Below are 202,973 nucleotides of genomic sequence, written 5' to 3' on the forward strand. Positions count from 1 at the left end.
CTGGTTTTTGAATCAATAGAACTAGAATTTATACCCTTGGATTCCATACCTATCAATGTGACTTTTTTTTTTTTTTTTTTGCAGTGCCCACTACATTCTAGGTTCTATGATTGAGACAGAAAGATCCCTTTAGTTGGTGCAAACTTTTTAGTCCCTACTATGTGCCAAGCACTGTTCTAGGCACTAGAGTTACAGTTATAATACAACAAACAAAGAAATCTAGATCAATTTCTACCAATTTTTTAGGGCTTATAATTCACATTAGAAATGGATGACAGATATAATTAATATTAATACAAAAACACTAAGAAGAAAGACAGGACAGAGTAAGATGATAGAGAGTGACAGAGAGGAGGATGTAATTGCAGGTAAGGTAGCTGGGAGAAGCCTCTTAATGGAGGTGAGTTTGAGTTAAAGGCTTTGAACGAGGGGAGGGAAAAACCATGTGACTACCGAGGAAGGAGAGTTCCAGACAGGGAACAGCAAATGTAAAAGCCCTGAGCTAGCAGGCCCATAAAGGGTAGTGCAGGCATGTGCAGAAGAAACGTGCCATAGATGAGTGTGTTTGATGGGGACAGCATGGCAGAGTGGAGGGAGCAAAACAGCAGAGGAAAGAAATGAAGTGTGAGAGGTCATGGGGGTCAGATCAGACAGTGCTTAAAGGCTGTAGGAAGTATTTTGGCTGTTATTTTGAACATTCTTGTTTGCTAAGTCACTTCAGTCGTGTCCGACTCTGTGTGCACTATGGACTGTAGCCTGCCAGGCTCCTCTGTCCATGGGATTCTCCAGGCAAGAATACTGGAGTAGGTTGCCATGCCCTCTATCAGGGGATCTTCCTGACCCAGGGATCAAACTCGTGTCTCCTGAGGCTCCTGCTTTGCAAGTGGATTCTTCGCCACTGAGCCACCAGGGGAAGCCCCACTGATGCTTAATTTATTGCTCCACTGATCATATGGTGTGGCACTGATGGAGGAAAGGACACATGGATCAGGGAAACAGAATAGAGAATTCAGAAGTAGACTCACACAAACTTTTCACATAAATTTGACAAAAATACAGAAATAACTCAATGAAGGACTGTGTTTTCAATAAATGATATGGAGCAACTGGATATTCCCAGGCCAAAAAGAAAAGGAAAAAATGAGCCTTGATCTAACCCTCATAATTTATGTAAGAATTAATTTTTTTAAGTCACTAATTAAAAAAATAAAATATAAATCCATGAAAGTTTTTTCAAATAGGAGTAAATGCTTGGGACCTAGAGCTATACAGGGTTCTTAGAATTGCCATCCAAAGTATGATCCATAAACAAAAAGGTTTGAAAAATTGGACTTTTTGAAACAACTTTTGCTCTGCAAAAGCCCATGTGGAGAGGATGAAAAGATAATGTATAGACTTGGAGAAAATATTTACAAACACACATTTAACACTGGGCTTACCAGGTGGCGCTAGTGGTAAAGAAACCGTCTGCCAATGAAAGAGATATGGGTTTGATATGGGTTTGATTCCTGGGTCAGGAATATCCCCTGGAGTAGGAAATGGCAACCCATTTCAGTATTGGTTCAGTATTGAATGGCAACCCACTTCAGATGGGTTTAATATGGGGAGATATGGGTTTGATCCTTGGGTCAGGAAGATCCCCTGGAGTAGGAAATGGCAACCCACTTCAGTATTCTTGCCTAGAAAATCCCCAAGATAGAGGAGCCTAGTGAGCTACAGTCCAGGGGGTTGGAAAGAGTCAGACACGACTGAGTGCACACCCACATACACAACATATAAAGACCTTTCACGCTGATTAGCAAGGAAGAAACAAACAAACAAAACTCCCCAAACAATCCAATTAGAAAATACACTAAATTTATGAAGAGGTATTTCACTGGAGAGAATACACAGATGGCAAATGGAGACATAATAGTCGTTTCACATCATCAGTCATCAGAAAAATGCAGATTTTAATCACAATGAGATATTACTACACACCTATCAGAATTACTAAAATAAAATGGTAACAACATTAAATGCTATCAAGAATGTGGAGAAGCCAAATCAGCCATACATTGCTGGTGAGAGTGTAAAATGGTACAACCACTCTGGAAAACATTTTGCCGCTCTGAAAAAGCTAAATACCTAATTACCAAAAAAGCAAGCGATTGTAGTCTTGGGTATCTATCCAGAGGAATGGAAATTCATGTTTACACAAAAATCTGTATACAAGTATTCATAGCAGCTTTCTGTGTAATACCTGAAAAGAGGCATCAGCCCAGATAATCTTCAACAGATGAACAGTTTTACAAACTGGTACATCCATGCCATGGAATGCAGCTTGGCAGTAAAACACTTTTTACTGTATGTATTGATACATACACCGTCAGTGAATTTACAGGGAATTGTGCTGAGTGAAAAAAGTTAACAAAATGCCAACTCCAAAGGTTATATACTGTATGACTCCACTTTTATAACACTTTGAAATGAAAACATTTTAGAACCAGAGGACAGTTAACAGTTACCAGGGTGAGGCATGCAAGTTGGAGGGAAGCAGAATGGTTATAAAAGGTCAAATGAAGGGTTATTGGAATGAGGGGACCATCCGCTATCTGGAATGTGATGGTAAATACAGGAATCTATGCATGTGATAAAATTTATAAAGGAGAACACAGATAAACATACAAATGAATACAGGTAAAAGTGGGGAGACCTCAATAATATTGGTAGCTTGTGTTAATATATATTTATATATATATATCATACTTTTATAAGTGCTGCTATTTGAGAGAAACTGGGTAAAATACACATTAGTTCTTTTCTGTATTATTTCTTACAACTGCATGTGAATCTACAATTATGTCAATAAACATTTCAATTAAAATTTTATCTTGAAGATAAATTACACAATAACAGGCATTTAAAAATACAACAAACACAAACAAAAGAATACTAAAGGGGATATATCGAACTAGAGATCAAGAAGTAATATAAAGCCATGATAATTAAACAGTGTTATTAGTACAGGAAGTCAATTGCACACATTAGAGAATCCATAAACAGAACCATGTATATTTGAGAAATCAGTATATTATGAAAGCAAAACTTCCTATCATTGGTGAAAGGAAAGGCTAAGTGATAGAAAAATTTACCATTAATTTGGAAAAATAATAGTTCACAATGTAATACTACACATAAAATAAATTCAAGATGGATTAAAATCAACATGTAAAGAATGAAACTACAGAACCAATTCTAGACTGAACATAGGAGGATATTGTAAAGTAGATAGTTATAGCTAGGAAAGATGTTTCAGAGAAAGACAAACACAACAGAAAACGGACAAAGTGGTTTTAAGGAATAATTTGCATACTATTTATCAAACAATTGTCTTTATTAAACTAATTCTGAGACCACAGTTTGTAAAATTCCCTTGGCAGTTTCTTCTTTGTGACACCTAGAAGACAATCAAATTTCCCAGGTAAACTGATGAATTTGCCTTCCTAGATGCGACTCTACTGTAAAATAGGATACTGCCCTGACATACGACTTGGTGGGTGTGACAACAGATTGTAGTGGACAGCTCTGTTCTGGTCACACTGTCCCTTGATGTGCCATGTTCAAACAGTAGTCTGCCTGGAGATGCTTTTTGCAGACAGTGTGATCTTTCTCGAGAAACCTAGAGGTCTGCAATGTGACTGTCCCATTGAGGCTTTTCAGAAAACCCTCACAGCATTCTTATTTACTGAGGAGACCCTCAGCACCATAGGGTATGCTGGGTTCAAGTGGGAGTGTTGCTTATACCAGTTTGAATTAGTTGCAGAGCTCTCTCTTATACCAGGCCTTCTGAGGCACCAATGTGTATGTGTGTGTTAGTCACTTAGTCATGTCTGACACTTTGCAACCCCATGGACTGTAGGCGACCCCAGGCTCCTCTGTCCACGGGGATTCTCCAGGCAAGAATACTGGAATGGGTTGCCATTTCCTTCTCCAGGGGATCTTCTTGACCCAGGGATCGAACCCAGGTCTCCTGCATGGCAGGCAGATTCTTTACCATCTGAGCTATATACATAGGTCAGAAAGTATTCTTAAGTGAAACATATGCTATCTCCAAAGTCTGAAGCAGCCTACCTAGTGCTGTGTTTTTTTCTCCATGGGAAAGAAGTACAAGTGTTTATCTTACATTTTTGAGGGGGTGTTCTAGAATGCTTCAAACCATTAGATTTCTGAAATTTTCAGACAGGCCCTTGAGTCTTTGTAGGGCTGTTATCTGTTCTCTGGAGTATGTGTCTGGCATATCCTCCAGAGTGCTTACCGCTTCTTGTTCATCTGGTCCAATGACCATAATATTGTTAATATAGTGGACCAGGCTCTATTCTGCACAGTGTACAATCAAGCTCTCTTTGGGGACTTTCCTGGTGGTCTAGTGCTTAAGAATCTGCTTGTCAATGCAGGGGACATGGGTTTGATCCCTGGTCCAGGAAGACCCCACATGCTGCAGGGCGACTAAGCCCATGCACCGGAACTCCTGAAGCCTGAGTGCCCTAGAGCCTGTGCTCCCCAACAGGAGAAGCCACCTCAGTGAGAGCCCATGCACTGGAGAAAGCCTGCCCAGAGGCACAAAGACCCAGCACAGCCAAAAGTAAAATAAAAACAAAATTTCTTTTAAAGATAAGAATCCCTTTAGACAAATAGTGGGAGAGTTAACACAGCCCTGGCACAAAAGCATGAATGTGTTTCTGTTTCAGGTAAACGTTCACTTGCATATTGCTTTGATCTTTCCTGATGGGATGGAAAAGAATAATTTTTTATTCTTTTATCTTGATTCTTTTATCATACCAAGAGCTGCATATCACTGACCTGAGGCACTGTTGATTAGCCTGTTAAAGAGACCAGTCACTATGGAAACTAATTGGAGCTTCCACTTAGTTGAGTTGTATAGATCACATTCAACTGTTATAATTTCTGCAAGGTCTAGACAACTAACATGATTGGCGTAATGGATGACCGCCATCTTGGCACCGTTAAGTTTTTGGTATTGGCTTAATTTCTGCCATTATATTCAAGATGCAGTATTGTTTTTGATTCACTATCTTGGCTCAGGGAGAAGGCAGCTTCTGAGATTTTCATTTGGTCATTCCTATAGTTATGACTCTCACAACAGGTCAGGACACCAATATAATGATTCTGTCAAACTGAAAATTACATCCATTTTGAGGATGTTCCCAGTGGGACTAGGAAAATGACCACATAGTAGATGCTTGGATCCACCGAACCAATGTGGTGTACTCTTGGACCAGAACTCCACAGATCTGATCTCTCTATGAGCCACTTTAACTGAGGGTCATGATAATGTTTCAGATCCCGAGTACCAGTGTCAGTTCAGATGCTGTATCCAAAAAAAGAGTACTGTATTCCCTTTTTCACAGTATGAAATGACTCTGCAACTGTAGGATCCTTTGGGGGAAGAAGTGGGAAATCATACCATATATCTAAGGTGTTGCAGAGCACTTTATCAAGGCAGTCAGTCAGTTCAGTCACTCAGTCATGTTCAACTCTTTGCGACCCCATGGACTGCAGCACACCAGGATTTCCTTCAGTTCAGTTCAGGTCAGTCACTCCGTCGTGTCCTACTCCTTGTGACCCAGTGAACCACAGCACACCAGGCCTCCCAGTCCATCACCAACTCCTGGAGTCCACCCAAACCCATGACCATTGTGTCGGTGATGCCATCCAGCCATCTCATCCTCTGTTGTCCCCTTCTCCTCCTGCCCCCAGTCTTTCCCAGCATCAGGGTCTTTTCCAATGAGTCAGCTCTCCCCATCAGGTGGCCAAAGTAATGGAGTTTCAGCTTCAACATCAGTTCCTCCAATGAACACCCAGGACTGATTTCCTTTAGGATGGACTGGTTGGATCTCCTTGCAGTCCAAGGGACTCTCAAGAGTCTTCTCCAACACCACAGTTTAAAAGCATTCATTCTTTGGCGCTCAGCTTTCTTTAGGGTCCAACTTCTCACATCCATACATGACTACTGGAAAAACCATAGCCTTGACTAGATGGACCTTAGTCAGCAAAGTAATGTCTCTGCTTTTGAATATGTTATCTAGGTTGGTCATAACTTTTCTTCCAAGGAGCAAGCATCTTTTAATTTCATGGCTGCAATCACCATCTGCAGTGATTTTGGAGCCCAGAAAAATAAAGTGAGCCACTGTTTCCACTGTTTTCCCATCTATTTGCCATGAAGTGATGGGACCAGATGCCATGATCTTCGTTTTCTGAATGCTGAGCTTTAAGCAAAGTTTTTCACTCTCCTCTTTCACTTTGATCAAGAGGCTTTTTAGTTCTTCTTCACTTTCTGCCATAAGGGTGATGTTATCTGCATATCTGAGGTTATTGATATTTCTCCTGGAAATCTTGATTCCAGCTTGTGCTTCTTCCAGCCCAGCGTTTCTCATGATGTACTCTGCATAGAAGTTAAATAAGCAGGGTGACAATATACAGCCTTGACATACTGCTTTTCCTATTTGGAACCAGTCTGTTGTTCCATGTCCAGTTCTAACTGTTGCTTCCTGACCTGTATACAGATTTCTCAAGAGGCAGGTCAGGTGGTCTGGTATTCCCATCTCTCTCAGAATTTTCCATAGTTTATTGTGATCCACACAGTCAAAGGCTTTGGCATAGTCAATAAAGCAGAAATAGATGTTTTTCTGAAACTCTCTTGCTTTTTCAATGATCCAGAGGGTGTTGGCAATTTGATCTCTAGTTCCTCTGCCTTTTCTAAAACCAGCTTGAACACCTGGAAGTTCACAGTTCACATATTACTGAAGCCTGGCTTGGAGAATTTTGAGCATTACTTTACTAGCGTGAGAGATGAGTGCAACTGTGTGGTAGTTTGAGCACTCTTTGACATTACCTTTCTATGGGATTGGAATGAAAACTAACCTTTTCCAGTCCTGTGGCCACTGCTGAGTTTTCCAAATTTGCTGACATATTGAGTGCAGCACTTTCATAGCATCATCTTTCAGGATTTGAAATAGCTCAACTGGAATTCCATCACCTCCACTAGCTTTGTTCGTAGTGATGCTTTCTAAGGCCCACTTGACTTCACATTCCAGGATGTCCGGCTCTAGGTGAGTGTGAGTGAACACACCTTCGTGATTATCTGGGTTGTGAAGATCTTTTTTCTATAGTTCTTCTGTGTATTCTTGCCACCTCTTCTTAATATCTTCTGCTTCTGTTAGGTCCATACCATTTCTGTCCTTTATTGAGCCCATCTTTGCATGAAATATTCCCTTGGTGTCTCTAATTTTCTTGAAGAGATCTCTAGTCTTTCCCATTCTATTGTTTTCCTCTATTTCTTTGCAGAAGGCTTTCTTATCTTTCCTTGCTATTCTTTGGAACTCTGCATTCAAATGAGTATATCTGTCCTTTTCTCATTTGCTTTTCACTTCTCTTCTTTTCATAGCTATCCTATCCATCACCATCTCCCAGAGCTTACTCAAACTCACGTCCATAGCGTCGGTGATGGTATCCAATCATCTCATCCTCTGTCGTCCCCTTCTCCTACTGCCTTCAATCTTTCCAAGCATTAGGGTCTTTTCCAATGGGTCAGCTCTTTGCATCAGGTGACCAAAGTATTGTAGTTTCAGCTTCAGCATCAGTCCTTCCAATGCATATTCAGGACTGATTTTCTTTAGGATGGACTGGTTGTTTCTCTGTGCAGTCCAAGGGAATCTCAAGAGTCTTTTCCAACACCACAGTTCAAGAGCATCAATTCTTCAGTGATCAGCTTTCTGTATAGTCCAACTCTCACATCCATACATGACTCCTGGGAAAACCACAGCTTTGACTAGTCAGACCATTGTTGGGAAAGTAATGTCTCTGCTTTTTTTTTAAATTAATTTTTTATTGAAGGATAATCGCTTTACAGAATTTTGTTCTTTTCTGTCATGAATCTGTCATGGGTATACATATATCCCCTCCTTTCGAAACTCCCTCCCATCTCCCTCCCCCTCCAGCCCCTCTACGTTGATACAGAGCCCTTTTTTGAGTTTCCTGAGCCATACAGCAAATTCCCTATATATTTTACATGTGGTAATGTAAGTTTCCATGTTACTCTTTCCATACATCTCACCCTCTTCTCCCCACTCCCCATGTCCATAAATCTATTCTCTATGTCTGTTTCTCTATTGTTGCCCTGTAAATAAACTCTTCAGTACTATTTTGCTAGATTCCGTATATATGTGTTAGAATACAATATTTATCTTTCTCTCTCTGACTCACTTTACTCTGTATAATAGGTTCTAGATTCATTCACCTCATTAGAACTGATTCAAATGTGTTCCTTTTATGGCTGAGTAATATTCCACACATTACATATACCACAACTTCTTTATCCATTCATCTGTCAATGGACATCTAGGCTGCTTCCATGTTTTAGCTATTGTAAATTGTGCTGCAATGAACAATGGGATACATGTATATCTTTCAATTTTGTTTTCCTGAGGGTATATGACTAGGAGTGGGATTGTTGGGTCATATGGTGGTTTTATTCCTAGTTTTTTAAGGAATCTCCATACCATCTTCCACCGTTGCTGTATCAATTTACATTCCCACCAACAGTACAAGAGTGTTCCCTTTTCTCCACACCCTTTCCAACATTTATTGTTTGTAGGCTTTTTGATGAGGGCCATTCTGACTGGTGTGAGGTGATATCTCACTGTAGTTTTGATTTTCATTTCTCTAATAATGAGCGATGTTGAGCATTTTTAAATGTGTTTGTTAGTCATCTGTATGTCTTCTTTGGAGAAATGTCTGTTTAGGTCTTTTTCCCACTTTTTGATTAGGTTGTTTGTTTTTCTGGTATTGAGTTGTATGAGCTGCTTGTATATTTTGGAAATTAATCCTTTGCCACTTGTTTCATTTGCTATGATTTTCTCTCATTCTGAGGGTTTTCTTTTCACCTTGCTTATAGTTTCATTTGATATGTGAACGCTTTTAAGTTTAATCAGGTCCCATTTGTTTACTTTTGTTTTTATTTCCACTACTCTAGGAGGTGGGTCATAGAGGATCTTGCTTTGATTTATGTCATTGAGTGTTCTGCCTCTGTTTTCTACTAAGAGTTTTATAGTTTCTGATCTTACATTTAGGTCTTTAGATCACTTAGAGTTTATCTTTGTGTATGATGTTAGGAAGTGTTCTAATTTCTTTCTTTTACATGTAGCTGTCCAGTTTTCCCAGTACCATTTACTGAAGAGGCTGTCTTTGCCCCATTGTATATTCTTGTCTCTTTTGTAAAAGATAAGGTACCCATAGGTGCATGGGTTTATTTCTTGGCTTTCCATCTCGTACCATTGGTCTATATTTCTATTTTTGTGCCAGTACCATACTGTCTTGATGAGTGTAGCTTTGTAGTATAACTTGAAGTCAGGAAGATTGATTCCTCCAGCTCCATTCTTCTTTCTCAAGACTGCTTGGACTATTTGGGGTCTTTTGTGTTTCCATATGAATTGTCAAATTTTTTGTTCTAGTTCTGTGAAAAATGCCATTGGCAATTTGATAGGGATCATATTGAATCTGTAGATTGCATTTGGTAGTATAGTCACTTTCACAATACTGATTCTTCCCACCCAGGAACATGAAATATCTCTCCATCTGTTTATGTCACCTTTGATTTCTTTCATTAGTGTCTTATAATTTTTTGCATACAGTTCTTTCATTTCCTTGGATAAGTTTATTCTTAGATATTTAATTCTTTTTGTTGCAATGGTGAATGGGATTGATTCCTTAATTTCTCTTTCTCATGTTTCATTGTTAGTATATAGAAATGCAAGTGATTTCTGTGTATTGATTTTGTATCCTACAACCTTGCTAAATTCACTGATTAGCTCTAGTAATTTTCTGATACTATCTTTAGGGTTTTCTAACTACAGTATTATGTCATCTGCAAACAATGAGAGCTTTACTTCTTCTTTTCTGATCTGGATTCCTTTTCTTTCTTTTTCTTCTCTGATTGCTATAGCTATTACTTCCAGAACTATGTTGAATAATGGTGGTGAAAGTGGACACCCTTGTCTTGTTCCTGATCTTAGGGGGAAGCTTTCAGTTTCTCACCGTTGAGAATAATGTTTGCTGTAGGCTTATCATATATGGCCTTTACTATGTTAAGGTAGGTTCCTTCTATGCCCAGTTTTTGAAGAGTTTTAATCATAAATAGGTGCCGAATTTTGTCAAAGGCTTTTTCTGCATCTATTGAGATGATCACATGGTTTTTATCTTTCAATTTCTTAATATGGTGTATCACATTGACTGATTTCCATATATTAAAGAATTTTTGCATCCCTGGAATAAACCTAACTTGATCATGGTATATGAGCTTAAACATGTGTTGTTGAATTGTCTGCTAAAATTTTGTTGAGGATTTTTGCATCTATGTTCATCAGTGATATTGGCCTGTAGTTTTCTTTTTTTGTGTTGTCTTTCTTCTGGTTTTGGTATCAGGGTGATGGTGGCCTTGTAGAATGAATTTGGAAGTGTTCCTTCCTCTGCAATTTTTTGAGAGTTTTAGAAGGGTAGGCATTCAGTTCAGGTCAGTTCAGTCGCTCAGTCATGTCTGACTCTTTGCAACCCCATGAATCGCAGCACGCCAGGCCTCCCTGTCCATCACCAACTCCCAGAGTTCACTCAGACTCATGTCCATCAACTCCGTGATGCCATCCAGCCATCTCATCCTCTGTCATCCCCTTCTTCTCCTGCCCCAATCCCTCCCAACATCAGAGTATTTTCCAATGAGTCCACTCTTCACATGAGGTGGCCAAAGTACTGGAGTTTCAGCTTCAGCATCATTCCTTCCAAAGAAATCCCAGGGCTGATCTCCTTCAGAATGGACTGGTTGGATCTCCTTGCAGTCCAAGGGACTCTCAAGAGTCTTCTCCAACACCACAGTTCAAAAGCATCAATTCTTCGGTGCTCAGCTTTCTTCACAGTCCAACTCTCACATCCATACATGACCACTGGAAAAACCATAACCTTGACTAGATGGACCTTTGTTGGCAAAGGTAATGTCTCTGCTTTTGAATATGCTCTCTAGGTTGATCATAACTTTTCTTCCAAGGAGTAAGTGTCTTTTAATTTCATGGCTGCAGTCACCATCTGCAGTGATTTTGGAGCCCCCCAAAATAAACTCTGACATGTTTCCACTGTTTTCTCATCTGTTTCCCATGAAGTGAGGGTAGGCATTAGCTCTTCTCTAAATGTTTGATAGAATTCTGTGAAGCCATCTGGTCCTGAGCTTTTGTTTTTGGGGAGATTTTTGATCATAGCTTCAATTTCAGTGCTTGTAACTGGGTTGTTCATAATTTCTATTTCTTCTTGGTTCAGTCTTGAAAGATTGAACTCTTCTAAGAATCTGTCCATTTCTTCCAGGTTATCTATTTTATTGCCATATAGCTGTTCATAATATTCTCTAATAAACTTTTATATTTCTACATTGTCTGTTGTAACCTCTCCTTTTTCATTTTTAATTTTGTTGATTTGATTCTTCTTTTTTTCTTGATGAGTCTGGCTAAGGGTTAGTCTGGCTAGTTTTGTTTATCTTCTCAAAGAACCAGCTTTTAGGTTTATTAATCTTTACTACTGCTCTTTCATTTCTTTTTCATTTATTACTGTTTGGATCTTTATGACTTCTTTCCTTCTACAAATTTTGGGGGTTTTCTTCTTCTTGTTCCAGTTGCTTTAGGCATAAAGTTAGGTTGTCTACTCGATGTTTTTCTTGTTTCTTGAGGTAGGATTGTATTGCTATAAACTTCCCTCTTAGAACTGCTTTTGCTGCATCTATAGGTTTTGAGTTGTCATGTTCTGATTGTCATTTGTTTCTAGAAAATTTTTAATTTCCCTTTGATTTCTTCAGTAGCCTGTTGGTTATTTAGAAATGTGTTGTTTAATCTCCATGTGTTTGGGTTTCTTACAGTTTTTTTTTTTTTTTTCATGTAATTGATATCTAGTCTCATAGCGCTGTGGTTGGAGAAGATGCTTGACATGATTTCAATTTTCTTAAATTTACTGAGGTTTGATTTGTGACCCAGGATGTGGTTTATCCTGGAGAATATTCCATGTGCACTTGAAAAGAAGGTGTACTTGCATTTGGATGGAATGTCCTGAAGATATCAATGAGATCCATCTCATCTAATGTATCATTTAAGACTTGTGTTTCCTTATTCACTTTCTGTTTTGATGATCTGTCCATTGGTGTGAGTGGGGTGTTAAAGTCTCCTACTCTTATTGTGTTACTGTCAGTTTATCCTTTTATGTCTGCTAGTGTTTGTCTTATATATTGAGGTGCTCCTATGTTTGGTGTATAGATATTTACAATTGTTATGTCTTCCTCTTGGATTGATCCCTTGATCATGATGTAATATCCTTCCTTATCTCTTGTAATATTCTTTACTTTAAGGTTTATTTTGTCTGATGAGAGTTGCTATTCCAGCTTTCTTTTGCTTCCCATTTGCATGGAATATATTTTTCCATCCTCATATTTTCAGTCTGTATGTGTCTTGAGGTCTGAAGTGGGTCTCTTGTAGACAGCATATATATATGGGTCTGGTTTTTGTATCCATTCATCTAGTCTGTGTCTTTTGGTTGGAGCACTTAATCCATTTACCTTTAAAGTAATTATTGTACATATGTTCCTCTTGCCATTTTCTAATTGTTTGGGGTTGATTTTGTAGATCTTTTTTCTTCTGTCATATTTCTTGCCTATACAAGTCTGTTTAACATTTGTTGTAAAGCTGATTTGCTGGTACTGAATTTTCTTAACTTTTGCTTGTCAGAAAAGCTTTTTATTTCTCTATCAATTTTGAATGAGAATCTTGCTGGGTACAGTAATCTTGGTTGTAGATTTTTCCCTTTCAGTACTTAAATATATCCTTCCATTCCCTTCTGGCCTGCAGAGTTTCTGCTGAAAGATTGGCTGTTAAGCATACGGGGTTTCCCTTATGCGTTACTTGTTGCTTCTCCTTTGCTGCTTTTAATATTTTTTCTTTGTTTTTAGTCTCTCTTAGCTTGATTAGTATGTATCTTAGCATGTTTCTCTTTGGGTTTATCCTGTATGGGACTCTTTGCACCTCTTGCACTTGATTGGCTATTTCTTTTTCCATGTTGGGGAAATTTTCAAATATAATCTCTTCAAAAAATTTTCTCATACCCTTTCTTTTCCTCTTCCTTTTCTGGGACCCCTATAATTCGAATGTTGGTGCATTTGATATGGTCCCAGAGGTCTCTGACACTGTCCTCAGCTCTTTTTATTCTTTTTATTTTATTTTGCTTTTTGGGAGTTACTTCCACCATTTTATTTTCCAGCTTACTGATTTGTTCTTCTGATTCAGATATTCTGCTATTGACTTCTTCTAGAGTATTTTTAATTCCAGTAATTGTGTTGTTTGTCTCTGTATGCTTATTCTTTAATTCTTTTCTTTGTTAATTGATTCTTGCATTTTCTCCATTTTGTTTTCAAGGTTTTTGATCATCTTTATTATCATTATTCTGAATTCTTTTTCAGGTAATTTTCCTATTTCCTCTTCATTATTTGGACTTCTGTGTTTCTAGTTTGCTCCTTCATTTGTGCAGTATTTCTCCATCTTTTCATTTGATGTGGGGTTATTGTGTTTGAGGTCTCCTTTTCCCAGGCTTCAAGGAAAGTTGAATTCTTTCCTTGAAGAAGGTTGAATTCTTTCTTCCTTTTGGTTTCTGCCCTCCTAAGGTTGGTCCAGTGGTTTGTGTAAGCTTTGCATAGGGTGAGATTTGTGCTGAGTTTTTGTTTGTTTGTTTGTTTGTTTTCCTCTGATGGGCAAGGCTGAGTGAGGTGGTAATCCTATCTGCTGATGATTGGGTTTGTATTTTTGTTTTGTTTGTTGTTTAGATGAGGTGTCCTGCACAGAGTGCTACTGGTGGTTGGGTGATGCTGGGTCTTGTATTCAAGTGGTTTACTTTGTGTGAGTTCTCACTATTTAATATTCCCTAGAGTTAGTTCTCTGGTAGTCTAGGGTCTTGGAGACAATGCTCCCACTCCAAAGGTTCAGGGTTTGATCTCTGGTTAGGAATGAAGATTCCACAAGTAGTTTGTTATGGCATTAAGGGAGAGTAAAACAAATAGCCAAAAATGAGAAACCAATGATGAATCCCAGACCAATGGCAGTTACAAAGTCAGGCAAATAATAATTAAAATAATGGAACATACACATATACATATACACCCATGAGCAAAATGAAAACAGTCCAACAGAAATAAAGTACAGAGGACTGATCTGGCTAACAAAGGAAATAAAAAATTATATTTACCTGTTAAGAACAAAACTAACTTAAGCACAAACTGGAAAAAGAAAAAAAACTTAAGCAAGGTGCCAAGTGGGGAATAAAGCAATGAAAACACACCTAACAAATAAGTTGAGAGGAAAGGAAAGAAAGAAGAGAAAGAAAGAATAGATATGCAAAGTTAAATAGAGGTAGATGAAGATTTATATACCTTAAAGATAAACTGCAAGGAGAAAAGAACAGTAGGAACGGCAAACAAAGGGATAAATGGAGAAAAAAATATGCTAGGTTTAAAAAATTAAAATTATAAAAAAGAGAAAAAAAAACAGAAGAAGAAAGGAAAAAGGGAAAAAAAGGAAAACCACAGAATGGCAAAAGCCCAATGTAGAGGCAGAGGTTTATAACAACAATAGAAAGTGTGACTGAATATACATACATACATATACAGTTCAGTTCAGTTCAGTTCAGATGAGATCAGGCACATTCAGGGTGGTATGGCCATAGACTCAGTTCAGTTCAGTTCAGTTCAATTCAGTTGCTCAGTCATGTCTGACTCTTTGAGATCCCATGGACTGCAGCATGCCAGACCTCCCTGTCTGTCATCAGTTCATGGAGTTTACTCAAACTCATGTCCATTGAGTCGGTTATGCCATCCAACCATCTCATCCTCTGTCGTCCCCTTCTCCCACCTTCAATCTTTCCCAGCATCAGGGTCTTTTCAAATGAGCCAGCTCTTCACATCAGGTGTCCAAAGTATTGGAGTTTCAGCTTCAACATCAGTCCTTCCAATGTACATATACACCCATAAGCAAAATCAAAACAGTCCAACAAAAATTAATTACAATAGATTGATCTGACAAACAAAGGAAATCAAAACTTATATTGACCAGAACAAAACTAATTAAAGCACAAACTTGAAAACAAAACTAAAGCAAGGTGCCAACTGATAGCTGAATAAACCAATGAAAATAAAACTAACAAATATGCTGAAAGGAAAGGAGAGAAAGAAAAGAAAGGAAGAATAGATATGCAAAGTGGAGGTAGATAAAAAAGATTCATATATGTAACATTAACTGCAAAGGGAAAAGAACAGTAGGCAAAGCAAAGAAAGGAATAAATGTAGAAAAAATAATAATAGGTTTAAAAATTTTTTTAAACAGAAACAAAAAAAAAAGAGGAATACTCCACAGAACTGCAAAAGCCCAACACAGAGGCAGAGGTTTATGACAACAATAAAAAACGTGACTGATGAAAAAGAGAAAGCTCAAAAGCTTAACTGGATTTCTTGGTGCCAATAAAATCGACAACTACAACAGAGGGGCAGGGGGAGGGAAAAAGAAAAATATCCAAAAGAATCTACAGAACAAGTCAAAAAATAAGAATAATAAATGTATTTCTTGAGTCATTGATGTCAGAGTCCTTTCCAGTGCTGGGAATTACAGTTCACCTTACTTCCCTAGGATGCCCTCCAACACTGTGCTGATCTCTGCACCTGCTGTGGGGGCAGCTCAGATTCTAATCTGGCCTTACTCCTGTGTGTTCTTGCCTCGAATGTCCACAGCTATCAGAGCTAGTGCATTTTCTTTTGTGTGAGCTCTCAAGGACCTTTTATATATTCCATAGACACAGTGTCTGCCTAGCTGTTTGTGTGGATTTAATCTGCCGCTTGTAGAGCTGGTTGGAAGGTTTTGGGTCTTCTTTCTTAGCCATGCTGCCCTGGGTTTCAATTGTGGTTTTATTTCCACCTCTGCATGTGGGTCATTCACTGGGATTTAGCTCCTGAGGCTGCTCTGAAGGGCTTGGGTTTACCCCTATGAGGGCCAGGTGTGGAGGTGGTGCAGCTGCTTGGGTTGCAGGGGTTCTGGCAGCACCGGGTACTCAGGGGAGTTGGCAGCTAGGGTAGTAGGAAATATAGTGCTCCAGAAGGGTATGGCAACCAGTATTGGCCAATGCACACCAGTATTCTTGCCTGGAGAATCCCCTCTCTGACAGAGAAGTCTGGGAGGCCACAGTCTACAGCACTGCAGAGTTGGACATGACCAAAGCGACCCTGTGTGCATAAACACAAGACTTTTTTTTTTTGGCCTGAGGCAGCTCTGTCCCAGTGACAGTTGAGTGTGAAGGTGGTGCAGCTGCTTGGCTTGTGGGGACCCTGGCAGCACCAAGTGTGCAGGGACACAGACTGCCTCCACAGCAGGAGTTGTGGCCCTATCAGAGTCTTTTTTCTAGCCTCTTGTAGCTGACAATCAGTAGGCCTCTATGGCCAATCTTTCTCCGTAGCTCCACCCATTCAGGAACTTAGAGGGATCCCTTGCCTGGGATCTTTCTCTGTGTTCCACGCATCAGGCACATAGAGGGGACTCGCTGGCTGGGGTCCTACTCTGTAGATCGGTGCATCGGGCACTTAAAGAGTCACCCTGGGTGGGGTCCTACTCTGTAGTTCAGTGTGTCAGGGTTTGATGGGCCAGCCTCTCTATTGTTCAGCTGCCAATGCTGGCTTGTGGGGAGAGAGAGGCTATGATGATTGCTCCACCCCCTATGGAGGACTCAGCAGTATCATCTTGCTTCCATGGCTGCCTGGCTTTCCTCCACAGGCATTTCCCACCACAATCTCCTCCCTCACATCCCCTCGATCCATCTCTCCACACTCAACATCAGCCCTTGCCCTGGGATGGCTCCACAATCCCTAAACTCCAGCTCCCAGCCTCTGCCCCTTCCAGGAGACCTGTGTTTCTGCCTGGGGGTATGTATGGCTGTGGCAAGGACTGTCTGATTCTCATTCCATTTAGGCTGCCACAGATCAGCTGTTTCACTCTCAGCCTTAAATGTTTCTTCTCTGACTCAGACAATTGCCCCGATGTGGGGATTGGACCCCTGCTTCAGTTCCCTCACCCACCGAGGGCAGGTCCAGTCCTACTAACTCTCCTCTTTTCCCCTCTAGTTCTTTTGTCCTACCAAGTTTTGCATGGTGCTATATACTCGTTTCCACTGGTCAAGTACTCCTGTCCACTCTCAGCTGGTGTTCTGTATGCACTTCTGTGTCTGAAGGTGTATCCTGATGTATCCATGGAGAGAGATGTACTCCACATCCACCTGCTCCTCTGCCATCTTGTTCTCCCCCCATCTCTGCTTTTTAATATGCTGTCTAGGTTGGTCATAGCTTTTCTTCCAAGGAGCAAGCATCTTTTCATTTCATGGCTGCAGTCGCCATCTGCAGTGATTTTAGAGCCCCCCCCCCCATAAAGTCTCTCATTGTTTCCATTGTTTCCCCATCTATTTGCCATGAAGTGATGAGACTGGATGCAATAATCTTAGTTTTCTGAATGCTGAGTTTTAAGCCAACATTTTCACTATCCTCTTTCATTCATCAAGAGGCTCTTTACTTCTTTTTTGCTTCTGCCATAAGGGTGGTGTCATCTGCATATCTGAGATTATTGATATTTCTCCTGGCAATCTTGATTCCAGCTTGTGCTTCATCCAACCTGGCATTTTGCATGATGTACTCTGCATATCAGTTAAATAAGCAGGGTGACAATATTAAGCCTTCATGTACTCCTTTCCTGATTTGGAACCAACCTGGTGTTCCACGTTCATTTCTAACTGTTGCTTCTTGACCTGCATCCAGATTTCTCAGGAGGAAGGTCAGGTGGTCTGGTATTCCCATCTCTTTCAGAAATTTCCACAGTTTATTGTGATCCATACAGTCAAAGGCTTTGGTGTAAACAATAAAGCAGAAGTAGATGTTTTTCCAGAACTCTCTTGCTTTTTTGATGATCCAAAAGATGTTGGCAATTTGATCTCTGGTTCCTCTGTCTTTTCTAAATCCAGCTTGAACATCTGGAAGTTCATGGTTCATGTACTATTGAAGCCTGGCTTGGAGAATTTTGAGCATTATTTTGCTAGTGTGTGAGATGAGTGCAATTGTGAGGTAGTTTGAGCATTCTTTGGCATTGTCTTTCTTTGGGATTGGAATGAAAACTAACCTTTTCCAGTCCTGTGGCCACTGCTGAGTTTTCCAAATTTGCTGGCATATTGAGTGTAGCACTTTCACAGCATCATCTTTTAGGATTTGAAATAGCTCAACTGGAATTCCATCACCTCCACTAGCTTTGTTTGTAGCAATGCTTCCTAAGGCCCACTCGACTTTGCATTTGAGCATGTCTGGCTCTAGGTGAGTGATCACACCATCGTGATTATCTGGTTCATGAAGATATTTTTTGTGTAGCTCTTCTGTGTATTCTTGCCACCTCTTCTTAATATCTTCTGCTTCTGTTAGGTCTATACCACTTTTGTCCTTTATTGTGACCATTTTTGCATAAAATGTTCCCTTGGTATCTCTGATTTTCTAGAAAAGATCTCTACTCTTTCCCATTCTATTGTTTTCCTCCATTTTTTTTGTGTGTTGATCACTGAGGAAGGCATTCTTTCTTTTTTTTTAATTTTAATTTTTACTTTATTTTACTTTACAATACTGTATTGGTTTTGCCATACATTGACATGAAACCACCACAGGTGTACATGAGCTCCCAAACATGAACCCCCCTCCCACCTCCCACCCCATATCATCTCTCTGGATCATCCCCATGCACCAGCCCCAAGCATCCTGTATCCTGCATCGAACATAGACTGGCAATTCATTTCTTACATGGTAGTATACATGTTTCAATGCCATTCTCCCAAATCATCCCACCCTCTCCCTCTCCCTCTCCCTCAGAGTCCAAAAGTCCGCTTTAGACATCTGTGTCTCTTTTGCTGTCAAGCATACAGGGTCATCATTACCATCTTTCTAAATTCCATATATATGTGTTAGTATACTGTATTGGTGTTTTTCTTCCTGGCTTACTTCACTCTGTATAATCAGCTCCAGTTTCATCCATCTTATTAGAACTGATTCAAATGTATTCTTTTTAATGGCTGAGTAATACTCCATTGTGTATATGTACCACAGCTTTCTTATCCATTCATCTGCTGATGGACATCTAGGTTGTTTCCATGTCCTGGCTATTATAAACAGTGCTGTGATGAACATTGGGGTACATGTGTCTCTTTCAATTCTGGTTTCCTCGGTGTGTATGCCCAGCAGTGGGATTGCTGGGTCATAAGGCAGTTCTATTTCCAGTTTTTTAAGGAATCTCCACACTGTTCTCCATAGTGGCTGGACTAGTTTGCATTCCCACCAACAGTGCAAGAGGGTTCCCTTTTCTCCACACCTTCTCCAGCAATTATTGCTTGTGGACTTTTGGATCGCAGCCATTCTGACTGGTGTGAAATGGTACCTCACTGTGGTCTTGATTTGCATTTCTCTAATAATGAGTGATGTTGAGCATCTTTTCATGTGTTTGTTAGCCATCCGTATGTCTTCTTTGGAGAAATGTCTATTTAATTCTTTGGCCCATTTTTTGATTGGGTCGTTTATTTTTCTAGAATTGAGCTGCATAAGGTGCTTGTATATTTTTGAGATTAGTTGTTTGTCAGTTGCTTCATTTGCTGTTATTTTCTCCCATTCAGAAGGCTATCTTTTCACCTCGCTTATATTTTCCTTTGTTGTGCAGAAGCTTTTAATTTTAATTAGGTCCCATTTGTTTATTTTTGCTTTTATTTCCAGAATTCTGGGAGGTGGATCATAGAGGATCCTGCTGTGATTTATGTCTGAGAGTGTTTTGCCTATGTTCTCCTCTACGAGTTTTATAGTTTCTGGTCTTACGTTTAGATCTTTAATCCATTTTGAGCTTATTTTTGTGTGTGGTGTTAGAAAGTGATCTAGTTTCATTCTTTTACAAGTGGTTGACTAGTTTTCCCAGCACCACTTGTTAAAGAGATTGTCTTTACTCCATTGTATATTCTTGCCTCCTTTGTCAAAGATAAGGTGTCCATATGTGTGTGGATTTATCTCTGGGTTTTCTATTTTGTTCCATTGATCTATATTTCTGTCTTTGTGCCAGTACCATACTGTCTTGATGACTGTGGCTTTGTAGTAGAGCCTGAAGTCAGGCAAGTTGATTCCTCCAATTCCATTCTTCTTTCTCAAGATTGCTTTGGCAATTCGAGGTTTTTTGTATTTCCATACAAATCTTGAAATTATTTGTTTTAGTTCTATGAAAAATACCGCTGGTAGCTTGATAGGGATTGCATTGAATCTGTAGATTGCTTTGGGTAGTATACTCATTTGCACTATATTGATTCTTCCAATCCATGAACATGGTACATTTCTCCATCTATTAGTGTCCTCTTTGATTTCTTTCATCAGTGTTTTATAGTTTTCTATATATAGGTCTTTAGTTTCTTTAGGTAGATATATTTCTAAGTATTTTATTCTTTTCGTTACAATGGTGAATGGAATTGTTTTCTTAATTTCTTTTTCTACTTTCTCATTATTAGTGTATAAGAATGCAAGGGATTTCTGTGTGTTGATTTTATATCCTGCAACTTTACTATATTCATTGACTAGCTCTAGTAATTTTCTGGTGGAGTCTTTGGGGTTTTCTATGTAGAGGATCATGTCATCTGTAAACAGTGAGAGTTTTACTTCTTCTTTTCCAATTTGGATTCCTTTTATTTCTTTTTCTGCTCTGATTGCTGAAGGCTTTCTTATCTCACCTTGCTATTCTTTGGAACTCTGCATTCAAACGAATATATCTTTCCTTTTCTCCTTTGCCTTTCGCTTCTCTTCTTTTCTCAGCTATTTGCAAGGCCTCCTCAGACAACCATTTTGCCTTTTTTCATTTCTTTTTCTTGTTGATGATCTTGATCACTGCTACCTTTACTATGTCACAAACCTCCATCCATAGTTCTTCGGCACTCTATCAGAGCTAATCCCTTGAATCTATTTGTCACTTCTATGGTACAATCGTAAGGGATTTGATTTAGGTCCTACCTGAATGGTCTAGTGGTTTTCTCTACTTTCTTAGGCAGCCTTCCATCAAAAGCCTCTAGGTCTGAGAACAGGTTCATGTTAAAAAACAGTGAGGGATTATGATTTTTTTTAATCGCAGCAGCTGACATCAATCTTTTCCTTACCCAGACATGAAATTATTTGATTATTTAGATCAAGAAATAACCTAGTTGGTTACCTATCCACCTATTTCACCTCTAGGAGAACTGATTTTGCAGTATGGCAATTACCAACCCCCCACTTCATGGAGTCATTCTGACAACATATTAAGACCAATCTTAGGTGTCCTTGGTAGGATGTTAAACCATGAGTCACAGGAGAGTGTCCCACATCTACAAACTTCATACCCAGCCTTATATTCTGTTCAGCACTCTCAAGATCCATTTCCAGGAGTATTCTCAAAGTTCTTGCTGATACTATTTTAGCTATTCTGTAGCTCTTTTGTGAAATATCTCTTTACTTCCAAAGACTAGGCAGTGCTACCATGGCTGAGCCATGCTGCAACTTGAAATAACTATTGATTTAAAATGAACGGTGGGGTAAGGATAAAAGCAGAACTGGACATGGAAGAGTGGACTGGTTCCAGATTGGGAAAGGAGTATGTCAAGGCTATATATTGTCACCCTGCTTATTTAATTTATATGCAGAGTACATCATGCAAAATTCCGGGCTGGATGAAGCACAAGCTGGAATCAAGATTGCTGGGAGAAATATCAATAACCTCAGCTATGCAGATGATACCCTCCTTATGGCAGAAAGTGAAGAGGAACTAAAGAGCTCCTTGATGAAAGTGAAAGAGGAGAGTGAGAAAGTTAGCTTAAAACTCAACATTCAAAAAACTAAGATCATGGCATCTGGTCCCATCACTTCATGGCAAATAGATGGGGAAAGAATGGAAACAGCGAGAGATTTTATTTTGGGAGGGCTCTAAAATCACTGATGGTGACTGCAGATGGTAATTACAGCCATGAAATTAAAAGACACTTCCTTCTTGGAAGAAAAGCTATGACCAACCTAGATAGCATATTAAAAAGCAGAGACATTACTTTGCCGACAAAGGTCTGTATAGTCAAAGCTATGGTTTTTCCAATAGTCACGTATAGATGTGAGAGTTGGACCATAGTGAGAGCTAAGTGCCGAAGAATTGATCCTTTTAAACTGTGTTGTTGGAGTAGACTCTTGAGATTCCCTTGGACTGCAAGGAGATACAACCAATCCATCCTAGAGGAAATCAATCCTGAATATGCATTGGAAGGACTGATGCTGAAGCTGAACCTCCAATACTTTGGCCACCTGATGTGAAGAACTGACTCACTGGAAAAGACCCTGATGCTGGGAAAGATTGAAGGCGAGAGGAGTAGGGGATAACAGAGGATGAGATGGTTGGATGGCATCACCGACTTGATGGACATGAGTTTGAGTAAGCTCTGGAAGTTGGTGATGGACAGGGAAGCCTGGCATGCTGCAGTCCATAGGGTCACAAAGAGTCAGACACAATGGAGTGACTGAACTGAACTGAACTGAACTGAAGGGTAAAAACTTGAGGAAGACAAGCATCATCTTAGGAGGCACTTGTCTTAGGCAAAGTCTCTTGATAGTCTCTAGAAAAGGAAGGACTGCTACACTCCTGCAATGGAGGACAGAGCCTCTTTTTCCAATGCAGAAAATTCTGAGGAGTCTGAAGATTCAGACTTCTCAGTTATGGTCAGCATTATCCTGATACCAAAGCCAGAAAAAGACACTCCAATAAAAGAAAACTATAGGGGCTTCCCCGTGGCTCAGTGGTAAAGAATGCACCTGCCAGTACAGGAGATACCGGTTTGATCCCTGGGTGGGGAAGATCCCACGTGCCCCAGAGCAACTAAGCTCCTGTTCCACAACTATTGAACCTGTGCTCTCGAGGCTAGGAACCGCAATTACTGAGCCCATGCACTGCAACCGCTGAAGCCTGAGCACCCTAGAGACTGTGCTCTGCAACAAGAAAAGTCACCACAGTGCAAAGCCTACACTTAAAACTAGAGAGTAGACCCTGTTCACTGCAACTAGAGAAAAAACCCTCACGGCAACAAAGACCCAGCACAGCCAAAACTTAATTAACTAACTAATTAGAGTATGTTAAAAGAGCTATGACCCTGGAAATAAAAGTTGCTTGAATCTTAGCTGCGTCTTTTAAAAAAAATGAAAACTATAGACCAATATTCCTGTGAATACAGATGAAAATATTTTTGCATCTGTACAATAATTTGCCACAGATGCATCTGTACAATAATTTGCTACAAAACAGTAGCAAATTGAATTCAACAACACATTAAAATGATAATATGCCGTACGAGCAAGTGGTATATAAGGATGTTTCAACAGACATAAATCAATAAATATGATTAATAGAATGAAAGATAAAAATCATATATAAATACAATATTCTTTCATGATTAAAACTCTCAAAAAATTGAGTATAGAAGGAACATACTGCAACAGAATAAAGTCCATGTATATGACAAACCCACACTTAACATTATATTCAGTGACAAAATTTTAAAGGCTTTTCTTCTAAGATAAGGAATAAGACAAGGATGGCCACTCTCACCAATCTTAGTCAACGTTGTACTGGAAGTCCCAGCTAGAGCAAATAGGCAAGACATATAAATAAAAGGCATTCACATCAAAAAGGAAGTAAAACTGTCATTATTTTAAGTTGATGTGATCTTATGTATAGTAAATTCCAAAGATTCAACCAAAAACTGTTGGAAAAACTAACATATTCAGTAAACTGTCGAATATTAAAAAAAACATACAGCAATAAGATGTATCTCTATATACTAACATCTGAAAAATAAACAACCCTAGTCATTAGAGCATCAAAAAATACTTAGTAATTAATTTAAAATAGGAAGTAAAAGATCTATACAATGAAAACTACTTGATGAAAGAAACTGAAGAAGATACAGACGAGTTTGAAAGATATCTTGTGTTCATGGATAGAATATTTATATTCTATAATGGGGAGTAATGTCCATACTCCCTAAAGTCACATCTGTTCTGGGCCAGCCTGGGAGAATAAAATACCTAAGAATAAACCTACTTAAGGAGGCAAAAGACCTGTATTCCAAAACCTCTATAAGATGTTGATGAAAAACTGAAGAGGACACAGATGGAAAGACGTACTGTATTCTTGGATTGGAAGAATCAATGTTGTTAAAATGACTATACTACTTAAGGCAACTGACAGATTCAGTGCAATTCCTATCAAACTACCAAAGGCCCTCTGGCCTACAGGCCCCATATGGAGTTTAGGAGCTGCCCCCCTGAGGAAGAAGAAAATCACAAGGAAAATTGTCAAGGGGCCAGTATCCTGTCCTCCATGTCTGCATTCCAGTGCCTGATGGACAGCTCTCGCTTCCTGCCGGAGAAAGGTCTGCCCGCCACCAGCACCAAGGAAGACGTCACCCCCCAGGAGTTCAACAGCAAGAGCTGGGATAGTAGCCCCCCAGACCGCTGGGTGGACAGGAGTGCAGCGAGGCCCGATGCCAGCAGGGAGCCTTTCTCCGACTCTTCCTGGTACCTCACCACAAGCATCACTCGGCCCACCACCCTGACCACCGGCCCTGGACCAGCCCAGAGCACTGCCAGAAGCAGCCGCTGCAGAGCCTCAGCTGTGCAGAGCAGGCCGAGGTGAGGATGCTCACAGCCCGCCTCTTGTCTGGAGGCTGGACCTCACTGTGGCTGCGGGCGGCGAGGGAGGGGCCCCCGGGGTCTGGCGGACACCTAGGCGGCCCTGCTGAACACGTGCTTGGCAGGTGGACTTGTGCCCACTCCAGGCACCCCCTGAGACTACACCAAGGGTGAGCTCCGGCCCCTCAACAGCACCCTCGGTTTCTCCTCCCCCTGCACAGCCTGAGAACCCAAGTGACGACAGGAAGGAGTGGTCCTCTCCGTCAGGAGCGCTGGTGAGCCTCCAATCAAGGACACAGCCTGCCAGACCAACACGCCCCAGACGACAGGGATGCAGATGGTCCAGACCGTCAGCACTGACCTGCGGACCGAAGCCCCGCGGGGCGGCGCAGTCACCCGCAGCCCCGACACAGGTCTCATGCCCAAGGCGTGGGTGGCGCCACACCTGCGTCCTCTCCCCACCGCCCCGCCCCGCCGCTGCCTCAGCAACAGGCAGGTGGCCTCGGCCATCGAGAAGGCGCAGGCCTAGTCTGAACACACGCCGCTCCCCCAGTACGGGTCTCCAAGCTGCAGGGGAAGGACCTCCCCAGAGCAGACCAGCCCACTGGCGGGACCTCTCCCAGGCTGGCCCAGAACAGATGCGGCAAGCCGGCCTGGGGCTGCACCCCCTCCACGCGGGAGAGCCCTGTGCACACCGCCATCAACCATGGTGATCTCTCCAGCCTCTTCGGCATCACATACCACAGCCCCGTGGGGCAGGACACCTTCCAGAAGCGGGTGAGGACCGCAAATCGGTGCACACAGCGGAGCCCGGCCCGAGCCAGGTGGTCACCCAGCTGATCACCCAGCTCCATCGCGGTGGGTGGGCTCAGAAACGCGCAGGGAGGAAGGTGGAAGAGGGCTCACCCCTGAGGCAGGACTTATCCACACTACACCGCCCTCCCCTCCCCAACACTTCCGGGCCCCTGCCTCCTGCTCACCGAGAATGTCGCCCAGATCGTCCACAGGAAGCTTCTGGAACACGCCTAAAGGGGGAAGTGGAGGCAGGCTGCCACAGCCGCCCCCAGTCTCGGCAGCTACAGCCACGTGGAGAAACAACGAGGAACTACCTTGTTCTGTACTAGCTCCGTCCCTAGAACCTTGCGTCTCCAGGTAGGAGACGCCAGCAGTCTCCCCCTGTCCTGTTGGGCCCCTGCCTAGCCGGCTCTGTCACCAGGGACCCGACCTCCTTGGAGGAGCTTTGCCACGAGGAACCGCCAGGGAAGAAAGCCACACCTGTGATGCAGGTGCGCATACATTTTCTGAAATAATCCCCTGTAATTTGCATAACCACACGGTCCTCATCAAGTGAACTCTGCCCCAGAAAGAGAGATCTGGTTTTCCCAATGTCAAATAATGTTTTGTTTTTTAAATAACACAGTGGCTGAATGTTCAACCTGTGAACCTGAGGCGTTTCTAGAATGAAACCGTAATCGTGCCTGTAAGAACTTAATTTTTTTCATAGCTCAGAGAACTCTTTTTGTCTCCATTTTTAAGCAAAGTATATTGAACAAAAAAAGTAAATAGTGTATAAATAAATTTTAAAATGAAAGGTTTTTAATATGTACATCTTAAAACTGAACCTCTGAGCGATACTAACTGCCTCTCCATTAAATCTTCACTGTTAACATTTTGGTTTGGTTTATTTCTCCGTTGAATTAGAGTGTTTTAAGTTAATATTTTGTCAGTGTTGTTTTTAAATAATTTTTAAAAATGTTTCAGACTGTCTTAATTCAGTAAACTTTTTGTAGTGAAAACACCATGAAGCCAGTAGACAAGGATACCATCTCCTGTATCCTAGATGGTAGTGTTCTGGAAAGCGAGAGGCCTCGGCTGGGCTCCCCACATCTGCTGTAGGGTCCACATGTTCTTGTGGCCTAGTATCTCTCAGGGTGTGAAGCACGAAGGTGCAAGTACATACCGCTGCTGTGGTCTCACCGCCTAGGTCTGAATTCTCTGTCCCAATGTGATACGGCGTGAACCCCCTTGGTTTTATTGTTTAGTTGCTAAGTCATGTCCAATTCATTTGCTACCCCATGGACTGTAGCCTGCCGGGTGCCTCTGTCCGTGGGGAGACCCAGGCAGATGGTAGAAGAGCAATGACATTTAAAAACTATTGTTAAACGATTAACTGGCCATACAGTGTTTCCTCCAGATATTCATGAGGAAAAACACTACAAATGGAGAGGGTGGTGCCTTCTAGTCTGTATGATACGATGATGGAGAAGAAATAAAGAAAGCTGTTGCAAGATGGGAGTGGGGTGGTGGTGCGTGGAATTGCCAAAGGTATTTTTCACAGAACTACAACAAAAAGTTTATAAGTTTGTGTGGAAATACTAAAGACCCTGAATAGTCAAAGCAATCTTAAGAGGGATTGGCTCATACAATTGTGGAGAAAGGCTAGTTTAAAATCTGCAGGGTGGGCTGGCAGGCTGGAACCATAAAAGAGCCAGTATTACCATTCAAATCCAAAGGCTGTCTGCTGACAGAATTCTCCTTAGCTTGGGGGAGGTCAGTCTTTTGGTTCTATTTAGGATTTCAACTAATTACATTATGGAGGGCAGGTGCCTTTATGCAGAGGCCAATGATTCAAATGTTAATTTCATCTGAAACCACCCTCATAGAAAAATTCAGAATATCTAGCACTGTGGTGAACCAGCCAACTTGATACATAAAATTAACTATCCTAAGTCCACTCTTTGTTAACTTTACATACATACACACACACACACACACACATATTCATAACCAAGTAATGAGGAGGTACTCATGATAATTATAGCATTGCTGCTGTTAACACTCACCTGGTCGTAGCTTGTGTTCATAATTACTTTTTTCCACACTGCTTGTTCTGTATTCCCTTTTTCCTTAACAAGTACCTCAGATGGTTATAATTCTTTACTTGGTAGGATGACCCAAACTTTTGTTTCTGAAGGGCCTGGGCCATTAATAGTCCTTCTTGGGTTGGGTTTTCCATTGGTTTTGATCACAGGGTACAGTAAATAAGGGATGCCCTAAGGAGTCACCTGTACTGTAAATATACTCTTCCATACATCCATGGTGAAGTAGTAGTCCAATTTCCCCTTAGTAGTCAGAATCAATTATCCAGATGACTACAGTAAGTGCTTTCTTGGCTTATAGATCAGAATCAGGCAGAGTCCAAAGTGACTGGGCAGGAGTCTTAATTTCCGGTTCAATGGAATTACTGTTGTATCTCCTGATAGAAGCATTCCTCCTTTCGATGCTAAGAACTAAAGTATTGGTCACAGGGATAAGAAGAAAATTTTGCTTGTGAGTCACTAGGAGTAATAATGAATGGTACTACTTCCCATTCTCAGCCCTTGATTCCTGGATCTGTGAATCATGGCTGTGGGGAAAACGACACCATATACTGGATTCTAATTCAGAGCACATACCGCCTCCTTGAGAAACTTGTCTTAGCCCTGCAAGATATTGCCACCTAGCTGGCACTGTAACTGAGCCTTCAAATGGTCATTCCACTATTCTACCTAACTAGCTGCTTTGAGATGGTGGAGAACATGGTCAGTCCATCATCCTATTCACTTATTAAAATCTTCCTTTGCTGAGGTCACTTTTTGATGTTCACATGGGACACAAAAATTTGCACCTTTTTGACCCATTTGGAGAGATCTATCTATATATCTTTTCTCCAAGCTTCTTTCATCTTGTCCCAAATGTGTGCCTTCCAAGTCCCAGACTATTCAGCCAAACCACTGGCCACAATCCTTGGACTTCTTGAGCTACTGTTGAGTTTGGAGAATTCTTTACTCTAGACCTAAGTCCTTTGTCAGATATTTGTAGTTTGCAAATATTTTCTCCCACTCTGTACCTTGTCTGTTTCCAGAGCAAGAGTTTTGATGGTTTGATTAGTTTTGATGGTTAAATTCTCCAATTTTTCTTTTATGCATCATGCTTTTGGTGTCATGTGTAGAAGCTTTTCGCCTAGTCTTGGATCCTGGAGATTTTCTCTTATGTATTTTACATTTAACGTATGATTCGTTTTTGTCTAAAGTTTAGGTCTGTTTTTTTTTCCCCCAAACCTAGGGATTTCCCAGAGAAGGCAATGGCACCCCACTCCAGTACTCTTGCCTGGAAAATCCCATGGATGGAGGAGCCTGGTAGGCTGCAGTCCATGGGGTCCCTAAGAGTCAGACATGGCTCAGCAACTTCACTTTCACTTTTCACTTTCATGCATTGGAGAAGGAAATGGCAACCCATTCCAGTGTTCATGCCTGGAGAATCCCAGGGATGGGGAAGCTTGGTGGGCTGCTGTCTATGGGGTTGCACAGAGTCGGACATGACTGAAGTGACTTAGCAGTAGCAGCAGCAGGCATTTCCAGCTGCTTCAGCATCATTTGTTGAAAGGCTGCATGGAATTGGCCTATTTTCATAGGTATGTTTTTTGGTACTCTTTTATTCCATTGATCTATGTGTATATTCCTCTATCAATACCACACACTCTTTATTAGTGTACCTACATAATACATCTTGAAATTGGGTAGAGTGATTTCTCCCACTTAAATTTTTCTTTGGCTTTGAATACAAATTTTAGAAGCTTGTCTCCATCTTCAAAACATCTTGGTGAGATGTTGGTAAGAATCGTGTTAAGCCTGTATATCAGTTTGGAGACAGCTGACATCTTTGCTTCTTAACGGAAAGTGTTCTACCTTCAATCATTAAGCATACTGTTAGATGTAGGCATTTTGTAGATGTTCCTATAAAATTGAAGAAGTCCCTAGTTTTCTGAGGTTTTTCTTTTCCATGCATGAGTACTGAAATTTTCAATTGCTTTCCCAAAAGTTTCATGGTCACCTGATAGTTCTTTAGTCTATTAAAATAACAGCATGTACTGACTGATTTTTGAATATTGAACATCTAGATCTTGCATCTTCAGACCAATATCCTTCATGAAAAATTCTAAATAGAATTTAAGCAAATTTATATTAGTTTTCTATTGCTGCAGTTACAAGTTACTACAAACCTAGCGGCTTAAAACAGCAAAAATTTAATTTCCTACAACTTGGGGTATGCAAAATTGGTTTCACTAGCCTAAAGTCAAGGTGTCAACAGTGCTGTTTCTTCCTAGAGGCCCTAGGATACAATCCCTTCCCTTCCCTCTTCCAGTCTCCAGGAGCTGCCTACATTTTTTGGTTCACGGCCCTCTTCCTCCATACGTTATAGCTATGGGGGTAGCATCTTCAAACTTCTCCATCCCTCTGCCTCTGCAGTAACACTGCTGTCTATCTTGACTCTTTAGAAGCCATTAAATAAATCAGGATTATCTCTCCACTCAAGATCTGCAATTACATTGCCAAGTGCCTTTTGCCATAAAAAGTAACAAATTCATGGGATTCTCCAGGCAAGAATACTGGATGGGTTGTCATGCCCTCCTCTGGGAAGTCTTCCCGACCCAGGGATCGAACCTGTGTCTCTTATGTCTCCTGCATTGGCAGGTGGTTTCTTTACCACTAGTGCCACCTGGGAAGCACAGCATAGGTATAGTGTCATATAATAAAGCTAATGCTTTGCCACTGAATAGCAACATAATACACACTTTACCTTAAAAATGATACAGTTGACAGTCATTTCCTCTTCTTCTTTTTACACGGTGGGCATCCACTGGCATTAGAAAAATTACAGTTATGGTAGTATTTATGGTACTCAAAATGCTGACAAGTTGTAACTGTATCATTGTGACTTACAGTGTGCCTACCAGTCCTGCAAAGTGGTGAGCACACTACATCAAGTCTCTGCTGCAACTACTCACCTGAACTACTATAGTGCTAAGGCAGCCATAAATAATACAGAAATGAACGCACATCTGTGTTCCAATTAAACTTTATTGATGGACATTAAAATTTCAATTTCATATAACTTTCACATGCTATATAGTTCTTTTGATTTTTTAAAAACATTTAATAATAACCTAAAAATCATTATTAACTTACTGTAGGCTAAGCAAAAACAGGTAGTAGGCCAGATTTGGTCTGTGAGCCATAATTTGCCAACTCTGCCTTAAACGCATGGACCTATATATTTCAAAGCAGCAAGAACATAAGTGAAGAGGTAAAGGATACTTTTGTGTTATAAAGGAAATTAAATAGTGAGATGGCTAGGGAATGCTTAAGGAAATTTGTAAATGCAAACCTGAATGATGTGCAGGAGCCAGTCACGGGAAAGTTAAGTACAGAATATTGGAGAGAGAGAATACAAAGGCAACAGCTGGAGGCAGGCAGGTTTGGTGAATCGGAGGAAGCAAAAAGTTAGGTGTGGCAGGAACATAGGAAAGAGGGGAAATGACCAGGGAATGACTGAGAGTCTAAATAAGGATGACCATTGTTAAGAATTTAATTAGCAGACTTGCAAGGACTAGTCTAATTAATACACTCGGTTTGTAGCCCTTGCTAATTTATATGACCACACAAAATATTGTAAATTTAAAAAAAACAGAGAGAGTGAAGGAGAAGATGTTTTTATTTTTGCTGAATTGTTCTAGGAAAATACAGTATCTCCTATATAATCCAGTAGACTGAGAACAGATACAATTGGACTGCACCATTCATTTCATTAAATGCTCACTCTTCAGCTGTAATGCTTTGCTTTATATTTGCTTTCAAAACAAATGTGTTGCTTATCAGGTGATTTAGAGCCATTTATAGCAGCTTTATGTAAAAAGTATAGTTTCTTACAAAACTCAGAACATTAAGTCTTCAGTTTAAACTTTTTTCCTTTGATAATTTGTGCATGCCAAGCTTGTTCTAATTTCTTGTAATGTACTGGAAGGAAAACCATTTTCAAGTTTGCATTGATTTGTGGCAATATTTGTATTCAACAATCAAATGCTACACTATTTCCTTTTAAATGGCTATGCACTTAATTAGTTTCACTTGTTCAGCAATTAATTGGTTCCAGAGACTTCTTAGTTTGGTATTGACCCTGACTATTGATAGCTGGAGCAGATACTGTACCAGGACTGCAGTGCATGTTTTCTGATCACCACATAAAGTTTTCAGATCTGAAAAAAAGTTCTCAATAATAATATCATCTAGTATCTTTCATAACTGTAAAATATTCTTCAACTAGTCTCTTTTTTTCATTTATTTTTTCCAGTATTGCTTCTAGTAAATATGTGGCAAAAGGAAGCTGTAAAAGAAACACAGAAGAAAAAAAAAAGACGATCAAAACTCTGTATTTTCTTCAGTTCAGAAACATATACTAAATATCATTAAACCATTTGAACTGAGCTATCTGCAACTCTGCACCCATAATGGTACCCTACTGGGTCTCTTTTCAACTGATCTTGCTGGTTAGTGTGGGTAATTTTGTCTTTTATAATAAAAATGATACAGGAGCAGAAGTAAAATGAAGAAAGATAAACGCCTTATTGAACAATCCATGGTTTACTGACCGTGTTAATGTTGTAATCTGCAATACAAGCAGCTGAGCCATTTATCTTCAATCAGTTGATCAATAGCAGGCTACAGCCCTCTCTAGGGTCCACAGGCCCACAGAAGTAGCACTATATGTTCATCACTCATAAGAGAGGGAGTGCGAACTATCAATATACTTGCCTGTGTTACAGCGGAACGTCTTGAGGATTGTAGGATAAAATTTCAGAGGAAAAAAAATGGCAGAAGTATATACATTGATTAAGTTGTTATAGAAAAGTTTATTTGGCATATCAAAGTGTAATACACATGTTACAAACTGCTGAGTTTATGAAATGTAGAGTACATTTTAAAGTTTAATAATTTATATAACATTTCTGGTAAAGTTTTATTGTTCCTGGGCTTTATTGAGTTGCCTGTAGAACTCATAACAATACACTTATAGGTGACAAGTAAAGGAAAATCTGAAATGTTCCCCAGTTGCCACCCAAAGCCCATACTGACTTCCTTTTATCCTGCTTCCCAGCTATCTAGTTTCATGTAGGAGATTTGTAACAATCAAGAAACCCATTAATTCATTTTTTGGAATTGTCCTTTTGATTAACCAGGGAAGACTACTTTTGTCTCCCTGAATAGAATAAGGACACTTAAGCCCAGTACCCTTTCCCTACAGAGGTGTACAGTCAGGCCATTCTTTGTGCCAGGACAACCACCGACAGTATCACTGGTCAGCACCCAAACAAAATCAGCCCAGTGCCCTCCATGTAAGTTGTTCGGTTGTGCTTAGATCAACTGTGCTCAGCCACAGCGGTTATAATTAGCTAACCCCAGCATAATGGTTATTTTCTGAATTCAAACTGGGAGAAAAAGAGAAAAGACTGGCCAGTGGTGGTGAAACAACAGGCCGAAATGGTGCAGGTTGTGTAAGCCATGAAGAAAACACAGAGACCAAAGCTGGTCCATAGAATTGCCTCAGATCCTAGGCAGCTTTCCAGTTTAACTTCCGTCTTACCTTGATAGTAAATTGCCTTCTCCTTAAAATACTCTTGAGTCTCTGTCAGGAGAGACTCTATCTATAGTCTATGTCAGGAGCTTCACACATTTTTCTTACTTAAAATTTAACACTAAATAAAGTATAAGATACAAAAATACCATATTTATTCACTTTTTAAGATACAGGTGAATATAAGATACCCACATTGACTTAAAAACAGCTTTTTCTGGAAAAAAGGAAGCTACCACATTAAATATACACAAATTGCATATGTGTTTTAATTTCAGAAATGTGAAAATGTGGGGAAATGCATCATAGAATCAAGGAACAAGAATACGTTAGATTTCCTTCTGGAAGATAATGATACAGCAAATCCTTACTTTGAGAAAACTGCCTTTCTGGGATGCAGAAAAGTTATACATATTTGCCAGTTTTATAAATGAGAGAATTTAAATTCTCAGGGCATTAATATTAGATGTTAAAGAGATACACACACACACACACACACACACACACACACAGATACACACAAAGGCAAAACCACCAGGTAACTGTTTTATTTTGACTATGGCCCTCAGTACTGTATGCAATCCAACAAAAAAGGAAACAAACAAGATGAGAATACCCTCCCATCTATTCCTGGTAGAGCAAAAGCAGAAATGAGTATTTTAAAAAGTTGTTCTAAAAAGTAAAAGTTGTTCTAAGAAAAAAAGAGTTCTCTGATCAAGTAAGTGTGGGAAACAAACCGAAGTTTAAATGTTATTTCAGGATCTCTTAGAGACTTTAATATGCTAATGCACTGTATTTCTCGCAGAGGGCAATGTAATACCCTGCTTCTAAATTCAGGGCTCCACACTTTTCTCACAGTCTATTTATCATGTGGCACTAGTGGTCCATGGAGCACACTCTAGGAAACATGCTGGTTCTATGATTTCCTATATAATGATGTCACAGCACTTTTACCAGGCCACAATGTACTGACATTAATTATCTCATCTGCACATTTCATTTTCAAGTTAAAAACTCAGCCTACTTTTTATCATCTTGCAATCAGAACAATTTTCAACATGTCATGTACTTGAACATTTGGCTTCCCTCTAAAACTAGTCTAAGAGTCTCTCTTTCAGGAAGCCTCCAAGATGGAACAAGAGGTCCATTGACTAATTTATTGCTAATAACTCATATTCTCTTCCTTTGGCTCCCAGTAAAACAAAAAGCCCCACAGTTAAACACAACTGTTTGAATTGTGTCTCCTAAGCTTTGTATAGAGGCTAACTCTTGATGAAGTTCAAGAAGCAGCCTATCCTTTAATCAAGATGCCCAATTTGTGTACATCCATCTCCCTGTGTAGGTGCTTCTATTTTTCTCTACAAATAGGTCAGAAAAAACCTTTAGATAGTAATTTCTCTTTATATAATAAAGAGAAAAGTTCATAATATCTCACAAAGTTGTTGGAGACTAAGTGCAGGTTTATTTCATACAGGCAGTGTAAGAGTCTGTTCTTTCTCCCTCAGATACAAAAAGAAAGCACAACTCTTTTACTGACAGGATTGTGGACTTGGGTTGAAGTGGCAACCTGACTGGCCAATAGCAAAGCTCTTTTCTCCCTTGCTCCAGCATATGTATAGGCAAAACAACAAACCCGCAAAATATGCTGTCTTGGGTTTCATCTCAGATGGAATATGCTGGGGCCTACGAAGTCCAGAAAGTCTGCTGGGCTTTCTGCATAATTTCCTTATCTCTTTTGAATAAATATAGAAATGACTGTCTTAGTTATGTTACTGCAGTTACACAGGCTTGAACTCTTCAGCACAAGGAGAAAAATGGACAGGGGAAGAGCTGATACTCCATAAGATTTCTCGGAATGGAAATTTAATTAGGACATTCAAACAACCGTGAGTTTTACTTGGTCTATACTGTAATCTTTTTTTAAAGAGTAATTAATGTATGCATTTATTTATTTTTGACTGTGCTGGTTTTTCTTTGCTGCATGTGGGCCTTCCCTCGTTGCAGAGAGTGGAGGTTGCTCTCTAGTGTGGTGCCTGGGTTTCTCACTGAGATGGCTTCTCTTGCTGTGGAGCACAGGCTCTAGGATGTGAGGACTCAGTAGCCGAGGCACATGGGTTTAGTTGCCTCCATGGTAAGCGGAATCTTCCTGGACCAAAGACTGAACCTGTGTCCCCTGCATTGGCGGGCATATTCTTAAGCACTGGACCACCAGGGAAGTCTATACCATAGTCTTGAAGGGGGTCTTTCTGGTTGTTCTGGCTGTCCTTGTTGAAAAAGGTGACTTCTCTTATGGGAAACACTTCCCCTAACTTCACACAGATTTTAGGCTTCTCTTACATGTAAATGACCACAGATGTATGCCAGTGATAGAACTTCAACTTTATCACTCACACTTACAAATTATGACTTCATTTAGAGGCATTTCTGTATAAAGGTAAGATATGACTGATACTTGCAGATGCTGGAGAACTACATTGGAAGAATAACAAAGCCTCAAATCTATAACTGTGAAACATACAGATCGTTTACAGCATCAGCATGAACTGGGAATGTGCTCTCAATAGTATAAAATTGAACATTTTTGTGTTGAAAGAAAAAGACTGAAATAAGGGTATCTTTTTAAATCTAAAGGGAAAGATTAACAATTTTTTCTTTCTTTCTTTCTTTTTTTTTTTTTTTACCAGTTTCATTCTTGTTTTCAGTTTGAAAACTATTACCAAATGATATTGTTTTCAAAATAAAAATTGATTTTAATCCAGCTGAGTCATACTCAAAGTACAGATATTACATGTTATTTATTAGACCTACTTTTAACAAAGATATGATTCAATGAGATTTTGCGAGTTTAGTAAGAGAGACTAATATAGTTTGATAATTATAAAATTAAAGGTGCAAAATTTGGTATAAATAAATATTTGTATGCTTATTCAGCTATCTTGTAATTAAAAGACTGAACTTCATAAAATAACCAAGCATGGTATGAGAAACAACGATTTATTTATAGTTTAAAACTGGCAATTATAAGCTAAGTTTCCTAAATATTGCTTATATTTCTGGCACATATCTATCTATCTACATACTTATCTATTTATCTTAGAGTGTCACTGAATATTGAAGTCTGTGTCTGCTCTTCTTAAACTTTGGTAAAAGCTATAACTTGCTTTCCCTTCATTCCCCTCCCTCCATTTTTTTACAGTGGTAAAATACACAAAACATAAAATTTACCTTTTACCTTTAATGACATATGTCTTTTTCCTGGTATCATGAAAGTAGGCTTGAGATGGTTAAATTAAAAAAAAAATCCCAGTAAGGCTCTGAATGGAGAATTTTTAACTCTTGCAACTTCAGCTGGATGTGAGGAGTGGGTGTGTATGGGTAGCTGTGTGTGTTTATGTGTGTGGAGAGAGTGACCATGGGAGTTCACATGTATGTGGCATGTTTTAAGTATGTTGTAAGTGCAACACTGAACAGGACATTTGTTGTAAAGAGAAACTTTCTGGTAACCTTCAGGCTGGAAGTTACTCTATTTACCAAAGCCAGGGAGATTTATAAAAACCTTCCCACTGCTGTATCACAAAGCATCTATAGAAGGTAAGCATATTTTGCAGAAAGGGCACAGAGGAAAGAGCCATTTTAAATTTCAGCATTTGTAAGATCTGAAGCAACCTAGTAGGAACAGGGATATTAAAGGCAAAGAAAAACCACTGATCAAAGTCTGTACTTTAAGTTATTAACAACCGAAGGCAGGATTTTTGATATGGCTCCCATACGAGAAAATGATCTACATAAAGTTGATGAAAACTGCCTGAATGAAATCTGGAAAACAAAATCAAGACACATTTTCTAGCCATTCCTGGATAAGGGTTTTTGAAATATAAATCTTAGTAAAGAAGCACATTGCAGTTGTAACTGTATATTACTTGCTTTATATAAGTATACATATTTTATTATATATACCCATAATTCTGTTCAAGTTTGTTGAAAAACTTTCATAGTTTTTATATTTTATCTGTTTATTGTTCTCCATCACCAGAAATATAAGCTCCATGAGGACCGTGATTTTTGACTCTTTTGTTCACTGCTATATCTCCAAACCTGAAATGCGGTAGACACTACTGCATGAATTACCTTTCATGCGGTAGACACTTGGCAACATGTTTTTAAAATGCCTTCCATAGCTTGGGTTCAACTTTATCTCCACTAATTATTTCCATGGCCTTATAAACTCACAAGTACATAAGACAGTTTCAGGTATTATTAAGGCCTGAAAACAAAACTAAATGACCTTTCCTATAATTTCAATTTTGAGGATCAGAATGGACAGAACAATTAAACAATGTCTCTTAGAGGGCAAATGTAAATAACAGACTCCTATCTGTTTGCATATAGGAGGAAGTAATATCAATTAGAATATGATAGAGATACAGTTCCTTCTGTGCCAACTGAAAGGAAACCTATTAAATATGAAGTTAAAAAATTTATCTCATTTATTCATAGTTATGGCCAATGGACAGAAATTCAAATTCAAATGCATTTAACACAGTCTCTGCTAATGGGGGCATAATGCAGCATATGTGATATAATAACTTTATTGGATTTACTTTTAAAGGTATTCTTTTTATTCTTTTTTCACATCTCATATTAAGGAATTCATTTTTTAAATAGAGATATAATTCACATAACATAAATTTCTCCATTTTCAAGTGTATAATTCATTGGTTGTACACAGCTGTACAACCATTACTTTCATCTAATTCCAGAACATTTTCATCACCCCAAAAGAAACCCTGTACCCATTAGCAGTCACTGCTCCTCTGCCCCATCCTCTGGCAACCACTAACCTACTTTCTGTCTTGATTTGCCTCGTCCAAACATTTCATGTGAATGCAGTCATACAGTGAGTTGCCTTTTGTGTATGGCTTCTTTCACTTAGCATAAGGTGTACAAGGTTCTTCCATGCTGTATGATGTATCATCATGTCATTTCATTTCATGACTGAATAATATTCCACATATGCATATAACATGTTTTATTTATTTATCCGTCTTGACGAATCTTTGGATTCTTCTACTTTTGAGCTATTATGAACTACTGAGCACTATGAACATTTATGTAGAAATTTTTATATGGACATACGTCCTCACTTGAGTATATACCTAGGGATGGAACTGCTGGGTCACATAATCTCTAGTTTCTAACTTTTGGAGGAATTGCCAGACTGTTTTCGACAGGGGTGGCATCATTATACATTCCTACCAGCAATGTACAAGGGTTCTAATTTCTCCACATCCTCACCAATGCCTGCTATTGTTCTCCTTTTTGATTACAGCCATCCTCCTGGGTATGAAGTAGTATCTCATTTTGGTTTTTGGTTTGCATTTCCCTAAAGGCCAATGATGCTGAGCATATTTATATGTGCCTAATGGCTATCTGTATATATTATTGTAGAAATGGCTATGAATAGTCCTGAAGGTCTGTTTCTTTTCTCTTGTTGAGTTGTAAGAGTTTGAAATGTGTTCTTAAATGGTTAGATGTCACTGAGAAATGCCAGACAGAAGGCTTGGGTGAACTGCAAAGTCCCGGAATGAAAAACTGTGAGTCCCTGAATGCTGTTACTGAAATGTTACCTACTAAATTTTTTACAGCTTCAGACACTGACATCTTCTCTCTACCAAATCTGATCTACCTCTTTCGATCCCTAAAACTCTTAAAGGTATCATCCTCTTTCTCATCATATAAGGTGATGAGAACACCACACCACACCAACACCACAGTTCAAAAGCATCAATTCTTTGGCGCTCAGCTTTCTTCACAGTCCAACTCCCACATTAAACTTAGCTCTATTTGGTTTCTGCTTTCTCACCCCTTCATTTAATCTCAGTTCTGCTATGTGATTCAGGGACTACCAAATGGGTCATATCTACCTCGTCCTTCCTATTTTTATGGTGAGGACACATGCAAGCCCCTACTGGCTTTGTCTAGACTACCTTCTTGCTCCTAGTCTCTTCTCCCTGTAAACCATCCTATACATTGATCTTGTGCAACTTTCTAATGCACAACTCTGATTGCATCCCCTTCCTGTTCAAAGGTTTCCATACTTTAGTCTCAGCCAACTTTCCCTGTTCCTGTTTTTTTTTTCCTCCCACTTCCTAAAATACAGAAAAAACTAATTTTGGAAGGCTTTTCCACCCTATTATGATCATTAATTTGCTTTTTTTGTCTCTGCTATTAACTGTAAGTTTTAAAAGATGTAATAACACAGAAGAGGAATTAATACAAGTAAAACTCTTCAAAGAAATTAAAAGGCAGCTGAGTCATAGAAAATGAGAGTAGATATAAGAATGACTTTTTTCCAGTATAACTCTTATTACTAGAAATCTGTGAGGACAAAATTTAGGTGCAGATAAAGATCAAATACTTAAATTACCAAATGTATCAGGACCACTTAATGGGAGGACATATATTTGCATTCTGTGTTAAATATAGATAAGTTAAGGCTCTAGACTTTTTAATTCTCACTCACTCCTGGCTAACAGTATCAGCAAATATTACATTTTTGTCCAGGTACATATTGTCACATGGTAGTTCAGTTCAGTCCAGTCGCTCATTTGTGTCCGACTCTTTGTGACCCCATGAATTGCAGCACGCCAGGCCTCCCTGATCATCACCAGCTCCTGGAGTTTACTCAAATTCATGTCCATTGAGTCAGTGATGCCGTCCAGCCATCTCATCCTCTGTCGTCCCCTTCTCCTCCTGCCCCCAATCCCTCCCAGCATCAGAGTCTTCCAATGAGTCAAATCTTTGCATGAGGTGGCCGAAGTATTGGAGTTTCAACTTTAGCATCAGTCCTTCCAAACACCCAGGACTGATCTCCTTTAGAATGGACTGGTTGGATCTCCTTGCAGTCCAAGGGACTCTCAAGAGTCTTCTCCAACACCACAGTTCAAAAGCACCAATTCTTCGGCACTCAGCTTCCTTCACAGTCCAACTCTCACATTCATACATGACCACTGGAAAAAAACATAGCCTTGACTAGATGGACCTTTGTTGGCAAAGTAATGTCTCTGCTTTTGAATATGCTATCTAGGTTGGTCATAACTTTCCTTCCAAGGAGTAAGCATCTTTTAATTTCATGGCTGCAATCACCATCTGCAGTGATTTTGGAGCCCCCCCAAAATAAAATCTGACACTGTTTCCACTGTTTCCCCATCTATTTGCCATGAGATGATGGGACCAGATGCCATGACCTTCGTTTTCTGAATGTTGAGCTTTAAGCCAACTTTTCCACTCTCCTCTTTCACTTTCATCAAGAGGCTTTTGAGTTCCTCTTCACTTTATGCCATAAGGGTGGTGTCATCTGCATATCTGAGGTTATTGATATTTCTCCCAGCAATCTTGATTCCAGCTTGTGCTTCTTCCAGCCCAGTGTTTCTCATGATGTACTCTGCATGTAAGTTAAATAAGCAGGGTGACAATATACAGCCTTGATGTACTCCTTTTCCTATTTGGAACCAGTCTGTTGTTCCATGTCCAGTTCTAACTGTTGCTTCCTGACCTGCATACAGGTTTCTCAAGAGGCAGGTCAGGTGGTATGGTATTTCCATCTCTTTCAGAATTTTCCACAGTTTATTGTGATCCACACAGTCAAAGGCTTTGGCTAGTCAATAAAGCAGAAATAGAAGCTTTTCTGGAACTCTCTTGTTTTTTTCCATGATCCAGCGGATGTTGGCAATTTGATCTCTGGTTCCTCTGCCTTTTCTAAAACCAGCTTGAACATCAGGAAGTTCATGGTTCATGTACTGTTGAAGCCTGGCTTGGAGAATTTTGAGCATTACTTTACTAGCATGTGAGATGAGTGGAATTGTGCAGTAGTTTGAGGATTCTTTGACATTGTCTTTCTTTGGAATCGGAATGAAAACTGACCTTTTCCAGTCCTGTGGCCACTGCTGAGTTTTCTAAATTTGCTGGCATATTGAGTGCAGCACTTTTACAGCATCATCTTTCAGGATTTGAAATAGCTCAACTGGAATTCCATCACCTCCACTAGCTTTGTTCGTAGTGATGCTTTCTAAGCCCCACTTGACTTCACATTCCAGGAAGTCTGCCTCTAGGTGAGTGATCACACCATCGTGATTATCTTGATTGTGAAGATCTTTTTTGTACAGTTCTTCTGTGTATTCTTGCCACCTCTTCTTAAATATCTTCTGCTTCTGTTAGGTCCATACCATTTCTGTCCTTTTCGAGCCCATCTTTATGAAAAGGCAAAATGATAGGATACTTAAAGAGGAACTCCCCAGGTCAGTAGGTGCCCAATATGCTACTGGAGATCAGTGGAGAAATAACTCCAGAAAGAATGAAGGGATGGAGCCAAAGAAAAAACAATACCCAGTTGTGGATGTGACTGGTGATAGAAGTAATGTCTGATGTTTTAGAGAGCAATACTGCATAGGAACCTGGAATGTTAGGTCCGTAAATCAAGGCAGATTGGAAGTAGTCAAACAGGAGATGGCAACAGTGAATGTCGACATTCTAGTAATCAGCGAACTAAGATGGACTGGAATGGGTGAATTTAACTCAGATGAGCATTATATCTACTACTGTGGGCAGGAATCCCTTAGAAGAAATGGAGTAGCCATCATGGTCAACAAAAGAGTCTGAAATGCAGTACTTGGATGTAATTTCAAAAACAACAGAATGATCTCTGTTCATTTCCAAGGCAAACCATTCAATATCACAGTAATCCAAGTCTATTCCACAACCAGTAACGCTGAATAAGCTGAAGTTAAATGGTTCTATGAAGACCTACAAGACCTTTTAGAACTAACACCCAGAAAAGATGTCCTTTTCATTATAGGGGACTGGAAAGCAAAAGCAGGAAGTCAAGAAACACCAGGAGTAACAGGCAAATTTGGCCTTGGAATACGGAATGAAGCAGGGCAAAGGCTAATAGAGTTTTGCCAAGAGAACGCACTGCTCATAGCAAACACCCTCTTTCAACAACACAAGACTCTACACATGCACATCACCAGATAGTCAACACCGAAATCAGATTGATTATATTTTTTGCAGCCAAAGATGGAAAAGCTCTATACAGTCAACAGAAACAAGACCGGGAGCTGATTGGCTCAGATCATGAACTCCTTATTGCCAAATTCAGACTTAAAGAAAGTAGGGAAAACCACTAGGCCATTCAAGTATGACCTAAGTCAAATTCCTTATGATTATAGAGTGGAAGTGAGAAATAGATTTAAGGGACTAGATCTGATAGATAGAGTGCCTGATGAACTATGGATGGAGGTTTGTGACATTGTACAGGAGACAGCGATCAAGGCTATCCCCATGGAAAAGAAATGTATAAAAGCAAAATGGCTGTCTCGGGAGGCCTTACAAATAGCTGTGAAAAGAAGAGAAGTGAAAAGCCAAGGAAAAAGGAAAGATATAAGCATCTGAATGCAGAGTTCCAAAGAATAGCAAGAAGAGATAAGAAAGCCTTCAGCAATCAATGCAAAGAAATAGAGGAAAACTGCAGAATGGGAAAGACTAGAGATTCCTTCAAGAAAATTAGAGAGACCAAGGGAACATTTCATGCAAAGATGGGCTCGATAAAGGACAGAAATGGTCACATGGTAGGAAAGCTTTTTATTTTGCAGTAATTATTTTATCAATATAAATTTAAGTCAAATGAATGCAGAAAAAGTTGTTTTAACAGGCAAACAATTCTGTTGCCTAATCCTAATAAGAAAAGATAAAACTTCAGGGTCAGATTCACTCCTATGATGTCAGAATTCTATTCTATACAGCACTCAACACAGAGGGAGGACATAAAAGGGAAGTTTTCTTATAATTTAATCTTCAAAGTATTTTAATAATCAAATATCAATATTTAATTAATTTGGCATTTTTCAGGGAACACAATTAATCCACAGCTTCAAGATCACATAACCTCAGGTACAGGGAGCTATATGGCATAAACTAAACAAAATGAATGAATGAACATATTTACACTTTTACCCACATAATCCTGTGAGCATAACTTAGACTCTCAAAAACTAGTGGACAAAGAAAACCTTTTCTAAAATCAGGACAAATATAATTGCTAGAATTGAGAGAGAAAAAGTAGGCTTAAAAAGAGATGTTTTCTATTTTATAGATTTTTTCTTGGGCATAATTATAAAGTGACATTCAAGTGCAACCAATGAAGTCCCTACTTTTTTTTCTTACAGAATTCAAAGACATCAGCAAAACCACCTATGTCAGTAATAAAAATAAAAGTCTTTGACTTTTTAAATGTTATCATACTGTCACAGTGAAATAAAATTAGTTTGACAAATGCTTTAAAGGCACATGGTGCAGTTCATTATGTATAACAGCAACAGCAGCAGTTTCCCAGTGTTCATAGAGGCTGCTCCATTAAATTTACCTTCAGTCAATAATTAGGAGTCCACAAATAAACCTGGGGCAATTAAATCAATACTGCCAGGCAATTATATTCCAGAGTCCAGGCTCAGTGGCACAAAAAGGCATTATATCAAACTGCAGTATTAAGCGGTCTAATGCCATTTTCAACAGGATTTTTTTACACTCACTGGACAGAATAAGCATATATCCAGATAATGTAGAATGCACATATGTATATCTACATGTGCAGATCTGGTGTCAATAGAGCTTTAGTAACATTTAATAAAGATTTATACATATGGATTTATGATTTTTATGTTCATAGTTGATGATAATACTTCTATATCAAAAGGTCATACTTACATGTTGAATGTTTAAAAATCCATTACAAGTATATTTTTATAACATTCTAGTTAAAAAAAATAACCCATATCAATCATTACTGAACTCCTTTGATGTGCCAGGTACTGGGCTGGGTGCTGGGAATGCAACATGACTGAGAAATGGCTTTTCTTCTCAAAAGCAAGAAGGCTTGCCCTGCACCTGCATGTCTGCACTTAAACAACTTGAAGCAAAAAAAGTGCCCATCACCTTCTGTTACTATAGATAGTAATAGTTATAGCATTTCCAGATATGTTTCAAAAATATATCAAATGGGAACTAAGAATATGAATAGTTCACATATTATTTACTTATTCTTGCTTTTCCAAAAACCCATATACTGCACTCACAGAACAAGAATTTTTTTTAAAATATTTTGAGAAATACATTTTAGCTGTTTTAAATCAAATTCATTTTTGAAACTGACAATAATTAGGTGGAGCAAAAAGAACCATAATGAAAAAGTTGTAGAATACATTACATGCTGTCAGTGATATCAGAACAAAAGCCAGCTATGACTAGAAAAGCAGGGCTCTCACCTGCCAATAAACTGCCCTGATCACTTACAAGAGGGGCACATCCCAGCAGACTATATGTGTATTAAAAAAATACTTGAAAGAGAAGAAAAAGTATCACACAGGTCACAGCAGCAGTCTCAATAGACCCCTCAGGGATTTCCACTCGTCTTGGCCTTGTCATCCTCTGTGCAGCTTTCCACTCGGCCCAGAAAATGTCGATAGGAAAATGTTTGAGGGGCCTCTGGTGGAAATTTTTTCATTCTTTCTGCATTGACAGGATGCCAAATCAATATTTACTTCCCACTAACAAGCTGCTCGAGGTCTCAGTAGAAAATATTGTAGAGAATGCGGGAAGACACAGTAATAAACAGCTGTCTGGCTGTGAGGAAAACATGAATTGACTGGAAACAGGGCCACAGTAAAAGGTCACTGAAACCCGTGAACTCCTCAGGTGTCCATATCAACTACTAACTTTAAAGACACATAATAAAGAATCTCTTTTCCTAAGAGAGCTGAGAGAATGGATCCTTTTCAGTCTAGCAAGCATAGACGTTGACTCAATAATTTAATTAATGCATTTGCTAAGACCTGTGTTGGCTCTTTCCCAAGGCATTTGCTTCATTTGTTAAGTCCAAAAGTACAAATAGAGGGTTAACTTTGCTGTCTGCCTATTGGAATACTTCTTTACCTAACAGAAGTAAGTAATATGTAAGTGTTTCCAAAATTTTAGGCATCTAGTAAAAAAAATAAGCTCGGAATTTTTATCTGCAACTTTTAATAAATGAAGTAGAAAAGTGAAATACCTGTCCTTCAAGAAGTTTCCGAATGTACAACAGCCATTCTTTGTCATTTTCAGCATCGGTCTTTGTCCTTTCAATTTCCTAAAGGAAAAAATAAAAACACTGTAGTTAATTTCATTTATATGAACTTGATCATACTGTTATATAGAGAAATACTGATAGAATTGGATTCAACAAAGAGCAGCCTGTCCTTTCAAAATGGAGAATATTCAAATCAATGCTCAATATCTCCATTTATGTGGAATATAAAGCTATATATCTGTATTTCATAATTCAGGAATATTTTATTTCTGTATTCATGGTGGAGCTCAAGGTACGGACTGAGTGGAAGTGAAAGGTATTAAAACAGAGTGAAAAAGAAGATGGAGCTCTAGAAAAGAATCATTTACCAGTGACCCTCATAAGATAATATAAAACTTTATACTCAAAAATCAGACTTGTCAGTAGATAACTAAGGAGTAATTGTTACAATTACAGACAAAATAGGACAGGCATAGGTTCTGGTGTATTTAAGTGCTTCCTTATTTAAAATGTCCAATCGCTAACTGATAGGCAAGGGACACTCCAACTTAAAGTACTGTAGATCACTAAATATTTTCAGTGCCTCAATTGTCAAGGTGAAATATTCTGAAAGTATAATGTATTCACATATGCAACTGAATTGACTGTTCAGTTAAAATCATGATTCAGTTCGCAAAAAAAAAAATGTACTTTTCAAAAAGAGAAGGGTTTGGGAAACTAACATTTGTTGAAATTTACTGTATGCCAGGTATCAGGCAAGGTACTTTGCATAGTCTGTCATAGTTTTTTACATGAATTTACAAGGCTTGGATATAGCTTAACGCATATAATTCAGGCGGTTTGGGCTCTGCTTGGGTAAGTCACTCAACTCTTTAGACCTCTGAAAAATGCAGGCATCAGTGCAAACAAGCTCAGATCTATAATGAAATCTAGTAAATATATCCAGGTGTGTGCAATGAGCCCTCATGGAACTGCGTTTTTTCCAGGAGGGCTTCCAGTTAAGGTTGTATGGTACACATGTTTCGATGCTGTGTACCCCTGGCTCCATACTGCATCCTCCCAGAGGCCAGGGAGTCATTTCTTCACAGAAATGTGCCAGCTACTTTGGGACTAACAAGAGATATCCTTTACTAATTCATATACTCAATGGGGACAACTTTTTCTAATTTTTCTAATCAAAGGGAGTGTTTTTTTTTTTTTTTTAAACTTGTAAGTCCAAGAAAGGGCATGTTTTAAGACCACATAAAGGCAGAGGCCCTGTCTTCCAGAATATGTATCTGCAACACACACACACACACAAACACACGAGGGATTTTGCTATGTCTACTTGTTTTAAAACTTTTAGGCAACAGTGGAAGACCTTAATATTTTGTTAGGTTTCTTCTTTATCCATCAAGTTTCACTTAAATGTCTAGTTAAGAGATAGTTACCAGCCTTGCCACAGATACTGTTATTTCCTGTGTGTTTTATATTTGATATTGTATTTCATAACACTCTTGGACTTCAAAGTTCAGAATTCACAGACATTGTGGCATAGCTGCTGAAAAGAGGAAACTGGTCACTCACTATCCTACTCACTCACAGGATGAAAATAATCACTATAGGATTCCTCTGACCTCCTTTCTAAGACTTCTTGGCAGTTTAAAAACCTTTGCAAGTTGTAGATCTGCTCTGTTTGAGAAATGTTTTGAGAAGCTGACGGGGGAGGGGTGCTGAAGGATGTTCTCGTGCAAACATTGAAGTCAATCATTTTATTTATTCACTGAGCAAATATTTATAAGGAAGCTATGAGTGCCATCATCTCTTTACTCTTTCTAAACAATAAAAAAATCTAATATTTAATGTATTAAAGTGCAGAAACTTAACAGTAGAACAGGATTGAGTATCTTCCACAGGTTTCACAGAAGACTGTGTATGAGGTTCTGTTGTTGATGAGGTAATAAACTATCAAAAATGCAGTGCCCTCCTCAGAAGGTATAGAAATGCTACTGCAGACTTATAAGGTATATGAATATAAATTCACTCAGGCTGGATTATTTTACCCACTTTAAAGCAATGAATACCCTTTTCTTTAACTTGATCAACAATAATGTTAAATCTAGCTAGAAAAGCCAATATATTTACTACTCTTAAAAATCTCATATAGGAGGAAAACCCCTGACATCAATCGTGATCCAGCTAACTAACTTCTTCAAATGGGCTTAATTAAAAATAATAGCTTATAAGATATATGATTAACTAAAGAATATGGAAGAGACAGGGAAAGATAACTGACCTGAATAACAAGCAAGCAGTTCTAAAGGTTCTATGTACTGGCTTACTTCTATATTACACAGTTAAATTTCTCTAAAGGTTTTTTGAGTTAGTTAATACTCTTGATGTATCTTTCATTGGTATATTAATAATCTTGCCTTCATGAATATTATCTTAAAGATGAAATTCTAAGAACTATAAAACAAATAAAAATATATATTTAACAATCAGTGTAAAAACTCCTATATTAATAAATATTTAAGTGATCTTACCGCTTCATCTTCTGTGTCCAGTATTTCCTCTAGGTCTGACCGTGAAATGTTCAGGATAGAAGCTGCCAAGGTCTGGGCTTTATGGGTTGAGGTTTTACAAGCATTCCTGTTTTTCTGCATCTTTTTAAGCTCTCTGATTTGTCGCCTAATCAAATGGACATCATTTTGTAACTCTCTGACCAAGGCCTGCAACACATTGGAAAGAATATGGGCTCATATGGAAGTAATAAATGAAGAGAAAGCAGTCATAACACAAAAATGTGAAGATACTAGCAAATCATTTTTTATTAGGATTATTCTGATTTTATTTATATTGGAGCAAAATGGATTGCTCTTTACCTTTTGTCAGGACACAATAAAAGCTCTCTTACATGATCACTTAACCAACTTGCTGGATTAAACAAATTGCTCCAATCCCTCTTTCAGATTCACCAACTGCTGTCTTGGTGAATACTTGGAGCAGGCAGGTTAATTAGTATCATGCCAGAGCACAACTCTCCCACCAGTTGAGCAGATGCCATTTGTCAGATGTATTTATTCCTAAGTGTGTATATCAGTTGTAACAGGTTAGTTACATAATTGACTTAATTATTACATGAACTAATGAAATATAATGGCAGAAAAACGTTGTTTCTATTAAAACTGAACTAGAAACTTTTGAAAGGATTTAATAAGGACAGTTGAGTAAAAGTGCAATTAAATTATGTGTGGGCAAGATGACAATAAAGTATTGACAAAAATCATAAAAATCTAGGCTTACATCCACAAGAGTCTTTAATTTCTCCCTCTGAGAACACATGCTTATGTGTGCATAAGAAAAAAGGCAGCTCTTACTCTGGGTGAAAAGAGCTCTGGAGTCCGATGCTCGGCTTTGTGGGCTAAGAGCAGCTAGCTAGATGTTTGGGTAGATTTCAATGTTTTGCCAGCCTAAGCAATGTTGCAGTAAATAATGGTGCTTGTATATATATTTTGTATCCCTAGGATATATTCCTGGAAGTGAATTTGCTGGACCAAACAGTGTGTTCAATTGTAATTTTGAAAGCTGTTGTTTAATTCTCCCTCTATCCAAGATTGTACCAATTTACACCTACACAAAGAACATATGAATGTACTTGTTTCTCCATACCACTGGCAAAACACCAATCGGGTTTTCAGTGTAGTTTTTAAATTTTTTACCACTGTATTTTAAAGTTTCATTTCTCTTATTAAAAATGAAACTGAGCATCAGCCTTAACAAATAATTTTTTTCCTTTTGTCTTTTATCTATTTTTCTTAGTGATTGATAGGGATTATTTATACTTTAGGGAAATTATATGTCGAGGATTTCTAATTTTTTTCATACTTTTTGTTTTGATAGTAGTGATAGTATTTTATGCAAAGGAAAAATATTAAAAAAAATTTTAACACACTAAATGAATCTATTCCCATATAACTTTTGAATTTGGTGTGATACTTTAAAAAGCATTCTCCACAATTTATATATATATGTATATATATAAAAGTATAAATATGTGTGTGTGTTATTCAAACCATGATTTTTTTCTGCCACTTGTAAGATTTTGCAGTTATGTGTTTTGTCCATTTGTAATCCTCTAGAAAATTATTATATAAAATCATAGTTGTCTCACCACCACCTAGTAAATAGTCCATATTCTGTTCCATCTGTCTTATTAGTAAAGCTTTATAGTATATTTTAATTAGTGAGGCTTTGTCATAAATGTAATCCAATAGGGGTATCTCCTTTCAATTACCATTCTTTTCAGATTTTTCTTGTTAATTTTTGATTGTTTGGTTTTCCATATAAACTTCAGATTGAGCTTGTCTAAACATTCTTACTGGTATTTTATTTAAATCACGTTAAATTTTATTCAATCATGTTCACATTTTAGAATATTGATTCTTCCTAATCAAAGACTATGGTAGTCCCTTCCAGTTGGTTAAGTCTTTATTTGTGTTTCTGAGGATTATTTAAAAGTTTTCTCTTTATAGATCTGTTTATTCCTGGGCCTCTTACTTTTTGTAGGGGCTGATTCTAGTACCTATTGTTGCTTGTAGACATAAAGATTGTTAATATATAAACTTGCTGAAGTTTCTTATTTATTATAAGAGTTTTGCAGCTGATTCCTCTTTAGCTTCCAGAAATTAAATCATATCTGCAAATACTGATAATTTTATCTCCTATTTTCCAACCTTGTTTTTTTGGTCATGCTCTGCAGCTTATGGAATGTGGGTTCTTAGTTCTCCAACCAGGGACTGAACCCAGGCCCTTGGCAGGGAGAGCATGGAGTCCTAACCACTGCATCATCAGGGAATTCCCTGTTTTCCAATTTTTATACCTCCATTTTCTTTTTTATTGAGTTGATTATCAAGTTATTTCTGAATAATATTAAATAGTAATATTGATGGACACAATTGACTTGTTCCTGATTTCAGTAGGAATCTAACTCTTAGACTATGCTAGATTTTAATTTGAGAGCTGTATTTTAATATACCAAAAAATAAGTATTAATATAAAATATATAATGTAGTTTTACACAGTTATCTACATATTTTAATTTCTTACAAAAATGGAAACCAGATTGTCTTAAATCCATTTTAGCATCCATATAAACTATCATGTGATTTTTCATCATAAATCTATTAATAGGATTCTTAATAACTTCCTTAGTATTGAATTATCCTTGCATCTGTGGAATACACTCCACTTAGTGTGGTATATTATTTTTTGATGTTCTGCTGAACTCTATTTGCTGATATTTCATCTGGAATGTCTACATTAATGAGATTGATTTGTTTCAATTTTGTGCAATCTTCCAAAAATATTTGGAAGGTATTTTCTCTTTCTATGTTCTTCAGTAGTTTTAATGAAATTGAATCTATCTGCTTTTTACTGACATTGTAGCACTTGCCTGAATTTGGCATAGTATTTATTGTACAGAAAGATACTTTCTTGGCAATTTCTTTTAATTTTCCATTTGTTCTAGAGGGACTTTTGGCATTACAATTTCCCTAGAAATGTGTACTTTTCAGAAAGTAGAATATATAAAGAAATTCTACTTTTCAGCATTAATTCAAATTTTTCTTTGTGGTGTGCTACGGGTGGGAATGCCTGAAAACATACACATTCTGAGATGGAGATTTATGTGGGAGAGGGTACTTAGGAGCAATACCTACGGAGCCTCGGAGCTGAGATAGCCTTTCAGAGTTGTCTCATCTTTATTTTTTCATCCTTATATATGACATGAACATTTTTCTTGGCTATTATTTTTTTGAGTCCAGAAACTTTACTAGGCCACAGAATATATACAGGGTATGACATGTTAGACATGTCATGTTAGACATGACATCAAATTTTCCGTGGTTCATGTTATGTTCTTGGAAGTCTTTATTTCTGAAAATTATTTTTGGATTATAGCTTCAATATTTGTTCTTTTCCATCATTCCTTTTCTTCTTTCAAGATTCCAATTATACATATGTTGAATCTCTGTAACTCGCTTCATAAATCCTGTTTTCCTCAATATTTTTTTTTAAAAATTTAAGTATAGTTAGAATGAAATAGTGTACATTTTAAGTGTTTAGTTCAATGAGCTTTGATAGCTGTATACCTCCATGTTGTTTTTGGTATCATAAATATGTATTGAATTTTGCCAAATGATTTTTAGGGAGTATTTGATTATATTGACTTTGCTATTTTTTAGAACTGTTGAATCAATCTTTCTTTCCTAGAATTATATAAACTTATTCATGGTGTAAATTATTTTCATATAATGCTTGATTTGATTAACTGATATGCAGTTGAGAATTTTTACATTGATGTTCATGATGAAATACTCATTTTCTTACAATGTTTTGTCAGGTTTTGGTTTTAAGGTTGTGCTGGTCACATAAAATGAACTGGGACTTATTTTCTTCTCTGCCATTTTCTGAAATAATTTCTGTAAGATGGTGATATATTTTTCCTGAAAGTTTGCTCAGTGAAACCCTCTGGATCTGGAGATAGTACATGTGTTTTTGTGTGTGAAGGCTTTAGATTTTTTTAAAAAATCCAATTTCTTTAACTAATAAAGAGCTACTCATATTTTCAATTCAATCTCCTGTTAGTTTTTGTGATGAAAGAAGTCAATTCCTAATAGTTCTGACCATTTCTCTTGGTAGTTTAGTAGGGACTCAGGGCAGTTTAGAAGTTACACTGAGTCAATCAGAGGAAAGAGCAAAGGGTTTGGCTGATGTCCACTCTTGTAGACAATGCTCAACCTTGGGTCCCCAGTGTGCAGACATGGTGGGGATGGGGCCCTTCCTCTCTTTTGGCATGCACTCTGTCACACATTCAGCTTGCTGGCTTAGGCAGACCTCTCTGCAAGAAACTTGGCCATAGTAAATACCAAATATTTATACTCAGTCTTTGCTAAGGAATAAAGGAAGCTCTAGGGCTGTGTTCATTCTACAAGTTGTCTGTCTCTCAGCTTTACTCCCAAAAACGTGAAGCTATCTAAAATGTGATGCTAGTGGTATATGATTGTGAAGCCACTATATGACAGGTAAGAGGTACTTTTTTGGAGAAGGCAATGGCACCCCACTCCAGCACACTTGCCTGGAAAACCCCATGGATGGAGGAGCCTGGTCGGCCGCAGTCCATGGGATTGCTAAGAGTCAGACACAGCTGAGTGATTTCACTTTCACTTTTCACTTTCATGCACTGGAGAAGGAAATGGCAACCCACTCCAGTGTTCTTGCCTGGAGAATCCCAGGAATGGGGGAGCCTGGTGGGCTGCCGTCTATGGGGTCACACAGAGTCAGACATGACTGAAGTGACTTAGCAGCAGCAGCAGCAGGTACTTTTTTGAAAAGTTGTTCATTTCACCTAAATTGTCAAATTTATTGTTATAAACTCATTCATATAATTTCCTTGTTACTTATGTTTCTGTAGTGATATCCCATCTTTTATTCCTGATATTGGTAATTTGTATTTTTAACCATTTTCTTCTTTATTCTTGGATTTTATATCAATGTAAAATAGATACCTGTGGGTTGTTTGAGGTATATAGCTAAGCTTATATTGTTTTCTAAATTGAAAGCAATTTTTCCAAGGCCATTATTGACTACTTTCCCTTACACTGATCTGAAATGAAAAATACAAACTTTATGTTCTGAATTCCCTTAGATGGGCTTGTTTTTGTAACTCTTTCTGTTCCAATGCTCTATGCATCTATTCCTGCACTTAATCATGCCATTTTATTTATACAGCTTTATAGCATGTTTTAACATTTCCTAGGAAAATTTTTCCTCTTTCCTTCCCATTCTTCTCCTTCTTCAGCCATCTTCATCCTCTTTCTTTCAGTTATATTTCTGGAACCAGTTTGTATCTTGGACAGCACTGACACATAGATAAGATATGGAATGAATTCTCATTGCAAATAGAACTACCTTATGACCCAGCAATCCCACTGCTGGGCATACACACCGAGGAAACCAGAACTGAAAGAGACACATGTACCCCAATGTTCATTGCAGCACTGTTTATAATAGCCAGGACATGGAAACAACCTAGATGTCCATCAGCAGATGAATGGATAAGAAAGCTGTGGTACATATACACAATGGAGTATTACTCAGCCATTAAAAAGAATTCATTTGAATCAGTTCTGATGAGATGGATGAAACTGGAGCCGATTATACAGAGTGAAGTAAGCCAGAAAGAAAAACACCAATACAGTATACTAACACATATATATGGAATTTAGAAAGATGGCAATGACGACCCTGTATGCAAGACAGGAAAAAAGACACAGCTGTGTATAACGGACTTTTGGACTCAGAGGGAGAGGGAGAGGGTGGGATGATTTTGGAGAATGGCATTCTATCATGTATACTATCATGTAAGAATTGAATCGCCAGTCCATGTCTGACACAGGATACAGCTTGCTTGGAGTTGGTGCATGGGGATAACCCACTGAGATGTTACGGGGAGGGAGGGGAGGGGGGTTCATGTTTGGGAACACATGTAAGAATTAAAGATTTTAAAATTAAAAAAAAAATAAAAAAATTAAAAAAATAAATAAATAAATAAAAATAAAAAAAATTATTTCTTCACATTCAGAAAAACAGTATATCTCTCCATTTATTTAGTTCTGTTTATGTTATTCAGTGTTTTATAGCTCACTTTATAGGTTGCTTGCATTTCTTGGAAGGTTTATTCCTGGGTATTTAATACTTTCTTTTTATCATTATAAATACAAATTTACAAATAGTACTCTAAATATACTATTACTTGTAAAGTCTACTTTATTTTATATGCTGACTTTGTTCTGAAATTATTGCTGAATTATCTGTTTAATAGTTTATTATTGGATTCTCTTGAATTTCCTAGGTCCATAAATATGTCATTGAAAATCACAGTTCAGTTGTACATGTTCAGTTTATTTTGGGAAAGGAGCTATTTTACAGTTTATGGATTTTTTTTTTTTTATAAAAGCAATTTTAAAATTTACTTTGAGTTTTTTTGTTTCTTTCTCCTAGCATTTTGAGTTGAAAGTTAAATTTTGGCTGAATTTTGAAGGTTTTGGTATTTCATTATAGTTCACGTTGAAATAGTTCATAAACTCACTTTTTATTTCCTCCTTAACCCGAAAATCATATAGATGGGTTTGGAATTTCTAAGTGGGCAGAAACATTTGGCTGATTATTTGCTAAAATCATAGTTACATTATACTCTACTCAGGGTACACTGCCTAAATGATTTTTGCTTTTTTGAACTTGAACTTTGTAGACTTAAATGTAAGTAATTTCTGTGAATGTTCCACATGGGTTTGAAAAGAAAGGAGCCTTGCTTATATTTTCTCTACTTGGATTGTTTATTTCTAAGTATAATATACTAGAAGACAGTAAATACCTTTGTGGATTCTTTGATTTCCATTTGTAGTTTCACCAAATTTTGCTTAATGTTGCCAGGTACATAAAAATTCATGAATTTTATATCTTCTTGGCAAATTATGCATTTTTATCAATATGAAATTGCTTGCTTTACCCTTATTAATTTTTTTCCTTAATTTGTCTCAAAATAATATTGCTGTATCTTCTTTTTTTTAGCATTTAGCTGGAATATATTCAGTTGTGTGCTGGTAAACAAGCTCTTGCAGGGGATGGGTATGACTTGTAATGTTTGCCAATTTCTATGGTGTTAGGTACTTGCACATGATTGATTTCAAACAACCAACATGAATGAGATGCTGGGAAAAGATAAGCAAAATTGATTCTCACAAGCTAACTGCAGGATATCATAATTTTATTCTTAATTTTTTTTGGCTTTTCGTATCATGTTTTAGGTGCATCTTTTTCAGAATCTCATAGTCTCTTTGCTTTTTTTTTCTTTTTTTAAAATATATTTCAACTTCATTATATATACTATGATTATTGGTATGTTTGTATCATCCTATCCTTTTTATTTACCATGCTTCTTATTAACTGTTCCTCTCCTTTGTTCTATCTTTCCTTCCTCCCTTCCTTGCATTCTTCTTCCTGGTTTGTATTGAATTGATGGAGATTTTAATTTTTTTTTAATTTCCTCTAATTCTTTGAAAATTAAATGCTTGATTCCTATTCTTGCGGTCACCTTTAAAACTCCTGAACATATATTTAATATTATTTAAGTAAACTTGATTAATTTAATATAATAAAATCAATATTATATTTTGAATCAATATCTAGAGTTTCTCATCCTCTGTATGTTCCACCAAAGCAAAAAAGAAACATCCCTTACAACCACCCCCTCACAACTTTGATACTATAATCACTGACATCAAGCTATTTAGATTTAATTGTAGGTTTTATAGGAGTCTTTATTTTCCATTGTTTCTTTTTCTTAATTTAATTTTATTATTATTATTATTATTTTTACTTTACAATATTGTATTGGTTTTGCCATACATCAACATGAATCTGCCATTGGTGTACATGTGTTCCCAATCCTGAACCCCCCTCCCACCTCTCTCCCCATACCATCCCTCTGGGTCATGCCAGTGCACCAGCCCCAAGCATCCTGTATCCTGCATCGAACCTAGACTGGCAATTCATTTCTTATATGATATTATACATATTTCAATGCCATTCTCCCAGATTATCCCACCCTTTCCCTCTCCCAGAGTCCAAAAGACTGTTCTATACATCTGTGTCTCTTTTGCTGTCTCTCATACAGGGTTATTGTTACCATCTGTTCTAAAGATTGACAAGCGTCCCATCTGGGCAGAAAGACCTGAAGAAGCGAAGAGGTAAGCTATTTTATCAATAATATACAGAGGAAAGAGCAAAGACTTTGAGGAAAAAAAAAAGACATGGCTTGCAGTATTCAAAGAACAGCAAGAAAGTCAGTATGGTTAAAGAGGGATAAATGAGGTGCATGTAGTAAAAAGTCTTAGAAGTAACAACAAGAATAATCATGGAAGCCTCACAGCAATGTTGCCATTAGCTGGCTGAAAGCAACATGGGTATATTTGGGAAAAATGTCTGTATTATTAAAAAATGTTATGTTATTTTGCTGAAATATACTTCATGATGCTCAAATATTCTTCCTCCCTTCCAAACTATACCTTTCAGATACATAGTAAAGTCTCACTGTACCAAGTTCATTGAAATGTTTTACTTCCCCCCTTATATCCAGGTTAAGATTTTGTTTTCATATGATCACACTTGCCTTTTGTTTCTATGCTGGTGCTCTGCCTGTTTTCAGCTCTGGGTGTTACTTCCATCTGGATTGTATTTTTACTTCCCTTCCATCCAATACAAAATTGCTTTCTCTTACCAGTTTAAAATCTGCTCAGCTTTTCTCTAAGCACTTCAAAATTGTGCAAAAGTCTTTAAATACTCCAATGTTAAAAACTTTAGAAGCTTAAAAATGTTTTACTCTATTTGCATCAGTTGAACAATGGTCCTTGGCTATCACTTGTCAAGGTAAGTAAAAACACTGTACCATACAAAATAAGCATTCAACAAATATTAAATGAATTTATAAAAGTTTATGTCAGCCTCCTTAAACTTCTTAAAATATCTCAATATTTGATTATATTTTCAAAATAAGAATACTTCTTGGATGTATATCCCAACTTAAAGTCACTATATTTTTCAATATTTCAATACGATTTATTGTAAGCAGTCAGCAATAGTGTTAGAGTGAAACAAGTTTTTTCATTCCAGTCTTATTAGATCTAGCTTTCCAGTCTTTATTAAGGAGTCTTGATCTGTGTTAGCTAACTATAAAAATTTTTTGAGTTTCATTGAATCATAATGAAGTGATTAGATTTTCAGTAAGATTAGATTCTTGTGATGAGGGTTATAATTGGCTGTTCAAGTACCTTGGAGTCACCCCTACAATCATAGTTTCTTGGAGAAATAATGTCTTTTCTAACAGCTTAGTTTTATTAAGATATAATTTACATATTTTAAATTTCACTCAATGTATTTTTATTAAAAGCTTTTCTTTAAAAATGCTATATATAATTTACCCTTTTTATATAATGATAGGACTGAAAGAGTTAATTCAAATTGGATTTTAAATATCATAATTAAGAAGTCACATCACCAAAATGGTACCAGTGTCCATCCCCCCACAAATATCAACAATTAGACATTCACAAACTAAAATAGCTCTAGAAGGGCTCAGGACTCCACTCAAGAAATTTCAGCAACACTGTGAAGCAAAAAAAAAGAGAGAATAACTCCATACAAAAAAAGGAAGGACAGCTTCACTGTGCCTGCACCATCCTATCCCCCAGGGCAGCACAGCTCAGGGCCAGTGAACTCCAGGGTTCAAGGGGCTCCCTCACTGGGAAAGGAAGAATGAGGTGAGCAACCAACTTTCCCAGTTTTTCACATCACAGCATGAAAGATCACTTCAGCTTCACCCTACCCAGAGACTGACAAAGTCAAGAGATATAGGGACAGGCTGGAAAAACAAAGAACAGCCAGGGCTCCCAATATCAGCTATACAGCAGGAGCAGCTGTGGTTCACAGTAACCAACTCTGTATAGGATCCCAACAGATTTCACCACTGAAGAAACCAATGCCTAGGATGGCTAAAATGGACCCCCTGCAGATTTCACCACTTTCACCTTCCCCCCACAGGTTTCCACTTTCACAAATGCTACCTGACAGTCCCTCCCTGACCCTAACTGGACCCTGCAATCTGCCAGGGAAGCCAGCTTAGCCTTTGCACCTGCACAAGTGCAAGATGCCAGCCCAGACCCCTGTAGTGATAGATAAATGTGCATGCATTTGGAGCTAACCTCTTCAACTGAGGGCCTCTTGCCAATGGTCTGCCACTGGCCTCTAATGATCTGTGAGTGCCTGTGGTGAGACTCTATGGCTACAAGACTGTATGGCAACCGCCAAGGCCCCCACGGCTGTGTGTGGGCCCAGACCTGGCCCTGTCTCCTCTCACTGGCTTGCACTGCTGGGTTCAGCTGCAGTGAGCCCCTCCACCTGAGCACCTGTACACCAACACCCAACTCCTGTCATTGGCCTCCACTGTTATGTGGGACCATTAAGCAAAAAAAAAAACAAACAAAGCTCAAAAAAATCTAACTTTATAATTCAATGAACTAGAAAAAGAACAAAGTAAACCTAGAGTTAGTAGAGGAAGGAAATAACAAAGAGCAGAGTGGAAATAAATAGAGACAAAAAGAGAACAGAAAAGATCAGTGAAACTAAGAGCTAGTTTTTAAAAGAGACAAACTAAATGGATAAATTTCTATCTACGCTTACCAAGAAAAAGACAGTACTGAAATTAAGAAAATTAATCTAGAGGGGTGGGATGGGGAGGAAGATGGAAGGAAGGTTCAAAAGGGAGGAGATATATGTGTACCTATGGCTGATTCATGTTTGGGTTTGACAGAAAACAACAAAATTCTGTAAAGCAATTATCATTCCATTAAAAAAATAAATTAAAAATAGAAAATTAGAAATGAAAGAGAAGATATTACAACTGACAATACAGAAATACAAAGAATCATAAAAGGATACTACGAACAATTATATGCCAACAAACTGGACAACCTAGAAGAAATGGATAAATTCCTAGAATATACAGTCTACCAAGACTGAATCACAAAGTGACAGAAAAATTGAACAGATCAATGAGTGAGCAGATTGAATCAGCAATCAAACACTTTCCAATAAAGAAAAGCCCATGACCCGATGGCTTCACTGGTGAATTCTACCTAAGACAGAATAATGCCAATTCTTCTAAAGCTCTTCCAAAGAATGTAAAAGGAAAGACCACTTTCAAACTCATTTTAAGAGGTCAGCATTAACCTGATACCAAAGACAGATAAGGACAGTACAAGAAAAGAAACCCATAGGCCAATACCTCTGATGAATATAGACGTAAAACCTCTGAACAAAATACTAACAAACTGAATTTAACAACACATTAGAAGGACCACACACCATGCTCAAGTGGGATTTATCCCTGGAATACAAGAATAAGTCAACATATACAAATCAATAAATGTAATATACTACATTAAAAGAATAAAGATAATAATCATACAATCATCTCAATAAATGCAAAAAAAATACTGGACAAAATTTAACATTCTTTCATGATAAACTCCCCACAAACTGGGTATAGAAGGAATATACTGTACATAACGAAAGCCATATAATACAAAACCAAACTAACATCACACTCAACAACAAAAAGCTGAAAGCTTTCCATCCAAGATCAGAAACAAGAGAAAGCTGACCACCCTCACCACTCCTGTTCAACACAGAACTGGAAGTCCTAGCTGGAGCAATTAGGCAGTGAAGAGAAACAAAAAGCATCCAAATCAGAAAGAAAGAAGTAACACTGTCTCTTTTTGCTCATGACATGATCTTTTATGTAGAAAATGCTAAGAACTCCATCCAAAAAAGCTGTTAAAATTAATCAACAAATTCAGTAAAGTTGTAGGATACAAAGTCACAGATAAAAATTAATTTGTTGTGTCTCTATACACTAACAATAAAACATGTGAAAAAGGAATAAAACAATCCCACCTACAGTAGCACCCAACAATAAAATTTTAGGGATAAATTTAACTAAGGAAGTGAAAGATCTATACACCCAAAACTCAAAGACACTGATGGAAGAAACTAAAGACACAAATAAATGAAATGATATCCTGCACTTACTGATTGAAAGAGTGGATATTCTTAAAATGTTCATTCTACCCAAAGACATCAAGAGGTTCAATAAGACCTCTATCAAAGTTCCAATGCCATTTTTTCCAGAAAAATAGAAAAAAACCCCCTAAATTTGGATGAAACTATAAGACTGACTAGCCAAAGCAATCTTAGGGAAGTGCAAAGCTGGAGGCATCATACTTCCTAACTTTAAATTCTATCTAACTCATACAACTTGATCAGACAAGGCAATGGCAACCCACTCCAGTACTCTTGCCTGGAAAATCCCATGGACGGAGGAGCCTGGAAGGCTGCAGTCCATGGGGTCGTTACGAGTTGGGCACGACTGAGTGACTTCACTGCAGATGGTGACTGCAGCCATGAAATTAAAAGACACTTACTCCTTGGAAGGCAAGTTGTGACCAACCTAGATACCATATTCAAAAGCAGAGACATTACTTTGCCAACAAAGGTCCATCTAGTCAAGGCTATGGTTTTTCCAGTAGTCACGTATGTATGTGAGAGTTGGACTGTGAAGACAGCTGAGCGCCAAAGAACTGATGCTTTTGAACTGTGGTGTTGGAGAACACTCTTGAGAGTCCCTTGGATTGCAAGGAGATCCAACCAGTCCATTCTGAAGGAGATCAACCCTGGGATTTCTTTGGAAGGGATGATGCTAAAGCCGAAACTCCAGTACTTTGGCCACCTAATGCGAAGAGTTGACTCACTGGAAAAGATTCTGATGCTGGAAGGGATTGGGGGCAGGAGGAGAAGGGGACGACCGAGGATGAGATGGCTGGATAGCATCACGGGTTCGATGGACGTGAGTCTGAGTGAACTCCGGGAGTTGGTGATGGGCAGGGAGGCCTGGCGTGCTGAGATTCATGGGGTCGCAAAGAGTCGGACACGACTGAGCGACTGAACTGAACTGAACTGAACTGAGTGACTTCACTTTCACTTTTTACTTTCCTGCATTGGAGAAGGGAATGGCAACCCACTCCAGTGTTCTTGCCTGGAGAATCCCAGGGATGGGGCAGCCTGGTGGGCTGTCGTCTATGGGTCGCACAGAATCAGACACAACTGAAGCAATTTAGCAGCAGCAGCAGCAGCACACAACTTGATAACAAAACCCCAAACATCCAATTTAGAAATGGAAATAGAATCTGAACAAATACTTTTCCAAAGAACACATACAATGGCCAGCAAGTTCTTGAGAAGGCGCTCAACCTTCCTGATCATCAGAGAAATGCAAATCAAAGCCACAAGGTATCAGCTCACCCCTGTTGGAATGGCTATTATCAAATAGATAAGAGAGAACAAATGCTGGCAAGATGTTCGGCAAAGGGAAACACTGTGCACCGTGGGTCAGACCGTAAACTGGTATGGCCACCATGGAAAACAGTCTAGAGGTTCCCCCAAAAATTACAAATGACAACTACCAGCAATCCAACTTCTGAGCATATACTGAAAGGAAATAAAAAAGGAATTGCAAAGAGATACGTGCCCTCTCATGGTCACTGCAGCATTACCTGCACTAATCAAGACATGGAAACAACTTGTGTCCATCAATGTATTAATGAGTGAGGAAAACGTAGTAAATATATGTGTGCGTGTGTGTGTGTGTGAGATTAAACACACACACAATGGAATATGAATGACACAGCCATAAAAAGAAGGAAATCCAGACATCTCTGACAACATGGATAGCCCCTGAGAGTACTATGCTAAGTGAAATAAACCAGATAGAAAAATACAAATACTGGATGATATCACTTATATATATATGGAATTTTAAAAAGGCAAACTCAGAGAGTAGAAAAGTGGTTGCCAGGGGCTGAGGGGAGGAGGAAATGAGATGTTGGTCAAATGGTACCAACTTCCAATCATAAGAAGAATAAGTTCCAGGGATTTAATGTATAACATAGTGATTATAGTTAACAATACTCAACTGTATACTTGGAATTCGCTATGACTAGATTTTAAATGTCCTTCCCATAACAATAACAACAAAATGGCAATTATGTGAGGTCAAGGATGTGTTAACTAACCTATTGTAGTAAACTTTTCATAATATATACATGTATCAAGTCATCATATTGTATATCTTAGTCTTAAAAAATGTTATGTCATATCTAATAAAGTTTAAAAAAATAGAAAAATCATAATTGAGTAGATCAGTACCAGTGTTAACAACTGTACACATTAAAAATAAAATTATAATGCTTTAAAAATATTCTTACTAAAGAATCAAGAAATTTATATGCCTTAATCATCTTACTAAATGTTAACAAGCAAGTACATATTGATAATTAAACGATTTAAGCTTCCGGATAAATGTTGTTCTTTGGCTGGTATTTATTTATCAGCTAACAAAAGCCACCGAGAAGATGGAATTGACCATATGATTCTCACATACAAGCACGTTAACAAGCCTATTATCAGGCCTCAATCAAACTGAGCAAATACTTCTAGAAATTTCCCTAGTGTGTTTTATTCAGTTATTAGGAGAATTCAAAGCTTCAGCTCTGCCACATACATCCAGCCCAGATGCTCAAAGCACTTGATTTTACTCCAGGGTAAAATTCCATATTCAAGACTAGATCTAGAACAGATGGCCACTCCACCTCTGCTGTAATCTGGTTGTGCCCTATGCATAAGTGAAAAAAAAACTAAAGGGAACACAGATTCCACAGCAGGGCCAGAACAAACATTATTACTATTAATATTACTAATAATAGTAATAATGTGTATTTTGTGTACCTGTACCCTATTAAGTTCTGCACGGAATGAGTCCCATTGATCATAATGTTCCATATAGGAACTATGTACATTCTCTAACTATGCTCAACATTCTTTAACTATGCTCATTATGAGTGTACATAGCTCTTGCCTTCACAGAGGTTTCAATCTGAGCAATGATTACGTGTCCAGCACTATTCTTGAAGCAGATATAAAGTCAATTTCTCAAGAATTTAGCAAACTCTATTATGTGCCAGTTGTTTTTGTTGTTTGGTTGCTAAGTCGTGTTTGACTCTTTGTGACCCAGTGAACTGTGACCCAACAGGCCCTAGTCCTGTTTCCATGGGATTTCCCAGGCAAGAATACTGGAGGGGGTTGCCATTTCCTTCTCCAGGGGATCATCCCAACTCAGGGGTCAAATTCACATCTTCAGCAAAGGGGACAGCATAATGGCAACAGACCTGTTTGCTAGCTACAATACAAGGCAGAATAAAAGGCACTACATAGGAGCGTAAACAACTCATGCTGCTGCTGCTGCTAAGTCACTTCAGTTGTGTCCAACTCTGTGCGACCCCATAGACGGCAGCCCACCAGGCTCCCCCGTCCCTGGGATTCTCCAGGCAAGAACACTGGAGTGGGTTGCCATTTCCTTCTCCAATGCAGGAAAGTGAAAAGTGAAAGTGAAGTTGCTCAGTCGTGTCCAACCCTCAGCAACCCCATGGACTGAAGCCTTCCAGGCTCCTCCGTCCATGGGATGTTCCAGCCATGAGTACTGGAGTGGGGTGCCATTGCCCTCTCCGAAACAACTCATAGCGGCATTAAAAAGAGTGGAGCAATCCCCAGGTTCCCAGGCCTCAGTCCCTTGTTATCCCTGAAACCAAACTGTTCCTCCTACATTTTCCCAGAATAGTTAGGGAGGAATACTGGCTGACCATGTCGGGGCAGAAGTACAGACCAGAGGTCTAAACACTCTCCTATAAATACTGTGAAACAAAACCTGGTATTCTCCCTTCCCCCACCACTCTTAGCTTCGGTGGTTCCTTGTATAGCCAATGCCTAAGCCTTTCTGGGATTATTCAGTGGGCAGATAATTTCTAGATGGTACACCCTTTGTAGATATTCTAGTTTGCCTTCCTTTTGTCCTGCCAGATCATTTACCATTCCTTTACCCAATCCATTGGAGAAGGAAATGGCAACCTACTCCAGTATTCTTGCCTGGAGAATCCCATGGACAGAAGAGCTTGGTGGGCTACAGTCCACGGGTCGCAAAGAGTCGGACACGACTGAGCGACTTCACTTCACTTTCACTTCACTTACCCATTCCATGCCTGATAAGTTATGGGGCCCAGGTGCAATGTCTCTTAACATCAATGATCATGGATCAAGCTTCTGGTTGTTCTTGCTTGGCTGATTTTTAAAAGGAAGTGGAATGGAAATAACTCAATTCTGTCTCTTAACATCAATGATCATGGATCAAGCTTCTGGTTGTTCTTGCTTGGGTGATTTTTAAAAGAAAGTGGAATGGAAATAACTCAATTCTTTGGTCTTAAAACATGTCTTGCTTATGTGATCACCACAATTTCATAACTAAACTGATACTAGAAAAAGAATATTAAAAACATAGTGGACATTTTTAAACTCAAGCTATAAAAATGCATCTTTCATAGACAAAATCTGAATAGTGTGGTGGGTAGGGTACGGGAAGATGCTTTGTGGTTTGGGAAAGAATGCAGAAAGGAAATTCAAGAATACCCCAGATAATCTGAAATAGGCCACTGCCCTCTGCGCCTGAATTAAAGCACCAGTTAGTAAAGTGCAAATAATTCAAACCTTCACAAATATGGTGAACTCTTCTACTTTCTCACTGGCTAGTAGCAATTTCTTCTGTGCACCTTCTAGGGCCTGCTCACTTTGCATTGCTAATCCTTGAAGATGCTTAGATGCTGCTGTTTCAATCTCTGCCATGGCAGATTCAGTCTCATTTATTTTTGACAGGAGGAAAGTAAGCTTGAGATCCTGCAAAAGACCAGTAATCATAGAATAAAAATATGTTTCTTAAACAGATTTGGAAGTTAGAGATGCAAGATAAAAAAAGGGTTTCATTACTCTCTTTATATCTTATATTTATTTTCATTTGAGTAAACTTTATTTTCAATGACTATCTTGAGCACATATAACCACATATTTATCATCGAAATAAATTTATTCTTTTAAAAATTATAAATCATAAAGACATGGAAGGGATTTTGGACTAAAACATTTCATATATCAAATGGAAGTATTTAATTAGTTTATAAGTTTTCAGTTCAGTTCAGTTCAGTTCCTCAGTCGTGTCCGACTCTTTGCGACCCCATGAATCACAGCAGGCCAGGCCTCCCTGTCCATCACCAACTCCCGGAGTTCACTCAGACTCACGTCCATCGAGTCCGTGATGCCATCCAGCCATCTCATCCTCTGTCGTCCCCTTCTCCTCCTGCCCCCAATCCCTCCCAACATCAGAGTATTTTCCAATGAGTCAACTCTTCCATGAGGTGGCCAAAGTACTGGAGTTTCAGCTTTAGCATCATTCCTTCCAAAGAACACCCAGGGCTGATCTCCTTTATGGACCTAAAACTTTATATCTACTTATATAAATATAAGTTCTTAACAACAGTTTTCATTTATTATAAATCATCAAGATAAACAAAATCTGTCTCTCTAATATAGCATTACCTTTAATAGTAAACAAATTCTTAGTGTTTTAGGTAGAGATATAAATGTCCTTTGCAGAACATTTTAAACATTTAAGTAACTCATAGTAGGTTTGGGGAGAAATAAAAATAAAAAAGAGATTGTTACAGTCCACCTCTAAGCTAAAATATCCTAAACCATACCTTTTTTTCTAACTCCTCTTTAGTTTGCTGATACATCTCTTCATACTGAGACTTCTCTTTTACAGCAACACTGAGTCTTTGCTTTAGTGAATCAATTGATACTTTCTTGTTGGAACACTCCTCAGTTAATGTCTTTACCTACAATAAATGCACAAAGGTAGAGATGTATGGAGAGAGTAACATGGAAACTTACATTACCATATGTAAAATAGATAGCCAATGGGAATTTGCTGTATGTCTCAGGAAACTCAAACAGGGCCTCTGTATTAACCTAGAGGGGTGGGAGGGGGAGGGAGATGGGAGGTAGGTTCAAAAGGGAGGGGATATATATATATATATGTATACCTATGGCTGATTCATGTTAAGCTTGAAGTTTGACGGAAAACAACAAAATTCTGTAAAGCAATTATCCTTCAATTAAAAAATAAATAAAAATTTTTTAAAAGCACAAAGGTAAATATTATTGGTAAAGGCAGTCTAGTTCTACACTGTATTTGTTTTAACAGAAACCAAATGAATGCATGAATAAGTCATTTCATTTATTTTCTCATAAGTGATATCAAATTCAAGCCTAAGATTTGTGTAACTCATACAGCACTGCAAGCACGAACTAACCACACTGAAGTCAGTAGTGAGTGAGACTAACAATACATAAGTCAATAACAACACCCAAAAACTGCACAAAAAAGCATGAATATTGCTATGTGTAGACTTCTACCTAATAATACAAGATTATCTTTAACTACGTTTCCTTTAATTACTAACCTGAACTTTCTTAAGCAAAAGATGGTTGTTTTGATTCTTTAATAAGCCAAGTCATAGAAAACTTTAATTTGTATTCTCCAATATAACATGTACTTTTTAGGATAAAATTAAATAAGTAATACAACACATTTATTGTGCATTTCAAAGAACAGCAGAAGACTCCAAAGGAGACATACCAATCAGCTAATAAATATATGAAAGGATTCTCAACATGACTCATTATTAGAGAAATGTAAATCAAAACTACAATGAGATATCACCTCACACTGGTCAGAATGGCCATCACCAAAAATTTCAGAAACAGTAAGTGCTGGAAAGGGTGTGGAGAAAAGGGAACCCTCTTTCACTGTTGTTGGGAATATAAATTGATACAGTCACTATGGAAGATAGTTTGGAGATTCCTTAAAAGACTAGGAATAAACTATCATATGACCCAGCAATACCACTTCTAGGCACACACACTGAGGAAACCAGAACTGATCCATATACCGCAATGTTTACTGCAGCACTATTTACAATAGCTAGGATATGGAAGCAACCTAGATGTCCCTTGACAGGTGAATGGATAAAGAAGCTGTGGTAATGTATACAATGGAATACTACTCAGCCATAAAAAGAAATGCATTTGAGTCAGTTATAATAAGGTGGATGAACCTAAGGCCCATTATACAGAGTGAAGTTAAGTGAGAAACAGAAAAACAAATAGTATATTAACACATATATATGAAATCTAGAAAGATGATACTGATGAACCTATTTGCAGGGCAGCAATGGAGATGCAGACAGAGAACAGACTTATGGACATGGGCCAGGAGGAGAAAGGAGAGAGTGGGATGAATGGAGAGAGTTGCATGGAGGCATATACACTACCACATGTAAAACAGATAGCCAGTGGAAATCTGCTGTATGACTCAGGGAACTCAAACTGGGGCTCTGTAACAACCTAGAGGGGCGGGAAAGGGTGGGAGCTGGGAGGAAGGTTCAAGAGGGAGTGGACATATGTACACCTATGGCTAATTCATGTTGAGGCGTGGCAGAAACCAAACCAATATTATAAAGCAATTATCCTTTAATTAAAAATAAATACATGTTTAAAAAAATGCTAAAAAATACCAGAAGAAAACATTTTTTCAGTTTAATACTATTAAAGATAAATAAATTCTTATACAAACATTGTATACTTCAAATGATTATTGAAGTCAAAATGAACAAAATTTAAAAGATAGCATTGAAAAAAACCTATATGAAGTAATTATAATTTGTGAGCATATGTGGAGGAGAAAGAGAAAGAAAATCTGTACACATGTTCTTGCTCATGTAAAATTTTCTCTCTTCCATTTGAGCATTACTTACATTTTTTATCTCCAACAAGGAAAATAAGGGAGATGTTCTCTCTGGAGTGGATAACATTTTGTGAATGCCAAAGCACAAGCTGCTTTATGATTTGTGTAAATAGCAGCTTTTAAAATTTTTTAAACAAAAAATATCTCTTAGTCAGCAAACTGCTGATTTTACTTTGGGGTCAGATAGTGTACAATTATTTTAAATATGACTCTTTTCTTAAGTACACTGAATTAAACATGCACAAGAAAATACTTTAAAACAATTGTGGGGAGTACACTTTTTGAAGAACTGATAGTTATTAGCATATTTTTTCATTTAAAACACAAGCTTAATTCTATCATAAATAGTAGTTTTAAAGAAAATGCTTAAAATAATAGAAGTTTGAATCTCAAAAATAATACAGATTTTTTAAAATTAAACTGAACTTCTCATGGTATATTTACAATATAAAAAGAACGAATGGCTATATTATGTGTGAGATTTTGTCTTGAATTTTAAAACAAAAAATGTACTTTCAGAGCAAATGATGTAATTATGTAACAACACAGGTATATTTTATGAATATTTACTACACATTTTGTTAAGATTGAATATTGAAGTTAAGCAAGTAAATACAAAGGGGAGTGATCTTTTTTTTTAGTGTCAGTGAACATAAAAATTGATACCTTTTTTTCAAGATTTTCTAGCATTTCATTAATGCTCTCATTACTTTCCAAATTTACTTTCTGTCGAAATTTCAAGTCCTCTATCAAATGTCTTTTCATGGTTATATCTCTCTCCATTCGAGACATCCTTGAAAGGGAAAAAAAGGTATCTTATCAAGAGTGATAGAAAATACTGCAATAGTGATAGTATCTTACATATTATCCAATGTTATACCTACTGTAAATTTTTAAGTGCTATCTGATTAATTGCAAATTAATAAAATAATTGCTTGGTTTAAAATATTGCTGTTAGTATTTTGAGTAAAATATTAAAATCTATAATCCAGCTGTGACTTGGTAAATGCAGTATTTTATATAAACATATGCATTAAAAAAAGAACTGAGAAAGCTTAATAAAATTTTTTGAAAACTTAAAATTATTATATTTATATACCACTCATGCTTCCAAAAAAAATACAAGTAACATTTAGAGATTATCAAAATCATAACACTGATTGTTTCTGATAAACAATTCTATAATAAAGAAGTATAAAATTTGATAATATCATATAAAGACACTGAAGTGATTTATAATATTATATAAAGACATATCAGTGATTGAACTGATGTATCAGTTTAGCTTAAGGTGATAATGCTAAGTATAAAATGATAAATGTAATAACCACTATTACTATTATAATAAGAACAACAATAACTAACATTTAATGAATGTTTACTATGTACCAGTCACTGTTATAAGTGCTTTACATGTATTTCAATTCTAAGAACTTTATGAGTTAATTCTATTAACTTGAGATCCAGAGCTGGCAGATAAAGAAGACAGGATTCAAAGAATGTTATCTAAAGTCCTCATTGGTAAACAGTAAGTAAGACTAACTCAATCTATCAAGAAGCTTCAAGATATTCTGCTTAAAAAAAATTAACCAATTTTCTTATCTAACATTTTTATCTACTAAAGTGAAAGTGAATTTGCTCAGTCCTGTCTGACTCTTTGGGACCCCAGGGACTGTAGCCCAACCAGGCTCCTCTGTCCATGGGGATTTTCCAAGCAAGAATACTGGACTGAGTTGCCATTTTCTTTTCCAAGGGATCTTCCCGACCCAAGGAATGAACCTGCGTCTGCACTGTACCGGGTCCCACACTGCAGGCAGATGTTTTACCATTTGAGCCACTAGGGAAATTCCTTATCTACTAAGATCACTTTTAAGTAAGTGATCTCTAATTATGAATGACTAAACTTCTTTCTAAACACATCACTTCTAAGCTCTAGATACCTATAAAAGTTATTGAAAGGAAACAATTTTGATTCTGTGAGACAGAACATTGTAAACTCCTTTTTTAGTATAAATACACAAAGTACAATATTTCATAACTCTTCAGTTATTTTAAATACAAACAAAACTCTTTTTTTCATCTTTGCTTTACAAGCTCAAGTAACAACTCCAATATAAATCAATATATATAATATATATGTACATATTTATATATATATATATATTTTTAGTCAAATAATTCCTACATTCTAAAGTTTTCTGTTCATAGTGTTTAGGCCATTAACTGATATTTATTCAAGATTAAAACGTTGACTCTAAGAAGGAAAATCTAACTTTAAACATTTTTACTCTAATTAATAAAAGTAGTAACTATCTTGCCATCAACTATACTATATATAATATTCTTTAAACTTTCATCTTATTTAGGTTCAAACATAAACTAAGACAGGAAAACAATTTTAACATGTTGGTATTGTTTCTTAGGGTTAAGTGTTTAATAGAGTTACTTGCCACTAGGTGGCACCAAATACAATGGATAAAAATATAAAGCAACCTACTTTTCATGCATTTCCTTTATGTGTTCTTCTTTTGCTAGGAGTTCAAACTTCAGAGACTTCAAGTTTGAAGATTGTTTAGTGAGTTCATTAGTTGCATTCTAGATTAAAAACACATATAAATTTAAATATACCTTGCAATCTTGTTCTAAGGCAGCATAAATATAAATGTCATTCTCATGAACAGTAATAAAAATGCAAAAATTATGGTTATAATTAAAATGAACATTTAAACACTTGAAAATGTTTCACTTTGTATGTTCTAATAGAAATATCAGGGCACACTAAAATTTTTATATAACATGTCAAAATCATAGAAGAACACACTCATAATAATTGCAAAGATATTACAAAAATATATTTATAGGAAATATAGATTTTACAAAATTTAAATGTGTATTACTAAGTATTTTTATGGTTTAATAAGATTACTTAAAACTAATTCCGGATTTACTAATAATCAGACTAAATACAGTCACAAATACTTTGCTGCACCTCCCACCAAGAGGATAGAATGGAGTCTATCTCCCATCCCTCTTAATCTGATCTGGCCTGTGATTTGCTTTGACAGAAAATATCTGGCATGAATGACATTATGCAAATATCAGATCCAGGCTTTAAATTGTTGTAGCTTGCACCTTTGCCCTCTTGTAATGCTGCTCTGGGATCACCTACCAACAAGTACAGAGGAAAGGCCATTTGGAAGAATACTGAAGTACCCCAGATGAAGCCAACAGACCAATCGTAAGCCGTGAGTGAGGCTCTCTTGGAACTTCCAGCCCAGATAAATCCTTGGTTTAGAAGAATGCAGGTGTGTGAGGGTACCCAGCAAACAGCCCAAAAGAACTACCTAGTGAACCCACTGGATCATAAATTGCTATTGTTTTAAACTGCTACATTTTGGATAATTTGTTAGACAATAATAAATAACTGATCAAGAATCTCATGAATACTAAATACTTTCTTCCTTGAACCTATATTGTTGCTGTTTAGTTGCTAAGTCCTGTCCAACTCTCTTTGTGGCTCCATGGACTGCAGCCCACCCAGGCTCCTGTGTCCATGGGATTTCCCAGGCAAGAATACTGGGGTGCGTTGCCATTCTCTTCTCCAGGGGATCTTCCTGACCCAGGGATCAAACCCGTGTCTCCTGCATTGGCAGGTGGATTCTTTACCACTGAGCAACCTGGGAAGTATTTATATATAATTATTAGTTTTTCAAAGCAGAACAGCATTGTGGAATTTGTTGTTTGCACAGCTTAGGGGCCAGAGGTAGTAACTAGAGTGCCAGGGATCCCTAGCTTTCAATTTTGACTCAAATTCCAGGAAAACATGTACCCTAAGATATTATTTAGTGGTTTTGATATTTTGGATTTTTACCTATAAGATAGTGTTGACAGAAATTTATTCATGTGTTAAATTTTTAAAGTATTAAACTAATATAATAAAATAATAATTTAATAGTCAAATTCTTTCTGGAATGACTGTTCATTCATTTAGAAATAATAATTCAAGATTACATTAACCAATTAAAGTGAACGTGAACATCACTCGGTTGTCTGACTCTTTGTGGCCCCATGGACTATACAGTCCATGGAATTCTCCAGGCCAGAATACTAGAGTGTGTAGACCATTCCCTCCTTCAAGGAATCTTCCCAATCCAGGGATTGAACCCAGGTCTCCCACATTTCAGGCAGATTATCTTTACCAGCCGAGCCACCAGGGAAGCCCCACATTAAGCAATAGTGATACTTTAATATAATGATATTATATTATAAATATTATCACTACATTAATTGGTATCTTACTATGTCTAATTTATTACTACTGTATCATTATATAGTGATGCCTTTAAAATACATCATGATATAAATGGCTACTCAGCCTTGCTCTGAATGGTCCCAGGCTGCTGTTTTTCTAATTTTGTATTTTTACCTTAGCATTTTTATATTTTCTTTATCTATCAATCTGTTGATCATAATTTCTTACTTCTCGCAATATTTCTGCCTAAAAACAATCACCCTGTCCCTTAGTATGCATACTTCTAATTTGGTGTTTTCTGCTGAGAAGGTAAACAAACTCATTACAGCTGTATTTAAAATAAAAAACAATAGGTAGTAAATTAAGAGTGAAAATATCTTCAACAGAATAAACTAAGTAGATTTTAAGATAACTGATTCTTTTATGTTTTTAAATTTATGGTTGTTATTTTAGGTGGCTGAAAAATGCAGTAATTCTGACTTCTGGATAATTGAGGGATTACAGAATTATAATAAATAAAACAATGCTAGCTTATAGATACTTTTGTTAGACTCTCTAAATCTCACAGCTATTTTAATCCTCCAAAATCCTTTTGAAATGGGTACAAAGTTGTCCTGCTCTAGACCTCTGGAAAAGCTAAGTAATTTCCTCAGTCAGGTCCTAGAAGCTACTGGATGAAAAATGATCAAAACCTAGGTCCCCTGACCCTTTTCCAATTCCTACAACATAATATTTATCTGCAGCTACAAAATCTGGAGTAAAAGACATATTTCAAAGATGTCATAATGGTAATAATCTATCTTGGTTAGAGTTTTTTGGTTTAAGTTTATTAAATTCTTTTTAAAATTTCTGAATAAAAGCATGGATCTAGAGCCCTACTGATTGAGTTCTAATCTCAGCTCTGCCTCTGTAGTAGCTTTGTGACCTTGAACAATTAACTTACTCAGGTTTCTTAACTATCAAATACATATAATAATAGAACTTCTCTCATAGGCTTGAAACGAGTAATGAGTTAACATTTTTAAAAGACTTAGAACTAGACTGACAATAGATTATATATAAAGTAAAACTAGTTTAAAAAGTATTATTCTTCATTATTAACTTACTGGAAAGCTGGAAGAGAACACAGTATATGGCAAAAAGAGGTCAAAAAAATCACAAATATAAATTAGTGCACTATTCAATCCAGATTGCATAAAAAGTTACAAATTAAATAGAAATAACCAATGTATATATCATTTACTGGAAGGCAGTTTTATGTCACTACGTATCTTATTATCTATCTATATAAAGTTGAGTTCCTTGAGAAAATGTGTCTAATGTGCATAAAAATGAAGCTACAGAAAATGCACATGAGCCCTCTCATCTCTGAATGAACCGTGTACATCTCAGAGGTATACCTAAGAATTTACATAGAAAAGTTTAAATTCATTGGATAAAACCAAACAGATAGATGTGATCTTTAAGAGAGTCAAATCTAAGCAGGTTTTTTTAAAAAATAGGTATAAAACATATTGAGTAGAACATACTCTATTTCTTGGAAAATCGTGTTAGCAATTTGATACCTGTTATGAGCTGAATTGTGTTCTGGCAAAATCCATATGCTAAAGTCCTAACCTTCCCCTTCAGAGTACCTAAAAATGTACTTGGTTTGTCTAGTCAAGGCTATGGTTTTTCCAGTGGTCATGTATAGATGTGAGAGTTGGACTGTGAAGAAAGCTGAGAGCCGAAGAATTGACGCTTTTGAACTGTGTGGTTGGACAAGACTCTTGAGTCCCTTGGACTGCAAGGAGATCCAACCAGTCCATCCTAAAGGAGATCAGTCCTGGGTGTTCATTGGAAGGAATGATGCTGAAGCTGAAACTCCAATACTCTGGCCACCTCATGCAAAGAGTTGACTCATTGGAAAAGACCGTGATGCTGGGAGGGATTACGGGCAGGAGGAGAAGCGGACAACCGAGGATGAGATTGCTGGATGGCATCACCAACTTCATGGACATGAGTTTGGGAAACTCTGGGAGTTGGTAATGGACAGGTGGGCCTGGCGTGCTGCAATTCATGAGGTCACAAAGAGTCGACACGACTGAGCGACTGAACTGAATTAGGTAAAATGAGGTCACATGGGAAGGCGTTTATCTAATATGACTGGTTTCCTTATAAGAGAAGAATTAAAACATGCCACACAGCCTGAGAGATGGCAGTGTGAGGGCACAGCAAGAAGGTGGCCATCCACAAGACAAGAAAAGAGGCCTTCAGTTCAGTTCAGTTCAATTCATTTCAGTTGCTCAGTCATGTCCAGCTCTTTGCAAGCCCATGAACCACAGCAAGCCAGGCCTCCCTGTCCATCACCATCTCCCGGAGTTCACTCAAACTCACGTCCATCAAGTCGGTGATGCCATCCAGCCATCTTATCCTCTGTCGTCCCCTTCTCCTCCTGCCCCCAATCCTTCCCAGCATTAGGGTCTTTTCAAATGAGTCAACTCTTTGCATAAGGTGGCCAAAGAACTGGAGTTTCAGCTTTAGCATCATTCCTTCCAAAGAAATCCCAGGGCTGATCTCCTTTAGGATGGACTGGTTGGATCCCCTTGCAGTCCAAGGGACTCTCAAGAGTCTTCTCCAACACCACAGTTCAAAAGCATCAATTCTTCGGCACTCAGCTTTCTTCACAGTCCAACTCTCACATCCATACATGACCACAGGAAAAACCATAGCCTTGACTAGACGGACCTTTGTTGGCAAAGTAATGCCAACAAAGGCATTACTGCTTTTGAATATGCTATCTAGGTTGGTCATAACTTTTCTTCCAAGGAGTAAACGTCTTTTAATTTCATGGCTGCAGTCACCATCTGCCGTAATTTTGGAGCCCCCCAAAATAATGTCTGACACTGTTTCCCCATCTATTTCCCATGAAGCGATGGGACCAGATGCCATGATCTTCGTTTTCTGAATGTTGAGCTTTCAGCCAACTTTTTCACTCTCCTCTTTCACTTTCATCAAGAGGCTTTTTAGCTCCTCTTCACTTTCTGCCATAAGGGTGGTGTCATCTGCATATCTGAGGTTATTGATATTTCTCCTGGCAATCTTGATTCCAGCCTGTGCTTCTTCCAGCCCAGCGTTTCTCATGATGTACTCTGCATAGAAGTTAAATAAGCAGGGTGACAATATACAGCCTTGACGTACTCCTTTTGGAGTCCTTTCCTATATGGAACTAGTCTGTTGTTCCATGTCCTGTTCTAACTGTGGCTTCGTGATCTGCATATAGGTTTCTCAAGAGGCAGGTAAGGTACTCTGGTATTCCCATCTCTTTCAGAATTTTCCACAGTTTATTGGGATCCACAAAGTCAAAGGCTTTGGCATAGTCAATAAAGCAGAAATAGATGTTTTTCTGGAACTCTCTTGCCTTTTCCATGATCCAGTGGATGTTGGCAATTTGATCTCTGGTTACTCTGCCTTTTCTAAAACCAGCTTGAACATATGGAAGTTCATGGTTCACGTATTGCTGAAGCCTGGCTTGGAGAATTTTGAGCATTATTTTACTAGCGTGAGAGATGAGTGCAGTTGAGCGGTAGTTTGAGCATTCTTTGGCATTGCCTTTCTTTGGAATTGGAATGAAAACTGACCTTTTCCAGTCCTGTGGCCACTGCTGAGTTTTCCAAATTTGCTGGCATATTGAGTGTAGCACTTTCACAGCATCATCTTTCAGGATTTGAAATAGCTCAACTGGAATTCCATCACCTCCACTAGCTTTGTTTGTAGTGATGCTAAGGCCCACTTGACTTCACATTCCAGGATGTCTGGCTCTAGATGAGTGATCACATCATCATGATTATCTGGGTCGTGAAGATCATTTTTGTACAGTTCTTCCGTGTATTCTTGCCACCTCTTCTTAATATCTTCTGCTTCTGTTAGGTCCATACCATTTCTGTCCTTTATCGAGCCCATCTTTGCAAGAAATGTTCCCTGGGTATCTCTAATTTTCTTGAAGAGATCTCTAGCCTTTCCCATAGAAAATCAAACCTGCCACTACTTTCAGCTTAGATTTCTAGACTCCAGAACTATGGGGAAAAAAAAAAAACAACCTTCTATTATTCAAGCCAGCCACTGCATCGTATTTTGTTATGGCAATCCTAGTAAACCAACAGAATATCAAAACATAAATTGTAGTAACTAGATTACTAGGTACTTAAAAGTACCTAGTCTTCCAGAATATTTCCATATTAAAGCATGAAATAAGACAAAAGTAAGGATTTATCCTCTTCGTCCCTATGTAGCCTGGTCAGTGTTTCAGGACTCCAAGTTAGATATGGACAATGTCACTTCAAACTTACGTCAAGCATGATCTAAATTGCTTTAGGCATTCTTATTAGTCTCACCTTTAAGACACATTCTTTCAAAGTGAGGATGATTTATACATGGGTAAAAACTTACACCATGGGACACTATGCTCCAAGAAGTTTACAGATATCCATATAGGCCTATTACCAAAATTTGTTACAAAGTATTAAAAGTAAGCAAAATCAAATAAGTAAATTAAAAATCAACTTAAAATTACTGACAATTTAAAAAATTTAGATGTCAGATTAGACATACCTGGATTTAACATTCTATTTTATCTTGGTGAAAACAAAGCTATTAGGCACATAAGACAAATATAAGAATCACAGAACTGTGAATAAAAGTCTCTGTGGTAGACAAGATCGCCACAGAAGACCTCAATGGATTTTATCCTCCATATAAAATCTAAACACTGCAATGTTCAATTTATACATTTTACTCCATTTTATTCAGTCAGAAACAGATTTTAAGAGAAGATATACAGACCCAAACTTGTACAACTATTTTTTCTCCTTTCTATTATGTAAGGTAGTTAAAACTTAGAAAATGTAGTTGTTAAGGCAAGTTCTGTACACAAGACCTCTCTGAAAAATGACTTTTAATAAGCATCTAAGTTAATATCAATTGTTTTATCTGATTATTAATAATAAAGCAAAATATTTTCAAGCAATAGTACATGAACTTATTTTAAACTTTATCCTACTTTATCCTACTAGTAATCCTTCATTTAAAGATGTTATTATTAGAGAGAACACATATAATATTTTAGATTGAAAGCAGCAGAGTCTATTGGACAATTCTATACCTTAATACTCTCATAACAGTCATGGTTATTACTGTTATATTCTGTGCATTTTCAATCAGAATTTTCTTTCTAGTAACTCTCATTATAGCTATGGTCCCACATACATTTAGCTTCCAGAAAGCAATCCCACTGAAGAAAATAATTAATATGTGAGGAATAAATGAGCATGTTTTAAGAAACTTGAAAGTAAACTTTCCAATTAAAACTCACAAATCCTATTGCTTACAAGATATTCCTCTTTAGCATAAAGCCAATCTTACTTTTACGTTGCTGACAGTTTCACCTAGACTTAAGACATAATTCTTTGTAAACAAAAGGAACACTGCTTTTTATTCCCACTCTCAGGTTTAACTTGCTGAAATCTATTAAACCAACTCACCTTTGCTCTGTGCCTCCTCTCTCTTCCTCTAGTTCCCCTTCTCCAACAAAGAACCACCAAATTAAAATAATAGCAAATATGTACAGGAAAGCAAATCTATTTATGTTGATACATTACATGTTTGAAAATAATTCTGCTCAGTAGCAGGCAGAGAGGAACTGAATAGTGGAATAAATGGCAATGGCCGGTTTCCATCATCTCCTAAGTTAGGATCTCATAGTGTCTTGTCATTTTTTTCAACAAATAGTATTATGAATTACCAGATAAGAATCTATCATGTTAAAAAGAAAGATGAGGCTAAGTGTAGTATTAATAATTTAAGGATTATTTATACCATAATTTACCTTTATTAGTAAAGTTAAATTAGAATTGACAGAAACATATCTTTAAGGATTCTTTAATGATATTCTTAAAATATTCTTTAAGGATATCTTTAAACATATCTTTAAATAACACATTTTCATCTTTAATAAAATTTATAATCACCTTTAGTTTACACTGCAATTGCTTCATTTCCAAATCCATGCTCCTTGAAGGGCCAAGTGATGTAATCTGTATCCGTGGAACTGTTACCTGGGCAACTTCTTCAGTCAAACATGTGATTTCAGATGAAGATTCTACTGTCTTTAGTAAATCTTCTTTTTCTTTTCGAAGCTCAGCCAAATCCGAATTTAGCTTCTTTTTAAAGAAAATAAGTACAAATTTGTTATAAAAGCAATTACAGTTAACCTAACAACTATCATGTCAACAAAGGTCTGTCTAGTCAAGTCTATGGTTTTTCCAGTGGTCAGGTATAGATGTGAGAGTTGGACTATAAAGAAAGCTGAGCGCCAAAGAATTGATGCTTTTGACCTGTGGTGTTGGAGAAGACTCTTCAGAGTCCCTTGGACTGCAAGGAGACCAACCAGTCCATCCTAAAGGAGATCAGTCCTGGGTGTTCACTGGAAGGACTGATGCTGAAGCTGAAACTCCAATCCTTTGGCCACCTGCTGCAAAGAGCTGACTCATTTGAAAAGACTCTGATGTTGGGAAAGATTAAAGGCAAGGGGAGAAGGGGACAACAGAGGATGAGAGATGGCTGGATGGCATCATGGACTCAATGGACATGAGTTTGGGTAAACTCTGGAGCTGGTGATGGACAGGGAGGCCTGGTGTGCTGCGGTTCACGCGGCTGCAAAGGGTCAGACATGACTCAGCAACTCAACTGAACTGAACTGAACTGAACAACTATCAGCATCAATTTGTACAGGTAGGAAAATGCTAACCAAAAAAGTGACACTAACTATAAAAAGTCATTTTTGAAAAATTTTAATTTCCACTAGTTTTTGTTCAAGGTTGTAAGGCTTTTAAAGGTTAAAAGAAAATAAACTAGCTATACTCAGTATCTTTTGGTTAGCTGGTCTTTACTCATGATGTGCTATTTCTTTGCCTTCATATAAATGCAGGTGTGCCAGAGATTCACATATTTGATAACCTTGTCTTCAGGGCTGATAACCTTAACTTGTAAAAGCCAAGCTGGAGCAGGATAGGATAACAGATGTTAGTTGTTTATTCCACTGGGTAAGTCTTACCACCCTATATAGCAGCCAAAATGCTTCTCATTTAGCAACATAAATGTTAAGTCCAATTAGCAGAAGAGGCTTATTAGAGATTTAGTTCAAATAAATAGCATACAAATGAATTCGCTCAGTTTTATGCACTTGATTGATAGTTGACAATCCTCTTTGTAATGTTGAGGTAGATTACATTGAACTCCTTACATTCAAATTTTTAATAACATAAACATTTTACTAAATAACATACTGGTAATGCTTTTATGAAACAGTGTAAAAGAAACCATCTTAATGTTATCCCCTCTCATTCACCAATCTGTAGTCAGCAGAATGCCACCAAGCTGTAATGGCATAACAACCCAGAGATCCTTAAAAGGATAACTGCACTACTATTTTATTATTCCAAAGAAGCTTATAATATGGTAGTTTAACATAAGGAACAATTAGACAAAATTGCTTAAATCTCTCAGAGGGGGAAAAAAATCTTTCTTTGTTAAGAATTCTAATTAAAACAGTAAAAGATCTGCTAACACATACAGTCATATATATAGTCATGTATATATGGGACATAAGTTATTTAAGCATTAACAGTATGTTTAAACACAATCTCTGAAAGAATACCAGTAAATCTATAATTTCACATGTATGTGTGTGTTCATGTGTATACTATAAAATATGAATATTTCAGATCATGAATTTAGAATAGGGCTTGATATATCTGAGATTAAACTATGTTTCTGTGAAGTAAGAAGTATGTTCGGATGATAAAAATTTCTTTGGCTCTATTTCAACCTATGATCTAAAAGGTTGTTTTTTTTAGATTTTCAGGAAATATTTACTCCTTGTCCCAAAGGTAACAACTACTTAACATCTAAAAGCAAACTCATAATGTCCCTAAATCTGAAAATCTTCCTGGTTATCATGTTCATTACTGCTCTGTGTCCAATCAGTTGGCAGGTTCTATAAATGATGTAATGTTTATCATACTCATTTCCTTCTGCAACTTTCTTAATGACGAAGACTTACTATCCCACTAAGACCACTGCAATAGCCTCACAGGCAACCTTTCTCTATGTTCAAACCATCTTTTATGCAGCTTCCCAAAACAACACTGACCTATGATTCTCTTATTCAAAACTCTTCAGAGGTTCCTCAGCACAAAAGACTAAAGCTCAGATATTTGTGGTTATTATAAAGCTCTGTCAGATTTGTGTTTCAGTCAGACATCACTTGCAGTCAAACTTACCTGCTCTTCCCCAAACCTTTCAGCCATTTCTACTTTGATGACTCTACACATGGTATTTCCTCTGCTGAAATCTCTCTCATGTGTAAAGTATTTCCTCCTTTCTGAAGCCTTCTCTGCAGTTTTCTTCTCTTTTTTTGCAATCAAGTAGCTTCGTCATTTTCTTAGCTCAAAAGCATGTGCCTGTTCCTCAAACCATGAACCTGAGTAAAGCCTTGAGAGAGGACTATGTGTTTGTTCACCTATGTATCCACCCCCAACGCCAGCATGGTATCTAAAAGCTGTGCCTTCTATATACTAAGAACCAGAAGAAAGATTTCAAAAATTCAAGCCTACCTTTTTGTAACACAGATGGTAGTATAAAGGTACATATTGATTTCATCTTTTATTTATAATCCTTCTATTTTTTTCTTCTGAACTTTTTATTTTGTATTGGGGTATAGCTGATTAACAATGCTGTGATAGTTTCAGGTGAACAGTGAAGGGACTCAGCCATACATATATGTGTATCCATTCTCCGCCAAACCCCACTCCCATCTAGCCTGCTACATAATATTGAGCAGAGTTCTATGTGCTATACAATACTATTATTTTATTACTATATAAATTAAAATACATTTTTATTAGCAATGTAATATTATTTGTTGTTGTTTAGTCACTAATTCGTGTCTGACTCTTTGCAAACCCATGGACTATATTATAGCCTGCCAGGCTCCTTTTTCCATGGAATTCTCCAGGCAAGAATACTGGCTGCCAAGTTGCTCAATCATGTCTGACTCTGTGATGCCCTGGATTGTAGCCCACTAGGCTCCTCTGTCCATGAGATTCTTCAAGCAAGAATACTGGAGTGGGTTGCCATTTCCTTCTCCAGGGGATCTTTGCCACCCAGGGGTAGAACCTGCGTCTCCTGCACTGGCAGGCGGATTCTTTACTGTTGAGCCACACTTGTACTTAAATAGTATGCAGCAGAACATTTATCAATCCTAAAGTTAATGCTTTGAATCTAAATTAGAATTTTTGAGAGTTTCATTTGGTAATACATAACTCATGGCTACAATCCCAGGTGGAATTTCAAGCAACATAGAAGACTAAATTTTGACGAATCGATTTTCTTCCTGGTGGCTTCTCTTATTTGTTAAACTTGTATGCAATTAGATATATTCTTTCCACAGTGGCAAATCCTGACTTCATAAATAAATCCTTTGTTGAGCAAAGACTAAGGCAATAAATATGTTTCTTTAAAAGATATGTTTATGTATGTTTTAACTTCAATTTAATGGTGTAAAAAAAGAAACACTGAAACACAATAAAACAAATGACCTGTTATTAAAATATAAATCTTGCTTTCATTAAACTGTTTTAAATCTACAATCTTTAGAACATATTTTCAATATTAATTATATATGCCTAGAAATGATACACAGCACCTGTTGAAATAGAGGAAATACACAAATCATGTATTCTATCAGCTTGGAATCCTTTGATTATCCACTAGCATTTTGGAAAAGTAATAATGACTATTCTCAGTTTAAGAATTCTGTTCCTTATTTGAGAAATTTTATAGAGTCGAGAAGCATAAAGAATGACTTTCTTTTATTTATACTTGCTTTGGAATGTGAGACTTTTTTGATGACCTTGTTAGAAAGTGATTGTGCTGTAAAATCTACCAATAAATTAAAATAACTCTTAAAATCACTATTTTTCTTTTTATCAGAAGCATGATTCCTATTTCTATATTATTACCTTTCCACCTCAAATCAAGATTTTAAAATAATTAAGTCATATCACATTAAAATCATAAATACTACTAAAACCATGGAAGAGTTATAATTTCTCGATTCTAATTTGGGATATACTGCTTACCAGTGACATTGGTGACACTTACTGAGTGACACTGAGCAAGCACTTGATTTTGTTTCCCTGCTTAAAAACAGATGATGCTTGCTTACCTAGTAAAAGTAATTTTGAAGGCAGATTTTATTTTTTTTAATCTATGATCAGTTCAGTTCAGTTGCTCTGGCATGTCTGACTCTTTGCAACCTCATGGACTGCAGCATGTCAGGCTTCCCTGTCCATCACCAACTCCCGGAGCTTACTCAAACTCAAGTCCATCGAGTCGGTGATGCCATCCAACCATCTCATCCTATGTCGTCCCCTTCTCCTCCCACCTTCAATTTTTTCCAGCATCAGGATCTTTGATAATGAGTCAGTTCTTCACATCAGGTGGCCAAAGTATTGGAGTTTCAGCTTCAGTACCAGTGCTTCCAATGAATATTCAGGACTGATTTCCTTTAGGATGGACTGGTTGTTTCTCTTTGCAGTGCAATGGACTCTCAAGAGTCTTCTCTAACACCACAGTTCAAAAGCATCAATTTTTCATCACTCAGCTTTCTTTACAGTCCAACTCTCACATCCATACATGACTACTGGAAAAAGCATAGCTTTGACTAGATGGACCTTTGTTGGCAAAGTAATATCTCTGCTTTTTAATATGCTGTCTAGGTTGGTCATAGCTTTTCCTTCAAGGAGCAAGCATCTTTCAATTTCATGGCTGCAGTCACCATCTGCAGTGATTCTGGAACACCCCCAAAATAGTCTTTCACTGTCTCCACTGTTTCCCCAACTATTTGCCATGATGTGATGGGACTGGATGCCATGATCTCAGATTTCTGAACGTTGAGCTTTAAGCCAACTTCTTCATTCTCCTCCTTCACTTTAATCAAGAGGCTTTTAGTTCTTCTTTGCTTTCTGCTATAAGGGTGGTGTCATCTGCATATCTGAGGTTATTGATATTTCTCCTGGCAACCTTGATTCTAGCTTGTGGTTCATCCAGCAGTGCATCTCACATGATGTACTCTGCTTATAAGTTAAATAAACAGGATGACAATATACAGCCTTGATGTACTCCTTTCCTGATTTGGAACCAGTCTGTTGTTCCATGTCCAGTTCTAACTGTTGCTTCTTGATCTGCATATAGGTTTCTCAGGAGGCAGGTAAGGTGGTCTGGTATGCCCATCTCTTGAAGATTTTCCATAGTTTGTTGTGATCCACAAAGTCAAAGGCTTTGGCATAGTCAATAAAGCAGAAGTAGATGTTTTTCTGGAACTCTCTTGCTTTTTTCAATGATCTAGTGGATGTGCAATTTGATCTCTGGTTCCTCTGCCTTTTCTAAAACCAGCTTGAACATCTGGAAGTTCACGGTTCATGTACTGTGGACACTTGGCTTGGAGAATTTTGAGCATTACTTTACAAGTGTGTGAGATAAGTGCAATTGTGAGGTAATTTGAACATTCTTTTGCATTGCCTTTCTTTGGGATTGGAATGAAAACTGACCTTTTCCAGTCCTGTGGCCACTGTTGAGTTTTCCAAATTTTCTTTCAGGATGTGAAATAGCTCAACTGGAATTCCATCACCTCCACTAGCTTTGTTTGTAGTGATGCTTCCTAAGGCCCACTTGACTTCACATTCCAGGATGTCTGGTGCTAGGTGAGTGATCATACCATTGTGGTTATCTGGGTCATGAAAATCTTTTTTGAATAGTTCTTCTGGGTATTCCTGGCACCTCTTCTGAATATCTTCTGCTTCTGTTAGGTCCATACCATTTCTGTCCTTTATTGTGCCCATCTTTGCATGAAATGTTCCCTTTGTATCTCTGATTTTCTTGAAAAGATATCATCTTTCCCATTCTATTATTTTCTTCTATTTCTTTGCATTGATCACTGAGGAAGGCTTCCTTATCTCTCCTTGCTATTCTTTGGAACTCTTTTTACTGATTTATGTGTAGTCAAATATATTAACCAAAGGTATAAAATAGAACTTAATACTATAAAAGTTCACAATGAGACATTAGTTATTAGTTATTTATTTAAATATAATACTGAAGATACATAAGTCTTTAAAAAGGAAAGAACTCTCTAAGCAACTGTAAGAAGAATCATGAATATATTAGAGAATTCATTATTCAGTAATGAGCAGTGTGGTAGAATCCTGAGAGAATTCTTGGATGACCCCCAAATGGCCCACTCATATTTTTGTGAGTTGCACCTGTGAATATGATAGACTATCACTTCCAGGATTACACTATTTGCATTATGTTATATGCAAAAGGTTTCTGTAGATGTAAATTATGGTCCCTAGTCACATGACTTTGAGTTAATCAAAAGCAAGATTATCTTGACTGGTCCTGAATAACCAGGTGAGCCCTTTTAAAAAAGGTCAGAGAGAATCTCCTGATGGCCTTGAAGAAGTAAGTCACCATGTTTTGAGAGGACTACAGAGGGGCCTATAAGGTAAGGACCTAAGGAAGGCAGCCAGTGATGAAATGGGTCCTCAATCAAGAAAATAGGGACTTCAGTCCTACAACCAGAAGGAGCTAAAATTTTCCAGAAAGAAAAGCAGCCTGGCTGACACAATGAATCAGCTTTGTGATACTCTGAGCAGATGATCAACTAACCTGTGCCAGATTCCTGACCATGGCAACTGAGTGTATATTGTTTCTAAGCTGCTAAATTCATGGTAATTTGTTACATAGCATGGAAAATTAGTATGAATCCCATTTTTTTAAAAGCAGTCCTTTTCTTGAACTGGTTCCTTCTTCCCTTATTGCCACCCTGCCTTCCCTTAAACAAGTGTCCTGAACCTACATTGTATATTGATAGTTTATATAATACCCTCACTGTTTTTTCTTTTCCTCATCGATAATTTTGTATTTATTTTTTTAATTGCTCCAAAAATTGTTCCAGTTTCTCAGACAGAAATATAAATTGCCTATTCTAGATCTGCATTTTGTAGCTTAACTGCCAAGCAAAAAGTGGCTTGTTTTCTTTTGCTGCTCTCAACAGTAATCCCGTGAACAGGGTAGATAAGGCTCTCCGGATATACTCTCCTTTATTCTCTTACATGGGAGTTCATTCATGCCTTTTATTTGGGGCCCCAACTTGCTATTTTCTGAAAGGTTTTGCTAGATAATATCTAGATTCAGGACCTGATTAAATATCTATGATTCATTCTTTTTATACATGTTATGTAGTAGGCACTGTTATTAGCTTTGTATTTTTGATAATAAATAAAAAAGTTGCCTTTAGATGGTTATCAGTCTATAACTGAGAAATGTATCACAACAGACTACAGTAAGTAATATGGAGAAACAAATCAGGGAGCTAAGGGAACTGCTGCTGTCTTCAAATCCTGTCTGGTAAATGTGAGTTACAGCCAGTTTCCTTCCATGTATATCTCTTGATTTGTTTTGTCAAATGTTTCCTGGAAGATGGGTATAACATTAAAGGCCATAGCTAGATCTACAGCCATCCTGCTTTCCAACTTTTACTCTAGAGAAGACATCTGCCAGACCACTGCTGAGTAAACTCTGGGAAGTTGATGAGATGGAGAGTCTCTTCTCCAACAGGGAGCCTCAATAAACATTTTAAAGTTCAAGAATGAATTATCAGACAAAAATAAAACAGGGCCCATGGAAAATATAATATAGCTAAAGTAAAAAGAGAAAAAGGGTTTTAGAAAAAAATCAAATCAGAAAGAATCATTTCCCTAATCAGTCCTCAAAACAATATATTTTTAAATACTCTTATCTTGCTGTCTCCAAAGAATAAAATATTCAACATGATACTAGCTGTGTAAAGATAATGCATTTTGAGTATTTAACTAGTTGAGGAGCAGTAGAGTAAAGGAATAGGATATGGTACAGCTCCTTCATTTCTTTTTTTAGGCTGATTCTGACTTTTTTTTCTGGATAGAAACAACCCTACAGTATTGAAAAACATTATTCAGTTCTCCACATATATTTTTCACCACTGGATTAGAAACTTAAAATAATGAAGCATTTAAACATTTGAAAATCATTTTGGTTGGGGTAGTGGGATCTGAAAATCAGACACATGGAAATGCTAGAAAACCCAACCCATTCATGAGGGTGAATGTCAGGGTCACAGGAGCAGGAATTCTGGGAAGCATGTGAAGGAAATAGTTGGTGTCAGAAGGATTCTTTCCAGTCCATGCTGGGACAAAGGTGAGACATCAGATGTTAGAAAAGGTCAATAAATAACCAGAGTATGTGAGGGTTAGTTCCCATTTATAATAATAGTGGAGTCTATTTTTTTTTAATCTTTCAAAACTCAAATGCCTTGATGGTCCAAGTAGGGTAAGCAATTATTAAATGGGAATGGTCTGTTTCCAATTACTTCACCCAAATCGTTAATCTTGAGTATTTTGCATACTACTGAGAATATTGAATGAAATTATTTCACATTGAATACGTAAGTTCATTTATATATCACAATCAGATTTTTCTGGCTCACACTTAAGTACAGGCAGAAATTTTAAAATCCTATATTATGATCTTAACAAATTATAACAAGGATTTTGTTACCAGAACTAAAGCAAAAGACACTGAAGAGAAAATTCTAGTTGCAAAATATCCATGTAAATTTTATGCACCAGACTGTCTTAGAAAGTCACCACAATCTTATGATATTTCTCCCTCCTGTGGATAGTGTTAATATTCTTTCATTGGGAATATTTTTCTTTTGTAAATAATAAAACTGAAAGAAATAAAATTCTGTGTGTCATACATGTATAAAACTAAAAGCACAGTCAATTAAAACATTATATGAGTTACAAAGAACACTACATGAGTTTCTAGGTCACTAGCAAAATATTTTCCATACAAATACTTATCTAGAAAGATAAATAGTTCAGATTAATAACTCTTTCAAGTTAGTAACAAGTGTTTTAACTTAAAACATGGATTTTCCTTTGTTATGATACTTGAGAACTTCAAGAAAAAGAATTAAACATTAAAAACTACCAACCAAAAAAAAACAAAAACAAAAAACAAAGCTCTCAGGTGGATTTATTTATGTAACAAAATATTCTTATGAAAAATACACTTAGTTACAACATCACTCATTTACAAACTATTTTCTGACAAGTTTAATTATTAAAAGCCTACAGTATGTTTCACCAAATGTCAAGCAAATGAAGGTAATATAGAGGACTTTTTACCAATGCTTTTGCTGGTAGTTAGACTTCAGTAGCCTTTAGAGACCATTAAGTACCCTTTGGCTAATTAGCCAATGGTAGATTAATCCTCTCTTTATTCTAGCAGCACTATTTTAACACCCTTTACACCCCGTTAGTGTAGAGTCTGAATGACAAAATAATATTGTGCATGAATAATAAGCAGAAAAGTTAAATTAACATTTCATGTTTCACATGCCATACCTATGTGTCAGAAGAACTTTCTTTTTAAGTCACTGACATTCAACTTTTTTAAACAATCTCATGTTGACATCTTATTGAACTGAATCTTCCTAATTACTGCTAATTGCCTATCAAGAAAAAATCTCTTTTCATGAAGTGCAGTTGTCTAGTACAGACGAACCCAGCCCCAGTGTGCACATTAAAGACAAAGCATGGCACTTCAGGTGCTGCTTTGCTATGAGGCCATACTAAATATGGTTTGCAGTTAACAAAGCAGTTTTTTATAGTACTGACAATGCCAATCTGTCTTGTGCTCAAATTAGATTATATCAAAGAAATATGGATATCTGAATATGGATAAGAGATATGCTACTCTCAGTAACATTCACAGGAGTAAAATGAATTCAATGCTCTTATGCTTTGTAATGTAAGTTCCAGATGATGTCCAATGATTATATTGTAAACACACCTGAATATTATTTCTCAAAATGAAAATCAACTATTTTCAAATCAAAACTATTATTTCAAATGTCAAATTGTTTAAACAGCTTACTAATATGTTTATTTTTTAAAATAACCCCAATACTAAAAAATTTAACATGTATCTTTGAATTTGTATTAATAGTTTTGACATTACAGGCATTTACAATAATTATTAACCTATGTGATACTAGCAATATAGTGTTTCCAAAATAATCTGAATAACAAATTTAATGGATTTTAACTAGACTGAAGTTAAACCTCATCACTTAAACTTCTGTTTCCACAGCTTTAGAAAAAGAATCAGCAAAAAAAGTATTGTACATGAAACTCGAAAAAGTAACTAATACAACTAAATTTTAAGTATTCATGGAAAAACAAGCAATATTTGGTTTACTTTACTTTGGCCACCTCATGCGAAGAGTTGACTCATTGGAAAAGACTCTGACGCTGGGAGGGATTGGGGGCAGGAGGAGAAGGGGACGACAGAGGATGAGATGGCTGGATGGCCTCACTGACTCGATGGACGTGAATCTGAGAGAACTCCAGGAGTTGGTGATGGACAGGGAGGTCTGGCATGCTGTGATTCATGGGGTCGCAAAGAGTAGGACACGACTGAGTGACTGAACTAAACTGAATTGAACTGAACTGAACTGATAGCAAGAATTGCTCAACTGTAGCTTTGCTATTAGGAGAAGCCGATGGCATCCCACTCCAGTACTCTTGCCTGGAAAATCCCATGGACAGAAAAGCCTGGTAGGCTACAGTCCATGGGGTTGTGAAGAGTCGGACATGACTGAGCAACCTCACTTTCACTTTTCACTTTCATGCATTGGAGAAGGAAATGGCAACCCACTCCAGTGTTCTTGCCTGGAGAAACCCAGGGACGGTGGAGCCTGGTGGGCTGTCGTCTATGGGGTCTCACAGAGTCGGACACGACTGAAGCGACTTAGCAGCAGCAGCAGCAGCAGCTCTGCTATTATTTCAAATCACCTATCGTAGTTACTAAAACAAAAGTGCCCTGAAAACTTACATGTGCACATGTGCTCAGTTGCTCAGCCATGTCCGACTCTCTGCCACCCCAAGAACTGTAGCTCGCCAGGCTCATCTGTCCATGGAATTTTCTAGGCAAGAATACTGGAGTGGGTTGCCATTTTCTACTTCAAGGTATATTCCTGACCCAGGGATCAAAGTTGTGTCTCTGGCATTCCTGCACTGACAGGTAGAGTTTTTACCATTAGGGAGACAGATATTTGGAACCAAAAGTATATCCCAAATAATTCATGATTTTTACTAGCATAAAAATTTCTCAGCATTCATATGGTAATATTATAAGTTCAGTTTCAGTACTCCATATATATCTGATCTACACATGGCATACTTACTGAGATCATCAAGTTGCAATGCGTTCCCATTCTGATTTCCTTCCCTAATGGGAATGAGAGAAAATTGGCAGTACCATCTGATATGGCAAAAGAGAAACTGAACAATATCTTTCTAAATCCCTCTTTTTTATTCCCCTTCTCCTGCTTTCTTCTGCTTAAACTCAGATAATTCAACACAGGAATACTTATTCCTCACAGGTACTATAATATATACATATATCCTCTTAAATTTTATTTTTCCTCTACCTCTTTTATCAACGCTTTTTTTCAGTTACTTAGGTTGTATAGGGGCTGGAGCAAAAGTTGGGGTTCAGTTCACCCAAAATGAACCACTAAAACAATGAAGAAAAGAGAAAAAAGAAATAAATATGCCAAATCACCAAAAATAACAGTTGATGTTTCAGGGCGATAGTAATAATTTATCTGTATTTACATAAAGAACAGCCATAAAATTCCAAGTGAAGTTACAAATAGTGATTGAGTTATCAGGAACAGAGGCTAGCAAACTCTAGAATATCTGCAGAAGTCTCATGAAGTCTGCCTCATTTCCCCCAATTCAATATGGTTTTCCTAAGCAATAGATTTCAATACTTTTATTTGATTGCTTTTTCCATCCCAGTGGAATGATACTGCTTTTTAATGTACTGCATTTTATTGCACAAAAAAGCCTTGGTGGACTGGTCTGAGAAAACTAATGCCCACATATATAGTATTGTTAGTAAATGGAAGTCATAGCCTAAATAATTAAAAATTACTGATAATACTTAATTCTTACATAGACTTCAGAAGAAAGGTATTAGTATCTCTTCAAAAAATTTTCAACTTCTAAAAATTTATAATAGACTATGATATATTTCTGGAATTCGTATTTTATAAGACATATTCATAAGCTTCTAAAATGCATGTAAATGAACATTATGTTTATTAAAATTATACAGGACTCAGTTTGTATGAATCATGCATTATCACACTAATCTAAATGAAATATTACCAGCTTTCTGGGTAATAAAGCCAAAGATCATCATTTCTAGCTCCACATTTATATATTGAAATGAGTAATATATTATATATTTCTTAAATATATACTAAATATGAACAAAATCTTACTACTTAGAAAATGAAACTTTTTACTGATAGGGTCAATAGTTACCACATGTCTTTCCTGAGTTGTACTACATCTAAGCTCTGCAAACAAATTACTTGGATTAAAGCCAGTTGGGATAGTTAAAACACTACAACTTATTACAAACTCAACAGCAGCAGTACTAAGTTTTCATTTGATTGTGATTACATTTATAAGTATGCCCTACTAAAATTCTCAAGGGAAACAAGTTAATAATGCTTTTCTCTATTTCCAGTGCAAGCATCACAAGATTCTATAGAGTAAAAACAGGATATTTCTTTGTAAGAATGGTTTTTGTCATCTCTGGATCTAATACTATAAAAGATTATTGATATCACTTAAAATGGAACTTTTTTCATTAAAAATTAATATATGTGGAAATATATATTAAAAAGGTAAGAAAAAAATCTTTCATGACACAGAGTAGAAATTTCTTTTAAAGGAGAAAAAAGAGATTTACAAATCATGGACTTGGACTAAATTACACAGTATATTTCTTACTGGTTTTACTTGATAAACTTTAACACAAAAATTTCACATAGGAACTTCTCCCACCATTCTTCATTTCATTTTTCTATTTAGAATTATCTTCTGTTCATCATATTCTTTCAAGCAGGAGGGCTTGACCTAACAGAGTAGTCACTCAACAATTTACCTGACTCAAGTCAGTTGTGCTAAGTGAAATGTTATGATTTATACAGATCTTTAGGAAGAGGGTAGTTCGGAGTCCTTTTCATTTTTATTAATTAGGCTTGTTTCTCTGCTTTCCTTCTGAATCAGTGGTTCTCAAAGAGTACATACTACTTAGATATACATTTTTCAAACTGGGCATTTTTGAGTGCCACAATGACTGGCAATGAAATGGGTGAGTCAGGAACATTAGATGGACTGCGATGTGTATATTGGTTCTGCCCAACAAAACTGCTTTGTATTCTGTGTAACTTTCAAACTTCCTGTCAATTATTCATGTAGATGAAAAATATGTATATAATGAAATGAATCTATATCCTAGGTAAAAATATACAATAAACAAAGTATTCTGGTACTCCCAGAAATTTATAAACTGTTTAAATCAAGGGAAGACAAACATGAGAAAGAAAAATCTCTTTTCTTCTTTTGGGTCTAGGCTCTAAGGATGTTACCACGGAGATAGTACCCATGGCCAGGGCCACATGGTGAATGCTGGTCTGAGAGGCAGACAATGAGATAAAGAGAAAACCTTAACGACATCAGTATCTGGTTCCTTAGTTATTCTTCCCAAGTCTATCTTTTTATTTTGTAAGCTTCCCTGTCCCCACGCCCCCACCAATGTTAGTTTGAGTTCAGTTTCTATTACTTGCTGTCAAGAGTCCTGCTAGTATAAAGCCTTCTTTAAAAAGCTCAACAATCTCTTCTCAGTTGTCCTATTTTCCGTTCCTCTATGGCATCTGACATTATCAACCAATGCTTCTCTTTTTCTAATTGAAAATTTCCCCTTCCTTTCTGCTTTACTGTACTCTGGCAACTTTTCCTTCTCTGATTTTTCCTCTGCTCATGCTCCCACAAACTTATTATCTTGCTACAAAGATCTGTTCCACTCCCGGTGTCTTTTTCTGGGATAATCACAACAATAGGTTTCTTTTTTCATTTTTTATGAAATATTTCAAATATTCAAAACAAATATCCCTTTATCAATCACTCAACAAAGGCAATATATTACCAGCAGCATTGAAGGTCATGATCTTATTTCATCTGTCTCACCAGAAATAAAAATTATCCTGAACATCTTTGGTGTTTCTAATTCCCTGAAATTTCTTTATATTTTTCAACAAATGTGTATATTTCCAAAAGGCATACAATGATTTTAAGACATCCCCTTTTTACCTTTTAACATCTCTGAATTTGGGTTCCATCTTCTCTTTCTGGATACATATAATTCCTGCTATAACTTAAGTAATATTTCTTTTTTAAAACAGCATATTTTGTTGAATATTGGTAAATAGAAATTGCATCATTTTAGCATATATTGATTTTATATCTAGCAACCATGGGGTCTCAATGAGTCAAGACACGACTGAGTGACTGAACTGAACTGAAATGAATCTAGATAAATCTACTACTAATTTGTCTTGAGATTCTGTGCAGATAAGCACAGTATTTGGAACTATAATAAAGTTTTTTTCTTCATTTCTAATACTTTAAACTTCCATTTCTTTTTCTTACCGTGTTGCCTGTGCCCTCTGGCACAATGTTTAAGATGAGCAGTCACAGTAGGCATAAATGTCTTCTTTCTGGTTTTAAAAAGAATTCTTATAAATTCCACTCTTAAGTATGATGATTGTTTCAAGATATAGGGAGATAATTAACAGAGTAAGAAAGTTCTCAGTTATTCCTAATTTAGTAAGAGAATTTCACCATAAAAAGGTGTTTAATTGTATGAAAAAACTATCTGCATTTTTTTGTGAAAAAAATCATATAACATGAGATCAACTTTAACAAATTTGAGTATAGTACAGCTGAATTTTGCTTTTAAAAAAAATCTGTTTAAGTTACTCCTTGTCTTTTGATTTAGAAATAAATGTAAATTCAATTACATTTAAAGTTATTATTGATAAGAAAGTACTTACTATTGCCATTTTGTTTACTGTCTATCTTATATAGCTCTTTTTGTCCCTATTTTCCTCTCTTCCTATCTTCTTTTGTAATTTGTTAATTTTTATAATGATGAGCTTTGATTCTGTTTCATTTCCTTTTGTGTATCTTCTGTATGTATATTCTTTGTGGTTACCATGCTGCTGCTGCTGCTGCTAAGTCGCTTCAGTCGTCTCCAACTCTGTGCGACCCCATAGACGGCAGCCCACCAGGCTCCTCCATCCATGGGATTTTCCAGGCAAGAGTACAAGAGTGGGTTGCCATTGCCTTCTAAGGCTTACATAAAACATCATATATAACAAAGCATTTTAAGCTGATAACTTAACTGAACATCAATTAAACTTGACTTCTAAATACATATCTACTCTAACTTCTCATTCCCATTTTATGTTATTGATGTTATAAATTGCATCTTTTTATATTGTCTGTCCAATACCATATTTTTAAGTCATAGTTTACATATGTTTGTCTTTTAAACTCTATGCCAGCACTAAAAGTGATTACACACTGTTAAAGTATTGCAGTATTATATATAGAATATAGTATCACAATATTCTGTATTCATCTATATAGCCTATATATTCTCCTTTACCAAGTAAGTGAGCTTTATAATTTCATGTTTTCATATTGCTGTTTAGCATCTTTTCATTTCAACTTTAAGGACTCCCTTGAGCATTTCTTGTAAGTCAGATCTGGTGGTGATGAACTCCCTTGGCTTTTTTCTGGGAAAGTCTTTATTTTTCCTTCATTTTTGAAGTGGTCTTTTACCAGATATATTATTCCTTGATAGCAGTTTTTTCTTTTGGCCATTATTTCCTTAAATAAGCTTTCTGCCTCGTTCTCTCTCTCTTCTCCTTTTGGAACTCCCACAGTATTGGTCCACTAGATATATCCCATAAGTCCCTCAGACTTTCTTTACTCTTTTTCATTCTTTTTACTTCTCTGTCTTGGGTAATTTCAAATGACCTGTCTTTTATTTCACTGAGGCTATGTTCTACTTGAAGAAGTGTGATGTTGAACCCTTCTAGTGAATTTTCAGTATGATTATTGTATTCTTCAGCTCCAACATTTCTTTTTTAACATTTTCTATCCCTTGTGCCTCAGCTGGTAAAGAATCCGCCTGCAATGTGAGAAATCTGGGTTCGATCCCTGGGTTGGGAAGATCCCCTAGAAAAAGGAAAGGCTGCCCACTCCAGTATTCTGGCCTGGAAAATTCCATGGACTGTATAGTCCATGAGATTGCAAAGAGTCGGACATGACTGAGCGACTTTCACACACACACATCTCTTGCTGAAATTCTCATTTTGTTCATGAATCATTAACAAAAAAAGAGCCCCCCCTTTTTTTTTTTAGCTCTTTGAACATCTTTATGATGGTTATTTTAAATTTTTGTCAGATAATTAAGATACCTACAGTTCCCTGGTGGCTCAGAGGTTAAAGCGTCTGCCTGCAATGCAGGAGACCTGGGTTCGATCCCTGGGTCAGGAAGATCCCCTGGAGAAGGAAATGGCAACCCACTCCAGTATTCTTGCCTAGAGAATCCCATGGACAGCGGAGCCTGGTGGGCTACAGTCCACAGGGTCTCAAAGAGTCGGACACGACTGAGCGTGTCTGTTTCTTTAGGGTCAATTTCTGAAGATTTATTTTGTTCCTCTGATTGGGCCATTTACTATCTCCTTGTGTTCCTTATAACTTTGCGTTGTCATAACTGAACTTGAACTACACATCTCTTCTGGTATTTATGAACTGGCTTTTCATAAGGAAAGGTCTTCATCAATCAGTCCAGCTAGAGATTTTGGGAACTCTCAAATCTTTTCTGGAGATGTGACTTCTCCCAATGCATGTGTGTAGATTTCTAATATAAACGATTTTTTTCAGGAGCTGATAAATTCTTGCTCCCTCTGCTGTCTGTCTTCTGTACTGAGGTCCTTAGAAATAGCAGCATGGCACCTAGCTCTTTTTTGTTCTCAGCAGCACCCAGGGATGTACCCAGAGTATGCCCAATTTTATCAGTGTCCCAAACTAGGCTAAATAGATACTCGTCCCTCAGGCAGCTACTAAAAAGCCAGAACCCTGGACACACACTCCATTCTTCTTGTCTCTGAGGGAGAAGCAACTGAGCTATATCACCTTCCATCTGCTGTGACATGGCTCCTCTGGGACAGCAGGATGCCATCCAGCTTCTTTAGGTTCTTCAGTGACCCCCAGGTATCTACACTATGGCAGGTCCCATCAGTGCTCTAAGACAGGTGAAAAAGAAGTCAGTCCCTCAGAAAGGTCGAGTATATTCTTTCCCTCCATGGGGAGAAGCTGGGAATGGGGAGTTTCTCCCAGATCACAAGGTGGTGTGCTAAAGTGTAGGACTATATCAAAACAGTGCCACAAATTTCCCAAGCAACTTCAGTGCATCTGGCTATGCACTTGTCAGGGGTGCAGATGCCTCTTGACTGGTTTCTGGATTTCTCACAAATGGATCTGGTCTGAGTATTGTTGAAATGGTGTCTCTGTAGGAAAAGATCTGGTGCTTCCTATTCTGCCATCTTGTTGATGTCACCTTAGATTCTGCAAATTTAACATATTTTCTTCCCTTCTTTGTTATAGTGGTAAATTACATGGATAAATTTTCTAATTAAACTTTAAATTTCTAGTATGTCCTGGCTTATTCATGATTTTTTAAAAATATATTCTTTGATTAAGTTTACCAAGGGTTTGGAAATCAGTGCTATAACTATGTTTATATTAATTTCCATTTCTAACATTTTTTTATCTTGTATTATCAAAGTTATGTTACCCTCATAAAATGAGGAGGCATTTGCTTCTACTTTTTTCTGCTCTTTGGAAAACTGTGTGCCTGGTAGAACTTAGATATGAAACTCAAATCTCAATCTCACCTAAGCGTTCATAATATAGAATTACTTCCTTTATTAACAACTTTATTAAGGTATACCTTACATTCCATAAAATTCACTCATTCATTAAATGCATGGTTGAATGACTTTTAGTATGTTTATGGACTTGTGCAACTGTCACCACAGAGTAATTAGAACATTTCCTCATCCATACCAGAAAGAAACCTCATGCCCATTCACTAATCTAAATTCTGTCTCTATAGATGTTGCCTTTTCTGGACATCTCATAAATGAAATATTACTGTATGTGGTCTTTGTAGCTATTTCTTCTATTTAACATGTTTTCAAAGTTCATCTCATGTTGCAGCACATGTTATTACTCCATTCCATTTTATTGCTGGGTGATAATCCACTGGATTGTTGTTGTTGTTCAGTTGCTCAGTTGTGTCTGATTCTTTTAGACCCCATGGACTGCAGCATGCTTGGCTTCCCTCTTCTTCATCATCTCCAGAATTTGCTCAAATTCATGCCCATTGAGTCGGTGATGCTACTTAAACATCTCATCCTCTGCTGCCCTCTTCTTTTGCCTTCAATTTTCCCCAGCATCGGGGTCTTCACCAACAAATCAGCCCTTTGCATCAAGTGGTTAAAGTATTGGAGCTTCAGCATCAGTCCTCCCAATGACTATTCAGGGTTGATTTCCTTTAGGATTGACTGGTTTGATCTTTTTGAAGTCCAAGGGACTCTCAAGAATCTTCTTTAAAGGTATTTAAAAGTATTACATTTCCAACTGAGTACCACTTGGCCCATATTCTATATTATGCTATGTATTACTTCATTATCATTTAATCTGAAGTATTTTCTCAATTTTCACTTTACCTTTTTCTTTGTCCCTTAATTATTCAGAAATGTCTCTATAAGTTTGCATCAGAATTTTTAAACTTGACTTTTTAAATTGATTATTTTTATCTTGTGTTAGACAACATTTTTAATATGATATCAAGTTTATGAAAATTGTGGAGAACTATGTTGTGGCCTAGTTATGTGGTCATTTTTGGTAAAGGCTTTTTATTGTTTTGTTCAAATAATGTATATCCTTAACAACTTTTTGTCGGCTTTTTCTTAAAAGTGCTGAATTATCAATTTCTACATTACTTATTTTGAAGTAAGTTTGTATTTTCATAAGCTTTCTTATCCTAAAAGGAAAACTCATTGAAATAACTAAAATACATGCACATTTATTTATATTCTTCAATAATTCTCCTTTTCTCATTTCTCACTTCACATGGACTCATCCTAATCAGCAGAATTTGACACAAGTGGTTGTACATGTCTCAAAATACTTTTATCACTTGGATTCTTGGATACATCTTTCTCTTGGTTTTCTTTCTTTTTAACTGGTCTCTCCTCTCTTGGATTTTCCTCATCTACCCAAACTCTAAGGGTTGGAAGGCTCAGGGTACCTCTTCTCTTCTTTAATCTACCTTCATTCCCTGCTGCTGCTACTAAGTCGCTTCAGTCGTGTCCGACTCTGTGCGACCCCACAAACGGCAGCCCACCAGGCTTCCCTGTCCCTGAGATTCTCCAGGCAAGAACACTGGAGTGGGTTGCCATTTCCTTCTCCAATGCATGAAAGTGAAAAGTCAAAGTGAAGTCGCTCAGTTGTGTCCAACCCTCAGTGACCCCATGGACTGCAGTCTTTCAGGCTCCTCCGCCCATGGGATTTTCTGGGCAAGAGTACTGGAGTGGGTTGTCATTGCCTTCTCCGAAATATAATCTAAATACTCCTAACTCTAAACTTCATACCTCTAGCCCAGGCCTCCCCTCTAAATTTTACACTCAGTTATCCTACTGCTTGCTTGCTGTTTTCATTTCAGTGACAAATTACACTTGGTTACAATGGTAAGCTGTCAATGACTTTTAGCCCCTAGGGTTTTACATTTATTTTTTGACAAATTCTGGTGTGCATTTATAAGAATATATTATATTTTATCCAATTTTGTTGGTATGCTTTCACATAAGGTTATAAAACTCCCCAGGTGAGGATAGCATGCAGCTAGGGTTGAAAACCACAGATATATCAGATTACTCACTACTCTCAACAAAGTACTTTTTCATTTTGATGCTTTTCCAAGCTTTCCTTCTTCTAATGATTTTGGTCCACACACATTTCTCCAAAGAAGACACACAGATGGCTAACAAACACATGAAAAGATGCTCAACATCACTCATTATCAGAGAAATGCAAATCAAGACCACAATGAGGTACCATTTCATGCCAGTCAGAATGGCTGCGATCCGAAAGTCTACAAGCAATAAATGCTGGAGAGGGTGTGGAGAAAAGGGAACCCTCTTACACTGCTGGTGGGAATGCAAACTAGTACAGCCACTATGGAGAACAGTGTGGAGATTCCTTAAAAAACTGGAAATAGAACTGCCTTATGACCTAGCAATCCCACTGCTGGGCATACACACCGAGGAAACCAGAATTGAAAGAGACACGTGTACCCCAGTGTTCATCGCAGCACTGTTTATAATAGCCAGGACATGGAAGCAACCTAGATATCCATCAGCAGATGAATGGATAAGAAAGCTGTGGTACGTATACACAATGGTGTATTACTCAGCCATTAAAAAGAATACATTTGAATCAGTTCTAAACTGGAGCCTATTATACAGAGTGAAGTAAGCCAGAAAGAAAAACACCAATACAGTACACTAATGCATATATATGGAATTTAGAAAGATGGTAACGATAACCCTGTATGCGAGACAGCAAAAGAGACACAGATGTATAGAACAGTCTTTTAGACTCTGTGGGAGAGGGACAGGGTGGGATGATTTGGGAGAACGGCATTGAAACATGTGTAATATCATATATGAAATGAATCGTCAGTCTAGGTTCGATGCATGATACAATGCTTGGAGCTGGGGCACTGAGATGACCTAGAGGGATGGTACGGGGAGGGAAGCGGGGGGGGTTCAGGATGGGGAACACGTGTATACCTGTGGTGGATTCATGTTGATGTATGGCAAAACCAATACAATATTGTAAAGTAATTAACCTCCAATTAAAATAAATAAATTTATATTTTAAAAAAAATAGAGGGAAAAAAAAAGAAAGAGCACTGAACATACAATAGGAGAATCTGGATCTGAATTTAAATTCCAACTCTGCCACTTGCTATGTGCTCTTGGGGAAATTTCCTCTAAACTCCTCTGATTTCAGTTTTCTTTTTTGCAAAATCGACTGTGAGAAATAAATGCATGTGAAAGCAAAAAAAAAAAAAAAAAACAAACTTTATGTCTAAGCCCAAATGCCACCTCTTTCAAAAGCCATACTATATAATGACCTCAATGAAAAACCAGTTTGTCTTTGTCCACTACATGTCCATGGTATATCTCATGTACAAGCTATATATATAACAGTTCCCTTGTATAGTAGTTCACATGTCTAATTTCCCTACTGTATCTTGTACAGGGGAAAGAACCATGTTTAATTTATTACTGAATTTCACATTAGTGGAGAGTCTTACATGTAGTAGGAGCATTAAGCTAAACTGAATTATAACAAATACAACACACTATCTATCCATGTGTAAGCCAATATATTAGGTATTTAAAACCAAACTCTCAAATATATGGATATTTAAAAATCATAATAATCTCACAGTGAGAAAAAAGTTATATTTTGTCACTTCCAGGTATGGTGATATTTTAAAGAAAGATATTTACCTAAAAGTATATTGATGCAAAGTAAAAAAACTATTAGGAATATAAGTAAGACTGTGTAATATATAACACTGATTCATTATTAACAGAGAATAAATTCACAACTGATGTTTTCAGGTCACATTTTCTTAATATTGTCTGTGGTAAGATCACAAGTGAATCTGAAAATGGTATAAGAAGTATGATTTTACAGTACATTGTGTTCTGAGTGATAATAATAGTTCCTAACAAAGTCTAATATAAGGCACAGACATTCTGTTAACAAATATCACTTGGTTCATCTAGAAGATAGGACGTAGGAATAAGACAGTCACGTCCAATTCCACATGGATTCTTAGCTCAGATCCTGGTTTTTGCACAGTTCACCTTGCGAACATGATCCGAGTGACATTTCACAAATTCCTGGATAAATGTTGCTACACTCTGCTAGGAGAGAGACAGGCTATGTCATGCACAGATCAATAATAGCACTGTGTTTCATCAGCCTCAAAATCAAAAGTGCTTCATCTGGCAAAAGCCATGGCCCTAGAGAATCTGACATATATAAACTGAATACCCTACAAGGAATGTTTACTACACAAGCTATTGGGGTAAGATAAAAGAAAACTCTAGAGATTAACAATGAAGTACAATAGAAGAGTACTAGCTTTCTACTTCGTTATTACTACAGGCGTGAGCACAGATCACAAAAATGGAAATGAGGCTATTTAAAATTCTACAATTCCTTACAGAAAAAACATGGGTCCAAGTACAATAAACACCTTCAATCTTTCAAATAAAGGTTATGTAAATAAATATAAACCAAAGGCAAATATAAGTTTACGTTACAATAGTAATTGTATGAATCTATACAGATGAAAATGTTTTATGGAGGTTGATAAAATACAAAATTACAGGGTTTGCTGAAAGACTCTTCAGCCTTAGTAGTTAATATGCTCAATGTTTATATGCTAAATTAACCTAAAAACCCAAGATATTTGTTGAATGGGTAATGCTCTGTTGCTTTTAATGGAAGATTCTGATATTTGGCAAAAGTTCTGTATATAGTTTGATTAAACTAATTTAAGATTACTTGGTTAATGTAACTGGACAAGAGACAAAGCAAACTTGAAAACTCAAATCCTAAAATGACCTTGCTTTGTTTAAGATGGTTGTTACCAAAAAAGTTTCTGAGAACAAAATCTGCTGTTATGGAATTTAGTTGTATCTCATTCAGAGGGCAGGGGAATCAATAATTCTTCTAGATATCAGAGAAGATAATAGCAGTATATACTTATGACACATATATTGAAAGTGCATCTTTATGGCATGTCTGTTGAAAGTGCAGACTTATGACGTGTATGTTCAAAGTGCAGACTTATGATGTGAATGCTGAAAGTACATACTTATGACACTTCTTTTTGAGTAGTGGGCTTGCTTAGGTGCACTCCAGTTGGAGAGTTAAGGCAGAGGCAGATCAAAGACTCTTAGACAGCAATGGTCTAGGGTAAAAGTCATGTTTTTCAGATCATATTTTGTAAAGCATCTCTTCTCTAATTTTCAGAAATACTGTCATACCTCATTCTATGAACTCAAAACTCATTGGGTTAGTTAGTAGTATTTTTAATATTGATAAATAACCTTTTTGGGAAACTAAAAGGCGTTTCCTCTTCCTTTAGAAAACATATAGAGCCAACGTACAAATCAGGATTCAGAAAATTAAATGCCTATAGTTACTCAAAGTGTGTGAAAGTTGCTCAGTCATGTCCAACTCTTTGTGACACCGAGGACTTTATGGTCCATGTAATTTTCCAGGGATTTTCCTATCCCAGGGATCGAACCCAGGTCTCCCACATTGCAGGTGGATTCTCTACCAGCAGAACCACAAGGGAAGCCCAAGAATACTGAAGTGGGTAGCCTAGCCCTTCTCCAGCAGATCTTCCCAACCCAGGAATCAAATTGGTTTCTCCTGCATTGCAAGCAGATTCTTTACCAACTGAGCTATCTGGGAAGCCCCATATAGTTACTCAAAAGGCAACATAAATAAGTAAACTGGACCTTACAGGATTTGGGACAAACAGGAAATGGTTTACTTCATTCTCCTTGGAAGCACCATGCCACTAACATTATTAACTCTCATACCAAAACCATACCTTCGAAAACTTTCATGACACTACATTATTTACTAACAGGTTTTGTCACCGTTTAAGTAAGCTCCTTCAACGCCATCAGTGCCTTCACTTCCTCAGTGTGAATAAACACTCAGTCTTGACTGATGTGTAGCTACTCTTCCATTTCTAATTCTCAAACTGATTCTCTAGCTCTTAATCACAAAAGCCTATAGGATACTTTCATTTATATGACAAATTATTACCTCAAACTTCACTGATTACAACAGAATTCTTCTTTTATTTCGTGTTAAACTTAGAAAAGGAAAAAGGCTTTGGAAAATGTTGTAAGAGGGAACTGGTCCGTGAACCAGTCTTTGGAGTGACTTCCTGGATGTAAAATGACGTAAAGAAAACAGGAAGATTCTTGAAGTAGAAAGCAATTTTTACATCTTGGTTAAAAATATGCATTATCATCTCAGTGTCTTAGGAATAACTACTCAATAAGGCAACCTTTATCCTTTTACTGAGAATGTACTACGCCCTCAATTATTCAAAATGCTGTGAAAGGTATCAAAAAAAGTATATGTGTTTTCTTCCTTTGAAGATTTAATTAGCTATTAGATGCAATAGAACTAACAAATGTTAAACTTTAAAACTATTAAGTGCAGAATTGTATAAAAATTCAGTTTAGAAAAATAGAAAGATTATGAAGTTAGGATCAAGAGATAGATGTAGGTCATAACTTAAAGCTATGAACTTTAGGCTGATCTTAAGCAATTCGTTTCAATTCTTTAAGCCTTAATTGCATTATATATAAAATGATAATATCTTCCTTACAAAGTTGAAAAAGAGAGTCCATAAAAAATAATAAAATGTCTAGAAAGTAGACCTAACAGTCACTGAATAAACACTAGCTGGTGTGTGTTGGAGAAGGCAGTACAGCATAAGGCTTAAGAGCACAGCTTCTGGAATCAGGCTGCCTGGGCTCGCACCCCAGTTCTGCCACTTATGAGTTCTGTTACCTTGGGCATGTTACTCCCTCTGCCTCACTTCCCCTATCTGCACAATAAAATCAGACATAGTCTCTATTTCACTAAAGCATCGTTTATGTTAATGAGTTAATCCAAAGTACGTGGAAGAGTACCTAGCATATTAGTACACGAAAAGCATCAGCTAATATTACCTCTACTTCCATTATTATTGAAAACATATAAAATAAGATTTGAAAGAATACATGCATTCAGCATAGACTGTGAGTGTTTTATAGGACAGGGGATATTATTGGGGGCTTGTGTCAGGAAACAGAGGACTAAAATAAGAGCATATCATGTAAAATCTTGAAGATTTTGCTGACTTGTTTGGTCTTCAAATGGAAATCAATTGCAGGTTCCTGAAGATACATGATGAAATTCACATTCTAGCAAAATTATTCTGGCAGTAATACATGGAAAGAAATAAAGAGGAGACTAGAGAAGCCAGCCAGGAGAATATATCAGTACTCAAGGAAAAAGAAATAACTGGTGCCACGAGAAATGGAAACTGAAGAGGAATGAAAAATAGAATTTGGTTGTTGATTTAGGGGTCAAAAAATTAAGAGTCAAAGACGGTTCTTCAGAAATATTTTGGGAGAGGATAGTTTGGGAAGATTTGTTCTTTATTATTATTATTATTTTGGTACATGGTGAGTTAGTGGTGACAGAAAACCAAAAGAAAATGTCTTCTATGGTGAAACAGAACACATAAAAGGACATGTAGTTTTAAGCATCACCTACAAAGGAAAAACAGGATTGGCTGAGATAGGAAATTCTGCTAATCGTAGTGATATTAACTGCTGCGCGTGCACAGGGGGGCCTAGAGGAGCTATCCCACGTTGAAGGTCAGGAAGGGCAGCAGTGAGGAGATACCCCTCATCCAAGGTAAGGAGCAGTGGCTGCACGTTGCTGGAGCAGTAGTGAAGAGATAACCCACACCCAAGGCAAAGAAACCCAAGTAACATGGTAGGTGTTACAAGAGGGAATCAGAAGGCAGACACACTGAAACCATACTCACATAAAACTAGGCAATCTAATCACACTAGGACCACAGCCTTGTTTAACTCAATGTAACTAAGCCATGCTCGTGGGGCAACCCAAGATGGGCGGGTCATGGTGGAGAGGTATGACAGAATGTGGTCCACTGGAGAAGGGAATGGCAAACCACTTCAGTATTCTTGCCTTGAGAACCCCATGAACAGTATGAAAAGGCAAAATGATAGGATACTGAAAGAGGAACTCCCCAGGTCAGTAGGTGCCCAATATGCTACTGGAGATCAGTGGAGAAATAACTCCAGAAAGAATGAAGGGATGGAGCCAAAGCAAAAACAATACCCAGCTGTGGATGTGACTGGTGATACAAGCAATGTCTGATGCTGTAAAGAGCAATATTGCATAGGAACCTGGAATGTCAGGTCCATGAATCAAGGCAAATTGGAAGTGGGCAAAGAAGAGATGGCAACAGTGAACGTCAACATTCTAGGAATCAGCAAACTAAACTGGACAGGAATGGGTGAATTTAACTCAGATGACCATTATACCTACTACTGCGGGCAGGAATCCCTTAGAAGAAATGAAGTAGCCATCATGGTCAACAAAAGAGTCTGAAATGCAGTACTTGGATGCAATCTCAAAAACGACAGAATAATCTCTGTTTGTTTCCAAGGCAAACCATTCAATATCACGGTAATCCAAGTCTATGCCCCAACCAGTAACGCTGAGGAAGCTGAAGTTAAATGGTTTTATGAAGACCTATAAGACCTTTTAGAACTAACACCCAAAAAAGATGTCCTTTTCATTATAGGGGACTGGAATGCAAAAGTAGGAAGTCAAGAAACACCAGGAGTAACAGGCAAATTTGGCCTTGGAATGCGGAATGAAGCGGCGCAAAGACTAATAGAGTTTTGCCAAGAAAATGCACTGGTCATAGCAAACACCCTCTTCCAACAACACAAGAGAAGACTCTACACATGGACATCACCAGCTGGTCAACACTGAAATCAGATTGATTATATTCTTTGCAGCCAAAGATGGAGAAGCTCTATACAGTAAACAAAAACAAGACCAGGAACTGACTGTGGCTCAGATCATGAACTCCTTATTGCAAAATTCAGACTTAAATTGAAGAAAGTAGGGAAAACTGCTAGACCATTCAGGTATGACCTAAATCAAATCTCTTATGATTATACAGTGGAAGTGAGACATAGATTTAAGAGCCTAGATCTGATAGATAGAGTGCCTGATGAACTATGGGCTGAGGTTCGTGACATTGTACAGGAGAGAGGGATCAAGACAATCCCCATGGAAAAAAATGCAAAAAAGCAAAATGGCTGTCTGGGGAGGCCTTACAAATAGCTGTGAAAAGAAGAGAGGTGAAAAGCAAAGGGGAAAAGGAAAGATATAAGCATCTGAATGCAGAGTTCCAAAGAATAGCAAGGAGAGATAAGAAAGCCTTCTTCAGCGATCAGTGCAAAGAAGTAGAGGAAAACAACAGAATGGGAAAGACTAGAGATCTCTTCAAGAAAATCAGAGATACCAAGGGAACATTTCATGCAAAGATGGGCTCAATAAAGGACAGAAATGGTATGGACCTAACAGAAGCAGAAGATATTAAGAAGAGGTGGCAAGAATACACAGAAGAACTGTACGAAAAAGATCTTCACGACCCGGATAATCATGATGGTGTGATCACTCATCTAGAGCCAGACATCCTGGAATGTGAAGTCAAGTGGGCCTTAGAAAGCATCACTATGAACAAAGCTAGTGGAAGTGATGGAATTCCAGTTGAGCTATTTCAAATCCTGAAAGATGATGCTGGGAAAGTGCTGCACTCAATATGCCAGCACATTTGGAAAACTAAGCAGTGGCCACAGGATTGGAAAAGGTCAGTTTTCATTCCAATTCCAAAGAAAGGCAATGCCAAAGAATGCTTAAACTACTGCATAATTGCACTCATCTCACATGCTAGTAAAGTAATGCTAAAAATTCTTCAAGCCAGGCTTCAGCAATACGTGAACTGTGAACTTCCAGATGTTCAAGCTGGTTTTAAAAAAGGCAGAGGAACCAGAGATCAAATTGCCAACATCTGCTGGATCATGGAAAAAGCAAGAGAGTTCCAGAAATACATCTATTTCTACTTTCTTGACTATGCCAAATCCTTTGCCTGTGTGGATCACAATAAACTGTGGAAAATTCTGACAGAGATGGGAATACCAGACTACCTGACCTGCCTCTTGAGAAATGTGTATGCAGGTCAGGAAGCAGCAGTTAGAACTGGACATGGAACAACAGAGTAGTTCCAAATAGGAAAAGGAGTACGTCAAGGCTGTATACTGTCACCCTGCTTATTTAACTTATATGCAGAGTACATCATGAGAAACGCTGGGCTGGAGGAAGCACAGGCTGGAAACAAGATTGCCAGGCGAAATGTCAATAACCTCAGATATGCAGATGATACCACCCTTATGACAGAAAGTGAAGAAGAACTAAAAAGCCTCTTGATGAAAGTGAAAGAGAAGAGTGAAAGTTGGTTTAAAACTCATTATTTAGAAAACTAAGATCATTGCATCCAGTCCCATCACTTCATGGCAAATAGATGGAGAAAGAGTGGAAACATTGGACTTCATTTTGGGGAGCTCCAAAATCACTGCAGATGGTGACTGCAGCCATGAAATTAAAAGATGCTTACTCCTTGGAAGAAAAGCTATGACCAACTTAGACAGCATATTAAAAAGCAGAGACATTACTTTGCCACGAAAGGTCCGTTTAGTCAAAGCTGTGGTTTTTCCAGTAGTCATGTATGGATGTAAGAGTTGGACTATAAAGAAAGCTGAGCACAGAAGAATTGATGGTTTCGAACTGTGGTGTTTGAGAAGACTCTTGAGAGTCCCTTGCACTGTAAGAAGATCCAACCAGTCCATCCTAAAAGAAATCAGTCCTGAATATTCATTGGAAGGACTGATGGTAAAGCTGAAACTCCAATACTTTGGCCAACTGATGTGAAGAACTGACTCATCTGAAAAGACCCTGAGCTGGGAAAGACTGGGAGAAGAAGGGGACGACAGAGGATGAGATGGTTGGATGGCATCACCGACTCAATGGACATGAGTCTGAGTAAAGTCCAGGAGTTAGCAATGGACGGGGAGGCCTGGCATGCTGCAGTCCCAGTGTCCGCAGAGTCAGACACATCTGAGTGTCTGAAGTGAATTGAACTGAACTGAACAGATACATACTCCTATTTCAGAGCAGCACTATTCACAATAGTGAATACATGGAAATAACCTACATGTCCATTAACTTGAGGAGATAAAGAAGATATATATATATATAAATATATATATAAATTTCCCAGGTGGCTAAGTGGTAAAGAACCAGCCTGCCAATGGAGGAGCTGCAGGAAAAGCAGATTCGATCTCTAGGGCAGGAAGATCCCCTGGAGGAGAAAATGGCAACCCACTGTAATACTCTTGACTGGAAAATTCCATGGACAGAGGAGCCTGGTGGACTATCGTCCATGGGGTTGCAGAGTCAGACACAACTGAGCAACTGAACACACACACACACACACACACACACACTCGCGTGCACGTGTGCCATGGAATATTACTTGACATTAAAAAGAATGAAACACCATTTACAGCAACATGGCTGAATCTAGAGCTTATCAAACTAAATGAAGTTAGAAAGAGAAAGTCAAATACCATATAGTATCACTTATATGTAAAAACTAAAATATGACACAAAAAACATATCTATGAAACAAAACTGACACAGACACATACATCAGACTTGTGGTTGCTAAAGGGGAGAAGGGTAGAGGAGGGAAAGATTGGGAGTTTGGGAACAGCAAATACAAACTACTGTAGAGCACAGGAACTATATTCAATAGCTTGTGATAAACCATAATGGAAAAGAATATGAAAAAAAATATATGTACAATTGAGTTTCTTTGTTGTACAGCAGAAATTAACACAATATTGTTAATGTAAATACTTTAATAAAAATTTTTAAGAAAAGAATGGAGATTTAAGGAATAACCTTTTCTTTTTCATTTGTCTTAAGATTAAACTATGATAACCAACAGTAGGTATAATGTGTCTAATAAGTTGCAGAAAACTCAACTCACCTGAGTAAAAGCATATATGTTACAGAAACACATTAATATAGATATTTACCTTAACACTTCATATTTTATGTAAGTATTTGCAAAGAACTAGGGCAATTACTAATTAATACTGTGACTTATAGTGATAAATGCAAAGTTTTAGAATGGGCAAATGGATAAGCTAAATGAATAGTTGAAGTCTGCCTTAAAATCTAAGATACAACAGAATAAATATATAAAAATGCTAAAATAAAGAAAAAAATCTGTGTGGAAAAGGAATTCTAGTAATGTGTCAAAAGATTTGGAGTTCTCCTTAATAAGACCTTATTTAAGAAATCTAGATATTAAATACTACTCCAGTTTAGCAGTACCTAGGAATTTTTTAAACTCATAGGCATGTCTAACACAAATATAAACTTCAAAACACATGTAAAACAAAATATCCATTTTTATAATACAGTCTACTATAATTTATTTTGAAGTTCCCTTACCTTTATTGTCTGTCTGCTTGTTTGAAATCGTTGATCAGACACTTGCTGCTGATGCAGGAGCTTTTCATTGACTTCTTTATATTCTTTAACAGCGAGTTCTGCTGCTTTTTTGGCATTCAAAAGTACACTGTTTTGCTGTTGCAAGGATACAATCCGTTCTCGTAATAAAATAACATTACTATTTGATTTCTGGGAAGTTATATTTTTCCATTTTTCTCTGTTAACTGTATAAAAATAATGTTTTTAATAATTTTTAAAAAGTCTTGTTAAGTTAAAAAAGACATTGTTAATTTCATATATATTCTCACCTCTGGTAGGACCTGGTGTATGTGAAGTCTTTTGAATACTGCTATTCTTCTTCTGAAGAGCTGATTTTTTGGCATTCTTGTGAAAATAATTCTAAATTTGAAAGTTCCATAAAAATTAGATTATAACTGATGATAATTTCAAGTGAACCAACAAAATATATATTATTTATTTACTTAGAAATGTATGTATTTATGCATAGTAAAAGAAATCTGGACAGTAAAAATCTATAACTTGTGTCAAGAACTCATAAATGAACATAACAGTGCAGTAAAGTTGACCTAGCAGGCAGAAGATAACAGTACAAAAATCAACACAAAAGCAGTAGAAATTTAACCTAAAGGACAGTTTAAAAAGTTAGGAGTAAAAACAGTAGAAGCAACAAAAATAAAATAACAATATTTTATAACATTCTTTGGGAATCTAGCTCCTTTTCTAAAATACTGTTCTCTGTTGTAGAGTTATAAGTAATCCCAGCAAATGAAGTTAAAATAATGGTGATGATAATAATGTGATTCTCCTTGAAGCTGTATGTTTTCCTCATGACATTGCAATACACTGAGGCTAAATAAAAAGAAACTATTTTGACTTTGTTCCAAACTGTTTCACCAATCTATAAAAGCTTTCCCAAAACAATAATTTAAATAGGAATGTGTTTGAAAATATTACAAATCCGGGGGGGGGGGGGGTCTTAAGATGGCGCAGGAGTAGAATGGGGAGACCACTTTTTTCCCTACAAATTCATCAAAAGAACATTTGAACGCTGAGTAAATTCCACAAAACAACTTCTGAATGCCAGCAGAGGACATCAGGCACCCAGAAAAGCAGCCCATTGTCTTCGAAAGGAGGTAGGAAAAAATATAAAAGATAAAAAGAGAGACAAAAGAAGTATGGACGGAGTTCTTTCCTGAGAAGGGAGTCCTAAGAAAGAGAGAAGTTTCCAAACACCAGGAAACAGTCTCACTGGTGAGTCTGTGGCGAGCCTTGGAACCACAGAGAGCAACATAACTGGGAGGAAAAATAAATAATTAAAACCCACAGATTACGTGCCCAACAGTAGCTCCCCCAGCAGAGAAGCAGCGCAGACGCCCAATCCGCCACTAGCAAGTGGGGGCTGGGCAGGGAGGCGCAGGCTGCATTGCTTAGAGTAAGGACTGGGCCTGAATGCCCTGAGGGCAATCTGAGGGAACTAACTTGGGATAGCCAACCAGACTGCCGGATAGCTACCATGAGTAAAGCCCTAACCTAAGACACCACCAGGCCAGCTCACAGAACAAAGGACTGAGCAGAGCTAGCCCGGCCCATCCCCCTCCAGTGACAGGCAGGCTAGGGAAGCCAGAGCCGGAAGGGGGCAATCACGGCCCAAGAGAGACATTAGCTACCAAACTGCAAGCAGGCTTCCTTGCTAACCAAGACTTCTTAGGATTCACCTGAGAAGGTGCGCCGGTTGTACACCCAGAAAACTCAGCAGCAGGTATGGGGGAGGTGGTAAGTTGCAGCGACCACGCTCACCAAACACCTGGTCACCTGAGCTGCACGGACCTGGGAAGGGCACAAAACGCAGGCCCAACAGAGTCTGCGCCTTTGAGGAGTACCCGAGTACCTGAACATGAGCAGCTTAGACCTGGGAAGTGCATGCAACCTAGGGCTGGCCTCAGACAGTTCCCAGCAGAGCAACCTAGAGCCTAAGCAGTGTAGACAGGGAAAGCACACACTCCGTGAGCAGGGGCAAACCCAGTGTGGCCAAGACACCGCAAGCACCCGCCAGTGTTATTTGTTTGCAGTATCCCTCCCTCACACAGCACAACTGAACAAGTGAGCCTAAAAAAGTGTCCACCACCGCCCCCTTGTGTCAGGGCAGAAATTGGACACTGAAGAGACCAGCAAACAGAAGAAGCTAAAACAGAGGAAACCTCCGTTGAAGTGACAGGTACAATAGATTAAAACCCTGTAGTTGGTACTGACTACAAAGGAAGGGGCCCATAGATCTTGAGAAATGTTAAGTCGGATCAAGGAACTATCCAAAAATGAACTGACCCCATACTGCCCACAACACCACCAAAGAAAGTCCTAGATATCTTTTTACTATCATTCTTTAACTTTTTTTAAGTTTTTTTTTTTAATTTTTGAGTCCTCTATTACTCCTTTAATTTTCATTTTTACAACCTACTATTACTTTGCAAAAAAAAAGAGAGAGACCCAATTTTTTAAAGCAAACTTCATATATATATATATATTTTATAATTCTTGTGACTTTGTTTTCTTTTCTTTTTTTCTTTATATTGTATTTTTGAAAATCCAACCTCTACTCTACATTTTTAATCTTTGCTTTTTGGTATGGGTTGAATGCCCCAACCAAAAGACAAAGATTGGCTGAATAGATACAAAAACAAGATCCCTATATATGTTGTCTACAAGAGATCAACCTCAAAACAAGGGACACATACAAACTGAAAGTGAAGGGCTGGCAGAAGATATTCCACACAAATAGAGACCAAAAGAAAGCAGGAGTAGCAATACTCATATCAGACAAAATAGACTTTAAAACAAAGGCTGTGAAAAGAGACAAAGAAGGACACTACATAATGATCAAAGGATCAATCCAAGAAAATATAACAATTATAAATTTATATTCACCCAACATAGGAGCACAACAATATGTAAGACAAATGCTAACAAGTATGAAAGGGGAAATTAACAATAACACAATAATAGTGGGAGACTTTAATACCCCACTCACACCTATGGATAGATCAACTAAACAGAAAACTAACAAGGAAACACAAACTTTAAATGATGCAATAGACCAGTTAGACCTAATTGATATCTATAGGACATTTCACCCAAAAACAATGAATTTCACCTTTTTCTCAAGCGCACACAGAACCTTCTCCAGGATAGATCACACCCTGGGCCATAAAAATAGCCATGGTAAATACAAAAAAACTGACATCATTCCAAGCATCTTTTCTGACCACAAAGCAATAAGATTAGATCTCAATTACAGGAGAAAAACTATTAAAAATTCCAACAAATGGAGGCTGAACAACACGCTGCTAAATAACCAACAAATTACAGAATAAATCAAAAAAGAAATCAAAATATGCGTAGAAACAAATGAAAATGAAAACACAACAATCCAAAACCTGTGGTACACTGTAAAAGCAGGGCTAAGGGGAAGGTTCATAGAAACACAGGCACACCTCAAGAAACAGGAAAAAAGTCAAATAAATAACCTAACTCTACACCTAAAGCAACTAGAAAAGGAAGAAATGAAGAACCCTAGGGTTAGTAGAAGGAAAGAAATCTTACCTGTGGTGGATTCATGTTGATATATGGCAAAATCAATACAATACTGTAAAGTAATTAACCTCCAATTTAAATAAATAAATTTATATTTTTTAAAAAAGAAAAAAATTTAGGGCAGAAATAAATGCAAAAGAAACAAAAGAGACTATAGCAAAAATCAACAAAGCCAAAAGCTGGTTCTTTGAGAGGATAAATAAAATTGACAAACCATTAGCCAGACTCATCAAGAAACAAAGGGAGAAAAATCAAATCAGTAAAATTAGAAATGAAAATGGAGAGATCACAACAGACAACACAGAAATACAAAGGATCATAAGAGACTACTATAAGCAATTATATAACAATAACATGGACAACGTGGAAGAAATGGACAAATTCTTAGAAAAGTACAACTTTCCAAAACTGAACCAGGAAGAAATAGAAATCTTAACAGACCCATCACAAGCACGGAAATTGAAACTGTAATCAGAAATCTTCCAGCAAACAAAAGCCCAGGTCCAGACGGCTTCACAGCTGAATTCTACCAAAAATTTACAGAAGATCTAACACCTATTCTACTCAAACTCTTCCAGAAAACTGCAGAGGAAGGTAAACTTCCAAACTCATTCTATGAGGCCACCATCACCCTAATACCAAAACCTGACAAAGATGTCACAAAAAAAGAAAACTACAGGCCAATATCACTGATGAACATAGATGCAAAAATCCTCAACAAAATTCTAGCAATCAGAATCCAACAACACATTAAAAAGATCATACACCATGACCAAGTGGGCTTTATCCCAGGGATGCAAGGATTCTTCAATATCTGCAAATCAATCAATGTAATACACCACATTAACAAATTGAAAAACAAAAGCCATATGATTATCTCATAGATGCAGAGAAACCTTTGACAAAATTTAACATCCATATTGGAAAAGAAGAAGTAAAACTCTCACTGTTTGCAGATGACATACAAAACCCTAAAGACTCCACCATAAAATTACTAGAGCTAATCAATGAATATAGTAAAGTTGCAGGATATAAAATCAACACACAGAAATCCCTTGCATTTCTGTACACTACTAATGAGAAGATAGAAAGAGAAATTAAGGAAACAATTCCATTCACCATGGCAACAAAAAGAATAAAATACTTGGGAATATAGCTACCTAAAGAAACTAAAGACCCATATATAGAACTATAAAACATTGGTGAAAGAAATCAAAGAGGACACTAATAGAAAGAGAAATATACCATGTTCATGGATTGGAAGAATCAATATAGTGAAAATGAGTATACTACCCAAAGCAATCTATAGATTCAATGCAATCCCTATCAAGATACCAATGCTATTTTTCACAGAGCTAGAACAAATAATTTCACAATTTGTATGGAAATACAGAAGAAAACAAACAAACAAACAAAAAACACTTCAAATAGCCAAAGCAATCTTGAGAAAGAAGAATGGAACTGGAGGAATCAACCTGCCAGACTTCAGGCTCTACTACGAAGCCACAGTCATCAAGACAGTATGGTTCTGGCACAAAGACAGAAATATAGATCAATGGAACAAAATTGAAAACCCAGAGATAAATCCACACACTTATGGACACCGTATCTTTGACAAAGGAAGCAAGAATATACAGTGGAAAAAGACAGTTTCTTTAACAAGTGGTGCTGGGAAAACTGCTCAACCACTTGTAAAAGAATGAAAGTAGAACACTTTCTAACACCATACACAAAAATAAACTCAAATGGATTAAAGATCTAAACATAAGACCAGAAACTATAAAACTCCTAGAGGAGAACACAGGCAAAACACTCTCTGACATAAATCACAGCAGGATCCTTTATGACCCACCTCCCAGAATATTGGAAATAAAAGCAAAAATAAACTAATTGGGACCTGATTAAAATTAAAAGCTTCTGCACAACAAAGAAAACTACAAGCAAAGTGAAAAGACAGCCTTCAGAATGGGAGAATATAATAGCAAATGAAGCAACTGACAAACAACTAATCTCAAAAGTATATAAGCAACTCCTGCAGCTCAATTCCAGAAAAATAAACGACCCAATCAAAAAATGGGCCAAAGAACTAAACAGACATTTCTCTAAAGAAGACATACAGATGGCTAACAAACACATGAAAAAATGCTCAACATCACTCATTATCAGAGAAATGCAAATCAAAACCACAATGAGGTACCATTTCATGCCAGTCAGAGTGGCTGCTATCCAAAAGTCCACAAGCAATAAATGCTGGAGAGGGTGTGGAGAAAAGGGAACCCTCTTACCCTGTTGGTGGGAATGCAAACTAGTACAGCCACTATGGAGAACAGTGTGGAGATTCCTTAAAAAACTGGAAATAGAACTGCCATACGACCCAGAAATCCCACTGCTGGGCATACACACCGAGGAAACAAGAACTGAAAAAGACACGTGTACCTCAATGTTCACTGCAGCACTGTTTATAACAGCCAGGACATGGAAGCAACCTAGATGTCCACCAGCAGATGAATGGGTAAGAAAGCTGTGGTACATATACACAATGGAGTATTACTCAGCCAGTAAAAAGAACACATTTGAATCAGTTCTAATGAGGTGGATGAAACTGGAGCTTAATATACAGAGTGAAGTAAGCCAGAAAGAAAAACACCAATACAGTATACTATCACATATATATATGGAATTTAGAAAGATGGTAACAATAACCCTGTATGCTACTGCTAAGTTGCTTCAGTCATGTCCGACTCTGTGCAACCCCATAGACGGCAGCCCACTAGGCTCCCCCATCCCTGGGATTCTCCAGGCAAGAATACTGGAGTGGGTTGCCATTTCCTTCTTCAATGCATGAAAGTGAAAAGTGAAAGTGAAGTTGCTCAGTAGTGCTGAACTCTTAGCGACCCCCTGGACTGCAGCCTACCAGGCTCCTCTGTCCATGGGATTTTCCAGGCAAGAGTACTGGAGTGGGTTGCCATTGCCTTCTCCAACGAGATAGCAAAAGAGACACAGATGTATAGAACAGTCCTTTGGACTCTGTGGGAGAGGGCAAGGGTGGGATGATATGGGAGAATGGCACTGAAACATGTATAGTATCATATGTGAAACAAATCACCAGTCCAGGTTCGATGCAGGATACAGGATACTCGGGGCTGGTGCACTGGGATGAAACAGAGGGATGGTATCGGGAGGGAGGTGGGGGGTGTCAGGATGGGGAACACGTGTACACCCATGGCAGATTCATGTTGATGTATGGGAAAACCAATACAATATTGTAAAGTAATTAGCCTCCAATTAAAATAAATAAATATATATTAAAAAATATTACAAATCCTAACAATAAAATACATCATCTTGTTTAAGAATTTATTGCCAGGGAAACAGGAACAATATCAATCTAGAAAATTATTTCTTTAAATAAAAGAACTGTTTTCAAAAAACCCAATTAAATTGAAGGAAAGTAAAAATATAACTGAATGTTATTCTGACATTGAGCCATATATTTTATATTGACAGACATATACATTATACTAAATTATATATAAAGCATGTCCTTAAAGGAAAAAACTGATTTATTAACACAAATACCATAAACTCCTATCTAAGATAGGAACTTCCTTTTAATTAAATACTTTCCTGTAAAAGAAATATGTTTCATTTCTCAAGGTATTTTTATTTTGCTTGATTTTAAATTAATTATTTAATCAATTCTTTAATCATTAAGATTCCATTAATATTATGTGCTGGTCATGTACTGACCACTGTAAAAAGATCCAAATCTGAACTACTAAATTACCAATATTAGTTACCATGTGTGTGCACTAAGTTGCTCACTAGTGTCCCACTTTTGCGACCCCATAGACTATAGCCCACCAGGCTCCTCTGTCCATGGGATTCTCCAGGCAAGAATACTGGAGTGTGCTGCCATTTCATTCTCCAATTAGTGACCTTACTTGGTATCAAATTAACTGGACCTAAAATTAAAAATACTGGACTGGAAGAAACACAAGCTGGAATCAAGATTGTCGGGAAAAATATCAATAACCTCAGATATGCAGATGACACCACCCTCATGGCAGAAAGTGAAGAGGAACTAAAAAGCCTCTTGATGAAAGTGAAAGTGGAGAGTGAAAAAGTTGGCTTAAAGCTCAACATTCAGAAAACGAAGATCATGGCATCTGGTCCCATCACTTCATGGGAAATAGATGGGGAAACAGTGGAAACAGGGTCAGACCTTATTTTTTGGGGCTCCAAAATCACTGCAGATGGTGACTGCAGCCATGAAATTAAAAGACACTTACTCCTTGGAAGAAAAGTTATGACCAACCTAGATTGCATATTCAAAAGCAGAGACATTACTGTGCTGACTAAGGTCCATCTAGTCAAGGCTATGGTTTTTCCTGTGGTCATGTATGGATGTGGTAGTTGGACTGTGAAGAAGGCTGAGCGCCGAAGAATTGATGCTTTTGAACTGTGGTGTTGGAGAAGACTTGAGAGTCCCCTGGACTGCAAGGAGATCCAACCAGTCCATTCTGAAGGAGATCAGCCCTGGAATTTCTTTGGAAGGAATGATGCTAAAGCTGAAACTCCAGTACTTTGGCCACCTCACGTGAAGAGCTGACTCATTGGAAAAGACTCTGATGCTGGGAGGGATTGGGGGCAGGAGGAGAAGGGGACGACAGAGGATGAGATGGCTGGATGGCATCACTGACTCGATGGATGTGAGTCTGAGTGAACTCCAGGAGTTGGTGATGGACAGGGAGGCCTGGCGTGCTGTGATTCATGGGGTCGCAAACAGTCGGACACGACTGAGCGACTGAACTGTACTGAACTGAAAATTAAAAAGAGGCTTCCATTTCCAGTGTTACTACTCATGAGAAATCCAGAAATATACTTTGAAGTAAGCACACTTAAATCATGTTTTAAACAGGAGAAAGTGTTATGGTAAATTCTGAGGCCAAAAATAAAGTAAAGCAAGAATTCAGAGGGATTTCCGTGGTGGGCCAGTTGTTAGGTTTCTGGGCTTTCACTGCTCGGGACCTGGGTTTGATCCCTGGTTGGGAAACTAAGATCCTACAAGCCATGCGTTGCAGCCCAAACAAACAAATTCAGAGACAAGCAATAAGCAAAGTGGCCATCAAAATATAGGCCAACTGATAATCCTTTTTGATCTTTCAGTTCAGTCACTCAGTTGTGTCTGACTCTGTGTCCCCAGCAGGACAGGCTTCCCTGACCATCACCAACTCCTGGAACTTACTCAAACTCACAACCATTGAGTCAGTGATTCCATCCATTTCATTCTCTGTTGTCCCTTTCTCCTCCAATCTTCAATCTTTCCCAGCATCAGGGTCTTTTCAAATGAGTCAGTTCTTCGCATCAGGTGATCAAAGTATTGGAGTTTCAGCTTCAGCATCAGTCTTTCCAATGAATATCAGGACTGATCACCTTTAGGATGGACTGGTTGGATCTCCTTGCAGTGCAAGGGACTCTCAAGAGTCTTCTCCAACACCACACTTCAAAAGCATCAATTCTTAAGCGCTCAGCTTTCCTTATAGTCCAGTTCTCACATCCATACCTAACTACTGGAAAAACCATAGCTTTGACTAGATAAGACTTTTATTGGCAAAGTGATGTCTCTGCTTTTTAATATGCTGTCTAAGTTGGTTATAGCTTTTCTTCCAAGGAGTAAGCGTCTTTTAATTTCATGGCTGCAATCACCATCTGCAGTGATTTTTGAGCCCCCCCAAATAAAGTCAGCCACTGTTTCCCTGTTTCCCTATCTATTTTCCATGAAGTGATGGGACGGGATGCCATGATCTTAGTTTTCTGAATGTTGAGTTTTAAGCCAACTTTTTCCCTCTTCTCTTTCACTTTCATCAAGAAGCTCTTTAGTTCTTCTTTGTTTTCTGCCGTAAGTGTGGTGTCATCTGCATATTTGAGGTTATTGATATTTCTCCCGGCAATCTTGATTCCAGCTTGTGCTTCATCCAGCCCAGAGTTTCTCATGATGTACTCTGCATATAAGTTAAATAAACAGGGTGACAATATACAGCCTTGACATACTCCTTTCCCAATTTGGAACCAGTCGGTTATTCCATGATCAGTTCTAACTGCTACTTCTTGATGTGCATACAGATCTTTAAACTCATTTTAATAGCAACACAGGATGTAGGAGGAAGGGAAAGTCTAGGTTCCAACTCCAGATGAGAAATCTGAGGTCACAATGCTAGGGCACTGCATATAGCAAAAGCCTGTATATCTTCTTTATTCTTGAGTAGTATTCTATAGTATGGATTAACCATTCAGCTATTGAAGAAAATTTTGTTGTTTCAGTTTCTAGCTATTAAAAATAAAGCTGTTATGACCATTCATGTACAGATGTTTAACTGTTTGGGGTAAACATAAATTTAATTTCTATGAGATAAATGTCAATGAGGAAGATGGCTGGGTTGTATGGGAAGCATATAATTTCTTGAAAAGAAACTACCAACTGCTTCCAAGAATGCTGTGCCTCTTTATATTCACAGTACTATATGAGAGATATACTAGTACTATATGAGAGATCCAATTTCTCTGCATCCTTGTCAGCACTTGGTATTTTTTAATTTTAGCTGTTCTAATAGATGTGTATCTTATCAGAGTCTCAATCTTTATTTCCCTAATGGTTAATGATGTTGAGCATCTTTATATGTGCTTATTTGCTATCCATTTATTCATTTCTGTGAAATGTCTGTTCATGTCTTTTTCTTTTGCCTCTTTTCTAACTGAATTATTTTTCTACTGTTGAGTCTCAACAAAAATCCTTATATATTCAAGATATCAGTCTTTTGTCAAATATATGGTTTTATAAATACTTCCTCTTGGTCTGTCTCATGATTTTGTGTTTTTTTTTTTTAACCCTCTTCATAGGGTCTTTCACAAAGGCAAAGTTCTTAATTTTGATGCAGTTTAATGTACTGGTGTTTTCTTTCAAGGACCATGTTTTTGATAACATGTCTAAAAACCCTTCAGCAGGCTCTAATTTTAAACGCTTTAAGATTTTCTCTTATGGTTTCTTCTTTAAGTTTTAGAATTTGCTTTACACGTCACTATCTGTGATTTATTTCAAGTTAATTTTTGTATAAAGTGTGAGGTTTAGGTTCATTTTTTTACCTAGGGATCTCCAATTTTTCCAGCACTACTTGTCTCCTCTACTGAACTGTTTTACACCTTTTTCAAAAATCAGTTATTTTTCATACTTGTAAATCCATTTCTAGGTTCTCTATTCCATTATGTAAGTGTTAAACCTTTCTTCCCCTCCTGGGGGGTGTTTGGTATCACCAGTCTTGACATTAAATTGAGTGGTAGGCAATGATGACATCCTTTGTGGTGGGAACAAAAAGCCATTATTTTTTCATTAAAATTTCCATTTGGTTCTATTTTATATCTTCTATTTCTTTGATGAGAATTTCTACTTCATTCTTGAGATGTTCTAGTTTTTCATTGTTTCAAGCCTGTTTATAAATACTTCTTGAAACATTTTTAATGACAGCTACTTTAAACTACCATACTATCATACAGTTTGAATGGCTGTGTCATCTTGCTGTTAGCTTCTCTTGCTATCTTTTTTTCATACAAGTTGAGGTGTTTCTGGTTGTTAGGTATGATGAATGATTTTGAATTATATTCTGGACATTTTAGGTGTTGTATTCCTCCGTACTTCCCAGCTGGGATGCAACTCCAGTCTCTGATGACATCCTGGTTGGTAAGGGGCACCTCATTATCACTGGGGGTGAAAGCTCAGGCTCCCCAAAGACCTCTGCTTATACCACCTTGGTTGGGAACTGGAACATGACCTTGTTTCTGTTCTTCACTTGGCCTCTCCTGACATAGTGGACAGGGTATGGGAGGCTTTATAGATATGGGAGATTATGAAAGTCCTCATCTCTGTACTTGACCTCTGAACTTGAGAGAAACCCTGCTAGGAAAGGAAAGGGCCATCTCTTCATTGCTGGATACTGATGCATGTCCAACTCCCTATGTGGCTTCTAATGGCATAAAGGGGAGAGTCATTACCAATGGCTCCTCAATGGGACCTGAAAGTGGGAGAAGGCATGCCTTCTTACAGCTAGGTGAGAATGAAAGTGTATGTTCCTCACTAGGTCTTTACTGGTTGAGGGTAGAGGTAGGGTTGCATTTTTTCCCATGGTGTTTGGCTAGGGTAGGGCAGTTATTATGTAAAAGTTTTCTGTTTTACTGGGCTGTCCATTTCCTGGTCCTTTGACTAGAGAGAATAGGGTTTTATAGGGGGCTTCTATCATCTGACCAACTGGCCTTTCCAAGTTGCAGATTTCTTCAGCATCCAGGCCAGGATATATGAGGCAAAATGAAAACCCAGAGACCTTACCAACCATGTTGTTCCTCCAATTCTGAGATCCCTACTTGGTGTGTCTCCTCTCTACTTTTCAGAATCTTCTCATTGTTTTATTATTAATTTATATTGATAGAGTCCCTATCAAAATCCCAAAGGTTGGTTTGTGAGAAGCTGATTCCAAAGAACAAAGGACCAAGAATACTGAAGGGACTCTTGAATGAAAACAAGATGGGAGACCTGTTCTATTATTAATTAAGACTACTATAAAATAACAGTGATGAGACAGTATGATATAGATGAATATATTGATGGAACAGAATGAAAAGTCTAGTTACATACCCACATGTATATGCACACCTGATTTACAACAAAGGTGGTGCTACTGCACAGAGTAGGGGAAAGTGTAAAACTTAATCCCTATCATTCATCATACGCAAAAATCAATGCCAGACATAGAGGTCAAAATCAAAACAGTAAATCAGATAATACAGAAAAAGGCAACAAAGTAGTATAAAAATACTGAAGTCAAAGTAGGTAAAAAATTTATAGAGAGCATAAAAAAGTATTATTCATAGAGGAAAAAATTATTAAATTTGACCACGTTAGAATTATGATGTTTTATTCCCCAAAAGATTCCACTAAAACGAGTGAAAGGGCACAGAATGGCGTAGGGCAAGAATATAATCAACAGAAGACTCATATGTAGTATACATAAGAACTCCTCCAGATGAATAAGGAAAAGACAGACAATTCATTTCTAAAGTGGGAAGCACTTAAGGAAGCAATTCACTGAAGAACTCCAAATGAATAATAATTATAAGAAGTAGTATTTAACACCTTATTAGTAATCATAGAACATTAACTCACAATAATATGACTCAATATACAAACAAAAGTGGCTGACATAAGGACTAACTTAACACACGTTGATAAGAAGCAGTAAAAATGTTCATAGTCTGCTAGGGAATGCAACAAATTGGTTGCACTTTGGAAAACAGTATCACCTAAAATCTTAGAAACACATAATCTATGGTGCAGAAATCCTACCCCTAGGCATTTCATTGTAGAAATGCCCATACTTGTATTTATAAGAATATTCATTGCAACATCATTTACAAGAAATCCAAACTGAAGCAACCCAAATTTCAGTAGTAGAATGGGTATATAAATTGTGATATATTCCGATAGTGAAATAATATACAACAATAAAAATGAACATATTCTCCATAATATTGAACAAAAAGGCCAGAGACAAAATAAAATATAGATTCCATAAAGTTCAAAAAACAGACAAAATTAACCATAATGTTAGGAGAGATAAAATAATAAAGAAAAGAAGGGGAGTGAATAAAATTAAGATAATGGTTACCTTGGAAGTGAGAAGTTCTAATATTTGCCAAACACAATTGGTACAATTTGACCAACTATAATTTTCTGACTCGCAACAATGTACATAGATCTAGTCAAATGAGTTTCTTTTATTTATAAATTGATTAAGCTGTACATAATCAACTTCAGCTACACAAAAATTCCAACCAAATAATGTGTAGCAAAATAGGTTTCTTTAAAAACTATTTATCAACCAACCACTCAAGCAGCATGTACTTAGCATATAATTTTTCATCTAAACTTTATTATGGTAGTAACTAAGATAAACTTTAGTCATTCTTGAGCTTTTTGCTCCAAAGTTCTGGCAAGATCTCAAAAAATAAACAGTTTTAGACAAGGTTTTTAAAGAACCTTACAGGTTAATTCAAAGCTCATCTTTTTTTAAAAACAAAATAAAATTATCTTTTCTCAGTTTTTCACTGATCTATGCCAAATAGTAAACCTTTAATGACATATCAGTAAAAAGAATTACTGAGTAAGTTGTCTCAGAACATTAATATTTCAAGACTTAAAATATATTGGGGAATAAAATACATTAGCATGAAATAAGAAAAATAAACTAAATACATTGGGCAGTACATATTTATTTGTACATGTATATACATTACCTAATGTATTTACACTAGGTAGAAATTAGAAAGTCAAAGATTTAGTCAGACTAAATTTGTTATTATGAAAGATAATATAAAACAGAAGCTTCTTCTCTTCAATTATTTTATGTACTTGAAAACAGTAATGAACTTATTATCACATTTATTTCTGGCTGAGATACTTTAAGATTTATATTTAGGAAAATTATATCTACTTACATTTTTATCTATGCAAAAGATTTTTTAACAAATTAGTACTTGAAAATTATTTAAAAGTGAGTATTTTCACTGCATATTACAAAGAAAACAATTTTGAAGGATTCAAATTAAATCACTGACAAGAAAAATTAAGTTATGATGCATGAGATGAAATTTAAAACAGTCTATAATTAATCAAAACTGTTATATACCTTTGGGGTCTTGTCATCTACATTTGGATATATCTGTACTATTTCTTTTCCTTGCATTTGGCTGTCCTCTGTTTGGTCACTTTCTTTCTGGTCTCGTCTGTCTTCTGTTGGACTTATTTTCTGGGATGTTTCTACAATAATTGTTCCCAAATTTCGTAAGTTCTGTGTTTCAGAATCACTGATTTTGGAAAAAGGGAGAGATATAAAACCCAAGAAGAAGAGTTGTTAAATGTACCTCTTTTAAGTTCAAGACTAAATAATAACACAGGTTTCATATATATATACATATATATATATATAGCTATAAATTTAATTTGAACATTTACTAGTTCTCATTGTTAAGAGAGAAAGTTAGTCTAAATATATTGGGAGAAAATTTGTGTAAATAGATTTTACTAAATTATAAAGTCTCATCAAGAATTTAGATTATCTAATATCACAAGCTTGCCAGCATCACTTCTATAGTATTTCTCTAAGTGTAAAACTCAGGAAGCACATGTTTTGACATGTTCAAGGTTAGAACACTCACTACTTTCTGAGCCAGGGCAGAAAGTTTTAATAATTTCTAACAGAAAGGAAAGTTTTCTCTTAGTGTAGGACAAAATTTGAATCTCTGAGCCATTCACCCATTGATCTTAGTCCCATTTCTTTTTTTTTTTTTCTTTTTAAATGTGTTTTTTTTTTTTAATTTAATTTTTTTACTTTACAATACTGTATTGGATTTGCCATACATCAACATGAATCCACCACAGGTGTACCTAAGTTCCCACTCCTGAACCCTCCTCCCACCTCCCTCCCCATTAGTCCCATTTCTTGAGTAGTCATCATTAAATAAAATACTTAAGGAAATTCTTGCCCTTGGGTAGCTTTCATCCTAGTGGGGTGGGGGTACAAGTAAGAAATAAGAGGACTAAGTTTTACCACAGTGTGTGTTAACAGTTTGAAATAGTACGTTAATAGTTTGTGTAAAAAAAAAAAATAAAGGGAAGAAGGTTAGAAGTGCTAGTGTTAATGCTGACTAGAAAAGTAAGTCCAGTCCCTTTTCTACATGGACGATCTATTTGGACATAGTTATATGACACCAGTAACAGTGGTTTCTCTAAGAAAAACATCTCTGCTGCTGCTGCTAAGTCGCTTCAGTCATGTCTGACTCTGTGCGACCCCATAGACGGCAGCCTGCCAGGCTCCCCCGTCCCTGGGATTCTCCAGGCAAGAACACTGGAGTGGGTTGCCATTTCCTTCTCCAATGCATGAAAGTGAAAAGTCAAAGTGAAGTTGCTCAGTCGTGTCCGACTCTTAGCAACCCCATGGACTGCAGCCCACCAGGCTCCTCCATCCATGGAAATTCTTAACATAAATGCTTTTGAGATGCTTTCCCATCCTGATCCCTCCTGAAAGTACACCAGTTTATTTTGATGGACCATTATGTCCAGAATTTAATTTCATATTTCAGGTGTACTATGAGAAGTATACGACTCCTGACAGATGCAGACTAAATTTGTGTAAGCTTTTCCAGCATGCATTATGAACTGAGACATAAAGGATTTAACAGAACCTCCTAAAATATTTTTACATACATTAAGTCTCATATTTTTCCCATTGTATAGCTGAAAATTTGGCATTTTATAGCCAAGTATAGGACCCTATCATCTTTTGGATAACTGTATCTTCCCAGTCTATTGTGATCTTTGGGGATTTTGATTCTATTTTGTAATGTACTTTCCAGCCCTTTCACTGTCTCCTTTTCCACAGATTTGATAAACATGTTTTGCTGAAATTCTGCTTTTCTTCTTCAAGGTATTAACAATCCCTACTGATTATTACCCATCAAGATAAAGGTAATTCGTATATTGGGATCCACAAAATACAAGTTGCCCCAGTGGACTGGCCCAGTCAATCAAAACCAAATTCAGCATCAAAACATTAATGCAAAATACATCACTGTCAAGGAAACTTAACATACACCAATCACAATCCCCCAACCCAGCTTCAGCTAGTTTACCTTACCCTAGAAAATAGAACCCACTAGCCTTAAAAGGAAATCCCTGATCTTCTAATCAGTCATGTTCTGTTTCTGCTTGGCCTCTTCTTACTGTCTGTTTAGCTGCTAAGTTGTGTCCAACTCTTTTGCCATCTCATGGATTCTAGCCCACCAGGCTCTTCTATCCATGGGATTTCCCAGGAAAGAATACTGGAGTGGACTGCCATTTTCTTCTGCGGGGGATCTTCCTAACACAAGGATCAAACCCATGTCCCCCTTATTGCAAGCACCTTCTTTACCACTGAGCCACCAGAGAAGCCCTGGCCTCTTCTAAAGTGCCTTAAAACTCCTCTTGCCTTAAATCTCTTGAAGAGTCCTCCACAGCTTGTTAGGCACTGGACTCCCCTAATCTGTGCTTGTTCCCCACACTTGTTACTAAATTGTATTTTTTTTGTTATTTGACATCATGCTTTTGTAATGCTATATAACAATGGGAAATAAATATTAATAAGGTAGTGATGATAAAGTATCATACAAATATATAAAGGACCAAGCTCTATTTTCCTCACTATCCAAGTAAATTTTTTATATTTCAATGAAAATCTAAAAGAAATATTTGGGTTGGCCCAGAAGTTTGTTCAGGTTTTCCAGAAGACAAACATTGTGGACAAATCTGGATGAAGTTTTTGGCTAATCCAATAGAATATTCTGAAATCCTGAAGCTTCATTTAGGATTTCTAATAGTTTGAGAATTCTTTGCATTTGAGTGATTCCTAAGATTGTTCTGTCAGGCAGGAAATGTAACATAATCCTCACAGTGTAAAACTGAGTTTCACTACTAAATAACTTAAAATGACGACTCCTATGTTTTAATAGATATGGTGACACATCTCCCAAAATATGTGACCTTCTGATATGCATTAAGAAGACAAAATTGAACTGAGTGTATTTCTTGACTTTCATGTATTTATTCACATATACATACACATGAGTAAATATGTACCACTATATTATGAAGTGTGGTAGTACCAACTTATGAGATATAATTAGTAGATGAAACCAGAATTTCCTGGAAGACATTGATAAGGATTTTATCTCTAATTGCTTTTGAAAATATGGAAGAAAACCTTAGAAGAGATAACAAAGAAGTAGGAACGCAGATTTGGTCTTTCTTACTACTTTTGTAAATTTGTCTCTGATTTTTTTTTTTTTAAATAAATGGCATTTTTTTTTAAATTTTAAAATCTTTAATTCTTACATGTGTTTCTGAGTTTTTAACCTGCATAAAGACCAGAGGCATGACCAATGTTCATTTAAAACACTGGTTCCCAAACTTGTCTGCATATTGGAATCAGCTGCAGAGACTCCAAAACTACTGAAGCTTGTATCTCGCTCCAGAAGTTATAATTTAATTGTTCTGGGATGTGGCCTGAGCTTTGGAATTTTTATAAGATCCTCAGGTGATTCTAATATGCAAACAAGTTTGAGAACTGCATTTTAAAATGTTTCACTTCTATGTCTAAGAAAACTGTCCAGAAACATCTCAAATCTAAAACAGACCACGACTGCAGATTAAAAAAAAAACTTAGGAAAATAAAAGGAAATATATGCTGCTATAAAACAAGACAGAATTACAGAAAATTGTTCCATGTGTCTGTTAGCAATTCTGGCAACACTAAATGTCCCTATTATTTAGGTATAAAAAGAGGTGTTCTATCATCCATTTACCTTTGTGGTTTTACTGACGTGCTTCAAGTGTGTCTGTGAATGGACAGCCAGGGGTAAAGGAAAGAAATAGTATAGATTTTTAGTATTCCCTTGCTGCTATTCACTAGGGGCTATATAACTTAGAACTAGCAATCTGTAGAGCTTTAACTTTAAAGAACGAATTTTAGCCACCATTCAATTAAAGTTAGTACAATGACTTTGCATAATACATACATGAAATAATTAGTGAAGATGGTTTTTAATTTAAAGGATGTTAAACAGCTTGTAGACATCTGGTAACAAGCTGAAATGGGTCATTCAAAATTTATCTAACTAAATTAAGGGGAAAAAATGTTTCTCCTCCCAGGTTGCCATGTCACAAGATAACTAAACTGACTTAGTAGGCTTGCCTGGGAATCCTTAGCTGTCAGTGGTGAATATGCAAAGGGCCAGCAAATTAAATCAACCTGCCAAACTGTCAATTTCAAGCCTCATGACTGCATGAAAATAGCATCACTGGAAGAAATCAAGCATTGCCTTCTTTTGGGTTTCCTGGCACCTATTCAAATACTCATGCAGTTGTGGCTAATTTTGCATGCAAATTTCAGTCAATAAGCTCAGAACAAGACCTCCCAAGATATTTCAAAGGATCTGACAGTATTTTTTCTGAATACCAAATCGACAGTAGTTGAAATTCAATCTCCATTTGCCGGTGCTTTACATATGCACAGTGTCCCCACTACAGACCTAAGTTAATGAGAGCTTTACCTGCTTTCACTCACATCCTCCCAGTCGTCCTTGCTGAGGTTCTCAAACACATTGCTCATGACCTTGATGGAGTGATTGAGAACAGTGTGGTAACGACCCACAGAGCACTTTTTCTTGGCTGTTTTAAATTTAACCTTGGTAGTGGTTGTCTTATACTCAGATTGCCCAGATCCAGATTGCGCTTCCGTGGTGGCCATCTCAGATTTAGCTTTGTCCGCTGAATGCTGTAATTTCTCCACTGAATTCATCAGCTCTTCATTTTCATTTCTCAACTCATTAGCTTCTGCCACTTGTCTCCTTAGGGAAATAACTTCCACCTCTAGCTCACTGATTTTTGCCTCAAGTTTAGCTTTGTCTTTTTCCACACCTTTACTTTCCTTTTTAAACTGTTCCAGCTCTTTTTCTCTAGTCTTTGCATCTTCTTGCTGCTCTTTAACAAGGGATTTCAGGAAATCATTTTCTTTCATTAAATTTTTATTCCCTTCTTTTAATTTTCTTGACCTTTTCTCAAAAGATTTTAGCCGATTTTCCAATTCAATGACCTAAACAAAACAGTTTTATTTATTCTTTTAAAAGCCCAAAGAGAATCTACTGTATTTTTATTATTTCTAACTTATAAAAATAAAATTTCATTTAGCATAAGGACAAAATAAAAATGTAAAGTACTTAATTTCTAAATAATTCTAAGGTGGTATAGATAAATACATTCCAAAATGCAATAATACATCTTTTAAATAAAGGCCAGAGGGTAAAAGAAGTTAAAATTTTACACAATGGGATATAGAACTAACTATACTAATAAGCTCTGCAGAGTTCTGTGAGACCATAAACGCTTTGGTTTTATAATCTACTATTGGGAAGGAAAACATTTCTTTCTACCATTCTAGGTTCTTTAACTGGTCTAAGAATGAAATTGATATAAGACAGATTTAAAACAGCAAAACTAAAATTTAATAACATGTATAACTCCTGTATACTTGGGAGATATCCAGGAAAACTGAGTAACTCCCCAAAATGGCTTAAGCCATCACCTTACATACTATTTTCATCTAAAGACAAAACAAGAGTAGACGTGTATGAGTTTGCACCAGACTACTGTAGATCTCTGGGAAACAAATTCTATTGTTCCCTCTCAACGCAAATACTTTACTGGAGAGCTGGATAATGTGACAAAAAATACCATGTTCAGGAATACATGAACATTTTTACTTTTCCCAAATCACTCTATCACCAAATCATATTCTCCATTTAGTAAAAAATTCTACAAGCAAATCAGGAATATCACCCTTTTATAATCTCTTCAGTTTCTCTCAATGATTTTTTAATCACTGTCCCAAATAGTATAGTTTTCATAAATATACTTTAAAATATTTTGGCATGTTAGATTCCAAGGTGGAGTGAATTTAAAGGGAGTTTATTTTTTTAATTCATGAAAATAAACGATTATAATGTTAAAAACGATTTTGACAGGGATGATATAAAAATATTATTAAGAAGGAGTTCAGTCTGGAGGAAATTGAATTTTGAGCCTGGTCTAGATCTCACTTCTAGCTCTGTTTTACCCCAGGAGATATTAATCTATTTTACCTTTACTTTCCTCATCTGTAAAATGGGAATAGTAACAGCTATCTTCTAAGTTACAAGTATTAAATATGATCATATATGACAATTCTTAGCAAATAGTAAGTTCTAAACATTTTATCACCATCATTTCATTATTATTAATCATAACAGCTATTTAATAAAATTACTTGAGATAAAATTTCAGTTACCTACACTAAATACTGCTGAATTAGCTTTTACATCAACTTATGCTTTTATATTTTATATATTTTATATTTATATATTTTATATCAACTTACACATATTATATTAAAATATAATATGTTATGAAGAAATGTAGCAAACATCTTAAATTTGAGAGTTCAATCCTGGAAACTGGCATTATTTTTTTTTATTAAGATTGGGTACAACTCATGAAAATTTCACATGCAACAATGGAGAAATACCTTTTTTAGGTCTGGTATGTTTAAAATGTTTAAAGTTTCTTAACTGCCTACTGTGAATCTATGTTTAATCATAAGAACTAGTCAAGATTATTTGTATTTAAGTTTAAAATGGGGAACAACATAGATACTACTTTTAAAGAATTTGATGAGGGAAAGTTCATAGCACATATGAAAGTGTTATTCAAGGTCACTCTCTAAAAATTGTTGTCAAATTGACTTTGCTGCTGCTAAGTCATTTCAGTCGTGTCTGACTCTGTGTGACCCCAAAGACAGCAGCCCACCAGGCTCCTCTGACCCTGGGATTTTCTAGGCAAGAATACTGAAGTGGGTTGCCATTTCCTTCTTCAATGCACGCATGCATGCTAAGTCACTTCAATCCTGTCCGACTCTGTGCGACCCTATGGACAGCAGCCCACCAGGCTCCTCCGTCCACGGGATTCTCTAGGTAAGAATACTGGAGTGGGTTGCCATTTCCTTCTCCCAAATTGACTTTACTTCTCCAAAAACAGAAAGGAAAGTTTCAACCTATATTTGAAAATGAAAGTCTAGGGAATTGTTAAAGGCATTTGGTTTGTGTGCTAATAGATTATCTCAAGTCCAGTACTGAGAATTTAATTTACCAAAAAGATGGCTTCTTTCAAAACTGAAATAAAACACCTGACTTTTTGAAGTTTGTGTATTACTTTGCTAGCGCTGTCATAACAATGTACACAGATTGAGTGAATTAAACTCTGATAAAGAGTCAGATACAATTGAGCGACTTCACTTTCACTTTTCACTTTCATGCATTGGAGAAGGAAATGGCAACCCACTCCAGTGTTCTTGCCTGGAGAATCCCAGGGACGGGGGAGGCTGGTGGGCTGCCGTCTATGGAGTCGCACAGAGTCGGACACGACTGAAGCGACTTGACAGCAACAGCAGCAGCAACCTCATTTTAGCCTAACTCTTTAAAGACCTTCATCTTCAAATATAATCATATTCTGAGATACAGGAGATTAGGACTTTGACGTAAGAATTTGGTTGTGGGAGGAGACACAATTGGGCTTCCTGGTGGCTCAGATGGTAAAGAATCTGCCTGCAATGCAGGAGACCTGGGCTCAATCCCTGGATTGGGAAGATCCCCTGGAGAAGGGAGACACAATTTACTTCATAAAGGTTGAAATGTTAGTATTTTTTTTAAAAAAACAAATCTACTCATACATTTCATTTCTACTCATGTTTTCAGTATCTTTTAAAGCCATTCTGAATTTCATATATATATCCTTGTAAAATAAGGAAACTCAACTAAAAGGGGTTAAATTATGACTCACACAATTGCATTATTTTTTTAAGTGACAAATTTGACACATGGTCCTATGAAAATAATTCCTTTGGGTTTTTCAGGAGTTAAAATAGATTTCTGGATCTGCTATAGTAGTAGGCAATTAAGGGGAGCAGAATTCTAACACTCTAAAATGTCTCTTTGGCACATGTCATCTCTTGAGCTGGTTGTTTTCAAGAAACTGCAGTCCTAGGAGAACATCTAAAAACTGAGCAGTAACTGACTCCAGAGCCCCAACATCTTTTCTTGTCTTTAGTTAAAGAAGGTATTTAAGGTGACAGCTTAGGCCATTTGACAGTGTCAGTTTCCATGCATTATCTCCCATGTATACAGGAAGTATACATGTTATTAAACTTTGATTTTTCTCTGTTAACCTGTCTTTTTATTACAAGGGATGTCTTATCCAAGAACCTAGAAGAATAGAGGAAAATTATTTTTCCTCCTCCACATTATTTATGGCAGTTGGAATGAAATAATAAATTTCTCTAGGGTTTATACCCCAAGGTAGTAAGTAGCAGTATAGTATAATATGTCCATGGAGATAAAAATTATACAAAACCTGGCAAAAATGAACAAATTGTTCTGAAACAAAAAAGGTAAGCTGCTATAAACTGTATGGCATTCTATCTGGAAGTACTTACTTTATTTCAATTACTTATTTTACCTTAAGATAAATGAACATGAGCATTTCTTGTTCTCTATGTTATACTGTCAAACTAATATGTGTCATTCAGTAATAATGAGATGACAGCCTTTGTTACCTGACTATAAGGAATCTCATCATCTGCTGTATATCAATAGATTTCCTACAAATCAATCCACAGATGTAGAAAATTTAAGTAACTACATTAATAATTTTGTTTATATATATGGACACTTCCAGGTTTTTCTAAGTATCCAAGTGGTAACTGGTTACAAGAATAATCTATTTAAAGAACATTTCCTTTATAACAATAACAAAAAGTGCTAAAATAAAACCAAGCCCATTTAACTGAAATTGATGACTACGAGTTAAGTACAAAATTGCAAAGATAAATGTTAAGATTTTTAAACAACATTTTATTAATGAAGATAACCAGGTTGTAAAGTGACTATAGGATTTATATGGAGGGGTTCTGTTAAAACAGGGAGAGTTATACCAAATCATATGGGCATAAATGTTTATCTAAAATGAGATGAGAATGTATACTTTTTAACTTTAAAATTATAAACATATTACCATTTTACTACATGAAACTGAAACTATGCTTTTTTTAGTTTAAATAAGTGTGTTTAAATGTAAAAATATTTTATACTTTCTATTGTTAAATTCATTCTTTTTATCACTTAAAAATATTTTAAATCTATGTCAAAAGAAGCATAAATGTTTCCACATTTTTTATTTCACTAACATTGATTTTTTAACCCCATTTTGGTAAGCCAATGATTTTGAATTTAAATTAAGGATTCACACAAGGTTCAAGTTCATGAGCCCTCGTTTTAAAACATAATCCTTTATGTTAAAATTCAGATTTAACTTGCTCAGTTCAATATCTTAAAGATTAGAATACCTTCTGTAATGTCTGCTCTGACATTTCTTTCCAATTCTTCTCTGGAGTACTCTTCTTGACCCCATCATCTTCATCATCTCTAAAGAGATGTTCTGGCAGAGAATAAATAATACAGTATGTCTATATAGTATTACATATATATATATATATAAAATACATTATGGTATCCCATATACTGCTGAAACACTGTCCTGTCATTTTAAGGAAAAGGGGTCTATAGTTTCTCCACCATGAATAATGTAGTCTATTTCATTGTCAAATATTGGCCATAAACTGAATGGTGACCCTTTTCAAGATTTTCAGTCACATAATTATGTATCTTTGTAGTGCCACTTTTTTTTTTTTGGCAGTGTAAGATTTTCAAAGGTACAACAGATCTGCAGGTTAACAATGCTGTACTTTTATTCCCATTTTCATTCTTTTGTAGACTATTCCCTCTTTGCCTTAAAAGCAGAATTCACTGCCTTTTTATCTACACAGTCACTACTAGTTTTGTTCTCTGGATCTTGTTCCCTGCCAGGAGGATCAGAGTGATTGCAGAACAAAGCAAACAGTAACAGAATTAGGGTAGACTGAGACTGTAACACCCCCTACCACCACCTTTTTCTTTTTTTTTTTTTAAGAAAAAGATCCTGCACTGGCAGAGTAAAGCACAAAAATCACATTTCCAGAATAACTGACTTTAGCCAGTTAAGGGTAAAGTTCAAACCATTCCTACACTGCCCAAGCATCCCTTCAAACAAGCAAAACTATATAAGAAACATATTATTAAAGGAAAAAAAATCATAAAACTTCAGTTAATATTATTAGAATTGAAATACATTAAAACCTATAAATATTTTTCTTAGATAAATTAGTGACAAACTTAATATTTTCTTACTGAATTATTTTTGAATTATATTTCTCAAAAAATCAAAAAGGGGGGCAAAAATAACAATACATAAAGCTAAAAGGCTGTATATCTGTATTAGTCGGAGATGATTTTGCTTTAAAGTATTCTTGGCTGCTGTAGGTCAGTGTAAAACTTTGATTTATCAACAAAGGAAAAAGAAAACAATATTATTCTCTGTAGAGTAGAAATCCTCTTGGTATAAACAGTGACTAACAAGTTTGTTAGAGTGAATTAGGCATTTCTTTTGTCTTTGAAACATGACATATCCAATTAAAACTTCTGTACTCACAAAATAAATAGAACATTATCCTAAGGATAATAAAAGTCAGAATAGGTAGAATTTGCCACCTGGGGAATATGTACCTTTACCTTGATAATCATCGATTGGTTCCCAAGTTTCTCTTTCTAGTCCCCTAACACCATGGTGCTGAATTCATTTACAACATTCTTTCAGCAATATAGAAATAATATGCAAATACAATTCATCTGTTCTAGTGATTTAAATATCTGCTATAGTTCTTAGTAAAATATTTACACTTAAAAATAAGAAAACAGTTCTATATTCAAAGGCCAAGTAGCTAAATAATTCCAACAAAATAAATGTTAAAGACATTTAAAAGTGAATTTGACTGCTATTTTTATGCTCCTAAGTGCTTCAAGATTCACAGGTGGACTGGAAGAGCATGTTCACTTGTGGTTTTCTGTTGAAAATTCCATTTCTCACCTTCACAGGTCTTATAAAGAATATACAAGCAGCCTGAGCCAGGCCAAAGAGAGAAACAAAGACCCAACTCTCTGCCCCTTGATTCCCTTCCCTTCCAAGGATCTCAGGATTTGGGAAGTGAACAAAGAGGATTTAGTTAGAAATATACAGGTCTATTTCTGTGCTTTGGTAGATGTATGAGAATATGCTTCACCTTAAGTTCAGTTCAGTACCATTTACTCAGTTGTGTCCAACTTTTTGGGACCCCATGAACTGCAGCACGCCAGGCCTCCCTGTCATCACCAACTCCTGGAGCTTGCTCAAACTCATGTCCATTGAGTTGGTGATGCCATCCAACCATCTCATCCTCTGTTGTCCCCTTCTCCTCCCACCTTCAATCTTTGCCAGCATCAGGGTCTTTTCCAATGAGTCATTTCTTTGCATCAGGTAGCCAAAGTTTTGGAGCTTCAACTTCAGCATCAGTCCTTCCAATGAATATTCAGGACTGATTTCCTTTAGGATGGTCTGGTTGGATCTCCTTGCAATGCAAGGGACTGTCAAGAGTCTTCTCCAACAACACAGGTCAAAAGCATTAATTTTTTGGTGCTCAGGTTTCTTTATGGTCTAACACTCACATCCTTACATGACCACTGGAAAAACAAGAGCTTTGAATAGACAGACCTTTGTTGGCAAATTAATGTTTCTGCTTTTTAATATGCTGTCTAGATTGGTCATAGCTTTGCTTCGAAGGAGTAAGCGGGGTTTTTGTTTGTTTGTTTCATGGTTGCAGTCACCATCTGCAGTGATTTTGGAGCCCCCCAAAATAAAGTCTGTCACTGTTTCCATTGTTTCCCCATCTATTTGCCATGAAATGATGGGACTGGATGCCATGATCTTCATTTTCTGAAAGCTGAGTTTTAAGCATCAAGAGGCTCTTTAGTTCTTCTTTGCTTTCTACCATAAGGGTGGTGTCATCTGCATATCTGAGGTTATTGATATTTCTCCTGGCAATCCTGGTTCCAGCTTGTGCTTCTTCCAGCCCAGCATTTCTCATGATGTACTCTGCATATAAGTTAAATAAGCAGGGTGACAATATACGGCCTTGACATACTCCTTTTCCTATTTGGAACCAGTCTGTTGTTCCATGTCCAGTTCTAACTGTTGCTTCCTGACCTGCATACAGGTTTCTCAAGAGGCAGGTCAGGTGGTCTGGTATTCCCATCTCTTTCAGAATTTTCCACAATTTATTGGGATCCACACAGTCAAAGGCTTTGGCATAGTCAATAAAGCAGAAATAGATGTATTTCTGGAACTCTCTTGCTTTTTCGATGATCCAGCGGATGTTGGCAATTTGATCTCTGGTCCTCTGCCTTTTCTAAAACCAACTTGAACATCTGGAAGTTCATGGTTCATGTATTGATGAAGCCTGGCTTGGAGAATTTTGAGCATTACTTTATGAGATTGTAAGATGAGTGCAACTGTGTGGTAGTTTGAGCATTCTTTGGCATTGCTTTTCTTTGGGATTGGAATGAAAACTAACCTTTTCCAGTCCTGTGGCCACTGTTATTTTCCAAATTTGCTGACATATTGAGTGCAGCACTTTCACAGCATCAACTTTCAGGATTTGAAATAGCTCAACTGGAATTCCATCACCTCCCCTAGCTTTGTTCATAGTGATGCTTCCTAAGGCCCACTTGACTTCACATTCCAGGATGTCTGGCTCTAGATGAGTGATCACACCATCATGATTATCTGGGTCATGAAGATCTTTTCTGTATAGTTCTTCTGTGTATTTTTGGCACCTCTTCTGAATATCTTCTGCTTCTGTTAGGTCCCTACTATTTCTTTCCTTTACTGAGCCCATCTTTCCAAAGTTTGTTGTGATCCACACAGTCAAAGGCTTTAGTGCAGTCAATCCAACAGAAGTAACTGTTTTTTCTGGAATTCTCTTGCTTTTTCTATGATCCAACAGATGTTGGCAATTTGTTCTCTGGTTCCTCTGCCTTTTCTAAATCCATCTTGAACATCTGGAAGTTCTTGGTTCACATACTGTTGAAGCCTAGCTTGGAGAATTTGAGCATTACATTGTTAGCTTGTGAGAGGAGTGCAATTGTGTGGTAGTTTGAGGAAGGCTTTCTTATCTCTCCTTGCTATTCTTTGGAACTTTGGCATTCAGATGGATGTATTTTTCCTCTTCTCCTTTGCCTTTCACCTCTCTTCTTTTCTCAGCTATTTGTAAGGCCTCCTCAGACAATCATTTTGTCTTTTTGAATTTCTTTTTCTTGATCACCATCTCCTATTCAATGTCACAAACCTCCACCCATAGTTCTTCAGGCTCTCTGTCTATCAGATCTAATCCCTTGAATCTAATTGTCACTTGTACCATATAATCGAAAGGGATTTTGGCCTAGTGGTTTTCACTACTTTCTTCATTTTAAGTCTGAATTTTCCAATAAGGAGTTCATGACCTGACCCCCAGTCAGCTCCCAGTCTTGTTTTTACTGAATGTATAGAACCTCTCCATCTTCAGCTGCAAAGAAAAAAATCAGTCTGATTTTGGTATTGACCATCTGGTGATGTCCATGTGTAGAGTGAACTCTTGTGTTGTTGGAAGAGGGTGTTTACCATGACTAGTGTGTTCTCTTGGCAAAACTCTGTTAGCCTTTTCTCTGCTTCATTTTTGTACTCCAAGGTCAAACTTGCCTGTTACTCTAGGTATGTTTTACCTTACTGGAAATTTATTTTTTAAATTGTGATTTTAAATGCTTTGCTGTTATTTTCACTCTTACGTTTTTTACTCTTACATTTCTTTTGTCCCCTTAACTCTCCTGGATAATATTAAAAATTAATGTAAATTCTCAAACATTTTCTCCATCTTTTAGATATTTTAATAAATTATTAAAAATCTGTTACTATTATGGAGGGTTGCAGAATATAGTAGCCTAAAACATGCCACTTTGGCATACTGATTATTTTGGGCAATAGTAGGCACTTAAAAAAAAATCGAGGGACAGATTTTCCTAGAATACCCCTTTATCTGCTGGAAGACCCTCCAAAAGGAACTCACTCCCGTAAAGTTTCACCAGAGAAGATTAACTCTTATCACAGGAGGAGGAAACAAGAAGCCCACACTCGATCCAGACAAGTTTTGTTACAAACTATGATAGCTCTCAGCTAGTCTCTTGAGGGCCCATTCATTTTTCCTAAAATCATTTACTCTCACTTAGGAGGCCTACATCCCTCCTCTTCCTCTCTTCCTATTAGAAGAGGGTGTAATTCTGAATTCTGAAGCCTCCTATTTGAGTACTCACTTTCCCCTGGGTATCTTCCATGTGTATGTAAGACATATACATTAATAAATTTGTTTTTCTTAATCGGTCTTTTACTATAGGGGTTTCAGCTAAGAACTCAAAAAGGTGGAAGGAAAATTCTTATTCCATCCCTCTAATTATTTTTTTATTCATCTTAAATTTTGTTTCCTACACTAGCTTTATTAAAGGTCTGTTTGTGATTATATCAATTTGGGATACAAAGAAAGGGGAATAGGTATCTTGAGTATTGACAATTTCCTAAAAATCCTGAAACCAAGTAGACCCTGGCTCCTGGGTATGGAAGTCTTTCTGTGTCCCCTATTCTGTGTTTGTAGGGGACAGATCCAGCCTCCATGACCTTCCTTGACTCCCAAAGGGCAGATTCAAACATCTGCTAATCAGGGAAGGGAGGGAACGCAGAGACAAGGCAGGAGCAGCCAAGAAACAAGTGTGCAGCCTGGTCCTGGTTCTGCCTCAAGGGATACACGTAACAGTATCCTGGGGTGCAGGCCTTGTACTCACCTTAGTATTACCAGCAACCCCACTCTTGAACTATTACAATAAAATGCCTCACCATGTTCTCCCAGGTTGAGACACACAGTTTTCAAGGGCAGGACCCCATTGCGCCCCCCTATGCCTGGCAAAGCAATAAGGCTTCTCTCTTCAACTTCACTCAAAACTCAGTCCCTGAAATTTGATTCAGCATCAGTGCAGAGAGGCTGAGTTTTCTGGCATCAATATTACTATATTTTCTTCATTTTTAGGCAAAAATAAGAGTCATAGTGAGCAGTGGAGAAGGAAATGGCAATTCACTCCAGTATTCTTGCCTGGAAAATTCAATGGACAGAGGAGCCTAGTGGGCTATTTTCCATGGGGTCACAAAAAGCTGGACATGACTGAGCAACTGAGCATACACACAGCACATAGTGAGTATATTACTTTAGAGGGTACTTGTCATACAATAAAATAAGAAATATATCTTTGGTCTTTTCTCTTGGCTCCCTACACAGAGCTTCTAAAAATCCTTAGAATCTCATGAGTGATAGAGAGATAGAGGTAAGAGAATTATCTTCTGTTATTCATAACAGACCCCTTTTCACAAGTTTCGCTTAAATCTATTTTCCTTTATATTTCACTTCTACTTAACACAAGCTGGGATTTTTGTTGGAGACACCAACAAAAGTTGCAAGGTACAAAATTAATACACACAAATGTCTTGCATTTCTATACACTAACAACAAAAGATAAGAAAGAGAAATTAATGAAACAATCCCATTTACCATCACATTAAAAGAATAAAATACCTAGGAATAAACCTACCTAAAGAGATAAAAGAACTGTACTTTGAAAACTATAAGACACTAATAAGATAAATAATAAATGATACAAAGAGATGAAAAGATACACCATATTCTTGGATTGGAAGAATCAATACTGTCAAAAATGCCCATACTACTCTAGGCAACCTACAGATTCAGTGCAATCCCTATCAAATTATCAACAGCTTTTTTCACAGAACAGTAATTTTAAAATATTCTAATTCCTATGGAAAATAAAAGACTCCAAAGAGCAAAAGCAATCCTGGTGGAATCAGGCTTGTTATCTTCAGACTATACTACAAAGCTAGAGTCATCCAAACAGTATGGTACTGGCACAAAAACTGAAATACTGATAATGGAACAGGATAGGAAGCCTGGAAATAAACCCACGCATCTATGGTCAATTAATCTATGACAAAGAAAGTAAGAATATATAATAGAGAAAAACACTCTCTTCAAAAAGTGATGCTGGGAAACTGGATAGCCACATGTGATAGAATTAAATTAGAACATTCTCTAAATCCATACAGAAAAATAAACTCAAAATGGATTAAAGACCTGAATGTAAAACTGCATACTATAAAACTCTTGGAAACACAGGCAGAACACACTGTGACATAAACTACAGCAATTTTTTTTTTTGGATTGACCTCCTAGAGTAATGAAAATAAAAAGAGAAATAAACAAATGGCATATAATAAAACTTAAAAGCTTTTTCATAGCAAAAAAAAAATACATAAAAGTAAAATGAAAAGACAACCCACAGAATGGGAGAAAACATTTGCTAATGAAGCGACCAACAAGGCATTAATCTCCAAAATATAAAATGGGTCATGCAGTTCAATATCAAGAAAACAAACAACACAATCAAAAAATGGGCAGAAGATCTAAGCAGACAATTCTCTAAATAAAGCATACACGTTTCCAAAAAGAACATGAAAATATGCTCAACATTACTAATTATTCAGTTCAGTTCAGTAGCTCATTGTGTCCAACTCTTTGCGACCCTCTGAATCACAGCACGCCAGGCGTCCCTGTTCATCAGCAATTCCTACTAATTATTAGATAACTGCAAATCAAAACTACAATAAATATCACCTTACAATGGTAATAATGGCCATCATCAAAAACTGTACAAACAATAAATGCTGGAGAGGGTGTGGAGAAAATAGGAACCATCCAAAGCTATTGGTATGAATGTAAACTGGTACAGCCACTATGGAGAACAACAAACAGGTTCCTTAAAAAGATAAAAATAGAACTGTAAAATCCAGCAATCCCACTCCTGAGCATACATCCAGAGAAACTATAATTCAAAAAGATACATGCACCTCAGTGTTCCCTGCAGCACTGTTAACAAGAGCCAGGACATGGAAACCACCTAAATGTCCATCAACAGAGGAGTGGATAAAGAAGTAGTACATATATACAATGGGATAGTAGTCAAGTCATTAAAAGGAAAGAAATGCCATTTGCACCAACATGGATGGGTCCAGAGATTAAATGAAGTAAGTCAGACAGAGAAAGACAAATTACTTGTATGTGGAATCTAAAAATTTAAACAAATGAACTTACTCTCTAAACAGAAACAGACTCGCAGACTTCAAAAATAAACACTTACTGTTACCAAAGGGAAAGGGGGGGGGGATAAATTAGGAGTTTTAGATTAACATATATACACTACTATATATAAAATAGATAATCATTTAGGACCTAGTGAACTCTACTCAGTATTATATAATAACCAATATGGGAAAAGAACCTGAAAAACAATGGATATATGTATATGAATAATGAATCACCTAGTTATATACCTTAAACTAACACAACACTGTAAATTCTCTAATATACAGCAGGAGGGACGAAAGGAGCTACTCCACGTTCAAGGTCCGGAGGGGCGGCCATGAGAAGATACCCCTCATCCAAGGTAAGGAGCAGTGGCTGTGCTTTGCTGGAGCAGCCGTGAAGAAATATCCCACGTCCAAGGTAAGAGACACCCAAGTAAGACGGTAGGTGCTGAGAGAGGCATCAGAGGGCAGACACACTGAAACCATACTTACAGAAAACTAGTCAATCTAACCACAAGGACCACAGCCTTGTCTAACTCAGTGAAACTAAGCCATGCCGTGTGGGGCCACCCAAGACAGGCAGGTCATGATGGAGAGGTCTGACAGAATGTGGTCCACTGGAGAAGGAAATGGCAAACCACTTCAGTATTCTTGCCTTCAGAACCCCATGAAGAGTATGAAAAGGCAAAATGATAGGATACTGAAAGGGGAACTCCCCAGGTTGGTAGGTGCCCAATATGCTACAGGAGATCAGTGGAAAAATGACTCCAGAAAGAATGAAGGGATGGAGCCAAAGCAAAAACAATACCCAGTTGTGGATGTGACTGGTGATAGAAGCAAGGTCCAATGCTGTAAAGAGCAACATTGCATACGAACCTGGAATGTTAGGTCCATGAATCAAGGCAGATTGGAAGTGGTCAAACAGGAGATGGCAAGTGTGAACGTCGACATTCTAGGAATCAGCGAACTAAAATGGACAGGAATGGGTGAATTTAACTCAGGTGACCATTATATCTACTACTGTGGGCAGGATTCCCTTAGAAGAAATGGAGTAGCCATCATGGTCAACAAAAGAGTCTGAAATACAGTACTTGGATGTAATCTCAAAAATGACAGAATGATTTGTTTCCAAGGCAAAACATTCAGTATCAAGGTTATCCAAGTCTACGGCCACAACCAGTAATGCTGAAGAAGCTTAAGTTGAATGGTTCTATGCAGACCTATAAGACTTTTTAGAATGAACACCCCAAAATGATGTCCTTTTCTCTACAGGGGACTGGAATGCAAAAATAAGAAGTCAAGAAACACCTGGGGTAACAGGCAAATTTGGCCTTGGAATACGAAATGTTAACAGAGCAAAGGCTAATAGAGTTTTGCCAAGAAAACGCACTGGTCATAGTAAACACCCTCTTCCAACAACACAAGAGAAGACTCTACACATGGACATCACCAGATGGTCAACACTGAAATCAGACTGATTATATTCTTTGCAGCCAAAGATGGGGAATCTCTATACAGTCAGCAAAAACAAGACCAGTAGCTGACTGTGGCTCAGATCATGAACTCCTTATTGCCAAATTCAGACTTAAATTGAAGAAAGTAGGGGAAACCACTAGGCCATTCAGGTATGACCTAAATCAAATCCCTTATGGTTATAGAGTGGAAGTGAGAAATAGATTTAAGGGCCTAGATCTGATAGATAGAGTGCCTGATGAACTATGGATGGAGGTTTGTGACATAGTAAAGGAGACAGGGATCAAGACAATCCCCATGGAAAAGAAATGCAAAAAAGCAAAATGGCTGTCTCGGGAGGCCTTACAAATAACTGTGAAAAGAAGAAAAGTGAAAAGCAAAGGAGAAAAGGAAAGATATAAGCATCTGAATGCAGAGTTCCAAAGAATAGCAAGGAGAGATAGGAAAGCATTCTTCAGCGATCAATGCAAAGAAATAGAGGAAAACAACAGAATGGGAAAGACTAGAGGTCTCTTCAAGAAAATTAGAGATACCAAGGGAACATTTCATGCAAAGATGGGCTTGATAAAGGACAGAAATGGTATGGACCTAACAGAAGCAGAAGATATTCAGAAGAGGTGCCAAGAATACACAGAAGAATTGTACAAAAAAGATCTTCATGACCAAGATAATCACGATGGTATGATCACTCACCTAGAGCCAGACATCCTTGAATGGGAAGTCAAGTGGGCCTTAGAAAGCATCACTACGAACAAAGCTAGTGGAGGTGATGGAATTCCAGTTGAGCTGTTTCAAATCCTGAAAGATGATGCTGTGAAAGTGCTACACTCAATATGCCAGCAAATTTGGAAAACTCAGTTTTCATTCCAATCCCAAAGAAAGGCAATGCCAAAGAATGCTCAAACTACTGCACAATTGCACCCATCTCACACACTAGTAAAGTAATGCTCAAAAATCTCCAAGCCAGGCTTCAGCAATATGTGAACGATGAACTTCCAGATGTTCAAGCTGGTTTTAGAAAAGGCAGAAAAATCAGAGATCAAATTGCCAACATCCACTGGATCATGGAAAAAGCAAGAGAATTCCAGAAAAACATATATTTCTGCTTTATTGACTATGCCAAAGCCTTTGACTGTGTGGATCACAATAAACTGTGGAAAATTCTGAAAGAGATGGGAATATCAGACCACCTCACCTGCCTTTTGAGAAAAGTATATGCAGGTCAGGAAACCACAGTTAGAACTGGACATGGGACAACAGACTGGTTCCAAATAGGAAAAGGAGTACATCAAGGCTGTATATTGTCACCCTGCTTATTTAACTTATATGCAGAGTGCATCATGAGAAACGCTGGGCTGGAAGAAGCACAAGCTGGAATCAAGATTGCCAGGAGAAATATCAATAACCTCAGATATGCAGATGATACCACCTTTATGGCAGAAAGTGAAGAGGAACTGAAAAGTCTCTTGATGAATGTGAAAGAGGAGAGCGAAAAAGTTGGCTTAAAGTTCAACATTGAGAAAACTAATAGAGTTTTGCCAAGAAAATGCACTGGTCATAGCAAACACCCTCTTCCAACAACACAAGAGAAGACTCTACACATGGACATCACCAGATGGTCAACACCGAAATCAGACTGATTATATTCTTTGCAGCCAAAGATGGAGAAGCTCTATACAGTCAACAAAAACAAGACCAGGAGCTGACTGTGGCTCAGATCATGAACTCCTTATTACCAAATTCAGACGTACATTGAAGAAAGTAGGGAAAACCGCTAGGCCATTCAGGTATGACCTAAATCAAATCCCTTATGGTTATAGACTGGAAGTGAGAAATAGATTTAAGGGCCTAGATCTGATAGATAGAGTGCCTGATGAACTATGGAATGAGGTGCATGACATTATACAGGAGACAGGGATCAAGACCATCCCCAGGGAAAAGAAATGCAAATAGCTGTGAAAAGAAGAGAAGCAAAAAGCAAAGGAGAAAAGGAAAGATATAAGCAAATGAATGCAGAGTTCCAAAGAATAGCAAGAACAGATAAGAAAGCCTGCTACAGTGATCAATATAAAGAAATAGAGGAAAACAACAGAATGGGAAAGACTAGAGATCACTTCAAGAAAATTACAGATACTAAGGGAACATTTCATGCAAAGATGGGCTTGATAAAGGACAGAAATGGTATGGACCTAACAGAAGCAGAAGATATTAAGAAGAGGTGGCAAGAATACACAGAAGAACGGTACAAAAAAGATCTTCACAACCCAGATAATCATGATGATGTGATCACTAATCTAGAGCCAGACATCTTGGAATGTGAAGTCAAGTGGGCCTTAGGAAGCATCACTACGAACAAAGCTAGTGGAGGCGAAGGAATTCCAGTGGAGTTGTTTCAAATCCTGAAAGATGATGCTGTGAAAGTGTTGCACTCAATATGCCAGCAAATTTGGAAAACTCAGCAGTGGCCACAGGACTGGAAAAGGTCAGTTTTCATTCCAATCCCAAAGAAAGGCAATGCCAAAGAATGCTCAAACTACCACACAATTGTACTCATCTCACATGCTAGTAAAGGAATGCTAAAAATTCTCCAAGCCAGGTTTCAGCAATACGTGAACCATGAATTCCCTGATGTTCAAGCTGGTTTTAGAAAAGGCAGAGGAACCAGAGATCAAATTGCCAACATCTGCTGGATCATGGAAAAAGCAAGAGAGTTCCAGAAAAACATCTATTTCTGCTTTATTGACTATGCCAAAGCCGTGGACTGTGTGGATCACAATAAACTGTGGAAAATTCTGAAAGAGATGGGAATACCAGACCACCTAACCTGCCTCTTGAGAAATCTGTATGCAGGTCAGGAAGCAACAGTTCGAACTGGACATGGAACAACGGACTGGTTCCAAACAGGAAAAGGAGTACAACAAGGCTGTATATTGTCACCCTCCTTATTTAACTTTATGCAGACTACATCATGAGAAACACTGGACTGGAAGAAACATAAGCTGTAATCAAGATTGCCGGGAGAAATATCAATAACCTCAGATATGCAGATGACACCACCCTTATGGCAGAAAGTGAAGAGGAGCTAAAAAGCCTCTTGATGAAAGAAAAAGAGGAGAGTGAAAAAGTTGGCTTAAAGTTCAACATTCAGAAAACGAAGATCATGGCATCCGGTCCCATTACTTCATGGGAAATAGATGGGGAAACAGTAGAAACAGTGTCAGACTTTATTTTTGGGGGCTCCAAAATCACTGCAGATGGTGACTGCAGCCATGAAATTAAATGACGCTTACTCCTTGGAAGACAAGTTATGACCAACCTAGATATTGTATTTAAAAGCAGAGACATTACTTTGCTGACTAAGGTCCGTCTAGTCAAGGCTATGGTTTTCCCTGTGGTCATGTATGGATGTGAGAGTTGGACTGTGAAGAAGGCTGAGTGCCAAGAATTGATGCGTTTGAACTGTGGTGTTGGAGAACACTCTTGAGAGTCCCTTGCACTGCAAGGAGATCCAACTAGTCCATTCTGAAGGAGATCAACCCTGGAATTTCTTTGGAAGGAATGGTCTAAGGCTGAAACTCCAGTACTTTGGCCACCTCATGCGAAGAGTTGACTCATTGGAAAAGACTCTGATGCTGGGAGGGATGGGGGCAGGAGGAAAAGGGGACGACCGAGGATGAGATGGCTGGATGGCATCACGGACTCGATGGACATGAGTCTGAGTGAACTCCGGGAGATGGTGATGGACAGGGAGGCCTGGCGTACTGCGATTCATGGGGTTGCAAAGAGTCAGACACGACTGAGCAACTGAACTGAACTGAACTGAAGATCCTGGCACCTGGTCCCATTACTTTCGGGAAACAGATGGGGAAACAGTGAAAACAGTGTCAGACTTTATTTCTGGGGGCTCCAAAATCACTGCAGATGGTGACTGCAGTCATGAAATTAAAAGACGCTTACTCCTTGGAAGGAAAGTTATGTCCAACCTTGACAGCCTATTGAATAGCAGAGACGTTACTTTGCCCACAAAGGTCAAGGCTATGGTTTTTCCAGTGGTCAGGTATGGATGTGAGAGTTGGACTGTGAAGCCTAAGAACTGATGCTTTTGAACTGTGGTGTTGGAGAAGACTCTTGAGAGTCCCTTGGACTGCAAGGGGATCCAACCAGTCCATTCTAAGGAGATCAATCCTGGGTGTTCTTTGGAAGGTCTGATGTTAAAGCTTAAACTCCAGTACTTTGGCCACCTCATGCGAAGATTTGACTCATTGGAAAAGACTCTGATGCTGGGAGGGATTGGGGGCAGGAGGAGAAGGGGACGACAGAGGATGAGATGGCTGGATGGCTTCACTGACTCAATGGACCTGAGTTTGAATGAACTCCAAGAGTTGGTGATGGACTGGGAGGCCTGGCGTGCTGAAATTCATGGGGTTGCAAAGGGTCGGACACGATTTAGCGACTGAACTGAACCGAATATACAGAAAAATTTTTTTTAAAGTTAAGTGTTGTCAACTCAGGAGATGCTGTTGTAGATACACGGTGTCATATATAAGACTCCTGTGTGTTTGCATGCTAAGATGCTTCAGTCATTTCTGACTCTTAGTGACCCGATGGACTATAGCCTGCCAGGCTCCACTGTCCATGGGATCCTCCAGGCAAGAATACTGGAGTGGGTTGCCATTTCCTTCTCCAGTGGATCTCCCTGACTCAGGGATTGAACCCATGTCTCTTTTGTTTCCTGCATTGGCAGGCACGTTCTTTTCCACTAGTGATATTTGGGAAGCAACATAAGCCTCCTCGTAATCACAAAGCAAAACCCTACAATAAACACACAAAAGATAAACAGAAAGGAATATAAATACATTTATACAACTTAAGAAAGTTATCAAAATATAAAAGAAGAGAACAGAACCATAAAAAACATCCAGTAAACAATTAACAAAGACATCAATATGTACATACATATCAGCAATTATTTTAAGTGGAAATGCCTTAAATTCTCCAAACAAAGACATAGAGTAGCTAGATGAATAAAAATAAGATAAGGCCTATCTATACACTGACTACAAAAGATTCACTATACATGTTAAGACACACATAGACTGAACATGAAGGGATTGAAAAACTTATTTCATGCAAAAGGAAACCAAAGGAAGCTGAAGTAGTGACACTTATATCGGACTAAACAGACTTTTAAACAAGACTGTTGCAGAAAACAAAGATGGATATTATATAATGATGTGTTGTTCAACAAGAGGATTTACCATTTGCAAATATTCATATACCCTACATCAGTTCAGTTCAGTTCAGTCGCTCAGTCATGTCCGACTCTTTGCCACCCCATGAACTTCAGCACGCCAGGCCTCCCTGGCCATCACCATCTCCCAGAGTTCACTCAAACTCACGTCCATCGAGTTGGTGATGCCATCCAGCCAGCTCATCCTCTGTCGTCCCCTTCTCCTCTTGCCCCCAATCCCTCCCAGCATCAGAGCCTTTTCCAATGAGTCAGCTCTTCGCATGAGGTGGCCAAAGTACTGGAGTTTCAGCTTTAGCATCATTCCTTCCAAAGAACACCCAGGACTGATCTCCCTCAGAATGGACTGGTTGAATCTCCTTGCAGTGCAAGGGACTCTCAAGAGTCTTCTCCAACACCACAGTTCAAAAGCATACACCCTACATACGAGCACCTAAATATAGAAAGCAAATATTAAGAGACCTAATGGTAGAAACAGATAGTAATACAGTAGTTGTTCTGCTCAGATTTAGTATTTCATGATAGTTCAGTCTTACTAGGTGGTATGTTTCCAGGAATTTATCTATTTATGTTCTCGGATAAGCAATTTGTTGGAATTTATTTATTATAAGTATTTTCCTATGATTCTTTGTATTATGTTTCTGAGTTATCAGTTGTAACACCTCCTGTTTCATTTTTTATTTTGAATCCTCTCTTTTTTTCTTGTATGTATAGCTAAAGCCTTGTCAATTTTACTTATCTTTTCAAAGAACCAGTTCTGAACAGATTTATAACTGGTAAGGAGACTGAATCAGTAATCAAAAACCTCCCATCCAACAAAAACCAGGACCAGATGGCTTCATTAATGAATTCTACAAAATATTTAGAGAATTAATATTAATTCTTCTCAAACTCTTCCAAAATATTTAAGAGAAGGGAGCTCTTCCAAACTCATTTTACACGGCCAATATTATCTTGATACCAAAACCAGAAAAGGACACCACAAAAATGAAAATTATGGGCCAATTTAAAAATGGGCTGAATATCTAAACAGACATTCTTCAAAAGAAGACATACAGGAATAATTTGCTTATGCTTTGCTTTACTGTGTTTTTTACCTAGATACTGTGTTTTTTCAACAAATTGAGGATGTGTGGCAACCTTCTGTCAGCCAAGTCTACAGGTGCCATTTCTAACAGCATTTGGTCATTTTATGTCTCTGTTCCACATTTTGGTAATTTTTCCAATATTTCAAGCCCTTCTCAAGCAAAAGGATTACAACCCACTGAAAACTCAGATTACAGACAGCATTTCTTAGCAATAAAGTGCTTTTTAATTAAGGTAAGTGCATTTTTTTAGATGTAATGCTATTGTACACTTAATAAAATACAATATAGTATAAATACAACTTTTATGTACACCGGGAAGCCACATAAATCATGTGGCCTGATTTATAGCAATATTCATTTTATTGTTGTGATCTGGAAAAAATACCTCACAGTATCTCCTAGAAATGCCTGTACAGATGGCCAACAGATACATGAAAAGATGTTCAACATCATTAATCAGTAGGGAACACAAATCAAAACCATACTGAAATATCATCTCATATCTTTTAGAATATCTATTACGAAAAAGACAAAGTAACAAATCTTGGTGGGAATGTGGAGAAAAGAGAACCCTTGTGCACTTCTGGTGGGAATGTAAAGAAGTACAGTCACTTTGTATAACAATATGGAGGTTATTCAAAAAAATAAAAATAGAACTACCATATGATCCAGCAATTCTACTTCTGGGTATTAAACCAAAGAAGATACAAACACTAACATGAAAAGATATATACACCCCAATGTTCATTACAGCATTACGATAGCCAAGCTATGGAAATAACCTAGGTGTTCATTGATGGATGACAGAAAGAAACTGTGGCATATATATATATATATATACACACACACACACACACATACAATGGAGATTATTCAGTCATAAAAAAGAATAGTATCTTGACATTTGTGATAGCATGGATGGGCCTCACAGACATTATGCTAAATAAAGTAAGACAGAGAGAGAAAAACAAATAACATATGATGTCTCTCATATGTGCAATCTAAAGAAACAAAGAAGCTCAAAAATACAGACAACAAACTGATGATTAACAGAGGTGATAAAAGAAATGGGTGAAGGGGGTCAAAAGGTAAAAAGAAAACAAAAGAAAAAAGAAAGGAGCACAGGTTCGAGAACTATGATCCCACATGTCGCAGGGCATGGCTAAAAAAAAAAAAGTAAAGAAAAGAAAAAAGAGTAGTAAAAATAAAGGTCTCATCAGTATTTCACCTAGTGATCTTAGTCACTAGGTGGTCACTGGGCAGTCACTAATGGTCACTGTCTTGACCTATGGCAAAAAAAAAAAAAAAAGAACTCAGTCAAAAAGCAAGCTTAAGTGAAAGTCACTCAAGTCATGTCCAACTCTTCTCCAGCCCAGAATACGGGAGTGGGCAGCCATTCCCTTCTCCAAAGTTTAAAATATGACATAAATCAATGGTGTAAAACAGAAGGTTTCAAATATTGGCCTTGACAAGTCATGAGCATACTAAATAAGTGAAACTGGAACAACAAAGTAACTGTGATAAAATCCAGATGAGTGATATATAAACATTCAAATATTACATACAAACTATTAAGTATAAATAACTAAGTATAAATTATTAATTATAACTTGTCAACACCTAAAAAGCACAGTGTTAACAATTAAGCTGTAGTAAGGTTAAATAAGAAGGAACTCTATCATATCAACCTTATTTACTTTTTTTAATGAGGTTACTTGAGGATAGACTGAAGTCATATAGTAAATACACTTATCTTGATTTTAACAAAGGAAAATCTTGCAATTGAAATAGATAATCCCCTTTTACTAAATACTCTCAGGCAGGTTTCAGATTTGCAGATCTCCAAGTTTCCTTCTAGCTCTAAGACTGTGACGCCAGGTGAGAATCAGATCACTTCTAGAAAATGTAATGTCATATGAAAATATAAATGAATTATTGATAGTAACTACCTCTACATTATCAATAACTCTATATTACCTACAAAACTTTGAACAAACATAACCAATAAAACTTCATCAATGAATAATAAAAATGAATATTCTCTCCTTATCAAATATTTCTTTAAAATTTTAATAAACTATAAACCTAACTTTTAAGTGTTCTCTCTACTTGATTTTCTCATGAAAGATGAAAATGCTGATAAGATACAAAGGAGTAAAGCAATAGAAATAGGGAGAACAGGGTAAGATTCTTAGAAGCTGAAAATGAAACATTAAAAACTGAATAATTTTAAACTGACTACATTGAATATTTATTCTGACAAAGTTACCTTCTCTTCTCTCTGCCATAAATGTATTCAATTCTTGTATTCTTGCTTTATCAGCAGACATATGTACTTTAAGTTTATCCAGTTCTTCTTGAAGATTCATTCTATGAAAATTAACATAATAAACAATTACTTTAAATATGTAAGTTAAGAAAAATATGGCAAACATGTATGTTAAGGTGGCAAAAAATTTTTTAAATACATGAATTAGTAGTAAAAAAAGCTAGAGCATATTAATATTAACAAATCCTAACAATTAAAATTGAATTTTAATGACATCTCTAAAGTAAAATGTTTCAACTGAGTTTTAACTTTGTCTAAATAAACATACTAAATACTTAAAAAACATAAACTACATAATTTAAAAAAATCTGACTTACCAGATCATTTTCCAACACACAAATACATGATATAAAATAATAATAAAACATTAATACATATCACTGAAAACAAAGAGAGTAAATCTAAAGATGCCAAATAAAGGCAAAAAACCCTTACTAGTAAAAGGAAATTGAGCTACCATGACAACAGACCTGGATTAAATAACATCCACGGACAGCTCTGACCTTGAGACCTGAGTGGACATGAAAATTTATCTGCAGGGATCTTCATGGCTGAGACACAAAACTGGATTAACTGCAGCAAGCTGGGACACAACATTTTCTGAATGAAAACCTGAGTATCTGAGCTTATCTGGCTGAAGTTCCATTAAAAAGCTTTTTGTCCAGTCTAAGGGCAAGAGTCAACCAAGTGTGATCAGAAACATAAGTATATACTGTTGTTGTTGAGTTACTAAGTCATGTCTGACTCTTTGTGACCTCATAGACTGTAGCACACCAGGCTCCTATGTCCTCCACCATCTCCTAGAGTTTGCTCAAGTTCATCATGTTTACTGAGTCAGTGATGCTATCTAACCACCTCATCCTCTGCTGCCCTCTTTTTCCTTTTGCTGTCAATTGTTCCTAGCATCAGGGTCTTTTCCAATAAGTCAGCTCTCCACATCAAGTAGCCAAGGTATTAGAGCATCAGCTTCAGCATCAAGTGATAGTGAAAGTCGCTCAGTTGTGTTCAACTCTTTGCAACCCCATGGACTGGGGCCTTCCAGGCTCCTCTGTCTGGAATTCTCCAGGCAAGAATACTGGAGTGGGTAGCCATTCCCTTCTCCAGACGATGTTCCCAACCCAGGGATCAAACCCATGTTTTCCACATTGCAGGTGGATTCTTTACCATCTGAGACAACAGGGAAGCCCAAGAACACTGGAGTGGGTAGCCTATCCTTTCTCCAGGATATCTTCCCAACACAGGGATCCAACCAGGAGCTCCTGTATTTCAGGCAGATTATTTACCAGCTGAGCTACCAGGAAAGCCCAAAAGTGAAAGTGTTAGTCACTCTGTCGTGTCCGGTTCTTTGTCACCTCATGGACTATAACCCACCAGGCTCCTCTATCCATGGAATTCTCCAGGCAATACTGGAGTAGGTTGCCATCAATCCTTCCAATGAATATTCATGGTTGATTTCCTTTAGGATGGACTGGTTTGATCTCCTTGAAGTCCAAGGGACTCTCAAGAGTCTTCTCCAGTACCACAATTTGAAAGAATCAATTCTTAGCTGCTCAGACTTCTTTATGGGCCAACTCTCACATCTGAACATGACGACTGGAAAAAAAAAAAAAAACCTTAGCTTTAATTAGACAGACCTTTGTCGACAAAGTGGTATCTCTGCTTTTTAATATACTGTCTAGGTTTGTCATAGCTTTCCTTCCAAGGAGCAAGTGTCTTTTAATTTCATGGCTGCAATCACCATCTGCAGTGATTTTTGGAGTCCAAGAAAATAGTCTGTCACTGCTTCTACTGTTTCCTAGTCTCTGCCAGGAAGTGATGGGACCAGATGCCATGATTTTAGTTTTTTGAATGTTAAGTTTTAAGCCAGCTTTTTTGCTCTCCTCTTTCACTCTCATTAAGAGGCTCTTTAGTTCCTCTTTGCTTTCTGCCATTAGAAAGGTATAATCTGCCTATCTGAGGATGTTGATATTTCTCCTGGAAACCTTGACTCCAGCTTGTGATTAATCTACTTGAGCATTTCACATGATGTACTCTGCAGGTAAGTTAAATGTGCAGAGTAACAATATATTGCCTTGTACTCCTTTCCCAGTTTTGAACCGGCCAGTTTTTCCAGGTCTGGTTCTAACTTTTGCTTCTTGATCCACAAACAGATTTCTCAGGAGACAGGTAAGGTGGTCTGGTACTCTTATCTCTCTAAGAATTTTTCACAGTTTGTTGTGATTCACACTGTCAAAGGCTTTAGTAGTCAATGAAGCAGAAGTAGATGTTTTTCTGTAATTCCTTTGCTTTCTCCATGATTCAACAAATGTTGGTAATTTGATCTCTAGTTCCTCTGGCTCTTCAAAACCCAGCTTGTACATCTGGAAATTCTCAGTTCATGTACTGTTAAAGGCTAGCTTGAAGGGCTTAAGCATGACCTTGCTAGCATGTGAAATGAGTGCAAATGTATGGTAGTTTGTACATTCTTTGGCATTGCTCTTCTTTGGGATTGGCATGCCAACCGACCTTTTCCAGTCCTGTGGCCACTGTTGAGATTTCCAAATTTGCTGGCATATTGAGTGCAGCACTTTCACAGCATCATCTTTCAGGATTTGAAATAGCTCAGCTGGAATTTTGTCACCTCCGCTAGCTCTGTCTGTAGTGATGCTTCCTAAGGCCCACTTGACTTCACATTCCAGGATGTCTGGCTCTAGCTGAGTGACCACACCATCATGGTTATCCGGGTCATGAAGACCTTTTCTGTATAGTTCTTCTGCGTATTCCTGCCACCTCTTCTTAATCTCTCCTGCTTCTGTTAGGTCCATAACATTTGCGTCCTTTATTGTGCCCATCCTTGCATGAGATGTTCCTTTGATAGTTTCAATTTTCTTGAAGAGATCTCCATTCTTTTACATTCTATTGTTTTCCCCTATTTCTTTGTATTGCTCATTTAAGAAGGCCTTCTTTTTTCTCCTTGCTATTCTCCAGAACTCTTCATTCAGTTGGATACATCTTTCCCTTTCTCCCTTGCCTTTTGCTTCTCTTCTTTCCTCAGCTATCTGCAAAGCATCCTCAGACAACCACTTTGCTTCTTGCATTTCTTTTTCAATTCATTTTCTATATTGCTGCTGCTGCCAAGTCACTTCAGTCGTGTCCGACTCTGTGCGACCCCATAGACGGCAGCCCACCAGGCTCTCCCATCCCTGGGATTCTCCAGGTAAGAATACTGGAGTGGGTTGCCATTTCCTTCTCCACATTTTCTGTATTACTGACATTAAAACTGAGCCATTATATGTTTGCAGAGATCTGAACAAATGACAGTAATGTAAAAACAGGTTTACGACCTGTGTAGATTGAGAGTTCCGGCAGACACAGTCATCCACTACAGAGAGGTGTCTAAAAATGACAGAATGGAAAGAAGAAAGCCACAACAGAAAATAATTCTTAAAGAAGTCAGGTTTGTAGATAAGAGTAAATATGAATAAGCTCAAAGCCATAAATGACAGTCTGTATATCACCCCATTCAAAATGGGAGAATCTACAAGCAAAGAGAGATAACACAATAATTTAAAATGAATTCTTACAAAATTAGAGTTTTTAAAATGGTGATACAAAAGAAAAGTTATAAACATATATGAAAAAGAACAGGGGTTTATGACAGAAGACATTTTAAAAAAAGAATTAACTACTATATCTAGAAATGATAAGAAATAAAAGTAAAGCTAGTAATAACAACATAATAACTGAAATTTAAAATTCAGTGGGTGGATTAAACAGCACACCAAAAAGCTAATTAAGACTTTGTAAAATTAAAGACAACACAAAGAAACAAAGCAAAGGAAACAGTAACTGTATATATAGTGTGTTGGAATGAGCACCTAATAGAAATTATTTGAAGAGAGAATTGAGAAAATAGGGGGTGGGGGTAGGGAGACAATATTTAACATACAATAACTGAAGATTAAGAAGCAATCTTAATAAGATTGCTTCTTAATCTAATAACAAAATCAGATGGAAAATAAGTAATATTTTCCATATTCCATGGTTTACTACTCACAGGTCCTATATTAAAGAACATTCTATTTCAGGAAGAAAACAAACTCAAAAGCAATGTATACAACAAAATAGGAAACGATGATGAAAGAAGTACAAATGTGTACATAACAGCAAGCAAACAGGAGGAGCATAAAGATGGCGGAGGAATAGGACGGGAAGACCACTTTCTCCCTCACAAATTCCTCAAAAGAACATTTCAACGCTGAGCAAACTCCACAAAACAACTTCTATAGGCTGGCAGAGGACATCAGGCAACCAGAAAAGCAGACCATTGTCTTCAAAAACAGGTAGGAAAAAATATAAAAGACGAAAAAGGAGACAAAGGAGGTGGGGAGGGAGCTCCGTCCCGGGAAGGGAAGCCCGTCCCAGGAAGGGAATTTTAAGAAGAGAGGTTTCCAAACACCAGGAAACACTCTCCCTGCCAAGTCTGTGGCGAGTCTTGGAAACACAGAGGGCAACATAACAGGAAGGGAAAATAAAGAAATAATTAAAACCAAGAGATTACAAGCCCAACAGTAACTCCCCCAGCGGAAAAGCAGCACAGACGCCTGCATCCGCCATTGGGCAGTGGGGGCACGGCAGGGATGCGCGGGAGGCGCGCGCTGCAGTGCTTTGTAAGAATCGGGCAGGAACGCCCCACGCGCAACCAGAACGATCTAACTTGCGCTAGCAAACCAGACTGTGTGATAGCTACCGCACGAAAAGCTTGAACGTAAGACACCGCCAGGACCGAGCACAGAACAAAGGACGGAACGGAAAAAGCCGGCTGCAGACCATCCCCCGCCGGGGACAGGCAGCCAGAGCCGTAAGGACTGGAAAGGGGCAATTGCAGACCCGGAGAGACTTTACTTACCTAACTGCAAGCAGGCTTCTTTGCTAAGACTTCTGGGGGTGCTGGACAGTCACAATCTGCCTCACGGGGGACGCCAGTGGTCCACCCAGAAAGCTGAGCAGCAGCGGCAGAAAAGGTGACAAGCCGCGGCGATCACGCTCGCCAAACTCCTGAGCTACTCGGACCTGGGAAGGGCACAAAGCGCAGTCCCAGCCGAATCTGTGCCTCTGAGGGCTGCCTGAGTGCCAAACCTGAGCGGCTTGGACCGGGAAGTGCACGCAGCCTAGGGCCGGCCCCAGACGGTTCCCGGCTGTGCATCGTAGAGCCGGAGCGGTTTGTGCGCCGCGAGAAGGGACAGGTCAAGCGGGGCTGAGACACTGTGAGCACACGACAGTGCTATTTGTTTGCAGCATCCCCCCTCCCCACAGCGCGACTGAACTAGTGAGGCTGAAAAACCAGCAAATGGAAGAAGTTAAACAGAGGGAACCACCTTGGAAGTGATCCCACACGGCCCAAAACATCAGAGAAGGGCCAGATATATTTTTACTATTTTTAAAATCATTCCTTTTTTTTTTCTTTTTTTTCTAACTTTTTTTTAAATTGTTAAGTCTTCTATTTCTCCTCTAATTTTTATTACTATAACCTATTATTACTATTTAAAAAAAAAAGACTTTTTTTTTTAAGGCAAACACCATATATAGCCTTTGGATGGTTGTTGGTGGGTTTTTTTTGTTTGTTTGTTTTTTTAATAATTCTTGTTTTTTTTTCTTTCTTTCTTTCCTCCTTTTTCCTTCTGCTTCTTTTCTTTAATATTGTATTTTTGAAAATCCAACCTCTACTCTAGATTTTTTAACCTTTGCTCTTAGGTTTTTGTTGTCAATTTTGTTCATTTAAAAACCCAAACTTCACTACCCAAGTTTACCTGAGAGCGAGATTACTGGCTTGACCACTCTCTTCTCCTATGGACTCTCCTTTTTCTCCACCAGGTGGCCTCTGTCTCTTTTCTCCCCCCATCTCTTCTCTATCCAACTCTGTGAATCTCTGTGTGTTCCAGACGGTGGAGAACACCTAAGGAACTGGTTACTGGCAGGATTTGTCTCTCCTTCTCATTCCTCTCTCTTATCCTCCTGGTCACCTCTGTCTACTTCCTCCCTCTCCTCTTCCCTGTATAACTCCGTAAATACCTCTGAGCGGGCCAGACTATAGAGCGCACATAAGGAAGTGACTACTGGCTAGCTTGCTCTCTCCTCTTTTGATCTCACCGCATCTCATTCCAGTTACCTCTAACTACCCCCTCCATCTTCTCTTCTCCTTGTAACTCAGTGAACCTCTCTGAGTGTCCCTCAATGTGGAGAAACTTTTCATCTTTAACCTAGATGTTTTATCATCGGTGCTGTATAGATGGAGAAGTCTAGAGGCTACTGTAAAAACAAAACTGAAGACCAGAAGCAGGAGGCTTAAATCCAAAGCCTGAAAACATTAGAGAACTCTTGAATTCAGGGAACATTAAGCAATAGGAGCTCCTCAAATGCCTTCATACCTACACTGAAACCAAGCTCCACCCAAGGGCCAACAAGTTCCAAAACAAGATATATCACTCAAATTCTCCAGCAACACAGGAACACTCCCCTGAGCTTCAATATACAGGCAGCTCAAAATTATTCTAAAACCTTTGATGTCTCATAACCCATCACTGGTCACTCCACTGCACTCCAGAGAGAAGAAACCCAGCTCCACCCACCAGAACTCCAACACAAGCCTCCCTAACCAGGAAACCTTGACAAGCCACTGATAGAACCCCACCCACAGTGAGGAAGCTCCATAATAAAGAGAACTCCACAAATTACCAGAATATAAAAAGACCACCCCAAACGCAGCAATATAACCAAGATGAAGAGACAGAGGAATACTCAGCAGGTAAAGGAACAGGAGAGTTGCCCACAAAACCAAACAAAAGAGGAAGAAGTAGGGAATCTACCTGAGAAGGAATTCCGAATATTGATAGTGAAAATGATCCAAAATCTTGAAATCAAAATGGAATCACAGATAAATAGCCTAGAGACAAGGATTGAGAAGATGCAAGAAAGGTTTAACAAGGACCTAGAAGAAATAAAAAAGAGTCAAAATATAATGAATAACGCAATAAATGAGATCAGAAACACTCTGGAGGCAACAAATAGTAGAATAACGGAGGCAGAAGATAGGATTAGTGAAATAGAAGATAGAATGGTAGAAATAAATGAATCAGAGAGGAGACAAGAAAAATGAATTAAAAGAAACGAGGACAATCTCAGAGACCTCCAGGACAATATGAAACGCTCCAACATTCGAATTATAGGAGTCCCAGAAGAAGAAGACAGAAAGAAAGATCATGAGAAAATCCTTGAGGAGATAATAGTTGAAAACTTCCCTAAAATGGAGAAGGAAATAATCACCCAAGTCCAAGAAACACAGAGAGTTCCAAATAGGATAAACCCAAGGCGAAACACCCCAAGACACATATTAATCAAATTAACAAAGATCAAACACAAAGAACAAATATTAAAAGCAGCAAGGGAAAAACAACAAATAACACACAAGGGGATTCCCATAAGGATAACAGCTGATCTTTCAATAGAAACTCTTCAGGCCAGGAAGGAATGGCAAGACATACTTAAAGTGATGAAAGACAATAACCTACAGCCCAGATTACTGTACCCAGCAAGGATCTCATTCAAATACGAAGGAGAAATCAAAAGCTTTACAGACAAGCAAAAGCTGAGAGAATTCAGCACCACCAAACCAGCTCTCCAACAAATTCTAAAGGATATTCTCTAGACAGGAAACACGAAAAGGGTGTATAAACCCGAACCCAAAACAATAAAGTAAATGGTAACTGGATCATACTTATCAATAATTACCTTAAACGTAAATGGGTTGAACGCCCCAACCAAAAGGCAAAGACTGGCCGAATGGATACAAAAATAAGACCCCTCTATATGCTGCTTACAAGAGACCCACCTCAAAACAAGAGACACATACAGACTGAAAGTGAAGGGCTGGAAAAAGATATACCATGCAAATAGAGACCAAAAGAAAGCAGGAGTGGCAATACTCATATCTGATAAAATAGACTTTAAAACAAAGGCTGTGAAGAGAGACAAAGAAGGCCATTACATAATGATCAAAGGATCAATCCAAGAAGATATAACAATTATAAATATATATGCACCCAATATAGGAGCACCGCAATATGTAAGACAAATGCTAACAAGTATGAAAGGGGAAATCAACAATAACACAATAATAGTGGGAGGACTTTAATACCCCAATCACATCTATGAACAGATCAACTAAACAGAAAATTAACAATGAAACGCAAACTTTAAATGATACATTAGATCAATTAGACCTAATTGATATCTATAGGACATTTCACCCCAAAACAATGAATTTCACCTTTTTTTCAAGTGCTCATGGAACCTTCTCCAGGATAGAGCACATCCTGGGCCATAAATCTAAACTTGATAAATTCAAAAAAATCGAAATCATTCCAAGCATCTTTTCTGACCATAATGCATTAAGATTCGATCTCAATTACAGGAGAAAAACTACTAAAAATTCCAACATATGGAGGTTGAACAACACACTTCTGAATAACCAACAAATCACAGAAGAAATCAAAAAGGAAATCAAAATATGCATAGAAACTAATGAAAATGAAAGCACAACAACCCAAAACCTATAGGACACTATAAAAGCAGTGCTAAGAGGAAAGTTCATGGCAATACAGGCATACCTCAAGAAACAAGAAAAAAGTCAAATAAATAACCTAACTCTACAACTAAAGCAACTAGAAAAGGAAGAATTGGAGAACCCCAGAGTTAGTAGAAGGAAAGAAATCTTAAAAATTAGGGCAGAAATAAATGCAAAAGAAACAAAAGAGACCATAGCAAAAATCAACAAGGCCAAAAGCTGGTTCTTTGAAAGGATAAATAAAATTGACAAACCACTAGCCAGACTCATCAAGAAGCAAAGAGAGAAAAATCAAATCAATAAAATTAGAAATGAAAATGGAGAGATCACAACAGACAACACAGAAATACAAAGGATCATAAGAGACTACTATCAGCAGTTGTATGCCAATAAAATGGACAACGTGGAAGAAATGGACAAATTCTTAGAAAAGAACAATTTTCCAAAACTGAACCAGGAAGAAATAGAAAATCTTAACAGACCCATCACAAGCACGGAAATTGAAACTGTAATCAGAAATCTTCCAGCAAACAAAAGCCCAGGTCCAGACGGCTTCACAGCTGAATTCTACCAAAAATTTACAGAAGATCTAACACCTATCCTACTCAAACTCTTCCAGAAAATTGCAGAGGAAGGTAAACTTCCAAACTCATTCTATGAGGCCACCATCACCCTAATACCAAAACCTGACAAAGATGTCACAAAAAAAGAAAACTACAGGCCAATATCACTGATGAACATAGATGCAAAAATCCTCAACAAAATTCTAGCAATCAGAATCCAACAACACATTAAAAAGATCATACACCATGACCAAGTGGGCTTTATCCCAGGGATGCAAGGGTTCTTCAATATCCGCAAATCAATCAATGTAATACACCACATTAACAAATTGAAAAATAAAAACCATATGATTATCTCAATAGATGCAGAGAAGGCCTTTGACAAAATTCAACATCCATTTATGATAAAAACTCTCCAGAAAGCAGGAATAGAAGGAACATACCTCAACATAATAAAAGCTATATATGACAAACCCACAGCAAACATTATCCTCAATGGTGAAAAATTGAAAGCATTTCCCCTAAAGTCAGGAACAAGACAAGGGTGTCCACTTTCACCGCTACTATTCAACATAGTTCTGGAAGTTTTGGCCACAGCAATCAGAGCAGAAAAAGAAATAAAAGGAATCCAAATTGGAAAAGAAGAAGTAAAACTCTCACTGTTTGCAGATGACATGATCCTCTACATGGAAAACCCTAAAGACTCCACCAGAAAATTACTAGAGCTCATCAATGAATATAGTAAAGTTGCAGGATATAAAATCAACACACAGAAATCCCTTGCATTCCTATACACTAATAATAAGAAAGTAGAAAAAGAAATTAAGGAAACAATTCCATTCACCATTGTAACGAAAAGAATAAAATACTTAGGAATATATCTACCCAAAGAAACTAAAGACCTATATATAGAAAACTATAAAACACTGATGAAAGAAATCAAAGAGGACACTAATAGATGGAGAAATATACCATGTTCATGGATCGGAAGAATCAATATAGTGAAAATGAGTATACTACCCAAAGCAATTTACAAATTCAATGCAATCCCTATCAAGCTACCAGCCATATTTTTCACAGAACTAGAACAAAAAATTTCAAGATTTGTATGGAAATACAAAAAACCTCAAATTGCCAAAGCAATCTTGAGAAAGAAGAATGGAACTGGAGGAATCAACTTGCCTGACTTCAGGCTCTACTACAAAGCCACAGTCATCAAAACAGTATGGTACTGGCACAAAGACAGACATATAGATCAATGGAACAAAATAGAAAGCCCAGAGATAAATCCACACACATATGGACACCTTATCTTTGACAAAGGAGGCAAGAACATACAATGGAGTAAAGACAATCTCTTTAACAAGTGGTGCTGGGAAAACTGGTCAACCACTTGTAAAAGAATGAAACTAGATTACTTTCTAACACCGCACACAAAAATAAACTCAAAATGGATTAAAGATCTAAATGTAAGACCAGAAACTATAAAACTCCTAGAGGAGAACATAGGCAAAACACTCTCCGACATAAATCACAGCAGGATCCTCTATGATCCACCTCCCAGAATTCTGGAAATAAAAGCAAAAATAAACAAATGGGATCTAATTAAAATTAAAAGCTTCTGCACAACAAAGGAAAATATACTCAAGGTGAAAAGACAGCCTTCTGAATGGGAGAAAATAACAGCAAATGAAGCAACTGACAAACAACTAATCTCAAAAATATACAAGCAACTTATGCAGCTCAATTCCAGAAAAATAAACGACCCAATCAAAAAATGGGCCAAAGAACTAAATAGACATTTCTCCAAAGAAGACATACGGATGGCTAACAAACACATGAAAAGATGCTCAACATCACTCATTATCAGAGAAATGAAATCAAAACCACAATGAGGTACCACTTCACACCAGTCAGAATGGCTGCGATCCAAAAATCTGCAAGCAATAAATGCTGGAGAGGGTGTGGACAAAAGGGAACCCTCCTACACTGTTGGTGGGAATACAAACTAGTACAGCCACTATGGAGAACAGTGTGGAGATTCCTTAAAAAATTGCAAATAGAACTACCTTATGACCCAGCAATCCCACTGCTGGGCATACACACCGAGGAAACCAGAATTGAAAGAGACACATGTACCCCAATGTTCATCGCAGCACTGTTTATAATAGCCAGGACATGGAAACAACCTAGATGTCCATCAGCAGATGAATGGATAAGAAAGCTGTGGTACATATACACAATGGAGTATTACTCAGCCGTTAAAAAGAATTCATTTGAATCAGTTCTCATGAGATGGATGAAACTGGAGCCGATTATACAGAGTGAAGTAAGCCAGAAAGAAAAACACCAATACAGTATACTAACACATATATATGAATTTAGAAAGATGGCAATGACGACCCTGTATGCAAGACAGGAAAAAAGACACAGCGGTGTATAACGGACTTTTGGACTCAGAGGGAGAGGGAGAGGGTGGGATGATTTGGGAGAATGGCATTCTATCATGTATACTATCATGTAAGAATTGAATCGCCAGTCTATGTCTGACGCAGGATACAGCATGCTTGGGGCTGGTGCATGGGGATGACCCACAGAGATGTTATGGGGAGGGAGGTGGGAGGGGGGTTCATGTTTGGGAACACATGTAAGAATTAAAGATTTTAAAATTAAATTTAAAAAATTAATTAATAAAAATAAAAAAATAAAAAGACAAATAAAAAAAAACAGCAAGCAAACATTTATTAAGCAAAGCAATCAAAATATCTAAGTGAAGGTGAAACTAACATTCTGAACAACAAAATGATACTAGATGAATAAGAGGGTCAGAATTAAAGCATCTGAAGATCCTTGCATTGTAAAAGAAGAATGGAAGCATACTGAAGAAATTAAGACTCAAATAAATGAAGTATGTTATAATTTCAAGAAAAAACATTTAAAGAATGGAAAACAAAAATTTACAAACTAGCAGAGCACAAAAATGAACTAAAAATATAATCAAATTGAAGGAAAGAAATATCTTTAAAAGAATCATAAAAAATGAAAAATATTAAGGATAAATATGGTCCTTATAGAACAGTGAAAGAAATGATTTGCTAGGAAGATACAACAGTTCTAAACTTTTATGTACTAAACAAGAAATATAATTCTTAAAATAATTCAAATTAAAAGGTATATAAAGTGGAAGAAAAAAAACAAGGAGTCTCTGCTTCCCCCCACTCAATTTAATTCCTGAAAAAAATTGTTTATAGTTTAATACAAATAATTATATTTTTGTCCATAGAAACATAAATACACATATATAAAGATTTAACAAACTGTAATCTTACACATTTGAAATTAGGTTACACTTAGGTTACAGGCTGATGGGAAGGGCAAACAAACATGCACACACATATGCATCCATGCTCAGCCATGTCCAACTCTTTGCGACCCCATGGACTGTAGCCCGCCAGGCTCCTTTGTCCAAGGGACTTCCCAGGAAAGAATGCTGGAGTAGTTGCCATTTCCTCCTCCTGGGGATCTTCTCGATCAAGGGATCGAACCCACATCTGCTGTGTCTCCTGCATTGGCAGGTAGATTCTTTACCACTGAGCCACCTGGGAAGCACACACATCTATACCCAACCACAAAGTGATTAAGTTTAAATTAGGTTCTTGCTTTGTTTTGCTAAGAACATAGAACATAATGCAGCAAGATGGCCCCACAAAGAAAAACCAGATGTAGCTCATCTTAGTTTTCCTTGGCTCTTTCTTAGATCACTAACCCGGTGGAACACAGGGCTACAGCTGTTGGAAATGTTATTTCATGCTTCTTTAGAGGTATGCTATGCTTACATTTTTTTTTTTTAAGGAAGAATTCACAAAGTCTATACTGTTAATGTGAAGCATTTATAAACATTAGGGACTGCCTTGTTCTTGAGTCAAAATAAGTACCAACAAACCACACATCTTAATGGATATTTGGAAAAGTAGCTGACAGAGTAAGTGCCCAGGCACTCCCAAGCAGGTTGAATATTGGCTACTTAGGGACTCAGATTTATTATCTATTTATTCTGCTGTATCTGATGTCCTGTTTGGTATGGGAACCACAATTCAAAATCTACTTCTGACTGGACAAATTATGAGAGGTGACTGTATTCAGATGGTGGAGAACAGGCTACAATGAACTTTGATCAACAAAGAGAGTCCTGAGGACAGTTCAGATTTCTGCCAGGAGGCACTCATGATGATGTCATGATGTAGGAAGAGAGAGTCTTCAGTGATCTGAAGGAAAAGAGACTGGAGTTTGGGAAAGCTGAAATGTTTGAAATTTGTAAAGCACAGGACTCAGAGAGGAGGAAGCTACAGAGAAGGAGCTGGCATTGGCATTACAATTCATTTGAGTCTTTGGCTGAATATTTTGTTGCACAAGCATAGTATGAAGTTCAATGAGGCAAGCTGAGAACAATCAGTGCTTCCGAATTATTCCCAGAGCTCTGCACTGGGAGACATGTGAATTCTAACCAGCTAGAGGGAAGAATCTCGTTGAACGTTAGGGGTACTCAGCAAAGAACCCAAAAGGGTCATTCCAATGAACAGGGTACTCCAAGTCTATGCTAACAAGGTGTTTTAATATATCTGAAAATATTTAAACTGAAATTTTAAACACACTTCTCTGGGTAAATAACAGAAAAAAAATGGACAGAAATCATTAAGGACATAGAATGAAAACTCTTCACTGAAAATTTATAAAAGTCTGTCCAATAACATCAAAACACATATTGTTTTCAAGTGCTATGGATTTGCATCAAAATAAAAATATAATGCTGAAACATAAAACATTTTAAATAAAATTTTAAAAAACTAAATCATGCAAATTATTTTCTATGGCCACAATACCAAAACACTTAAAGTAGAAATCAACACCAATTATCTCTGGAAAATCCCCAGATATGTGAAGTTAAAGAAACTACTTTAAAATACTTTTCTCTCAATGAACAATCTAAGAAGACTTAGAAAATATTTGAACTTATAAAAAAATAAAACACAATCTTTGAAAATTTGTGAAGTGCTAAAGCAGTGCCTACATGCATTTCTAGATCATTATATGCATATATTAGAAAAGAAGAAAGACCTACAATGATGTAAGCTTCCAAATTGAAAAAAAAAAAAACTAGTAAGAGGACAAAGCAATTTGAGTGCTTTTTCATATCTGGAAATAGTTCCTTTGTGAAATATTTGTTCAAATGTTTTGCTCATATTTGTACTGGATTCACAGTCCTTTTCTTATTTATTCATAGGAACTATATATTCTGGGTATTAGCCCTTTGCTAGACATTCCTTTGTCTTTTTGTACTCTGATATATCTTACTGGGCTCTGAAAGTTGTCTTTTGATTAACTGAATGGTATCTTTCAATGAACAGAAGTTCTTGATTTTAACAAGCCCTGTTTACCATATTTTAGTTTAATTTAGTCTATTCTTTAAATCTTTGTCTACTACAAAGACAAAAAGGTGCTCTTCTATGATTTCCCTTAAAAGTTTTATTACTTAATCTTTCAAATTTAGACCTGTAGTTCACCTAGAATTGATTTCTACGTATGGTAAGAATACAATATCATTATAATATAATATTATATATATATATATATATATATATATATATAAAATATAAATTAGCTATACAGGTAACTTTTAGCTATCAGTTCAGTTCAGTTCAGTCGCTCAGTCGTGTCTGACTCTTTGCGACCCCATGAATCGCAGCACGCCAGGCCTCCCTACCCATCACCAACTCCCGGAGTTCACTCAGACTCACATCCATCGGGTCAGTGAGGCCATTCAGCCATCTCATCCTCTGTCGTCCCCTTCTCCTCCTACCCCCAATCCCTCCCAGCATCAGAGTCTTTTCCAATGAGTCAACTCTTCGCATGTGACAGCCAAAGTACTGGAGTTTCAGCTTTAGCATCATTTCTTCCAAAGAAATCCCAGGGCTGATCTTCAGAATGGACTGGTTGGATCTCCTTGCAGTCCAAGGGACTCTCAAGAGTATTCTACAACACCACAGTTCAAACGCATCAATTCTTCGGTGCTCAGCCTTCTTCACAGTCCAACTACCACATTGATACATGACCACAGGAAAAACCATCGCCTTGACTAGACGGACCTTAGTCAGCAAAGTAATGTCTCTGCTTTTGAATATACTATCTAAGTTGGTCATAACTTTTCTTCCAAGGAGTAAGCGTCTTTTAATTTCATGGCTGCAGTCACCATCTGCAGTAATTTTGGAGCCCCCCAAAAATAAAGTCTGACACTGTTTCCACTGTTTCCCGATCTATTTCCCATGAAGTGATGGGACCGGATGCCATGATCTTCGTTTTCTGAATGTTGAGCTTTAAGCCAACTTTTTCACTCTCTTCTTTCACTTTCATCAAGAGGCTATTTAGTTCTTCTTCACTTTCTGCCACAAGGGTGGTGTCATCTGCATATCTGAGGTTATTGATATTTCTCCCGGCAATCTTGATTCCAGCTTGTGTTTCTTCCCAGTCCAGCATTTCTCATGATGTACTCTGAATGTAAGTTAAATAAGCAGGGTGACAATAAACAGCCTTGACGTACTCCTTTTCCCATTTGAAACCAGTCTGTTGTTCCATGTCCCGTTCTAACTGTTGCTTCCTGACCTGCATACAGATTTCTCAAGAGGCAGGTCAGGTGGTCTGGTATTCCCATCTCTTTCAGCTATACAGGTATATCAACTGCTATTTTGGTTGTTTCCATTTTTCATAATTATAAATAATTCTGTAGTTAACATCCTTGCGTTATGTGTTGACATTTGAGATTACTATTTTTTGAGTACATATTTTAAAAGGCAGAAAAATGTCTCACACACAAAAAATTATGTAGACTAAGGCAACCAACATTACTGTACCAATTATTTAGATTTTAAAATACTAATATTATGTAATATTTAATCCATAGCTTTCATTTTTGTGAAAAAATTAAATTATTTTGTTACTGAGGATGAGATGGTTAGATGGCATCACCTGTATCACTCAAAATGAAATCTGATATTTACATATGGTTATTACCATTTAATTCAGATGGTCACAAACTCAACATTGGTGATAAAACTCCAGGAGAATGTGAAAGACAGGGAAGCCTGGCGTGCTGCAGTCCATGGGGTTGCAAAGAGTTGTACAACACTGAGCGATTTAACAACAACAATTCCGTTGCCAACAAAGGTCCATTTAGTCAAGGCTATGGTTTTTCCAGTGGTCATGTATGGATGTGAGAGTTGGACTATAAAGAAAGCTGAGCACTGAAGAATTGATGCTTTTGAACTGTGGTGTTGGAGAAGACTCTTGAGAGTCCCTTGGACTGCAAGGAGATCCAACTAGTCCATCCTAAAAGAAATCAGTCCTGAATATTCATTGGAAGGATTGACGCTAAAGCTCCAACTAAAGCTGCAACTCTGATACTTTGGCCACCTGATGCGAAGAACTGACGCATTTGAAAAGACCCTGATGCTGGGAAAGATTGAAGGCAGGATGACAGGGGGATGACAAAGGATGAGATGGTTGGATGGCATCACTGACTCAACGAACATGAGTTTGAGTAAACTCTGGGAGTTGGCGATGGACAGGGAGGCGTGGCATGCTGCAGTCCATGGGGTCGCAAAGAATCGGACACAACTGAGTGACTTAACTGAACTGAACTAAAGTGAACAATTCAGTTATTCCACTTTTATTCCCTCCCTAGAAATAATGAGTACCTTACATTTTTACATACTGTATATATATGTCTGTGTATACAATTATATAGAAGTATATTTTTGTGGATATATGTGTGTTTGTATGTGCACACACACATATATATATATATTCACAAAAACAGTGCTGTTCTTGACTTAAATTTCTATATTTTTAGAGAACATAGTATATATACTATTATTGAATTTTCTTCATTTAACTCAACTTTTGCTTTTGAGGATCTTTACATTGCTTTGTAGATCCAAGTCATTCATGTTAAATGTAGCACAGCTCACATTACATTTAATATAAATATAGTATCACCAACTCAGTAGACTTGCATTTCAGCAAACTCCAGAAGATAGTGAAGGACAAGGGAGCCTGGCACGCTGCAGTACACTGAGTCGCAAAGAGTTGGACATGAATTAGCTACTGAACAATAACAACACATTAATATATCATGATGCAATTATATCAGCTAATTATGGACATTTAGATTGCTTACTGTTCTTCACTACTACAAAAATACTACAGTGAACACCCTTATTTATATATCTTAGTTCATGTTATTTAAAAATTTTAAAGATCCTAAGAATCTATTTCAAAGTGAAATTTTTCTTTCAACAGATTTTTATTTTCTCCAAATAGAATTACAAATATTGGGAAAAGATATTACTAAATAAAATGACTTTATAATTCTGAAGATAACTTCCAAAAGAATTCCTACATTGATGATATCATTTATTTCTTAAGAACCCTGCTCTGCACTGGAAAACAAAACTTTTATAAAGCCTGAGGATCTGATACTTATATATGGTTATTAGCATTTAATTAAGATGGTCACAAACTCAACATTTGTGATAAAATTATTTTCCCTAGAGAAAGAAAGAGTATTTTAAAATAGACTGAGTTAGTATGACAAAGTATACTTAAACTAGCTTTAATATCTTTTTTATAAAAATCAAATGATTATTCACTAAACACTTAAGATTTACTATGGAAATCCTTAAGTAAACCCTGTGTAGTACCTTATGTAGTTAAAAATATCTATACTTCCTCATATATTTGGAAACAATTTAAGAGAGAAATTAAATTTAAAATTTCCTATGTTGGTACTGTGATCTGAATGCATTCCCCTGAAATTCATCTTGAAATTCTAATTTCTCAAAATGATGGCACTAGGATGTGAGGCTTTGAGGAGGTGATTAAGTCACAGAGTGAAGCTGTCATACATGGGGTTAGTACACAAAGCCCAGAGAATACGCTCACCCCTTCCACTGTGTAAGGATACGACAAGAAGTCTGCAATCTGGAGGAAGGGCCTCACCAGCCCATGCTGGCATCCTGGTTTCCAGCCTCCAGAAATGTAAGAAATTAATTTCTGTTGTTTATAAGCTACTGAGTTTGTGGTATTTTGTTATAGTAGCCTGAATGGATCTAAGATATATGAACTCAAAAAATAAATACCATATGAATGTGATCTCATATGTATAAAAAACATTTAAGTTATCAATGTCAAAAAGCAATCTCTAGAGTTAGAAAATAAAACTCAAAAAATACTTGCCATTTACTTAAGTGAAATATCTGCCAATAAATACTAAGTGATTTTTTCTTAGCTAATAATCTTGTTAAGTGTTCAGCAAAATACAATGAAAATACAACACAAATATTATTAAATTCTACCAAAAGGTAGAATATCTGTATCTATTAAAGATGAATGGATAAATAAAATGAGGTATATATAATACATACAAAGCAATTTTACTCAGCCTTAAAAAGAATAGAAATTCTGACACGTTACAACTTGGAAGAAGACATTTATAAACCAGACACAAAAATAAAAATATTCTATGACTCCAGTTATAAGAGATACTTAGAACAGGCAAATTCAGAGAGACTAAAAATGAAGAGGTTCTGAGGGAAGGAAGTAAACTAGCACAGAGTTACAATATGAGAAGATAAAGTTCTGAAGATGGATGGCAGTGATGGTAGCACAACAATGTGAGTATATTTAATGGCACTGCATTTTTATACTTAGAAATGGTTACAATGGTAAATTTCATGTTTGTGTATTATACCACAACAAAAATATATATTATATTCCACGTGATTTTGATAGATTTTATAGAAAACAAAAATACAAACCATTTCTATATTTTGGACAGATAGAAGACAAGGAACGAGAAAGAAGCGGGCAAAAATGGAAAGAATTCACTGTATAGCATAACAAAGGTACTAAATGCCACTGAACTGTATGCCTTAAAATAAAACTAATATGTAATCTGCATGTTGTTAGTGGTTATCCATCTATGGGGTCGCACAGAGTCGGACACAACTGAAGCGACTTAGCAGCAGCAGCAGCAGCAGTGGTTATCCAAAAATATATTTGTTCTCAAAATATGCCATGATTAGCGGACATTTGTTTCCCTAGGAACTGCATTTCCAAATCATGTTAAAGAAATGCAGTTCCTAAAACCCTAACTGCTACAAACGGGGGAAAAAAAAAATCTTGCTTAGGAAGACAGGGAATCTTGCTTTGCAAAAGAAAAAGAGTTAGCTGAACTTTCCCTACCCTGATATTTTGATTTTAACTCAAGAAATTGAAGTCTTTTATCACAAATTCTATACTCCTTTATAACTGGCCCCCAACTCTGTCTTCCCTAACAAGTTCATGACTCAGCATTAACTTGGAAACATATCAGTAATTATTTGCAAATATTTTGCGTTCACATACTTATATCCATATAGGGAAAAAATGGTAAAGTAGGGGAGATATAGAAGGAGGACAAGATGTTCAAGTATGCTATATAAAGAATTTTGATTTTATTTTAAGAGCAATGAAAGATATTAAGGCTTTAAAGCAGGGGAGAAATATGCTGTTTGTATATTAAAAGATCACTCTGTAGCAGTGGGGAAGATATGATGGTGATCTGGATAAGGGCACTGATAAACAAGAATGGAAAGAAATATACATGCTAGAAATATTTCTGATATGGAATTATTAAGATTTGGTACAGACTGTAATAAGAAGCTCAGATAGAGAAATAAATCAATTATAATCCTCTAGGGCTTTGGTTTGAGAAAATGGACAAATCATAATGTCATTTTCCCCATTTTGTGTCACTACTGTTTCCTTATTGGAAGTTTTTATTCTACATCTGTTGATTTCCCTGCTAAGCTGTGAGATCCCATAAAAGGGTGGCATATTATTTCTCCCTGTGTACCTGTGTCTAGCAGAGTGCTTAGCTGCAGCATTTTCTACAGACTACAAGTTAGTATAAAAAGATCAAAACCACCCACTGGAAAAGGTCAGTTTTCATTCCAATCCCAAAGAAAGGCAATGCCAAAGAATGCTCAAACTACCACACAATTGCACTTATCTCACATGCTAGTAAAATAATGCTCAAAATTCTCCAAGCCAGGCAATACATGAATGGTGAACTTTCAGATGTTCAAGCTGGTTTTAGAAAAGGCAGAGGAACCAGCAGTCAAGTTGCCAACATCTGCTGGGTCTTTGAAAAAGCAAGAGAGTTCCAGAAAAACATCTATTTCTGCTTTATTGACAATGCCAAAGCTTTGACTGTGTGGATCCCAATAAACTGTGGAAAATCCTGAAAGAGATAGGAATACCAGACCACCTGACCTTCCTCCTGAGAAATCTGTATGCAGGTCAAGAAGCAACAGTTAAACTGGACATAGAACAACGGACTGGTTCCAAACAGGAAAAGGAGTACATAAAAGCTGTATACTGTCACCCTGTTTATTTAACTTATATGCAGAGTACATCATGAGAAACGCTGGGCTAGAGGAAGCACAAGTTGGAATCAAGATTGCCAGGAGAAATATCAATAACCCCAGATATGCAGATAAGACCACCCTTATGGCAGAAAGTGAAGAAGAAATAAAGAGCCTCTTGATGAAAGTGAAAGAGGAGAGTGAAAAAGTTGGCTTAAAGTTCAACGTTCAGAAAACTAAGATCATGGCATCTGATCTGGTCACTTCATGGCAAATAGATGGAGAAACAGTGGAAACAGTGTCAGACTTTTTTTGGGGGGCTCCAAAATCACTGCAGATGGTGACTGCAGCCATGAAATTAAAAGACGCTTACTCCTTGGACGAAAAGTTATGACCAAACTATCCAGCATATTAAAAAGCAGAGACATTACTTTGTCAACAAAGGTCCATCTAGTCAAGGCTATGGTTTTTCCTGTGGTCATGTATGGATGTGAGAGTTGGACTATAAGAAAGCTGAGTGCCAAAGAATTGATGCGTTTGAACTGTGGTGTTGAAGAAGACTCTTGAGAGTCCCTTGGACTGCAAGGAGATCCAACCAGTCCATCCTAAAAACCAGTCCTAGGTGTTCATTTGAAGGACTGATGTTGAAGCTCAAACTCCAATACTTTGGCCATCTAATGCAAAGAGCTGACTCATTTGAAAAGATCCTGATGCTGGGAAAGATTGAGGGCAGGAGCAGAAGCGGACGACAGAGGATGAGATGGTTGGATGGCATCACTGACTCAATGGACATGGGTTTGGGTAGACTCCGGCAGTTGGTGATGGACAGGGAGGCCTGGCGTGCTGCGGTTCATGGGGTTGCAAAGAGTCAGACACGACTGAGTGACTGAACTGAACCCACCCACTACAAGCTCCTGATTTATTTAGCCAAGGATACAGAAAACATACTGTGAATTTCTGTGCATCTTCCCTTGACTTCTAGGGTTCATATCAAAGACGAGGTGGATTTGCTGTATAAGAAAAGCGTAATATCCTGCAGTACTGGAACCCCTTTAATATTTACTACTCAGAAAGAATGTACACAAACATTTATACTAATGTTTATATTTAGGAGAATGTCACCATGTTTGTTTAGCAGGATGTTAACATTATATTGTTAGTTCATACATTTAACTTAGTGTCAGTAAGGCAACATCCTCAACTAAGTGAAAAGGCTTTAAGTTTACTGACATTTCTGTAGGCTTTCCTTGCTTCTTTCTATCTAGCATCCCAAAGAGTGGTTTCACTTTATCAGTACACAGCAAGTGCCCATAGAAAAAACCTCATTAGTTTGAAATTATTACTCTTCAGTATGCCACTGCATACTAAGTCCCTAGCTTAGCACCTAGTTCTGAATGATACTGTTTAAATACTGAATAGATAAATAAATGAAAATATGAATATTTATTAGATAAATATTGAATGAACCATCCAATTTATAGTTCATAACTACTAAGTTCATAGTCTTTTGTAAGGATATCATTATGATATAATAAGATGTATTTTATAAATCTAAATGAATTATTATATGAATTATAATCCATGCAAATTTTTCAAATCATTAGAATGCCATACTGTAGCCACAACAAAAACTCTGACCATAATTATTGGTAAAACCACAGTAATATAGGTCAGCAGTGGTGTCATTTTAGTTATATTTAAAAAACTAATTTAGAGTTGTCATAATTTTTTTATTGGGGCTTCCCTAATGGCTCAGCTGGTAGAGAATCCACCTGCAATATGGGAGACCTGGGTTCGATCCCTGGGTTGAGAAGATCCTCTGGAGAAGAGAACAGCCGCCCACTCTAGCAGTCTGGCCTGGAGAATTCCATAGACTATGTAGTCCATGGGGTGGCAAAGAGTTGGAAGGTTAACTCAACTTTTACAACCGGATTGGATTTAGAGTTGTCAGAGAATTTCTTATTAAGGTCTTGGAAAGTAAACTCAGTTTTTAAGACTGGAATTACAAGTACTACTCAAATCTGTGGACATTTTCTTTGACTGTTTTCTAGCCTTACAGTTTAAAGACAGCTATTACTGTATGTGCTCAGTGTCTGATTCTTTGCAATCCCATGTACGGTACCCCATGAGGCTCCTCTGTCCATGAAGTGAATGTTCCAGGCAGGAATACTAGAGCAGGTTGCCATTTCCTGCTCCAGGGGATCTTCTCAACCCAGGGATCGAACCTCGTCTCTTGGGTCTCCTGCAATGGCAGGCAGATTCTTTAGCACTAGTGCCACCTGGGAAGCCCCTATTACTGCATAAATAAGGGTAAAACTTACCCCTTAAATAGTCAGGACTGAGTATTATTAAACTAGATCCTGCTGTATACCACAAAAATAAGAGTGCCTGGTCTATAGAAAAACCAGCTGAAACTTCTGATTCCTGATAAGTAGACATATTACCCCTATTCTTCCCATTAATTAAATATGAACGCTCTGACCACAATTACAGGTGGTCCTTTATTTACAATAGTTTGACAATGACTTTTCAACTTAACAATAGTATGAAAGCAATATGCATTCAGTAGAAATTGTACTTAGAATTTTGAACTTTGATTTTTCCTGGGCTAGTGGCATCCTGAAAGATACTGGGCTGGGCAGCTGCAGAGAGCTGCACCTCCAGCTAGTCATACAATCACAAGAGTAAACAGCCATTTACAACTCACAACCACTCTATAACCATACAACCATTTTATTTTTCACTTTCAGTACACTAGTTAATAAATTATATGAGATATTTAACACTTTATTATAAAATGGGTTTTGCATGAGATGATTTTCCCAATTGCAGGCATATTTAAGTGTTCAGATACATTTAAGTTAAGGTAGGCTAAGATATGATATCAGGTAGGGGGTAGTTATATAGCTTCCCTGATGGCTCAGACGGTAAAGAATCTGCCTGCAATGCAGGAGACCTGGCTTCAATCAATGGGTTCGGAACATCCCCCGGAGAAGAGAATGGCAACCCACTCCAGCATTCTTGCCTGGAGAATTCCATGGACAGAGGAGCCTGGCAAGCTACAGTCCATGGGGTCGCAAAGAGTCAGACATGAATGAGTGACTAAGCACAGCACAGGGTAGTTATGGGATTCCCAGGTGGCACTAGTAGTAAAGAACCCGCCTGCCAATGCAGGAGACGTAAGGGGTGTGGGTTGAATCCCTGGGTCAGAAAGATCTCCTAGAGGAGGGCATAGCAACCCACTCCAATATTCTTTCATGGAGAATTCCTTGAACAGAGGAGACTGGCATGCTGCAGTCCATGGAGTCACAAAGAGTTGGACACAAAAGTGATTTAGCAAGCATTCAGGGTAGGTATATTAAATGCTTTTTTAACTTACGATATGTTAAACTTAGGATGGGCTTATCAAGACAACCTCATCAACAGCTGAGGAAAATCTGTACATAAAACAAATACAGAAAGAATCCAAAAGGCAAAGAGAAGGATAGGATAAGGACCTTAGGAGTGACGAACAACACGAGAACAACAAATCACAGTGATAAGTTCCATAGCTTTCTTCTTTCCTCCTCAAATTCTCAATTTAGTACTGGAAAAATGCCAAAATACACAAACAAAATGTCTCAAGGAATGTCTGCTCTCTCAAGCCAAAGAACCAGGAAAGGGACAGACTAGTAGGACAGAAATGTTATTGATAATAGCCACTCTAGCCATATACTACTGGAGAAAGAAAAAGAAGAAGAAACAGCCTAGCTCTTTCTATCAATGAAATCAAATAAGAAGCCTGGACTTCCATGCCCATCAAGTGGTAATGAGGCATCCTTTCACACCACCTTCCATGTGATGTCAGCAGGGGTCAAGTTAGCAGCTAAGACTCCCACCCTTCCTGGCAGTAACAATGTGACCTCCTCCCGCAAGCATGATGTCATCAGAGGTTTGTAAAGCAAAAGAGTTAAATAAGATCCAGAGTCTCAAAATATAATACTACTATATCCAAGAGAGTACTGAAAATCACTTCTCATACCAAGAACAAAGAAGATCTCAACTTGATTGTGAAATAACTAAGAAATGATAGTAAGACAACATACAAGTCAGAATTACTTGATAAGGATTTTAAAATAGCCATGATGAAAATGCTCCAATGAATGGTTATGTATAATCTTGAAAAAAATAGAAAATCTCAGCAAATAGAGATATAAAGAAGAACCAAACCCAAATTTTACAACTGAAATCACAATAACTAAAATTTAAAAAAAAAAAAAACCTTACTTCATGGGCTAAATAAGAGATGCCAGACAAAAGAAGGAAGAATTTTGAAGACAGAATAAAAATTACCCAGTTTGGACAATGGAGATAAAATAGTCTAAAAAGTAAAATGAACAAAGCTTCAGAGACCAGTAGGACAATACTAAAAGATCTAACATATACATTAACTGAGTCCCAGACTAAGAATAATATGGGGATGAAAAAAATATTTGAAGAAATAATGGCCAAAACTTCCCAAAGTTGATAAAAGGCACATATTTAGAGATTCAAGAAATATAGAAAACTCTCAAAAGAATAAACAAAAAGAAATCTGTGCCAAAACATATCATCAAAATTTTAAAAGTTAAGAATAAGGAAAAATTATTAAAAATACCTAGAGAGAATGATGTATTACTTTCAAGGGAGCAATGATTCAATTAACAAAGTATTTTTCATCAGAAACCATGGAGGCCAGAAAGAAGTGGTATAGCCTTCCAGTGGCAAAAAAAAAAAAAAAAAAAAAAAATTGCCAACCTAGAACACTCTATCCAGTGGAAATATCCTTTATAAATGAAGGTGAAGACATTTTAGGTAAAGGAAAATGTAGAGAATGTTTGGCCTACCTTAAAAGACAGTCTAAAGAAAAGCTCCTCAAACAGAAAGAAAATGATAAAAGAAGAAAACTTAGGAAAATAAAAACTACATAATAGTCTATCCTACTGTATACACATTGCTATATTTAAAGTAGATAACCAACAAGGACCTACTGTATAGCACAGGGAACTCTGCTCAATGTGGCAGCCTGGATGGGAGGGGAGTTTGGGGGAGACTGGATACACGTGTACACATATGGCTGAATCCATTTGCTATTCATCTGAAACTATAACAACATTGTTAACTGGCTATCCTCCAATACAAAATGAAAAGTTTTAATTAAAAAAATAGGCTGTCCTTCTCTTAAAGTTTTAAAATAATATTTGACAGCTGAAGCAAAAAATGTAATATTAACTAATGAGCTTCTCTTAAGTATTTAGAGAAAAGAGTTAAGAAAACATATTATAAAAAGAGGAGGGTAAACAGACACAGAGAAGTAAGGTTGTTACATTTCTGAAGTGGTAAAATGTTGATACCAATAAACAGTGTAATAAGTTATATGTGTAAACTACTTAGAGCAAACACTAAGAAAAGCATATTCAAAGACATATACTCCTAAACCTTCAGTTCAGTTAAGTTCAGTTCAGTCACTCAGTCGCGTCCGACTCTTTGCAACCCCATGAATCCCGGGACGCCAGGCCTCCCTGTCCATCACCAACTCCCGGAGTTCACTCAGACTCATGTCCATCAAGTCCGTGATGCCATCCAGCCATCTCATCCTCTGTCGTCCCCTTCTGTTCCTGCCCCCAATCCCTCCCAGCATCAAAGTCTTTTCCAATGAGTCAACTCTTTGCATGAGGTGGCCAAAGTACTGGAGTTTCAGCTTTTAGCATCATTCCTTCCAAAGAAATCCCAGGGCTGATCTCCTTCAGAATGGACTGGTTGGATCTCCTTGCAGTCCAAGGGACTCTCAAGAGTCTTCTCCAACACCACAGTTCAAAAGCAGCAATTCTTCGGCGCTCAGCCTTCTTCAAAGTCCAACTCTCACTTCCATACGTGACCACAGGAAAAACCATAGCCTTGACTAGATGGACCTTTGTTGGCAAAGTGACGTCTCTGCTTTTGAATATACTATCTAAGTTGGTCATAACTTTTCGTCCAAGGAGTAAGCGCCTTTTAATTTCATGGCTGCAGTCACCATCTGCAGTGATTTTGGAGTCCCAAAAAATAAAGTCTGACACTGTTTCCACTGTTTCCCCTGTTTCCCCATCTATTTCCCATGAAGTGATGGGACCGGATGCCATGATCTTTGTTTTCTGAATGTTGAGCTTTAGGACAACTTTTTCACTCTCCACTTTCAAACCCAATTCTAAAAATAAGTACAAGTGACATATAGGAAAGGGGGAAAAGGGAAAACAGAGGAAACAGAAAATAATAACATAGTAGATTTTGTTATAATATATCAATAATGTATGATATAATGTCAACATGTAAAAATATAACATTTCTACATACTGGCAATGTACAATCAGAAACCAAAACTAAAGTCATAATACCATTCATAATAGCTTCAAAAGTTACTTTGTACAAATCTAACAACAGTAGCTTCCCAGGTGGTGCACTAGTAAAGAACCTGTCTGCCAATGCAGGATAGGTAAGAGATGTGAGTTTGATCCCCGGGTTGGGAAGATCTCCTGGAGAAGGTCATAGCAACTCACTCCAGTATTCTTGCCTGGAGAATCCTGTGAACAAAGGAGCCTGGTGGGCTCTATATAGTCCATAGGGTCACAAAGAGTTGGATGTAACTAAGCATGCATGCATGCATGCAACAATGGTATTAGACATACAGAATCTAAAACTATAAAACACTGATAAAAGAAAATCTCAACAAATTAAGTATTCATGGAATAGAGGACTCAATGTGATTAATATATCAATTCTCTAAGCACAATTTCAGTCGAAATTCCCACAAGATTTTGGTAGTTCAAGCTATTTTTTAAACCTATTTTTATAAGTAAAACTTTTATGGAAAAGCAAAGCAATTAGAAAAGCTAAAACAATTTAAAAACAATAAAGCTGTTTGACTCACACTGAGTTCAAGGCTTATTATAGAGTTACAGAAATCAAAACAGTGTGGGGTTCACAGAAGTTTAAATTCATATTAATGGAATAAAATAGAGTCTTGTAATAGACCCACAGAAATATAGTCAGCTGGTATTTAACAGTTACAAAAGCAATTTACTGGAGAAGGAATAGTCTTTTCAAAAATGATGCTGATATGACTGGTCATTTATCTTTGTAAATAATGAACTTCAACCTGTAATTCATACCCTATACAGAACTTAGCTAAAAATGGATTGCAGAGCTAAATAGAAAGCTTTTTAAGAGAAAACACTGCATAAATACTTGTGACTTCAGGTCAGAAAAATAGATATTAGATATGACATCAAAGCCATAGTCCATAAAAGAAAATCAATTAGAAAGTTGAACTTTACCAAAGTAAACCTTTTGTCATGCAAAAGACACTATTCTAGGAATAAAAAGGCAATATACACACTGGGACAAAATATCTTCAAATCATATATTTAATTAAGCTCTTGCATATAGAATATGTAAATAATAAGTACTATGTAAAAAACAATCAATTTTTTAAATGAGCTAAAGAGTTGAAGAGACATTCGTAAAAGAAAATATAAAGACAGCAAATAGGCATGTGAAAGAACATTACCATTAGTCATTAGGGAAATACAAATTGATATCACAATGGAATATCAATATACTCCTATGGGAATGGTCTTAAAAAAAGTGCTGACAAGAATGTGGAGCAACAGGCTCATATGAATTCCTGAGAGGAGTTAGAATGGCATAGCCACTCTGGAAAACAGTTTGGCAGTTTCTTACATAGTTATAAATAAATCAAAGATACACATAGTAGGGTTACTTCCTACTATGGGTATTTAAAGAATCATAAAGCTATGTTCACATAAAAATCTATTTTAGCAGAAAACTATATATAGTCACCAAAATCTAGAAAAGACCCAAATAGTCTTCAAGAGACAGACAAACTGTGGTGTATCTATACAATGGAATTTTGTTGTTGTTTCGTTACTAAGTCAAGTCCAACTCTTTGACCCCATGGACTATAGTCCACCAGACTCCTCTGCCCATGGAATTTCCCAGGCAAGAACACTAGAGTGGGTTGCCATGTCCTCCTCCAAGGAATCTTCCTGACCCTGGGATCGAACCTGTGTCTACTGCTTTGCAGAAGGGTTCTTTACCATTGAACCACCAGGGAAGCCATACAATGTAATACCATTTAGCAAAAAAAAAAAAACAAACTGGATGAACCAACAGGAATGAATCTAAAGGCATTATGCCAAATGAAAGAAGCCAGTTTCAAAAAGTTATAGCTTATATGATTCCACACATATGTCATTCTGAAAAAAAGGCAAAGCTATAGGGAGGGAGAACAAATCAGTGGTTGTCAGGTGTTAGGTATGGTGGGAGGATTTGACTACAAGTGAGTAGGACTAGGAAATTTTTTGAGATGATAGAACTAGGCTGTATCCTGATTGTGGTCATAGTTACTCAAATCTATTTGTACATGTGTGTTACAACTCAAAATACTATGCTGAACATGTACTATATATAAATTAAAAACAAACAAAATTCAGTCTTTATGTGCAAACTAACTTCAAAAATAAGACATGTTTCCATGTTTCCTTTCTTATTGTTTCATTATGATACTTCTGGGGCTTCCCTCCTAGCTCAGTTAGTAAAACATCTGCCTGCAATGCAGGAGACCCCAGTTCGATTCCTAGGTTGGGAAGATCCCCTAGAGAAGGGATAGGCTACCCACTCCAGTATTCTTGGGCTTCCCTGGTGGCTCAGACAGTAAAGAACCACCTGCAATGTGGGAGACCTGGGTTCGATCCCTAGGTTGGGAAGATCTCCTGGAGGATGAGGAGGCATGGCAACCCACTCCAGTATTCTTGCCTGGAGAATCCCATGGACAGAGGAGCCTGGTGGGCTACAGTCCATGGGGTCAAAAAGAGTCAGACATGACTGAGCAACTAAGCACAGCACAGCACATGATACTCCAAGTTTAATTTTTAACATCATATTTCATTAGAACATTTAATACTGACCATGTTTCCAAGAAAGCTCCCTGAGAGTAGGAAGTTTGATGTTCTCTTTTCATTCACCAAGCAGACTGCCTGTCACACACACGGCACACATAGCAGTAACTCAAACACATTTCTTAACTGAATAAATGTTTCACAAAATAACCCACCCACCCCCAAAACATCAGTACATGACCAAAAGTTTATACTGATTATTTAGCACTCTTAAAGGTTATCACCTCAAACTTCACTATTTTTTAATAAATTAAAACTGATCTGAAAAATAGCTATCTTACAATGAATATCACATTAATAAATTTAAATGAATTTCAGGAGGAAAAATGCACAGTTAATGACTCAGCATTCAACTGATAAATGATACAAAATTTAATTTACAGAGCTACTTGTAACACACACATATTTCAGGGTAAACAGACTAGGATTCTAAAAGTTTTAAAACTTTCTTTCAAAGGCTTTATTATTTTTTCTTTAGTTCTATTTCATTGATGAATAAAATAAACTTCAAATAAACACCACTGACAACTAACCTCTGCTTGCATTTTCTGGATTAGATCTTGTGATTAGTTAGATTAGGTTTCACACCTAATTCATTTTATCCAAAAAGATCACTAAAGATTGCCAGAGAAAGCACTAACACATGCTACACCACAGATAAACCAAACCCTATGAAAATATTATGGTAAGTGAAAGAAGTTAGTCACAAAGAACCACATATTATATGATTCCATTTATATGAGATGTCCAGAATAGGTAAATCTATAGACACAGAAAGCAGATTAGTGGTTAGCTAAGGGGTGGGAAGCAATGGAGGTAACAGGTAAACCGTATGCGGTTTTTTGAAGGAGTGAGTAATGACAATGTTCTAAAATTTATTGTGATGATGAGCATACAACTATCTGAATATTCTAAAAACCACTAGGTGAACTACATGGCTTGTGAATTATATCTCAACAAAGCTATCCAAAACTCTCAGGGAACATGTCTGGGACAAATATATAAAAATCTGCAAGATAAGAAACTTTATTATCAGCATCAATCATTTAATATTAATAGAGTGTAGTACATTTTAAGAGATAATTAGAGGTATATATTTAAATCTGATATGATCATTTCTTCAAAAGTTTATCATTACATGGAAAAGGTGGTAACTTAAGTTCCATGTATTATTATATAACATGTAAAATAAGATTCTAATACAGGTATGACAATTCAATGATATTTAATTACATTATACCACATGCCACTAAATTCTAGTAATCTAAAAGACATCCTGTCTTTCAAAAAAAAATCACATAATCTGAGTATCAAAGATTAACTCTAAATAAAGAAATAATTAAGTAGCAAAAAAGGCTAATTATGTTGGTCTAACTGTTTTTTGTTTCCAAAAAAAAGTGCCCTTTCTATAGCAAGCTGAGTATAATAGACTGTGAATTAGAAGATCAAGGAAGCAAACTGTATGTTTTCTAAAATATGAGTATCCTTCATCAAGTTTTATACTTAGGGCAACTAAAAGACCTATGTGGAGGGATCAGCATTAAGCCCAAAGGACACACAGTGCACAGCAAGAAAGAAAGCAATTCCCTCGTGTCGTTTGCAGGTCACTACCAAGGACCATGTTAGCAGATCCATACCAGACCCTTAACAGGCAGTTCTGCTGCTACCAGTAATTAGCTTGGACAGCTCTGGCTCCAAGAATAGCAGCAAGGCTACACCATAATGAGCTCAGCTGGGATTAGCAGGACAGGGCAGGGAACCAAGAGAGCTCAGGCATTCTGCATCGCGTATGTATCTAGGAGATCAAACAAGGATGGCTGGCTAGGTTATCCCCTCTCCACCTCATTCCAGAAATGAAGCACGGCAGTGTCTAAAATACAGGCTAATGAAGAGCGACACCTCCAACAGATGAGAGCCACATTAATTAACACAATCCCTAGATCATATAATACAGTTTCAGCAAGAGCTAGCAAATGTGCAACTTGTTATTGCATTATACATACATATATATTAAAAAGTCAATCTTTTTTCTTTGCTTTTACTGGCAAACCAGATTAGTTCATTTTCCAAATTTTATCAGGAATTTCTCTCATGGCCTTTAAGATAGAAAACATTTCTCTCAGATGTTTACCTAAGTACACATTATTTAAAAAAAAACAAACTCACTTTTGAATCATTAGCTCCTGGTTCTCCCTTTTGAAATAGGCCAGTTCATTCCATACAGCATCAGAATCTTCTTGTTGAAGTTGTTGAGGATCTGCTCTCTTTACTTTCCTGATTTCCATCCTATTTTTAAAATGAAATTGCTTTCTTACTTAACATGTTCAAAGTGCAATAAAATTCATTTATATATTCCCTAAGATTGAAAAATATCTAGTAACCAAGTATCTTTTTTTGGGCAAATGATATGAGACTTTTTATTGAAATTAACTTGCTAATGATATTCATGCCATAACTTCAGGGTAATCACTTGGAACTGAGACTTCTCATGAAGTACAGCTAGTGCCACATAGCTACCCAGTTTCTACTGAGGTACACTATGGAATGAATTTCCTAAAAACTAAGCATGTAGAAATTGAAATCCTAGATCATGATTTCCTAAAAAGCTAAATTGCTACTATGAAAAGTAAACTTTTAAGTGGACACATGATATTCTCTGGTCTTATTTCTCTCATTCATTCTACTAGTAACAAAACATACATTGCAAAAATGTCAGTTTCTAAAAAAGGACTATAAGCAATCAACACATCTAGAACTTGCTGCCAACCAGTCTGACTGTGGTTTATGTGTTTTGTCTTAAAAAAAAAACAGTTATCAGTAAACATCAGATAGTTAGCAAGTAGTCTTCATCCTTCTGGTGACTACTAAAAAGTTAAGTGCCTGCTAAGTCGCAGAGGCTAAACCCAGGACAGACAGATTTAACATTGGTTTACTGACAAGTGATATGAAACACTTTCCGTTCTTCAAAGAAAAAATTAGATGTGACAATTATCTATAAAGCATGCCAAATGCCTTTATGTTCTCATTTTCTGTACATAAAACAAACTCTTCATTTTTATTTTGTAAAAGTGCTGTACTGGCCAATTTAGAGACAGTATTTCTCTATAGAACAGACCAATGTGTATCATCAACATTGCCCTAAAGGATCCATCTCAGAAGATGAGAGGGTAGTAGATTTTTCTGTACTCATTCAGTCCTTTGCCCTCTGTTGATACTGTTAACAGGGGAGCCACTTACGACTAACCAAGATCTGAACACCTGTTCAGAGCAATTGAACTGAGACCGCCCATTCATTCAGATAAGCTGCAGAACTAACTGATGGATAGTAAAGATTTTCAAACTGCATACTAGGTTGAAATAGTTTTAAGACAGTTAACTATACATGTTAATTTCATATTTCTCATATATTTCAAATAAAAAGTAAACTGAGTTATATACTTTGTAGCATCAGCATTTTAAGTAGTTTTTCAAGCACATTGATATGAACTATTTTTTCTTTAAGATATACTTTTATTAAGTTATTCTACAGATATTAAAAGTGCATATAATAATTCATCACCTATGCTCATGATTTCTGCAAATTATAGGAAAATGAATAGTTATTTTAAACATATTTCTATTTTCATTTATTACATTCTCTATGTAAAAATTTTCCACTAAAGATCTGACTATGAAATGATTTCTTTAAAATCAAACAAAAGCTATTAAAGCACCTATATGATGCTACCCGGTTCCATTTAATATTTAGGGAAATGCCTTTATGAGCTATGTAACTCACATGCCACTGCCTTCTTCCCACTGTTTTAATTGCTCTTTTACTGCTCTGTAGTTGGTCTGTAACATCTGTAGCCTTTCTTTGCGTTTTTCATGGGCATCTCTTAGCTCATCATTTTCTTGGTTCTGCAGAACACAAAAAAGCAAGTATACAAGTTTGAAGAATATATAACCATAATGTTACAGATAAAAGGCTACCAATCTAAGTATAAAATTCAAAAGAAAATAGCATGTAAATATAAATTCATTTGTAATAATCATTTAAGCAGAAATAAATTTGTGATTTATTTATAATTTATTACAAATAAATTAATGTAATGATCATTTAATCCTAAAGTCACAGAACAGGTTTACTTGATTCACTGCATTTTGAAAAATCATTTAAGTAATCTCAAAATTCTGGCATCAAATTAATTTCATTCCTTTCCTTTTTGTTAATTAGTATATATACACATATTTCTGTATCAATCTTACATATTAAAATTTTTTTCTTTTCCAAAGATTTGTCCATACATAAAGCATGACTATTTTGTTAGTTGTAAGTGCACATATAATTAGTACAAGGACACTAATCATAGTAAGACCAGTTCTCTAACCCATGGATTCATAATTAGTTTGTTAAAAGGCACAAAGATTACACAGAAGGAAGAAAATCAGTTTGGACCTATGTTAAAAGTGACCCAGTTTAACATTTTGGGTTGAAACATAAATAACTGAAATGGGAAAGTTGGACTTAGCACTCTTGAAGAAATCAGAATAGACAGTTCAAATATTACTAGGGTAGACAGTTCTAGTCAATGACTTCTAAATGTTTTAAATAAAATGCATGCATAAATCTTTACTTTTCAACATGACCACAAAATGAACAAATATATAGGCCAAATTGTCAATCCTCAGGGGATGTATTTATGTTACTCATGAACTGTGTTTCTCAAAGTAAAATAAGTAATGTGATGAGTCTTTCATTTTACCCTTGGTCATTTCAAATCTGTTTTTTAAACTCTTCATTTTCTGTATGAAAGAACTTGCATATTTATTCAGTGCAGGTAACTGGTACTCTCTAATATAGTAAGCTGAGAGGAGTGGGAACATGGCAGCCAGAAAGATCTGAATTCCATTCTTGAAGTTTTCTCCTGGTAGCTGCATAATCTTAAGAACACTATTTAAATTAATTCAATTTTTTTTACTATAGAATGTGTAAAAGAACACAGAAATTTATACCATGATAACAAAATTAAATAAAGTAACATACAGGTAAAGCTCCCAGGTCTGTTCTTGCCCAAGAGAGGCACGAAGTAAGTGACCTTTTTACTCTGTCCTCTTCCCAAGAACTAACTCTGATGCCCTTATCATTTATAAGCCAAATTTATGGTTCCACTGACTTATCGGTCTCTCATTCCAACAATGAGATAATATCTTATAGAGTCTGCATTATCTTACTGCAATTCTACCTGTCTCAACAGTATAGATATGTTGCCATTATACTCTGAATATATATCTAGTAGGATAACTTCAATAATTATCTTAAGTAGTTACTAGGAAGTATTTGAGCCATGTGTGTACCAAGTGGTCGTCTGTACATCGTATGGGAATGCAAGTGCTTGACAAAAATGCTGTCTCTTAACAGGGGAAATTAGAATAAATGTTATCCTAAAAACTTTTAGGAGATATTAATCATAGTCACTGCAGAGTTACTTGCTAAAAAGTTATATGGTGTAATATCATGATTAAAAATTCAAGATACTGAATTCAGTTTTGTTTTAACTGAAGAACCATATATTAAGAACCTATTATATGCAGGGTGGTAAGTGCTGCTAAGAGTTCACACCTGCTGCTCAAATTTACTATATTTTACCTTGACAATCTACTTAAATCCAGTGTGTTTCAATTTCTCCATCTTCAAAATAGAAGCTACTGATATCTCTTCTTCTAAGACACAAAGAATGATATAACTTTGATCTTGAGTTTCCCATACTGTTGGTAAAAAATCTGACCTCTTTGACCAATAAACTTCCCATTTTTACAGATGGGAAATAATTTAAGTTAGCCAAATATAAGAATGATAACCAATAATCTTTCCTCATAAATGAATAAAAGTTAAATATTCTTATTAGGATTCTTTTTATGAATGAATATAATTTATGAGGCATTTAAATAAGATACATTATAATATAAATAAAATAATTTATAAGAAATTTACATACATTAGATTCATGTCAGAAAAATTTTGAAATAAGCATATAAACTGAATACTTTGTTAGACAATTTTAAAAATAGTTTTGTGTGATTCTTCTTCATTGACTTAAAGTCCTTCCCTCATAAACTCTTATTTTACAGTAAATTTCTTAAAAGTTATTACAAACAAATGCACAGTTGTGGAATTATTACATCTGTGCTAGAATCCCTAGAAATTCTGAGTAAAAAGAACCTAAAAGATTGACCAAGAATTAAATATTAATAGAATAGGATATCCAAATTTTATATTACCTTTCACAATAATTTTCTATTGAATTACTGGAACAAGTTGAGTTTCTTATTCAGAGTACTGTCATTATTTTAGCATTTTTAAGTACTGCCTCAGCTACCATTAATCATTGAAACTATATCCAATATTTTCCCTAATTCTTAAGTAGAAATCAACTATACTATGACTCAAAAAAGAAGGCTGAACACTGAAGAATTGATGCTTTCAAACTGTTGTGCTAGAGAAGACTCTTGAGAGTCCCTTGGATAGCAAGGAGACCAAACCAGTCAATCCTAAAGGAAGTTAACCCTGAATATTCATTGGAAAGACTGATGCTAAAGCTGAAGCTCCAATACTTTGGCTACCTGGTGTGAAGAGTCGACTCATTGGAAAAGACCATGATGCTGGGAAAGATTGAAAGCAGGAGGAGAAGGGGGTGACAGAAGACAAGATGGTTGGATGGCATCACTGACTCAATGGACATGAGTTTGAGCAAACTCCAGGAGATAGTGAAGGAAAGGGAAGCCTGGTGTGCTACAGTCCATGGGGACACAACTTAGTGATTAAACAACATCTCAATAAAAACTTCCTGAGTTCTACATATCAGTCACCATGTAGCAGGCTCTGTACTAGGCATAGCAGTTAATCAAAGAACCTGATGTGGCCACTTCTGATTCCTAAAACTTTAGCATAATATACCCACTATCAGTAAATAGTTTAGGTTTTCTTACAGTAACTGAAATAAATAATTCCTTCAATTAAGTAGTGATTACAGAAAACAGTTTTATTGATAAGCTTTCTCCTTTAATTTTACATGAGTCATAATTATACCTACCCCCAGAATGTTTATATAATTCTAATAATTCTTAAAAATTTGTATTATTTTATTCTCATAAAATTTTTTAAAACATAATTCTTATAAAATTCTTAAAATCCAAGCTATTAAAATCAAACTAAATATTTTTTGGTAAATACATTTGATAGACAATTTAAAATAATTATATTTTTCTGCTTTGAGAAAACTGTTATCAAATTATAATACATGGGTTAAATTGGTCCTAGAGACTATCATTCTTTAGCCTACTTCAGAAACAGACAGTAAAATTTTATAAAAATGCAAATATAAGATAGAGTATATATATAGCTCAAAGAAAAATGACTTTCCCAATTTAATTGCAAGAGCAGATGCTGGCTGAAATTATCAGTCAAAAGTTGGATATCTCAAAAGAATTATTTAAAAAATAATCAAATTAATATTTTTCTTATTCTAACAAATTCAAGCTTACTGTAGCTTGTAATATTATTCTTAAAGTCCCATTGGCCTTATGATAGCCTAACTCTAAACAATAGTACATCATTTGGGAAATATCCTCAAAGATCTGAGAACAAAATCAACTATAAAAACTGAAAAATACATTTAATATCACTAATTACTACATTTTCCTTTGAGGACACATCCCAAAGTTCCCCATGGACTGTTGCTGAATTAGGTCCACTTATTAGGTCATTCAATAAAATATTTACAGATACCTTCTTGTATGTTTAGCAATTAAACTAGCTAAACTAGTCTCTAACTTCTGTGTACAAACAAGTCGTAATGGCTAAAACACTAGAAAATAGCAAAGCTGTATTAATTTACTTTCTTTAATGATGTTTATAATTCTACTTTTAAGTTGGTAAGAACATAAATGATTCTGGATTGAATCATCTAGTTTCCTCAAAGGCTTCTTGACAGTATACGGCAATAAGAGCATGAACACTTAATAAAATAGTGGCTCAATCTTCAGAGTTTGATAGCAAGGTATTTTAAGTTTAAAAAAAACACTTTTATAAAATACCAAGGAATCCATGATGTATAATTTCAGCAGAAGGTATAAACTTAATATTAGAGCATTGAAAAATAAAGAAATAAACTGTACTCAAAGGACATCAGTTCAGTTCAGTTCAGTCGCTCAGTTGTGTCTGACTCTTTGCAACCCTATGAATCGCAGCATGCCAGGCCTCCCTGTCCATCACCAACTCCTGGTGTTCACTCAGACTCATGTCCATCGAGTCGGTGATGCCATCCAGCCATCTCATCCTCTGTCATCCCCTGATTGTCCTACCCCCAATTCCTCCCAGCATCAGAGTCTTTTCCAATGAGTCAACTCTTCACATGAGGTGGCCAAAGTACTAGAGTTTCAGCTTTAGCATCATTCCTTCCAAAGAAATCCCAGGGTTGATCTCCTTCAGAATGGACTGGTTGGATCCCCTTAGAGTCCAAGGGACTCTCAAGAGTCTTCTCCAACACCACAGTTCAAACGCATCAATTCTTCGGCACTCAGCTTTCTTCACAGTCCAACTCTCACATCCATACATGACCACAGGAAAAACCAGAGCCTTAACTAGACGGACCTTTGTTGGCAAAGTAATGTCTCTGCTTTTGAATATGCTATCTAGGTTGACCATAACTTTTCTTCTAAGGAGTAAACGTCTTTTAATTTCATGGCTGCAGTCACCATTTGCAGTGATTTTGGAGCCCCCCCAAAAAAGTCTGACACTGTTTCCACTGTTTCCCCATCTATTTCCCATGAAGTAATGGGACCAGATGCCATGATCTTCATTTTCTGAATGTTGAGCTTTATCCAACATTTTCGCTCTCCTCTTTCACTTTCATCAAGAGGCTCTTTAGTTCTTCTTCACTTTCTGCCATAAAGGTGGGTCATCTGCATATCTGAGGTTATGGATATTTCTCCTGGCAATCTTGATTCCAGCTTGTGCTTCTTCCAGCCCAGCATTTCTCATGATGTACTCTGCATATAAGTTAAATAAGCAGGGTGACAATATACGGCCTTGACGTACTCCTTTGCCTATTTGGAACCACTCTGTTGTTCCATGTCCAGTTCTAACTGTTGCTTCCTGACCTGCATACAGGTTTCTCAAGAGGCAGGTCAGGTGGTCTGGTATTCCCATCTCTGTCAGAATTTTCCACAGTTTATTGTGATCCACACAAAGGTTTTGGCATAGTCAATAAAGCAGAAATACATGTTTTTCTGGAACTCTCTTGCTTTTTCGATGATCCAGTGGATGTTGGCAATTTGATCTCTAGTTCCTCTGCCTTTTCTAAATCCAGCTTGAACATGTGGAAGTTCACAGTTCACGGATTGCTGAAGCCTGGCTTGGAGAGTTTTGAGCTTTACTAGCATGTAAGATGAGTGCAATTGTATGATAGTTAGAGCAATTTTTGACATTGCCTTTCTTTGGGATTAGAATGAAAACTGACCTTTTCCAGTCCTGTGGCCACTGCGGAGTTTTCCAAATTTGCTGGCATATTGAGTGCAGCACTTTCACAGCATCATCTTTCAGGATTTGAAATAGCTCAACTGGAATTCCATCACTTCCACTAGCTTTGTTCATAGTGATGCTTTCTAAGGCCCACTTGACTTCACATTCCAGGATGTCTGACTCGAGGTGAGTGATCATACCATTGTGATTATCTGGGTCATGAAGATCTTTTTTGTACCATTCTTCTGTGTATTCTTGCCACCTCTTCTTAATATCTTCTGCTTCTGTTAGGTCCATACCATTTCTGCCCTTTATCGAGCCCGTCTTTGCATGAAATGTTCCCTTGGTATCTCTAACTTTCTTGAAGAGATCTCTAGTCTTTCCCATTCTGTTGTTTTCTTCTATTTCTTTGCATTGATCGCTGAGGAAGGCTTTCTTATCTCTCCTTGCTATTCTTTGGAACTCTGCATTCAGATGCTTATATCCTTCCTTTTCTCCTTTGCTTTTCGCCTCTCTTCTTTTCACAGCTATTTGTAAGGCCTCCCCAGACAGCCATTTTGCTTTTTTGCATTTCTTTTCCATGGGGATGGTCTTGATCTCTGTCTCCTGTACAATGTCATGAACTTCCATCCATAGTTCATCAGGCACTCTATCTATCAGATCTAGGCCCTTAAATCTATTTCTCACTTCCACTGTATAATCATAAGGGACTTGATTTTGGTCACCTGAATGGTCTATTGGCTTTTCCTACTTTCTTCAATTTAAGTCTGAATTTGGCAATAAGGAGGTCATGATATGAGCCACAGTCAGCTCCTGGTCTTGTTTTTGTTGACTGTATAGAGCTTCTCCATCTTTGGCTGCAATCAATATAATCAATATGATTTCAGTGCTGACCATCTGGTGAAGTCCATGTGTAGAGGCTTCTCTTGTGTTGTTGGAAGAGGGTGTTTGCTATGACCACTGCATTTTCTTGGCAAAACTCTGTTAGTCTTTGCCCTGCTTCATTCCATATTCCAAGGCCAAATTTGCCTATTACTCCAGATGTTTCTTGACTTCCTACTTTTGCATTCCAGTCCCCCTATAATGAAAAGGACATCTTTTTTGAGTGTTAGTTCTAAAAGGTCTTGTAGGTCTTCATAGAACCATTCAACTTCAGCTTCTTCAGCATTACTGGTTGGGACATAGACTTGGATAACTGTGATATTGAATGGTTTGCCTTGGAGACGAACAGAGATCATTCTGTCGTTTTTGGATTGCATTTCGGACCCTTTGGTTGACCATGATGGTACTCCATTTCTTCTAAGGGATTCCTGCCCACAGTAGTAGATATAATGGTCATCTGATTTAAATTCACCCATTCCAGTCCTTTTAGTTCGCTGATTGCTAGAATGTCAACATTCACTCTTGCCATCTCCTGTTTGACCACTTCCAATTTGCCTTGATTCATGGACCTGACATTCCAGGTTCATATGCAATATTGCTCTTTACAGCATTGGACCTTGCTTCTATCATCAGTAACATCCACAACTGGGTATTGTTTTTGCTTTGGCTCCATCCCTTCATTCTTTCTGGAGTTATTTCTCCACTGATCTCCAGTAGCATATTGGAGGACATACTGATGTTATTAAATGGCATAGAAAAGTCCTAAAAGAATAAAATTGCCAAATGCATGAAAGTCAGTAAAACTGAGATTCATGGCACTGGTAATTTAAGGACAGTAGGAATTTCATAAAGCTCTGATGCTTTGTTTTCTAAATTATGTTTTATAATTCACTATACCCATGAAGTCAGGATTTGAAAATGGATAGTAGTTTTATAATAATAGCTTACATCTCTATTACTATTGTCTCTTCAATTACAACATTGGTTGCCCTCTTGAAAACAGATACAAGTAGCCACAAGAGAGCTTAGTAAGACAGTGTGTTAACAGCTATGTAATATTCAGTATTAAAATAATATGCACAAATAGCATATCAGTGTATCAGAGTTTATATACATATGTAACACAGGCTCCTAAAACTTCTTTGACCTTCCCTTCCTCCTTCAATCCATCACGGTGATCAACCTGGGACCCTAAAGGTACCTACCATGCCATGGAGCATGTCTTTTATCTTTAGTGTTTCCCAGAGTAACTTCCGTGGAATAACAGTCCTTGAGGAAATATTAATAGGTATAAAGTAAATCTGGGAAACACTATACCCCTACCTTCCTATAGATTCACAATGCACATTGATATGTTCAGTTCAGTTCAGCTCAGTCACTCAGTCGTGTCCGACTCTTTGCGACCCCATGAATCGCAGCACGCCAGGCCTCCCTGTCCATCACCAACTCCCAGAGTTCACTCAAATTCACGTCCATCGAGTTGGTGATGCCATCAGGATCACAAAAACAGATATAAATCCACTGCTTATATAATTAAGCAAAGAACATTTTGTCTGTCATGTTCCCATTAGCTTCTTGCAGAACAGGATTCAAAAGAATACCAGCATGGTAAGGGTATTCAAATATTCAATGTGTAGTAGTGGGGAATGTTCTTCAAAAGGAGCTCCATGATCCGAAAGTATTTTAAAAACTGCAAGACACTGTTATGGGTTGAAATAAATCTCTCCAAGAAGTTATGCTGGAGTGCTAACCCCTACTACCTCAGAAGGTGACTGTGATTTTGTTTGGAGATAGAATCTTTATAGAGGTAAGCAAGTTAAAATGAGAAAGTGAAAGCGTTAGTTGTTCAATCGTGTCTGACTCTTTGCAACTCCATGGACTGTAGCCTGCCCAGCTCCTATGAATATGGTATTTCCCAGGCAAGAATATTGGAGTGGGTTGCCATTTCCTTCTCCAGGGAATCTTCCTGCCTCAAGGATCAAATCCAGGTCTCCTGCATTGCAGGTGAACTCTTTATAGTCTGAACCACTAGGGAAGCTCCAAAATGAGATAGGGTGGGTCCTAATCCAATACGACTGGTCTTCTTCATAAAAAGGAGAAATTTAGACAGAGAGAGACATTAATAGAGGGAAGGTGATGTGAAGACGTAAGGAGAAGGCCATCTATCAGGAAAAGGAATGGAATAGATTCTCCCCACACAGACTTCAGCAGGAACTAATAACCCTGTTGACAGCTTGATTTTGGACTTTTCTAGCATCCAGAACTTTGACACAATACATTTCTGTTCTTTTAAGCTAGCCAGTTTATATTAATTGTAGCTTGTCACAGGAGCCCTAAGGAAAGAAACACAAACACATCACCAATTCCTATCTTATACTCACATGTACATGAGTAATAATGACAGTATTAGTAATATTGCCTAATACTGGAGAAATAGAAACAGGTCTTCTGTCTTCATTAAATATGAGTTATACTCATTAAAGTCAGGTTGTAAATTAAAAAGTGCCCTGTTCCCAACTACTTGTCTTAGAGTTGCTTTACTATACATATTTTATTTACCCAAGATCTTCCCTGGTGGCTCTGGTGGTAAAGAATCCACCTGCAATGTGGGAGACCCAGGTTCGATCACTGGGTTAGGAAGATCCCCTGGAGAAGGGAATGGCAACTCACTCCAGTATTCTTGCCTGGAGAATTCCATGGACAGAGGAGCCTGGTGGACATTTTGCTAAATGCCCTTAGAGTGCTTTTTTCATTCAATTATTTTGTTCTATTAAAATGAAAAATTCTTTCCTCTAAATGACAAAATACAAAGAAACAAAATTTGTCCACATTTTTTTTGCTTATTTTGCAAATTTGCAAAAGAAAACAAACATTTCAAATTCAAGATTATCAATTAACTTGAAAGAAGATACATAAAAATATAAATGAAAAAGAAATTATATGAAAAATAATTTTACTGTAAAAGTAAATTTGAGGCCTCATCCCAAAGAGCTGTTGTTAGAAAAAAAAGAATGAGGAGATAAATTAGTATGTTTCTGAGACTCTGTGAAACAAGAAATTCAAGAAGTGGAAGAAAATAGATCTAAAAATGTCTGAAACTGCTCTACTCATTCCTGGCAAAAACAAGAAGACTCAGACTTCTGGGGGCAAAGTGGAGGTCCTCTACTATTAAATGGGATATGTGATGGTTATATTTTTATGTTATCTTGATTGCCCAGGTATTGATATCTGATTGCCCAGGTATTTAGTTAATGACTATTTCTGGGTGTATCTGTGAGGGTGTTTTTGTAGGAAATTAACTTTTGAATCAACAGACTAAATACAGCAGATTGCCCTCCCCAAACTGATGGGCTTTATCCAACCAACTGAAGGCTTGAACAGAATAAAAGAATGAGGAAGAAAGGATTCGTTCTTTCTGCTTGACTGCCTTTGACCCGGGATACTGGTCTGCTTTCAGACTCAGAATGGGACTGGAACTTACATCATCAGCTCTCCTGGTTCTCAGGCCTTTGGACTCAGACTGGAACTATACTATTATCTCCCCTGGATTTCCAGCTTAACATTTACAGATCTTGGATCTCTGACTCCATAATCAAGTGATCATATAAGCCAACTCTTGTTAGAGTAAATCAGTCAATCCTTCTATCTATATACATACATATATATATACACACATACACACACATACACAAATGTATGTATTTCAGAATAATGGTATCTCATTTAGGGAAGACTAAAGGATTCCTTTGGAAGGAATGATGCTAAAGCTGAAACTCCAGTACTTTGGCCACCTCATGCGAAGACTTGACTCATTGGAAAAGACTCTGATGCTGGGAGGGATTGGAGGCACGAGGAGAAGGGGACGACAGAGGATGAGATGGCTGGATGGCATCACTGACTCCATGGACGTGAGTCTGGGTGAACTCCAGGAGTTGGTGATGGACAGGGAGGCCTGGTGTGCTGCAATTCATGGGGTAGCAAAGAGTCGGACACGACTGAGCAACTGAACTGAACTGAACTGAAAGGATTATATTTTATTGCTTCTGTTTTTTTAGAGAATCAGATTAACAAAGGATAGAAGAAGGTTTCATATGTGAATTTCAAGAATTATGCAAAAGAAGGATGATGGCATCATAAACATGCCCATAATATCCCGTGTATACCTATACATTTACACTAATACGCTAGATTCTAACTACTCACTCAGCATTATTATTTTTCGCCTGTTATAAAAGTGACTGCACAATGCTTAGCTAACTGCATAACCCAATACATTACAAATGAGTAAAAGAATGAGCAAATAACTGCAGGGGTATAAATTTCAAGTAGGCTAAACGCTAGCAAGTTGATGTCATCTGATCATTTTGTTAGGGGAAGCACAATGACTGAAACTGCCCACCCTTGCATCACAGTAACTATCTCCCTGAGCTATTTTATGACAGGAGGTCCTGGTGAGGAACGTGGAACTAACAAGCCACCACTAACCAGAGGAGTTCAGGAAAGGTCAAAAGGAAATAACACATGTCCGACCACCTCCCAGAATCCTTCTTACTGGTACCATCTTGGCTGACCAATGTGTACACCACCAGGAAGGACTCTGAGTCAGAATGATTAGCCAGAGACAACCAGGAAGCTAATCCCATCGCCATAAAACCAGAGACTTTGAGCCACTTGGCAGAACAGTTCTTCTGGGTTCCCTTACCCTACTCTTCTCCACCCAGGCACCTCTGCCCAGTGAAGTCTTTTTGTCAAGCTCATGTGACTCTTCAGACTATTCATTGCTCACTGTAAGACAAGAGCCCACTCTCAGGCCCTGGAAGGGGTCCCCTTCCTGCAACAATTTTATCTTGGAGAGTAACAATAAATGATAATTTTCCTTTGTTTTTGAACTAACAGTTTAACTCTAAATAAATATAAAACAATTCTTTGGGAAAAGCAGAAAAAAACTGTTAGTTGCGGCTTATCATTAACTATTCCTCTAAATTCTCTTTTGCTCTATTGCACAAAAAATGTAAGTGAAAACAGTTTCCTAAGAATCATTTATATGACAAATAATCTAAGCTTTAAATATATGGATTCTCATCATGTATAAACTGGCCTTTCCATAGAATATTATAAAACTATTTGAGATTCAATTAAATGGCTAAATCTCAAATAGTGTTGGTTTTCCAGTAATTGTGAATGAAGAATGACAACTTTAGCCATATTAAATTCACAAAAAATTAAAGCCCTCAATATAGCCACATAGAAGCACTTCCCTACACACAACCACCTTCCTTTGAGAAAAATAATTCACAAATTATGAGTTGGAAAGTACAAACTCTTATAGATAGAACAATAAAGATTTATGATTTTTAAAGACTGGTAGAACATGAACTCAAACGTCTTATATTTTGAGACAAATACAGTTGAAATGGAAAAAATAACATATTTATTTGTCACTTAGGCTATTTAATTTTTCTATAAAGGACAATTTTAAGTAGTCTGGGCTAGGTCACCATAGTTGCTAACTCACATTTCTTATAGGAAATTCTATTTCCATTTGCTATAGTTCTTTTTTTTTTTTTTTGTCTCTGAGAAACTATAAGAAACTTATTCCCAATATTGAGTCAAAATATCCCCTGTAATTTTAAAATAGTGAATATATATTTAGTTTTCAGCTAGTAAAATTTTTATTACTTTATGATCCTCAGAAATACTAAGAACTAGATGCACTGATGATACATTTTTATACATGTAATTAAATTCAGGAAAATTAAATGATAACCAGTAATTTGTGAAAAGAACGTTTACTTTGGTATATTCTTACCTATGCAAGGTTATTACTAAAGAAATCATTTAATGTTCACCTTTAGTTGTAGTGCCTTCTCTAAGTTTTCAATCTTTCTTTCAGCTTTTCTCAGCTTCTTAAGTTCCTCTGAGTCTGCGAAAGAGCTCTTTGGGGACAAAGACCTTGAACGTTTCACAGGTGGTTCCTCGAGAATAAAACAAGGACATGGTTGAGCTAGTTGGAACACTGGATTATGAAAGACATGCAAAATTAAAGAACAAGTAATTTTGAATACTAATAATGAATTATAAAAAAAAAAAATCCTGCATGGAATACCAGAGAAATAACAAGCGGAATTACCACAGTGCTACCGCTAAAGGTTTCTCTGTGACTCGTTAATGAGAATATTCATTTACATTTACATTGTTTCTTTCAGAATAATGATGTCCCATTAGGGAAGACTAAAGGGTTATGGACTCAGAAATGCAAGAAGCCTCATTACAAAGGAGGGGATGGAGGCTGGTCTAATTGCTCTTCGAGGGTCCAAGGTTACACTTGATAGGACAACCTGAAACAAGAGGGAAAGGGTTTCTTTCCCTTTGAAATAGTTTAACACACTGTGAAGTCGAAGGAACAATATGCTTGAGGAATATAAATACAACAGACAGTAGATCTTACACCATAATGACCATATGGTCATTAACTATAATGTGGCTAACTAGAGACGAGAATGTGTGTTTATATTATGTACAGCTTCATATACCAATCTGGAGAAGGAATATGTGAAAGCAACTATTAAGCTGGGCAACATATTGCTCATACTTACTGCATGTCCTTATGAAAAAGAAAGAAAATTCTGTTCAAAACATCACTCTAATTTTCTTGATATTTTTTAAAAAGCAATAAAACACCAAAGCAGTACATTTTTAAAGTTCAGCCATATAGCACAAAATCAAATTAGATTCTATAATGTATCTCAATTTTAGGATTTTTTTTTCATTTAAATTAAGCTCAATGCATGAAACTATTCCAAAATTGCAAGAAACATATATGCAGTTATGTTTAAATATATACATACATAGATAATATATATAATAAAGCTCATTCTTCTGAAAATTACTAATAATATTAGAGGTAGTAAATAAGAATGCCACATAAACATGAATCTCATTTTAAATATTTCTTTTACTACGACAGTTTGTCTTACTCATAGGAAAATTCAAAAGAATGAAAAAGAATTATCTTGAAAACATGATTTTCTGCTTTAAAAAATATTTTCTATTGATGAAGTAAAAAGTGTGAGAAATATACCTCTTAAACTCCTTGTTTTTAGGAAAAGTTTACTTTAATTCTTATAGAAAGAATATATTTACAATCTGATAATCTTGACTTTTTATACTAGTCAATTTTCATAGAATCTTTTGCCGCATAATAAGAACAAGCAATAAATACTATGAAAAGGAAAAGCTGAGACATTAATAAATAAGAATCATGGTACAAAAAATTTACTTATTCTCCACAGTTATACCTTTAACTCTGAAAATATGTAACTGCACATATTAATATTATATTTCAATTTATAATTTATATTCCACATGGGTAGTATTTTAAATATCACCCAAATGAAATAGAAACATTAAGATATATTTTTCTTCTGAAAATTGGAAAATTGAGTTAAGGGCTAAGACCACATTAAAATTTCTACTTAGATTAATTTATCTATAGATTAGATAGATGAGGCACATTTAGCAAAACTTTTTAACGTAAGAATGTTAATTTACTGCAAAAGAGGCATATCACTACTAATAAATTTAGTTAATTAAATTAGGAAGATATTACTCAATCTTCAAAAAGGGAAAACTCGCCAGTCCCAATCATGATTTTATAAAACATCTGATACATGATATTTTTTAAAAGCTTTCAGAAATATAAACAGAGAAGTAAATGATGCTGTTCATTTTTTAACTTCATCACTTGCCTTGCTAGCCTCATCCTTACAAATTCACAAAATGACGAATGTCCCTACCTTATGTTTCCCTTCAGTACTTGTCAAGATGCTCTTCTCTGAGGAACCCTTGTTGGTAGATCTGTTCTCTGACAGTTTTTCATTTGCTATTTTCAGTTTCTCCTGTAAATACTCAATTTCAGACTTCTGTGAGACCATTAAGGTTTCTAAGCTTGATAAAGATGGCTGTTGAGAAACCTGTTTTAAAATAGTATGTTTGTATCTTACATTATTTACACATTCATGCAAATATTTATGTTTTTATATTATATAAATCAGAAATGTTTGAAGAAACAACACTTCATTTCAAAAATAAACTATAAACCTGCATTGGCTAAGCTTCTATCATCCTTATAGAATGTCATTTTTCAATAAAATAACCAAGAGTCTGTATACAAATTTTTTTAAATATGTCTGTCATGCAGATTTTTAGAAGAAAAAATTTAAAGCATGGATGCATGATATATACAACTTATCTATAAAATTATTTCAAATTAATGATTATACATATAAATATTTCCTCAGTAAATACTCAATGCAATACCACTGAATATAAGTCTCAGAAAAGTGAACCAACAGCACTATGGGCCTAACTAGCTTTTAATGCATTACAATTTATTAATAACAACTCAACTGAGATTTTTTTAAAGTCAACAGAGTTTACATTATTCTCCTTTAAAACTCATTCCCATGTCAGATAAACTGTTAATGGTAAGCATCACATTTTAGCAACAGAAATCACAGGAAAATTAAGTTTGTTGGAAACCTGTTCATGAAAACTAACATTTCACAAAACTGTACCACCATCTTAACCAAATATATTTGAGACCATTAAAATCCATGCACACACATTATTTCAAATTAACCATTCACTCACATACATACGCAAAACACTAGATCACAGTGAAACAAAGTATTTGTTGATTTCCAGGAAAGAAAAGTCAGTACTTATGATTTTAATATTATCAATATGGATCCAATAGCCCTGAAAAAGGTTTCATTTAAAATATGGATAGCCCCATCCTTCCTAAATGATATTTCCAAAGATTTTAAGAAAAACATATATGCTTAACTTTTCCAAACTAACAATGAGAAATATTATTTTTTCTAAGTTTGATTGCTTTTTTCTTTTTTGAGGGGATAGGCATATTTTTCCTAATTCTAACCTATATTTTTAATAAAAAGAAGGATCATCTCAGTATACTATTATAATCTATTATATATATAGTATAGATATATATAGTATCTACATATATATACTAGATATAATATAGCATACTATACTATACTATTACATTATACTGTTATATTATAACATACTACTACTGTACTTTCCTCATACAAAAGTGACATAAGTCACCTGATATGTTTCCCAATCTTTATTCTGTCACAACACTATATATTTTTCTCAGAATGTTGTTTATGTTTTATGTTTACCACATAATTTATACACTATTAGCTTGCACTGAACATCAAATTAAAATAGCTTAAGCACCTTTTTCCCAAATTCTAAAAGACTTTTGACTTATTCTTTCTCTTCCTTTAAACCATTGTACATCTTTTATTTATTCTTTCCTCTTTCGTAAACAAATTTGTGATACTTATAAATAATTCCTTTGATTGGCCTGCCAATCTGAACAATTTACAAAGGCTACCTAAACCTCAGAACAGGAGTTCTGGCTTTATTAAATAAAATTGTAAAGAATATAGTAACATTCCATTATTTACCCAAAGACATTTAAAATAAATTTTTCAAAGTCAAACAAAAATTTAGAAAAAAACAAGAAAAACAGTACTTTAATTATTGTTATATCCAATAAGCAATCCTGTGCTCTTTAACAAATGAGTTTTCTAAGTCATTAGTGGGTTATAATACAATAGATAAGAATGTAAAAAAAATGAATGTTTGGTCAAGAAGCTGCAATCAGAAATAATTACAATATTTATCAAGATATTGAAAAAGTCCAACAGTGGACATTGCTACTATAATAATAAAAGATTTCTTATTTAGGCAGCATTCCTTTAAAATTCCTCAGAAAACAGTAACAGAACTTCAAAATTAAAAAATACTATTCAAGCAGTACTTAACTCAAGATCACATAGGAGTCATAATGTAAATAAAAATGTAAAATGAGTTTGTTTTTAAATTACAGCAATAGAATTCCTTCAACAGGGACACTTTGTATTCATGTTGAACATACAGATATATACTTTACTTTGACAAGGAAACTTATCCATGTTCCAGTTTTTCACAAGTGTAGTCTTTTCTCTGCCTCTTGTCCTTCATCCCTTTTGCTAGGGATACATGCACAAGAAGTATTTCACTTTTATCGTAATATGACCACTTTTAAAATAATAAGTAAAATGAAATATCAAGTCACAGTCACTTTCATTTCTGAGGGAATAAGGAGGGTATTTGTGGTAGTAGCTATTTAGCAATAGCCAGTTGTTTTCATAGAGAAATGTGGTGCACTAATGCCAGATTTACTGACTTTTCAAAAGACTGCTGCTGCTACTAAGTCACTTCAGTTGTGTCCAACTCTGTGTGACCCCATAGACGGCAGCCCACCAGGCTTCCTCGTCCCTGGGATTCTCCAGGAAGAACACTGGAGTGGGTTGCCATTTCCTTCTCCAATGCATGAAAGTGAAAAGTGAAAGTGAAGTCGCTCAGTCGTGTCCAACACTTAGCGACCCCATGGACTGCAGCCCACCAGGCTCCTGTGTCCATGGGATTCTCCAGGCAAGAGTACTGGAGCGGGGTGCCACTGCTTTCTCCTGGAAGAATTCAAATTTCTAAGAGAAATTGAATTTTAAAAGGTGGGCCAGACTCAGTTTGTGACTGCTGTAGCTTGAAAGCATGGCGGTGGGACTACAAACAGGTACACATTTCCTGTGGAAATTCTGAATATGAATCAAAGAACACAAAATTGTACCAAGCTTTTAACTTTGTTCTAATCATGCTGAAGGTTGATAAAGATACACGATAAATGCTGAGTGAAGAAAGCACATGTTATAGAATAATACAGAATACGGTACAGAAATAGATTTCACCAAACCCTGAAATTTATAGCATTATTTCTGAATGGAGGTGAATTTTCATCATACATATATAAATTTTCTTAATTTTTAACATGGAACATGGAACGTTTCACTAAATAGTTTTAAAAATGTATTTTTCTGCAAATAAAATGAATAAAAAATTAAGTGTAAAAATTTCAGTACAGATAGGGGAAATATAAATGAAAGTCTCTCCATGATATCATCTCTCAGAATTCACTAATGATAAATTTGGAATATACTTCCCATACTTTAAAGAGAAAAGGAAAACTGTTTTAATATATACTTTAAATTTCTTTTTTATTACTAATTTTATTTTTTAGAACAGCTTTATATTTACAGAAAAACTGAGCAGATAATAAAGTGTATCCCGCTCCCACCCACCTAGTTTCTCTTATTATTAACAACTAAAATGAATATGATATATTAAAATCAATGAACCAATTTTCATATACTATTTTGACTAAAGTCATTAGTTTATTCAAATTTCCATAGTTTTCACCTAATATCCTCTTCTGTTTAAGGATACCACATATATTTCACCTGTCATGTCAGCAACTCTTGGATGGGATAGATTTTCAGACTTTTATTTTTGCTGACATTGACAGTTTCACAGAGTACTATTCAAGTTTATCATAGGATGGCCCTATATTGGAGTTTGTCTGTTTTTATCATGATTAGACTGGGGTTATGAATTTGCGGACGGAATCAAGGGTACACACTTTCAACATGATTTGACTAATGACATAACCTGATTACACTACCAAATTAGTGTTTTGTCAAGTTATTCCACTGTAAAGTTACTCTCTTGTCCTCCATACTATACTCATGTAACCTGCTTTTTAAATTCAATAATTACATACAATTATTATAGGTATAATATATATGAGGATATATCCTCTTATATCGTTACTTATTCTTACCCTTTTTAAGTGCTGTTTTAGAGGTTTAGCCAGATCAAGACAATCAATCATCTGTCTGTGGAAGTTCATTGTATCTATTGCCCTTAATAGAATCTTGAATCTTTGAAAATTTAACTTTTCTTGCTAAGAATTATTAGTATTTTATATACTTTTTCCTCTAACATCAAAAATCCTTGTGCACCTTTTACAGTCTTGGAAGATAATGGTATGGTGCTAGACCATAGATAATCTGATAAGAGATGATCAGTGGAGTATGCATGCAAATGCCTCCAAATGGAACTAATCTCTTTAAATTAACCATTATTAATACATAACTTCTCTTTCACATTGATTCACAGAGGCAATTTTGATCAAAAACTCCTAGAAAAATTTTGAGTATAAGAGGGAGGTGAAGCCTTGTGCCAATTACTATTAAAATATTATATAAATTAAATACCTAGTCAAGATGCTTTAAATTTAAGAAACATTGTATGGCATTATTAAAGTGGAGGCTGAGTGAATACTGCCTAATAAATAGAAATTTTTTTTTTACATTTAACACAGATATGAAAAATTATAAGTTAATTTGTTTTGTCCTATTTTTATTTAGTGTACTAATTTGCTTTACTACTTTATTAAAATAATAATAACTAGCATTTAATGAAAAGCATTGAGTGTCTAACTTTAGGTAAGCATTTCACAAACATTGTCTCACTTATTTACATAATTTATGAATTCCAAACCTATCAACATATAGTATAGTCTATTGCAAAACAAAAATATTTGAAAAGGACATAATACTTCAGCAAACATAAATAACAATACCTCACTGGAAATTAAGTATAAACACATGTGTGTAATATGTGTATATATAAAATATATAACCCCTATGAATATATATATATATATCAATATATATGTGTATCAGAGAAACTGACAACTTGAACGACAGTTCTCTGAAAGGCAACTCAAATCCTCTTGAAAAAAGTATTTTAAAACTGTGTGTATATAATTTTCTTCTCATGAAATCCTGAATCTGTACAAAAACTTGACATTTTATTTAAAATTGACTTCAGAAATTCAGAAATATATCCTGAATAATTTATATCCCAATTTAAAAAACATCAT

At 36.9% G+C, this 202,973-nt stretch overlaps 1 protein-coding gene across 1 annotated transcript; it reads right to left on the bottom strand.

Annotated features, from left to right (window-relative positions):
- Window positions 1-25,693: 25,693 nt before the first annotated feature.
- On the bottom strand, window positions 25,694-136,178 carry LOC138080689 (centlein-like). Its single transcript, XM_068973577.1, has 13 exons — window positions 136,107-136,178; window positions 127,318-127,859; window positions 122,862-123,039; window positions 108,828-108,918; window positions 108,520-108,743; window positions 78,079-78,270; window positions 70,319-70,416; window positions 68,488-68,614; window positions 65,714-65,851; window positions 64,671-64,856; window positions 47,948-48,133; window positions 45,405-45,482; window positions 25,694-26,059 (listed from the first exon to the last, which is right to left on the bottom strand). Exons 1-13 carry the CDS (start codon window positions 136,176-136,178, stop codon window positions 25,694-25,696), a joined length of 2,478 nt encoding a protein of 825 aa, XP_068829678.1.
- Between the last annotated feature and the right edge of the window lie 66,795 nt (window positions 136,179-202,973).

Source organism: Capricornis sumatraensis, chromosome 6, assembly GCF_032405125.1.
Source record: "Capricornis sumatraensis isolate serow.1 chromosome 6, serow.2, whole genome shotgun sequence".
NCBI lineage: Eukaryota > Metazoa > Chordata > Mammalia > Artiodactyla > Bovidae > Capricornis > Capricornis sumatraensis.

Bases quoted from the DNA above. Each gene is read 5' to 3' on its own strand.
- LOC138080689 (XM_068973577.1), bottom strand. From the start codon at position 136,178: ATGGTACAAGTGACAATTAGATTCAAGGGATTAGATCTGATAGACAGA. The intron at 123,040-127,317 runs GTAAAGCTCTCA...TTCCAAAATCAG, and splicing joins GAGGATGTGAGTGAAAGCAG to TGATTCTGAAACACAGAACT. The intron at 45,483-47,947 runs GTAAGATCACTT...TTTTTCCTTTAG, and splicing joins TGGACACAGAAGATGAAGCG to GAAATTGAAAGGACAAAGAC.